Source organism: Canis aureus, chromosome 19, assembly GCF_053574225.1.
Source record: "Canis aureus isolate CA01 chromosome 19, VMU_Caureus_v.1.0, whole genome shotgun sequence".
Lineage (NCBI taxonomy): Eukaryota > Metazoa > Chordata > Mammalia > Carnivora > Canidae > Canis > Canis aureus.
In genome coordinates, this window is record NC_135629.1 from 54,585,231 (window position 1) to 54,869,705 (window position 284,475).

General features: G+C 46.9%; 8 protein-coding genes, 1 long non-coding RNA gene, 2 other non-coding genes and 1 pseudogene across 19 annotated transcripts; 7 read left to right on the forward strand and 5 right to left on the reverse strand.

Annotated features, from left to right (window-relative positions):
- Positions 1-10,246: 10,246 nt before the first annotated feature.
- On the reverse strand, positions 10,247-72,001 carry ADGRE1 (adhesion G protein-coupled receptor E1). Of its 2 annotated transcripts, XM_077860213.1 has the most exons (27): positions 71,879-72,001; positions 69,466-69,519; positions 57,903-58,049; positions 55,342-55,497; positions 55,104-55,223; positions 54,316-54,471; positions 54,082-54,201; positions 50,279-50,425; positions 48,541-48,690; positions 45,227-45,364; positions 41,014-41,160; positions 38,434-38,589; positions 38,196-38,315; positions 33,569-33,706; positions 32,308-32,396; positions 31,055-31,138; positions 27,638-27,812; positions 26,872-26,991; positions 25,537-25,736; positions 24,910-25,080; positions 23,177-23,371; positions 21,528-21,763; positions 18,597-18,663; positions 17,412-17,503; positions 13,441-13,609; positions 13,223-13,327; positions 10,247-11,444 (listed from the first exon to the last, which is right to left on the reverse strand). In XM_077860213.1, exons 1-27 carry the CDS (start codon positions 71,907-71,909, stop codon positions 11,439-11,441), a joined length of 3,489 nt encoding a protein of 1,162 aa, XP_077716339.1. In that variant the 5' UTR covers positions 71,910-72,001; the 3' UTR covers positions 10,247-11,438. The 2 variants fall into 2 exon arrangements, with proteins under 2 accessions (XP_077716339.1, XP_077716340.1); XM_077860214.1 differs by lacking the exons at positions 69,466-69,519; positions 71,879-72,001 and adding an exon at positions 63,920-64,041.
- Positions 72,002-88,955: 16,954 nt separating this feature from the next.
- VAV1 (vav guanine nucleotide exchange factor 1) lies at positions 88,956-138,826 on the reverse strand. Of its 2 annotated transcripts, none has more exons than XM_077860219.1 (27): positions 137,481-138,826; positions 112,943-113,059; positions 112,371-112,429; positions 112,183-112,251; positions 111,769-111,877; positions 111,585-111,680; positions 110,527-110,595; positions 110,254-110,357; positions 109,576-109,675; positions 108,808-108,903; positions 108,533-108,601; positions 108,168-108,254; positions 107,980-108,065; positions 107,508-107,640; positions 107,067-107,176; positions 106,302-106,403; positions 105,972-106,069; positions 105,862-105,884; positions 105,643-105,688; positions 103,864-104,000; positions 103,468-103,533; positions 100,050-100,081; positions 96,190-96,306; positions 94,653-94,740; positions 92,669-92,783; positions 91,209-91,357; positions 88,956-89,265 (listed from the first exon to the last, which is right to left on the reverse strand). In XM_077860219.1, the coding sequence occupies exons 1-27, from the start codon at positions 137,682-137,684 to the stop codon at positions 89,212-89,214; spliced, it is 2,535 nt and encodes an 844-aa protein (XP_077716345.1). In that variant the 5' UTR covers positions 137,685-138,826; the 3' UTR covers positions 88,956-89,211. The 2 variants fall into 2 exon arrangements, with proteins under 2 accessions (XP_077716345.1, XP_077716344.1); XM_077860218.1 differs by having other exon boundaries at positions 91,209-91,360; positions 137,481-138,823.
- Positions 101,523-105,511, forward strand: LOC144290725 (uncharacterized). The gene is made up of 2 exons (XR_013358283.1): positions 101,523-102,116; positions 103,614-105,511. It is a non-coding gene; the product is annotated as an uncharacterized LOC144290725 (long non-coding RNA).
- A 1,430-nt stretch (positions 138,827-140,256) lies between the features above and the next one.
- On the forward strand, positions 140,257-153,017 carry SH2D3A (SH2 domain containing 3A). 5 transcript variants are annotated; one of them, XM_077860223.1, is made up of 10 exons: positions 140,257-140,377; positions 143,208-143,344; positions 144,827-145,176; positions 145,536-145,612; positions 147,049-147,533; positions 147,635-147,750; positions 147,922-148,096; positions 148,185-148,296; positions 148,620-148,805; positions 152,319-153,017. In XM_077860223.1, the coding sequence occupies exons 2-10, from the start codon at positions 143,276-143,278 to the stop codon at positions 152,345-152,347; spliced, it is 1,599 nt and encodes a 532-aa protein (XP_077716349.1). In that variant the 5' UTR covers positions 140,257-140,377; positions 143,208-143,275; the 3' UTR covers positions 152,348-153,017. The 5 variants fall into 5 exon arrangements, with proteins under 5 accessions (XP_077716349.1, XP_077716346.1, XP_077716347.1 ...); XM_077860220.1 differs by having other exon boundaries at positions 149,678-152,498; XM_077860221.1 differs by lacking the exon at positions 152,319-153,017 and adding an exon at positions 149,670-149,981.
- TRIP10 (thyroid hormone receptor interactor 10) lies at positions 150,528-159,050 on the reverse strand. 2 transcript variants are annotated; one of them, XM_077860227.1, is made up of 15 exons: positions 158,954-159,050; positions 157,657-157,772; positions 157,516-157,572; positions 156,494-156,641; positions 156,355-156,417; positions 156,034-156,138; positions 155,818-155,946; positions 155,118-155,264; positions 154,814-155,008; positions 153,629-153,796; positions 153,251-153,360; positions 151,608-151,740; positions 151,249-151,391; positions 151,049-151,170; positions 150,528-150,935 (listed from the first exon to the last, which is right to left on the reverse strand). In XM_077860227.1, the coding sequence occupies exons 1-15, from the start codon at positions 158,975-158,977 to the stop codon at positions 150,787-150,789; spliced, it is 1,809 nt and encodes a 602-aa protein (XP_077716353.1). In that variant the 5' UTR covers positions 158,978-159,050; the 3' UTR covers positions 150,528-150,786. The 2 variants fall into 2 exon arrangements, with proteins under 2 accessions (XP_077716353.1, XP_077716354.1); XM_077860228.1 differs by lacking the exon at positions 153,629-153,796.
- A 2,135-nt stretch (positions 159,051-161,185) lies between these two features.
- On the forward strand, positions 161,186-167,281 carry GPR108 (G protein-coupled receptor 108). Of its 2 annotated transcripts, none has more exons than XM_077860225.1 (18): positions 161,186-161,352; positions 161,956-162,075; positions 162,924-162,974; positions 163,177-163,259; positions 163,706-163,830; positions 163,941-164,002; positions 164,134-164,202; positions 164,294-164,398; positions 164,524-164,657; positions 164,752-164,827; positions 165,317-165,390; positions 165,474-165,591; positions 165,691-165,821; positions 165,941-165,984; positions 166,215-166,264; positions 166,420-166,503; positions 166,603-166,727; positions 166,926-167,281. In XM_077860225.1, the coding sequence occupies exons 1-18, from the start codon at positions 161,233-161,235 to the stop codon at positions 166,996-166,998; spliced, it is 1,644 nt and encodes a 547-aa protein (XP_077716351.1). In that variant the 5' UTR covers positions 161,186-161,232; the 3' UTR covers positions 166,999-167,281. The 2 variants fall into 2 exon arrangements, with proteins under 2 accessions (XP_077716351.1, XP_077716352.1); XM_077860226.1 differs by lacking the exon at positions 161,186-161,352 and adding an exon at positions 161,595-161,811.
- A 5,380-nt stretch (positions 167,282-172,661) lies between these two features.
- C3 (complement C3) lies at positions 172,662-205,296 on the forward strand. Its single transcript, XM_077860229.1, has 41 exons — positions 172,662-172,820; positions 173,374-173,566; positions 173,895-174,057; positions 174,161-174,231; positions 176,052-176,146; positions 176,242-176,324; positions 176,410-176,500; positions 176,781-176,883; positions 176,977-177,103; positions 177,283-177,398; positions 177,499-177,645; positions 178,229-178,438; positions 178,558-178,764; positions 179,101-179,259; positions 179,544-179,673; positions 179,910-179,981; positions 180,099-180,302; positions 182,590-182,698; positions 182,949-183,034; positions 187,872-188,014; positions 188,123-188,335; positions 191,189-191,255; positions 191,353-191,439; positions 192,189-192,392; positions 192,663-192,738; positions 193,032-193,191; positions 194,128-194,226; positions 197,040-197,196; positions 198,672-198,835; positions 199,635-199,793; positions 199,943-200,002; positions 200,119-200,209; positions 200,329-200,380; positions 201,646-201,733; positions 201,839-201,928; positions 203,537-203,642; positions 203,838-203,927; positions 204,065-204,148; positions 204,695-204,778; positions 204,869-205,004; positions 205,112-205,296. Exons 1-41 carry the CDS (start codon positions 172,744-172,746, stop codon positions 205,251-205,253), a joined length of 4,995 nt encoding a protein of 1,664 aa, XP_077716355.1. The 5' UTR covers positions 172,662-172,743; the 3' UTR covers positions 205,254-205,296.
- A 4,545-nt stretch (positions 205,297-209,841) lies between these two features.
- TNFSF14 (TNF superfamily member 14) lies at positions 209,842-214,018 on the forward strand. The gene is made up of 4 exons (XM_077857517.1): positions 209,842-210,180; positions 211,839-211,872; positions 212,136-212,177; positions 212,800-214,018. The coding sequence occupies exons 1-4, from the start codon at positions 209,962-209,964 to the stop codon at positions 213,225-213,227; spliced, it is 723 nt and encodes a 240-aa protein (XP_077713643.1). The 5' UTR covers positions 209,842-209,961; the 3' UTR covers positions 213,228-214,018.
- An 11,818-nt stretch (positions 214,019-225,836) lies between these two features.
- On the reverse strand, positions 225,837-225,941 carry LOC144291305 (U6 spliceosomal RNA). The gene has a single exon (XR_013358612.1). It is a non-coding gene; the product is annotated as a U6 spliceosomal RNA (small nuclear RNA).
- Positions 225,942-238,012: 12,071 nt separating this feature from the next.
- LOC144291303 (U6 spliceosomal RNA) lies at positions 238,013-238,120 on the reverse strand. Its single transcript, XR_013358609.1, has one exon. It is a non-coding gene; the product is annotated as a U6 spliceosomal RNA (small nuclear RNA).
- A 6,990-nt stretch (positions 238,121-245,110) lies between these two features.
- CD70 (CD70 molecule) lies at positions 245,111-248,088 on the forward strand. Its single transcript, XM_077857518.1, has 3 exons — positions 245,111-245,409; positions 246,507-246,540; positions 247,584-248,088. Exons 1-3 carry the CDS (start codon positions 245,233-245,235, stop codon positions 247,970-247,972), a joined length of 600 nt encoding a protein of 199 aa, XP_077713644.1. The 5' UTR covers positions 245,111-245,232; the 3' UTR covers positions 247,973-248,088.
- A 25,720-nt stretch (positions 248,089-273,808) lies between these two features.
- On the forward strand, positions 273,809-274,631 carry LOC144289385 (ORM1-like protein 2 pseudogene; annotated as a pseudogene).
- Positions 274,632-284,475: the final 9,844 nt, after the last annotated feature.

The following is a 284,475-nucleotide window of genomic DNA, read 5'->3' on the forward strand; positions in this document are numbered from 1 at the left end:
AGAGAAAGAGAGAGCATGCGAGAGAGAGAGTAAGGAGCAGAAGGAGAGAGAGAATCTCAAGGAGATTCTCAACTAAGGATGGAACCTGAGATCATGACCTGAGCTGAAATCTAGAGCCAGACACTCAACCAACTGAGCTATCCAGGTGCCCCATCATTCTGACTGTTCTGAAAGGCTTTGAACTATATACATTTTTTAAAATGGTTGAAATGGTGAATTTTATGTCGTGACTTTAATCTTTTTAAAAAGATTTTATGTATTCATTCAAGAGAGGAAGAGAGAGAGAGAGAGAGAGCACAAGCAGGAGGAGCACAGAGACAGAAGGAGAAGCAGGCTCCTCACCAAGCAGGGATCCCAACACAGGCTCAATTGTAGGACCCTGGGGTCATGGCCTACGTGGAAGGCAGATGCTTAACTGACTCAGCCACCCAGGTACCCCATGTGACTTTAATCTTAATAAAAATATAAAGAGATAAAGAAATTGCTGGTCCCATTCCAAGTTTAAACAGGGAACCTGGCTGACCTGTTTGGATTTTGGCAAAATTATATTCCTTACCAAATGGATTTTGTTGGACCTTATTTTCCATAAGATCCAGACAATTTTGGCCTTATGTTTTATCTTTATGGTGATTGTGTAGTGACCACAATGTGTGGGAAGAGCAGGATGTGTTGTAATTCATGCAAAAAAATTATGAATATTAATTCCCCAAATTTTGTAACTTAAGCTTTCTAAATTTTATTTTATGTGAAAATAAATTTATAGGATAAGCTGAGGAGGTTTCAGAATTACATGTAATGCTCTTGAGAAAATTTCAGCATGAGTAAGGAGAAAGAAAGTGTAATTGATGAAAATTGGTGTACTAGCTCATGAAGCTATGGTCTTCATTCAACGGACAGACAGCCCATGGTGACCTGCAGGAAAGGAGCTAAGAGAGCAAATACTCTGACTTCACTGTCCTCCCGATTTCTGATAACCTGTTGGTGTTTCCCATTGGCTAAACCCAACAGCAAGCCAGAGGCTAATGAAGTCTATCATTATTCTCCAAAGATGTCAGGATTGCAGGCAGACAACTGGATGCATTTGGAGGACTCAGCAGAAGGCACCCAGCCCACTCAGAAAAACAGAAAGAAAAAAAAAATCTAAAAAGTTTGATGCACTGAAAAGATGTTCATAATGTTACAAGTGCAAAAATAAAGATTTCAAATAGTTCACTTTCTTGTTTATTGAGTCTCTCCCTGCTACTACAATGTAAGTCCCATGAAAGGAAAGACAATGTACATCTTGCTTAGCAACATAGTCCCAGTTTCTAGAGAATAGAGACTTAATAAATATTCATAAGATGAATAAATGACTTTGTGCAAATCCCTTAACATCTCCAAGACTCCCGAGTTTTCTTATCTACATGTTGCTGGGTGTTTCAGCTGGACAAGAGGTAGAATTTAGATGCTTTTGGCAAACAATCAGGATATACCCTTACAGCACTTCCAAATACCTACCCGAACGAGCTGATACTCATGGAGGTTTTGAGAAGAATCCATGGAATGAAAGAGGGAATAGACAAAAAGGTGGAGACTGTCCATGTATCCAGCAGACCTTTGTGGTTACTTGGAGGCCCCTTAAGTGAAGGGATAGAATGAGAGGTGGTACCATGTTTATGAGTCAGAAGTGACTCTGGGGATGCCTGGGTGGCTCAACAGTTGAGTGTCTGCTTTCAGCTCAGGGTGTAATCCATGGGTCCTGGGCTCAAGTCCCACATCGGGCTCCTTAAGGAAAGCCTGCTTCTCCCTCTGCCTGTGTCTCTGCCTCTCTCTGTGTCTCTCATGAATAAATAAATAAAATCTTAAAAAAAAAATAAGTGACTTTGTGCCCAAGTGCAACAGCTCTGGGATCCAGGACACAGTGGCAGACCCATGCTGGGGAGAGAACCTGCTTCCTATAGCACAGGTCAGGATGAGTCTCAGAGTTCTGTGGACTGGACCTGGCCATGGGTGAGGATCACTGTTTTGAGTGGATCAGATACTTGGAGAAAGCCTGTGATGAACTTTGACAAGGAGATCAAAGTAGAGAAAGATGAGAGAAGCACATCCTGAGCAGAGATGAGATGCCCCACAGCACCCACAAACTCCCAAGGAAGGTTTTTCTGAGAAGTAGGGAAGAGGACAAAACACAATCTGAGATCCTGTGGTAAAAAAACAACAACAACAAAACAAAACAAAACAAAACAAAAACCAGATACATAAATTAAGCCAGTCCACATTTGCAGTACAGGTAGAAACAGCTTGAGAGTTTTATTTTTTATTTTTTAAAGATTTTATTTATTCATGAGAGATACACACACAGAGAGGCAGAGACAAAGGCAGAGGGAAAAGCAGGCTCCCTGCGGGGAGTCCAATGGGGGACTTGATCTCAGGACCCCGAGATCACAGCCTGAGCCAAAGGCAGATGCCCAACTGCTGAGCCACCCAAGCATCCCAGCTTGAGAGTTTTAAATCGTGGATTTGGATAATTTCATCAAAGTCAGAAATTATTCATGAAGTAAGGTCACAGAAATGAGACAGCACAAAAATTAATACTGATTATAAAGTGACGGAATATTTAGGGAGAAAAGTGGTGAGTTCTTTCGCACATTGTCCATTACAGGGTTTCAAAGAGAAGTCATCCCTACCCAGGATAAGCATTGGAAATGTCTCCTTCTGAAGCTTTTCATATTTTTTAAAGATGAAAGCACTTGATTAAAGGCATATTTGGAAATATAAACACCATTACATTCTAGGCTCAATAAAGCCAAGTGATAATGGGAAACAACCCTTAAGATCTTTAAGTAAGATGTACGTTTTATCAAAATGTCTAAGGAGCATCATTTGAAACAAACATTTTAAAATGCAGTTCAAGGGGTGCCTGGGTGGATCAGTTGGTTAAGCATCTGCCTTTGGCTCAGGTCAGGATCCCAGCATCCTGGGATCGAGCCCTGCATCAGGCTCCCTGCTCAGTTGGGGGGTTTTGCTCCTCCCTCTGCCCCTCTTCCCTGCTTGTGTTTTCTCTCTCTTTGTCTCAAATAAACAAATAAAGTCTTAAAAAATAATAATAAAATACAGTTCAGAATCTCATTACAATGAGCTGTGAGCAAGTATCTAAGTGATTAATACAACTTTCTTTTTCATATTTTGTGGTCATGGGGATGGAGCAAAGTAGTCAATATTGTTGATGTCTGTCGCTAATCTCCTTTTTGTGCCAGCTGTCTGTTCTCTAGACTGGCCTCAGATGAACAGGAGCTATAATACACCTCCCCACCACCAGGAGGGTGGCACACAGCCAATAACTGACTGACACAGGGATATGAAAGGCTGGTCACCCTGCCTCAAAGGGGGACCGGCACTGAGGTGCAATCCAGGCATCAGAGCTCATGTGGGATCAGCTGAACCCAGATCCCTCTCCTACCACATCCTGCTTCCCTCCCCTTCTCTTTTCTCAGAGCACTCCCTCAATAAATTACAGGCACCAAAATCCCCGTCTCAGGCTCTGCCTTTAGGGAACCTGCCCTAAATCACCCATTGTCATTTTATAGTTTGTAATGGAATTATCATGGAGTTGTTCGTGGAAATGTGAAAGGGGCCTGTTTCAGCTGCTGGCAAGAGCAGGACATGATTTGGAAAACCAGGAAAATCTGTCTTTCAAGGGGTGGAATATCAGAACGCTGTCCTATTACTGTGCACACTCACAATCTACTACTGGTCTCAAAAGCACTTAAATAGTAGACTGTTTTTGAATTTAGCTCAAAGTTATTCCTTACATCATTGTTTATCCTGAAAAGTTGGAGATGACACAATTTAGATCAAATGCGTTATGACACATGTATAATGGACCACCACACAACCATCAAAACAAAACAATGTTTTAAAAGGTTTGATGTTGGGGTGACTGGGTGACGGGCACTGAGGGGGGCATTTGACAGGGTGAGCACTGGGTGTTATACTATATAACAAATTGAACTCCAATAAAAATATACAAAAAATATAAATAAATAAATAAATAAATAAATAAATAAATAAATAAATAAATAAAAGTTTTGATGAGTTGAAAAGATGTTCACAACCGGACAAGTGCAAAAAAAAAAAAATGCAGATTTGAGAAGACCATAGGCATACTTGTTCTAGCCTATCCTCAGGTGGGCATGAGACCTCTGGCACTGTCACATTCTGGCTTTCCCTTTACATGTAGGCAGGTGTAACTAACAGAGTATTATTAATATGTAAGTGTTTTTAGTCAAGGGGTGCCAAGGATGTTGGCCCATTTCCTGAAAAACTAGCTGTAAATCTGCCCCCAGACAGTCATGATCAGGGCCAGCACAAGGGAGGAGAGAAAGAAGAACTCATCTCAAGCACAATATAATAGAAGACAATCCCTTCAATAATCAAGATAAATACTACGTCAACACAACATTTCAAAACATCAAAAATCAATGCAAGAAAACCCACAATAAACCAAACATCCAAAATATCCAGTGTTATGCCAGGTCATAATGGACCCTGTGGCAAAAACAAAGGAAAAATGTGCACCCTTACACACTCTTTCTTAATGTACTTTAAAAAAAGATTTTATTTATTTATTCATGAGAGACACAGAGAGAGAGGCAGAGACACAGGCAGAGGGAGAAGCAGGCTCCCTGTGGGGAGCCGGATGTGGGACTCGATCCCAGGACCCTGGGATCACCACCTGAGCCAAAGGCAGATGCTCAACCACTGAGCCACCCAGGTGCCCCTTCACTGTACTTTTTAATAGCTTTTTTTTTTCCTAGAACTTGATTTTGAAAATATTATTGAGCTTACTTCCATTAAAACCAAGGAAGTAGGGATCCCTGGGTGGTGCAGTGGTTTGGTGCCTGTCTTTGGCCCAGGGCGTGATCCTGGAGACCCGGGATGGAGTCCCACGTTGGGCTCCGGTGCATGGAGCCTGCTTCTCCCTCTGCCTGTGTCTCTGCCTCTCTCTCTCTCTCTCTATGTGTGTATGTGTGTGTGACTATCATGAATTAAAAAAAAAAAAAAAACCAAGGCAGTAAAATTTTAATAAATTCTGGTTTGGGGAAAAATAAGATATTTAAATTTGTTTTCAGTTCTAAGATCCTTAACTTCGATTTTTCAATGTTTTCTCAATTATTTTAATGTTCTAAGGGAAGCACTTGTATGTGGTCAACAAATATTTTTTGAATGAATGGATCCTTATATTTATGGGATTGGAGAATGATGTAGTTTTTATTCTGAATCCCTTTTCTCCATGTAGTAGAGGCAGTAGAGGAAGTGGGGGTAAAAGACTATACCAAAGGCAGCTTGATGTTTATACTAAGAAAAATTATTGTGTGGAGGCCACAGCTTTTACTTACCTTAGAAATATAGAGTCCCTGGGGCACCTGGGTGGCTCAAAGTATCTGACTCTTGGTTTCAGCTCTAGTCATAATCTCAGGGTCCTGAGATTGAGCCTTATGTCAAGCTCTGCGGTGAGGATGGAGCTTCCTTAAGATTCTCTCCTTCTCCTTCTGTCCCACCCCCTCACTTTCTCTCTCTCTAAAAAAAATAAAATAGGAGCATATGTCTTTAAAAAAAATATATATATATATATATTTCCTTAGGGAGACTATATTTTTGACCAATGTGCAACACAGTCATAAAGACATGCCTTTGGAGAAAAGCTCTCAGTTTTTCCTCATTGAGAATGATATTCTCTGTGGGCTTTTCATAAATGGCTTTTATGATATTGAGGTATGTACCCTCTATGCCTACACTGTGGAAAGTTTTCCTTAAGAAAGGATGCTATCTTTTGTTTTTCTACATCTATTGAGAGGATCATATGGTTTTCGTCCTTTATTAATGTGATTTATTCTTTTATTAATGTGATTGCAAATATTGAACCATTTTTGCATCCCAGGAATAAATCCCACTTGGTCCTGGTGGATAATCCTTTTAATGTACTGTTGGATCCTATTGGCTAGTATCTTGATGAGTATTTCAACATCCATGTTCAGCAGGGATATTGATCTGTAATTGTTTTTGGTGGGGTCTTTGTCTGGTTTTGGGATCAAGGTAATGTTGGCCTCATAAAATGAGTTTGGAAGTTTTCCTTCCATTTCTATTTTTTTGAAACAGCTTCAGAAGAATGGGTATTATTTCTTCTTTAAATGTTTGCTAGAATTCCCCTGAGAAGCCATCTGGCCCCGGACTCTTGTATTTTGGGAGGTTTTTGATGCCTGCTTCAATTTCCTTCCTGGTTAATGGGTCTGTTCAGATCAATGGAACAGAATAGAGAATCCAGAAATGGACGCTTAACTCTATGGTCATCTAATATTCGACAAAGTAGGAAAGAATACCAACTGGAAAAATGACAGTCCCTTCAACAAATGGTGCTGGGAAAATTGGACAGCCACATGCAGGAGAAGGAAACTGGACCATTCTCTTACACCATACACAAAGATAAACTCAAAATGGATGAAAGACCTAAATGTGAGTCAGAAATCCATCAAAATCCTAGAGGAGAACACAGGCAGTGACCTCTGTGACCTCAGCCACAGCAACTTCTTGCTAGACACATCTCCAAAGACAAGGGAAACAAAGGCAAAAATGAATTTTTGGGATTTCGTCAAGATAAAAAGCAGGAACACAGCAAAGGAAAGCCAACAAAACCAAAAGCAACTGACAGCATGGGAGAAGATATTTGAAAATGACATTTAAGATAGAGGGCTAGTATCCAAAATCTATAAAGAACTTATTAAACTCAACACCCAAACAAAACACAAATAATTCAGCCAAGAAATGGGAAGAAGACATGAACAGATATTTCTCCAAAGAAGACATGCAAAAGGCCAACAGACACATGAAAAAATGCTCCATATCACATGGCATCAAGAAAATACGAATCAAAACCACAATGAAACACCACCTTACACCTGTCAGAATAGCAAAAATGAACAAGTCAGGAAACAACAAATGTAAGCAAGGATGAGGAGAAAGGGGATTGTTCTTACATTGTTGGTGGGAATGCAAGCTGGTGCAGCCACTCTGGAGAACTGTGTGGAGGTTCCTTAAGAAGTTGAAAATAGAGCTATCCTACAACCCAGCAAATGCACTACTGGGTAGTTACCCCAAAGATACAAATGTAGTGAAATGATGGGACACCTGCACCCCAATGTCCACAACAGCCAAACTGTGGAAAGAGCCCAGATGTCCATCAACAGATGAATGGATAAAGAAGATGTGGTGTATCTATATCTATATCTATATCTATATCTATATCTATCTATCTATATATATATGAAATGGGATATTACTCATCCATCAGAAAGGATGAATACTTACCATTTACATCAATATGGATGGAACAGGAAGGTATTATGCTGAGTGAAATAAATCAATAAGAGAAAGACAACTATCATATAGTTTCCCTCATGTGTGGAATATAAGAAACAGCACAGAGGATCATAGGGGAAGGGAGGGAAAACTGAATAGGAAGTCATCACAGAGGGAGAAAAACCATGAGAGACTCTTTAGGAAACAAACTGAGGGCTCCTGGCAGGAGGTGGGTTGGGGGGTGGGGTAATTGAGTGATGGGCATTAAGGAGGATATGCGACATGAAGAGCACTGGGAGTTACAGGCAACTGATAAATTATTGAACACCACATTTGAAACTAAGGATGTGCTATATGTTGGCTAATTGAATTTAAATTAAAAATAATTAAAATAAAATAAAATAAAAAAGCAAGGCTTTGTGCAAATCTTCTAAGAGGAAGAAGTTTAAGCATTACAAATTTATTATTAAAAAAACAAATTTATAGATCCTGATACCTAAGAGGAAATGCAAACTCAAATCCTTCATTTTGTATATTCCAAATTGTTGCAATTAAATACAAAATGTTGATAATCCACTGGTTATTGTATCAATTAGTAATTGCCACAAATAATACTTCATCGCAAACCACTCTTAAAATTCAGTACCTTGGGACGCTGGGGTGGCTCAGTGGTTGAGACTCTGCCCTGGGCTCAGGTCATGAATCAAGTCCTGCATCAGGCTCCCTGTGGGGAGCCTGCTTCTCCCTCTGCCTATGTCTCTGCCTTTTTCTATGTGTCTCTCATGAATAAATAAATAAAATATTTTTTTAAAAAACCAACTCAGTACCTTAAAACAATGATACTTGATTGCTACTCCTGAGTCTGTGAGTTGGCTGAGCAGGTCTGCTATCTTAGCTGGGCTTGCTCACCTGACTGCCATCAGCTACAAGTCGGCCAGGTGGCTGATTGAAGCCAGCCTCAGCTGGTGTAATGGAATGACGTAGCTCTCCTCTATGTTTCTCACACCCCTCCTGCAGGTCAGCAGGCATGTTCTCAGGGTGGAGACAAGGATGCAAGAGCAAGTTAACACTAACTCTGGGAAACAAGGGGTAGTGGAAGGGGAGGTGGGCAGGGGAATGGGGTGACTGGGTGATGGGCATTGAGGGGGCACTTGACGGGATGAGCACTGGGTGTTATACTGTATGTTGGCAAATCGAACTCCAATGAAAAAATATACATAAAATTTTAAAAAACTAATCATGGAAAGGACAAAAAGGAATGCACACCCAATTTTGAAAGCCTCTGTCTTTGAATCATTCTACTGACCAAAGCAAGTCTCAAGGCCAAGCCTGAGTGAGAACAGTAAGAGGTCACAAAGTGATAGGGAAGGGGTGTAGAGAATAGAGGCCACTTCTTGAGGCCATTGATCCAATCAATCTACCACAACTGGTGATGGGTAAGAGCTGTGCCATCTCTTGTTTCATTATCCCTTAGAACCGTGGCATCTGTGAACTGATGCAGCCACTCTGGAAAACTGTGTGGAGGTTCCTCAAAGAGTTAAAAATAGACCTGCCTTACGACCCAGCAATTGCACTGTTGGGGATTTACTCCAAAGATACAGATGCAATGAAACGCCGGGACACCTGCACCCCGATGTTTCTAGCAGCAATGGCCACAATAGTCAACTGTGGAAGGAGCCTCGGTGTTCATCGAAAGATGAATGGATAAAGAAGATGTGGTTTATGTATACAAGGGAATATTCCTCAGCCATTAGAAATGACAAATACCCACCATTTGCTTCAACGTGGATGGAACTGGAGGGTATTATGCTGAGTGAAATAAGTCAATCAGAGAAGGACAAACATTATATGGTCTCATTCATTTGGGGAATATAAATAATAGTGAAAGGGAATAGAAGGGAAGGGAGAAGAAGTGGGTGGGAAATATCAGAAAGGGAGACAGAACATAAACACTCCTAACTCTGGGAAACGAACTAGGGGTGGTGGAAGGGGAGGAGGGCAGGGGGTGGGGGTGAATGGGTGACGGGCACTGAGGGGGGCACTTGACGGGATGAGCACTGGGTGTTGTTCTGTATGTTGGCAAAGTGAACACCAATAAAAAATAAATTTATTATAGATTAAAAAAAAGAACTGTGGCATCTGTATTGAACACTCTGGACAAGCCAAGCACAGAAGACCAACCTGTCATAAATGAACTCGTGGGTCAGCTTCCCTCTCAAGCTGTGGCTGCCACAAATAATAAAGACTGAGCTTCCATGAACCAAGTTTAATATCGTTATCAAATTGTCTAACCCATGATCATTACTGAGCTAACTGAATCTTAGGTGGTAAGTTGACTCAAAGTAATTATTTAGTCTTTCCTCGGTATCCCCACACTAAGAATGTCTGTGGTCAAAGGAAGAGAAAGAGAAAGTTACAGGGTCTGGAAGAGGAGCTCTGTGGTCAAGAGCTCACAGCCTAGCTCAACCACTTACAGCTGTGTGATGCTGGGAAAGTGACCTAACTTCTCTGAGCCTCTGTTTCTTCATCCTGAAAATGGAGATTAATCATTCATTTACTCATTCATTCAACATATTTGTGGAGAATCTACTAGATATAATTCCCTGTGCTTATAGAGCTCACAGTCTAAGCTGGAGATGCCTAAGAAAAAGAAGTTATAATACAAGGTTAGAAAGCATGAAGCCCTAGGAACACACAGAGGGACATCTAATCTTACTTCAGGAGATTCAAAGAATGCTCCCTGGTGGAAGTGATGACTGAGATTCAAAAAAAAAAAGGTAGAAATTATCAGGATTTTGAGGAAAGGTGTGTCCTAGGAGGAGGGAATGGTGGATGCAAAGTCCAAAAGTCAAGAAGACATTTTTTTCTGTTTTTAAAAATATTTAATTTAATTTAATAATTAATTTATGACTATTTTTAAAATACTTTTAATTTATTTATGAGAGAGAGAGAGGCAGAGACACAGGCAAAGGGAGAAGCAGGCTCCATGCAGGGAGTCTGATGCGGGACTCGATCCCGGGACTCCTGGATCACACCCTGGGCCGAAGGCAGGTGCTTAACTGCTAAGCCACCCAGGCGTCTCTCTTTCTGGTTTTAAAGACAAGCTCTGCTATCTGCATGGCAAACAGAAGAGTATTCCAGAATATTCTAGAACATTCATGAGTGAGTCCCCAGGGGCTCTCCTTAAAACTCAAGTTCTGGTTCAGCCAATAGAGGGTAGGGCCTGGTATCCTGCTTTCTGGTCCACAGACCACACTCTGAGTAGGGAGGTATTAGAGTGGCCATGGAAGGGAGGATATATACATTTTATTGTTCCAATTTTAGTATATGTGCTACCAAAGTGAGCACAGAGTATATCTACATTTTAAAGTTGCATCTCCCTCCTCTCTCCCTGGCAATCAAGATTTTATGCAGGATGGAGGGCAACGTGGGATGGTGATAGCTTTGTGAGCAGTGTGAATCCTAGGCAAGTCCCATGAAAGTTCCTGGAAGGAAGAGAGGTGTTGGTTCCCTGAAAGGTCCCAGGAAACCAAAACACTTTCCAAAGTGTGCTGTCATCAAACGCAGCAACCCTCCATGAAACGCTGGGATTCTCCTCCGTCCAGCACTCCTACTCACCAATGTAACTGCATTAAGTGTTTGTCCAAAAGTAGTTGATAGGTCTATGTGTTTTATTCACCCCCTTGGGGCCCATAATTATTGTTTTACTGACCACTTCTTTCAAAGGAGGAGGAGGCTTTGTCAAAGGGTATGTCAGTCAGTCATATGGTAAATCATTAATTGAGGGGCTGCTCTGTGTTCTGGAGAGACACACTTGCAGTCATGCACCCGTGAACTTGGGAGAAACCAAAATAGTAGCCAGATAATCTTGGTCATGCCATTGCACTGGGACCTGTTTCTTCCAAACTCTGGAAACTCAAAGAGCAGAACATAGAAGATGGACTGATAACCTAGAAGAGAAAGTCTTGTTTCCCAGAGAGTGCCGGGGCTGGCAGGATCTTGCATCTGTGCATCAAGATGTGAAGAGATTTCAGAGTAGGCTCCGGTAGGCATCTGCTTTCCTCAGATGTTGCTCCATAGCACATATGAAAGGAAGAAGAGCTTTAATCCTGTGAGAGAGAAATCAGAATTAGAATCAGCAGGATTAGGATTAGAAATGTGATTCCAGGGGTTGTATAAATACACGGGTCTTCTGTAAATACAGAGAAATATGGCAACAAACACTGGAAGGACAAACACTAAAATGTTAACATTGATGGTCTCTAGTGTGGCAGACACTAATGGCAAACCTGAAAGCTCTTCTCAACCTCTTCGTCATCAATAGCTTCCACTCTAGAGGCAAAGAAGCCAAATACGTGTTTTGTTAAGTTCCTTTGTAACTCTGTGTTGCCTGTGATACAATTCTGACCAACTAGGTGAAAGGGAAATCCCCTGAGGGGTTTCTGGGAAAGCTTTTCTTTCCTGTGAAAGAGAGAAAGAGTTTGCTGCTTCTGTCCCATCCCTCTTCTTGCCTTTAACATGGTTGTGATGTCTGGAGCTATGGCAGCCATCTTGCAACCATGAAAATCATTTGATGAAGTCAACATATTGTTAGTGGAATGGAAAAGTAGGGAAAACCTAGATCCTTTAAAACACCCCTGAGCAACAGAACCAGTATCAGAAACACCTAACTCTGAGCTTCTATTCTTGGGGGCAAAAAAAAAGAAGAATTTCCTATTTAAATAAGCCACCACTGAGGTGGGCACTTGATGGGATGAGCACTGGGTGTTATTCTATATGTTGGCAAATTGAACACCAATAAAAAAAAAATTTATTTTAAAAAATAAGGCAAAAAATAAATAAAATAAAAAATAAAAAACATAAATAAGCCACTGAATCTTAGTTTCTTGTGCTTAGAATAAATCAGTGAAAATATAAAAAATTCTAATGGAGGATGGAAGAGCTGTCGTAAATTTTTTTTATAACCCTGTAAATTTTAAATGGCAATGGTAGCAATGCAAAAATATGTGGGATTATGTGGAAAAATCAGTTTTGCCTCCATTTGCACATTCATTTCAATGTTTCTGAAGTCATATATGTGAAATATAATTCATATGTTAATATATATTGTAATTCATTTTTATAATAGATAATATGAAATTTTATATGTTATGTATTATAGTATAATAATTAGATAATATATAACTTCATAATTATATATATATAATCTTATTTATAATTATCAACAAGAAAAAAAATAATTATCAACAAGAGAACCTGGCAGATGTTATTACTGGCTCAAAAAAGACGGGCACTGAGGAGGGCACTTGACAGGATGAGCACTGGGTGTTACATGTTGGCAAACTGAACTCCAATAAAAAAAATACGAAAAAGAAAAGAATGCAAAGAACAGAGCTATGTATGTATTATATAATATATATAACATACATGTATAATGTAAACAAAAGATATAAAACATATAATTGTATATAATGTAAATAATATATGAGATATATATGATACATGTTAAATAATACATAATATATATTACATAGTGTATATATATATCTCTTCCGTGCATTCTCTTTTGAGCCAGTTCAACATCTGCCTCACTCTCACTGTTTAGTGAATAGAATAAAATCCTTAATGTATTCTCATGTTATGTCTGTAGGAGTCATCATTTCATCTTTTTTAGCTCACGCAGGTACTAAGGGGCAAAGCTGGGATTTGAGCCCAGGCAACTCCGGGTCCTAAACCCCAACTCTTGAACACCACACTTTATTAAATGTGCTAATATACATGGACACTCTTAGCTCGCAGTAGGTACTCGGTGCATAGTGGTGTCTGGTATTGCTAAGAAGCAGTAGTTCCATTTGAACAGAACTGCATAAAACACACAGTCTCTCACCGTCTTAGAAGTGGAGGGGACAGAGGACAGTAATATCCCTGAGGTATGGGACTCGGAACTGGGTTTGATCTTCCTGGTAAGGCATCTCCTATATTCTTCCTGTACCTGGAGGAAGAGACACATCACAAGAAGATGAATTAGTCCTAGATGCAGGGATGTGGGTTGTTATAGGCATATTCCTGGGAAGGATGGGGCTGGGAAGGGCAACAGTTATGTACCTGGCGGTTGAGCAGACAGTGAATGATGAAGATGAAGGCTCCCTGCAGGCTGTTGATGATGGTGAATAGGTAGGCCATGATACGAGCCATGGATCCAATCTGGAAGATGCCCAACACCCAGGAGCATCCCAAGATGAAGAGCTGGGCAAAGGCCTTGCATGTCAGTAACCTAGGGGAGAAGATTTGGAAAGGATAAAGTTCTGGGCAGTGGCTGTTGTCCTCATGGACCGTACTCCCACCACCAGTCTGAGGCTGCCACCATGTCATCTGCTACCTAGGTGAGAATAAATATGGGGTGGTCTCCAAGCTCAGAGGAAGGGAAATGGAGTCCCATCAGCATTAAAAGGCAGATGGCCTACAGATACACGTAGCACAAAGATGTGTAGACACATATATTTAATGCAATATTATTGATAGTGATGAAAATGCTCAAAGGACCTACAGGTCCAAGAACTGAGGACACATTAAGTGAATGGTAATACCATAGTATGAAATACGAGGACTTTTTTTATTTAATTGAAGAAAAACTCGCATAACATAAAATTCACCATTTTAACCATTTAAAGTGTGCAATTCAGTGGCATTTGGCACATTCACAATGCTGTACAATCATCATAACTACCCAGTCCTAAGATATTTTTATCACCCCAAAAAAGAAACCCCACACCTGTCAAGCACTCATTCTTCTCCCCCTCCCCTAACTAAAACAACGCTGGGGTCCACCCATTGATGAACAGATAAACAAAATATGGTCCATCCATACCCTGGAAAATTATTCAGCCATTAGAAGGAATAAAGTACTAAAACCTGCTACAACATGGATGAACCATGAAGACATTGTCAGTGAGGGAAGCCAGTCACAGAAGAACACAGAGTACATGATTTCATTTATAGGAAATGTCTAGAACAGGCAAATCTATAGAAACTAAAAGGAAATTATAAAACCATTTTTCAAAAGATTTTATCTTTAGGTAATCTCTACACCCAACATGGGGCTTGAATTCACAACTCTGAGATCAAGAGTTGCATGCTGCACTGACTGAGCCAGAAAGGTGCCCCATAAAACCATTTTTTAAAATGGTATAAGAGTGACCAAATACAGGCCCTGGGTACCATGGAAACTGTGCCTCAGTTTCCTAAAATTGGTGTAAGGTTAATAATACAATACCTACAGGGTGATATTACTTGTTCTGCAGATTAAATGAGATAACAAAACTCCAAGGGTGCTTGCCAGAGTGTCTGGCCCAAAAACATTTTTGTTAGTTGTTTTGTTTTTTTTTAATTTATTTTTTATTGGTGTTCAATTTACTAACATACAGAATAACCCCCAGTGCCCATCACCCATTCACTCCCACCCCCCGCCCTCCTCCCCTTCTACCACCCCTAGTTCATTTCCCAGAGTTAGCAGTCTTTACGTTCTGTCTCCCTTTCTGATATTTCCCACACATTTCTTCTCCCTTCCCTTATATTCCCTTTCACTATTATTTATATTCCTCAAATGAATGAGAACATATAATGTTTGTCCTTCTCCGACTGACTTACTTCACTCAGCATAATACCCTCCAGTTCCATCCACGTTGAAGCAAATGGTGGGTATTTGTCATTTCTAATAGCTGAGTAATATTCCATTGTATACATAAACCACATCTTCTTGTTAGTTGTTTTTAATCATAAGCATTGATACGAAGTCAGCTATGTATTTATGTGAGGAAAACCCAAAGTTCAGAATGATATGTATAGTATCCTATCATTTATGTAATAGAAGGTGAATGTGTAGGTATAGAATATTCTGGAAGGAAGCTCAATTCAAATGATAATGGTTGCTTAAGGTGGAAGAGAATCTGGAGACCTGGAGATCAGGGGATTACTTTTCATGTGTTCTCTATGGAGCCTGTTTCTCCCTCTGCCTGTGTCTCTGCCTCTCTCTCTCTCTTTCTCTCTCTCTCTCTGTGTCTCTCATGTCTCACGAATAAATAAATAAATCTTAAAAACTTTTTTTCTTATCATTGCATGTATTAACTCTTTTATACTTTTTGTATCAACTTTTTAAAAATAATTTTTAGAAAAAAATTATTTCAGATGGGATGGATGAGGGATTGGATACTGACAGGAAAACAAGCAAAGGACATCATATGGTTCCTGACAATAAAACCTAGACAGCTCCCCACAGGGAACCTGCTTCTCCCTCTGCCTATGTCTCTGCCTCTCTCTGTGTGTGTAAATAAATAAATAAAAATATTTATTTATTTTTTATTATTTTTTAATTGAAGTTTGATTTGCCATCATATAGTATAACACCCAGTGCTTATCCCATCAAGTGCCCTCCTCAGTGCCTGTTACCCAGGTACCCCACCCCCCACCCGCCTCCCCTTCCACCACCCTTTCTTTGTTTCTTGGAGTTAAAGTCTCTCATGGTTTGTCTCCCTCTCTAATTTTTCCTACTCAGTTCCCCTCCTTTCCCTTATAATCCCTTTCACTCTTTCTTATATTCCTCATATGAGTGAGACCATATGATGATTGTCCTTTTCCGACTGACATACTTCACTCAGCATAATACCCTCCAGTTCCATCCATGCCAAAGCAAACGGTACTTTAAAACAAAAAAACCTAGACAATGTCTGACTTTGCTAGATCTAATGAAGATTAGTTGAGGGGTGCCTGGGTGGCTCAGTTGGTTAAGTATCTGCCTTTGGCTCATGTCATGATCTTGGGGTTCTGGGATCAAGCCTGCATCAGGCTCCTTGCTTAGCAGGGAGTCTGCTTCTCCCTCTCCCATGTCCCTCCCCCCACTTGCTTGTACTTTCTATCTCTCTGTCAAATAATAAATAAATAAATAAATAAATAAATAAATAAATAAATAAATAAAATCTTTTAAAAAAATTAGTTGATTGATCAAGAAACACAAATGGTCTATAAGAGTATGAAAATGTCTCACATCTGACTCCTAACTCTGGGAAACGAACTAGGGGTGGTGGAACGGGAGGTGGGCAGGGGGTGGGGGTGACTGGGTGATGGGCACTGAGTGGGGCACTTGATGGGATGAGCACCGGGTGTTATTCTATATGTTGGCAAATTGAACACCAATAAAAAATAAATTTATTAAAAAAAAGAAAATGTCTCACATCTGTAAGATTAAATAATACGTACAAAACTAAAATAATAAAATAGTATATTTAACCCATTAAATTAGCAAAAATGACACAACAAAAATGATAAATCCTGGTGTTGGCATAGCTGTTAAGTAAATAAGCACTCTTGCAAATGGAAACAAATTTTCTGGAAAATAATTTGCGATATATACTAAAAGTGTGACAATCCAGCCTGCCATTTGACTTGGGCAGTTTCATGCCTACCATTATGAACAATCACAGGCATGGAAAAAGATCTATTAGGGTATTCAAGACTGCATTCTTTATAATAACCCTCCTCCCCCCAAGGAATCAGAAACAACTCGAATGTCCATGAATAAGGCATGATTTAAGTAAGTTGTGCTGTATTCTTACACTGAAATGCTTTACAAAAAAAAAAAAGATATTGTCAAAGAATGTCTAGTTAAATTGAAAAATATCCATGCTATTAAGAGAAAATGGTTATAAAAATGAATGATTCTATTTTTGTAAATATCACATATAATTATGCACAGTAGATGAGTTAGAAAATGTACTAATAGTTTCAATATAGGAAACAGTCTTCCTAGTAACTGTGTTGCTACTTCATAAACCAGATAAAGTGGACAATGTTAATATCCCCATGGTAAATAAGGATAAGGAAACAGTTTCAGAGAAGTTATGTAACTTGTCTGAGGTCACACAGCTTGTAAGTGTCAGACCTGGTGTTTGAGACCCCAGATCTAGACTCTGAGCTGTTCTGTCCTGGACACCAGAACCAGGCATACAAAAGGGACTCAGTGGATGTTTGTGGGAAGAATGAAGGAGACTGGGAAAGGAGAGAAAAGGAAGAAGGGTCTGCACCTGTTGTCTTTGAGCTTGGAGACTTCAGCGTTGACGCTGGAAAGCTTCTGCCTCAAGATACACAATGTCCAAGTTAGGAGGATGGAATTGATCTACAAAGTCAAGCAGAAAGGACTGAGAGATTGGAGATACACACGGACAATGGCCAGACCACCTGTAAGAGACCCATAGTCTTCAGTAACCACCCCAGGAAGCAGTTGACCCCAAACAACCAGCTCTTGAGTGGTAACTGATAGCCTCCCTAATTTCTGTCCTCACTTCCAACTTAGGACCGAAAGGAAAAAGCCAATAAGGAAAAAGCCAATATGCTGCCCTAAGCATTCACATTGAATGCGCTGCTTTGAGTTAGGCTGCCTATAGAATCCCGATGCATACAGCCTCTGATCAGGCCACACCAGAAGCCATCCCTGTTTTATCCCTATAAAGCCTTGCCACTCCTCTGACTGCTTTTGAGTCTCTGCAAAGTGCAAGTGATGGTGGTTGGCTCCCTTACTATAGCAATTAATAAGCCTTTCTGGTTCTTATTTGGGTGATTGCCCTGGGACCTCACAATGTGATCTTATTTGGAATTAGGGTCTTTACCAGAGGTGATCAAATTAAAATGAGGTCATTACAGTGGGCTCTAATTCCACATGACCTTATAAAACAGGGATATTTGATTGTGGTGATTATTTCACAATGTATACATATGTCAAAACACCAAGTTACACACCTTAAATATATACAATTTTTATTTGTCAGTTACACCTTAGTAAGGCTGAAAAAAAAACCAACTCTAGGCTTCCCTTTGCTTCCATCCCACTGTTTTCTTTTCCTCCCTGACCATCAAATACTCTTTTTTTCCTCCAAAATAAAAATAAATAAATAAAAATCATTTTTGAGAACCTAAAAAAAATTTTTTTTTGCCTCCCTTTTTTCTCATTTAATTCTGATCCTCAGAAGACAATAATAAACCCATTCTTTCTGGAACACAAAGGACAGATAAGATTGTGGTCCCTTCCAGGGGATTTGCAATGTTGGCAAGAAAAAAAAATCAGAAGTCAAAGAAATTGACTCTAACTTGGAAATCTCAAGAACTGGGGATCAGAAGGGAGAATGTTTGAGAGGAATATGTGACCTTGGCTATCCACCTTCCATCGGATCCCTTGGGTCTCCTTATCACACTGTGCCAAGCAATTTGCTTACCACGATGATGGTACAGACTGGCCCCAGGAAACTCCAGATGAAACCTGTCTCCGTATTCAGCCAGCAGCTATGGAGAGAAACAGAAGTCAGTGCTTGTCTCAGAGTCTTGACCCTATAAGTTACTCACAACCCAACAAATGCACTAATGGAGGAGAGTATAGGGAGATGACCCTGAGACGAAAATTCTCATTATGAGACAGGCTACAGTTCAGTTTTCTCTGGGCCTCAGCAAGTCTTCTTTCAGATCTTCTTCCTGGGTAAATGTTCCTGGAGTATTAATTTGATGTCCTACATAGAGCTCATCCTCACTTCATAACTTTTGTAACCCCTTCCTCTCTATTCAGACCTCCTCACTGGTACACTGGACATTCAGATCCCAGCTTAAATGTCACCTCCTCTGAAAAGCCACTTCTGACCATCCCTACCCGTGGTCCTTCTCTAGCAGAGCTTGCTGCTTTTCTTTTTTATTCCATCTATCAGTGTCATAAGTTATGGTGGTGTGTTTCCTTGCAAACTGTTCTTCTCTCTACCAGACTATAAGCTGTGTGAGAACTCAGACCTTGAACTTTTGTTCATCTCTGAATACCCAGCACTCAGGGCAAAGCCTGGTGTGGATGAAGTATTCTATAATTATTTCTTAAAAGAAATGAAGGGAGGAAAAGATGGAGGGAGGGAAGGAGGAATGGAGGGAGAGGAGGAAGAGACATGCATTGCTTCTTTCCATCATGTCTCTAGTAATTGGTTTTCACCATCTGACAACCATTCCACCATATTCAGTAACAGCATTCCAATATTCCCTGTGAAAGTGTGCCTCCCCCAAAAGAGAAGGAAAATAATCAAGTTTGGCCAACCAGGCGTTCTTTCCCTGGAACAGGAGTCTCCAGGTAGTAGTAGATAAAAAGGTGGAAAATGCATGGAAAACCATTTCAGTAGATACTGGACTATTTCCTTATCAGCTTCTGCATCTCTGCATGGAGGCATCAGACTAAAAGCTCTAGAGAATTAGTTTTCTGAGAGCAGCCCTCAACCAATGGCTGCTGGGAGGGAAATGGTGAACAACTGGTGGGTTATTGGAGGTCCATGCCCTACACAGTTTCCCAGAGGTACCCACTGGGATGGAGCCTGTTACCTACAGCTGTACCTGCTCAGAAATGCACTCCATATTTCCAGTTCTTCCTCACTGCCTGGTGCTTCTTCCTAAGGTCATCTCAAATCCTTGTCAACACTACTCCCCTCTTCCAAAATTTTTTGTGGTTCTCACCACCTGGAAGGTATGCCCCAAATTCCATGCCCCTCCCCTAGATCCCCCTCTTTCAGCCCAATCCACCTGTTCTCCAAACACACCTTGAGCCCTCCCTTGGGAAGCTATTGCCCTCACCTACTGTCGCCACTCCCCTTCCTCTTTGCCTGTGTATATTTCAGTAGGGTTTTCAAGGCTCATTCAAATTCTATCTCCTCCAGGAAGCCTTCCATGAACTTTCCGACTCCCATGTGCTATTATCCTTCTCTGGTCTGTGTCAGTGCTTATATTACCCACACCAACATCAGACACTTCAATCATGGTAGCCTTGCACTGTTACCACCATCTCCTGACAAGACAGTCAGGTCTGAATTCAGTTTGGACACTTTCTAGCTATGTGGCCCAGGGCAAGTTCTGCAACTGTGCTGAGCCTCAGTCTCCTCTGGAGCTACCATTTATTAAGCTGTTACTTTAGGTACCACCATATGCAGCAGCCCAGGTTGTGTACTGCACAAATCCAGGGGACACTATTCATACTCCTAGTCCTTGCACTTAGGATTTCAGTTGAGAAGTACCAGAGATAATGCATGTTTGTAAAACTTGCAGGATTTAGGTTTGATAAGTGCTCACTTATTATGGATTCCTTTCCCTCACCTCTTATCTCATGACCTCACCTGAAATATAAAACATCAGTAGTAGGCAGGGAGGAAACCTGGATATTTAGTTCCCTAACCACAGCTCAGCAATGCCTCTAACACAGGGTGATGAGCACAGGCCCTGGGATTGGAAAGACCTAGATTCATGTCCTCACACAGCCCCTTTCTCATCGTAGTGGCAAGAAAGCCTGTCTTTCCTCATATCTAAATTAGAATAGCACCACTATCTCAGGGGTCATAGGATCATTGACATGACACAGTGAGTTACAGTCTCTGCACTAGCCGCATACTGTTTGTCCTGTCATTTACCTGATTTTCAAAGTTGATTCACTTTTTTTTTAACTTATACAATGGAATCACATCTATGATATCATGAGTTTGGTTGGTATGCTAGCAATTTTTTTCCCTAATGTCCTATAAGATAACTACGAAATTATTTTTAAGTTATACTCACCAACATACTACCCCAAATCCTCTCCCATGGAACCATGTGACAAACAAACGTTGCTTTCAAACAGACAATGGTGATGATGGTGATGATGATGATGATGATGATATGTATATTGTTTTATCCTATGCCAGACACTGGTCTAAATGTTTTGCAGATAATAACTCATTTAACCCTCACAACACTATGATGTAGGCATTGCTACATCAGCCCCTATTGTATGGACGAGGAAATGGAAGCATATAGAGGTTAAGCAACTCTCCCACAGCTAGGAGGTAGTGGAGCAAGGGTTCAAACCCAAGCAGGCTGGCTCCAGGATCCATGATTTTAAAATTTACAACCAAGCTCATTGTTTACACCACCACCATTATCTATACTATGGTACAAATAGTGGCTCCTGGATTCACGCAGTGCACAACCCGTGCTACTACTATACATGGCAGCTCTGAGACCAACAAAACATAAAGAGCTCAATAAACGGTAGACACAATCATCACTACTGTTACTACTCTTCTTGTTGTTCATGTAATCAATTATCCTCATGAACCCTGGCAGCAGGCTCTTCAGGGAGAGAGGATATCACTTACCGATTATGCATTCCATAACCTTGTGGTTGAACACCAACAGAGACAGCCACCACTAGCCCTGGGATCCCATAGCCAAAGACACAGAGGTACCACATCTTGATGTGGCGGGAGCTGAAGTAATTCACCACCTTCAGGTTCCTGACCATGAGGAAGAGCATCACAGCCTCTATCAGCATCCAGAAGAAGCAGGCGAGGTAAAGGTAGTGCAGGAAGCCTGCAATGATGGCGCAGCCCATCTGGAGAGGAGAAGCATGCACACTCAGGATCCCCTACCCAAGAAGCAACAGTGGGGCACTACTTTGACTGGAGTTCCCGAACCACAGCCCATCCATTCATCCCACAAACCTTTACATAGAGGTATTTTCCCTACAGGTGCTACCATCCCTTGGGTAGGGGGATAAGTCATCCTGGTTTACCTGGGACCTGTTCTTCCCAGGACATGTGACTTTCAGTGTTAAAACAGAGAGAGTTTTGAGAAGAATGGTTAGTTGATTGAGTGTGGGGGGTCAGCACAGTGTAGCCATTAGAATGGCTGCCTGTTTTGTAAATGACGTTTCATTGGCACATGGCCACACCCATCTCTATATTTTCTTTGAAAAAAAAATATTTTATTTATTTATTCATGAGAGATGCAGAGAGAGAGAAGTAGGCTCCCTGTGGGGAGTCCAATGCGGGACTCGATCACAGAACATCAGGATCCCGACCTGAGCCAAAGGCAGATGCTCAACCCCTGAGCCACCCAGGCATCCCCATCTTTATATTTTCTATGTCTGTTTTTGCAGTAAAACAGCAAAGCTGAGTGACTACAACAGAAACCCTAGGATCTGCAAAGCTAAAAATATGTATACCTGCCTCTTTAGAGAAAAATTTGGCTCACTCCTGGTTAAATGATGGCAGTGACACATGCTACTAGCATTGAATTCTCAAACATTCCACAGTGAGGGAGGTGATTCTGCACAAAAATGATCACCCCAAGCAAAATGTCGCTAGTGCTCCTTTCGGAAAAATCCTAAGAACCTACTATGTTTCTGGTATAGTTAAAGGGGATAAATTGGCCAAAGTTCTTGCTCTCATGGGGCCCATAGTCTAGTGGGAAGGGTAGATATACTACAAGTAAAACACCAAATAATCAATATGGTTTCAAATACATGCTGGGTATGAAAGCAAAATAAACTGATAAGGGATAGAGTTTCTCAGCTGTAGCATATTGACATTCATAAAAATATTGCCAGATTATTTTCTGTCATGAGGGCTGTCCTGTACATTGTAGGGTGTTTGGCAGCATCCTTAGTGTCCACCGGATGCCAGAAGCACCCCCTCCCAGTGATGACCACCAATAATGTCTCTAGATATTGCCAAGTGTCCCCTAGGGGGCAGGATCCTCCAAAGTTAAGAACCAATGGCTTAAAGTATAATAGGAGAGATCGCCACAATATATAATATGATCAGGGAAATGATTTTAAACTGAGACCTATCACAAGAAGAAGTCAACCAGGTGAAGAACTGGGAATAAATATTATCAAAAGAGGGCATGGCACATGCAAAGGTCCTGAGGTAGGAATTAGAGTAGAGGTTATTGAGTAGGAATGGGGGGGGCTGATGTGGAGGTGGTGGGGTTGGGTGAAGACACAGCCTGAGGGGTGTGAGACCTTGTTATGAATTTTGTCCACTCCAGTGAGGAAGAGAGCCTTGGCCAAGAAGAGGCACACGCAGAGGTGCAGGTGGAGGTAGGTATTGTGATTTTGAATGGAACGACACAGGATGAAGGTGGTGATGGCCAAGACGAGACACACCAGGGAGATGATCATGCCCACGTGGCTAATGATGTACAAGGAGAAGTCCATCTGTCAAGGAAAGAGATACACCACTCAGAGAGGGGCTGACATTCCTTCAGGCAGGAAAAAAAAAAAAGAATTATCCAGTCTCCTGACCAGGGCAGAAAGGGCTCAGGAAACTTTTCTCCCTTTGACACTTGGAGTGAACTAGATATTGTCCATTATCAACCTCTGGAATCCATCAGCACCCATTCCCACCCCTGTCCTGTGCCACTCCTCATGTCGTACTAGAGCAAGATGTCTATAAAGGACATTTCCCAGAATCTTCTGGGGCTAGGGTCCTAGATGTCATTTAGGTTCTCCAATGAGATGTTTGCACAGTTTTGGAAGGTAGGATGCAGGCAGGTACCAGCTTTCTGCAGACAGGAGCAAGCTATGAGTGGGCTCCACATTCCAGCTTGCTCCTTTTTTGATTGCATGGATGTGGGGTGATCTGCCCCATAGATGTGGGTCAATTCCTGACCTCTGCATTACAGCTGCAGAGGGATGATCTTGAAGAGTTGGGGTGACCCAACTCGCAGCCCCTGACTTCAAATCCTCCGTCCCTCTCTGTGACTTTGCAAGCATCCCATTCCCTACCTGAAATACCTAGAATGGTTACCATTTCCTGACCTGGACTAGGGCTGTTACACAAGCATTCAGAGATAGATGCCCCAACTTCTGGGAGTGGAAATGGCAAACTGAGTCCTTCACTTATTCACAATTATTTTTATTCACCATTAACTTCAATGTTTTGAATTCCTCTGTGTGTTAAAGATGTGCCAAGACGCCATCTCACAAGCTACTCCCTATGATCTTGTGACAGACATGGTGACTGAGAGAATGGACTACAGTTCTGCTAGGTCCGAGCTGTGTGAGCTTGGGCAAGACACTTCACTGCTGTGTCCCTCAGTTTCCTCATCTGTTAAAAGATATGAACAGTAATTGCCCAGTAGAGTTGTTGTAAGAGGATTCAGTGAAAATACTTCAAGTGCTCATGGCTGTGCAGGAAATATATTACATGTTCTGTATAGCCTTCCTCTCCACTGAATCTACCCACTCATCAAGGTTCATGTTCCAACCCCTCCCTGATTGATTGCTCTCACCAACACACTTCTGAATTCCTATAGCACAACTTCTTGTACCATTTACATGGTTTTGTGGAAAGACAGCTCTGGAGCCAGACTGTCCTGGGTTTGAGTCTCGTTTCCACCAGTTTAGTTTCCTAAGTAGGTGGATTGTGGAGCCTCAGCCTCCATCCTATAAAATAGCCTGAAAACACTTGACTTAAAATAAAGGGTTTAACACAGTAGGTACTCTGTAAATGGGATCTGTGGTTATTTTTCTCCCAGAGCATCTGCTTAGGGTCATTTCTCATTTTATATATCAATATCATGGCTTCTCAGCTAGATTCTGAATTCACCAAGGGCAAAAGTATCACACACTCCATCTGTCCCCCATGACTCCCTCCCACAACACCCAAGACCATGAGAGACACACAGTGGATGTTTACTTAGTATTTTCCCCCTTGCATTTGGGGAGCCAGAGTGCAGAGAATTGGTACTGACCGTGAGCTCCCCATAAGCCATGATGATGGCCAGATTCACCATTTGATTACAGCTGCAGACAGTATGCGTCTCAGAAGCTTCAAGGACCACACAGCCAGAAGACGTCCACCTACCACCCTCCACATTGGTGTCCCAGGAAACGCAGATAGGTCTCTCAAATTCCTGCTTAGGCTGAAAAAGGAAAGGCTCTGGTCATCCGAGACTCTCTTTCAAATGGATTCAGTATGACTGACTTCAAGAATCATTTGGGGCATGAAGATACAGGTATGTTTGGGAGGGAAATGCAATATTTCCATGCACAAGGATAGAGAGAAAGATCTCAGATACCAGGTCTGCCTCTACCACTGACTTGGTCATAGCCAAGGTAAATAAAGTCCTTGTGAATGTTCCTGCACCAACATCACTTAATCTGAGCCCAGTTTTGCCCGGTGATGGATGGAAGAATGCCACATAGGAATAGGAGAGCCCTTTCTTTTGAGGTAGATTTTGGGGATCGTCTTGAGTTGCAAGAAACTGTGGGAGCTTGCTGCCTTCATGAGTCCCTACCAGAAGTGAAAGTTAAGCCCACTGGAGGATGGAGCATTCTCAGCAGGTAGATGGGGGCTCAGCAGGGACCTCTTCACAAACCTCAATGTTCTCCAGTGTGTAAATGATAGGGTCAGAGAAGCCATCCTTCTTCTCACCAGTCATGATGCCTTGTACAACTCGAGAATTCATCTTCACCTTCCTCTGAGAGATGGCCGAGGGCATCTGTTGGTCTTGGAAGAAGCTCTCATCTAAAAAAGACTCCATACCCAAAAAGGAGACAAAAGCCACCCCAGTGGTCCCTGTGATTTCCCCCAAAGGCAAAAAAAAAAAGAAAGAAAAAAAAGGAGGGGAGAGGAAAGGAATAATTTGCTCAGTAGTGATTATAGATGATCCAACATGTACATATGCATACATGCTTTAATGTCCTATGCATCTCTACCTCCACTGGCCTGCTCTGAGGATTGCCACACCAATGGAACCAGGAGACTCCTAGGTTGGTGACCCTCTCTAGAACCATTTAAAAAAAATCCTGAGGTGCTACCACCTGAGAAATGTTGGCTGCAATTAAAAAAATAAGTTTGAATTTGTGCTTTTAAGGGACAAACTGAGCCATGGGGAGTAAGTTCTCCTCCCATATTTATGGTTGTTCTTGTTGCATCTCTTTGGTGGGCTTCCCCTTTCAACATTGGTGGTCTTCAGGGACATCCCAGGCTTGCTCCCTGAGCACTCCCAATAGCAGATAGATTGGGGAGTGACTAACAACAGCCCCCAGACCAATCTGGCCATCGCCTCTTTGTATAAATAAAAGTTACTGCAACACAGCCACACCCGTTCACGTATAAACACCTTTGCACTGTGAGGAACTGTATTACCCTCAATGCCTAAAATACTTACCAACCTGCCCCCTACAGGACAAGTTTGCCAGTCCCTGATACAGACAGCACTGTCCACTAGCAATATAACTTGATCCACATAAGTCATTTTAAATTTGCTAGTAGCCACATTTCAGAAAAGTCAAAAACAGGTAAAATTAATTTTAATTATATTTTAATTCAATACCTGCAAAATATTATCATTTCAACATACAATCAATATAAAATCTCATGTGAATGAGATTTTTCCACCCTTCATTTTTTGTACTAAGCCTTTGGAATCCGGTGTGTATTTTATACTCACAGCCCGGCCACATTTCAAGTGCTCAATAACAAAAGGTGGCCAAGTGGCTGCTGTGCTGGAAAGTGAAGTTCCTAATACTCCACTATTGTGAGAATATTTATTTAATATCTGACTTCCCCAGCAGATGGAAAACTTCCTGAGGGCCTGGGCCTCACCTGATCCCCTCATAAATCTTGGCACCTTAGCGTTGAGTGATAAACATTTACTGACTGACTATACCATTACCACTCTCCTTGATTCCCAGAAGCAAGTCTATACCTGTGGATTTAGATTCTTCAATGGTGGAACACCCAATCTTCATCTCATCCCCTTTGGCTTTAAAGTGAAAGGTCATATTCTCTTCATTGCATTCTTCCTTGATAATTTTGCTTTCAATTTCTAAAAGGAGATAGGGAGACTTTGCCTGAGGTCACTCAGAAAGTGAGTCCTGAATTCAGTTTCTGTCCAAAAACCTTATATGTACCCAGTTGCAAGCAAAGAATAAAAAGGCCAGTTCATCATGGGGAAGATCTTGAGCCCCTTGTTGAGTGACAAGAGGAAGGTAGCACTAAACTAATTAGAAACCCAGTTGGACCCATAGGAGAGAGCTCTCGCCCCATAGCAGGTGCATCAGGGAAACATGGGGTTGAGATAAACAGTGATGGAAAGCAACGGTCCTAACCCTCTGGCTACACCATGAAAGCTAGCAATGCTCCCCCCAAGCTTGGCCCTCTCTGGCTGACTTAGCCTGCTGTATTTTTGTCAATAGCACTATCTATATCTTGTACACTAGATGTTTGCTTATTGTGGGACTCGGATAGTTGTTGAATCAATGACACACTCCAAACCATACCTGGCAACACTCTTAACTCAATGTGAAGCACTCAGTAAATGGAAGATGTTGTTAATATCCTTGAACTGGCTTTTCTGTGAGTTCAGAGGTTTGAAACAGTTGGGGAAATGGGATATGGGAAAGCCATGGAGAATTGCATCGCCCAAGCCCCCCTCCCTCCATCAGCACCCAGGTGTAACCTTGCCATCTTACCTAATTGTTCTGTCTGAATAGTCTGACTGACATTTGCCGAGGGTTTCAGGAAAGCTGCCAGGGTGGTGCTTTTCACACTCTCCAGGACCACAGTGGCCAAAACGGATGTCTCTTCTTTGGTGAAGTTGGATGTGGATGTTTGTTCGAGCACAGAGGCAAAGCTCTCGACCGTACTCTGCAAGGAAACGTGTTTGCACACTATGTACTCGCACCCTCTTCCCCTACCCCTGAAACAGCAGCTGTTCCCTCTCTTTCTCCCCGCTCCTACTCTCTCCCTCCCTCTCTCTTCCTCCTTCTCATTCTCTCTCTCTCTCTCTCTCTCTTCTTCCTCCCTCTCTCTCTCTCTCAAGAGAGTGGGTTCATAGTCTAGGCCAATGAAGAATTAAAAGGGCATCTATTCAGCTTCCTTTCCCTGATCCCCAAATCCCCCTGGGATGCAAAAACGGTATAGCTTTAAATCAGCACCTGTAATACTATTGCTTGCATATACCTCTGACCCAGTAATTTCCCCTCCTGGAATTAATCCTTCCAGAAATGCTTAAAAATTGTGTAAGGACCTTGTCCAGTGATATTTATTTCAGCATGGCTTATGATAGTAAGAAGTTAGAAAGTCTAAATGTCCAACAGATTGGCTAAATAAATGATGATGGAATCAAATTGTGGGATAGTATGCAGCTCATAATAAAAGAACGGTTATATATATCAGTTTTACTCAGTGAACTCCTTTCTTGACATTCAAATTCTGTTTTTTTAATTTAAATTCAGTTTGCCAACATACAGTATAACACCCAGTGCTCCTCCCATCAAGTGCCCTCCTCAGTGCCCCTCACCCAGCTACCACATTCCCCCACTTAGCTCCCCTTCTGCAACCCTTTGTTTCCCAGAGTTAGGAGTCTCTCATGGTTTGTCTCCCTCTCTAATTTTTCCCACTTAGTTCCCCTCCTTTCCCTTATAATCCCTTTCACTATTTTTTATATTCCATGTAGGAGTGAAACTATATGATAATTGTCCTTCTCTGATTGGCTTATTTCACTCAGCATAATAAATCCTTTTTAAAAAATCATGAAAAGAATTTCAGGGAAAACTGGTGAGGGTACAACTTGAGAGATGTTCATTCTGGAGAAACAGGATGCATTGAATTCTGTAGCCATATCTCAAGTGCAAGTATGAGTTTGGGGTCCCTCCCCACCAACACAGAAAAATCTCAGGTGGAATCATCCTGCAAAAATGTGGTCCTCAATTTTATGGCTAAGGAGACCTCATTAAAACTCCCTTTGAAATGTGAAATCTATTTTCACCTGCAAACATTATTTTATTTCTTTGGGAAAGTAAAGAATCGATAGGCAAATTAAGACTTCATTGTGCTAACTTTCAATTTTGAAGGTTTTATGATCTTTGGCATAATCTGGAAAGTGGTGGTTGAAAGCGTTTAGAATAATTTGACACATTAGAGAAGCTAACTGATTATCCACGTGATTTCACTGCCAAAACAATTAGATGTGTGATAAATGTGTATTTAATATGAACCGTGTAAGAGAACACAGCTGCTGATAAATGGGTTTGAACATTTAAAAAATCTAAATTATTACATTTATACATTTTATTATTTGGACTTATATTCCCTTGAAGGCACAGCAACTTCACCTTTTAGGTTTGTAAATCTTTCTCAGTAGGTATTTGAAATTTGGAGGGAAATAAGAATATTTGTAAACATAGTCTAAAATGAGGGAATCTAACGAAATTTGTAAAAATGACTCATCACTTATGGAAATTTAATCTGAAAACCCTATTAGTGAATGTACACTTGATGAATAAATGTGTTATACCAATAAATTAATTTTAAGTCAAATTACAAATGAAAGTATTATTCTTATTTTAGTACGAAACCAACCAAATTTATTAATAAATTAACAATAGCTAAGTTGTTAAGTCTTAAAAAAAAAACTAGGCTTAAAATCTACCATTGCAGGGGGATCCCTGAGTGGTGCAGCGGTTTAGCACCTACCTTTGGCCCAGGACGCGATCCTGGAGACCAGGGATCAAGTCCCACATCGGGCTCCCTGCATGGAGCCTGCTTCTCCCTCTGCCTGTATCTCTGCCTCTCTCTCTCTCTCTCTCCCTATCATGAATAAATAAAATCTTTAAAAAAAATCTACCATTGCAATCAACAAGTAATCCCAGCTTTAGATATTTATCATGGAGGAATGAAAAATTTGGGACACATACCCCAGATAGACATGCAGACCCACAAACACTATGTGAATGTTTATAGCAGCTCTACTGATAATTGCCCAAAGTTGAGATGGGGCCAGGAGAAAGGGGAGATGGTTAAGTGGAAACAACTCAGATGTTTTTTGTTTTTTTTTTTAACTCAGATGTTTTTCCCAGATGAATGGATAAACTGTGGTACATCCATAAAGTGGGATAGCACCCACATGTACTTTAATGTGGTTGAACCTTAAAAATATTACACCAATAAAAATAAATTTATTATTAAAAATATATATATTACACTCAGAGTAAGAAGCCAGACACAAAAGACTATATTTTGTAGGACTCCTTTTCATAACACATCCAGAACAGGTATGTCTACAAAGTTAGAAAGCAGATGAATGGTTGCCAGGGGCTGGGGGAGGGAGGAATGAGGAACAGCTGCTTCATGGGCATAAGTTTCCTTTTGGGGGGATGCTGGTGGTAGTTACACAACGCTGTGAATGTAGACAGTGTCACTAACAGTTATTTAAAAAATAAGAATTGGAACTCTTGATCACAAAGGCATTATGCTGAGTGAAAGAAGCCACATCCTGTGTGATTTTATTTATATAACATTCTTGAAAAGACAAAATTCTAATGACAGAGAAGAGTTGGGGATTTACAGGGGCTGGTGGTGGAGGGAGCATCTGACAATAAAGGGGAAGCCCAAGGGAGGAAAAGAAACTGTTCTATGTTCTGATTGTGGTGGCAAAATCACCTATCATCTATGTTCTGATTGTGGTGGCTACATAGGAATCTATTTAGGTAATAAAAGTCATCAAACTAGACAGAGAAGGGAAATTTAACTGTATGTTAAATTTTATTTATTTTTTTTTAATTTTTATTTATTTATGATAGTCACAGAGAGAGAGAGAGAGAGAGAGAGAGGCAGAGACACAGGCAGAGGGAGAAGCAGGCTCCGTGCAGGGAGCCCGATGTGGGATTCGATCCCGAGTCTCCAGGATCGCGCCCTGGGCCAAAGGCAGGTGCTAAACCGCTGCGCCACCCAGGGATCCCCCTGTATGTTAAATTTTAAAACCTTACAACTATATAACAAATTAAATGTTAACTCAACCCATTAATTAGAAAAAGGACCTTCTGTGCCCAAAGTGTCCCCCATGTTATTCGAAGCTTGAAACACAATTACAAAGACTTTGCTGTTACCTTCAGAGAAACCACGGTGTTTCTGTTTTCACAGGCATCGTCCAGAACGTTGAAGGTGGCATTCATTAGTGTGCAGAAGGAACCCTGTGCCCCAGAGGAGGAGAATGTGTGAGCACTGATCCATCAATCCCTCAGCATGTCAAGTATACAAATTGGCCGTCCAGCCCACCATATGGGCTCCTAAGGTGTCCAAGAGGCTCTAGAATTCTCGGGAAAATAGAAACTCACCATTTGAGCAGAATTGGAGCCACCTCTCTCTTCAATGAATAAAAGAAACAAATGCAAAGAAACAGCAAAATTACTTAGAGGGGTCAAAGATGGCGGAATGCGTGGGAAAAAAAAACAACCCTAGTGGTCCAAATGGAATATTATTCAGCCACAAAAAGGAGTAAAGCATGGACACTTGGTACAACGTGGTGAACCTTGAAAGTACTGTGCTCAGTGAGAGAAGCCACACACACACACACACACACACACACACACATCATGTACTGCATGATTACATTTATATGAAATATCCAGAAGAGACAAACTGAGGGATACAGAGAGATCTTCCTCACCACAACTTATTCACAAAACAACAGCAGTGGTCCAAAGTGCATGGGAATTCCAAAGCTAATTTATAAACTCATATCAAAAATCATGACATCAATTCCTGAACATAATCATGGAGGCTTTAGTCCCCAAAACAACTTCATTAGAGCATCAAGACATCCAAATTCCTCTTTGCCTGGCTCTGGGACTGTGAATCACCCCTCCCACACCATGCAGACATAGTACCAGCACTCTCACTGGTAAGGAGACTCTAGCATCCTTTCTTCTTTCAGTAAAAGAGCTCCCAAGTTTAAGATAGACAAATGTCTTCCCTTCTCATCTTTCCTTGAAGTCAGATATAAGCAGAAGTGACACTGGGTTATACTTTTAAAGAAAAGAACTATGCCTTTCACTTCCCTCTCCCCCCTGTCCACCAGCCAAAATGCAGATGTGATGGCAGGGTCCGGAGCAGCCATCTTGGACCACAAAGTGGGAGGCTTCTGTTGATGATGGCAGAGCATCTACGGAGCCATCATATCAACTCTCCACAGTTGACACTCAGGTTGTTACAAGGAGAGAAATAAACTGCTATACAATTTAGGTCACCATTATTTTGGTCTTTGTTAAAGCTGCAAAACAACATCCTACCTGAGTGGCTTCTAGGAACTTCTAGAAGTTCTTCTAGGAAACTCAAGCTAGGAACTTTCAACAATACTTACGTGTTCACGCTCTACTGCTGCTCCCACTTGGCATAGCTGGACCCACTCATTGTCTGGTATCACATCTTCTTTACACTTGAAGGGAATCCCTAGGAAAAACCAAAAGCAACCAAATTAAAGCTCAACCACAGCAAGCTATGATTAAAAGACAAGTCTGATTTCATTACCCCCTGCTTCAAATCCATCCATTACCATATTATATGACCGTGGAAATGAGCAAACCACAGCTACACACTGAAACATCAGGGACTCTGAGAAGCAGGATACTGAGTGAAAAGAGCAAGTCAGAAAAGACTATACAGAGCACAATGCCATTTTTATATTGCTCCAAAACAAACAAAACCAAGCAAAGTAATGTTTAAAGAAACATTCATGGGGGGCATTTTTTAAGTAGGGGCATTATAAACAAAAAGTTTCAAGTAGTCCCCTCTGAGGAAGACAAAACGGAGATCTAATAATGGGGAAGGAACATGCAGGAAACACATGGCATTGATAATGTTCTAGTTCTCGTGTTGGTAAGGGCCTCAGATGTACCCATTTTATAATGACACTTCATTGCCTCCATAGAAACTACCCCTATTTTTAATGTATCAAGTCATCCACAAATTTAAAAACTTAAACCTTTCACAGTTCTTCACTGTTCTCAACAAGAAAAAAAAAAAACCTCTAAAATTCTTCACATGGCTCACCAGTTCCTGCAGGAACTGACCTCAGCCCACATTCTCAGATACACCTAATGCCATTTCCCCTAGCCCTCTTTCTGCCTTAGCCTCAGAGCCTTTGCACATGCCACAACCTGGCACACTGAGATCTCCACCGTTTGTCTGGATAATTCCTACTCTTCCTTCAAGCTTCAGCTTAAATATCACTAGCCCAGAGTATATCAAATATCTCATTACTCACATTGAAGCACAGTATAATTTTTGTGGAGTCACACTGATTGTGCTTACTAAATAATTATGTGTGTGCTCTCTGCTCCTTCCCTAGACTATAAACTACATGAAGGTATATTTCATGTCCAATATATCCAGGATTAAATCCTCAGTTTCTAGTGCTGGGGCCTGATGACTAATTAATTAGTAGATGCCCCAAGAATAATTTATTCATTGATATAATTAATGAGGGAACAAATGCATTAGAAAAGAAAGAATTGTAGATGAGGTAAGAGTAAGAGGAAGATCCAGAGTTTGCAAAGATTGAGGATTTCACAACCAAACCAAGACACAGATTCCACTACTAAGGGACACAAGGAGATGCTTACTTTTGCAGGTGAAGTTCAAGGAGCCTCCTGCATTAGGACGAAAGCCCTCAAGGCAGCTACAGCTGTAGGAGCCCAGGGTATTGGTGCAGACAGAATTGGGGCCACATGGTGATGGATCTTGGGAGCATTCATCAATATCTGCAAAGAACTTAGAATATCAAACAACCCAGAAGAACCAAGAGATATGTCTTTCCAAGGATGTTCAGCAAACCCTCATTTCACCTCTACATTTGACTTCTTGGTCTGTGAAGCTCAACTGTCCATTGCTTGGTGTAAAGCCAAGAGAGCAGGTACAAAAGTAGCTCCCAGAGCTGTTGGTGCAAGTTGCATTGGAAAGGGCACATGTGAGGGCACCTGGATGGCTCAGAGGTTGAGCATCTGCTTTTGGCTCAGGTCATGAACCTGGGGTCCTGGGATCAAGTCCCACAACAGGCTTCCCCTAGGGAGCCGGCTTCTCCCTCTGCTTGCCTCTCTGTGTGTGTCTGTGTCTATCATGAACGAATAAATAAAATCTTTTTAAAAAGGAAGGGCACAAGTGAAGGCACTCATCAATATCTGTAGGGTAGAGAATGGGCATGAGGCAGGTGGCTAGCAATCCTACAAAAGTCACATTTCCAAGGCATGGAGTTGTCCCTAAGACATGGTGTCCCAAGCAAGGACATTTCCCAGAAATCTCTGCATCTACATGGGGCCATGTGACTGGTTTTCATTTAGAGAAGGGGAGCGAGTATGACGTTTGTTACTTCTGGACCAAGGTGGTACAAAGTAGATGTCCCTTCTGTCTCTTTTCTCACCACTGGCTGAACCAGTGATTCCAAAGTCAGAAGTGATATAGAAACCAACAGATGTGAGGAAAATGGATCCCTTATCACCATGTGGAGAAAAGCTGCCCACTGGCCAGGTATGTCTATATTGGATGGTAATGAGAGTCAGAAATTCTTTTATGTTAAGCTAATGATTCTCAACTGAGGGAGGCTTGCCCCCTGTACCCCTGCCAGGGGACATGGACAATATCTGTAGACATCTTTGGTTGTTTGACTGGGCCAGGGTTAGAGGGTGTACTACTGTGATCTAGTGGGTAGAAACCACAGATATTGCCAAATATCCTATAGCGCCCAGGACAGCCCTCCACCACACAGAGCTATCTAGCACAGAGGATCACTGGGGAAGGGAGGGAAAACAGTGAGAAGTCATCAGAGAGGGAGAAAAGCCATGGGAGACTCTTAACTCTGGGAAACAACCAGAGCTGTTGTTGTTGGCAGGATGGGGTAATTGGGTGATAGGCATTAAGGAGGGCACCTCATGTGATGAGCACTAGGTGTTATTATACACAAGTGACACATGTAACACTACATCTGAAACTAAGATGTACTATATGTTGGCTAATTGAATTTGAATACAAAAAAGGAATTATCTAGCTCAAAATGTCAATAGTGGCAAAGTTGAGGAAACCTGGCAACTAATACTGGTTGATGCCAGGTCACCTCAACAATAAGGAGTTACCTCTCCCTCTGGGGGTTCTGAGCCATAGAGGATATATGGAATAGAATGTCCTGGGGGAAAAAATAAGGAGGGAGGTAAAGGCCGAGCAGGCAGGAACAATTCTATTCTCCTAGGATGTAGGTAAAGACAGAGTTGAGGCCACAAAGAGTTGAGTTCCTGGCACATTTGTCCACATCTAAGCAGAAAAGTGGTCTAAGTCAAAAGGATGAAGCATGCCAAGGCCTTGGCAGTGCACAGCCCCACCCTGCCTGGAGCCAGTGAGTCTCCTGGGATCTGCTCACATCCTCTTAAACATTGCTGAAAGGAAGTGCAAAAACGCATGTCTGTGACCCACACAAGTCTCCAGATGAGGCTCTCTAGAAGCTTGGGATAAAATCCAAGCTCCTCATTAGAACACGGCAGACATCAAGAGTCTGGTCCCACCTAAGCTCACCTAGCTCATCTTTCTCTTCTAATCCCTTAGTCATTCCTGATCTAGATTCATTGACTACCAGTAGGTTCATGAAGTCTCCTTCTCTGCTCCCTCAGGCCTGAACCCACTTGCCCCACTCTGTCCTTAATACATCTCAATTCCTTTCCAAGGAAATCACTACATCATCAGTAATAATAATTGAGAGGCATCTAACTGGAGGCATAGAGAGCATGGACAGGTTGGGCTCAAAGCCTGGTTCTGTGCCTGTTCATTGTGTGTTCCAGGGGGCCATGGACTCAGTTAGGTCTCCCCAAATTCATATGGTAAAGCCCTAACATTCAGTGGGATGGTGTTTGGACATGGGCCCTTGTAAGATGATTGGATTAAGATGAGATCTGATAATAGGATTAGTGCCCTTAAAAGAAGAAAAGGGAAGTTTTCAGGCTTCTTAGGCCTGGGAAGAGGCTCAAGAATGAGACATCTCCCCAGACTGTCTTGAGTCAGAATCTGGGAATTTGAGGATTAAGTCCATGCTAGCCCTATGCAAGCCCCCATGCTGGGTTGCTGGACATTGCAGCCTCATTTGGAGGCTGAAATTGCATGATGGTTAGAGCACAGGGTGTGAAGTCACACTCAGCACAGTGTAGATCATGACTCCCCTACTTCCTATCTATTTGACCATGGGAGAGTTGCTCCACCACAGAGCCTCCACCACAGAGACTCAATTTCCTCATCTGTAAAATGGGTATAAAATACACTGACAGCATCAGGTTTTTGGGAGGACAATGGGTACAAGAATGGAAAAGCTTAACGCTTTCTGGGATCCAGCCTCCAGGCCTCTGTACCTGCTGTTTCCTCCTCCTGGAACACCAATCACCAGAAATCCAATATTCACTCCACCATGCCCTTCACATCTTTTCTCAAATACCAGTTTCCCAGCATAGCCTTTCCTTACCACTCTATTAAAAAGTAGAAACTCACCTCCAGCTCTCTCTCCATATCCACCTTTCCTGCCTTATTTATCTTTATTTCCTTCAAGTATTCTTGGCACATGATATGTTCATGTATTTATGTTACCATCTATCTACCCAACACTAAGTGATGAGCTCCAGGAGAACAAATAGCTTTTCCTCTGTTATTCACTGCTGTATCCACCATCCCTAGATTAGTGTCTGGCATATACTAGGTGCTCAGGCATGAGACTAAATTCTGGCTCAACAATACAAGCAGAGGGTGGCAAATAGCTCCAAAGCATAATGACCATAGAAATGGTTATCCTCCTTGACTCTTTCCTGTGCCTACACCATGGGATGCAGATGGTGCACTGAGATGTGACTTTGCCACTCCTCTTTTAAGATGTGGAGCTTGCTTCCCCACATCTTGAATCTAGCTGGCCTATACTTGTACTGGTCAATAGAATGCAGCAAAAAAATTATGTGGTGTCAGTTCGAAACTTAGACTTTTAGAGGCATATTTGCTTCTGCTCATACTCTGGGCACCTTGCTTCTTCCATATGAACAAGCACAATACTAGCCTAAGGAAGAATGAGAGAGAAAGTTGACAAGAGGGGGATTATCCCAGAAAACCCTAGTGACGTGGGAGGCAGCCCAGATGAGTTGAACCAAGCTGACCCAAAGCTGCCCACAGACATATGAACAAGCCTATGAGAGACCCAAAGAACTGACCCTCAGAGCCTAACCCAAACTTCCAATGCACAGAATAGAAAGCTAAACAGATGGTATTTTTCTAGCCACAGACCTTCAGTTGTTACTCAGCAGTATCTAGCCGCTATGAATGGATCAGAAAAATTAGAAAGGATTTCCAGTATTTCTCACTCCAAGCCAAGGGTATGTGATAAGGGCTTGGTCACTCCGTGCCTTGCTTGATGGAGTCACCCTCTCTACCAGTGAGCATGGATAACGCTAGACTGCACCAACTCAGGAAGATGGAGCCCTTGTATCTTGTGTGAATATTCTGGCTGCAGTTTGGAGGATGGATTCAAGGAAACAAGACTGGAGGAAAGAAAAGCCCAGTGAGGAGGTTGCTAAAATAATAGTTGACCCCAAACCAGGATGGGGAAGATGGAGGGAGTTAAGACATATTTAGCAGGTAAATTCCCTAAGATATGATGACTGCTAAATATGGAGGGGTGTGGGGGTTTGGGGAGTCGAAAATAACTGTCAGGTCTTGAGTCCAATACTTCTTAGAAAAAATTCTGAAATTTGAGTCTGAACACCTCCTAGGACAGAGATTCTCTACCTCACAACTACTGGCATCTGGGACCAGATTATTTATGGGTGTAGAAAAGCTGTTCCATGCATTGCAGAGTATTTAGCAGCATCTCTGGCCTCTCCTCACTAGATCACAGTAGCACCCACAATGCCCTTGAACAATACCAGTTGTGGCACTCAGAAAATGCCTCCAAGCATTGCCAGAATCACCTGAAAGGGTATCACTGCAGGGATAGATCCCTATATTACTCACAAGTACTGCCAGACCCACTGCTTGTCTCAAGGTAGGCCTCAGCAAGACTTCAAATCCTGGCTCTTCTAGTGAACAGCTGTGTGTCCTTGGAGAAGTCACTTCAATACTCTGAGCCTTAATTTCCTCATCCCCAAATGGAAGATCATAATCCCTACCTCACATGATCATCAACGGAGGTGGTTCCCAATGGATTAAGTAGGTAAATAAAGAAAAGCAGGACCTCCATACCTTCACAGATGGAGTTGTGAGTGATGAATCCAACCTGGCATCTGCACTTGTAGCTTCCCAAGGTGTTGATACACTCAGCATGCTCTTGGCAGACCCCACTGGAGAGGCATTCATTGATGTCTGAGGAGCAGTGGAGGAGAGTGAGCAGACACAAGATGGTGTGTCTAAGGTAAGAGGCACACGTACCCAGCTCAAGAGAGGTCACTGTCCCCCAGAGACCCATGCCTGAGAGCATTACCTGTGCAGATGAAACGACCTGGATTTCCCAGGATCCAGTCATTTCCAGTGGGAGAAGAGAAACCAGGCCAACAGCTGCACTTGTACCTCCCCAAAATGTTTTCACAGACTGAGTTGGGACCACATGGTGGGGGGCTTTGAGAACACTCATCTATATCTGGATCCAGAAAGAGGTGGAGTTACAAAATTGCCTTATCTTGTGTAGCACATTGTTTTTCAAGATAACAGAAGTGATGTCTGCCATGCTGTATGCCCTTCATTCTATGTGTATTTGTAGTCCATCCAGCAAGCAGTGGAGTCTGTATCCACTCCCCCCCTTGTATCTGAGCATGATGGGACTATGAGGGTGGTAACACTAAGTCATAAAGATACCATGCACTTCCTCCTTGTTCTCTCGGAACTTGGCCACCATACTGTGAGGAAGCCCAACCAGCCATGAGAAAACAACTTATGAGAAGAAGAACCAGAGCTCCAGCCCTCAGCCCTGAGGGGCAGACAGCCCAAGGCCAGCACCAGCTGAGCAGCCATGTGAGTGTGTTCTCTTTCAAGTGGATCCTCCAGCCCCCACTTGAGCCAACTCAGCTGACACTGCATGGAACAGAGACAAGTCACGTCACCAAACTCAACCAAAATGACAGATATATCCATGAGCAAAATAAACGATTGCCCTTGTTTGGATGTACTAAGTTGGCGGGTGTTCTGCTACTCAGCAGTAGATTAAAAAGAAGCAGCTTAAAAAGAACTTAAAAAGCCCAGAGAGCAATTTACTCAGTGGAAGGCCCATAAAATTGTGCAGTCGTGGTACGGTGGGGTGGTCCAGCCCCAAGTCTCCTTCAGCCCTGCTCTGCCAAGTCATCCTAAACCCTGGTAACATCCATGGCATGCAAATACAGCTTCAAGGTGAGTCTCTTATAGCCTCTCCCAGAAAACTGGGCCTCTCCTACACAGAAATCTGGAGCTGCCACTGTACATCAGGATCAAACCTCAGGAATGTTCGTTCCACCTTTCTGTGAAGTAGTAAAACATTAGGAACAAGTGATAAAGGCTGATTAAATCTGGGGTTGACATAAAGAATAAGGTATGTGTTCCTTCGTTCCACAAATATCACCTGACTACTCACTAGATATCAGGCACCACACAGGATAAAGTGGATGAAATCCTTGCTGTGGGATACATACTTTGCTAGATGGGGAATGTTGATTTGAATCCAAAGTTTGAAACAAAGGCCCATCAGGACTACTGAAGCTTACTGAATAACCCATAAATTGTAACTCCAAAATAAAGAATATTTGGGGGCTCCAAGGGAACTACAACAATAGAAACCAATTATCTTCTTCAGAGCCCAGCAAACTAGCTTGTGAGGCAAATCCAGTCCACTGCCTGTTTGTATAAATAGTTTTATTGGTACAGCCACATCACTCATTTATTGGGAAAAAGCCATATCATATATGGCTGCTTTCCCACTACAACTGGGGTATTAAAGTTTCTGAGACAGATCCTATGGCTTGCAACCTCCACAATATTTACTATTTGGTCCCTGGCATAAAAAAGTTGGCTTGGACTGCTGGTTATATTCAGAGGTGACAGTCAGATATTGACTGTTGAGGGGAGAATCAAGATCTAAAAGGAAGAAATGCAGATAAAGAACCTCACTCCTTCTAGGAACTATTTCAATTCATACGACTTATGTTAGTGATACTTCTTGCATATGCCCATAGCATACGTGACTGCATTTAATTTTCCCAAAATCCTTTGACGTAGTTATTATTCTATAGTCACTCTACAGATGGGAACATTGAGGCTTAGAGAGGGTAAATACCTTCCCCCAACAGCTTACAACTAGATGACATGATTCAGAGATTGCTGTTAGATTCTGCAAGATGTGGATTTGGAGGCCAGTTCAACCACATGACCATGAATGCATCATTTTGGGGCTCCAAGCAGTTTCCTCATCTGTACACCGGAGATTATCATGATGCCTGCACTCAGTTTCATGTAAAAATACACATGGAAGACACCTGGGTGGCCCTGTGATTGAGCGCCTTGCTTTGGCCCAGGGCGAGAACGTGGATTACCTGGATCTAGTCCCACATCGGGCTCCCTGCATGGAGCCTGCTTTTCCCTCTGTCTATGTCTATGCCTCTCTCTCTCTCTCTCTCTCTCTGTGTGTGTGTGTGTGTGCATGTGTCATGAATAAATAAATGAAATCTTTAAAAAAAATGCACAGAGAGCCCTCCACAGGGGACCAGGTACTCAGTGAATGTTAGAAATTTTTGTTTTCTGCATGGAGAGGCAATAAAAAGGAGTTCTCCCAAAATGAAAGCAGCCGCTATTTCTGCATATAAACAAATAGCATGGTTTTTACTTTTATTTCCATCCTAATGCCAGCTCTGAATCATTGGAAGTTTTAGAGCAGGAATTGTTGTCATTATAGAAAAAGAAAGGAAAAAATGGTCAGGGAAGGAGAGAGGGAGTAAATAATGTTTGGGAGAAAAGAAAGAGTACCTACATCCACTACCCCACCAGCTTCCACCTGTTTTCCTACAAAATGCTGGAGGGTTTCAAGGTTGCATGTACTTACCTATGCATGTCACTCCTGGGCCCTTAAATTGCTTCACTCCATTGCTGGGTAGAAAACCTCGTTTGCAAGTGCAGTAGTAACTATCCAAAGTGTCAGTGCATTTTGCATAAGCTGGGCACGTGGTGGTATCTGCACACTCATTCACATCTGGGCAGCACAGAAGGAAGAGTCAGGTTAGAGCCCCAGGGTGGGTTTCCAGAGGAGCCAGCATGAGAGAGTAAAGGGGACTGTTGTAGGCTGAACTATCTCTGGAAGACCCAAGCCTTGGTCCCTGGGAATGTAACCTTATTTGGAAATAGGGTCTTTGTAGATATAATTAAGACCTCCATGAGGATGTGTAGGAGGCCCTTAGTGTGATAAGAGATGTAGGATGTCCCTTAATCTGATATGATGATGATTCTTAAGAAAGGGAAAAGAGGCACATGGACAGCTCAAGGACAACAGCACCTGGTGACAGAGGCAGAGACTGGAGTCATGTGGCTAAAACCAAGGAACACCAAGGATTTCTGGCCACACCAGGACAAACTCTCCCAAGAGGCTTCAGAGAAAGCATGGCCCTGCAGACACCTTAATTTCAGATTTCTGGGCCCCAGAATGGCGAAGGAATAGAATTCCCCTTGTTTTAAGCCCTCTGTTTGGTGGCAACTGGTTATAGCAGCTCTGAGATACTGCTCAATGCTGTCAGGGACCTTGGAGACTCTACACCCCTGCTGCTCCAAGAGTACTTCATGGGCCAGGAGCACCAGCACTGCCTGGGAGTTGGTGGCAATGCAACCTGTCAGGCCCCTCCCCAGAACTGATCAATCAGAATCTGCATTTTTACAAGGCCCTGGGTGATCTGTGTGCACAGGAAAGTGTGAAATGCAGTGACGTGGACACCTGCTACTCCAAAGTGTTCCTCAGACCAACAGTGTCTGCCTCCCCTGGGTCCCAGGTCTGGTAAAAGCAAATGCTGACTCTGCTGGTCAAGAAAGAGGCCTGAGATTCTGTGTTTCTCACAAGTCCCTGAATGAATCTGAAGCTGCTGGTCCATGGACCACGCCATGGTCATGAGACCTCTAGATAGAAGAGTCTGAGACTCAAAATTTCAGCCTTTGAAGCACAGAAGACCCAGGTTCAAAACAAAAACAAAACAAAAACCTTCAGCAGCAAACCATCAAGCAGAGAACAGCAGTTCTTCCTCAGACCGACATCCCCTACTTCCTTGTAGTAACATGACTTCCAGTTAAAGACTGCATTCTCTGTGTGTCCTGCAGCTAGGTGTGGCCCCATGGCTAAGTTCTGCCCAATGGGCATGCACAGAAGTGATATGCACACTGTTTGGCCATGCTCTTAATGAGAATAAATATCTTCTCTACTTCCCCTATCCTCTTCCCCCTTGGCTGAAACATGAACAGAGGAGGCTGATCTATCCTTCACAATGAGAATAATGGCTTGGAAAACCACATACTGAGGGATAGAGAGGCAACAAGTGGAAGGCACCTGGGAGCTGGGATGATCTGGGCAGCCCTGTCACCCTGTTCCATCTACAGTTAGGAGATTTATGAAAGAATCAATGCCCAGAAATCAGTGGCATTTCTATACACTAACAATGAGACTGAAGAAAGAGAAATTAAGGAGTCAATCCCATTTACAATTGCACCCAAAAGCATAAGATACCTAGGAATAAACCTAACCAAAGAGGTAAAGGATCTATGCCCTAAAAACTATAGAACACTTCTGAAAGAAATTGAGGAAGACACAAAGAGATGGAAAAATATTCCATGCTCATGGATTGGAAGAATTAATATTGTGAAAATGTCAATGTTACCCAGGGAAATTTACACGTTTAATGCAATCCCTATCAAAATACCATGGACTTTCTACAGAGAGTTGGAACAAATCATCTTAAGATTTGTGTGGAATCAAAAAAGACCCTGAATACCCAGAGGAATTTTAAAAAAGAAAACCATAGCTGGGGGCATCACAATGCCAGATTTCAGGTTGTACTACAAAGCTGTGGTCATCAAGACAGTGTGGTACTGGCACAAAAACAGACACATAGATCAATGGAACAGAATAGAGAACCCAGAAATGGACCCTCAACTTTATGGTCAACTAATATTCGACAAAGCGGGAAAGACTATCCACTGGAAAAAAGACAGTCTCTTCAATAAATGGTGCTGGGAAAATTGGACATCCACATGCAGAAGAATGAAACTAGACCACTCTCTTTCACAATACACAAAGATAAACTCAAAATGGATGAAAGATCTAAATGTGAGACAAGATTCCATCAAAATCCTAGAGGAGAACACAGGCAACACCCTTTTTGAACTCAGCCACAGTAACTTCTTGCAAGATACATCCACGAAGGCAAAAGAAACAAAAGCAAAAATGAACTATTGGGACTTCATCAAGATTAAAAGCTTCTGCACAGCAAAGGATACAGTCAACAAAACTGAAAGACAACCTACAGAATGGGAGAAGATATTTGCAAATGACGTATCAGATAAAGGGCTAGTTTCCAAGATTAATAAAGAACTTATTAAACTCAACACCAAAGAAACAAACAATCCAATCATGAAATGGGCAAAAGACCTGAACAGAAATCTCACAGAGGAAGACATAGACATGGCCAACATGCACATGGGAAAATGCTCCGCATCACTTGCCATCAGGGAAATACAAATCAAAACCACAATGAGATCCCACCTCACACCAGTGAGAATGGGGAAGATTAACAAGGCAGGAAACCACAAATGTTGGAGAGGATGTGGAGAAAGGGGACATCTTGCACTGTTGGTGGGAATGTGAGCTGGTGCAGCCACTCTGGAAAACTGTGTGGAGGTTCCTCAAAGAGTTAAAAATAGATCTGCCCTACGACCCAGCAATTGCACTGCTGGGGATTTACCCCAAAGATACAGATGCAATGAAATGCCGGGACACCTGCACCCCAATGTTTATAGCAGCAATGTCCACAATAGCCAAACTGTGGAAGGAGCCTCGGTGTCCATCGAAAGATGAATGGATAAAGAAGATGTGGCTTATGTATACAATGGAATATTCCTCAGCCATTAGAAACGACAAATACCCACCATTTGCTTCGACGTGGATGGAACTGGAGGGTATTATGCTGAGTGAAGTAAGTCAATCGGAGAAGGACAAACATTATATGGTCTCATTCATTTGGGGAATATAAATAATAGTGAATAATAATAATAGTGAAAGGGAATAAAGGGGAAAGGAAAAGAAATGGGTAGGAAATATCAGAAAGGGAGACAGAACATGAAGACCCCTAACTCTGGGAAACGAACTAGGGGTGGTGGAAGGGGAGGAGGGCGGGGGGTGAGGGAGACTGGGTGACGGGCACTTAAGGGGGCACTTGACGGGCTGAGCACTGGGTGTTATTCTATATGTTGGCAAATTGAACAGCAATAAAAAATAAATTTATAAAAAAGCTGCAAATACAGAGAAATGAGCACAGAAAAAAAAAAGAATGTCCTTCTAAGAGCTAAATTTCTAAGTTGTTGTTTGGTTTCTGTGGAAACAGTCAAAACAACATCCTAGCCAGTCCAGCTCTGGGACAAGTGATTGCACCTCCCTGGACCTCGGTTTGCCTGTTTAGTCCTCACCCTCACATCCAGGGGGTCCACAGGCCCTGTTGGTTCTCTGTCCAAGAAGCATTTGGCATCTACCTGCTTTTCTCTATCACCACGGCTATGCTTGGTACAGATCCTCCTCTGGATTCTGCATCCCTAAATCCTCCATTGTCCACTGCAATCTCTTCTCCATATAGTAGCCATCTCTGAACACGTATTTGATCATCTACCCCTACTGCTGCCTACAGTGCTGCCTGTTGCACTCAGAATTCAAATCCAAATCACTTAACAGGACCCACAAAGCCCCAGGGACCAGACCCAACCACATCTTTAAGCCTCGTTTCCTATTACTCTCAATGTCCAGGACTTCCCACTGCAGGGCCTTTGCTCGTGCTCTTCCCTTTGCCTCTGCTCATCTGGCAAGCTCCTATTCACTCCTCAGGTCTTGCCTTAGTATCTTTCCCCCAAAACAAGCATCCCCTGACACCTCGAAATCTACATGCGCTCCTTCTTTATGACAGTTATCTTAAATATAGTTGCTTTTTTGTATCATTAGCTTTTTAATGATCATTTTCCCCACCACACCAAACCCAGATTGATTCCATTGTGAAGGGACACAAGGAGATGCTTACTTTGGCAGGTGAAGTTTGAGGAGCCTCCTGGATTGGGACGAAAGCCCTTATTGCATCTACAGCTGTAGGAGCCCAGGGTATTGATGCAGACAGAATTGGGACCACATGGTGATGGATCTTGGGAGCATTCATCAATATCTGCAAAGAACTTGAAAATATCAAACAACCCAGAAGAACCAAGAGATATGTCTTTCCGAGGATGTTCAGCAAACCCTCATTTCACCTCTACATTTGACTTCTTGGTCTGTGAAGCTTAGCTGTCCATTGCTTGGTATAAAGCCAAGAGAGCAGGTACAAAAGTAGCTCCCAGGGCTGTTGGTGCAAATTGCATTGGAAAGGGCACATGTGAGAACACCTGGATGGCTCAGCAGTTGAGCATCTGCTTTTGGCTCAGGTCATGAACCTGGGGTCCTGGGACCAAGTCCCACTCAGACTTCACCTAGGGAGCCTGCTTCTCCTTTGCCTGCCTCTCTCTCCATGTCTCTGTGTCTATCATGAACGAATAAATAAAATCTTTTTAAAAAGGAAGGGCACAAGTGAAGGCACTCATCAATATCTGTAGGGTAGAGAATGGGCATGAGGCAGGTGGCTAGCAATCCTACAAAAGTCAAAAGTCAATCCTACAAAAGTCACATTTCCAAGGCATGGAGTTGTCCCTAAGACATGGTGTCCCAAGCAAGGACATTTCCCAGAAATCTCTGCAACTACATGGGGCCACATGACTGGTTTTCACTTAGAGAAGGGGAGCAAGTACAACATTTGTCACTTCTGGGCCAAGGTGGTACAAAGTGGGTGTCCCTTCTCTCTCTTTTCTCACCACTGGCTGAACCAGCGATTCCAATGTCAGAAGTGATATAGAAACCAACAGATGTGAGGAAAATGGATCCCTTATCACCATGTGGAGAAAAGCTGCCCACTGGCCAGGTATGTCTATATTGGATGGCAATGAGAGTCAGAAATTCTTTTATGTTAAGCTAATGATTCTCAACTGAGGGAGGCTTGCCCCCTGTACCCCTGCCAGGGGACAAGGACAATATCTGTAGACATCTTTGGTTGTTTGACTGGGCCAGGGTTAGAGGGTGTACTACTGTGATCTAGTGGGTAGAAACCACAGATACTGCCAAATATCCTATAGCGCCCAGGACAGCCCTCCACCACACAGAGCTATCTAGCGCAGAGAATCACTGGGGAAGGGAGGGAAAACTGAGTGAGAAGTCATCAGAGAGGGAGAAAAGCCATGGGAGACTCTTAACTCTGGGAAACAACCTGAGGGCTGCTGGATGGGAGGTGGGTGGCAGGATGGGGTAATTGGGTGATAGGCATTAAGGAGGGCACCTCATGTGATGAGCACTAGGTGTTATTATACACAAGTGACACATGTAACACTACATCTGAAACTAAGATGTACTATATGTTGGCTAATTGAATTTGAATATGAAAAAGGGGATCCCTGGGTGGCTCAGTGTTTGGCGCCTGCCTTGGCCCAGGGCACGATCCTGGAATCCCAGAATCGAGTCCCGCGTCAGGCTTTTGGCTTGAAGCTTGCTTCTCCTTTTGCCTGTGTCTCTGCCTCTCTCTCCCTCTCTCTCTCTGTCTATCATGAATAAATAAATAAAATATTTTTTTAAAAAAGGAATTGTCTAGCTCAAAATGTCAATAGCAGCAAAGTTGAGGAAACCTGGTGTATTAATGCAAGTTGATGCCAGGTCACAGTGACAATAAGGAGTTACCTCTCCCTCTGGGTGGAGGGGGGGGTTCTGAGCCATAGAGGATATATGTAATAGAATGTCCTGGGGAAAAAAATCAGGAGGGAAGTAAGAGCAAAAATTTTCATATTCCTATATCAGCTCACAAAACAGGATAAAACCGGCAAAATCCACTAACCGCCTGCTCAATATGCACTGGGCTTTACCATGGAGGGTTGGAAGAATTCCTTATGATATGAGTATAGACTAATTTGGAGATCTCAAAGGACAGAAGAATGATCCACAGTTAAGGTACAGGGAAGTGGTTTTCCTCCTGGTATCACAGAAAACATCTCTAACCAAAGAGTGCCTGTCCTTTAATAGTGAGCTCTCCACTTACAGACTCATTTAAACATCCAGGAGGTGAACTCTCATCAGAAATAGCACAAATGGGAGGTGCCTGGGTGGCTCAGTCAGTTAAGCACCTGCCTTCAGCCCAGGTCATGATCCCAGGGTTTGGAATAAAGCGCCTGCTTCTTCCTCTCTCCTCTGCCCCTCCCCCAAGCTCATGTCCTCTCTCTCTTTCTCTCTCTCTCAAATAAATAAAATATTCTTTTTAAAAAAGAAATAGCACAAATGGAGTTCATATTTTGCATATGGAGCTGGACTAGGTGCATGGTTTTCCAAACTGTATTGACCGAGAAAACCTCCCTTCATGCAAAGTGAAACTTGTTGAGTAGGTAAAACAAATAAAAGCGGTGATAATTGGACTGGAATGGGGTCCTGAAAAAATGTCTATGAGCCCAGAGTGCTCTATTAATTTATATAAGGTCCCTTTCAAATGTGCCTCTCTATTGTCCTGCCTCTAACAATGTCAGCAGCTGGTGAAAATAATGAGTGAAAAGAAATAGAACATTTTTTAATGAAAAGAAGCATGCATTTCCCCTGGGGGGTCAAAGAACATAAGACATGTTCTGCAGTAGAGTAGATCCTCCAAAGATGGCCACCATCAATTCCTCCACTTCCTGTGTGCCCTTCTTGCTTCCCCAGTGAGATAGTGAGTTAATTCCCCCTTCCTTGGCATCTACGCTAGCCCCATGATTGTGACCAGGAGAATGAGGCAGAGGTAATGTTCTGTGACTTGTAAGCACAAGTCTTATAAGAACCCAGAGTTTCTCTGGGAAACGAACTAGGGGTGGTAGAAGGGGAGAAGGGCGGGGGGTGGGAGTGAATGGGTGACGGGCACTGGGGGTTATTCTGTATGTTAGTAAATTGAACACAAATAAAAAATAAATTAAAAAAAAAAAGAACCCAGAGTTTCTGCTTTCTTCCCCTTGTACATTCCCTTCCTGAAAACCAGCTTCCATGATCTGAGGAAGCCCAAGAAGCTATGAGGACGGGCCCATGAGGGAAACTGAGGGGCCCAGCTGATCTCCCAGCCAGAGACCAGCACCAACTACCAGTCATGTACACAAGGCCATTCTGGACCGGGCAACCATCCCAGGGCCCCCAGAAAACCCAAGTGGTCAGCCAACAGAATCATGAGCAAGCACAAAGCAGTGGGAAGCCACTATATTTCAAGGTAGTTTGATAGCCATTGAAAATTCTCAGGATGGCTGAGAGCATTACCTGTACATATGAAATCTTCTGGTTTCTCAGGAGTCCAAACAGCAGGCGAAAAGTACCCAGGCAGGCAGGAACAATTATATTTTCCCAGGATGTTGGTACAGACAGAGTTGAGGCCACAAATAGTTGAGTTCCTGGCACATTCATCCACATCTAAGCAGAAAAGTGATCTAAGTCAAAAGGATGAAGGATGCCGCGGCCATGGCAGTGCATAGCCCCACCTTGCCTCAAGCCAGTGAGTCTCTTGGGATCTGCTCACATCCTCTTAAACACTATTGAAAGGAAGTGCAAAGAGACAAGTCTGTGACCCACACAAATCTCCAGATGAGGCTCTCTACAGCTCTGGAAAAAAACCAAGCTCTTCATTAGAACACGGCAGACATCAAGAGTCTGGTCCCACCTAAGCTCACCTAGCTCACCTTTCTGTTCTAATCCCATAGTCATTTCTGATCCAGATCACTGACTACTGGTAGGTTCATGAAGTCTCCTTCTCTGCTCCCTCAGGCCTGAACCCACTTGCCCCACTCTGTCCTTAATACATCTCAATTCCTTTCCAAGGAATCACTACATCATCAGTAATAATAATTGAGAGGCGTCTAACTGGAGGCATAGAGAGCATGGACAGGTTGGGCTCAAAGCCTGGCTCTGTGCCTGTTCATTGTGTGTTCCAGGGGGCCGTGGACTCAGTTAGGTCTCCCCAAATTCATATGGCAAAGCCCTAACACTCAGTGGGATGGTGTTTGGACATGGGCCCTTGTAAGATGATTGGATTAAGATGAGATCTGATAATAGGATTAGTGCCCTTAAAAGAAGAAAAGGGAAGTTTTCAGGCTTCTTAGGCCTGGGAAGAGGCTCAAGAACCAGACATCTCCCCAGACTGTCTTGAGTCAGAATCTGGGAATTTGGAGATTAAGTCCATGCTGGCCCTATGCAAGCCCCCATGCTGGGTTGCTGGACATTGCAGCCTCATTTGGAGGCTGAAATTGCATGATGGTTAGAGCACAGGGTGTGAAGTCACACTCAGCACAGTATAGATTATGATTCCCCTATTTCCTGTCTATTTAACTGTGGAAGAGTTTCTCCACCCCAATGGAGACTCAATTTCCTCATCTGTAAAATGGGTATAAAATACACTGACACCATCAGGTTGTTGGGAAGACAATGGGTACAAGAATGGAAAAGCTTAACGCTTTCTGGGATCCAGTCTCCAGGCCTCTGTACCTGCTGTTTTCTCCTCCTGGAACACCGATCACCAGAAATCAAATGTCTCACTCCCCCATGCCCTTTATATCTTTTCTCAAATACCAGCTTCCCAGCATGGCTTTTCCTTACCACTCTATTAAAAATAGACCCTCACCTCAAGCTCTCCCTATGCAGCTCCTGCCTTATTTATCTTTATTTCCTTCAAGTATTCTTGGCACATGATATGTTCATGTATTTATGTTGCCATATATCTACCCAACACTAGGTGATGAGTTCCAGGAGAACAAATAGTTTGTACTCTGTTATTTACTGCTGCATCCACCATCTCTAGAATCGTGCCTGGTGTATACTAGGTACTCAGGAAGTATTTGTTGAATGAGTGAGTGAATGAATGAATGAATGAATGAGGGATTATTGACATTGGCTTGGCAGGTGAGGGCTGTAAGCTTGGCTAAGACTCATCCTAATCCCTCCCATACCACAGCTGTCTTGGCAAACAGACTTGGACCTCGTTTGCCAACAGACTCCTTCCACCTACCTCCACATATCTCTCCTGAACCCAGGAGGCGTTCCTTTCCACCACTAGATTCAAATCCTACATTGCAGACACAAGAGTAGCTTCCAGGACTGTTGTGGCAAGTGGCATGCTCTGGGCAAGTTCTGGGATCAGCACATTCATCCACATCTGATCAATGGAAATGAAAACCCAAGTCAAAAAGGTGTTTCCCCACACCTTGAATCTAGCTGGCCTATGACTTTCACTGAACAATAGAATGCAGCAGAAATGATGTGGTGTCACTGCTATTCAACATAGTACTAGAAGTCCTAGCCTCAGCAATCAGGCAACAAAAAGAAATAAAAGGCATCCAGATTGGCAAAGAAGTCAAGCTCTCCCTCTTCACAGATGACATGATGCTATACATAGAAAACCCAAAAGACTCCACCCCGAGGTTGCTGGAACTCATACAGCAATTCAGCAGTGTGGCAGGATACAAAATCAATGCCCAGAAATCAGTGGCATTTCTATACACTAACAATGAGACTGAAGAAAGAGAAATTAAGGAGTCAATCCCATTTACAATTGCACCCAAAAGCATAAGATACCTAGGAATAAACCTAACCAAAGAGGTAAAGGATCTATACCCTAAAAACTATAGAACACTTCTGAAAGAAATTGAGGAAGACACAAAGAGATGGAAAAATATTCCATGCTCATGGATTGGAAGAATTAATATTGTGAAAATGTCAATGTTACCCGGGGAAATTTACACGTTTAATGCAATCCCTATCAAAATACCATGGACTTTCTACAGAGAGTTGGAACAAATCATCTTAAGATTTGTGTGGAATCAAAAAAGACCCTGAATACCCAGAGGAATTTTAAAAAAGAAAACCATAGCTGGGGGCATCACAATGCCAGATTTCAGGTTGTACTACAAAGCTGTGGTCATCAAGACAGTGTGGTACTGGCACAAAAACAGACACATAGATCAATGGAACAGAATAGAGAATCCAGAAGTGGACCCTCAACTTTATGGTGAACTAATATTCGAAAAAGCGGGAAAGACTATCCACTGGAAAAAAGACAGTCTCTTCAATAAATGGTGCTGGGAAAATTGGACATCCACATGCAGAAGAATGAAACTAGACCATTCTCTTACACCATACACAAAGATAAACTCAAAATGGATGAAAGATCTAAATGTGAGACAAGACCCCATCAAAATCCTAGAGGAGAACACAGGCAACACCTTTTTTGAACTCAGCCACAGTAACTTCTCGCAAGATACATCCATGAAGGCAAGAGAAACAAAAGCAAAAATGAATTATTGGGACTTCATCAAGATTAAAAGCTTCTGCACAGCAAAAGAAAGTCCACAAAAAAAAAAAAGAAAGAAAGTCCACAAAACTGAAAGACAACCTACAGAATGGGAGAAGATATTCGCAAATGACCTATCAGATAAAGGGCAAGTATCTAAGATCTATAAATAACTTATTAAACTCAACACCAAAGAAACAAACAATCCAATCATGAAATGGGCAAAAGACATGAACAGAAATCTCACAGAGGAAGACATAGACATGGCCAACAAGCACATGGGAAAATGCTCCGCATCACTGGCCATCAGGGAAATACAAATCAAAACCACAATGAGATCCCACCTCACACCAGTAAGAATGGGGAAAATTAACAATGCAGGAAACAACAAATGTTGGAGAGGATGTGGAGAAAGGGGAACCCTCTTGCACTGTTGGTGGGAATGTGAGCTGGTGCAGCCACTCTAAAAAACTGTGTAGAGGTTCCTCAAAAAGTTAAAAATAGATCTGCCCTACGATCCAGCAATTGCACTACTGGGGATTTACCCCAAAGATACAGATGCAGTGAAACGCCCGGACACCTGCACCCCGATGTTTATAGCAGCAATGTCCACAATAGCCAAACTGTGGAAGGAGCCTCAGTGTCCCTCGAAAGATGAATGGATAAAGAAGATGTGGTCTATGTACACAATGGAATATTACTCAGCCATTAGAAATGACAAATACCCACCATTTGCTTCAATGTGGATGGACCTGGAAGGTATTATGCTGAGTGAAGTAAGTCAATCAGAAAAGGACAAACATTATATGGTCTCATTCATTTGGGGAATATAAAAAATAGTGAAAAAGAATAAAGGGGAAAGGAGAGAAAATGAATGGGAAATATCAGAAAGGGAGACAGAACATGAAAGACTCCTAACTCTGGGAAATGAACTAGGGGTGGGGGAAGAGGAGGTGGCCAGGGGGTGGGGGTGACTGGGTGACGGGCACTGAGGTGGGCACTTGACGGGCTGAGCACTGGGTGTTATTCTATATGTTGGCAAATTGAACACCAATAAAAAATAAGTTTATAAAAAAAAGAAAATATCAGTGAGGGTGACAAAACATGAGAGACACCTAACTCTGGGAAATGAACAAGGGGTAATGGAAGGGGAGGTGGGTGGGGGGTTAGGGTGACTGGGTGATGGGCACTGAGGGGGGCACTTGGCAGGATGAGCACTGGGTGTTATGCTATATGTTGGCAAATTGAACTCCAATAAAGAAATTTTTTTAAAGAAATGATGTGATGTCAGTTCCAAAATTAGATTTCTAGAGATTTATTTGCTTCAGCTCATTTTTATCATTCATAATGGTATTGATGGATCATCCCTGATAACCCCCTTCATGGGAGGTCGCCGGCTGAGATGAAACACGCTGACCCATAGCTGACCACAGATATATGAACAAGCACATGAGAGACCCAAGGAACTGACCAGCAAAGCCCAACCTAAACTTCCAATGCACAGAATAGAAAGCTAAATAGATGGTATTTGTTTCTAGCCACTGACTTTCAGGGTAACTTGTTACTCAGCAGTACCTAACCGCTATAAATGGATCAGAAAAATTAGAAAGGATTTCCAATATCTCTCACTCCAAGCCAAGCGCATGTGATAAGGACTTGATCACTCCATGACTTGCTTGATGGAGTCACCCTCTGTACCAATGAGCATGGAGAATAGTAGTACTGCACCAAAATCAGGAAGATGGAGCACTTGCATCTTGTGAAAATATTCTGGCTGCAGTTTGAAGGATGAATTCAAAAGGACAAGACTAAAGGAAGAGAAAGCCCAGTGCGGAGGTTGCTAAAGTAGTAGTTGAGCCTGAACCAAGATGGGGAAGAATGGAGAGTTTTAAGACATATTTCGCAGGGAAATTCCCTAAGATATGATGACTGATTTAATATAGAGATGGGAGTGGGGGTAAAGAGTCGAGGGTAACTCTTAAGACTTGAGTCCAATACTTTTAGGAAAAAATTCCTAAGATTGAATCTGAGCAACTCCTAGGACAGAGTTTCTCTACCTCAAAACTACTGGCATCTGGGCCCAGATTATTTTTGGGTGTAGAAAAGCTACTCCATGCATTACAGGGTATTTAGCAGTATCTCTGGCCTCTCCTCACTAGATCACAGTAGCACCCATAATGCCCCTTGAATACCACCATTATGACACTCAAAATGCCTCCAGACATTGCCAGAAACCCTTAAGAGGATATAACTGCCAGGACAAAGCCATTCATTACACTCAAGTACTGCCTGACCCACTGCTTGTCTCATTGTAGCCCTTCAGCAGGACTTCAAATCCTGGTTCTTCTAGTGAACAGCTGTGTGTCCTTGGGGAAGTTACTTCAATACTCTGAGCCTTAATTTCCTCATCCCCAAATGGAAGATCATAATCCCTACCTCACATGATCAAGTGAGGTGGTTCTTAATGGATTAAGTAGGTTCTTAATGGATTAATAACCCAAAGAAAAGCAGGACCTCCATACCTTTACAAATGGAGTTGTGAGAAATGAATCCAACCTGGCATCTGCACTTGTAGCTTCCCAAGGTGTTGATACACTCAGCATGCTCTTGGCAGACCCCACTGGAGAGGCATTCATTGATGTCTGAGGAGCAGTGGAGGAGAGTGAGCAGACCAAAGATAGTGTGTCTAAGGCGGGAAGCACACGTACCCAACGCAAGTGGTCACTGTCCACCAGAGACCCATGTCTGAGCATTACCTGTGCAGACGAAACGACCTGGATTTCCTGAGATCCAGTTATTTCCAGTGGGAGAAGAGAAACCAGGCAAACAGTTGCACTTGTACCTCCCCAGAAGGTTTTCACAGACTGAGTTGGGACCACATGGTGGGGGGCTTTGAGAACACTCATCTATATCTGGACCCAGAAAGAATTGGAATTACAAAATTCTCTTAAACTGTGCAGCACATTGTATTTTCAAAGATGGCAGAAATGATGTCTGCTCTGCTGTATGCCCTTCATTCTATGTGAATTTTTTCTTTTGGGAAAAAATTGTGAAGTTTGAGTCTGAGCATCTCCTACTACAGAGCATCTCTACCTCAGAACTACTGGTATCTGGGACCAGATTAGTTTGGGGTGTAGGGAAGCTATTCCGTGCACTTCAGGGTGTTTAGCAGCATCTCTAGCCTCTCCTCACTAGAACAGAGAGCACCCACAAGCCCCCTTGAATACGACCAGTTATGGCAATTAAAATGCCTCCAGACATTGCCAGCATCCCTTGAGAGAATATGACTGCAAAGACAAGCCCTTCATTACTCTCCAGTACAGCCTGACCCACTACCTGTCTCTTAGTAGGTCCTCGGCAGTACTTCAAATCCTGGCTATTCTACTGAACAGCTGTTTGTCCTTGGGGAAGTTACTTTAATACTCTGAGCCTTAATTTCCTCATCCCCAAACGGAAGATCATAATCCCTACCTCACATGATCATCAACGGAGGTGGTTCTCAATGGATTAGGTAGGTAAATAAAGAAAAGCAGGACCTCCATACCTTTACAAATGGAGTTGTGAGCGATGAATCCAACCTGGCATCTGCACTTGTAGCTTCCCGAGGTGTTGATACACTCAGCATGCTCTTGGCAGACCCCACTGGAGAGGCATTCATTGATGTCTGAGGAGCAGTGGAGGAGAGTGAACAGACCAAAGATGATGTGTCTAAGGTGAGAGGCACACGTACCCAGCTCAAGAGAGGTCACTGTCCCCCAGAGACCCATGCCTGAGAGCATTACCTGTGCAGATGAAACGACCTGGATTTCCCAGGATCCAGTCATTTCCAGTGGGAGAAGAGAAACCAGGCAAACAGCTGCACTTGTACCTCCCCAGAAGGTTTCTGCAGACTGAGTTGGGACCACATGGTGGGGGGCTTTGAGAACACTCATCTATATCTGGATCCAGAAAGAGGTGGAGTTACAAAATTGCCTTATCTTGTGTAGCACATTGTTTTTCAAGATAACAGAAGTGATGTCTGCCATGCTGTATGCCCTTCATTCTATGTGTATTTGTAGTCCATCCAGCAAGCAGTGGAGTCTGTATCCACTCCCCCCCTTGTATCTGAGCATGATGGGACTATGAGGGTGGTAACACTAAGTCATAAAGATACCATGCACTTCCTCCTTGTTCTCTCGGAACTTGGCCACCATACTGTGAGGAAGCCCAACCAGCCATGAGAAAACAACTTATGAGAAGAAGAACCAGAGCTCCAGCCCTCAGCCCTGAGGGCAGACAGCCCAAGGCCAGCACCAGCTGAGCAGCCATGTGAGTGTGTTCTCTTTCAAGTGGATCCTCCAGCCCCCACTTGAGCCAACTCAGCTGACACTGCATGGAACAGAGACAAGCCACGTCACCAAACTCAACCAAAATGACAGATATATCCATGAGCAAAATAAACGATTGCCCTTGTTTGGATGTACTAAGTTGGCGGGTGTTCTGCTACTCAGCAGTAGATTAAAAAGAAGCAGCTTAAAAAAACTTTAAAAGCCCAGAGAGCAATTTACTCAGTGGAAGGCCCATAAAATTGTGCAGTCGTGGTACAGTGGGGTGGTCCAACCCCAAGTCTCCTTCAGCCCTGCTCTGCCAAGTCATCCTAAACCCTTGCAACATCCATGGCATGCAAATACAGCTTCAAGGTGAGTCTCTTATAGCCTCTCCCAGAAAACTGGGCCTCTCCTACACAGAAATCTGGAGCTGCCACTGTACATCAGGATCAAACCTCAGGAATGTTCGTTCCACCTTTCTGTGAAGTAGTAAAACATTAGGAACAAGTGATAAAGGCTGATTAAATCTGGGGTTGACATAAAGAATAAGGTATGTGTTCCTTCATTCCACAAATATCACCTGACTACTCACTAGATATCAGGCACCACACAGGATAAAGTGGATGAAATCCTTGCTGTGGGATACATACTTTGCTAGATGGGGAATGTTGATTTGAATCCAAAGTTTAAAACCAGGGCCCATCAGGACTACTGAAGCTTACTGAATAACCCATAAATTGTAACTCCAAAATAAAGAAGGTTTGGGGGCTCCAAGGGAACTACAACAATAGAAACCAAGTATCTTCTTCAGAGCCCAGCAAACTATAGCTTGTGAGGCAAATTCAGTCCACTGCCTGTTTGTATAAATAAAGTTTTATTGGGACAAAGCCACATCATTCATTTGTATATCATCTATGGCTGCTTTCCCACTACAACTGGAGTATTAAAGTTTCTGAGACAGATCCTATGGCTTGCAACCTCCACAATATTTACTATTTGGTCCCTGGCATAAAAAAGTTGGCTTGGACTGCTGGTTATATTCAGAGGTGACAGTCATATATTGACTGTTGAGGGGAGAATCAAGATCTAAAAGGAAGAAATGCAGATAAAGAACCTTACTCCTTGGGATCCCTGGGTGGCGCAGCGGTTTAGCGCCTGCCTTTGGCCCAGGGCGCGATCCTGGAGACCCGGGATCGAATCCCACGTCGGGCTCCCGGTGCATGGAGCCTGCTTCTCCCTCTGCCTGTGTCTCTACCTCTCTCTCTGTGACTATCATAAATAAATTTAAAAAAAAAACAAAAAAACAAAAAAAAATAACCTCACTCCTTCTAGGAACTATTTCAATTCATACGACTTATGTTAGTGATACTTCTTGCATATGCCCATAGCATACGTGACTGCATTTAATTTTCCCAAAATCCTTTGATGTAGTTATTATTCTATAGTCACTCTACAGATGGGAACATTGAGGCTTAGAGAGGGTAAATACCTTCCCCCAACAGCTTACAACTAGATGACATGATTCAGAGATTGCTGTTAGATTCTGCAAGATGTGGGTTTGGAGGCCAGTTCAACCACATGACCATGAATGCATCATTTTGGGGTTCCAAGCAGTTTCCTCATCTGTACACTAGAGATTATCACAATGCCTGACTCAGTTTCATGTAAAAATGCGCTGATAGCCCACCACAGGGGACCAGGTATTCAGTGAATGTTAGAAATTCTTGTTTTCTGCATGGAGAGGCAATGAAAAGGAGTTCTCCCAAAATGAAAACAGCCGCTGTTTCTGGACATAAACAAATAGCATGGTTTTTACTTTTATTTCCATGCTAACACCAGCTCCGAATCATTGGAAGTTTTAGTGAGCAGGAATTGTGGTCATTATAGAAAAAGAAAGGAAAACAATGGTCAGAGAGGGAGAGAGGGTGCAAATAATATTTGAGGGAAAAGAAAGAATACCTACATGCACTACCCCACCAGCTTCCACCCGATTTTCCTACAAAATGCTGAAGGGTTACGAGGTTGCATGTACTCACCTATGCATGTCACTCCTGGGCCCTTAAATTGTTCCATTCCATTGCTGGATAGAAAACCTCGTTTGCAAGTGCAGTAGTAACTATCTGGAGTGTCAGTGCATTTTGCATAAGCTGGGCACGTGGTGGTATCTGCACACTCGTTCACATCTGGGCAGCACAGAAGCAAGAAGTCAGGTTAGAGCCCGAGTGGGATTCCAGAGGAGCCAGCATGAGAGAGTAAAGGAGACTGTTGTAGGCTCTACTACCTCTGGAAGACCTAAGCCCTGGTCCCTGGGAATGTAAACTTTTTTGGAAATAGAGTCTTTGTAGATGTAATTAAGACCTCCATGAGGATGAGTAGGATCCTTAAACTGATATTATTGGCATCCCTATAAGAAAAGAGGCACATGGACAGCTCAGGGTCAACACCACCTGGTGACAGAAGCAGAGACTGGAGTCATGTGGCTACAAACCAAGGAACACCAAGGATTTCTGGCCACACCAGGATAAACTCTCCCAAGAGGCTTCAGAGAAAGCATGGCCCTGCAGACACCTTAATTTCAGATTTCTGGGCCCCAGAATGGCGAAGGAATAGAATTCCCCTTGTTTTAAGCCCTCTGTTTGGTGGCAACTGGTTATAGCAGCTCTGAGATACTGCTCAATGCTGTCAGGGACCTTGGAGACTCTACACCCCTGCTGCTCCAAGAGTACTTCATGGGCCAGGAGCACCAGCACTGCCTGGGAGTTGGTGGCAATGCAACCTGTCAGGCCCCTCCCCAGAACTGATCAATCAGAATCTGCATTTTTACAAGGCCCTGGGTGATCTGTGTGCACAGGAAAGTGTGAAATGCAGTGACGTGGACACCTGCTACTCCAAAGTGTTCCTCAGATCAACAGCGTCTGCCTCCCCTGGGTCCCAGGTCTGGAAAAAGCAAATGCTGACTCTGCTGGTCAAAAAAGAGGCCTGAGATTCTGTGTTTCTCACAAGTCCCTGAATGAATCTGAAGCTGCTGGTCCATGGACCACGCTGGGCATGAGACCTCTAGATAGAAGAGTCTGAGACTCAAAATTTCAGCCTTTGAAGCACAGAAGACCCAGGTTCAAAACAAAAACAAAACAAAAACCTTCAGCAGCAAACCATCAAGCAGAGAACAGCAGTTCTTCCCCAGACCCACGTCCCCTACTTCCTTGTAGTAACATTACTTCCAGTTAAAGACTGCATTCTCTGTGTGTCCTGCAGCTAGGTGTGGCCCGGTGGCTAAGTTCAGCATGCACAGAAGTGATATGCACACTGTTTGGCCATACCCTTAATGACAAAAGGCATCTTCTCCTCTTCCCCTTTCCTCTTCCCCTTGGCTGAAACATGGACAGAGGAGGCTGATCTATCCTTCACCATGGGGATAATGGCCTGGAAAACCACATGCTGAGGGATGGAGAGGCAACAAGTGGAGGGCACCTGGAATCTGTGATGATCTGGGCAGCCCTGTCACCCTGTTCCATCTACAGTTTGGAGATTTATGAGAAGACTGTCCTTCTAAGAGCTAAATTTCTAAGTTGTTGTTTGGTTTCTGTGGAAACAGCCAAAACAACATTCTAGCCAGTCCAGCTCTGGGACAAGTGATTGCACCTCCCTGGACCTCAGTTTGCCTGTTTAGTCCTCACCCTCACATCCAGGGGGTCCACAGGCCCTGTTGGTTCTCTGTCCAAAGAGCATTTGGCATCTACCTGCTTTTCTCTATCACCACGGCTATGCTTGGTACAGATCCTCCTCTGGATTCTGCATCCCTAAATCCTCCATTGTCCACTGCGATCTCTTCTCCACATAGTAGCCATCTCTGAACACATATTTGATCATCTACCCCTACCGCTGCCTACAGTGCTGCCTGCTGCACTCATAATTCAAATCCAAATCACTTAACAGGACCCACAAAGCCCCAGGGACCAGACCCAACCACATCTTTAAGCCTCGTTTCCTATTACTCTCAATGTCTAGGACTTGCCACTGCAGGGCCTTTGCTCGTGCTCTTCCCTTTGCCTCTGCTCATCTGGCAAGCTCCTATTCACTCCTCAGGTCTTGCTTTAGTATCATATCCTCATAAAAGCCTCCCCTGACTCCTCGAAAGCTACACGTGCTCCTTCTTTCTGACACTTATAGTTGCTCAATTATTTGTATGATTAGCTTTTTAGTTATTATTTCCTCTGCCACACTGTGAGCTCCAGAAAGAGAAAGAGAAAGCCAGAGGTGGAGGCAGGCTTCTAGGTGCCTGGGGAAGAGACTTATTTGATACTACCATTCCTGTGGTTGTCACAATAATGACCCTTCCAAAGATGACCACATCCTAATCCCTGGAACCTACGAATATGCTATGCCTGTGGCAAGAGAGCCTTAAGGTTTCAGATGGAATTAAGATAGCAACCAACTGATCCCGAGCTGAACAGATTAATCTGGAGGTAATTCTGGATTATCCAGTTGGGTCCAAGGTAATCACAAAGGTCCTTATAAATGGAAGATGGAGCCAGGAGAGGCAAAGTGACACCCTTTGAGAAAGACCTGACCAGTTAATGCTGGCTTTGAAGATGGAGGAGGAAGGACACAAGGCAAGGAATTCAGGTGACCTCTAGAGGCTGGAAAAAGTGAAAAGACAGATTATCCTATAGAACCTCCAGAAAGGGACCCCTGGGTGGCTCGGTGGTTGAGCATCTGCCTTTGGCTCAGAGGGTGATCTTGGTCCAGTGATCAAGTCCCATATCAGGCTTCATGTGAGGAGCCTGCTTCTCCCTCTGTCTATGTCTCTGCCTCTCTCATGAATGAATAAATAAAATCTTTTTTAAAATAAAAATAAAAAGAACCTCCAGAAAGGAACACAGCCCTGCTAACACCTTGATTTTAGCCCAGTGGGACCCACTTTGGACTTCTGACCTCCTCCAGACCCATAAGGTAATGTTTTTGTTGTTTGAAGCCACCAAGTTTGTGATAATTTGCTAGAACAACCATAGGAAACTAATACAATTACCATTACACAGATGTGAACAATTGAGGCTCAGTGAGGTTAAGTAACTTGACCAAGGACACACAGCTGGTGAGTGGCAGCTCCAAGCCTGTTGAAACCTGAAGTGAGCAGTCTTCATGAGTGCTACCCAAGAAGAGGTAGATCTGGCCAGAAATGGAATCAATTTTCAGGTAATTTCTAAAACAATTATTTGTAAAAACTTTTGTAATTGATTAAGTCTGTAACTGATTAAGCCCTGATGGACTCTGAGCTCCTGAAGTCAAGGACTTATGTCTGTGTCATTCACTGCTGTGTGCTAAATGCATACACAGTGCCCAGTACACATTTGGTGCTCAGTAATAGCTGAAAAACTAACAATTAGAACAAAGAGCAGAGGGAGGTGAGTGAGCTATGATGGTACTTGGGGCAGAGGAAACAGCAAGTGCATGAAGGGCTCAGGGGCAGGACCACACCTGGAGATGTGGTGGAGTTACAGGGGGGCCAGTGTGGTTGGAGCAGAGTGGGCAGGGGGGAAAGGGAGGCCTGGACATGGCCAGATCGTGTTAGATCTCCTTGACTGCTGGCATACCTCAGCTTTCTATCAGAGAGCAATGGGTGCCATGGGAGAGTCTGAACACAGGCAGGACACAACAGGACTGCGGTTTTAGCAGGATCCTGTGGCCCCTGGCCGGAAGATGAACTGCAGAGGGGCAGGAGCAGAATGACCAGGGAGGAGGCACCTGCACCTGTCCAGGTAGGCAAGGAGGGCAGAGGCAACCCCAGTGGGAAGAATGGAAGACAGAAGATTAGGGGTTTATTCTGAAGGCAATGTTAGCAGGATTTGCCAACAGATTGGATGGAGGGTGTGAAAGAAAGAGGAATGAACAATAATGCCAATACCAATCGGTAGAATGGGAAAGCACCTTATAAAGTGCTGCAAAAACATTAAGGGGTGGATTATGCTTAGGGTCTTGAAGAGTCAGCTCTTTACTTCCTATAACATGCTTTGTTTATTTCACTTCCCTGCAGGACACCTCAATTGCATCTCTTCTCATTAACAACTTCCTCTTTCGCCTGCAGAGGCAACATTGTTCTTTGCAAACTTCCGGAACATTGCCACTTACAGTCTCTCATTCGAGTTTCCCATTATTCTCTTACTCTGGCTCAATTGCTCACAACTCACACCCACCCCAAACCAGAATCGCAAACCAGCCCTGTGTGACTGGGCACCTGCCAACCTCTCCAGCTCATCTCCTACCTTGTCCCATCTGCCATGCTCACCTTTGCTCGGTTCCTCAAATTCCTTCTGGTCTCAGGACCTTTACATGTCACCCCAAAGATCTTAGGACTGGCCAGCCTCCCTAATCATGTGAACCTTATTATTTTTCATAATAAATCTTTTATCTGAGGCACCTGGATGGGCTCAGTAGTTGAGCATCTGCCTTAGGCTCAGGTCATGATCCCAGGGTCCCGGGAGCAAGTCCCGCATCGGGCTCCCCGCAGGGAGCCTGCTTCTCTCTCTGCCTATGTCTTTGCTTCTCTGTGTGTCTTTCATGAATAAATAAATTAATTCTTTAAAAAATCTTTTATCTATAAAAGATATGTATCCATCCTATTGGTTCTGTTTCTGTGCATGACTCTAACAAATACAAATACCTGCTATATGTCAGGCACTATTCTAGGTACTGTGGATTCAGCAGTGGAACAAGATACACAAAATTCCCCCACCTTCACAGAGCTGATAACCTGGAGAAGTGAGGGTGAGGGATCTAATGTCAAAAATAGAGTAGTTGCTGAGAAGATGACACATGAGCTGAAACATAAAGAAGATGAGGGAAGGACCAAGTATATATGTAGGTCAAGAACATCCCAAGCAGAGGGCACAGCTTGTGCAAAGGCCTTGGGGCAGGACAGGGCCTGGGGTATTGGAGGAACAGTGAGGTATGTATGGCTGGAACAGAGAGAGTGAGGGGGAGACAGGGATGAGGGAGGGGCAGGGAGGGGATAGGACAGGTCATGTGGGACCTTAGGGGCCTCAGAGAGGACTTGGGCTTTTACCCAAGGGTGGTGGGAGCCTTGGAGGGCTGTGGGCAGTGGACGCAGGACCTGACTTGGGTGCTGTGCTCTCTGGTGTCCTCTGTGGCCACTTCAAGGGCTAAAAGCCAAGAAACCCCTTCAACAATCCACCTGAGCAGACACATGATCCTCAATCATGAGCAAAACAACTTAATGGATGATCACCTAATTGACCGAAGCATAAAGAGATTCCAAGAGGCAAAAAGGCTTTTAAAAACAGAACTAGAGCTTCCGTTTCATTGGTGCCTCCCAAGCACCAGGCCCCTTCCATGCATTTCCTGCAGGCCCCACAATAATGCTTCCCAGTGTAGTAATCCTGGTTTTCGCCAGGGCTTTCTTGGTATTCACACTTGAAGTTCAGAGTCCCGTGAACCCCCTCCTGGTCAGAGGCAAACCACGACAGTTGGTCACCCTACTTCAAGGTAAACGTTAGGGATCCATTTTACAGATGTGGAAACAGATCCCCAAGAGAGTTTGTATAGCCTCTCCTGGGTCACACCACCAGTCAAAATGCAAGAGAAGAGCAAGTAAAATGGGTGAAGGTTGGCAAGGCAGCCAGGGGTCCTGCTCATTGTCCTGACTGTGCCCACTCGCTGGCTACCAACTTTGGCCCAGATAGCAAGAATCCGATAATTCAGGTTTCTCTGAGGAGAAGGAGGGTTGACATACTTGTGCACCTGCTATGTTCCCAGTACAGTTTGAGGCACCACCTGTATCTTACCTCATATAATGCTCATCAAAACCCAGTTGGATTAACTCCACTGACCTTCCTTTTCATGGGAACTGAAGTCTTAGGGAACTTGCCGAAATACCTGAGCACCAGAACCAGGATTCGAACTCAGGAAACGTGACTCCAGAGCCCACCTCTTAACAACTGCACATATGGAGTCGAATCCTCACAATTATCCCACCGGGTGCGAGTCATCGCAATACCCGTTAATCAGAGGACAAAACAGAGATGAAGATGCTTACCCAAGATCTAGTTGCCTTCATTCCTGGGGGAGTCTCTTACCAGAATGCGTGCTCCGCAGCTGCCAGCAGCCCACGAGCAGAGCAATGAGAAGCCACTAGATCCTTATTCAAAGCCATCCCTTTGAAAGTGGCTGTGACCCTGCCAGGCTGTATTTCCCTGAGTGCCAGTGATTACCATAGCAAGTTACGAAAGCAGGAGTGGGTATGCGAAGGGGAAAACCCCAGCTTCCTGGGGGCTCTCCTACATCAGCTCATGAGCTCTTCACATGTTGCCAGGTAAGAAATTGTGGGACAGGGACAGCCCAGGTGGCTCAGCGGTTTAGCGCCGCCTTCAACCCAGAGTGTGATCCTGGAGTCCTGGGATCGAGTCCCACATCGGGCTCCCTGCATGGAGCCTGCTTCTCCCTCTGACTGTGTCTCTCATGAGTAAATAAATAAAACCTTTAAAAAAAAAAAAAGAAATGGTGGGACAGTGGTCACTCTTGGCAGCCATCCCCCAACTGCTTTACCAGGATGGCATACCCATCCCCCAGGGAATGACGGGCAGACAGGCGTAGGAGTGTTATAGTGCAGCCTCCCCTTGGCCCCCCAAGGTGAACCTCTGGGTTGCGCTTCACATTCCAGGGCTCCCTGTGAGACCAGGCTGTGGCTGAAGCTCTCCTGAAACACCTTCTGGGTGGCTAGTTTCTCTCCCCACCCTGTCCTGCTCTCATTCCCCTGCAAGTGTTTCCTGAGAGTCTTCCCTCAATAAATTATTCACACAAGAGTCCTCTTATCAAGTTCTGCTTCTACAAAAACTGCTGGAGGGGAGGTGGATGGGGTAACTGGGTGGTGAGCATTAAGGAGAGCATGTGATGTGATGAGCACTGGGTGTTATATGCAACTGATGAATTATTGAAAACTTCATCTGAAACTAATGATGTACTATATATATTGGCTAATCGAATTTAAATAAAAAAAAAAGAAAAAGAAACTGACCAAAAGCAGACAGTAATCCTTATTTTGGTGCATTTTTTGTTTTGTTTATACCTTTTTCTAAGAAGATAATAATTGTAAAACTAAATGCAAACAATGCAGAAGCATATAAAATTAAAAATGAAGAGTTCTCAGTCCCCCATCCTTATACCCAGGGGCAAATGCTGCCTAAAGCTTAGATCCCCCTTAGCTTAGAGGGGATCTCCTCCAGGTTAGATACTCTTCACAGGCTCAGTCAAGCAAGTATATTATTAAATTGGAATAAGTTTATAAATTCATACAGTTTTATTAACACAAGTGAGATCATACAATATACAATCTGTTGTGCTCTCCAAAATAGTAGATACTAATCATATATGGCTGCATTTTAATCTATGAGAATTGGGGCACCTGGGTAGCTCAGTTGATTTAGCCTCTGCCTTTGGTTCAGGTCATGGTCTCAAGGTCCTGGGATCAAGCCCCACATCGAGCTCCCTGCTTAGCATGAGAGTCTACTTCTCCCTCTCCCTCTGCCCTTCCCCCGATCGTGCTCACACTCGCTCTCTCTTTCTCTCTCTCTCACCTTCTTTCTCAAATAGATAAATAAAATCTTTAAAAAATAAATCTATGAAAATTAAATAAAATGAAGCATTCCATTCTTTGATCCAATTAGCCTTATTTCAATTGCTCAGTAGCCACTTGTGACTAACTAGCGACTACAGTAGATCCAGAACATGTCCATCATCGTAGAAAGTTCTGTTGGAAAACCCTGTCATACTCTTACTTGCTTTTTCACTTAGGAGTAGGTCTTGCAAACCAAGGGCAGCAAATTGGTCAAGCATGGAAGCTGGGTGATGGGTACATGGGAGTTTGCTGTACTATTTTTCCCTACCTTTGAATGTCTAAATATTTCTATAATAAAAAGAGAAGGATATGTTTGGGGCAACTTTCCAAACCAGTCCATACACACCTAACTCATACTTTAAAAAAATTTTTTATTTATTTATTCATGAGAAACACAGAGAGAGAGAGAGAGGCAGAGAGATAGGCAGAGGGAGAAGCAGGCTCCCTGCAAGGAGCTGGATGTGGGGCTCGATCCTGGGACCACAGGATCACAACTGGAGCTGAAGGCAGATATCCAACCGCTGAGCCACCCAGGCATCCCTAACTCATGCTTTTGAACAGCTATGTCGGTTCCGCTGTGTCCATGGGCATTAACTGTCCCATGGACACAGTGGCTTGGTAGTCAAAGGTCAAGCAGAAACTCCACACTCCCCTTTCCATGGTCTGGAACTGTCACTAGCAGGCAGCTTACCCACCACAGGCTACATTTCTCAGCTCACCTTGTGTCCAGGTATGGTCATGTGACTGTGAGCAAATATGACATGCATCATGCATATTCCCTCCCCTATGATCTACAGAAGATTCTGAGCCCCTAGCATGGCTGAGCCACAAGACAGAAGGAGTCCAGGTCTCTGAATTACCACTTTGAGGAAAGGAACCCACTGGCCAGAAATATCTACATTGGACTCTTAAACAAACAAAAATTAAATTTCTTTTTATTAAGCCATGGACAGCTCTGGGTTTGTTACGGTAGCTAGGGTTATCCTGACAAACACAAGGTTTTATCCAACCAGTCCCCTCAGGTAAGCAATGACTGTTTATTCCAAGTTGTTACGAGAATAGTATAACGTGCATATCCTTCAATGTACGGCGAGGTATCTCTGTATGTTGTACAAATATCTCTTTGGAATAAATTTCTGGATTATGAATTGCTGTCTCAAAGTGTATATGCATTTTTGAAATATTTTATTTATTTATTCATGAGAGGCACAGAGAGAAGCAGAGACATAGAGGGAAAAGCAGGCTCCTCACAAGGAGCCTGATGTGGGAATCGATTACACCCTGAGCCAAAGGCAGAGGCTCAACTGCTGAGCCACCCAGGCACCCCATGTATATGCATTTTTATAGTATTTTATTAGGGATGATATACAGAGAAAAGCACAAATATTGTAAATGTGTGCTTTGATGAACTATCATAACCTTTCCTGTGCTTATGCATTTTTTATTCCAGTAGTGCCCAGTCTTCTCAAATGTTAAGAAACTCACATTTACAAATTCCTTGTATGTGCCTCGACTATATCTCTTGCACTCTCTATGTGGGGTCGTATTCTTTCTTTTATTTATTTATCTACCTAACTTGCCTGTGCTGTGTCAGGCCCAGGCTGGATCCCAGAACTGTGGAGAATGATAAAATGACTTCTTCAACAGCCAAGGACTTTCTGGATTCAATAATAATGATCAATTTTTGTAATCCAGGTGACCTTTTTGGAAATACAGTGATATGATTTTCTCTTTTCCACTTATATGGATGTGAACCTCCCTTCCAACACATTCTGCCAAAGGATTTACTCTCATTCAGGAAAAATTAAGATGTCTTAGCAGCAGGCATACATGAAAGCAAAACAGTAATGTTCAGGTTTTAAATACCAAACTGGGGAGAAGGGCGGGGGGTGGGAGTGAATGGGTGACGGGCACTGGGGGTTATTCTGTATGTTAGTAAATTGAACACCAATAAAAAAATAAAAAATAAAAATAAAAATTAAAAATTAAAAAAAATAATAAATAAATACCAAACTGGATATTTGTGTTCCAAGCAAGACAATAATCTTGAAAGCAAAGCCTTATAAGATGAATGAGTTTTGGATATCTAGTATACAGCATGGTGACTCTGGTTAACTATACTCTATTATATACTTGGAAGTTGTTATGAATAGATCTTAAATATCTTTACCAGGAAAAAAAAAAAGTAATTATGTGAGGCAATGAAGAAATTAGCAAACACTATGATGGTAATCATTTCTCAATATATGTGTACATCAAATCAACATGTGTATACCTTAAACTTGCACAATATTAAATGTCAGTCATATCTCAATAAAATGATTTTTCAGGGACACCTGGGTGGCTCAGTGGTTGAGCATCTGCCTTCGGCTCAGGGCGTGATCCTGGGGTCCTGGGATCGAGTCCCACATTGGGATTCCCAAAGGGAGCCTGCTTCTCCCTGCATCTGTGTCTCTGCCTCTCACTTTGTGTCTCTCATGAATAAATAAATAAAATCTTAATTAATAAAGATTTTATTAATTCATTTATTTATTTTTGTATATTTTTATTGGAGTTCGATATGCCAATGTATAGTATAGAATTCAGTGCTCATCCTGTCAAGTGCCCCCCTCAGTGCCCGACACCCAATCACCCCATCTCCCCCTGCCCACCTCCCCTCTTTAAAAAAATGATTTTGCAGTAGCCAGGCTTGGAGGACTGGAAGGTAAAGCTTTCATTAAGCTGTGGTGTAAAGGAAATACCTATCACAAGGGAAAAGAAAAAATTTTGGGATGCTAATACAGAGAGATGAGAGGGACCCACCAGGACCCCCATTCCTCTGCTACCTCACCTCAGAAACTTCCAGATAGGAATGGGTGCAATTAGGGGTATCAAGGCTAGGGACTGACTTCTCCCAACAATATCCAGGTGGAGTTTCCCAGCCTAGAAGAGAGGCTTGCTTTCTGTTGCTGTCACATCCAACAGGGTATTAAAGCCAAAGATTAGAACCCACAGAGGGAGGTAGCTAGTAGGTTGTCCAAGAAAACTCTTTTGGTTTTCTATAGCCTGAACATAGAAAGCAGAAGCTCTTGCATGGACTCCCAGGGGGTGCAGAGCTGCTGAGAGGACTACCAGAAAGTAAGGTGAGTCCATGCTGTACCAGTAGACAAAACACCCCATCCAGAGTCCCCCCTTGACAGCCACAGGATCTCGTAAGTTGCCCCTATACTAACACCCAGTAGCCATCTTGAGAGGACCAAGATGAAGGTAGGAAAGATTCATTAAGGAGGGCACGGGATATGATGAGCACTGGGTGGTACATGAAACTGATGAATTCCTTAACTCTACATCTGAAACTAATGATGTACTACTATATGTTGGCTAATTTAATTTAAATAAAAATGTTTTTTGAAAGATCAATTCTTTGTACAACACAGAGTTTCCCCAAATAAGGCTGAGCCAGGAAGCTGAGTCATTAAGAACACTAAAAACTGGCAATGTTTTTCCTTTCCATCCAGTAGGAGCTTATGTAAAAGACGGGAACACCCAATACATTTTAAAAATGGATTTTTTCCCACATTGAGTTGTGGTTTGAGTAAATTCCATTCCCATTCCCACTGTACTACCATTTATGAAGCTCTTATCACATGTACCCAGTGGTTAACAAAGTTACCTACTGTAATTTAAGCTTCACAACATCCCTGTGGGATAGGAACCCATGTTGACTATATTTCACAGCTGAGGAAAGTAAGAATCAGAGAGGTTTTGTGTGACTCACTTGAGGTCACACAGTGAATCCAAGGCACAAAGATAAGAGCCTGAAGCAGGAACCCGGAGACCTGGATATTATTTATCCCTTGCTCTGACACTACGTAGCTCCCAGCAAGTGTTCAGCTATGGCTCAGCCTCCTGAGACAGAAGGGTCTCCTTCCCAGAAAACATCCTCCCACACATTGAGCATATGGATTCTCTTTGACCAACTAACTTACCAACTGCCATTGATTCCAATGAAAACATAACCCAGATGAATATACCACAATACCCTGTGAAAAAAGAAAATAAAAATACCATGAACCATCAAGAAGCAAGATGGACTCAACCTGAAAAAGTACTCCTGGAATGGCCTCATATAAACAGGTTTGATGAACCTAGATGGGAGATCCACCTGGAGTGATAAACATACAATATTTCATGTAATACTTACAGCAGCCATTCCTGTTTTTCTGCACTCCATGTTTTTCATTTTGTTTGTATCATCTTCATTTTATTTTCAATTACAAAAAAAAAGTCCCAGCTGATTTTCAAAAATGTACACTAAAACATGTATTCTCAAAAGAAATGACATCTCCCCCAAGAGGGCAAAACTTGGTTCTTAGGGAGAGATGAAAAAAACCTACTGTTTCTTGTATGACACATATATAGAAATAATACATGTAATAATACATAAATAGGGGAGCCTGGGTGGCTCAGTGGTTGAGCATCTGCCTTTGGCTCAGGTCATGATCCTGGGGTCCTGAGATCGAGTCTTACATCAGGCTCCCTGTCGGGAGCCTGTTTCTCTCTCTGCCTGTGTCTCTGCCTCTCTCTGTGTGTCTCTCATGAATAAATAAAATCTTTAAAAAAAAAAGAATACTTTAAAAATACATACATAGATGTACAGTATATCCGTAGCATTAAAATGGCATGGATGGTCAAGTGGTTAGTTTTTAAAATGTCTAAAAGGCAGTGCAGCTGCCCCAACATTTAGCTCTTTTCTGACATTACTCCATGACCCCCACCACCACCACCATCATTCCCATGACCACGGTCCAACCTCCAGCACTCCCACCACTACCCCACCATCCCCATGACCACCACCCCCACCATCACCCCCACCATCTCCACCACCAATGTTGTCATCACTACTCTTTGCTGATTAACTTCAGGGAAGAACAAGGAGCCTAATAGCTAATACCAGTGCCAACACCCCAAAGCGGCAACTTGGCATTCCTGCATTTGGAGTCCATGAGTTATCTGCAACTTCTCTAAAAAATTTTATTTATTTATTTATTTATTTATTTATTTATTTATTTATTTATTCATTCATTCATTCATTCATTCATTCATTCATGAGAGACACAGAGAGGCAGAGACACAGGCAGAGGGAGAATCAGGCTCCCTGCGGGGAGCCCGATGTGGGACTCTATCCTAGGACCCTGGGATCACACCCTGAGCCAAAGGCAGATGCTCAACCACTGAACCACTCAAGTGCCCCTTACCTGCTCCTTCTAATGACGCCTGCCAATCAACAACTCCCACAGACTCAAACTCTTGATATTCCCATTCATTACCACCAACCAAAATTCTTTTGCTCATTAATCATTTTAGAGGGAACAGAGCATTGTTTTTAAGCATACCGACTCTGGTGTCAAATGCTTGGGTTTAAAAATCTGGCTTCACTAATTGCTGACTACATGGATGTGGCAAAGTTATTTAATCTCTTTGGGCCTAAGTTTTCTCTTCCACAAAGAGATGCACTGGGCCACAGCCAAGGAAGCCTGCACTTATTGCTCAAAATGTTGTCCCTTGTTCATAGATTTGAAGCGGTAACTAAAACTTGAAAGATAGGAAGAAAATCACAACATAGACCATAAATAAAACCAGTACAAACTGACATTTGAAGAAAGGGAAATAAGAGAATAGACAGGAAGGCTCCACCTCATGGCTCAGGCCTCAGCACAAATGTCACCCCCTCTGAGAGGTCTTCCCCGACTTCCCTCTTCAACATAACCCCTGGTCACTCTCTTCTTTTGTGGCACTATCACTGCCTGAAATGCTTTTGTGTACTTATTATTTGGGATAGCATAGTGTAGTGATAAGAAATAAAGTTTACACATCCTGGAGCCAAACTCCCGGCTCTACCCCTTTTAGTTAAGTCGTTTTGGGCAAGTCATCTCATATCCTTTGCCTCAGTTCTCTCCTTTGTAAAATGGGACTATTAGTGACCCAGTATTGGAGGAGTTTTGTGAAGATATTTGAAGAACTTACAAGGGTGGTAGATGGGTGGTTGCTGTCATGGCCAGTGGGTTCTTTTCTATCTGCCCTTCCCATGAGGATGTCAGCCTCATGACAACAGGAACTACTTGCTTACCACTGCTCTCCCCTCAGTACCTACAGCAGCACATAGTAGGTGCTCAGGAAATACATGTCAAATGAATGACTATAAATAAAATCTTCCCTGACAGATGGAATTCCCTATCCTGAGTAATTTTTTCCAAAGATCTCCCAATGAAGGTATTGGCAGTGTCTAGCCTAGAATTGGGGTCTCAGGCTGATCACCCCATGGCCCTCCCTTTTTCCTACAGTCTATGTCTAGCGCAGGCTTCCCCCAACCCTCCCACCACCATTCAGCCCCATACTCACCCCAGAAGAGGAGCAAGTTGAAGCTCCACATGATGCCCTGCTTCTGTCATTCAAAGAACAGAACCTTTCCTTCATTCTGAGACTTTTCTGTAAGAAAAGAGGGTGTAGGAACAGGGGAGGGGTGGAGCTGGAATTGCTCAATGCCGCCAGAGCAAGACAGCTTTTTTTGCTGAATTGCTGCTAGATGAGGACAGTGTGGCAAGCCCCTATTTTGTCTTTCCACACAGTGAAGAGAAGTTGGTCTAGCCGGTGTGTCACTGTGTCCTCTCTCTCTCCAATCTCTCCTCTTCCATCCACTCTTGCTTTTCTTTCCCTACCAATACTTACCTTCTCAATCTTCTTTCATTGCCCCCAACTATAAATGAGCTACCACCACTTGTCCCCAATGAAGCAAATCTCAGACTCAAAGGTCTCTTCCCAGCATGCCCCACACAAATAACTGTCACAGACATCATGGACCAGGTGTTGTGCTAGACCCATTGCCAACAAAATTTAATTTCATCACCTCACATCAACATCATCAAGTAAGGATTCTGACCCCCACCTATTTTACAAAATAAATAAATAAATAAATAAAATTAATAAGGAAACTGAGGCATGGAGAGGAGATGGGACTTGTCCAAGTTTATTTGGAGTTGAGATTTAGATCCAGGACCCTTGCTTCAAGGTCTAACACCTGAACCACCCATCTACCCCCAGCTCTCCTACATCTGACCGCTACACAGCAGCATTCTGCCGCATTCCCAGGTCTAACACACCTTCACGTACAAAATCACACACATGGAGGTCTAGTAATCCCTCAGCCAGGGTCCCCAGAAACAGACACTGAGACTGACATTCTAGTGAAAGTAGTACTTCAGGGAGGTGACCCCAGAAGACTCCAGCTGGGGAGGGGGGCAGTGAGGTAGGGATGGGAAAGGGTCTCCGGTGGCCATGCCATCTAGCAAGTTGGACTGGAGCTCGATCTCACTGGAGACCTCTGAAAGGCAGCCCAGAGTAGTCTTCAGTTACCCCAACAGAGGGGCAAGGAAACTGAGGTATCTACCCCACTAGCTACTGCTGGTCATGGATTGAGGCTTAAGTCAACCCACAACACCTCAGGCCTGGCCTTCAAGCAGAGAGAATGTGCATAATCTGAGTGTAACCCTGTTGATAACAGAATACAATGGCTGATAGTTGTTGGTCCAGTGTGTCCCAGGGCTTGAGGGTCACAGGCACCAAAAGCATCTGCCACAAGCTAAAAATGAGGCACAAAGACCAGCCCCAAGTTCTTGGGAAGAAAAGCCCCACATGTATCTGCATTCTCCCTTTTTCTCTGTGCAAAGCAAAAGACCCACCTTGCAACTGAAGATCACTGAAGAAGAGTCATCAATGGTCCCCTGTGGGTGCATCAAGGGACCCTGCCTGGTGAGGCTACAGTTAAGAGCCAGCATAAAAACAAAGCAAATTAAAAAAAAAAAAAAGCAAATTTCACCAAGAAAGAGGATAAACAAAAGCTGTGTTGTGTTAAGGAGAAGCACTGGAGGATACATAGACTCTAGAACCAGATCACCAGGGGTTCAAATCCCATCTCCTCTGCTTGCTTAATCATGTGTGGTCCCAGACAAGTTCTTAATCTCTCTGTGCCTCAACATTTCCATTTGTAAAGCAGGCCCTATAATAACAGGTCTACTTCACTGGGGCTGCTGTGAGCATCTGTGAGGAGTGGGCACACATGAACAGAGCCTGGCATGCAGGAAAAACTCCAAGTGTTGGCTAATACAGCCACAGAAGCTGGAATCAGATGTAGGCTCAAATTCTTACTCTGCAGGTATTCTCAAAGTGATCTTGGGAAGTAACTTGCCTTTCTGGGCCTCAGTTTTTTCATCTGGAGAACGAAGATAACAATAAGCCATGTCCCGAAGGATTGCTATGGTGGGGACTCCATAATGTGGGGTAATATTGCCCACTGGAAGCAACTTCTGGGGCTTGCATTTTCTTCTATAATCCTTGTTCAATGCATCCAGGTGTGGTCACTAAACAAACAAATGCAGTGGTTTTAACTTCATCCACAAATTCTTTGATACTCTGCCCTTCAAGAGGGGGAGCCTAATCCTGCCCTTCTTGAGGGGTGTGCTGGACTTAGTGAACAGCAAAGGAGAACATGACACTGCTATCTGAGACATCTGAGGTTTAGAGGGTCACTGTGGCTTCCTGCTTGCTCACCCCTTCTGAGATCATTCACGGGGGGGAAACTCATCACCATGTTGTGAAGACACTCTGCAATAGTGGGGAGAAGCCCACATGAGGAGGAAATGAGGTCTTTAGCAACAGCTTAACTGTGACCTCACAGGTGGACCCTGATCCAGAACCACCAAGCTGAGTCACCTCCAGATTCCTGACCCTCTGAAACTATAAGAAAATAAAACCTGGTTATCTAAAGCCATCCAGTTTTGTAGCAAGAGACAACTGGTATACCTAGAAGCAATTTTCCCCATCAGCAAATGAGGACACCACCAGTTTCATAGGGTTTGAGGTTTAATGTAATAAAATCACAAAAATCCTGCCTGACACAGATTAAATGCTCAATAATATTCACTGTTATTCTCTAACTTAATCCTCAGGGCACCAGAAGGCATTTCAGTAAGGGAGTGAGCAACAGGCTAGGGCTTTACAGCTGCTGCACTCTGGACTGGGTGGGAGCTGTGGAGAAGGCTGGGCTGCAACTGGGGAAGAGAAAAGCATGATGGTCTTGCCTACGGCAGGAGCTGTGGAGACAGAGAAGAGTTTAGGAAGCAGGAAAGGTGGAAGTGGGGAAATGTCTGGTGAGCAGGGAGTCTGAGACAGAAGGAATAGTTGACATTCAGAATGGGGACAGACATGGGATGAGGACAGGTGACTTCCCTGCCCCCACCGTAACAAAGCACCACAAACGACCACTTGAAATGACACCAATTCATTACATTACAGATCTGGAGGTCAGAGTCCCAAGTGAATCTAAGGGGACTGAGTTCAAGATGTCAACAGAGGTGAATTCCTTCTGAAGGCTCCATGGAAATCCATGCCTTATCCTTTCCAGCTTCTGGAGGTCCCTTTCTCTGTCTTCATAGCCAGCAGTGTAGCATCTTCCAATCTCCCTCTCTCTCTCTTTCAATCTCCCTCTCTCATTCTTTCTCTGACCTTCCTTCTGCCCTCTTAAAAGGGCCCTTGTGATTGCATTGGACCCACTCAAATAATCCAGAATTTCTTCTTAACTTAATCCCATCTGCAAAGCCCCGTTTGCTGGGTAAGGTCACATATTCACAAGTTCCAGGGATTTAGATGTGGACGACTTGGCAGGAAGGAGCCTTATAATTCTACACATATGCGAGTCTGGGGTCCTGGTCAGGAATAGAGGATCACAAGATGCCAGTCACCCTTTATTAAACCCCAAACAGCTGACCAAGGCTGTAAAATCTGCACTTCAGAGATCCTGCCAATCCACAGACAGGCTTAGAGGGAGAAGAGGAAGGATGAAGCAGAGGAAATGCAGTTTCTAGACACGTGGCTTGATAAACCTAACCTAAATTTTTCCCAGAAAGGGGGGAAATAAGGGGAAAATCAGATTTAAGAAATCAGCCTGGAGGAGCCCCAGCGGCACCACTCTTCCCCACACTGACTGTTAGCAGGGCCGCTCTAGAACAGCCCTACCCAACTTAACCATATTCCTCCTATACTCTAGATCCTCCTATGGCTCCCTATTATCCTCAGGATGAACTCCAGCCTCATTAACATGGCACTCAAGACCCTGTCTTGTCTTCCACTGGTCTACCCTGCTGCCCTCATTTCTCCCCGTCCTCCCAAAACCATAGTTATCTTAGACCAACTGAAGCCTCTAGAGCAGATGCTCTTGATGCCCTATAGCCACCTCTTAGCAGGTGGAGCACCCATCCCCCAGCTGCTGTGAGTATTGCCTACTAATAGCTCACAGCTTCCCCTTCCCCAGTGTCTCCACAAACCCTCAGGCCCAGCCCAGCTAGTAACCCAAGGTCACAGGGCCACAAACAGCAAGCCCCACAGTAAGATCAACTCATGGTGGTATTTAGGCTCCAGGTTCCCCATGGGGTCGGGCTGAGGCAAGCTTCCGATGTGAGACCACCTCTTTACTCAGCTCTTTTCCTCCGTCCCACTTGGTCTCCCTCACCCTGCCTCTGCTAAACACTCGCCCCAGCAAACCCCACGCATGAGGTCCCCACAGCAGGGCCCAAGCTCCCAAATCCCCAACCGAGGGCCAACTATGTTAACATTTTTCCAAAGAGGTGCATTAGAAAGTGGAGGATCAGTAACGTATCCTCCAGACCGAGAAGGCACTTTAAGACCAAAAAACAAAGCAAGCCACTCTATAGCGCTTACACAGAGTTGTGTTCAGGGTAACGTACTGATAGGTGGATTTTTTTTTAATTTATTTTTTATTGGTGTTCAATTTACTAACATACAGAATAACCCCCAGTGCCCGTCACCCATTCACTCCCACCCCCCGCCCTCCTCCCCTTCCACCACCCCTAGTTCGTTTCCCAGAGTTAGCAGTCTTTACGTTCTGTCTCCCTTTCTGATATTTCCCACACATTTCTTCCCCCTTCCCTTATATTCCCTTTCACTATTATTTATATTCCCCAAATGAATGAGAACATATAATGTTTGTCCTTCTCCGACTGGCTTACTTCACTCAGCATAATACCCTCCAGTTCCATCCACGTTGAAGCAAATGGTGGGTATTTGTCATTTCTAATAGCTGAGTAATATTCCATTGTATACATAAACCACATCTTCTTTATCCATTCATCTTTCGATGGACACCGAGGCTCCTTCCACAGTTTGGCTATCGTGGCCATTGCTGCTATAAACATCGGGGTGCAGGTGTCCCGGCGTTTCATTGCATTTGTATCTTTGGGGTAAATCCCCAACAGTGCAATTGCTGGGTCTTAGGGCAGGTATATTTTTAACTGATTGAGGAACCTCCACACAGTTTTCCAGAGTGGCTGCACCAGTTCACATTCCCACCAACAGTGTATGAGGGTTCCCTTTTCTCCACATCCTCTCCAACATTTGTTGTTTCCTGCCTCTGATAGGTGGATTGACAGGCGACTATCCATGGGGAAGACGGTCATTCTCCACAACTACTCTCCGCCCAGTCCAGAAGTAATCCCAGCTTTTAGGGAGCGAGGGGCATGGCAGTAAGGTCACCCGACAGTTACCTAAAGTGGGGCCTTCTGTGCATCACATTAGGGAAGATCAGAATAAGCCTTCCCATTTCCCGATCAGAGCATACATTAACATCCATGGGGCCTAGAACACATAGTCCCCAGCGAGGTCAGTGCGTAGGCATGAGCAAGACGGAGGGCCCAAGATGGAGTCAGTGTTGTTAGCATTCCTACAAGGTGATATCCAAAATAAAAGATACCTGGTCGAAGGAGGGCACTGACCAATCAGAATGGATACTGGCTGTGAACCTAAGACAAGATCCAGGGGTCACATCTGGTGCTAGCCACTAACCCTTTGGCAGCTGGATCATGGGATATCTTATGGTAAAGGCTAGATATGTCGTTGGCTTGGAGTCACGACTACTTACCAACTAGAACAGAAATATTTCCATATCTTTTTAAGCTTAAGGTGTACAATGTGTTGATTTGATTTGTTTATATATTGCAATCTGATGGCTGCCATAACATTAACTAATACCTCCATCATGTCACACAATTGCCAATTTTTTTTTCTGGTGAGAACATTTAAGATCTAGTATCAGGGATCCCTGGGTGGCGCAGCGGTTTGGCACCTGCCTTTGGCCCAGGGCGCGATCCCAGAGACCCGGGATCGAATCCCACATCGGGCTCCCGGTGCATGGAGCCTGCTTCTCCCTCTGCCTGTGTCTCTGCCTCTCTCTCTCTCTCTCTCTCTCTCTGTGACTATCATAAATAAATAAATAAAAATTAAAAAAAAAAGATCTAGTATCTTTGCAACTTTCAAGTATATAATACAGTATTGTTAACTATAATCACGCTGCTATGCAGAAAATCCCCAGAACTCACTCCTCTTCTAACTCCGAGTTTGTACCCTTTGACCAACATCTTCCCATTTCCTCCACCACCTCCACTCCTGGTACGTGTTTCACTTTTTTAGATTTCACTTAGAAGTGATAGCACACGGCATTTGTCTTTGTCAGAAGATCCACCCATGTTGTTACAAATGGCAGGATTTTCTTCTATCTCATACTGAAATAACATTCCAGTGGTGTGTGTGTGTGAGTGTGTGTGTGTGTGTGTGTGTGTGTGTGGCATGTTCTTTATCCATTCATCCATTGATAGACACTTAGATTGTTTTCATGTCTTGGCTAATGTGAGCAATCCTGCAATGGACATGGAAGTACATATTCTCTTTTTGATATCCAGTATTAATTTCCTATAATTATATACCTAGAAGTGGGATCACTAGACCATTTAGTGCTTGTCCAAGAGAAATAAAAACATATATCCACAGAAGGAGTCATACACAAATGTTCACAGCTGTTTTGTTCACAATTGCTGAATGCTGAACAGAGTTCAGAAGTCCATGGACAGGTGATGTGTCTACATGATGAAGGCAGGAGCTACTAGGACCCTCAACAGTATGGATGAATCTCAAAGATCACATGCGAGGAAAAGAAGCCAGACGTGGGACGCCTGGGTGGTTCAGTGGCTGAGTGTCTGCCTTTGGCTCAGGGCGTGATCTTGGAGTCCCAAGATGGGAGTCTCGCATCAAGCTCCCTGCATGGAGCCTGCTTCTCCCTCTTCCTATGTCTCTGCCTCTGTGTGTGTGTGTCTCTCATGAATAAATAAATAAAATCTTAAGAAGAAGAAGAAAAGAAGAAGAAAAAGAAAAGAAGAAAGAAGAAGAAGAAGAAGAAGAAGAAGAAGAAGAAGAAGAAGAAGAAGAAGAAGAAGAAGAAGAGGAGGAAGAGGAAGAAGCTGCCACACGTAACGGACACAAAGAATAAATACTTGAAGAATTCTGTATTCGGGCTCTCCAGAGAAGCAAAAACAAGAGGAGAGGGATCCCAAGGAGTCTGAAGGTTGGAAACTCAGGCAGGATTTCCAGATTTCTATGCTCGTCTGGAAGCAGAATTCCTTCTTCCTTGGGAGACCTCAGTTTTTGTTCTTAAGGCTTTCAACTGGTTAAATGAGACCCACGTACATTATGGAGGGCCATCTGTTTTCTCAAAGTCCACCAATCTCAGTGCTAACCACATCTTTAAAATACTTTCACAGCAGCATCTACACTGGTGTTTGACCACACAACTGATCCCCAGACTGCAGCCAAGTGGACACATAAACTTAACCACCACAAAGTCCAACAACAGGAAATTCTAGAATATTCTAGTTGGTGAGTAGGAGGGGAACAAATCAGTGGTTGCCTAGGGCCAGGAGTGGGGGGTGTAGGAGGGAGGAAGAACAAGGGGCTCAAGGAAATTTAGGGAGATGATGGAAATGTTCTGCATCTTGCTTAAAGCAGAGGCTTTCAAAACTCATCAATTTTTACACTGTGAAAGGAAGCAGCTTGTACATAAATCACTGCTTGATAGAGTTAAGATTGACTGCAAAATTTTAAAAAAATTATCCACCATGCCACCAAATGATTTTGTTGTGCATTCATAGAAAGGAATCAAATTATTTTATGCTATATAAAGCGACTGGAAGACATGCATTTTGAGTTTCTCCAGTGAAGTGATGTCTCTTCCATTTGTTTTCATCTAGAGCTGATCTCATTTCACAGTGATGAATACATTTGGCCTCGAGAGCTGCAAAGCAATCTAAATCTATAATTCCTTAAAAATATTAACCATAAAACAACCAAACACAGTACGGTTTCTGTTTCCTAACTGCCCTGTGAACTGATAAGAAATATTTCTTGGGAATCCCTCCTCCTCAACAGTTAGAGCTTGGTCACCATGTTTGGAACCAACATCGTCTGCCATCGTGGGAACTCGCAGAGGATTTGCTTTTGCATCTCCCTGGGAGGGGATACCTGGCCCTTGCAAGCTAGCTTTGCTGCCTCCACATGCTTGATCTGCGAATTTCTGCAGCAACTCTGATCCTCAAGTGGCTTCTGTGATTGTTGCATCTCCCAAGAGGCAGCAGCAAGAGCTGGAAGGGCTGCTATCTACCCTGGACCTCATTCGGATGCTGCCAGAAGTAGAACCAGAAGAGGATATGGAAGTGCAGAAGCTTTGAGAGGTTCAAAATAAGCTATCGTATTTATTCCCCGAACACAGGGCCCCAGAGTTCAGGCAAATGGGGCAGAATTTGAGGGAAGTGAATCTCCAAGAATGTAAGTGGTGGCGTAAGAAAACCGTGGTGAACACGGGTTTTTTTTTTCTGTCCCTCACCGGATGCCAGGGTTTCTGTGCATTGTTCTGTGCAAATGTCCCTGGCTGAGGGGAAGTGGAGACCAAAGCTCATCCTACGCTAGGTTGCACACCCTGGGAGTGGCCCTGCATCTGACAATGGCAGGGGTGGGGAGCGCTTCTGCTAATTTTCACAAAGACTCCTGGCAACCATCAGAGGCTACCAAAGGAAGTTCTTGGAGGGGCTTTTAATTTTTACATTTAAAAAAATTATTAATTTACTTATTCATGAGAGACACAGAGAGAGAGAGAGGCAGAGACACAGGCTGAGGGAGAAGCAGGCTCCATGCAGGGAGCCTGACAGGGGACTCGATCCAGGGTCTCCAGGATCACACCCTGGGCTGAAGGCAGGGGCTAAACCACTGAGCTACCGGGGCTGCCCTAATTTTTACATTTTTTAAAAAAATATTGATCTCACCAAGCTCATTCTTCAGACTTAAATAGAGTGATGTTAAGAGAGAGAGAGAGAGCTGTCCTATGCCTGACTTCCTTGCCTGAAATTCCATATTACTCATTCCTTTGGATAAAAGCATTTCTCTTCCAGAAAATGCAAAGCTCTGACTTAACGGGCTCCTGAGAGCCTTTGCACTTGCTGTTTCCTCTGCCCAAAACTCATGTTTCCTCCCCGTTTTCCATGCTGAGTGCTCTCCAAGAATTTGGGCCTCAGCCATCCATTGAGGAACAAGCCCTGCCCCCATCGAGCCGCTCCAGGCCTGCTACTCAGCATTATTTTTCTCCACAGAGCTGACCCCCAAACTCAAATTGAGGACACTTCATGACTCAGCTTTATCTCCTGCCCCTTTCTGCCTGCGGAGACCATTGTGGCCTGGGCAGGAAGGAAGGCACAGCTCATATGTGGCTCTGTGGACCGTCCTACAGAACCAGCCTGACGCCTGGCCTGTCTGATGTCTATCAGATGGGCTGGGGGGTTAGGGCGGCATTTATATATTTTTCTGCCTTCTTATATTTCTTATGTTGTCCTTTGCTTTCCCTTTCTTTTTTTTTTTTTTTTTCAGGGGCAGGAAGGGGCAGATGGAGAGAGAGAATCTAAAACAGACTCCACGCCTACCACAGAGCCTGACACAGGGCTCGATCTCACCACCTGAGATTGTGACCTGAGCCGAAACCAAGAGTTGGGTGCTCAACTGACTGAGCCATCCAGGTGCTTCTTTATGTCTTTATTTTTATTTTATTTTTATATCTTTCTTTTTTTAAAAAAGATTGTATTTATTCATGAGAATACACAGAGAGGAGACAGAGAGATATCCTGTCTGATGTCTATCTGTGCTTTTCCCCAAATGGATCAGAAATGGGGAAGACTCGGAGCGTCTGGGTGGCTCAGTGAGGCTCAGCCTTTGGCTCAGATCATGATCCCGGGGTCCTAGGATCGAGTCCCTCATCGGGCTCCCTCCGTGGAGCCTGCTTCTCCCTCTGCCTGTGTCTCTGCCTCTCTCTGTGTGTCTCTCATGAATAAATAAGTAAAACAATTTTAAAAAAAAGAAAGTAAACTCAACAGCAAAGAAACAATCAAATCATGAAATGAACAAAAGACATGAACAGAAATCTCACAGAGGAAGACATAGACATGGCCAACAAGCACATGGGAAAATGCTCCGCATCACTGGCCATCAAGGAAATACAAATCAAAACCACAATGAGATACCACCTCACATCAGTGAGAATGGGGACAAGTAACAAGACAGGAAACAACAAATGTTGGAGAGGATGTGGAGAAAGGGGAACCCTCCTGCACTGTTGGTGGGAATGTGAGCTGGTGCAGCCACTCTGGAAAACTGTGTGGAGATTCCTCAAAGAGTTAAAAATAGACCTGCCCTACGACCCAGCAATTGCACTACTGGGGATTTACCCCAAAGATACAGATGCAATGAAACACCAGGACACCCGCACCCCGATGTTTATAGCAGCAATGTCCACAATAGCCAAACTGTGGAAGGAGCCTCGGTGTCCATCGAAAGATGAATGGATAAAGAAGATGTGGTTTATGTATGCAATGGAATATTCCTCAGCCATTAGAAACGACAAATACCCACCATTTGCTTCAACGTGGATGGAACTGAAGGGTATTATGCTGAGTGAAATGAGTCAATCGAAGAAGGACAAACAGTATATGGTCTCATTCATTTGGAGAATATAAAAAATAGTGAAGGGGAATAAAGGGGAAAGGAGAAAAAATGTGTGGGAAATATCAGAAAGGGAGACAGAACATGAGACTCCTAACTCTGGGAAACGATCTAGGGGTGGTGGAAGGGGAGGTGGGCAGGGGGTGGGGGTGACTGGTGATGGGCACTGAGGGGGGCACTTGATAGGATGACCACTGGGTGTTATTCTATATGTTGGCAAATTGAACACCAATAAAAAATAAATTAAAATAAAAATTTTTAAAAATTTAAAAAAGAAAGAAATGGCAAAGACTGGAGATAAAGGAGGTGATGATGCTAATGATTTGGGAATCAGCCATGGCAGGTGTATTTGTACCATGGAAATTGAAACGTGCTGTCCCAGCATCCACTGATTAAATCCGCTTCCTCCATCACCCCCCTCCCCCACCCCATCTCCTGCAGCTTAAAGTTCAAACCCATAAGGCTGACTTCCAGCCTTGCCTTAAAGTCTGGTCTTTTTTTTTTTTTTTTTTTTTTTTTTGAACAGTCGAAGGCAGAAAGGTTTGCATGCGAAGGCCACGTTAGCCACTAGATGGCAGCACACAGCTGCAGACTGATGCCTGAGACACAGGGATCCACCTTCTGTGACCAACGGGAGCAATCTCCAACACCAGGAAACCCAGGGTTCTGGGCCCCTGAGGAAGGGTTGTCCTCAGGTAGATAGTCCTCGGGTATTATGATGGGGCCCTGCATGAACATCTGCCTCAGGAAGAAACTCTGGGGGGTGATAGATATGCTAATGTCCTTGATACTGGTAATGATTTTACAGGTAGATATGGTTAACCCCAAACTCATTGTGACATATATGTTCAACACATACAGCTTTTTAGGTACTGATCATACCTCAACAAACCAGTTTTAAAAAGAAGAAAGGAAATCTGCCCCATGCCTGACTTCCCTGAACTTCCACCATTAGAGAGTTATTCCTTTAGCTTAAACATTTCTCTTCCGGAAGATACATGGTACTGACTCAACAGCCCAAGTGCAAGCCCCTGGAAGGGATTGCAGAAATGGGAAGGGCCTTCAGACCAGAGAATAAAGGCTCTGGCTAGAGCCCCCTCCACCCACAATATGTTTTGCCGCCTTTTTAACAGTATAAACACGAACTTGTTCCCTCAAAGCCCTGGAATCCCAACTCTCTATTTCTCCCTCTTGCCCTGTCCTAGTCTCTGGAAGCTGGGAGTGCTCATACCCAAGAAGACCCTGAGATTAAGACCTCCGTGGGCCCCTCTGGATGGGTCCTTCCGTGGAGTTTTGGATGAATGAGAAGGTGTGCCATCGGTCGGTGTGATGGTGCTGGGAAGCTGCAAAGCCAAAAGCACCAGGAGCCCTTTCTGGTGCCTAACCTGCGCTCATGAACAAGCACACACGTGCAGACACACACAGAGATACACACATACACACTCCTTCCTCTGCTCTCTCCTGCTCTCTTCCCCAAGGAGGGACCCAAATCCGCAGACGAGGTTGGGGCGCTATTTGTGCCTGTCCACCAGGGGGCAAGCTTGGCTTTAATTTGGGGCCATCTGCAGTGGAAATGTCCCCAATTTGTGTCTTGGCCTTTAGGATCCCTGCTGTCTGATCCAGGGGCTGCCTCTCTGCCATTTGGAGTCAGCCTCCACCGACTTCAGGTGTGGAGGTCTTCATCTGAATTTATGAGTTCCCAGGACCGGGCGCATGCGCGAGTCTATTTGAGGGTGTGTGTGACTGTCTACTTCCCGCACCACCTGTTGGGCATGGAGGTAGCCGTGTAAGGATTCCAGGTGTGTCCCTGTGTCTGGCTGAGCCTCCAATATATGTCTCCGTGTCTATGTAACCAGCTTTATATGTGCATGTGTGTGTACACACATGCCTGTGATTGCCTGTAGAAAGAGGGTGTTGGTATTTTTGTATCTGTGCGTGTTTCTATTCATTTGTCTGTTTTTTATGATTTTGCAGGAGTGTTTGGGTCTGCAGTCTGTTGGCCTGTTGCAATGCAGGGCGGGCAGGGGAGGGCAGCGGGGTGTTACCCTGTCTGTGTGTCTCTAGAGCTGTCTGCCTACAGTTGTATGTGGGCAAATGCTTGGTGCCTGCCCGCATCCATCTGTGTGTCCACGTGCCAGGCTCTGTTGGGTGTATTTGGCCATGTGTGTGTATTTGGGGGTTGTGTTTCTTCATGACCATCTCTGTTTGTCCTGTCGTGCAGTGGGGGTTCTTTATGAGGGCTTTCGTGTGCACCTTAGATGTATGTTATGATATGAGGTGATTCCCCTCAAAAATCCACATGTTGACGTCCCAAATCCCCAGTATCTTCAGAATGTGACCTTGTTTATAAATAAGGCCTTTGTGGATAGAATGTACTGAGTTAAATTGAGATCATCCCGGAAGTAGGGTGGGCCCTTCATCCAGCCTGATGGGTGTCCTTAAAAGAAAGAGGGATTTGGACATAGACATGCACACAAGGAGGACAGAATGGGAACGCTGGATTGTGCCATGAGCTAAGGAACTACCAGAAGCTCGGGGAGGCCACCAGAACAGATCCCTGTGTGGCATCTCCGACCAAGCACAGGCTTGCCAACCCCTTGATGCTGGACTTCTGGCCTCCAGAACTGAGATAGTAAGTTTCTGCCATTTGAACCACCCAGTCAGTAGTCCTTTATTACAGCAGCCCAAGGGAGCTGCAGTGTGTGTGTGTGTGTGTGTGTGTGTGTGCGCGCACGCACATCCCCAGGCAGACAGGTGTAACTGATTGCCAGCATCAGAGAACTTCCGAGTTAGGGCATTGGGGGGGCCGCTATGTGCTCCTTTAACTCTCTGCCATTAGTTAGCTCTCTGCCATTAGTTAGCTGTGCCCTGGAACCCAACCCCCCAGCCATCAGCAGGCCTCCCCAGAGCTCACCTGAGGCCCCTCATCATCTCCACCACACCACCAAGAAGCAGCTTCCTCCAGCAACTGTCTTCAGGAAGCCGGTCACAGCCTCTCCCTTCCTGGCCCCCTGGAGGGACACCTAAGAAGGCAGATCTTGCATCAGGCCTGACCTGGGCTCCGTCTGACAACTACTTCAGCCCCCCTCCCTCCCCTTCTAGGAAAAGTCAACCCTTTGCAGTTCTCAGAACCCACAAAGCACACCATCACTTCCACCTCCCCCTAAAAAAAATGTCCCTGCATTTTTATTAAATACTCCAGCTCATTGCTCAGGTACCACCCTAGATGTTTCCTCCTCCAAGAAGTCCTCCCTGACCATCCCCTCAACCCAAGCCTGGGTGAGACATATGTCTCCTTTCCCATAACCCCTTGCTTCCCTCAACCTGAAACTCCTCACTGCTTGCCATGATCACCTGGTTGATTGGTAAGAGTCCTCATTAGGTTGTATGCACTTGGCAGGCAGGTCTGTGCCTGATTCATTCACATGGCACAAAGCTGGTGTACGAGTTTGCTCAGGCTGCCGTGACAAAGTGCCACAGACAGGACAGCTTATACAACAGACATTTACTGTCTCAAACCCAAGATCAGATATTGGTTGGGTTGGTTCTTTCTGAGGCTGCTCTTCTTGGTTCACAGATGATCTGTGGATGGGTCTGTGTCTCCATACCTATCAGGACACCAGTCATGTGGGATGAGGGCCCATCCTCATGACCTTATTTTAATTTACTCACCACTATCAAGACTTCATCTCCAAAAACAGTCACATTCTGAGGTCCTGATTAGGACTTCAACCCATGAATTTGGAGAGGGTTCAGGTTAAGCCAGAACAGCTGGTGTTATTAGCTGCTTATCACCAACAGGAGTGAATAAATCAATGTTTGATACAAAGGCCCCTCCCGTTGATTCTGGCTTTGTTCTGAGTATTCACACCTCTCTCTGAGGATTAAACATTCCTGTTCTGTTGATGCTAGTCTTAGCCATTCAACTTGCTTTAGCCAATGAAATGCAAGAGGAAGTAGTACGCCATTCTCTGGAAGAAACTTTGAGAGCCCCTGAGCGGTCCTGCCATCTCTCCTTTCTTTCTGCCAGGAGTCTGGCATATCCTGAGCCTGGAATGTCTCAAATTGTGGGGCTACTCCTGCAATGCCTTCTCCTTCCAGGAACTTCTTCAGCACAGTTGAAGCTAATACCTGAAGGAGCTATTTGTATGACAGACCGGAAGTCACACGTGGCTGCAGCAACACTTAGCCTAAGGCGAGGGATGATAGTTTGCCCTATAAAGACCCCCAAGTCGGGGTTGAGAGCCCAAAGCATGGCTGGCATCGAAGTTCAGCTTGGGTCTGGCGGATGGTGATGCTCAGGACCTCCAAGAACAAGTCCATGACCTCTACCTCATTAGCACCACTGAATTAGACAGCCCGGGTAGCCTCCTTAGAACTTTGGTAAATTCATGATGTGGCTCAGGGAGGGGAGTCATGGAGGAAGACAGAAGCTCTCTCGTAGTCCTTGACCTCTGTGATTCCAACACCCCCATTTTCCATTACACATTCCTTCAAACATGGAAAGTTCTTCCAGACTTCAGAGTCCAGATCATCACCTGGCCAGGTGCATGCAGGTGCTGTCTGGGCACTGGTTTCCTTGGGTTGAGGACAGAACCAGAAAACTCTAAGGTTCCCACCAGCCACTGGAGTGATGGTTAAGAGGGTGGCTTTGCATCTTGTTACCAGCCAACTCTGCACCCTCAGACAGGTGATTTCCCATCTTTCTCTAGTTCAGAGAGGTGAAGTCACTTTTCCAAAATGTTACAGCTAATTTTACAGAAACAAAGCTGCTCTTGGGATCTTCCCAGAGCTGTGGTCATGATGCTCTATTGCGCATGAGGCTAGTTGTGAGATAGCATTGGATGGTAAGTGTGAAGCACTGGCTTGACATGGGGCTGCCTCTGTTATTAGAGTGTGGGGAGTAATATTTAGAAGTATTAGCTCTTTTCCCCAAAATTAACATATAACCTATGGCCCTTCCCTAGCCCTGGCCACCATCTTTTTTGCCTCCAAAGGGGTATTTCTACAACCTGCAGGAGAGTTACCAAAGAAATAGCGTTTTGGCTTCTGAACTTCAAAAGCCTTTTTAGAGATTTTTGCATCTAGGCTTTTGAACCTCAAAAATCGAAGCCCCAAAGGATGCCCAATAAAAATCTGATCATAGTGGGTGCCAGGGGCTGGAGGGAGGAGGAAATGGGGAGTTGTTGCCTAATGGGGAGACCAGAGTTTTTGTTTTGCAAGATGAAAAATTCTGGACATTGGTTGCACAACCAATATTCGTCACACTACTGAACCATACTCGTAAAACTGGTGAGGATAATGGATTTTATATTGTGTATATTGGGCCACAATTTTTCAAAAATTAAATTGATTAAGCAAAAAGAAAAAAAATCTGGCCATGTTTGTGGAACGGCATTCATCAGACTGAAGCAACTTTTCCTTCAATAAGAAAGGTCATGACTCTCCAAGGCAGAGGGGAAGAGATAGGTCCAGAGAAGCATCCCTGTATCTTATCCACACACCCCAGTTTAGATGGCTTCAGGGCAATAAGAGAAAAAGAAGGTTCCCTGGAGCCCTATGGACCCCAGGATATAGCAAGCTCTGCAGAGGTTCTCCACACCCTGCATATGGCCGGATCCATTGGGTAGGGATGGCTGCAAAGAGGTTGTACACACAGTTTCTCTGTACTTTATGGGACAATGCAGCAGACCCTGTCAGCACTCTGCCCACCCACTGATCATATCCAACAGGTCAACAGCTCCAGAAATGCCTGTGTTTCTCCAGCCACCAGAGCATGCACTGCCTAGATACAAGCAGTTCAGAAGCAATGACTGATGGAAGTTGGTGAACACATATCCCAACTCCCTTGCCCTTCAACTGCAAGGAATGTTCTGTATGGACTTCCAGGGGGGTTCCCCAACAAGAACGAGCCCCTGCTGCCCACAGCTGTCACCTGCTCATCAGTGCTCCCTTTACTGGCTCCTCCCTTCTCCCTCCCTTCTGGTTACTTCTTGGGATCACCTTCCAGATTAACCGGGCACATCCAAATCCTTGTCTCAGGCTCTGCTTCTGGAGAAGCCCACTGGAGACAGTGACCATATAATTTATCACCCAAAGCAGGACACTTTGGAGAATAAAAGGGATCATGATTAATAACTACACCAGGGCAATAGCCAAGAGTGTTGCAGATAAACCAAGAGGCACAGTCATTCCACTCAGTATTTCAGGACAATCAGCCAGATGTCTTGCATGTGCCAGGAGGGATGTGAAAGTTGCAGAGGAACCAAACATGAAGCAGAAGCAATGACATCTCTGCAGGTGGCAGTGTGAGAGATAACCGCCAAGCACCAGCTGTCTCCCCAACACCCCAGTGTCAAGCCCGGTGGAATTTAAGCCTGATCTTGGGGAAAGCTGACTAAGATGCTTCCTTTTAGCAGAATTGGATGGTAGTTAAGTTCTAGCACAGAAAAAAAAACAAAGGAGAGTTACATTTTTGTGATCTGGAATCTGTGAGTGTAAAATTCTTTCCCATTCAAGTCCTCCTGAATGACAGCAGTCATTCCTTTCATGATTTTATTAGAAGCTGTTGCCTTGAGCCCCACCTTCTTGAGGGACCCCAAGAGAAAATCAGTGTGTTATAAATTAACCATGGCGGGCGTCATCCCAGGAGCCCTGCCAGCTGGATGCTGGCCCTCCACAGTCCATCCTGGATTCTCAACCCGCTGGGACCTGTCACAGCCCCTCCTGGCCCTGGTGCCTGTTCATCCTGGGCTCAGAGCCTGGAGTTTCTCATCTCTCGGCCAGTGTGCCAAAGCTCAGCAGTATTCAGAATAATCCTCCTCCACGTAGTTAGAGGGGAACCAGCCAACCTGGAAAGAGAAGAGAAAGTAGTCAGGGCAGCTTCTGCACCTTCCCTACTGTTCCTCAACATACCAGGCAGGTTCCCTTGCAGCCCCAGGGCCTGTGCACCTGACATACCTTCTACCCTAGAAAGTACATCCCTAAAAAAAAAAATACATCCCTGAGATACACATGACTGATACCCCCCCCAAACACCTTCCAGAGTTCTCTATCACATGTCACCTTATTAATGAGGCCTTCCTGACTACCCTATTTAAAATTGCAAACCCTATCCACCCCCCCACACTCCTTATCCCTGTTTTATTTTTCTCCATAGCACTTGTCAGCATCTTATTGATTATATATTACTTATTTATGGGCTTGTCATCTGTCCCCACATTCCCACTACAAAATGAGCTCCTCAAGGGTGGGGATTATTGTCTATTTTATTCATTAGATTCCCAAGAGCCTAGAATAGTTCCTGGCACACCAGAGATGCTTAATAAATATTTCTTAAAAGGATGGATGGATGGTTGGATAGATAGATGGACAGATGAATCCATTATAGCCAAGATTTCCCAAAGGCTCTCTCAAACCCCAGTTGTCCTCCCCTACACATTGAACTAACCATCCACAATTCCTTTTTTTAAGATTTTATCTCATTTATTTGAGAAAGAGGGAGAGAGAGCATAAGCGGGAGGTGGGCAGAGAGAGAGGAAGAAGCAGACTCCCCACTGAGCAGGGAGCCCAATGCAGGGCTCGATCCCAGGACCCTGAGATCATGACCTGAACCAAAAGCAGACACTTAACCTACTGAGCCATCCAGGTGCCTTCTACCCTCTACAATTCTCAACAAAACTGTTCACCTAAGCAATTATCTGAGCTGTTTTTTCACATATGTTTCCCCCAGTAGGATGCAAGTTCCTGACCAAACTTCACTCTTTAACAAAATTTTTTAAAGATTTTATTTATTTATTCATAAGAGACACACAGAGAGAAAGAGAGAGGCAGAGACACAGGCAGAGGGAGAAGCAGGCTCCATGTAGGGCGCCCGATGTGGGACTTGATCCCGGGACTCCAGGATCACGCCCTGAGCCAAAGGCAGATACTTAACCACTGAGCCACCCAGGGATCCCATTTAACAAATATTTTTAAGAAACCATTACAAGTGAAGCAGTATTCTAGAGACTAGGAATTAATTTATGGATAAAACAAATAAGACTCTCTGTCTTCATGGAACAAAAATAAGACCTAGCTGGAAAAAAAATTTTTTTGAGGAACTTTGAGGTCCCTCCTGAAAGTCCGAATGCAGGTAGGCAAAAAAGTACCAAAGGCAAAAGTAGTCAGTTCCAGTTATACCTCTTCATGCATTTAATATTTATTGAGCATCTATTATGCACCAGTCACTGGTGACACTGCCTCAAACAAGAGACAAAAATCCCTCCCTTCATGTCCTCCAAACACACCAATTATTCTCTCACCTCAGGGATTTGTACCTGCTGGTACCTCTGCCTGGAATACTTTCCTCACCTCCTCCATGACCTTCTTGCTGGCTAACTTTACTCATCCCTCAGAGATCACCTTGGCCTCCAGAAGTCCTCCTGACCTGCTCCTACCCTGCCCTGTGATTCCCCATCTCAAACTTGACCACTCAGTGTTGTACCTGCTTGGTTACATGTCTATCATCTTCACTAGACTCTGAGTTTCATGAGGGCAGTGACTGTACCACACTCACTTTGTCATTTTTGTCTCCTCAGCACCCAGCAGAATGCCCAACACATAGTATGTGCTCAGTAAATAAAGGCAAGTTGTGTAAATGAATGAAATCTTTATCTCCTTTCCTCCCCTCTGACCAGGGAAGACCCATAGGAGCCACTCCCCACCTGCTCCATTCCATAATTCTAGGCTCTAGTGCTATAGCCAGGTCACCCCATGCCCTTTCCCCAGCCTGTCAAGCTTTGCACCAACTCACCCGGCCATAGATCTCCCCTCGCCACCAGCCTTGTTGCCCCTTCTTGTTAAGGATCTTGATGATGTCACCCTCCTTGAGAGACAGCTCTGATCGGTCCCGGGCACAGAAGTCATAGCGTGCTTTGGCTGTGCCAAAATATTTGGTGCTTCCTGCTGTGTGGGGGAGAGCAGAGGTGGGTAAATAGCCTGGAGCAGACACCTGCCTGCCATCTAGGGACAGTTGAGGGGAGGTATGCTCTCAGGAGAGTAACACGAGGATGAAGGGTCCCTCAATACTTCTTCATGCAGAGTACTGAGTGCCCTGTGCTCTGAGTGGACACAACTGTACGTCTGGAATCATCCTTCTAGCCCAATCACTATCCAAGTTTAGAAAGTAATGCCATTTACGAACTTTTTAAATGGCATCTATATGTTAAAAGTGAAAGGAATAGAGGGAAGACATGGAGAAATTCATTCTAGGCTGTTCATATTAATTATCCTAAGAATACCAAGGGTCAAAAAAGAAGGGGAATACAAGGAAGACATACAGGGGAGAGAAATACAGAAAATTTTTCATAGTAAAATATTAAGTAACATTATAGAATGGAAAATTAATTTTTAGTATTTCTGAAAATATGCTAAGATCCAAATTGACACCAGAGCAAAAAAGTAACACGCAGACAAACACAAACATCTATCCCATTGGGTGATGAAGATCCTCTGATGATGCCTGGAGTCCTGATGTTATGTTGGTGTTGCTTTTTCAAAAATGTAACATTTTAATAATAATTAATCTTTAAATCTCTCTTTAAAAAAATTTTGGCTATATAAGAATTCAGAAACTATGTGACTTTTCTGAAAAACATACATCAGGATGCACTCTAGCAAAATGAAATTTTGAATAAAATTGAATGAAATCAGAATAAGGAATTTTAAAAATAAAGGGAAATATGGGAAACAAGAAATATAGATGGAATCTGAATAATTCTTGATACTGCATTTGAGAAGCTACATGCAATTGTTAAGAAAGAATTCTAGAACCTATGTCATAATGATTTTAATTCATAGCAAACTGTATCCAACATTTCCAGGTAATGTCAATGAACCTATGGGAGAGGGATGTAAAGGAAAAGAGAAGAAGGCATTAAAGATCTTGCCTTTTTGTGAGAGAATGTTATAGATACTAATTAATTCTTGATATTGACACAAAAATATAGGCTTAAAAGTGCAGGTGAGGACCCTTCTGCTACCTAGTGTCCTCATCTTCCCAAATACAAAAATAACCTCCCTCCCACCTTCCATCCAAGTAAATCAACATGCAAACCACTCAAGAGCAAAGGCACTGACTTGTGTGAGAAGGAGCTCCCATTATTTAACAGATATGACCCCTATATGCCCACTGGAATGTCCATGGCATCCCCAAACTTGCCCTCTACAATAGGAAGGAGCTGGGACCACAGGCCCTCAGCCTGAGACCTCTACCTGGCGGTTTGCTGATGGCTCTCTTCTCAGGCTCCTTGAAGGGGAACTGCAGGGTGGTGTCCAGTGACTTGAAGCAGTCCTTTAGGGAATTCTGCTGGTAAAACTCCACCAGCTCCTGGAAGGACAGCAGGACAGATGCTATCCAATCAGGCCAGCTCACATGGGGCCAGAGCTGGAAGGAGTCACAGCTAACTCCTCAGGTGCAGCAGGTCCCCCCCGTTCCAGCCTCCCTAGTAAGTGACTCCTTGACTGTTCCCCATGATAGGAAGCTCATTCCCTTCTTGACCAACCAGGACCATTTTGTGGGGAAGAGATCACAGTGCCTAAAGCTGGTTCTCTTATTAACAAATTCTCTTCATAATAAATTTACCAAATAATCAACTTGCCTGATAATCAGCTCACCAAAATCAACTCCCCCATGGGTGTTGAGAGTCTTATTTTTGTAATTAATAATTATTATTATTATTATAAATTCTGTTTATTGAACATCTATTATGTGCTGGTCAGTATGCAATCACACATCATAAAAATCTAATAATCATGAAAGATGAATACATTCATGCTTCTCTCATTTTATAAATGGAGAAACTGAGTCACAGAGAAGCCAAGTTCCTGATCTGAGGTCCCACATCTGGAAAAGGGAAGATCCAGAATAGAGTCCCCTGGGGGAAGGGGCAGTAGAGTGTAGTAGGAAAGACAAAACAAAATGTCTCATGGTTTAGAGTTCTAGACTCCAAAAATGCTAGTACCATGAAAGACACACACATGAAGAAAAAGGAAGAAGAAGAAGAAGAAGAAGAAGAAGAAGAAGAAGAAGAAGAAGAAGAAGAAGAAGAAGAAAGATTTTTTAAAAGACTGGCAAACTATCACAAACAAAAAGAGACTAAGGAGATAAAAGAGAAATGCAATGTGTGACCCTTGATTATATCCTGGAGGAAAAAAAAGAGCTATAAAAGGCATATTTGGGGCAGGAGTTTGGAAAATAGACTGTATATTACATAATAATTTTCCATCAATGCTCAATTTCCTGGGTATAATCATGATACTGTAGTGAGATACAAGAATGTCTGGTTCTTCTGATATCCATGCTAAAGTGTTCTTGGGTGAAGGGTCTTGATGCCTGCAACTTATTCTTATATAGGGCAAAATAAATGTGTGTGATGGGGGAAGGGATTGACAGAGAAGGCACAAAAGAGGTAGAATATTAATTAGTAAATGAAAGATTCACAGATGTTCATTTCACTATTCCAGAAACTTTTAGGAAATCTTTCAGAAATAAAACAATGAAGGGAAAAATTTTCAGAATCAAGTTTTGGGGGAGAAAAACATATATGAGCAGTCCTTAACCTTTTAGGGAATCAAAGACCTGTTTGAGAATGGAGTGAAACCTGAGACACACGCCTCCAAATACGTGCAGCTATGTGCAAAATTCTGTATCTTCTTCCAGAGAACTCAGAGCTCCTCAAAGATCCACAGACCACAACTTAAATACACGTGCCTTAGGCCAATGGGCTTAAAATGTCTAAAAGTGTGCCCCAAATTACAGGGCACCAAGCAGAAGCAAAAATGCTTGGAAGGTGTTTGAATTCTCAGTGAAAAGATCATTGAACAGATGAGGCAAAGCTAAGTCTTGAAGTCTTACAGAAACAGGAGCTCTGTTCCTCTGTGATACGAGAAAAAGAATATCAGTTTCACCTGTGTGTGAAATAGAACCTCCTGCAGTGAGGTGAGAAGATTCACTAGAGTCCTATCCATAGCACATCTAGTCACCCAGTAAGTGTTGGCAAATGCTCACTGCTGTTACTCATCACCATCATCATCATGGGCCATTAGGAGAATGAATTTAAGGCCAATAAGTTGCTCCATGGTGCTCTTGGAGGGGCTGCTCTGAGTAGGGGAAAGGGCGGTCCCAAGATGGGGCTTCAGGGAGGGCTAGATTCTCCCAGATTCTGATAGGCCAGGATTGAGGTAGATTGGTGCTTACCGTAAGCCCCCGGAAAGCCTTCTTCTCTGTAATCCGGTACAGTCCTTCTGCTGTCATGATTTTAATATGCTTGACCTCAACATTATACCTGGAAGCAGTGAGAGAGAAGCCCAGATAGTCACTGTGCCCTGACACTGGAGACTCAAGCTCATCGCCTGCCAAGTCTCAGCCCCCAAGCTATATACCCCAACCATGGTCTCACACAATCTTGACAACTTCGGGGAAGAAACAACCATTGAAGCCCAAAGACTCAAGAAACTGCCTCCTGCTGCCCCAGCAGGATTCCCTTCCCTGGGGGATGGGGAGAGGCTTTGCTACTCTAAGCCTTGATATCTTCCCCTGTATATAGGAACCATCTTCCCTGATTCAGAGGTTGTTGAGAAGTCACAAAGATCTTGTAAAGAAAGCCACTTTCTAGAATAGAAAGGATGAGCGCTGTGCTTCTCCCAAGATGGAGAGCCTAGAATCTACAGGAGGGAAAAGAGACCCATTTCCACCAACATGGCGGCCCACAAACTAGTAAGGACACAGAAGAGATATGCACTAATGTCAACACAGAAAACTAGATAACTCACCCCCCCCCCAAAAAAAAATCTGACTACAGAAAACTAGAAATGGTCTACGGCCATACCACCCTGAATGCGCCCGATCTCATCAGAAAACTAGAAATGATGAGGAAAAAAAAAAATGCTGAGCTCTCAAAAAAGTAAAGGGAAATCCCCAGAGGCCAAAAATGAGGTTGAAACCAAAAACAGCTCACTGCATAAACTGCTACCCTACAGGGTTTGCTGATCTTGCTAACCAAGTAGCTTATGGCTTGATGATCCCACAGAAACATGGGATGAGTTACTAGGTCCATTGGAGGTGGAGAGTTAGCACTGAGACTCCCACACTCCATAAGCCTAGACTATCAAATGTGACTTCCTCTAGAAAACCCACCTGTCACTCACAGGGATGATAAGAAAATTTATCTGTCTCAGACCCAAAACAGAAAAGTCACCCTTGAGAACGCAGAACCTCACACCTGCCCTCATGCAAGTTTGGGATTTGAACATAAACCCACATGCACAGTCTAGGAAACTAAGGAATTAACCTAAAATGTTTAACCTGGAAGAAAAAATTAACCTGTTGGTGATCCCAACAGAAGCAAATGCAAAATTTCTGGAGACCCAAGTAGCATGAGATTCCCAACCAGGAAAGCCCCACTCAACATAGACAAAATTACAAAACCGACCAGGAAACAAGTCACCATGAGTGAGAAGCTGCACACAACAAACAGGCATGAGTGAAGGGGTCCGCTAGCATTGTGCCCAGAAGGCATTTCCGCCCCTTGCTAGAATGTGCTAAATGCCTTTTGGAGCCTGCCTGGGGGTCATTGTTCTTTCTTGTGGGCTGTCAGTCAACTGAAAGGAATAAGATGGATAAAAACACCCAGGACACTGCAGGGTTTAATAAGAGATGGTTGTCATAACTACATTCCCTTCCTCCCAGGTTCCTGCAGCGCCCAGGTCATAGGGGTCAGGGAGGGAGGAGTTACTTAATGCTGATGGCAAATTCTGCTGTGTCCTTCACCCTCTGCCGCACGAGGAACGTCCCATCTGAGCGGTTGGTGAGGATACTTTCTGCCCCTGAGCGCTCCATGGGGCCGGCGTACCTGTCAAGATACACCAAGGAGAAAGGTCCACACTGCCCCAGTGCCTGGGCCCCCACATGCCATATGGGGGCCGCTCTTCCCCTTCCATCCCTGTGATTTTTAAGTTGGTGACAGTCCCAGGGCAGGCTGCTCCAAGATGAGCCACCTTGGCATGATGGCCATTTTGAGTTAAAAAGTGATCAAAATTTAGCAGATTTAGGAAAAACGTGACATTCCTGTGAAGTGCATTCCTTCCCTCGGATGTCCCACACCCTCATCCCTTTCTTCCTAGTGCAGGATGACATCTGCCTTGTTTTGCTTGACTGTCTTGGAATTTCAGTGTCTGTGTGGATTCCCCAGGCATGCAAAATTAAGTTTGATTTTTTTTTTAAGTTTGATTTTTCTCCTATTAATCTATCTCATGCCAGTTTGATTCTTAGTCCTGCTAGAAGGACCTTGAAGGAGACAGGAATTCTTGTCCTTTGATGCAGAGCAAGCAACTGGTAATCTCCTAAGTAAATGGTCCTCCTGAGTTCTAGGAGTTTGTGCTGGCACATTTTCTGCCTACAATTTATCAGCAGGTCGGTCACAAGTCCTGGAAGCCTGGACTTGAGGTTGGCACCTGAAGTGGGGCAGTCTGGTGGGAACTCAGCCTTAACCTGTGGGGTCTGGTGCCATGTCCAGGTGAGTAGTGTCCAAAATGACCTAAATTGTAGGACACCTGGCTGAGAGGGAAGAATTGCAGAACTGTTTGGGGGTGGGGAAAACCCCACACATTTGGTTGAGAGAGTGAGTATAGAAAAACAGGGTTTTTTTTTTTTTTCCTTAAATCTGGAATTTGACATTGCTTGGATGGACATTTACTGGGTCCCCACTGTCTGCCCCTCTCTGTGACCGCCAGGACAGAAACTGGGTGAGGAGAATGAGACACAAGCACCAGGTACAAACTGTGAAGAGAGAACCCAAACATTCCACCATCAAGATAAGTGATAGCAAAGAGGTACGGAGTGTTTTAATACAATACTTTTAATAATCAAAATGATTGACAAAACAATCATAGAGGGAGTGAGGCACCCACACACACTGCCCCGTGGACGGGCCCTGAACATACAACACTCGGGGCAGGAACTAGACAGAGAAGGACACACGGTACATGATTCCACGTGTGTAAATCATCCAGAATAGGCTCCTCCATGGACAGGAAGGTGTTAGAAGTGGGTGTGGGTGCTGGGAGCCTGGGGGTGACCACTAATGGGGTCAGGCTTTCCTTTGGGGGATGGAATGTTCTGGAGTTATAATGGTGATGGCCACGCAACCTTGCAGATGCCCTAAATGCCAATGGATATGAATATATTTATGCTGTAGACACAAATATGTAACATAGATAATATATATTAGTCATAAATAATACACAATATGGATGATATTTAAGTGTGAATATCAATGTATTATGCTATAAATATAAATATGTAACATATATAATATATACTAATTAAAGGTCATAAGTAATTATAGATGATATATAAAGGTGAACTGAATGTATCTGTGCTGCAAATATAAACAGAACATAAATAATATACATTAATTAGAGGTAATATATAACTATACAGAATACATACATGTAAATATGTAACAGAAATGTAAATATTAATATAAATGCCACTTCAAATGGTTAATTGTATGTTATATGGATTTCAACTCAGTTTTAAAAATTAATGCAAAAAGGGATCCCTGGGTGGCTCAGTGGTTTAGCACCTGCCTTTGGCCCAGGGCACGATCCTGGAGTCCTGGGATCGAGTCCCAAGTCGGGCTCCCGGCATGGAGCCTGCTTCTCCCTCCTCCTGTGTCTCTGCCTCTCTCTCTCTCTCTCTCTCTCTCTCTCTGTCTATCATAAATAAATAAATAAATCTTTAAAAAAATATTTAAAAAATAAATAAATAAAAATAAAAATTAATGCAAAAAAATCCATAGTGAACAAAATGTCAGGGCTTTGAATAAAGACAAGACCTGACTCCGTACTCGGGGTTCCCTGCATCACCTCTTTCTACACCAAGCCCTGTCAGACCCCATCTTTTTTTTTTTTTTCAGACCCCATCTTTATTTACAATTTTGATATTTTGCTTATCATGGATTTTGTTCACCTTGCTTTTTTTTTTTTAATTAAGCAAGCTCTATGCCCAACAAGGGGTTTAAACTCCCCACCCTAAAATAAATAAATAAATAAATAAATAAATAAATAAGTAAATAAATAAATAAATAAATAAATAAATAAAAAATAAACTCCCCACCCTGAGATCAAGGTTGCGTGCTTCCTGACTGAGCCAGCCAGGCACCCCTGTTTGCCTTGCTTTTATTTTAAGTGTTGCATTGAAATATTATGGATCTTGATCCCTGAGTTTTTGAGGGCCCCTTAAATTCTGTGCCTGAAATGAATCACCCAGTGCCAGGCATGATGATGACTGCATCTCAGCAGGGGAGGGCAGAGATGGGGTTTGAATCCTGGCTCTGCCACTTGGTTGCTCTGTGACCTCAGGAACTGATTTTGCCACTCAGAGACCTAATTTCCTCTTCTGAAAAGAGGAAGCTAAAACTGCCCCCATGGAGTAACATTTCTGACCCCTGGCAGTAACGCAGCTGATGTACCTCGTATGCGGTTGGCGCTGGGGAAATGTGAGCATCATTACGCCCCTTGTGTTACTATGACTTTTGAGGGGCAGTAAAGTCTGGCTCTGGAGTCAAGCAGGTAGGTTCCATCTAATCTCCGTCATTTCCTCACTGTGTGACACTGAACAAATCACTTCCCCTCCCTAAGCCTTGGTTTCCCCCTTCTTTGCCAAAAGGGAGGAAGAAGAGCAAAGAGCTATTATGAGAATTCAAAGTGCTCATCAAAGTGCTGACATGGCAGTCATACAAACAATCCCGTATGACATCATCTAAGATGCCAGCAATCATAAAATGCACTGTTCTTTCACGGGCCATTGTGAAATAAAAACTCCTACCCATAAAATGAAGCAGAAGACTGATCTTCCACTGGTGGTAAAAGCCATTCCAATGTTAGAGATGTTAAAATATTTCTTTAAAAATGTGCATTTTAGAATTGATGGAATGTAGTCATAATAAGATGGTCACAATAATAACAGAGCTAATCTAATTGCAGAAAATAAAGTGCTTACTGTGTGCCAGGCATGGGACTAAGAATTTGACAGGGAACAGCCCATGGAAGCCTTATAACAACCCTATAAAGTAGATGTTGGTATTAATCTATTTTCCAGAAAGGAAAGCTGAAGCCCAGAGAGGTTGAGTTACTGGCCCAAGGTCACATAGCTGGGAAATGTTGGACTCACCATTTGAACCCAGGTCAGAAGCAACACTGACTTCTGGGCTCCAGAAGCAACACTGTAAACCTCCACCCCTCACTGTTCTACCTACAATAAGTGTTCAAAAACAGGAAGGAGGGGCTGCTGTTACCATCTCCACCATCATTTTCCTTCCAGTGAGACCCTAACGTCCCAAAGTCAGGGAGCCTCTTTTGTTTTTCTAGCCCCTTAGCAGCCCTGGGTACAGGGCTCAATCTAGCAGTTAATACCCCAGAGTTCAAAAAATGAATAACCGGTTGGTTTAGAGGCCCCTTCAAACCCAACCTCGGAACACCCTCAGAGGTCTCAAGTTGAAAATAAGTTCTGTATGTTGGCAAATTGAACACCAATAAAAAATAAATTTATTATTAAAAAAAGAAAAAGAAAAAGAAAAGTAGTTCTACTCACCAGAGATGAACAGACAGGTCCTGAGGGGGACCCTAGGGACACAGACAGAGATTGGGACTTAGGATAAAGAGCCCAGGTTGGCAACAGACTGCAGAGCACTCCATTAATTCACTGTCATTTACTATCATTCATTCCACCATCCTTTCCTGAATGCCAGGCACTGTGCTTTTCACTAAAGATGCAGCCTCAGCATCTTGTGGGAGAGACTAGTCCACTTCCAACAGGGACTGTCCAGCCACCTGTTTTAGCATAACCCTCAAGCCAAGAATGGGTTTCATATTTTTAAATGGTTACCAAAATTAAAGGAAGAATAATATTGCCTGGCATGGGAAGATGGGATGAAATTCACATGCCAAGGTCCATAAATTCAGTCGCTATTGGAACATGGTCACACCCTCTCATTTACACACTGTGGCTGCTCTTGAACTACTCTGGCAGAGGTGAGAAGTCACAAAGAGAGCCTGTGACCTGTAAAGATGAGAATCTATATTATCTGTCTATTTACAGAAAGCTCAACCCGTAGTGTGAATAAATGCAAAGGTGCTCACTTCCACCACATTAGGATGGTTACTGTAAAGAAAACAAAACAAACAAAACAAAAAGAGAAGATAGCAAGTGTTGGCAAGGATATAGGGAAATTGGAAATCTTGTATTACTGGCAGAAATGTAAAATGGTACCACCGCTATGGAAAACAGATGGTAGTTCCCCAAAAACTAAAAATAAAATCACCATATGACCCTGCAATTCCTTTTCTGGGTATCCACCCAAGGGAATTAAAAACAGGGGTTCAAAGAGATATTTATACATCCATGTTCATGGCAACATTATCCATGTTAGCCAAAAGGTATGTGTCCATCAAGAGATGAACAGGTTAACAAAATGTGGTGTGTACACACAATGGAATATTGTTCAGCCTTAAAGACAGAAGGACATTCAGACACTTGCTACAACCTGGATGAACCTTGAGACATTATGCTCAGTGCATAAAAAATGAATTTATTAAAAAAATAATTTAAAAAAAAAGGAAAAGCCATTCTCAAAAGGACCAATTCCAGTTATCTGAGGTTCCTAGAGGAGTCAAAGCCATAGAGACAAAAAGTAGATAGTGGGATCCAGGGGCTGAGGGAAGGGGTGGGGAGTTTAATGTTTCACAGGGACAGAGTCTCAGCTTTGCAAGATGAAAAGAGTTCTGGAATTGGATGGTGGGGTTGGTTATATAACAGTGTGAATATACCTAATGCCACCAAACTGTACACTTAAAAATGGTTAAAATGGTAAATTCTCTGTTATGTGTGTTTTACCATAATTTAAAAATAGTAACAATAAAAAGAATGAGGAATAACCTACCTCATTGCAAAACATCACCCCAAAAGAAAATCCATACCTATCACCCATTAAACCTTCCACCGTTATTCCTTCCACCTCCTGGGAGTATCTGGGAACTCTTTTTTTTTTTTCTGGGAACTCTTAATTTGCTTTCTTTCCCTGCAGATTTACCTATTTTAGATATTTCATGTAAATGAAATGATTGCAGAATGTACTAAATGCCACTGAAGTGTGCACTTTAAAATGGTTAATTTTATGTTTTTCAAATTTCACCTCATTTTTTAAAGAGAAAAAAAGAATGAAATGTTCTATGTACAGTAGTATGGAAAGGTCCCAAGATATATTAAGGGAAGGGGGCTGCAAAACAGTGAGTGTGAAATCCTTTGAACAAATCATGGGGGAAATGAGAATCCGTATTTGTATCCACTTGTATGTACATTAAGAAACTCCATGAGGCACACAGAAAACAAATAACAGTTGTAAGGTAGGTGGTGCCAGGAGGATGGAATCCTTGAGTAGAAAGGGGAATTGTCATTTTTTCTATCTTTTTTCTGAGCCTTCATTGTAATGGGAGAGGAGGAGGCTAGGATGCGTGTAGCTTTAAAAAGGCAGTACATTTCGGAGGCAGAAATTGGAGAGATGCCCAGATCTCGGCTTTTGAATGCCATGTCCCACTGAAAGGACCAGAGCTCCTTGGGGGGAAATGGTTGATTCCAAGACTGGGGCATGGAAAGTACAAGGTAAGTCTGGTATTATGCCAGAAAATAAGGAAGAGCTCAGAGAATAATAGGGATATATTAAAAGGACAGATAGGGCTTTCATTGGCCAAAAGTGGGACAATTTTAAAGAATCCATGAGCATTCCTGAGATATGTGCATACAAACCTGATTGATTAGCAGATAGACAGATACCCAGCTACACAGATACATAGATGCTTGATACATAGATCAATGCATAAATGATTAATGGATACACAGAGACACAGGTAGATACCTAGATGATCATTAGATACATAGATAACTGATAGTAGGTAGGTTGATTGATTAGGAGATAGCTCATCCTTACAGTAGAACATCTGCTAAAAAACTTGGACAGAATGATAGAGTTGGATATGCATAATGTAGCTTCACAGCAGAGAAACCCAGAAGACCCAGGCCAAAAAAGAAAAAAAAATCACTAAAAGATAGTTGGAGGGGGGGGGTTGTCAAAACTTAAATATGGACAATAGATTAAATCATAGCATAATCTCAATGTCAAGTGTCAAATTCATGATTGTTAAAATCATGCTATGGTAATGTAAGAAAAAGTTCTTGTTCTTAGGAGGTATTTAGGGATTAAAGGAAAATATGTCTGTAAACCACCTTTTAAATATCTTCATAAAAAATAATATGAATTTCTAAAATAAAATGTGCAGAGAAAGAGCAAATGAAAGAGCAAACGGGACAAAATGCTGACAGCTGGTGGATCTGGGAAAAGGCTATTTGGAGTTTTTTGCATTATTCTAGCAACCATTCTGGAAGTCTGAAATGATATCAAAATTAACAAAAATGATACAAAAGCAACAAAACAGGAGAGAGTTTCCCTCTGCAGGTTCCTGTTTGGGCTGTGAAGCAGCCAGAAGAGCATCTGTGGTGAGGGAGGGAGGTCTGGGGAGAGTGGGAAAGATGTGAGGTCACTGTAAGGTGAGGGGGTCAGGCCAGCAGAGGACTGCTGAAAAATAGGCCAGGCACAGTGTGAGCAGGTGTGTCCACAGGAGCTGGGCCAGGAGGCATGGGTGGCCGGCTCCTGGCGAGACAACATTCACTGCCTCTGAAGGAAGCCAGGGACTGGCCAGGCCTCTGAGCCCCTGCTCCTTCTCCTTTACAAGGGCGAGGACTTTCATACAAGAATCAAGGGAGAAAGGACTGGTCATCATTCTGCACGTGGCCCCTACTCTGGGTTCAGGTTTGGCAGAATGTGGACTTCAGGAATGACCTTACCATGATGGGCAGCCCTTCCCTATCTCAGCAGTGTCACCCCAAGCCTTCTTGCCCTCACACGACCCTTTCTGGAACCCCTTGCCCTCACTCCATCCCGATCTCAGGCACTCACATGCACGTAGGGCTTGACTCTGTTACAGGGAAACCAGCCAACTTCATTGGTAGCCGTGTTTCTGCCCTAAAAGGCCAGGAGGGAAAGACATGGACAGAGAGGTTATAGGCATTCATGCTTGTGTGTGTGCTGAACTTTCTACCCAGTGGCCACGCTGTCTGTCCATCTATCTCGCTGTGACCTGCATGACCCACGGAGTGCCAGCCAGTATCAACTTCCTGGGAAGATGGCCAGCTCGGAAGAGCCGATCCAGTCCTAGATATCCCCATGTATATCACCCTCCCCAGATGCCTCCTCCAGACCAGCCTCTCCTGCCAGCGTCACTTCCCAGGACTGCCTGCACCCATGGCCCCACATTCAGGTCCTTCTCCATCAATCCTACGGCTCAGCCTGTACCTCCCACCAGTTCTGTTCGGCCTCAGCCTTGGTGAGCTCCACGATGTCTCCAGGGTTGAGCCGTAGAAAAGGTCCAAAGGCTCCAGGGGGTGGAGGAAGCCCATAGTACTCCTGACACACCTCCATCTTGGGCAGACCTGGAGGGGAGGGATGGTGGTGGCTTGGTGTGGTTAGTAGTGGTCAGGGATTTTCAAACCTGAGTCTCAAGGCCCACCAGGATGGTGAAAACTAGAGGCTGACAGCACCAGGTGGTGGTGAGGAGGTGGAGCACCTGAAATTCTATGTTGCTGCTGGGAGTCCACTTTGGACAGCAGTCTGGCAATATCTCTCCAAAGCTAAATAGATGTCCACCTTGTGATCTGATAATTTGACTCTGGCATATGTGACCAAGAGAAACAAATGCTCATGTCCACCAAAAGTTCTAGACAAGCTTACTTCACAAGAACCAAAATCTGGCAATGACCCAATGTCCTCAATAAAATAGATACACTGAGTGTGATATAATCATGCAATGGAATCCTAGACAGCAGTGACCAAACTGAGTCTCATTGACATGACACTTGACTCAAGAAGCCAGATGCAGAAAGAGGACATACCACATGAGTCCATTTTTATGAAGTTCAAAGAAAGGCAAAACTCATCTATGGTGACAGAGGTCTAAGAGTGGTCCCCTCTGAGGGCCAGGTGGGTACTGACCAGCAGCACTGGAAACTTTCTGTGTGGTGGAGATATTCAATAGTGCAGTCCGGTAGGACAATCACTGGCCAGAGGTGGCTATCTGTCCCCCAACACTGGTCTGAGAGTTTCCGGAGGACAAGCAGCACAGCTCTTTTAGCTGTTTGCCCCAGACGACTTCTACAGTAGATGCTAAACACAAATAACCCATCCCTGGTGTAATTCCACAAAATTCGTTAACATAAGAATGAGTCTAGCCTCTCCCCTCTGCCATTGAGCTAAAAAGAATCCATGTCCTCCACTTCCCCATCCTCCTGGTGGAGGGCACTTTGCTGAGACCAAATATCATAATCAGATTCTGTGGCGTGGCATCAAGAGGAAAGGAGGTGAGAACTATCAGAGGCGTGCCTAGTTGACTAAGGCTAGAGAAGGCATCTGTCAGAGAGTAAGAGAAAAGAGGCAGTGGATAAGAAAAGTGGATGGTAAGAGAAAGAGCATCTTTAAAAAAAAAAAAAAAGGATTTATTTTTTGAGAGAGAGGGAGAGTAAGAAGGAGCGGCAGAGGGATACAGAGAGAATCCCAAGCAGACTCCCCGCTGAGTGTGGAGCCCGACATGGGGCACAGCCTCATGACCCGGAGACCATGACCTGAGCTGAAACCAAGAGTTGGATGCTTAACCGATTGAGCCAGTCAGGTGCCCCAAGAAAACACATCTTAAGGACTGTTATTATCAATGCATTCTTTTCCAAGCACTTGAGCAAAGCAAGTAAAGAATCTAAGTTAGTTATTTTTAAATTCCTTTCAGGGAGACGCCTGGGAGGCTCAGGGTTGAGCGTCTGTCTTTGGCTCAGGGCATGATCCTGGTCCAGGGATTGAGTCCTGCATTGGGCTCCCTGTGAGGAGCCTGCATCTCCCTCTGCCTACGTCTCTGCCGATCTCTCTGTGTCAAATAAATAAATAAATAAATCTTAAATTCCTTTCGAGTTTCTAGGACTAGAACAAATGGATCACAGCTTTATAAGCAGCACATTATGTGGTTGATAATACAATTGTTGAGATCTGAGGCAAAGACCAGATTTCCTCCCGCCCCACACCTGGACTCACCCAGCTCATTCCTCTTTTTGTCCTGAGCCCGGCGATGTGGCTTATCCTGGAGGGAGAGACCAAGAAAGCAAGTGTGGATACCTAGGCCCAGCCTGGGACTTCCTCAACCCCTATGGGGGCACCCAGCAAAGGGCCATGCCCACTGCTGGGGTCTCCTGGGTCACCCCTCATTATCCCCCATGATTTTCCATGCAGAGAAAGGAGCATGGGGGGTCTCACCTTTTTCATAGTTCCTGAAAAATCTATGGGAGAGAAAAGGAAGTAGCTAAGATGGGAAATCCCCCCACGCAGAACCAAGCCGACTCCCACCCTTTCTCCCACTGGTATACCTTGCCCATGTCGGCCACACGGAGGGACCCTTCCCAGACACTCCTTGTGTGCAGGTGCCCGGCACCGATGACAACGGTAGCCCTGATAGAAGGTGCCTCTGAGACACAAAGGCGAGATAAAGCAAAGTCAATGATGTTGAACAGACACAGCCAATCATTTTGCCAAGGGTCCCCTTGGGTTCTCTTTAGGGCAGCAGAGACATGGGGAAGCCAAAGCTCAAAGGAGAGCCTCCTGCCTTCCAACTCAGGGGGAAGATGGCCAGAGGAGCCCTTCTAAGGAAGAAAAGATACCCAAACCCAGGCCCCAGGCCCATCCTCCCAGACTCCCACCTCAGCAGCATCTGGCAAGCCTTGCACGACGTGGTCTCCTCAAAGGAGAACATCTGGAAGTCATGCCCATTGGCAGTAGCGTTCTCGGGGTAGATGTTGGAGCTGGAGAGGGGAGAGAATTCCATGCAATGGAATAGTATTCAGCACACAAGGGAATGAAGTACAGACACGTGCTGCCACTTGGACGCATCCATGCAGCCGTATTGGATATGCTGCCCAAAGCATATTGTGCCTCTCGGTCTGCCCACCGATGGGCATTAGGGCCGTTGCCATGTTTTAGCTATTGTGAATAGTGCTGCTATGAACATGGGTGGAGACTATAAAGCAAATTGGTTGTCAGGGGCTGGTGTTGGGGGGTGGGGGATGGGGAGTGATGGCTTCATGGCTGCAGGGTTTCCTTTTGGGGGATGAAAATGCTCTGGAACTTGACAGAGGTGACGATTGCACAACACTGTAATGTACTAAATGCCACTGAGTCATATGCTTGAAAAAGCTAAATTTTTGTTACATAAATTTCACCCCAAGAAGAGAAAGAAAAGGAAGGAGGAAGAAGATGAGTCTGTCCAGGCTGGTGGCTGAAGCTCACACAGAACCTTGGCTTTCTGAGCATGCAGACAGCATCAAAAGCCTATCCCTCCCAGTTTCCAGATGAGGAAACTGAGGTTCACGGTGGCCCTACAGAGCGGAGCACAGAATTGCCTCTCAGCCTCTGCCCGCATGTAGAGTCTTCTGAGGACAGGAGGATGGAGGAGGAAGGGATCTCACATGGCCATCTCGAACTGCTCCATCCACTTCTTCTTCAGTTCTCGTGTCTTGAAGAACAGCTCATAGCCCTGGACACCTTGGTCCTCGATCAGGAGAAACATATGAGTCCACTGCAGGGAAGCAGAGCTCAAAATGAAGGCACCCACTCTGCAGAGGGGGGACCACATGCCCCCTTTACCCCTACTCCTGTGGGGAGAAGAGGGTCAGGCCTATAACAGCCTCTCTACCCCCAGGAGAACCAGGCACAGGTACCTGCGTATGGGTCTGCCCAGGAGAACCAAATACACATCCATAAATCTAAAATCACACACACACACACACACACACACACACACACACACACACACACACATACTGGAATTCTAAAGGTCAAGGGGGGAGGCTTGGGCTGCACTAGGGCTTCCCACCACTGGGGATCCCAGTTTCGGCCTCAGAACACACCTTCTTGTTTTCTCGCTCCCCAGAGGAGTCATCTCGAACCTGGAAGCTATGCAGGTTCACAAAGTCCTTGAGGTCGTAAGAGTCCCCTCGGCGCTTACAGATGAGAAGAGCTTTGTCGAGCAGGAAGGCGTACCTGAGAGCGGCTGGGTCAGGTGCCTTGTCTGGCTCCCCCCAGGGGTCCCCACCAGCTCCCCACTCGCTCGATCTCCTCCACCATCCAGGCCCCACCCTGCTGTCCATCTAGGGTTCCTGCTCTTCTCTTCTTAGGCCAACTTGGCAGTGCCCCCCTGTCTATCCATCCTGACTTCACCCATAAGATCCATATTGGTCCCAGCACCTGTTGGTCTTGGCTCTACACACACGTCCACGTTGGTCCTGCCGTTTGTCCATCTAGGCTCCACCCCCTGGTATAACTAGAAATCTGGCCCTGCCTCTGCCCAGGCTCTACCCTATATCTGTTGGCTCTGCCCACCTGTCCATCTTGGAGCGCCGCTCCACTGAGGTGATCTTGAGCTCCCCATCAATCTTCGGCCGGCCATAGTGGGCCAGAGACTGGTCCTATGCAGCAGGAAGGGGGTCTAGCAAGGGGCCACCAAGGAAGATACCACATACCCTCCCCTCATGGCCACACACCTGGCTATCCCTGCCCTACCCCCTCACCAGGTTCTCGATGGACAGCTGGAAGTTGGTGATCTGCCGCAGTGTCTCGTTGTCCCGCTTGACCTCGTTCACACACTGTGCCAGGTCCTGAGGGTAGAATGAGGGTATGCCTAGACACTGCCTCTCCAGCCCACCCAGTCCCCTACCTGGCTGGGGATAGGAGGTCAGCCCCTCCACTCAGGAGGTATAGAGAGGTATAAAGAGGGTATCCCCAGCATGTCCTGTCCCCAAGGGGAAGGCTGGGAATCACTCACTGGGTCACGTAGGCATGTCACTGTTGGTGAGAGGAGGGTTGCCTGTGGGTGTGACTGTGTGCCTGGGCTGCACTGCCTTGAAGGCATATGTACCTGTGCGTGAACACTCACCCTCATGGCATCCAAAGCCAGCCGCAGGTTCTCCTTCTCTACTGCATCCTGCGTGTGTTTGACCAGCTCCTGCATGACCCACAGAGACAGACATCTTCATGACCTGGGCCTGCCCTCTCCTCTTGGGATCCCTCCACACAAGCCTGGCCTCCCAGATTCGTCCTTCCTCCCAGAGGGTCCTAGGGCTCAGCCCCTGGAAGCCAGCTCCACCCCGCTCCTAGGACACAGAGAGGAACAGAGGCCAAGCCCTTGCCTAGGGGCCCCCACTCATGCACCTGGAGAAGGAGGTGGTACTTGAGCACCCGCTGCATGGGTACCATCAGCAGGTCCCGCAACGTGAACCTCCCATTGTTGGCTCGCTGAGAACATTCCTGGGGGGTCAGAGAGGGAGAGAGATGAGCAAGATGAGGTGGAGACAGGTGTTGATTTTTCTAGAACTGGAACCATCATATCTCCCCTGAGGAAATGGTGAAGAATTTCCTGGAAGGCTGGCAAATCCTGCCTGGGGCAGAAGCCCGGGATTCCATCAGCTGAGTGGGGCTGGTGAGGGAGAGAGGGACAGGTCTGCAGGGTCTCCACTCTAGAGACCAATGAGCCTGATGTATGGCACACAAAGGTGGCTCCTTATCATCTCTGCCCTGTCTGTGCTTCCAATGGACACACTGGGCCAGGGTGGGGCTCAGCCCAGGATGAGGGCTCGGTATGAACTTGAAGCTCAGCCTGGACCTGGGGCAGCCCCTGAACTTAGGGCTGGGGATCAGGATGGAGTCAGAGTTCAGTTCAGGGTGAGGACCTCAACCTGGTGTCAGGGCTGAGTGCAGAGTCGGGGTTCAGCTGGGGTCAGGGCTCCGTGCTCCCATCTACCTCCTCCTGCTCCATTTCTCCCACTCACCTGGTCAGTACCTCCCTCCCCAAACCCTCAATGGGCAGGTCTCTGGCTGGGCAGCCACAGAAAGTGGCACCATCAATTCAGTCTCCTCCCCACTGCCCCTGGAGCCTGGGGAGGAGTAAGAGGGTTCCCCAGATGTGGCCCAGGCACCCACCTCCAGCTTCATCTGCACATCTTCCCGGGCTGTGGCCACGCGGTCCAGGTGCTTGCTGGCCGACTCCACCTGGCTGCAGTAGCGGCCGTAGACGAGGAACCTGAGGGAAGGACAGGTGGCCGGGTAATGGTGGCCGGCACCATGGTCAGGCAGATCTGGGTGTCAGTCCAGGCCCCACCTCTTCCCAGATGGGTGATGCTGAGCCTCGGTCTCCCCATCTGTAAAATGGGCATAACAATGGCACCTCCCACAGGGAGCTATTGTAGCGCTGAATGAGACAACGCATAAGAAGCTCTTAGTATTTGGTATATTGTTGCTTCAACGTTCATTCATTTAACCAACACTTACAGGGCACCTACTGTGTGCCAGGCCCTGTGCTAAGCACTTTAGGCATCAATTTATTTAATCCTCACCACGACCTAGGAGGTACGTTCCTGTGCCACACTGATTTGATAGATGTGGCACCAGAGCACAGAGAGGTTAAGTGGTTTCCCAATACTACACAGCCCCAAGAGGCAGAGCTGGGGATTGAACCAGAAATGAGCGGTCCCTTGCCCAGGAGCAAAGAAGGAAAAGCCCTGCCTGTCCAGTAGTCTCTGAGGGCAAGATCTCCCAAATGCCCAGCCTGAGCAGGACAAGGTGACTTCCAGGAGTCAAGGCTGGCCAGCTGGGTCTCACCTCTCCTTGTATTTGATGAAGACCTGGTAGAGAGTGGGCGCAGTCGGGGCGGCCAGAGCTTCCTTCATCTCCTTTAGGAAGTGAGTGTGTACGCGAAGTAGGTCCTACTCGGAAGAAAGGGTAAGACCGGGGCTCAGGAAGCCAAGCAGGAGATGGGTCACCCTCCCACTCTATGTTGCTCAACTCCCAACCCCCACATTCCAGGGACAGGTGAGGCCAGCAGGTTGTCCCCACTGGACAGAAGCCAGGAGGGCTGGGGACTGGCCAGCTCACCTCGATGTTGATGAAGATGATCTCAATGTCTTGAGGTTTGAGGAACCGCTGCAGGGGCTTCATGAAGTGCTGTGGGAGGGGAGAGAAGGGTGAGGGAGGGGCCTCACCCCTCCTGGGAGATGAGGACAAGGAGGCAGAGTCAGAAAGAAACAACAGAAAGAGAGACTAAGAGAGAAAGAGAGATGGAGAATGTTCACACAAACACCTGTACGTGGCTGTTCACAGCAGTTGTTTGTAACAGTCAGAAAGTGAGAACAACCCAAATGTCCATCAGTGGATGAGTGGATAACAAGATGTGGTCCGCCCACACACGGGAATATCAGCCCTGAACAGGAGCGAGCGCCGACATCTGCTGCCCCGTGGAGGGACCCTGAGCTCATGACACTCAGGGAGGGAACCAGAGACAGAAGGCCACACGGTGTGTAGCTCCACGTGTGTGAAATGCCCAGAACAGGCTCGTCCACGGAGATGGTAAGTAGATTAACAGTTGCCAGGGGCCGGGGAAGGATGGGCTTAGGGTGTGATGACTAAAGGGTATGGGTTTTCTTTGGGAGGGATGATGAAAAAGTTCTAAAATTAAATAGTGGTGATGGTTACAAAGCCATGTGAGTAAACCAAAAGCCACTGAGTTGTAGCCATTAAATGAGTGAACTGTACAGTATACTGGGTCCACCTCAATAAAGCTATTGAAAAAGCAATGGCCCAAAGGAAGGGAATAGAAGGTCAGAGAGACGTAACAGAGACACGCAGACAGAGATGAGGGTACAGGAACGGGTACAGACAGGGACAAAGGGGCACACACAGGGAAAGAGAGACAAACAGAGGAAGATGTAAGGAGAGACCTAGAGGGAAAGAGACAGACACAGGAGACAGGATGACAGAGAAAAGCAGAGACAGAGATGAAGAAACACAAAGCGACGGGACAGAGAAGAGCCCCAGGTCCTCTGGGGACACAGTGGCCTCTCAGTGTGGCCCAGAGGCCGCCACACCGGCGGATGTGCACCTGCAGGGCCACCTCCCGCGTATGCGCCTGCCAGGGGCTGGGTTGAGCATCGCACCTGCTGGATGGAGCCCAGCGTGTCCGTGTACTTCTCCTCCGTCTGCTGGATTTCCCGCAAGCAACAGCACCGCTTGTCATACTCCGTCATCTTGGGCTGAGAATGGGGAGCAGAGGTCGGTGTTGGGGTGCATGTATGCACATGCCCAAGTGTCTGCCCAGACGTCATACCCCACCCCACCCACCGGCATGGGCATGGGCTCCGTGCGCATGAGGTCTTCGTAGATCTCGTCACCCTCCGCTTCCTCATTCTCCACGCAGTCATACAGGTCCTCGTCCTCCTCCACCGTGTCACTGCGGGGTATGGAGTCAACCAGGGCCACCGGAGTCCCTAGGCCAGGGACTCCACAGGCCCCTCCCAGATCAGACTCGTGTCCCCTCAGATCCACAGGACAGGGCCATGCCCCCTGGAGGCCCCCCAAAGATAGGGTCACATCCACTCAGAACCCCTAGGGCAGGGCCATATCCTCCCAGACCCCTTAGGGCAGGGCCATATCCTCTCAGACCCCTTAGGGCAGGGGCATGTCCCCTGAAACCCCTTAGAGCAGGACCATGTCCCCTCAGATTCCCAGGGCAGGGTGGTGGTCCCAGACACTCACTCGATCTGGTCAGACAGGCCACTGTAGATGTCTTCATCACCCACACTCTCCTCCTCAGTGGGAAAGGGCCTAGGGGAGCCATAATGGTATGAGCCAGAGGCTTGGGGGCCAGTTGGGAGGGGGACTTCCAGAAGGGGGAGGATTGGGGCCAGATCAACCCAAGGATGCCAGCTCAAATGGTTACTCACATGATCCCCTTATTCTGGGCAATCGGGGTCCAGGACAGAGCAGACAGGGTGTAGATGACCTGTGACAATGGCCATGGCTGCTCAGCAAGCCCCTTGCCCACCCACATGCCAGAACACAGCCTCAGACTCCATCTGAGACTAGATATTATGGTTAGACTCCACATCCCTAGGAGTCTAACTCAGGATTTTCTCCACCTTCCCACTCCTCTGTGTGAGTAGGTCAGGTTCCCCTAAGCACCCACCACTTGATTGCCTTCTTCTATGCAATCCTTATAACCACTCAGAAAGTATAGGATGATATTACTCAGAAAAGAGGGACCTAGGGCTCAGAGAGGCATGGCCACAAACCTGAGGTCACACAGCAAGTAGCGAAGCAGGATTGGAACCCAGTTCCAAAGATTGGAACACACCCCAACCCATGCTCTTTGTATCTGAGGTACCATCTGGTCTGACTTACCTGTTCCTCCCCCAGTAGCCCTTAGCTTTCCCGGTGTAAGTGTTCATGGAAATGGACTAAATCCAATCTTTCAGCTCTATGTGCCCAGTTCATGGGCAGTTCAGCACCAGCTTACCTTCCCAAAATCCTGTACATCGAAGAGGTCAAAGGCCTCAAAGAGTTCACTCCGCTTGAGGCCAAACTTCTCACAGCAGGTAGACAAAAAGGTACGGATGTTCTTAAGGCATAGGAACTGTGAAGAGAGACAGAAATGGGGGTAGAGGAAACATAACAGGACGGGGAGCAGCTGAGCCCTGGGCAGTCTGTCTTGGGGACTGGCAGGGAAGGGGGAAAAGAAGCCATCACCTCCTTCTCAGTAAGCCGCACCCTCTTCTGATAAGGATCAAGCTGTACCTGAAGCTAGATCTACCCTTGAATTCTTCTTTATTAAGGTAAAATTCATATAACATAAAATTAACCATTAACTGATAACAAAACATATTATATACATACAATGGAATATTACTCAGCCAGGAAAAGGGATGAAAGTTTGATTTATGCTACAACATGAATGAACCTTGAAAACATTCTTCCCAGGAAATAAACCAGACACAGAAGGACAATTATTATAGAATTGCACTTATATGAGGTCTCTAGAGTAGGCAAATTCACAGAGAAAGTAGATGGTGGGAGCCAGGCTTTGGAGGAGAGGGTGGGGAGTCAGAATTTCATGGAAACAGAGTTTCCATTGGAGAAGAGGAACAATTTTGGATATAGAATGCCACTGTATTGTACACTTACAAATGGTTAAAGTGATAAATATTCTTTTTTATATATATTGTATTCAAATATTTTATATAAACTTGTATTTATATTTATCAAATATGTATTTATGTCATTTTCTGTATGTATATGTAATGGTAAATACTGTGTATCTTCTACTGAGATAAAGAAAATCTAACCATGGAGCAGCCCCGGTGGCTCAGCAGTTTAGCACCGCCTTTGGCCCAGGGTGGGATCCTGGAGACCCGGGATCGAGTCCCATGTCGGGCTCCCTGCAGGGAGCCTGCTTCTCCCTCCACCTGTGTCTCTGCCTCTCTCTATATATATATATGTCTCTCATGAGTAAATAAATTTAAAAATCTTTTAAAAAATCTAACTACGAACCATTTAAAGTGTACACTTGGGTGACATTTAGCACATTCACCATGTCCTGCAATGAACACCTCATCTAGATCCAAGATGTTTTTCTCAGCCCAGAAGGAAACTCTGTCACGCAGAGTCTCTGTCATTAAGCAGTCACCTGCCATTTCCACTCTCATCCTTCTCCCTGGCAACCACTGTCAGCTTCCTGTCCCTATCATTTACTATATCCATAACTGATAAATGGATAAACAAAATGAAGTATATCCATTAAATTATTAAGCCAAAAGAAGGAGCAAAGTACTGATACATGCTACAAAGTAGATAAACCTCAAAAATGTGATGCTCAGTGAAAGAAGGCAGGTACAAAAGGTCACATACTGTATGTTTCCATTTATAGGAAACACGTCTGAACTTTTCAATTTCATGAGCCAACATATACCTTTCTTGTTTAAATCAGTTTGGGTTGGGTTGTAGTGACTTGCAACCACAAGATGTTACCCAATGCAGCAGTCAGATATACAGGATATCACTCTGGGTTTGGGGTATTTGGCTCTGTTATAAACAAGCCCTCACATCCTTGCATTTGCCTGATAACTCATCCAAGTGTCCATATGGGCTCAGCTCTCTCTAAGGTCTCTAGATCCTACAGAATCCTAACCAGCCTTGCTTGACCACAGTTTTATCTCATAGCTTTGCATGAGCACCAGCCATGTACCCAATTCCTGGCACTCTCTCTAAATATATTACAGATATATATATATATATATATATATATATATATATATATATATATCTGTGTGTGTGATGAGCACACCTAAAATCTACTCTCTTAGTATATTTCCAGTGTTCAATACAGTATTATCATTTTTCTTTTGAGAGAGAGTGTGTGTGAGAACATGTGCGTGGGAGTGGGAGTGGGGTGGGGGGGGCAGAGGGAGAAGGAGAAAAAGAACCTTAAGCAGACTCCACACTCAGCACAGAGCCCTACTTGGGGCTCCATCTCAAGACCCTGAGATCACAACCTGAGCCATAATCAAGAGTCAGACACTTAACCGACTGAGCCACCCAGGTGCCCCTCAATACAGTAGCTACATCATGCCTGCACATTGGATCCCTAAACAGATTCATCCTACCTAACTGCACTATTGTACCCTTTGACCAACATTTCCCCATTTTCCTCATCCACTCAGTCCCTGCTAAGCTTCTACTCTCTGCTTCTACGAATTTGACCTTCTTTCTCTCTCTCTTCCTCCTTCCATATCCCTCCCTCCCCCCTCAAATCTTCCCCCTTCTCTCTCCTTACTCCCTCCCCCCCCATATATAATGGAATCCTTGCAATAATGCTACAAGTACTATTATATCCTCACTTTATAGATAAGAAAACTGAGGCAAGGACAGCCAGCCAGGATGCAACCCCAGGCAGCATGACTGCAATCCTGTACAAAGGACCCAGGCTGCTGTGCCTGAAAGTTTTTTAACGTTTGCCCATGCAGTAGCAACATATATGAATCAAATCAATACACACTATTCATTGTACCCGTGTTTATCTCACACCTCCATCTTCAGACTGTATCGTCTTCTCATTTATTGCTGCATTCACAGTATACCTAACCCACTCTCTACAGAACATGAATGTTAAATAAACGCTAACTTAAATAAATGTCTTTAAGAAGAGAATTTTACATCCTCCGATTGAAAGAAAACTAAGATCATTTGCTATAAAAAGAAGACAGTGTAAAATAAATATGATGTAAACAGTGTTAGTAAATTCCAGCTGGATTCCATTGTCTGTCCAAGGCTCATTCTGTCTCTGTCAAAGAGAGATTAGTAATAATTAGAGGTGCTTAAAAAACAGAGTAGCAATTCAACATTCATTTGTGATAAAGAAAGAGAGAAAAAAAAGACTCTTGGCAAAGTAAGAATGGAAAGGAATTTCTGTAACCTGATAAAGAGAGCATCTTCAAAAAAAAATCTTAAACCTTTGTTTTAATAAAAAGTAGAACATTATATTTAATGGGGAAATGGTGAAACGATTCCCTGCATTTGAAATCAGAACTAAAGTAGGGTGTCCCCATTACCATTTCTAGTCAACACTGCATTGAAGATCTTAGCCTACACTGCAAGACAAAACAGGGAAACAAAAAGAAGGAAAGAAGGAAGGAAGGAAGGAAGGAAGGAAGGAAGGAAGGAAGGAAGGAAGGAAGGAAGGAAGGAAGGAAGGAAAGAAGGAAGGGAGGGAAGGAGGGAGGAAGGGAGGAAGGAGGGGAGGGAAGGAGGGAGGAAGGGAAGAAGGGAGGAAGGGAGGAAGGGAGGAAAGGAAGAAAGGAGGAAAGGAGGGAGGAAGAAATTAGGCATATGCAGAAGATACCATTGTCAACATGAAAAGCTCAGAAGAATATACAGATAAATAACCAGAATCAATACGGTAATTTCACAATGTTAGTCAATACACAATCAATATACAAAGTTTACTGCGTGTTGGTGCATTAGCAACAATCAACCAGAAAATGTAATTTTCTTAAAAAGATAATATTTAAGAAATCCTAGAATAAGCAAAACTAATCTACGGTGACAGAAATCAGATCAGTGGTTGCTTCTGGGGTGGGGAGGGTGGTGGAGATTGACTCAGAAAGGCCACAAGTGATGGAAATGTTCTGTGTCTTGATAAGGGTGTGGGTTGCACAAGTCTACACATATGCTAGAACGGATTGAGCAGTAAACTGAAGAATGGAGCATTTCACCGCATGAAAATTGGACTTCCATTTAAAAGGATACCATTTACCATAGCCTTAAAAATGTAAAACAAACATACAAAAAAGCTAGTGATACATAACAAATCTAACAAAAAGAAGTGAAAAATGTTTTATAGAGAAAATTATGGGGTGCCTGGGTGGCTCAGTGATTGTGTGTCTGCCTTTGGCTCAGGTCATAATCCTGGGGTCCTGGGATCAAGTCCCACACCAGGCTCCTTGTGGGAAGCCTACTTCCCCCTCTGCCTGTGTCTCTGCCTCTCCCTGTGTGTCTCTTGTGAATAAATAAAATCTTTTTTTTTTAATTTTTAAAAAGAAAATTATAAAATTTTATTTGAAAAATATGAAAGATCTAAACAAATAGAGTGTAATACATGTTAATTCCTGTCTAGAAAGACTCAATATTTTAATCTCAACTAAAATCTCGAAATGGACTTTCGTTGAACGTGGCACATGGATCCTACAATTTATATGGAAAAGAACAGAGCCACAAATAGCCAAGACAATTCTATAAGGGAAAAGTAAGCCAGGAGTACTCTCATCAAAACTTATCATAAATCTACAGTAATTAAGACAATGTAATTATAGCAGTTAGCCTCCAAGATGGCCCCCAGTGGTCCACAGATCCCAGTACTTGTGCCCTATTTGTAGTTGTCTCTCTCACTGAACCAAGATTAGCCCTGTGTGACTGACTAATAGAGTATGGTAGAAATAACAACACATGGCTTTTCAAGTCTGGGTAATAAAAGGCATTGTAGCCTCCACTTTGGCCTCTTGGATCACTAACCGGCCACTGTGTTGTGAGACCACTCAGTCAGAGCTATGGGGGTGGGGTCCAAGTGGAGAGGAACTGGGGTTCCATGTGGCTGAACCACCGGATCCTCCAGCCACAGTTGAGCCTTCGGATGACTACAGCCCTGACTACATCTGACTGCAACCTCACAAGAAACCCCAGCTGAGCCATTTCATCATCTCTGATCCAAATAATTCATAAGCACAACAAATGCTCAATAAAGGAATATTTTGGGGATAATTTGTTATTTAGCACTGGTTAAGAAATATAGAGATAGGGATCCCTGGGTGGTGCAGCAGTTTAGCGCCTGCCTTTGGCCCAGGGCGTGATCCTAGAGACCCGGGATCGAATCCCACATCAGGCTCCCAGTGCATGGAGCTTGCTTCTTCCTCTGCCTGTGTCTCTGCTTCTCTCTCTCTCTGTGTGACTATCATAAATTAAAAAAAGAAAGAAATATAGGGATAAAGACAAACCACAATGGAAGAGCCAGAAATAAATCACACGTGTATGAAAAATGTCTTTTACAACTGAGCAGCTGTTACAGACGTAGGGTAAAAAAGAGGTACTATTTTATAATTGTGGGTGGTTCTGGGGATCCCTGGGTGGCTCAGTGGTTTAGCGCCTGCCTTTGGCCCAGGGCACAATCCTGGGGTCCCGGGATCGAGTCCCGCGACGGGCTCCCAGCGTGGGGCCTGCTTCTCCCTCCTCCTGTGTCTCTGTCTCTCTCTCTCTCTCAATATGTCTATCATAAATAAATAAATAAATCTTAAAAAAATTGTGGGTGGTTCTACTGGTTATCCATAAAGGCAAAAAACAAACAAACAAACAAACCCAAACAATAAATCAAATTCCTTCCTCATATCCTACTCATAACAAATCCCAGATGGTGTTAAAGACCTAACTGGTAAAAGCAAGGCTTTGAGAAGACAATTGAAGAGACTCTCTGGATGATCTCAGGATTATGAGTGATTCTGGAACAACAAAAAGCCCAAATGATACACAAAATTTGATCAAACTAAAATAAAGGCCTATTCATCAGAAAGCATTAGGAAGAGAGTGACAAGATAGGCCACAAAGTGAAAATGGATATTTGCTACACATTTGCATTCAAAGTGTATCAAGAATTCTTAATGATTCAATAAGAATCAATAAGACAACAATTCAATCAGAAAAATTGGCAAGACGGGGATCCCTGGGTGGCTCAGCGGTTTGGCGTCTGCCTTCGGCCCAGGGCATGATCCTGGAGTCCCGGGATCGAGTCCCACATCCGGCTCCCTGCATGGAGCCTGCTTCTCCCTCTGCCTGTGTCTCTGCCTCTCTCTCTCTCTGAGTCTGTGTCTCTCATGAATAAATAAATAAATTTAAAAAAAAAAAGAAAAAAGAAAAATTGGCAAGACCTGAACGTGAGCTTCCCTGAAGAGGAATCACAAATGCCCCCAAACCCACAAGGGGACGGTCAACCTTGGTAGTCATCCAAGCGATGCTAATTAAAACCACAAGATACTATTTCCCACCCCCCAGATATGCAAAGTTTTTATTACAGTCAGGCAAAGGGATGCCTGAGTGGCTCAGCGGTTGGGCGTCTGCCTCCGGCTCGGGGTGTTATACTGATACCGGGATCCGGGATCCAGTCCCGTGTCAGGCTCCCTGCGGGGGCCTGCCTCTCCCTCTGCCTGTGTGTCTCATGAATAAATAAATAAACCTTAAAAAAAAATAAAGTCAGGCAAATATCCACTAGAAGCAGCATCTGCTTCCCCACCTTTTGTGTCTGGTGAACCAGTGGAAGTAACACTGTGTGAATTGGAAGTTTAGGCTTCCAGAGGCTTTGCAGCCTCTGCTCTTGCTTTCTTGGAACACTGTTGCCAACCTGAAGAGCTCAGTCTAACCTTTGGAGGGTGAGAGACTGTGCGGAGTGGAGACAAACAGGCTAGAGGGAGGTGAGAAAACACCTGGCCAGCCCCTTTGGGGGTGCGTGGTATCTTCATCCATCCTATCTGGAGGCTGTACTCCTTCCTTCCTTCCTTCCTTCCTTCCTTCCTTCCTTCCTTCCTTCCTTCCTTCCTTCCTTCCTTCCTTCCTTCCTTCCTTCCTTTCTTCCTTCCCTTCTTCCCTCCTTCCCTCCCTCCTCCCCTCCCCTCCTCCACCCTCCCTCCCTTCCTTCTTTCCTTTTATAGTAGATTTTATATTTTTAGATCAGTTTTAGGTCCACAGAAAAACTGAATGCAAGGTAGAGAGACCATACACCTCCCTACCCCCTAAGCATGCACAGCCTCCCCTACTATCAACCTCTCCCATCAGAGAGGATATGTTTGTTATAATCAATGAACCTATGCTGACACGTCATCACCCAAAGTCCACACTTGACATCAGGGTTCACTCCTGATATACATTCTGTGGGTTTGGACAAATACATAATGACACGTACCCACGATTATAGTAAGATACAGAGTAGTTTCACCGCCTGCAACATCCTCTGTGCTCTGTTTATCTGTCCCTCCCACCCCACCCCAACCCCACCTCAACCCTGCCCATCCCCTGGCAACCACTATCTCCATAAATCCCTTGTCTGGATGTCCCACAGTGTCCTTATCCATCACCTAGAAGAATATCTCAGTTACATCTATGTTCTGGCAAAGATGCAGAAAGCTGCCATAAACACAGGTTTCTATCTGGACCTGAGTTCTCAGCCCCTTTGGGTAAATATATTTTCTTTTTTAATTAGACATTATAGTCACATTTCCAAGTCCTGTGCACTGTCTCTGACCTCATTCTCCCTTTTCCCTCCTCACTGGCTGCCCCTCTCTGCAAGTGGATGTGGACCATTCCCGTCCATGTCCTCATTCTCTCTCCACACGTGCACCCCTCAACAGCAGGTAGCATGCTTCTGTACTGTCTGGTGCCCCTGCCTTTCTGTCCCACAGCCCACCCTCCCTCTCTCACTACAGCCCCATTTCCCCAAAGCTGTCTCTGAAGAGTCACTCAGTGAACCAGCGCTGCCTGTGCAAGCCAGCCCCCACCCTCCAGGCACCAGCCCTTCCAAAGAGGCACCATTTATTGAGAGCATAGCCTCTTCCAAGCCTGAGATGAAGAGTTTGATGTGCACAGGTTTGTTCAATCCTCCCGACAACGTTGCTACCGAGATCCAGGAGGCACGCTCTGACAACATCTGCCCTGCTGGTGGTTCAAACCCCAAACCTTGGATCACATTGGCTCCTCTGTTTCTCTCTCATCCACTCCCAACCCATCAACAAATCCTATTGGTTCCACCTTCCCAATACAGCTAGAATCCTGCCCCCTTCTCTGCACCTGCCTGGTCCAAGCCACCATTATCGCTTCCTTGCCTTACTGCAACGGCCTTCTCATCAGACAGCTTGCTTCTGCCCCTGGACCCATATCATTTATTTTCAACATGGCAGCCAGAGAAATATTGTCAAAACCTTCCCAAGACTTCCATCCTATCCAGATGCAAACCACAAGGACCCACATAACCTGCCTCATCCCCTCCCTACCTTCTCCTCCTCCTGTTCTCCTAGCTCTTTCTGCTCCAGCCATACAGGCCTTGTCACTATTCCTCCAACCTGCCAGGCATGCTGTGCCCCAGGGCCTTTGCACGGGCCATTCCCTTCTGCTCAGAATGTCCATCCCCAATTAACCTGGCACCTCCCTTCCTTATCTCTTTCAGGCCTTTGACAAAAACAACACTTCTCAGTGAGACCTTCCCAGTCACTCTACTTAAAACTGCACCACACATGCAACATGCGCACTCCCAGCACTCCCCATCCTTCCCTCTGCTTCGTGTTTTTTCCATAGAGCTTATTGTCTGGAGCACTGTATATTTCTCTTATTTAGTTTATTACTGTCTGTCTGTCTTCCCTTACATGCTGGCACATCAGCTCCACAAGAAGAGGATTCTCAGTGTCGTCTGCTCACTGCTATGGTCTCAACACCTGGTACAATGCCTGACACCCAATAGTTGTTCAGTAAAAGTTGGTGAATAAATGAATCCACATTTGACAAATGAGACAACTGAGCCTCGGTGGGGATATATCACTTGCCCAAGGCCACAAAGGAAGGAGTGAAGAGCCAGATACAAGTTTTCTGGACCCAGAGGCCATGCTTCTAACCACTGCACCACCCTACCTCTTTGAACCACACCAGGCTGCCTCCTGGTGCCACATAGGATGTTTGACACGTGACAGGAACCACATGTAACACTCTCCTGCCCAGCAGCCTTTGCAGCATTGTAGGCTGACTCCAGTCAGGGCTTGCAAGTCACCAGGAGCAATAGAACAGTTGGCCTCATCTGGCCTGAGGGAGGAAGTTCCCTCCTGACCTCAGGGAGATCAGCTGAGCCTTGAGATTTCTTCCCCCCAGTCATGTGACATCTCAAGGGGGGAAAAGAGGTGTGACTCATCAGCCCTCCAGGCTGGGGTAGGGCCCACTGAAAAAAGGGGCTCCCTCAGACAGCCAGAGTGACTGAGGTGAGACCACCAGAAGGACTTCCCGGTAGCCCAAAGCGTAGGAGAGGTGGCAAAGGACAGGAGGCCTTTTAACCAAAAGTGGGAGGGGCGTGTGAGAACATTTCCTTCATGTTGGTGAGGCGAGCCCCTCAGCCTCCCTCCTCCTTCCACCAGAATATCAAAAAGTTGGGCTGGCATCTTGCCCATATGCAAATCGGCACCCAGACACTTCCCCTTTGCCGGCTGGTCCCCCTTCGGCACACCCCTTGGCCCAAGACAAAGAAAGAGCCAGAAAGGTTGGTTAGTTTGCCACCCTCCTTTAGGGAACCAGCGTGCAGGGACAGAGACCCACTGGGCGGCTGGGGGCAGGGAGCAGCAGAGAGGGACCCACAGCAGAGCACCACTGCGGCAACCAGCTCCCCTACCCCCACCCTGGCCCAGGGAGCCACCGGAAACAGGAAATGCCTGTTACCCGGGCTTGCTCAGGGAGACAGAGAAGGGGGGCCTCTGCGTTCAGCCCTGAAGCCCCTTAATCTTGGGACTGCAAGACTTCATCTTGCAGACCAGAGAGGGTGGGCGTGCTGTGCACCCTCTTCGAAGCCTGGAAGCAGGGGTACAGAGTATCAACTCCTCATCCGGGCCTTCAAAACCTTCCCCATGCTAGCCTGTCTCTCTTTCGTCTCCTCCCCTCTCACCCCAACACACACTCAACATCTCCGTCTCAGTCAAGGGGGTCAGACAGACATGGTCTGACTCCCGGCCCAGCTGCCACGAGCTGAGGGACCTTGGATGGGTTACTGCACCATCTGGGGCACTCACTTCCCCGTCTACACTCTGGGAATGAAAATACCGACCGAATCCCCACTCTAGCACCAGGCCCACCAGGCAGCATCGTACATTCATTCAACAAGCACGGATTGAGTGGCACAGTGTGCCAAGCCCCGGGACCCAGGGGTGGCCAAGACAGACAAAACCCGCACAGAGCTTACAGTCTAGTGGGGAGACGGACACTGAGCAGATAGCGGCATGAATAAGCCATTGGTTACAACGGCGGTGGGTGGGTGAGCGTGGGAAACAGCACAGAGAGCCCTGGGAAGGGCGTCTGATGAAGCCAAGGACTAAGGGATGGTAAAGCAAGAGGAGGAGTGCTCCCAGCACCCCTCATGCACCGCTGGCTGGGATGTCAAATGGTGTGACCAAGTAGGAAGAATGGTTTGGCAGTTTCTTCAAAGGGTAGGCATGCACCTACCACACAATGTATTTCACTCGCGGGCATTCACACAGAGAAATGAAAGCAAGCGTCCCCATAAAGCCGAGTGTTCACAGCAGCCACATCTGTGACAGCCAAAACGTGGCAACAGCCCAGGTGTCCCTCAACAGGAGAAGGGATGAGCAAGCTGTGGGACATCCGTATGCTCGAATACTACTCAGGAATGAGGTGTGAAGGGCTGATAGACACGGCACTACGATAAATCGCAAAAGAGTGAAAGAAGCAGACTGAGAGGGTACATAGCCTATGAGCAGACGGAACAGCATGACAGAGAGCTCTCCTCTGGCCTCCACCCCTTCTTTGATTCAACAAATATTTATTGAGCATCGACTATGCCCCCAGGTACCTATCCAAGTGCTGGGGGTACAGCTGTGAACAAAAGCGCTCTCCCTGCTGGCGTGAGGCTGACCCTCTGGTAGAAGGAGACGCACAACCAAAGTGTTACATGAATATGTATGTACGAGGTGGTGAGTGTTGAGGGAGAAAAAGAAGTGGGATAAAGAGATGGGCTGTGCTAGGACGGGAGCTTCACTGAGAATGTGACATTGGAGTAAAGGCTTGAAGGATAGAATGATCCAGGTGGGTGCCTTGGAGGAAAAGCAGTCCAGGCAGAGGCAACAGCCAGGGCAAAGGCCCTGAGGCAGGACACTGCCCGGTGTGTTGGGAAAAGAGGTGGGAGGCCAGTGTGACTGGAGCAAAGTGAGAAAGAAGGAGTGGGAGGGAGCGAACCAAGAGTAGTATCGGATGCTGATTTACCAAAACTGAACAACAAAACTGTGTAATCAGGGGCGCCTGGGTGGCTCAGTCATTTAGGTGCCTGACTCTTGATTTCGGCTTAGGCCATGACCTCAGGGTTCTGAGATCGAGCCCCACCTCAGGCTCCAAGCTGGGTGTGGAGCCTGCTTAAGAGGCTCTCTCTCTCTCTCTCTCTCTCTCAAAAATTTTTTAAAAACTGGGTAATCAGGGATCCCTGCGTGGCTCAGCAGTTTGGCACCTGCCTTCAGCCCAGGACGTGATCCTGGAGTCCCAGGATCGAGTCCCGCGTCGGGCTCCCTGCATGGAGCCTGCTTCTCCCTCTGCCTGTGTCTCTGCCTCTCTCTCTCCTGTCCCATGAATAAATAAATAAAATCTTAAAAAAAAAAAAAAACTGTGTAATCAAAATGGGGTAGGTGGTTGTCACCAGAGCATCCCCACCCTTTGGCCATGTCTCAGAGTCTCTGAGAGGGAAGCACAAACAGTTGATGCCCTTCCCCCAATTCCCCTGGTCCCACACTCCACTGCAGATCACGCTGAAGGGGACAGCCCCACATCTTTTGGGGTGCTGGATGCTGCATCCATGTGGGGATCATTCTAAGTCCCCAGGGCAGACAGACACAAGACAGACACCGCAAGATGGATTTCTGGGAACACATCGTCCATTGAGAAGCCATGAAGTTGCTGCAGGGTTCCAGGACTAGAGGTGACTTGGAGGGAGCCAGGGACACAGTTATTGCGGCAGATCTCTGATGGGTTATCTGGAGGAAGGCTGATGAGCTGTGGGCTGGTGGAGAGTCCTAAGAAAGGAGATCTGGATTTGATCTAAGATTGAACTCCAAAACCACCAGAGCCGTTAGAGCTAAAGAGGACCCTGCCTCGGGAAATGAAACCATTTTATTTCACCCAATCTCGGGCAAACAGCAGGTAACAGCAGCTCCCACTGAGATAACACCGAGCTCAACGAGGCAGTTACTATGAGGACCGTGGTCGGCTTGCTCTCAGATCCATTCCCCGCCTGCCCTCTGCCCTTTGCGCCAAAGATAAGGGAACTACATTTCCCAGGCTCCTTTGCACCCTGGCTTCCAGGTAGGCTCAGCCAATGGGATACCCTGGCAGGAGGCCAGAGGGCGGGAGGAAGAGAAACCAGGGTATTTCTCCTTCTCTTGCTCTGCTTCTTCAGCAGCTAATATATCTTCCTCCTGGTCTCCACTCCCTGATGGCGGTCCTTGCACAAGGTTCTGGCTCCCCTGAATGGCTCCAGCCTCTGGACCCTGGTCACATCATCTCTTCTACTGTTTCTCTGGCCAGGTGGCCACTCTCCAGGTTACTAACCTCAGAATTCCCTGTCCTCTCAGCTCCCCCATCACCCACTAGCCATTCCCTGAATTAAATCTTCTCTGTCTGAAAGATCTAAGATGATTTCTGCTTTCTTGGCTAAACCCTGACTGAGAAAACCAGAAATTTGAATCCAAGTCTACCTCCATAACCACCTAAAAGGTTCATATGCTCCCCCCCACCCCGCCCCCTGAAGAGGCAACATTCATATTGTGCTTATGGTCACAGGCTTGGGGGGCTCAAATCCCAACGTAGCTACTTGTTCACTTAGACAACTCACTTAAACTTTCCATGTTTCCATTTCCTCATCTCTGAGACTAGGATAGTAACGAAGAACAGATTGTGCTTTCCAAAGATGGCCATCAACATAGCACCCAACCAGCATGCTCTTCTGCAGGGGGACTCGTCACACCACCATCAGGAGGTGGAGTCTGATTCCCCTGCCCTTGAATCCAGGCTGGTCTTAGAGAATCAGAGCAAAGTGACACCACGTGGTCTCCAAGTAGGTCAGAAGCAAACTTGCAACCTCCACCTTGAGAAACACTTGGTCTCTCCACACTCCTTCTCAAAACCCAGTCACCATGTTGTAAAGAAGCCCGAGCCACGTGGAGAGGCCACAGGACACTCTTCTAGTCAACAGCCCGAGCTGAGCTCAGCTGTGAGTCACCCCATCCCAGATTTCCAGCGTGCGGGTGAGGGATCCTCCAGCTGACTCCAGCCCTCAGATATTCAAGGCATTTCATCGTGAGGCTGACAAACCATCATCTCCACACTCCATTTGAATTCCTGACTCACAGACTCTGAAAATTCTGAAATAGTTGTCGTCTTACATCTTTAAGTTTGGGGTGGTTTGACTCACAGAAGAAATAACCTGAACATCATGGCACCTACTCCATGGATTTGTTGTGAAAATCAAATGAGTTATAAGTGTTACCTACTTGGAACAACACTTGCACATATAAAAAAAAATAAAAAATAAAATTAAATAAAATTAAATAAATAAATAAATAAATAAAAATAAATTTAAAAAATTAAAAAAAAACCACTTGCACATAGTAAGGGCTGCATAAATGGGACTGGTTTCTATTGTTATTTATTACACTTTCTGATACTATTTCCATCCATTTCAATAAAACTATTCTTTTCAAAGTACTGACACCTCACTGTGGATACACTTTCTTTTTCTGGCCTCTGGCTTTCCTCCTAAGTCACTGTTTGTCTTCTGACCCCTCAGCTTCTTCTTCTTCCTCTCCCCAACCTCTCCATGCTGCTGCACCCTCAGGCGCTGACCCCTTTTCTTCTCTCTCTTCTTCCCCCACCAGGGATCTCATCCACCCCTGTGAGTTTGCTTACCAATCACTACTAGGTACTACTTGCAGCATGTGACAATTTTATAACCATGAGCTCATTTAATTCCTGTAACAGACCTATAAGGCAGGGACTATTCTGATCCACATTTAAAAGGTGAGGAGACTGAGTCACGGAGAGATTCAGTAACTCATCCAAGATTCAACAGTCAAGAGTGGAACCCAGACCCCCATGTAACTAGAGTCATTGTCCCTCAAACAGGGTTTCTCAGCCTCAGCACAACTGATATTTCGGTGGCTGTCCTGGGATTATAGGACATCAGGATATCCACAGCACCCCTGGTCTCTACCACAGGATGCCAGGAGCACACCACTCCCTCCAGTAGTGACAACCAAAAATATCTCCAGGCATCCCCCTCAGATGTGCTCTGGGTGGGGGGGGGGCAGTGCTCCCCGTGCCCCTGGTTGAGAACCACTGCACTAACACTTATGCTGTGCTGCCTTCCATCTCCAAGGTAACTGAGCCCCATCAGAACTCCCCAAATCTTGACTCTCCCCAGCCTTCTCATCTTAGCAAATAAGGCCCCCATTCACACAGGTTCCTAAACTACAAACTTAGACATCATCTCACCTCCTTTCATTCACTCTCACCCTTCCCCCTTCTGGTCTGTCAGGATGTCCAACCAGCACAACCACTGAAATGTGAGCCCATCCATAGTCCAGCCACCATCGCATCCCGGTGGGACACCACCAATCCCCTCCACCCAGGTCCCCCCTCTGCCATTTCAATCACCCTAACAGTCTGGTCCCAACAGAGCAGCTTGAGGAACCTCTTTAACCTGCCAACCTGTTTAAACCCTCCAAGAACTTCTCATCACATTTAATTGTGCACATATAGGCACAGCCACTCTAGTGAAGTGCCTTCCTCCCAACCTCAGTCCCAGCACTCTCTCTTCACCATTCACCTTCATTTAGACCCTCCTCCCCACAGGGCCTTTGCATGACATTTGCCCTCCTCGCCCCATTCTTCCCAGAGCTAGCTCTTCATCCTTCAGCTTTCAGCTTTCCTTGGCCACCCTCCAGACCACGCTTTCCTCTTCTCCATCTTGACCCCTGGCTTATTTTGTCTGCAGCATTTATTGTAATATTTTGTTGATTTGCTTTTTTACTATCTATAGTAGGTTGAACGGTGGGTCCCCAAAAGATATAACTATACCAGATCCCTGGAACCTCCCTGTCAATGTGACCTTATTTGAAAATAATAATAATAATAATAATAAAAGGACTTTGCAAGATGTAATTAAGTTAAGGATCTGCAGATCACAGTATCATCCTGGATTACCAGAGTGGGCCCTAAACTCACCAACAAGCGTCCTTACATGAGACACACAGAGGAGACAACCTGGTGAAGACAGGGTGGCACAGCCAGGAGCCAAGAAATGCCTGGAGCCACCAGAAGCTGGAAGAAGCCAGGAATGGATTCTCCATGAGAGCCTCCAGGAGCTTGACCCTGCCCACACCTTTGATTTCAGACCTCTAACTTCCAGAATCAAGAAATGATATGTTTCTGTTATTTTAAGTCACCCAGTGTGTGGTCCTCTGCTAGGGCAGCCACAGGAAACCAGTACACTGCCCCTCTCCCCCACAAGGCCATGAACTCAGGAGATCAGAGAATGTATCTTCTGTGTTCTTTCCCAAAACTCCAGCAATCAGCACAGCTCCTATTGCTGATAATAGAATAGATGATTATTCTAACTCAAAGAAGCTCTGGATCTCTTCTTCACCGTCCCCAGACAGAAATTGTTCACACACATCTTCTTGGACTTTTCTCAAGATAGGAAGCTTGCTCCCTCCAAAACCAAGTTTCTGAGATGGGGGTGGGGGGTGAGGGTGGGGGGATAAGGGGATTCCACGTCCCAGGGACCATTTGGCAACGTCTGCAGACATTTTGCTGTCCCAGCTCAAGGGAAGAGGGTGCTACTGGTATCAAGTGGGTGGAGGTCAGGGATGCCACCAAACATCCTACAATGCATGGGGCAGCCCCTAGAAGAGAGAAAGACGAGACTCCAGCTGACAGCAGGATGGTGAGAAGCTGTGCACTGAAGTTCATACTGCCAGTATATGCATGGACTGCCTCCTGACATCTATTCCTGCTTCTGCTAGCAGCCCCTCAGTGTCCCCTGGGGAACCACCCCTCCTCCTCCTTCCCCTCTAGCTCTTTTCGGTGGGGTCAGCTCCTCCCCAACTCCAGGAATAGGTATATAACCTCAGCCTGGCCAATCAGAACATCATAATCTACTCACCACAATTGGTTGTGACTCTCCTCCCCATACACATACACAAAGAAATCATATCCAGTGAGGCATAGATTTGGGCTTGAGCAGCCATTTTTCATTATACACAAAAATGTGGGCATCTGAATTTGGAGCAGTCAGGCACCATGCCTGCCACCATGAGGGGAAAGGATGACTGAGAATGAGGGAAAACACTGAAAACACAGCAGAGTTAAGAGACGGGTAGGCGTGATCCTGAGATAGAGCCCCTGGATCCAGCTGGACCTGAACACATTTTCTCCCAAGCTTTTCAGTTATGTGAGCTAATAAATATTATTTTTTACTAAGCCAGTTTCAGTTGGGTTTTCTGTCACAAGGTCTAAAACTCTTGGTTAAAATTTCTGCAGACGGAGCTCAGAATTTCCTCAAACTTCAAACTTCTCCAACTGAACATCCCTTATTTCTTCCCCCCAAGGGACCTGACTCCCAAGTTCCTCCTAAAGCAGAGGACTCAGAACACCATCCCTGCTATCAGAGGGGGACAGTTCATCTCTACAATATGGTGAGATCTCTAGAAGCTCAGCTGTGCCCATCCAACACACCCTCGGGTGCTGCCCACTTCCTGGAACTATAAATGTTAACAAAGGAGACAAACAGAACCTCTTTTGGCTCTTCAATATGTCCCAACCTCCTACACTCAATTGGCATCTCACCTCCTCCAGGAGGCTTACCCTGATTGCTTCCCTCCTCTCCGTTCCCACAATACCCCGGGCTCCACCCACCCATCACAGACTCTCAGGTAACTGCCTATTTCCTCATCTGTTTCCATGAGCTACATGAGGGCCTGTGTGTCGTTCATCATGGAATTCTCCATCATCTTGTGCATGGCCTAATACAAGTAAATATCCATGATGCGGGTGATATCCTCATTATTATTATTATTACCAGAAGCATCATCACCGTTTTCCCTATTTTACAGGTGAGAAAACCAAAGGCAGGAGAGGCCTGGACACTTGCCCAAAGTCACATAACTAGGAACCAGTAGACGCAGGATTGATCTCAAGCAATCCATACTTAACCACTGCTAACCAACCACCACTAACCAATAATAAGCAAGCACTCAACAAACACCCACTAAATCAGGGATCAATTGGTAAACTCCTTCTGTAAAGAGACAGACAACAAACTTTTTTTGTCTTCGCAGGTCATAGCGCCTTTGTCATGATTATTCATGAAATGGAAGCAGCCACAGACAATGTCAACAAATGAGTGTGACAGGGTATATCCATTAAATTGTATGTACGAAAGAAGGCATCAGTTATGGTTTGCTGTTCCAGTATTAAAGGAAGGATGAAAAGTGTTTCCTGGGTGGCTTAGTCAGTTAAACATCTGCCTTGAGCTCAGGTCATGATCTCAGGGTCCTGGGATCAAGCCCCACATTGGGCTCCTTGCTCAGTGGGAAACCTGCTTCTCCCTCTCTCACTCCCCCTGCTTGTGCGCTCTCTCTCTCCCCATCAAATAAACAAATAAAATAAAATAAAATAAAATAAATAAAATATTTTTAAAATAAAAATTAAAAAATAAAGGAAGGACAAATAAATGAATAAAGTGAATATTTGATAAATATTTACTGAGCACCTACTATGTGCCAGGTGCTGTTCTAGGCACAAGGGACACAGCTATGAACCAAACAGGCAAAAGCCTTGCCTGACATTCCAGTGGAAGAAGCTGATAATAAGCAAAGAAGTAAAAAAAAAACTATGTAGGTCAGAGGGTTGTAAGTGCTATGGTGAAAAATAATATAAGAAAAAGATGTGATAGTACAGAGGGGTGGGGAACAGGGGTAGGGGGTAGGTAGGGAGTGCAATCTTAGGTGTGGAAACCAGGGAAGCTCTCTGATAAGAAACCTGAAGGAGATAAGAGAACAATCACAGTGTATATCAGGGGGAAGACAGATCTGTGGAGAAAGAACAGATGTGATAAGGCCCTGAGGCTGCATTGGGCCTGGTGGGTTCTGGGAGCAGCGAGGAGGCTCTGTGTCTGCAGTAGAGTGAAGGAAGGCAACAGAGTGGGGGAGGAGAGGGCCAGGCGGTGGGCAGAGGCCAAATCATAGACTCTCATGGGCCAAGATGAGGACTATCTTTTGCCCCAAAGGCAATGGAAGGGTAACATTTCCCAGTACTAGGACCAAAAGGAGGTCAGTGAACAGAAAAAAAATAATAAAAATGGAATAAAAGAAGGTATAATACCAAATGTTGGCCCTCCCAGACTTCTGTCCTCATCGGCCATAGTAAACATGTTAAGATGAGGTCTTTGAACCAATCCAACCTACTTTGCTGAGATTTGCTCCCACCCCAGGGCCCCAGGGCCCCAGTCCCTAGCTTAACCCCCTCACCCCACCCCCACCCCGCCCATGGCTTTGGTTCAAGATCCTCATTCCCTATCCCATCATGGCTTCCTCCAAGCCAGCCCCTCCAGACTTGCATCTCTGAAGCCAGCTAGGCATCACTTTGCGGTTCTACAACATTCTCTTCTACGTCCACCCAACCCATTTCCTGTCCTCCCCGGCTCCCAACGAAACCAGCCTCAGCCTCTCCTGCAGTTGGATAGGACCATTGTGATGGAGTTATGGCCAATGAAACAAGAATGGAGGTGAAGGCACCACTTCTGGGCCTGGCCCATGAAAGCTTGCCATGGTTTCCCTCCTTACACTCTTCTTCCTCACCTTCTGGGATAGAGAGGAGTCCAAGGGCTTTAAGGAGAGGAGGACCATGGGATGGAAGGAGCCCAGGTCCTGAAGGGACTTTGTAAAGAAGAGCCACCCCCTTAACCCCCCAGTTGACCCAAACTAGATTGTGATGTGAGCAAGAAGTAAACCCTTACTGCTACTGAAATGTGCAGTTTGTTACAGCAGCTAACATTACACACCATGACGTACCACATCTAAGCCAACTTTGACTGAAATCAAATCAACAAAAAAGTTTCTCCCATTATTTTAGCATTTGCTGAATTTATCTATCTATCTATTTATTTATTTATTCTTAAAGATTTTATTTATTTATTAATGAGAGACACAGACTGAGAGAGAGAAGCAGAGACACAGGCAGAGGGAGAAGCAGGCTCCATGCAGGGAGCCCAATGCAGGACTGGAACCACGCCCTGGGCCTAAGGCAGGCACCAAACCGCTGAGCCACCCAGGGATCCCCAGCACTTGCTAAATTTAGCACATCAATCGCATCAGTAAGGAATTTAACTTAACCTATTACTTTTTAACCCACACACAACCCTGAGATAAAGGTGCTGTCCACATCCCCACTTTATAAATAAGACAACCAGGGCTCAAATAGGTTAAGTAATGTTTCTCTTCTTCAAGATCACAAAGGTAGTAAGTACCTGACTTGAAATTCAAGCCAGCCTCATATATAAAGAGTTCCTAAAAATCAATAAGAAAAAAAAATGACAGCAGTCCCAGAAGGAAAAAAAATAATGGGCAAATGATATGAACCAATATTACTTCACCAAGAGGAAACAGAAATAACTCTTAAACAAAAGAAAAGAGGTGGTTCAAACTCAGAATAAGAGAAATGTAAATTGAGCCATAATAAGCTCCATTTATCACCCATGAAGTTGGCAAGACTCCAAAATCTTAACAACAGAACAGTCTGTGGTAAGGTGATGAACAATAAGCACTCTCATGCTTTGTTAGTGGTAATGTAGTTGGAACAGCCCACATGGGAACAGGCCCTCATGGAGAACAATTTGGCCATACCTGCCCCAAACAAGAAGCTCACACCCTTTGAGCCAGCAAATCCTTCAGAGAGCTTATCCCATGGCGATACTTGCTCATGTGTATGGCAGCAATAATAAGATTCCTGGGTAGCCAGGGACTTTTCTAAGCTTTTTATAGTAATTCATTATCCCTCACAACAATGCTTAAAGGTAGGGATTTATTATCCCCATTTTACAGATGCAGATACTGAGGCACAGAGAGTTTAGGTAACACACCCAAGGTCACACAGTGGAGGAGACCAAAGATGACTCATGGACAAGGTGAATGGTTGCATTTAATGTGTCATAACAAAAGCCTGGCACAACTCAAGTGTCCATTGATAGAGGAGATGATAAAATAAGTGATCACGCCACTGAGCAATGAGATAGAGGCAGTTTTGGGTAACAGTGGACAGCAAGAACCCCAGGACCAGGCTGTCCAGGGTTCCAATCTCCAGCTCTGCCACTTTCAAGTTGGGTGGCCTGAGGCAAGTGAAAAATGAGGATCATATACCATCTACCACCAAGGGCATTATGAAGATTAAACAAGTTAATGTATAGAAAATGTTTACAGGAGCACCTGGGTGGCACAGCCAGTTAAGCGACGCATTCCTGTTTCGGCTCAGGTCTCTATCTTAGGGTTGTGAGATTGAGCCCCAAGTCGGGCTCAGCACTCAGCACAGAATCAGCTCGGGACTCTCTCTCCTTCTCCCTCTGCCCTCCCCCCCGCTTCGCTGGTGCTCCCTCTCACTCGCTTTCTCTAAAATAAAGAAATAAATCTAAAAAAAAAGAAAAAGAAAAAGAAAGAAAGAAAGAAAGAAAGAAAGAAAGAGAAAGAAAGAAAGAAAGAAAGAAAGAAAGAAAGAAAGAAAGAAAGAAAGAAAGAAAGAAAGGAAGAAAATATTTACAACAGGAACCCTCAAACATTTTCTACAAATGTCTGGACAGTTAACATCTTCAGCCCCGTAGGCCAGACGGTCTCTGTGGCAACTCCTCAACTCCTTGGTTTAGCTGGAAAGCAGCGTGGACAATTTGTGCATGAAGCAATGTGCATGGCTGTGTGCCAATAAAACTTTATTTATAAAAACATGCTGTGGTCCAGATGCACCTGTTGGACTGTAGTTTGCTGGCACCTGGTTTGGACTAATGCCTGGCACGCAATTAACACAATATAAGTCACTTCTTAAATTAATGGACTATCTGGCATACCGTGCAGTCATGGTTGGTTTTTTTTTTTTAAATGAGGACAATCTCTATGTTGATTTGGAAAGAGTCCCAAGATGATTTTTAAGTAAGGAAAGCAAGATGGAAAGCAGTCGGTGGTATGTGCCATCGTCCGTGTTAAGGGAGAAGGGTAGGAAATAAGAACCTAAATTCCTATTTGCTTATGTTTGCATAAAGAAACTCTGAAGGAGAAAAAAAAGTGGGAAATATCGGAAAAGGAGACAGAACATGAAAGACTCCTAACTCGGGGAAACGAACTAGGGGCGGTGGAAGGGGAGGTGGCGGGGGGTGGGGGGTGACTGGGTGACGGGCACTAAGGGGGGCACTTGATGGGATGAGCACTGGGTGTTATTCTATACGTTGACAAATTGAACACCAATAAAAAATAAATTTATTAAAAAACAAAAAACAAAAAAAAAGAAACTCTGGATGGAAACACAGTCCACTTAAAAAAAAAAAAAGGAGTTACTCGCGGGAGAAGGCAGGAGCTGGGTATCTAAGTTAAATTTTTCCCTGTGCACCTTCTTATGTGTTTTAATATTTGAATCGTATGAATGTATTTATTTAACCAAATAAATATTTTAAAAATTCTTGCAGCTCTCTGCCCCTATCGCAGGGTTTCTCAACCTCAGCGCTATTGATGTTAGGGGCAGAGAATTCTCTGCTGTGTGTGCGATTATAGGATACTGACAGCATCCCTCATACCCACCCACCGGATTTTAGTAGCATCTCCCGGCTGTGATGAAACGAGAAACATGTCCAGACTTGGTCAAATGCCCCGAGGAGGGGGTACAAAGTCACCCCAGCTGAGAAATACTACCCCAACCCAACCTCCTGCTTGCTGTGTTATGCTGCCCCACGTCCTCCCTAAGAAGACTTTTTAGTGCGGGTTTATCAGGTGTCAGACACCGTGCCAAGTGGTATTGAAATAGCACAACAGTGTTCGAAGTAAATGTCCCATTTTTATTCACGTGGTGGCATCAGGATCTGAATCCAGGTCTGGCCCCTCAGAGCCTCTGCCCTCCAGCTGACCCACTTTCTGACTCTCCTGCCCTCTCCCCTGCCTCTGCCAGTGGCACGGGGCATTCACAGGCTGGGGACCTTGACATCATCCAGGCCCTAGCGCCTGCCCCCGCTAGGTCTAATCAGCTCCCACGCTCTGGTGGGTCTTTCCCACAATGACTGTCACATTCGTCCTTTCCTCTCCGCTCCCTTGGCCGTAAAGTTTCATCTCTGCCACCAGAATGTGGACTCCCAGAGAGGGGAGGTGAGTTAGGAGGTCTGGTGGTCAGGGTGACGCCTGGGATAGGATCCTCACTCCGCCTCAGACCTCAGAGGGACCATCCAGCTTGGAGACGCGCTCTGCTCTGACCTCGGCCACGAACCACTCCCACCAGCCTCTGAAGACGCCCCCACAAGCTCTCACCTCAGGGCCTTTGCATGGCGGTACCCCCCGCCAGGGGCAGTGTGTCCCCAGATTCACAAGGCTCATTCCTTCCTTTTCCCCAGGTCTCTGCCCAAGTCAGTGGGGCCTCCCGGCCCACCCGTTCCAGAGCGTGACCCCCGCACTCAGGAGCTCCCTTTCCTGCTTTGATTTCTCCAGAGCACGTACCCCCACCCCATAAGTTACGTGTTTCTTTATCTGCTCACTGTCGGTCTTGCCCACTACGAGGTGGGCTCCTCAGTGCCAGGGCTCTGTGTGTGTGTCCTTCCCACTGTCCCAGCAGCAAAAAGAGGCCTGACGTACATCACAACTGCCGTTGAGCGCAGGCCCTCTTCCCCGCCCTCTTCCCTAGAAACTGGGGCTCAGAGCTGAGCTTTGAGGGGAGACACGATGAGCAGAGGCAGGAAGGCACAGAGCTCCAGACCTGGGGAGATTGGAGAACAGCCTGGAGCCTGACAGAGCTGGCCATAGGAAGCCAGAGCAACAAGAAAACTCTTACTCACGCTTCAAAACACAGCACAGATGTCCCCTCTTGCATAAAGCCTGACATGGCCAGGCAATGTCTAGCCTTTGCTTCAGGGCCCCCAGCCCAGAGCTTTCTCCCTCTGTCTCAGTCCCGACCACACAGGCCAGGGGGTGTCTGTCTCCCCCAGTTTGAGAGCACCTTGAGGGCCAGGCCTGGCGCAGGTCCTCAGCACTGCCTGGCACAAAGAGGCTGCAGCCCTGCGATCCCCACAGCTGCCTTCCCTTGTGCCCTTCATCCGACAGCCGGCTGTAGGCAAGATGTGGGCATGGGGATGGAAGTTCATCCTCACATTTATCCACTTCCCCATCAGCTGCTGTTAAAGCCTCACTGGGGACCTTGACAGCCCGCGGGGCTGGGGCCTGACAGGTCCTATGGCTACTTCCCCATCACCTGGAAGCCAGGAGGGAAGCAAATGTAGGCAAATCTGGGATGGCCTGTAGCCAGAGGAGCTGGGCCTCTGGAGTTCCCTCATCCTTTCAGGAAGCCCTGCCTGTGCCAAGGAGGGTGGGCCACCCACCTCCCCCACCCCACCACCCTGTCCCCAGGGAATGCCTCCAGGGACCCCCACAGGCCCACTCCCTGAGCAGTCACTTCCCCTCTCCGCATCCGCACGTGGCATCTCGGACCCCTACCAAAACACAAGTCGCTGGCCCAAAGTCTTCATTCCAGAGTGAAGCCTGAAGGCCAGAGGTGAGTGTCGGCTCAGACTCCCAAGGCAGGTGAGGCCCCTGGAGCCCCCAGCCCCCAGCCCCCAGCATTCACAGCTTCTACCCAGCACCCAGGAGACCATAGGGACCCAAAGAAGGTGCTTCAGAGAGGGGATCCAGTCACGTTACCGCCTCCACCCCAACCGCATTCAAATAGGGATTTGAATATATTTCCTGAGTCTCACAGGGCCTGCTCTGTACAATCCACCCTCCCCGGACCTGGGCCCTCGCAGTAATCCCTACAGAGAAAGAGCAGCTGTTTCTAGGCCCCAAAACCCCAGGACCCAGTCTTAGGCTGGAGACCAAGGCTTTTCTCAATGTCCCCCTGGGATGGATAGAACTAAGAAGACCAGAACCCAGGGGCTCACAGCCCCCCACCCGTCCCACGCCCCAGGCCCAGGCAGGAAGCGAAGGGGAAGAAGATGTGAGGGGAAGGAAGGGGCCCAGGAGGAGGAGATACATGTGGGGGAAGAAGTTGGTGGAGGCCCCTCCCCCATAGGCAGAAGGAGGGGGGATGTCAAAGGAGGTGAAATCCTCAGGCACCCTGTTGGCCACCTAGGAGTTCCCAGGTAACCCTCAAGACCCCCACATAGTCCCATCTAGGGGCTTGAACCTCAGTGAAGTCAGCCTGGGGCTTGGGAGCGTTAACCTCAAGTTTGTCAGTTCTTAGTCTAAATGTGCACTAACCCAGAGCCTATTAACCCATTCTGGTTAACCTTGGGTGAGACACCCCAGAATCTCAGAGTTTGCCATCCCCTCCATCCCTTCCCCCTATCTCCCCTGTGCCAGCCCGAGTCCGCAGCATATTCCCTTCTACATCCCAGACCCAGAGTTTCAGGGTATTAGTTCCCCTGGTGCTAGCCTGGGGTGCCCCCCACCTCCAACCCTTGGCACTCCAGCCAATGGCAGGCTCACCTGGGACATCTGGGGGCGCAGGTTGACCTCACGCAGGTTGATGGCATGGGGCAGCAGGTTGTTGAGCAGCTGGCACAGAAGGACGCCATCCCGGAGGGCCTGTGCCAGCTCGCACACCTGGGCCCCGTCCCAGGTCACACGGTGGCTGGGCGGCAGCACCCGACACTGGATCAGCCAGTGGGTACACTGGCGCCACAGCTCCATGGCTGCTGCCTTACCGGGTCAGCCCTCGCGCCCTTGCGGCCTCCACCGCCTGCCTGCCTGCCTATGCTAGCTAGCTACCACTTCCTCTTCTTTGCCTGTAACTGTCGCCCTGAGAGGGGGTGGAGGAGGAGGAGCCATGGGGGGCGGGAGCAGCTGCTGCCCAGCCCCTTCTATGCAGGGCCTGGCATCTCTTTCCCCCACCAGCTCAACACAGGCCTGGGCCCCGGAGAGTGGGAGGCTGCTGGTGGAGTTACTGAGGCCTGTCGCCTTCCTCCATATCCAACCCATGAGCAGTACGACCTCGGCAACATACTCAACGTCTGCTCTCTTCTGACCCCTCTCTCCTCTGCCTCCGCCTTGGTTTGGCACCCAACATCTCAGCTTGAGCTAGCATAGCCTCCTCTACCCTGGTGCCCAGGCTACCCTCCCCTTATCCCCACAGTCTGTCCTCCCCACGGAGCCGCACACCTGTGAGCATCTGGGCAAGCCATGATGTCTCTCCTCTTCTTATAGCCCACCACCCTGCAGCCAACAAGGCCCTACATGACACGTTCCTCACCTCTTCCACTCACCACTTTCCCTCACCCACTCTCCTCCAGCCACGCAGGGACTGTTCCTCCAGGACACCAGGCCACCCCAGAATTTTACCTCAAAATCCTGCCACAGGGCCTTTGTACATGCTGCTTCTCCGCCTTAGGCAAGCAACTTCATGGCTAACTCCCTCACCTCCAACAGTTCTTTGTTCAGTGTCACCTTCTCACGAAATCTTCCCAGATATCTCCATTTCAAATCATAGACTTTCCTTCCCATGTCCCTACATTAAGCCCTGATCACTGTCCAACAAACCTGACATTTTATTAGACTTATTTCTGTATTGTCTATTTAGAAATCTGTGTCTCATATGTTCCTAGCACCTGGCATGAATATATGTCCCATAAGTATTTGTTAAATGAATAAATACATGGTTGGAAGCTTTCTTTCGGCCCTGCCTCTAACATTCCCAAATTCATTTCTTTATTGCTATGGCCCTGGCCACCATCATCTCTTTCCATAGACTTCGATGGTGTCGTTAATCCATTCGTTTATCAAACATTTACTGTCTTTCCTAGACCTTATCACTACCTGAAATCATTTTGTCTACAAGGTCTCTCTCCCCACCTCCACCCCACTAGGCCCAGTAGACTCCCCTCCTCCGACCGTCTCACAAGGCACGCCCCTTGGATTTTCTTTTTTAATTCTTTAACCACAAGGGAGCGCTAGGCTCCTTCACTTGGACATTACCCCCTACCTCCTGACTGTACCAAAACTAGGACGGAGGAGGTCAAGAAAAAGTGGCTCCCCTCAGCTCCTCCTGAGCCTCGAATCTCTTCCACATTTGCGGGGGTTGGGGAGGGGGCGGGGGTAGAGTGGGGAGGGGGTGAGGAGCTGAGCTTAGAAATCACCCGCTTTGTGATCCCATGGGCATCGAAACTTTTCATCCCCAACCATCCTGGGCGCTCTAATGAGTCCATTTCCTCATCTGTAAATTGGGTGACAGTCACCTTCACCGTTTAGAATTATGGTAGGGATCAGAGCGATGTGGGGCTGCGCAGATGAAAGCGAGGAAGACAGGATGGCGCTTCAGGGCTCCGGGTATGAATCCGCACCTCCGCCACACTCACAAGCCGAGTCGACCTGGGCAAATGGCTTAGCTGCCCCGTGCCTCAGTTTCTCCATCTGGAAAATGGGGGTGATGAAAATGGTACCTACTTCACTGAGAGGTCGATGTAAAAAATAAATGCGTTGAAGCAGGTCAAGGAAGCAGAACAGTCCTGGCACGTTAAGTGCTCAGTGGGTGTTAGTGAGGCTGCTGCTTTCGCTGTTATCATTGTGCACAAGCCCCTCAATAAACGTGGCCAGAGCGTCCTCCCTCTGGTTCCAGAACACTCCCCCATTCTTTCCAGGCTTGCTCCAAGCATCAGGATGGAAGCCCCCGTCCCACCAGGGAAACCACCTGAATGTCTCCCCCCCCAGAGTCCAGCTCATCTCCCTCGTCCTGTTACACGGGGAGGCTGTTGTGTTTCCACGCATTTGCCTCCACAAAACCCGACACCCAGTGGAGTTCCCTTCCGGGAAACCCAGGGGGGCGGTCTGGAGGAAGCGCACCTCTGCGTCACAGCAGCCGCCACCCCGCGCTGCTAGAGAGCCCGTAAGAGGCAGCCCGGTCCCCGCGCGGGACCCCGTGGGCGAGGACAGAGACGCCCCTTCCCACGTCCCTAGGGCTCGGGGGTACTTAAGCGCCTGCCCGCGGGGAATGCATGAGCCGAGCTCTAAGGGGCGGGGCTAAGGGGGGGCGAGGAGCGTGTGGGCGTGGCCAGCCTAGGGGCGTGGCCAGGCTCCAGGTGGCCCGGCCCCCCACGGGGACCCACGGAGTTCCCGAGGGGGCGTGGTTTATGGGAGCAGAGTTTCTCCAAAGGGGGCGTGGCCAGCGCCCGGCACCGCTGTAAGGGGGTGGGGCGGGGGCGAGGGGGCGGGGCGAGAGCCGGGAGGCCGCCGTCGGAGGCGGGTCCTCGGGGGCGGAGCCAGGTGCAAGGGCTCGGTGACCCACGGGCGCGGCCGGAGAAGGTGGGGCCGGTGGGGGGGAGGGGAGGGCGGGCCTCCACCTTCCCCGGCCCTGCCCCAGCCTCTCGCGAGCTCCGCGGGTCCCGGCCCAGGTGAGTGAGGGGCCCCAGGCACATCCAGGATCAGAGGGATATTGGGGTGGGGAGTCCTCTCTTCTCCAGGTGGGGCCACCGGCCCGCAGGGAGGACCTGGGTGTCGGTCCATGAGCAGCCGCGGACGCAGAAGGGGCGCCGAGTGCCTGATTGGGTCGCTGTGCGTCACGCGTGTCCGTGTACCTGGGCGTACCTGGGAGTGCTCCTCCGAGCGTGTTTCCTGTGCAACGCGAAGAGCCTCCCTGCTCCCACTTTGCCCGAGCAATCTTTTTAAAGTCTCCTTCCCTTGATTGAGGGCTCAGCTCCCATGTCACCCGGTGGGAGAGACCTTCCTGGCTACGTGTTATTTACCGTGGCCGCCGCCTCCAGCCTTCCTTAGCACACCGTCTTCAGTGATTACCCGTGGGCGTTATCGTCTTCGTTGTGCTCTGTTTATTGGGTGTCTTGCCCACCCGACGGCACAGGGCAGAGCCTTCATCTCATTCATCACTGTGTCTCCCGGGTCTAGAACAGGTTCTGGAACACAGCAAGGTCTCAACCAATCAGTGTTTGCTCAATGTCAAGTTTGGGTACCGGAGTCTGTGTCCATGTGTCTATGTATAGGCAGGCGGCTGCCCCCCTGCATGTGTGTGCACATATGTGTGCTCTATAGGGCATGAATAACCCCCTTCTTTTCCCCATGCTTGCCCCTACCCCTCTTCCTGATTCTCCCTTCCCCTCTCCCCTGCCCAAATATCCAGAAATTATTCCAAAGGATGAGGGGCAGGAGGATGATTTAGTTGGCCTATGTCTGACCTGTACCCTCTCTGAGCTCCTCCCTCATGCAAACTCCCCTCCACCAAGCTAAGCGGAGCGTTGTCAGTGACCCCCCTGCAAGGGTGCTAAAGATGGCACAAAACAGAGGAAGCTGACATTGGGGGACTCAAGACAGAGGCTGGCCTGGCCCAGCTGACAAACAGGAAGTACGCAGGCATCCAGGAGACACACCTGGTGTTCAGGTATGCAGCACCTGGAGCCAGGTCCCTGCCCAGCTCCCCGCCCCTAAAGCCACCTGAGGCAAGTCTGGTAACTCCTCGCTGGCTTCTGGCACTCAAGGCCTTGCTGACTCAGGATGAGAGAATCCTGGTGCTATTTCCCTGTACACCCAGGCAGGCCCAGAACACCGTGGGATGGAGGAAGTGAGAAGCAGACCGCCAGCTTCCTTCCCGTCCAGGGCAGGTTTTCTCCACCAGATGCTGGAGATACACCGGGCCTCGGGCCTGCACAATATCAAGGGAGTCCCAAAATGTCAGAGACCTAAATTTGACCGTAATAATAACAAAGCTTTTCAGCTTCGGCTCCAAAATGTAAGAATCTGCAAATGCAAAATTGCTGTTTGCTGACATTTCTACAAAATGTCCTTGAAAATGATATTGCATTGGAAAGATTGGAAGGACACCTGGCTAGCTCAGTTGGTAGAGCGTGTGACTCTTGGTTTGCAGGTCGTGAGTTCGAGCTCCATGTTGGGCATAGAGATTACTTAAAACTATAATAATAACAAATAAAATTTTTTAAAATGGTGTTACATAGGAAAGCCTTGTATGGGTTAGATTTTCTTACGACTTAAGAATTCTTGAGTGTACACGTAGATTGCTAAGAAGCTAGAGATTAGTAAAATAAATTTGCTCTGACCTGGAAGGTTCTTTCACCCACCTGGCTTCGCTCCCTCAAAATTCTCCCAGTTGTTACTGATGAAGACCTCCACGAGCCACCCTATGGAAAATCTTATCTCTACCATTTCATGTCACATCCCTGGCTTTATTTTTCCACTTATCTCTTTCTGATCTATCTACTCCTTCGTCTACTTATTTATTTTCTTTATTGCTGTCTCCCCCACTAGAACAGCAGCTCCCCAAGGGCAGGGATGCCCCTGTTTTGTTCACTGCTGGGCCTCTAGCGCCCAGCAGCACCTGGCACATGGTGGGTCCCCCCCTAAATATTAGTTTGAGTGAATTAGTTCATGAAATTTCTATAAAACGCAGCATCATGTCATCTGCATCAAAATTGCATTACATTTGAAAGCAGTGCCTAAGCCCCGGTGGTGCAGCGGTTTAGCGCTGCCTGCAGCCCGGGGTGTGATCCTGGAGACCTGGGATCGAGTCCCACGTCGGGCTCCCTGCATGGAGCCTGCTTCTCCCTCTGCCTGTGTCTCTGCCTCTCTCTTTCTGAATGAATAAATAAATAAATCTTTTAAAAAAAAATGAAGGGCAGCCCAGGTGGCTCAGCGGTTTAGTGCCGCCTTCAGCCCAGGGCATGATCCTGGAGACCTGGGATCGAGTCCCACGTCGGGCTTCCTGCATGGAGCCTGTTTCTCCCTCTGCCTGTGTCTCTGCCTCTCTCTCTCTCTCTTTCTCTGTACTCTCATGAATAAGTAAAATCTTTAAAAAAAATAAATAAATAAAAAAAATAAAAAAAAATGAAAGCAGTGCCTAGGTCTTCTCCCTTTGCAAGGATCCCAGTGAATGCATGAGTGTTTCCATGAGGTCACAGCCAATTCTAAATTAAAGTTTAAATTTTATAGTATGTATAGTATGAATCTAGAACATATATATATACACATATATATAAACAAAATCTAGTGTGTATTTTTTTTACTATAAGTAACTTGTTTAATTTAGAATATGGTTATATGTTACATGTTAGAATATGTATAGAGAGAGAGAGAGAGAGTTGGCATTTTAAGGTTTGATAGGATGTGGGCTGCAGTCTCCAAAACTAAGAGGAATGTGGAAGGGCTGACCCAGCCACTCAGGAAGCTTAGGAAGCAGCAATAACTATTCCCATTTTACAGATGTGGAAGACTGAGGACTGTTGAAAGTACAGAGTTCAGCCCCTGCACCCTCTGCCCCCAAGAGCTCCATGCAGGTGCCACAGGATGGAGAGGACTTTGCCAGCCAGCCATGGTACCACGGCCCCCTATCCCGTCAGGTATCTCTGCTTCCTACAGGGCCTCAGCACCATCTGATGGGGAGCCTCTTGCCCTTGACCTGCTGGGAACTTCTGGGTCCAGGATGGGGGACTTAAGGTCTATTGGATGGGGTGGCTGAGGGTCTCGAGACTGTCTTGAAGCTTGGTTGGTACAATGGCGTGTTCCCCAACCCGACTCCTTGGCTTTGCTTGTCTCTCCATCTGGGTCCTAGGCACCTGTGGCCACCAGGGCCCCATATCCCTCTTTTATCACCTTCAGTGATTACTCTTAGACATTATCTTCTTCATTCATGTGTGTTTGTTGTGTGTCTTGCCCATCAGAAGGCGCCGGACAGAGCCTTGGTCTCATTCATCACTGTGTCTCCAGGGTCTATTTAGGCCCTGGCACACAATAAGGGCTCAATCAGTGTTGAGAACTCTTGGCATCTCCCTCTCAACCCAAATCTCCCCACCCTCCTCTGCAACTCATTTGTCACCCTCAGGAGTCTTGGGACCCTGGGCATCCAATCAAATTGTGAGAGTCAATATTGCTTAGTGGTTAAAATCCCAAACCCTGGAGCCAGACACCCTGGATTCAAATCCCAGCCCTACAACTTACATTCTGTGTGACCTTGGGCAAGGTATTTGACCTATCTGGGCCTCAGTTTCCCCACTCATAAAATGGGGATAATGGTATCTGCTGCCTAACCTTGGTAAAGGATTAAATGAGTTCGTATGTTTTATACCTACAGCAGGGCCTGGCACGTAGTAAAGGCTATATGTGTGTCCACCATATGTATGGTTCACTCCCCAGCCCCCATCACCAACTCCGCTTTGTCTTCCTCTGGTGTTGTGGCCCCCAGCCCCTGTTTTGACACCAGCCACCATGGCTGGCATAAGACTGCTTGAAAATGTTTATAAAGGAGGATTTCCAGGCCACAGTCAGTTTGGAAGGATCCAGCGAATGGTCCTTTATGAAGCCACAAAGCTCAGCGCATTTACTCAGTGTGGATGTTGCATCAGTCAGTGTCAGCTAGCAGCTCTAACAAACATCCCCAAGGTGTCACCAGCCAAACACAACAAATGTTTATGGTCTCGTTCATGTTATAGTACAAGGTGGTTGAGGAGTGGGGAAGGTGGAGCTCCAGAAATAAATCAGGACCCGAGCTCTATCTTGTGGCTTTGCCTTCCACTAGCACTTTGGGAACATCCCCTGACAGATAGGGGACAGAAGCTGTAGGACTGTGCCGGGTCTGGACATTCTGGGCAGCACTTCTGCCCTCCTCCTTTGGCCAGATCGTGTCAGATGATATCTAACTGCAGGGGAGCCTGGGAAATGTACTCCAGAAGTGTGCCCATGAGAAAATGGGAAATGGTTTGGTGCAAAACCACCCAGTCTCTGGGGTGGCTTTTTTTGGGTGGGGGGATGGAGGTAAGGAATCACTATGAATGGCTCATCTGGGCTCATGGCTAAGTCCTCTACCCCCTGCCCTCCATCCCCAGAAGGCTGAGGCCCTCCTGCAGCAAGATGGGGACTTCCTGGTTCGTGCCTCCAGATCCCGTGGGGGCCACCCAGTGATCTCCTGCCGCTGGCAGGGCTCAGCCTTACACTTCGAGGTGCTCCGTGTGGCCCTCCGTCCCCGTCCAGGCCGGCCCACAGCCCTCTTTCAGCTGGAAGATGAACGTTTCCCAAGCCTGCCCTCCCTAGTTCTCAGCTATGTGACTGGGCAGCGTCCACTGTCCCAAGCCACAGGGGCTGTGGCCTCCAGGCCCGTGATACGACAAGGACCTATTCGACGCAGCTTTAGTGAGGACACCCTCCTAGAGAGCCCAGCTCGGATAGAGCTGCCCAGGTAATCACAGACTCCACCTCTGGTGACACCTGATACCCCTAGAGTTTCTCCACCTGTGCAGTAACTGTTACTGACATTTGGGGCTGGATTGATTGTGGGGGGCTCTCCTGTGCATCATAGGATGTTGAGCAGCACCCCTCGTCTCTAGCTACTAGGTGCCTGTAGAATCCTCTCCCCTCCACCCCCTGGCTGTCACAACCCAAAGATGTCTTCTGATGCTGTCAGTTGTCCCCTGGGGGGGTAGAGCACCCTGGTTGGGGCCACTGCTCCTGAGTGACTAGATAAAGGGTTTTCTGGGCATCGGTGGGGGCTGCCCTGCTCAGGGTGGGACTACACATCTCCCTCATCTCTTTCCCCAGGGCTAGGAAGCGGAGTGACAGTCAGCCCGCAGGTTTGGAGCACATGGGGCTGTCAGGAGAAGACCACTCAGGACCAGGTAAGGGTCTACCAGGACAGCACATGGTCCAGAGGTTGCTCTGCTGCTCACTGCCTGACTGGTATTGCACAGGTGGATTAACCTCTTGGAAAATGGGCTCAATCAGCTTTCAAAACTGTCCTGGTGATTAAGAAATACACAGGAGCTCTGTAGGGGCTTAAAAATGGAGGGTTTAAGATTATTTCCAGAAGTTCTATGTGTTCTGATCACAGCTGACCTCTCAAATAACTCCAGCCACACAGTCTCGTGCCTGCCTCTGGGTCTTTGCACCTGCTCTTCTGGCCATGGGAAAGCCCATTCCCCTAATCTTTTCCTGACTGACTTCTCATTTAACTCGAGTTCTTCAAAGTAGCTGACCCTGGCCATCCTACCTAAAGGAAGGTTCTCCTTGTGCCCTCTCTGCCCCGTCTGCCCTGCCTCCCCTCATTCATCATGAACCCTCACTGCATGCCAGCCGCTGTATGAAGTGCAGAGATACATCACTCAACAAGAAAAATAAAGGTCTCTGGTGGTGCCAACATCCTACTGGAGGAAGATGGACATCGATAATTGAGTTGGCTTGGGAGTAAAATTTAAAAGCAGAACAGAGTCAGGGAGACTGGAATAGGGGGAATGAGAGAATTATAATTTGAAGTAGTAGGACAGGCCACGTGGAGAAAGATTTGAAAGAGGGGAAGGAGGAAATGATGTGAATATCTGGGGGGTGAGAGTGGCCCAGGCAGAAAGAACAGCCTGTGCAAAGGTCCTAGGGCCAAAACAAGAACTTCAGCTGTTCATCAACCAAAAGGATGTGGCTGAACCATCTGGGGCTCAGATTTCAGGGGCTTTTTTTTTTTTTTTTTTTTTTTGACTACTGTGAAGATTTTGGCCTTTACCCAGAGTATCTAGAACCATGGGAAAGTGTTAAGTCTCTATAAGAAGGTCTATTTTATAGGCTTGGTAAATACAGAGTCTTCCAGAAGCCTGGGTGCAGCTTGAAGTTCTAATAACCACAGGAGTAAACAGGCCACAAACTTAACAAAAGACATCATTTGAGAGTTTGATGAATTCAGTTTCTTGGATGCTTTTGTAGTTTTGTATTTTGAATACTTTTTTCGTTTTTCTTTCTTTCTTTCTTTTTTTTTTTTTTTTGAATACTTTTTTTCTGTGTTAGTTTTGTAGTCAGTGCTTACCACCTTCAGGGGGGCAAACACAAGGAATTCAGATTTAAATTGTAGCATTCAGACTACACACAGAAGTGTTAAAGAAAGTTCATTTTAAAACCATTGATAAGTGTGTAGCATTTGTATCAATGAAGCCTTTAGGTTCAAAACCACACCAAAATACCCAGTCATTGACTAGATGTCCGGGAGGACGGTAGCCCATGAAGCCCCCCACCCATCCCATCCAGCTATCTTTTGTGTCTACCCCCTTCACTCCTCTTGTTTGACCCCCAGGAGCCTCACCTGTGCCCACATGTGCCCTCCCTCGGATGGGTAGTGACCCGGTGTTGCTGAAGACGCCAGCTTCTCTGGGGTCTGTTGTTGATGGCCTCAGGGCCTCCGATGGGCAGCTTCATGCCAAGGCACCAAACAAACCACCTCGAACACCCTCACTGGTGCTGCATGATGCATCTGGACGCCCCCCAACATACTGTGAGCTGGTACCCCGAGTGCCCAGTGCCCAAGAAACACCCACTGGCCACAGTGGCCCAGAGACAGAGGCCTCATGGTGGGAAGCCAATGAGGAAGAGGAGGAAGAGGACAGAAGCTTTGCAAGACCAAAGGCCGAGGTCTTTTTCTGCCCCCCTAACAACCTCTTCTGCCTGCTGGGCCCCCAGAATCGGCCCCTGGAACCTAAAGTCCTGAGTACTCTCCGTGACCTCTTCCTGGAGCACCATCCTGGGAGCACAGCCCTCCACCTATTATTGGTGGACTGCCAGGTGGGTCACTCCTCCCCAAACAGGGGCTGAAGCCAGGCCAAGGCACCTCAAGCATATACTTATTCTTTTCAGTTGACCTCCCCACTAACCCTCCTGCCCAGGCTACAGGCCTCCTAGGAGTGACCAAGGCTCAGCGGGGCGCCATGGGGGTCACCTCTGGCCTGGAGCTGCTCACACTTCCCCATGGGCATCGCTTGAGGTTGGAGCTTCTGGAGAGGTGAGCGGGCCACCCGGAATCCCCAGGGTCCTCAAACCTCCCCCCATTCACGGACCCCTAAGGAGGAGGGGAAATGGGCAAAGCTACCCCCCCCACACACACACACACATCTCTCACCTCCAAGTTACAAAGCTCCCACTGCCCCCAGGCCCTTGCTCTCTACCTCCGCAGACACGAGGCGCTGGCGCTGGCCGGGGCGCTGGCCGTGCTGGGCTGCTCGGGGCCGCTGGAGGAGCGCGCGGCCACCCTGCGGGGCCTGGTGGAGCTGGCGCTGGCGCTGCGGCCAGGGGCGGCAGGGGACCTGCCTGGACTGGCTGCGGTCATGGGCGCCCTGCTCATGCCTCAGGTGCGTGGGGAGCAGAAATGAGGAGGAAGCCTGAGTGCGGGGCGTGGGGAAGAGGGAAGAGGAAGCATGTTCAGGGCTCCTCCCCCAGGTGTCCCGGCTGGAACGCACGTGGCGCCAGCTCAGGAGGAGCCACACACAGGCCGCGCTGGCCTTCGAGCAGGAGCTGAAGCCGCTGATGCGGGCGCTGGACCAGGGCGCTGGTGAGTGGCATCGCTTGGAGCTGCGCACCCACGTCTAACCAGAATCCTAACCCAGCCCTAGGCCCGCCCTAGGCTCCACCCACTTCGCTCTACGCCCCGCCCTTCGCGCCTGGCTACCCGGCCCAAGCCTAGGCCCCGCCCCCGCCTGTCCTAGGCTCCGCCCCCGCCCCGGGCCTCGCCCCCGCCCGGTCCCGCCGTGTGCTAGGCTGGAACGTGGGTTTCTGGGCTCCTTTCCCGGGGTCCGCCTCCGCCCAGTCTCCCACCCTCTTCACCCTGGGTCCCATCTTCTGCCCGAGCCTAGCTCAGAGCCCTCGCCCGCACAGGACCCTGCGCCCCGGGCGAGGTGGCGCTGCCGCACGTCGTGCCCGCGGTGCGCCTGCTGGAAGGCCAGGAACTCCCGGGGCCGCTAGACGAGAGCTGCGAGCGGCTGCTGCGCACCCTGCACCGGGCGCGTCTGGTGGCCCGGGACGCGCCCCAGTTCCGTGAGGCAGCGGCCCGGCGCCTGCGAGGTGAGTGCTCCCTCTGCTCCCGGCTGCCAGCGGGTCCCGACTCCCCGAGTACCCCCCACCCGCTGCATGCTCTAACCCGGTACCCGAAAACCCACCGGGCCAGGGACCGGAGCCTCTGGCCACGCCTCCCAGAGTTCCACCCAGACTGGGACGGCCCGGCCCCCGGGGAGATCTCACCCCAAGTCCGAGTCGCAGCCAACAGTCTTGACAGCAATAGCGCTCTCCACCCCAAAAGGCTTGGCCCCCGGCCCCGGAGCCACGTCCACAAATTCCCACTTCCCCGCTCCCACCTGAAGCGGCCCTGCCGCCGGAGGACCTCGATCCCTCTGACAACGTCTAGCTGTCTCCAAAATGAGTCAGTCCTTCATCCTGGGAGGACAGCCCTCTCCTTGCGCTGAGAGCCAAACCTCCTCCGTGCTGGGTCAGCCCAGCTTCCAGAACCCCCGACCTGGCTTATTCCGCTTTCACCAGCGACCCAGGCACTCCTCTCTCTCCAACATGGCTCAGCGTCCCCCAAAATGTGTCGCGCTGGGCGGCCCAGACTCCAAATTTCCCCCCCCCCCAGGTGGTTCCATCCCCAGGCACAACCCCTAAGGGGACCCCTCAGCCATCAGGCACCTGGAACAGACTGCCCCCACGCACCCTGGCGTAGCATGCTTCCACCGAGCTCCTGGCCACCCCGCCCCAGTCCTGCAGAGCCCCAGAGAGCCCCCTCCCCTCCGATCCCGCCCAGTTGTCCAGAGCTTCGGGGCAGAGTCCTCCAGGGCCCTGTTGGGACAAAGTTCTGAGGGGAGGAGGCAGGTAGAGGATGGGGCCCAGGCAGGAGCCTGGCCCCGCCCCCAGCCCACCTGGCCCCGCCCCCAGGATTCCAGCCGAACCCGCAGCTGAGGGAGGCCCTGACCACAGGCTTCGTGCAGAGGCTCCTCTGGGGAAGCCAAGGCGTGGGGGCGCCACATGCCACCCGTCTCGAGAAGTTCCAAAGAGTCCTCAGTGCCCTTTCGCAGCGCCTGGAGCCAGACGTTTGAAAGCACACACCCCCTTCTTCAAGCTGGGACACCCAGACTTTGGGGAACCTCCGGGGCCACCAGACCTTGCCCCAAGCCGTTCATGTAGCCAAAGCAGTGGGAACCCATTCTGCCTCACAGAAGGGAGTGCAGATTTACAAAAACCCATACAGCTCCCCCAAAATGTACATGGATCCTAGGGTGTCTGGAGGCCCCATCCCACCTCCCACCCCCACACACATAACCCACAAATGCAGAACATGAGGCTTTCAAGGGTAAGAGAACCTGCACATCCCTTACTCAGAAGCCAGAGTTCAAATGCTTTTTAAGAGCTCTGTGACTTCCAGCCAATGGCTCAGCCTCTCTGTGCCTTCGACATAAAAACCCACCAGGTTTTATGAGCAAAGCTGTTGTACTTTGTACCGGTTGTCATGGGGGCTTAAAGTTCAGTGTTCAAATGTCAGGTGGAGAATGCCTAGCACACAGGTGCTCAACACTACCTTTTCTCAGTAAAGCTGCAGTAAACACAGAAAGGATGTTCGGGACTTTTCTCCTTATGTCACAATCACATACAAGCACCACACTCCAGGGAGGTTTTGTCTCATGTGGGCCCAAGTTAACCTCAAGGTCTCCTTCTTCATTCCCTCTGTAGCCAGGAAGGAGGGTGGCATTTGCATATCCAGCCCCAGTAGGTAAATCTAATCACGCGTGGACTCTAAAAGCTTTATAGAATTTTTTATATAAAACAAAATGGCCCTAGCCCAGCGGCAGGAAGAAAAGATCTGAAACACGAGTATGTACATCAATGGTGGAAGGCACAGCGGGTCCATTTGGGATGAGGAGTGGGATGGGGGGCAGCAGGTTACACAGGTCTCAGCTGAAGCCACGGGGGCAGAAATAAAGTGCGTAGGTCCTGGGGCCCCCCGTGGCCCAGAAGCAGCAGCCAACAGCCCCCTTCTTCCCGCCTGTGGCAGGGTTCAGTTGAGCGTGACACGGAGATAGGAGGTGGGCACATAGCCCTCACCTCCCTGTTTCCGCCTGACCCGGGTCCAGCCGTCGCCTTTGTCCTCTTCCATGAGACTGAGGTCTTCACCCTCGGCCATGGAGATGGTGCCCTCGCTGGACCCTGTCACGGGAGGGGCAGTGGGCTCAGATCTGCTTCGGGTGAGTTTAAACTCAACCTAGCCCAAAAGACCGCCCTCCCCTGAGCAGCTGATGGGACCTACAAGCTGTCCTCACCTTCAAAGTGGTAGATGGCCACACAGTGACCTATGGGGGATGCCGGTTCCTCCTCAAAATCCTCATCAAATTCTGTGTAGATGGGGGCATCCTGACCCTCCTCTGAGAGGGGCTCTTCAGAGCTGATTGGGGAGAGCAAAGCAGGTAAGGACAGGCCTCCTAGGTCCTGGGGACAGACCCTCTCTGGCATCCACACTCACCTCTCCTTGTTATCCTGTGACCCACTGTTGCTGCTGCTGCTGTCTGGTGGGGCGCTGGCTGGGGGGTCTGGAGGCCGGGTGTGGCGGCCCAGGCTGTTCCCCCGGTTGCTCAGGACCCGGCTCTCAGCTTCCGCCAGCCAAGCCTAAGAGGAGGGAGACACACAGTCAATTCCAGGGCAGGATTCTGGGGTCAGCCCCTTCTGGGCCTGGAGGTTTCCTGAGCTCACCCATGCACACCCAAGGCTGTGATGAGAAACAGCTGGAGCACCACCACACCAACACCTCCCTGCCCCCACCCCCCCAGGAAGTGACTCAGCCAGGCCCGCTGGCCCCCACCCCTCCCCAGGGTCTTCCCTGACCTCATACTTCTGCACTTCCAATTTCAGCCGTTCAATGTTGTTCAGGGTTTCTGTGATCCGGGGCTCCAAGCTGGCAGGGTCCCCCATCTGGGGTGTCTTCTCATAGACATCCTTCATTTTCTTCAGGGCTTCTCTAGGATGACACAGACAGATTAGAAGGAACAGTCCCATATGATCTAACAAGCAAAAAAAATACACGCTTTGCTTCAATGAGCCAATAGCAAGAGAAGACAGTTGGTAAATCTCAAACACTAGTGCTTCACCACCTGGGTTCAAATCCTTGGGCATTTCCTTGTCTGTGAGCCTGGGTTAAGTTACTGAACCTCTGTCTCAGTATGCAAATCTGGAAAATGGGGATAATGCATCATTAATCCCACTCATGTGAGTGGTTGCAAAGATTAGAACAGTGCCTTTTTTTATTCAGATACATATTGACTACCTACTGCATACCAGGCACTGTTCCAGGCATCAGAAATACAGCCCTGAACAAGAAAATCAGGATTCGGCCCCAGCTCACAGTCTCAGAATTTGGGGATGCCAGTGAATCTATGTAAAGGATCTCAAATAGTGTATGGCATACAGTAAGCACTCTATAAATGCTCAGTACTATCATTAGTCCCTGGTCCCTGTTTCCTCCAAGCCTATGTAGGCAATAGCAGTAACAAGCGTAAACCTTGGCATTTGTCCAACCTGGGTTCAACTTCTCTCCAGTCTTAATACCAGATCCGTGCCACAGATGAGGAAACAAACACAGTGAGGTGCAACAACTAGAATTCAAGGCCAGTCCTGACTCCAAAGGATCCCCCTTCACCCCTACGTCATAAAGACTCTGTAACTACAAAGTTCCAAGTGGAACTTTACACCAATAAAAGTTTCGTACAAGAGGTTCAATGCAATGGCAAAATATAACTTGGCTGCCCGTCCACAAGTGGCCAGCGTCATTCCCATTATGTAAGAGGACTGGGAAGACGATCTCGTTGCTTGGAAGGAGTGAGTACAGCTTTTCCTTTTTTAATCTGGCAGGTTTTTTTATTGTTGATGTTTTAAGTGTTTGAGTTAGTAGATAACCATGATTTTTTTTTTTTTTTTTTTAGCCAATTACTGTAGTAAAAGAATAATAGATGTCTTTACATTGAACCATCTTTGCATTACTGGGATAACACCCAATTGATCATGACTTGTCTTCAAAAAATATTCTGTTTTTCTTATGGTAAAATACACATAACACGAGAAAGCCCCCACTCGAACCATTTTTAAGTGTACGATTCCACAGCCATTAAGTATATCCACACTGTTGTGCGACCATCTCCACCACGTGCAATATTATTTTTAAAATATATCATTGGATTTGTCTGGCTAGGATTCTCCATCTAAGATCCTAAGTGAAATAAAATGAGTCCAGAATTTGAATTTCTTGAATTCTTGCTAAATGATAGGGGAATTGATTCCACCAGCCTCCTAAGTGAGCTGACACCTTTTCACTCTTTTTTTTTTTGTTTGCTGGAATGAATGGTTTAAGTGTGGTAGGAATCACCTATAAAACCACTGGGCTTGGGGCTTGTTAGGGAGAGTCTGGAGTACCATTTCAGTACAGTTCATTTATTATTTTATTTTGTTCCTTGCCTGCCTGCCCCAAACCTTACCTCTGGTCGACCTCCTTCTGCAGCTCACGATTCCGTTCTTCCAGGTGCTGCTGAAGTCGCTTTCTCTGCTGCTCTGGGGGCAAGTGGCTGAAATCCTCCGTCACCACTGTCTGCAAGGTGGCAAGAGGACTGAGTTCGGGGGGATTGGGGATTCTCAGCTTCTATGCTCTAAGACACTGCTATGACATACAAAGTCCACCTTCCTCCCCACCCAAGGTTCTTTGGGGGCAAGGCCATGCACAGAGCAAAGCAGGTCCAGGTCTGGCAACCGGAGGAGGGGGGCCCAGCCGGCTGCAGGAAGCAAGCCCAGGGTACCACCACCCAGCCACTGGGTGGGCTGGGGCCGCCCCCTCCTACTCCCCTGGAGGCCTCACTTACCCCACGGCTGCCTCGAAGGCTGCGGAAGGATGCTAGCCGCGGTTTGACCGACTTACTGATCTCACTCAGTATGGCCAAGGGGTCGAGGCCGGAGCGAGGGGATGGGGGTCCGTTAGGCAATGCCGAGGGCAGGGGGCCCCCCAGGGGGGAGAGGGGTGGGGGGCGTGGCTACCGGCGGGGGCAGGGGAGGGGGTGGGTCACAAGGGGTTGGAGGATGTAGAGAACGAGGATGGACGGACGGACGGACATAATAAAGAAAAAAGAAAAAACAAAATGGAGAAAAGAAAAGAAAAAAAACGGTAAGAAAACCACAACTCAAGATGCACAATCACACACAGAAAATGCATGCAAAGAGCAACACAAAAATCTGGGAGGTGGTGGGGAGGGCATTAGACTGTGAGCCGGAAGGCCAGACCCCTCCCTACCCCCTTATGTTATCCCTTCCTTGAATTCTATGTCCAGTACCTAGTATGGGGCTGGAGGGGAGCAGGGGCAGGGAGGCCCCGGGTTCTGTCCACCCAGCTTTCTGAGCTCACAGTCTAGAAAATACAGGGAGATGCATGCGGGAATCAAGGTCTCAGATGGGTATATGGCTACAGAGGTCAAAGGCAAGCTGAGAGAAAGGTAGAAGGCATGAAATATCAGAAGGGTTACAGGTGGGGTTTAAGCTGGGGGAGTCTGTTGTACAAACTGAGGGGAGGTATCAAATTATATGTCAAGAGGGATCAAGAATATATAACAGGGCTCATGAGAAATAAACTAAGGGTGGGGGGTGAGGGTCTAAGGTATAAAACAGGTATGTGCTTGACATTACAAGCCAAAATCCCAAGAAAAAACAGCCTGAGGGTCAGGGGCCCAAGGACCCACTGGCAGGATGGAGACTCAAGGGGAGTCCCTAGGACAAGTCCCTCAAGCCCTCATCCAGCCCTGAATCCCAGAAGCAGGTCTTCTCCCAGCATCCCGAGAAGCAGCAGACAGACGCCACGGGCCCCCTCCCTGCACCCCCCCTCAGCCTTGGGGGACTCCCAGGCCGATCACCCGGCCGCCTCCCTTCCCTCCAGCCTGGGCCAGCAGCCAAGAGGCAAATTCCTGCCCGGGACTCAGCGTCCCAGCGGCTGGGGCTGACTCAGTGGGGGCCCCCCTGTCCCCACTCACACTCCCCTTCCCAAGGGCCCCGGCCCCCACCTTGTTCTTCTTGCCGAAGGGCCAGCGCTTGGCACGGCTGCGGCCCGGGCCTCGGAGCTCAGGCCGTCCATCGGAGGGGGTGCCCAGGCTGCTGTCTGAGGGCACGCGGTTCATGGGCTGGCTGAAGTCTTCAAATTCCACGTCACCAGGGCGGGCAAAGCCTGACTTGTGCAGCTCGATCAGGACCTGGGAGTCCTGCAGGAGGGAGCAGGGGCAAGCAGTCAGGGGCAAGACCAGATGCCTAGCCTCTGGGGTCCTTCAACTTCCCACCTGTCAGCCCACTCGCCCAGGACCAGATACACACGTTCTTGGCATCTACAGCATCTGCGGCCACCTTCATGCCCTCCAGACACTTGGCGATGATGGGCACCACCTGCAGCTCAGCCTCGGACAGGAGCCCATACCCGGCCCCCAGGTGGGTGGCCCGCCGCTCATCCATGTCCTGCAGCTTCTGCAGAGACAGAGGCAGGGGCGCTAATGGGACCAGCAGCAGCGATTCAATCCGCAAACACGATGGGGTGCCACACTGGCCCCAGCCCCAAGCCCAGTCTGGTGGGGAAAACACAAAATCGAAGAGACGTCCAGCCCGGGGTGGCCAGAGGAGATCTAAGAGGGGAGTTTGAGGAGCACCAGCCTCGCCTAGGGAGTCAGGAAAGGATTCTCAAAGGAGGTGACCACGAAGCCAGGGCTTTGAACCCACCGAGAGCACACCCAACATAGATATTGCCAGTCCCAGGTGGAGGAGAGCAAGAGACTAAAGATGAAGACAGGAAATTTGAGGCCTTTCAGAGGGACTGTTAGAGCTGGGGCTTAGAAGAATGAATAGGAGTTTCAGAAAAAAAGAAAGACATCCTGGCAGAAAGAGTTAGAGACAGAGCTCACTGCTGTTTTTAATTCCCTTCCAATTTAGAGATCGGGACATTGCAGCTAAGGTTTTGACAAATGTGTAAGAGTCGGGTAACTGTATTTTTCAGGAGGGTAGGCTGGGGGCTTAGAACACTCACATCAAAAATCTGGGGCATCTGGGAAAAATAGAAGTGGGCCTGGTCTCGGTTGAAGCGCTGGAGCTGGGCTGCATACTCATTTTTGCTCTCCTCTGCCATGTGACTTCGAAGGTGGGCTTGTTGCTTGGCCTGAGGAATATCGAGGCAGGGGTCACGGCCAGGTTCTGCACCCCCCCCCCAACCAGACCTCCAAACCATCCCAGACCCCACAGGTACCTTCTCCACATCAGCCTTGGTGGCATTAATATCCTGATCGAGTCGCTCAGCGGTCTGGGCTGCCTTTTCAGCCTCCCGGCAGTCCCGTTCAAACTTGCGCTTACTCTGCCGGGGACAGAACCAGAAGGAGGAAGTAGGTGAGAAATCAAGGTTTCAGAGACTGGTGGGACATCACCCAGCAAATGCAGGGCAACGGGCATGCTGGGAACCCATGGGACAGAGGGGCCCCAGGCCAGACAATGCAGGCAGTTCCATGGATCAGCAAACCCTCAGCCAGCTCCTTAGGGCCAGAGGTACCCATCTCCACGCCCCCAGACTCACATTCTCCAGCTGTTTGAAGCCACTTTCCAGCTGCTGCTGAGCCCGACGGCCTTCCTGAAAGTGCTGTGCAAAACGGAGATGGTTAGGCTCACCTGGGTCGAGGTAGCAGTCCTCAAGACCCAGAGAGGGGATCCCTCACCATCTTTCTCTCCTGTTTCATCTCCTGTGAGTACTTGGCCAGCTCGAGACACACACGGACGCTGAGGTTCTCAGCCACCAGCTCGCGCTGGCCCGCAAAGTCATTCACCTCCTGGAGAATCTGCACAAAGGACTGCTGCTGGCTGAACCTAGGGTAAGATGGGCAGAGGCAGCAAGCCAGGGTCAGGAGGCCACCCCCGCCACCCAGGGAAGCCAGATGCCCTAGGACCCACCTCCATATGGGAACGGGAAAGCCCCAACACATTCCTCCTGGAAGCAATCATAAATTCTGGTTCATATCCCTTACCCCAAACCCTTCAGTGGGATGCATTTTGGAACTCAGAACTTTTCAGGTTCAGAAAGGGGATATAATGCTTATACCATCTTTTATGCAGCACCCCAGTGGGGTCAGGGGCAGCATCCTGAATCAAACACCATAAATATTTTTGCAGCAAGAGATATTACTATTCACAGTAAGAAGAATAAAAACCAAGGACGTGATGAACGTGAAGTCAGGTCAGAGGCTGCTGCCACACAAGCTACCAAAACAATTTTTTCACTTCTAGAGCTCTTTGGATTCGGGAACTGGGGATGTGGCAAAAAGCGAAATGCTCCTATGGTGGACTAACTATGGGCTAGGCACTGCTTCAGTGCAAGATCTGTTATTCTCTGCATGAGCCGTACAAGATCATCATCATCATCCCGTTTCACAGGTGAGGAAAACAGGCACAAAACATAAATCAATGACCCAGAGTCACTTGTTGAGTGAGTGCTGGAGCCCCGCTCAATAGAAGAGGCAAATGGAAAACTCAAGTCAATTGCCCAGAGTCGTAGGGCTGGAAAATAACGGGATTTCGATTCCAGCACAGGTGATCCAGGTTCTCCATCCATGCTCATTCCTCTGGGTGGGAAATGAAGCAAAAGGTGAGGGCCTTACCGCCTAGCTGGGGGAGAGGAAGTAAGACCAACACACGCTCCCCAGGCGCCCCCAAATCTAGCCTGGCAATTCCTCTCCATCCTTACTTGGATTCTGGGTCATCCTTGGCAGGTCTCTTGGGCAGGTATTTTTTCACCAGGCTCCTAATGGAGAGAGGCAGAAAGGCTGAGCCCCCAGCCCTCCAACAGCTTCCCCAAGCCCCAGGCCGGTCCCCCCTAGGGTCTCACCTCAGTTGCTTTGCATAAGCCTGCTCCACCTCGGTCCGCTCTTTCACGAATTTCACATATCTGTCCAACAGGTCCAGGCCCCACTGCGTGTGACGCTCGAGCACCTCAAACTGATCCTGGAAGCGGGCGGAGGATTCGGGATCGTGACGTCGGGACCCCACCGCCCGCACACCAGGCGCCTGAGAAGCCTCAGGGCTCGGAGCTAGGAGAAGGTGTGGCTTCCCGGCCCCGCCCCGGCGCGGCGCGGGGGGAGGCAGGAAACCGGCGGGAACCCCCTCCCCTTCCCGGGAAGGGCCAGGGAACAGGGGCGGGGCCCCGGCCGGACTACGGGGTCCCGGCCTCCAGACCGCCAAGAGGGGTGTGGAATGGGGCAGGGCCACTCCCCCCTGCCCCGGCTCCCCTAATCCCCCCTCCCAAGATTCCGGAAAATCCGGCCGGCCCGGCGTGAGTCAGGACCAGAGGGGCAGGATTCGCCGCAGCTCGGGGGGCCCCAGAATGTCCAGGGGCCAGGCACCATGTTCCCCGGGTCGCCATGCTTCCCGGGGTCCCCCGCACACACGTGACTCCGTTTCCCCCACTGACCCCACTGCACCTCCGAAAGAAATTCCAGAGTTGTGGGGGAAGGAATCTGGTTACCCCCTCTGCATCCAGGAACCCAGGGATGCCACCGCCCCCATAAAAAGGAGGGGTCAGAGGTCCTGGCTAGAATAAGGGGAAATTTCTGGGGCTTCCAGAGCAGAGGTCAGAAGCAGCCTGGGGGCGGCCCCTCCCAGTGCCTGGGGCGGGATGGGGGAGGGGGCTGCGAGGCCAAGCCTCGCAGCCCCCTCCCCCCTAGCGCGACCCAAGCCCCAAGGTGTTGATTGGAGCCTCCGAAAGGCGGTCAGAACTTCCAGGTCCCACGTGGGCTTGGAAGTGGCCACAGGGTCCCCTCCCCCGCCCAAGCCGGACAGGCGGGCTGCGGGCAGGGACCCAGGGGCCGTAAGATAAGCCGCCGGCCCAGCCAGGGTGCTCAAAATAGGTGACCTCGCCCGGCCGCCCCGGCCTGGTCCCAGGACTCCTGCCCTCCTCACTCGGAACCCCGCGCTCAGTTTCCCGACTCGGCGGCTGCAAGGTCGCCCTTCGCCCCGGGCGTCCTGAAACGCCCTGGGCAACTCCGAGGGAGGGCGGAAAGCGGGGACTCCGGGGGTCTCCGAAGGGGAAAGCGCCGAGCCCCCGCTAAGGTCGTGCAGGAGCAAAGGAGGGGGGGGTCTGAACTCCAGAAAAGGAGAAACTTGGAAGCCGGGCCGATCGGACTCACCCACAGCTCGGTGCCCCAATCCATGCTGCTCCCGCCGAAGCCGCCGCCGCCGCCGCGCCCGGTCCCCGCCGCCCGCCGCCCGCCGCCGGGAGACTCAGCCTGGAGCGGCGCGCCCGGCCCAGCCCGCCAGGCCCCGCCCCCCCAGGCTCGGCCCCGCCCCCGCAGGCCCTGCCACGCCCCCATCTGCGCGGAGGCCCGAACAGCGCCCTAAAGGCGGGACCCCGAGGAGGCGGGGCCCAACGGACGCCCCGCCCCCTCTTAAAGGAAAGTTGCCACTAGACGCCACTGGACCGACCCCTTAAAGGACCCCCATCCATTTCCCAAATCCCCCGGACCCCTCTTATCCTCCCCACCCCTAAGTCGCCTGGGACTGTTGTTTTCTCTTTCCTTCAACCATTCCTTAGAGGGCCAAGACATTAAAACCCCAACCCGAGAGGTCCTTCCCCCACCACCAGCCACCCCTTCCCGCACCGCCTCCCCCCGCACCCCCCCCGCCCCCGCCGTCGCTGGGAGAACCTGAGGTCACCCCGCTCTTGCGGGCCGGCCCGGCTCCAGACATCTATGCTCGGCCCACTAATGGTCTGGTTCCCTCCGGCCACAGGGCGGATGGGAGGACTTCGATCCTGCCCAGAACGCGTGCTTCCGCCAAGGCCCGGTCCATTAGCACCCCCACCGCATCCTGCCTTCTCCCTCCTCCCGAAGTCTGCGCCGGGAAACTGAGGACGGACTGTCCTTGGGGCACCGGGCCCAGGTCTTTCCTCGGTCCTCATCCAGTTCGCGCTTCCACCTGCCCATTTTCCAGGCGCATCCGTTTAGACCCAATCAGTTTTCACTGTCCAGACCCCGGTTCCGACTCCACCTCTCCCTCCAGACACTCGGGCCCTGGGGGCACAGAAGTCTGTCACTTCCCTCATAAATGCCTGTTCACACCTCATTAATCTCCTTAAGGCACTGAGATGAAAGAGTAGAGAACCCTGCAGCTCCCACCCTCATCCTCTCCTGCCTTTAGTCCTTAGTGCCAACGGAGGTGACAGACGCCCCGGAGCCCCTGGGGCACAAGTTAGGCCCCAAGCCTCTGGGCTTCCAGGAGGGGAGCCCCAGGAGCCCAGGGGACGTCAGCCTGAAATCCTGGGACAGATGGCTCTGTGGGGACCTGGCCCCACCTGCTGGTGGCTTCTGAGCTAGAAAACATCCTGTTGCAAAGTGGGCTGTGCTCCAGGGTTTGGGGGACCAGCTGAGTCAGGGGCTCAGCGTGAGTTCTGCTCTCAGCCGCTTAGCCTGGTATTAGAGTCTCCACACTGGCATCAAACTCAAATTGGAATTGGGATTCGTTCCAAGTCGGCACCACAGTTGGGATAGGATCTCAACCTGGGGTCAGCTTAGCGGAGGGGTCAGCAACCCACTAGGGGGTCGTGGCCTCAAACTACGGTCCAGCGGTCAGGCCTCGTCTGGGGTCAGGGCTCCGTCCAGGTTGGGAGGGCTCAACCAGAGATTAACGCTCAGGCTCAGCGTAGGTCGAGGGTCGGAAGGGAGTGGGGAAGTCTGGATTTCAGGTTGATGTCCGGGCTCAGTTGCAGCTAAGGACTCAGCCCGGTTCAGCCCCCGTCCCCGAGGACACCTCCAGCTTGGGATCTGTGGGTGGGCTTCTAGTTGCCTCACTCTAGGGTTAGAAGAGTTTCCGCCTAAGGCTGGAATTCAGCCCAGGGTCATAGGTCATCCTAGGGTCAAGATTGAGCCTGGGGCTAGGTTTCGGCCTTTCCTGGATCAGCAAGATTAGAACAGGACAGGCCTCGGCAGACGTGCGTGTTTACCAAAAGCCTGTGCTCTGGCTGGGAGCCACCTCCCCAGGGTAAAGAGGGGAAGTCCGTCCTGAGGGACATTGGGAAATGTAGTTTTTGCGTGCCCTGTTGCGCTGTCTGGTCTTCCTGCATTCTGGGTAATGTAGTCCTGGACCGATCTTCAGTTGGGCGTGGGTGGAGGAATTCCGCTTCAGGGACGGGATATCGGGTCCAGCAGCACTGGTTAGGTGGACTGTTGAGCCAATTGCATCAGCACAGTCTCCCTAGTGATTGGTGACGGCGGAGGCGGCCCATTCGGAGCTGGCGATGTCCATCTGGCGTCGTGCGAGGGGGACGGTGCGGATTTCCGAGGAAGCGGTGGCTGATTGGCTAGACGCGCGGGACCCGCCGGAGGGACGGCCCCCGCCGTGCGGCGATTGGCTCACCCGTCGGCGGGTGGGGGCGTCAGAGGCGGTGTCGGGGGAGGTGGCGGCTCCAGAGATGGCAGTGAGCAAGAGGAGGGGGCTCGCCCGCCGGAGCCCCGCGGAGTGGGGGCAGCGGCTACTGCTGCTGCTGCTCCTGGACAGCTGCTCTGGGCGCATCCACCGGCTGGCGCTGACGGTGAGTCCCTCCGCGCGGCGGGCGGCGGCGGGGGGCGCAGTTCTGTCCCCAAGAAGCCCCTGGTTTGGAGTGGTCTCGTCCTACCTCCCCCTCTGCTTACGCGGGATGGAGCGGTCCGCCGCCCCCCCGCTTCCAGGCCCCGAGTGGTCTCGTCCGAGGAGTCCCCCTCGGTCCCCGCTTGGGGCTGCGGGGCCGCCCCCGCTAGGGTCGTGCCCCACCCACTAGGGGGTAGGACTTCACCCCCCCGGGAGCCCCAACTTTTAGTCCTGTGTGTGCATCCTCGGGGTCGCTCTGGGGCGCTGGGGCCCTGGGGGAGTCCCCGGGGCTCGTAGAACCGGGTCCCCTGGGCACTCGCTGGGATCTTGGAAGCTCACACTTGTCTGGGAGGTCGGGGCTCCGCACACCAAGATGAAGAACTCCGCTTTTGGGGTGGTGCTCACCCGCTGCCCAGACTTCCAGGTGCCCCTGGGCTTTCCCTTCCTGGACTCGCAGAGCAGCGGCTGGAGGAGCTGGGGCCACCCTGTTGCCACCTCGCGCCAGAGCCGTGGGGCTGGGCTGGTGGGGAGAGGTCTGAGCTGCCTCTGCCTCCTTGGTCTCCGGCAGGGGGAGAAGCGAGCCGAGATCCCGCTGAACAGCTTCGGCTTCTACGCCAATGGCTCCCTGGAGGTGGACCTGAGCCTCCTGCGGCTGGGCCTCCGGGAGACAGAAGAGGAGACCCCGCTGGTGAGGGGCTTTGAGGACTTTGCTGGAGGAGGGCGAGGCGCACAAGTTTCCTGCCACCACCCCACCCCCCCCCACCACCACCACCACCACCACCACGCCGATGAGAGGTGGCTCAGCCTCTCATCCATGGGATCTTGGGCAAATCCATTGGCCTCTCTGAGCCTCCGTGTCCTCATCTGTAACATGGGAATAATAAGACCTCGTGCAATATGTGCAACCCTGAGCGGGGGTTGGTGGAGGGAGGGCACACCAATGCACAAGATATCCCCAGTTCCCGCAGTCGGAACGAGTAGCCAGCATTTTTTTTTTTTTTTTTGAATGCCCACTGAGTACCAGGTAACCAGGCAAAGCACTTTCCATGGGTCCGTTCTCTCACAGCCACCTCTCAGGGATGCTGTGCAAATGTTACACCTGTAAACCCAACCTTACAGATGTTCACACAAGCTCAGAGGTATGTGCCTTGCTCAGAGTCTCAGCGCCTGGATGCAAACCCACGTGTGCAGGATTCCACAGGTCAAGGCTGGAGGCCATCAACATTTTATCTATTTTTACTTCTTTATTACATCAACATTTTAATTGAGTGAAAACAAGGTGGGCTAGGTCCAGAGGACCTGCCCCTGCAGGAAGTGACATCCAAGTTGAGAGGCACAGGATAGTTAGGAGCTAAGAGTATGGGGGGCCCCAGGGCAGGACAGGTTGTTGGAAGATTCCACGAGTGACTGTGGGACCTAGCACACAGTAGGTGTTCAGTAAATTTGAGATGATGTTTCGCTTGCTGCTAAAAGAGGTGGCTTGGGGAGGTCCCTGCGGAATCCCTCATTTCCTCCCCTTTTCTTTCCACCTGCCAGGTGGGGTTCAGTCTGACTCGGGTTCAATCTGGCAGCATTCGATCCTACTCAGTGAGTGGAGGAGGAGATGGTGGAGGGGGTGAGGAGGGCCTGGGATGTCTGTCCTTTACATCAGGAGCCAAGGGCCCCTGTTCTTTCTCGCAGGGAGGGGGAGCAAGAAGTGACCCTCCCTTGCAAGGTAGATGGGGAGGGGACAGGGGTGGGGCTGGGCTAGGGAGGCGGTAACCAAGACACCCTCCTACGCACTCCCCAGACCCCGAACCCCCCCAACTGTCCTCTCCGGAAAAACAGTAGCAACCTCCTGGTTCTCTTCCTCATCAACACCAAGGATCTGCGGTAAGTTGATGGGTCGGGGGCTCCATCATTCATACTTGTTGAATGTGTCATATGTCCCAGGGAGCATCCTGTGAGCTTTTACAGGTGTTAACTCGTCGACTCTTGATGCTGACATTATCCCCCATTCTGAAAGAAAAAACTGAGGCCCAAGAACCAGAGTCCAACAATACCGTGTAGCCTGTCTATAGATGCATTTTCATTTTAAATAACGCACTTACGTGGAATAAGTCAGCGTTGCAGAAAGTGACGGTCACTGGTGGGGCAGCCGTCTTGAGGGCTGGTGGCCAGTGCTGGAACTGTGTGCCCACTGATTCAGCCTGATGCCAAGCCTCACAAAGGAGATCTGAGGGCCCAAGGGACCATCGAGTCCCTCTGCACACGTTGTACAGATGACCTAAGCCATCAGCCTCCTGGCCTCACCCCCAGGGCCCCCATCCTCACCCCAGGGTCCAGGTGCGGAGGTATGGGGACCAGAAGAAGCTGTTCATCTCTCCTGGGCTCCTCCCCGAAGTGCCCTCTGAACCAGGGCCCCCGAAACCAGAGCTCACAGTCACCCCTAAAGTGGGCAGCGGTGAGTCAGGCTGGGCTGTGGGAGCAGGGAGGGTGGATGGCCAGGGCTGCTTGGCCTACCTCCCATTTTTTCTGTTGTCCATCCTAAAGTCATTTACTTGCCCCCTCTAGGGACCATCGCTGTGCTCAGCAAGGCCCAGTCAAAACCCACAGTGTCCCAGGGAGACCAGCAGGTTTGAGGAAGCCAGGGCAGGAGGGAGGACTGTCTCTTGGGGGCAGGGGGAGAGGGTAGCGGGGCGGGGGGGGGGGGACATACGGAGAGCCAGGCCCAGGGCCAGCTGATGTGGGCCTTCTGTCCCCTCAGGGCCTCAGTGGGAAGGACAGTGAACTGGTCCTGGGGCTTGGGCATCTCAACAATTCCTACAACTTCAGTGTGAGTGTCGGGGCGCACCCGTGGCCCCCCTCCCCCCCAGAGCGGGGACCACCGGGCTGACTCCCCTTCTCCCCCTGTCCCGGCCGCCCAGTTCCACGTGGTGATCGGCTCTCGGGCCGAGGAAGGCCAGTACAGCCTCAACTTCCACAACTGCTACAACTCGGAGCCGGGCCGGGAGCAGCCGTTCGACCTCACGGTGAGCAGAGGCGGCCGCGCCCAGGCCTGAGCTGGCGTGCCCATCTGGTGAGGTGCCCATCTGGGGGGAGCTCGGGAGTGGGCGGGTGTGAAACCCCCACTCCCCGCTGCGGCCTCCCTCCCCAGGTCATGATTCGGGAGAAGAACCCCGAGGGCTTCCTGTCGGCGGCGGAAATCCCCCTGTTCAAGCTGTACCTGGTCATGTCTGCCTGCTTCCTGGCAGCCGGCATCTTCTGGGTGTCCGTCCTCTGCAGGAACACGTAATGCCCTGGCCCCTGGGGGTCCCCCACCTCCCCTGGTCACAGCCCTCCCCTCCCCGCCCCTGACTGATGCCCCCGCCCCCTCCCCCGCCAGGTACAAGGTCTTCAAGATCCACTGGCTCATGGCGGCCCTCGCTTTCACCAAGAGCATCTCCCTCCTTTTCCACAGTGTGAGAGCCTTGGGCGGGGAGCAGAAGGGGGCGGGCTGGGGTCTCTGGGTCCAGGAAGAAGCCCGTGCAGCCCACTCCCCAAGTCTCTGCAGACCCCGGGCTTGGGAGTTCATCTGTCCACCACCCGCCCCCCGTCCACATATCCAGCCATTGCATCACAGTGGCCACCAGCTGGCCCCCCAACTCAGCTGTCTGCCCGTCCGTCCTGTTTGTGACTGTCTGCCCTTCAGTCTGACGGTCAACTGGCGCAGCTCTGATCCTCCCCCTGTCTGTCCATCCAGCTGTGAGTCGCCCTCCTCTGTCAGGGCCACGACTGCCCATTTCTGCGTCCACTTGCCATCCTGATCATAACTGTCAGTTCTGTCAGCCTTGTGCCCACCATGCCACCCTGACCGTCCATGTCCCTAAACCACCGCCATCCTCCCAATTGTACCACCGGCCACCCACACGTCCGTCTGTCTGACCATCCATCCATCCACCCACCTCCAGATCAACTACTACTTCATCAACAGCCAGGGCCACCCCATCGAAGGCCTCGCTATCATGCACTACATCACACACCTGTGAGTGCCCTTCTCTGGCAAGTGGGGGGAGTGGGCTGGGGAGAGCTGGGCACCGTCCCCCTCACCACACACACCCTCCCCAGGCTGAAGGGTGCTCTCCTCTTCATCACCATCGCCTTGATCGGCTCCGGCTGGGCCTTCGTCAAGTACGTCCTGTCAGACAAGGAGAAGAAGATCTTTGGGATCGTGATTCCACTGCAGGTGCAACTGGGTGGCAGGCGGGGCGGGGGGGGGGGGGGGGGGGGAAGGGGCGGCCATGCATGCACTCTCGGGGCACACCTACCCACTCACCCCCCACAGGTCCTGGCCAACGTGGCCTACATTGTCATCGAGTCCCGCGAGGAGGGCGCCAGTGATTATAGGCTCTGGAAGGAGATCCTTTTCCTGGTGGATCTCATCTGCTGTGGCACCATCCTCTTCCCTGTGGTCTGGTGAGGATCCTACATCTGACCCCTGCTAGCTGACCCCTGCCGGAGGCTGAGACCCTGCCCCTTGTAAATGTGACAGGAGGTAGTGCTGAGAGCTGTCTGGGTCCCCCGTCTGGTTCCAGGTCCATCCGGCATCTCCAGGACGCATCTGGCACCGATGGAAAGGGTGAGGCCCTGGTCCCAGGACCTGCTGTTCCCCAGCCCCTGTCCTGCTCCAGATCCCTCTTTCTGACCCCTGGATGTCCCTTCCCTTCCCTCCCCACCAGCTGCCCCTTCCTGCCTGTCCCCTGAACATCCTCCTCCAGCCTTCCTGTCCCTTGGACTCTCCCCAAAATGATCCTCCTCCATACCTCTCCCCCTCCCCTTACGCCCTCAATCTCTGTGCACACCTGTCAGTGGCGGTGAACCTGGCCAAGCTGAAGCTGTTTCGGCATTACTACATCATGGTAGGAGCCCTGTTCTCACTCGGGGAAGTGTCTGGGGGTGTTTTTGTTTTTGTTTTTTGCCGGGGGGTGCGTACAACCAGCCCATTGGTGTACCCACTCTAAGCCCTCCCTCTGCCGTCGCTTTGAGCCCCAACACTCTGCCCCTGTCCCGGCAGGTCATCTGTTACGTCTACTTCACGCGGATCATCGCCATCCTCCTGCAGGTGGCTGTGCCCTTCCAGTGGCAGTGGCTATACCAGGTGAGGATCGAGACCACAAATGGCGGGGAGGGGCGCAGGCCAGACTACAACTGGGGGGTAGGGGATATGCCTGACACTCCCACTCCCTTTGCCCCCCAGCTCTTGGTAGAGGGCTCCACTCTGGCCTTCTTCGTGCTTACTGGCTACAAGTTCCAGCCTGCAGGCAACAACCCTTACCTACAGCTGCCCCAGGAGGATGAGGAGGACATGCAGATGGAGCAGATGTGAGTCCTGAGTCACAGGGGTGGGCAGGGCAGTGAGAAGTGTGGCGGCTTCCCAGGCAGAGTGGGCAGGGCCAGGGCTTTGGGGATGGAGGGGGCCCAGCCTGGTAGGCCGCTCTAGGGCTGGATTTGATGGGTGCTGGGTGGGCGGGGCCGAGCGCTCCTCAACTCCTGGACCACCTCCTTGCTATTTGCCTCCAGAATGACCGATTCTGGGTTCCGGGAAGGCCTGTCCAAGGTCAACAAAACAGCCAGCGGGCGGGAACTTTTGTGATCCTCCCCTGTGTCTGGGACCGTCCTGCTTCCCCCACCTCCCGCCTCCGCCCTCTGCGTACACGTTCCTCACTCTAGCTCTGCTCCCAAAGCACACATATGTGTTGGGGTGGAGAGTGGGTGGGGGGGTGGCGGGGGAGGAAGGTGCCTGGGTGAGAGACTTGAGTTCCAGGAGCCCATTTGGAAGAGAGCCCCTTCTTCCCCCAAGATTTGGGCAGCCCTGTCCCTGCCCCTGAGCCACCCGCCACTTGCAGCTGTACAATAATGACCAATCTGTTTTGCTACCCTGGTTTATTTGCCTTTCTGGGTGTTGAGGCCTAACACAGAGGTTGTGTTTACAATTTAGAAACCTATATTCATTGTGGAGGGAGGGTTGTAGGATCCGTTGCTTTACATATTCAGTAAATATCAGTTGAACAACTGCTCTGTACCTGGCCCTGGGCTGGATGCTGAGGACAGGGCAATGACCCGAGCCCATGGTTGGGGGTGGGGGACAGGCAGGGAGAGGGCTGAGTCCTCAGGCAGTTCCATCACAGGGCTTTGACCCAGCCTGGGAATTCAGGGAAAGTTGAACAGAAGCAGTGGGAAGGACAGCAGGCCCAGGGGAGGGGACAGCCCTTGCAGAGGCTGGAGGGGAGGAAAACAGGGCGGTTGGCAGGCCCCCAAGTCGCCCACACTGAAGACTATCCGTAATCATGGCTAACACGTAGTGATTGCTACATGCCACACCCTCTTCTAAGGCTTCTTTCTGTTGATCCTAATTCCTATTAAAAAGCCTGGGAGACACAGAGAGGCCAAGTAACTTGCCCAGGGCCACACAGCTCACCAGTTGGGAGACTCGGGACTCAAAACCCCAGCAGGCCGGTTTCAGAGCTGCACTTAACCACTGTGTGTGCTGCCCCTCTGCTCCTGGGCTCACTGCAACCAAACCTTTTGACCTGTGCCCACCCCCCTGCTCCTTTTTTTAAAAGATTTTATTTATTTTTTCGTGAGAGAGGCAGAGACACAGGCAGAGGGAGAAGCAGGCTCCCTGTGGGGAGTCCAATGTGGGACTTGATTCCAGGACCCCAGGATCACGACCTGAGCCAAAAGCATTCAACCACTGAGCCACCCAGGTGCCCCGACCTTGCCCCCTTTGTTGAGTGACCCTGGATAAGTGGTTTCACCTCTGTTTCCCAACATGGAAAATGGGGGTCCCACCAGGTCGCTGAGGATCACACATGATAATGCTGTGAGCCTGACCTTGCGTGAACTGCCCTGAACTTTGAGGAATGACCTCAGATTAGGGATGCACCTGTGCACACACATAGGCAGCTCCAGAGATATAGTTCGTCTCCTGTCCCCCATCCCGTCCCCTTCAGCTGGAGTGCCTTGAGCCCCATTCGGAGCTCTGAGAAATACTTTTTTGGGCGGGAGGGTTGCACAGGCATGGGACAATGAATGGGTAGAGAATTGGGCTGGGGTCAAGTATTCCTGCAAACGGAAACAAGTATAACGGGCCCAGATGAATAAATAGTCCAGCCAGACAAGGAAGTGGAGAGGCATTGCAGACTGAGGAAGTTATGCAGCAAGGCAGAGAAGCCCAGAATAGCCTACGAGTCCCACTGCAGGGCTGGCAGGGACGGGGGCAGGGGGGAGGGGGAGCAGCTGGCAGGAGCATAAAGACACATACACAGTTGGACTTCGTGCCAGTGCCTGCAGGAGCCACGGAAAAGTTGAAAGCAGGGAAAGACATGGCCATACAGGGCCGAGTTTTTTCACTCCCTGTGCGTGCAGGGGTGGGCAGGATCAGGCTCCCCAAAGACATCCACATCCAGTCCCCAGAACCTGCCAACATTAAGTTAAACGACAAAAGGCACCCTGCGGCTGTGATTTAGTTAAAGACCCTGAGACAGAAGGTGATCCTTGGACTCTACTGGGTGATCCTCTACCCAGTGTCATCACCAGGATCCTTGTAAGAGGCGGGCGGTGACGTCTGTCAGAGAAGGGGTGACTGGCTGGGAGGGTGGTGTGCTGTGGGGCTGGAGGGAGGGGCCGCCAGGCACGGAGAGAAGCGGCCTCTAGAAGCAGAAGAAGCAGGAAGAGGATTCCTCCCCTGGAGCCTCCCAAAGGAACGCAGCCCTGCCCACACCTCGATTGCAGATCTCTGCCCTCCAGACCTGTAAGATAATAAATAGGTGTTCTTTTAAGCCACCAAATTCGTGGTCATTTGTTATAGCAGCCGTCAGAAACTCATACGGTTTAGGAGCGGGGGCTCAGGAGCCCAGCTCCTGCCAGCTAGAGGATCTTGGGCAGGTGGCCAAAGCCTTCGGTTTCTTGGTCTGTAACGTAGGGGTGCAGAACACACGAGGTTTGTGAGATAGATGAGGTGCTGTGTCTGGGCCTCACGGAGCCCTTCGCCTCGTTAGTGTGCACGCCTGTACTCGACATCATAATTCTGTAGGATCACAAAGCTGTGTTTTTAGAAAAAAAAGTCCCCAGTTGCTGTAGAGTAGGTGGGTTAGAAGAAGTCTGCAGCAGAGAGGCTGCACACAGAGAATGCAGGGGACAGGGAGAAAGGGGGTTGGGGGGACCCTCGGCCCGGAGGCCTGGCAGGCCTATCCCCGAAATAAGGAGGAGCAGGTGTTGGGAAAAATAAAAATACAGTCCAAGCGCCTCGAGCACTCGCTATGTGCCGGGCACCGGGCTGACCATCCTGCCTGCCAATGTCTGTCACCCCGACTCAGAGGGACGTTCTGTGGCTGCGACGGTCCCGTTTACAGGTTAGGAACAGAGGCTGGGAGCAGGTGCAGCTGGAGTCAAAACCTTTCTGGCCCTGTATCCTCCAGGGTAGGGGACCCTGGTGCCCAGGTCTCTGCTGAGCATGAGGGGCGGGGGCTGGGGGCAGGAACCAAGGGGCAGATCAGACTCAACCAGGGCAAGTTTACCTTCCAGTTAATGGGTAATAAATAGAGGGAGAAGCGAAAGCTCTCGGGTTGCGTGGGAGGGGGAGGGAAATTCTCAGAAGGCAGTGTAGCAAGGACCCCACTCTGGACGTAAGGGGTCAGGAGGGAGGGGAGACCTGCCCCTCCGGCCTGGCACCAGCACCGCCTCTGATGGGTGAGGGTAAGGGGTGCAGCAGGGAAGAAACTGCACTCTGGCAGGCCTGGGGTGGCAGAGGGGGCACGTCCCCACCCCCACAACCCATCCCCACTTCCTTCCCTTTCTTTCCTTGCCCTTCCAGTGAGAGTGGCAGGATGAAATACAAGACACCCAGTTCAATTTGAATTGCAGATAAACAGCAAATACTTTGTTTTTGTTAAGTATGTCCCAGATACCCTACCCAGCTCTAGCAGCCCAGCTCCCCCTCCCTCCTGCCTGGAATGCAGGGCAGGGTGCACCAGCTAACTGGAAGTGCCATCCCCCCCTGAGCCTCCTCTTTCTCCCCCAGCTGCCTTATCTTGCCTGCCAGCCACCTCCCACACTTGTGAGTGCACATGCACAGGGCCAGGAAGAAGCCTCAAAGAATTCCTTCCCTCCTAGCAGGCCCTGCGGGTCGGGGCCAGGACACTTCCCAGACTTGCACCACCATGGGCATGAAGCTTCCCTCCAAGCCCAGGGTCGAAGCATCTGAGCACCTTTCATTGTCAAAAACCGCAGGAACTATCATGGATCCCCAGCCCACCATCCGCGGCATTAACTAAGGCTCTGAGAAAGAAGGAAGCAAGCCTGGCAGGGAGGCAGAAGCCAGCAGCAACACCTGCCCGGGACCAGACACCGTCAAACCACAGAGCCCGAAGTGTTTAAGGCTATGATGAATTCAGGAAACGGGGTGGGTTTGGGTGGGGAGGAGGATAGATGGGGTCATGGGGGGGGGCAGTGTTGGGAGATCCTAGCAGGTTCCACTTTCCCCCCTCCCGCGTTTCAGAAGTCTAATCTCAATTCTGGATGGTAAGCAGGGGTTTGCACTGTCCCTCCTTCCAAAGAAGGGGTGTTGCAATCAAAGCAGACAGGGGCCAAGTTTGTTCTGTTTCTCCATGCCTCCCTCCCCACTCCAGGCATGCAGACAGCCAGGAAAGGAGCGTGGTTTACAGGAAATCCTCGCTGAGTTCCCCATTAACCCCTTCCTTGGAACTTTAGAGACCAGCCCTTCAGAGGATCGGGATCCTCCACCAACATACCAGTTGCCTCCTGTGCTGGGGACTTCACACCCCCTTTACCCCCACCCCCACCCCCAGACACACAACCTTGCTGGAGATCCCACAGAGGCACATCAAAATGACAGAGGGGCAAAAAAAAAAGCAAACAGAGCTTTGCCAACAGGCTGTCAGGGGTGAGGCGGCGGGGAGAGATCACTAATTTCCTGCGGGGTCAGTGGGTTTGTAAATCAGTAGTTACAGAGGGACGTACAGCAGCGTCTAGCCAGGTCGCTGGTTGCCTTATCATGGCAATAACAACCCTGTGAAGTGGGTGCTATCATCACCTCCTTTTACACGGGGAAACTGAGGCTCGCAGTGGTTATTAATCAGGTACCCAAGGTTTAGCACTAATAAGTGTCAGAGCTGGAAGGTGATTGCAGGCTCAAGATCACTCGCTGGAGAGAACATGATTTGCAATCACGGAAGTCCGTCCACGGGGAAGAGGCTGGTCACCTTTACACAACACAACGTGGGGCAGCTGCCGGTGAGAACGAGGAAGCTCTCTTGGCACTGATGTTAAATAATCTCTAAGGGATATGGTTTATGAAAAAGCGAGGCGTCACCAGGGTGGAGAGACCAGTAAGAAGGGCAGGTAGAGAATGCCGATCATTTGGGGTTTTTTAAAGATTTTATTTATTCATGAGAGACACAGAAAGAGGGGCAGAGACACAGGCAGAGGAAGAAGCAGGCTCCATGCAGGGAGCCCGATGTGGGACTCGATCCCCAGGACCCGGGATCACACCCTGAGCTAAAGGCAGATGCTCAACCACTGAGCCACCCAGGTGTCCCCCAATCATTTGTTTTTGAAACCTGAGAACATTTATAAATGCATAAGATATCTCTGGAAGGAAACAAGGCATTTGGTTGCGATGTGACACCCGAGATTTGAATGTTTGCCACCAGGAATAGGAAAATCGCCTTTTCCCTGAGTGTCTACTTGCACCTTCTTGCTGTGGAACCATATGAAGATGTTAGATATTCATACCAAAACCCTAAATACAATTTACAACGATAGTAATAACAATATCTTAAGGGAATGTTGATGAAAGAGGAAAAAGCTAGCAATATGGACTTTGCTCAATGATGACTTTTATTTTTTTTTTCTATTAACCATCATAGTCATTCAGGCCATGTCTGTCACCTGCCAAAGGTTTGGTTCATAAATGCACGCCAGAAGTGGACTGGGGGTCAGGCTCAGCTATCTGGGATGCAGGCTCTCTGGCCTGCAGTGTTCCTTCACCACGAAGAAGCTGCCACGGGGAAAGGTTCACCAGCTGGCCTTGACCCTGAGGGAGGCCATGGCAAGGGGAAGGTGTGTTCATGTTGCAGGAGGACATGCCCTTGAGTTAGTTACCCCCGACACACTGGCCCCGGGGATTGAAAAACTTAGGAAATGGTATTGAGTAATCTGGGGCAGCTGCAGGGAGGGGGAGGCTACAGGAGCTGTGGGCTGGGCTGAAGGTGGGGGGAGGCTGGGGCCAGATAAAAGGCAATCCCCAACAGCCTCTGCTCATTCCCCCCCCCAGTCCTCTCCCTCTGTCCTTCTGTCCCTCCTCTGTCCCTGCACCATGGGGCCTGCCTCGGGCCCCCGCCTGCTGCTGCTGCTGCTGCTGACCAGCCTCCCCCTGGCACTGGGGGACCCCATGTGAGTGGTCATGACCCCTCCCCAAACACAGCTACTTCTGAGGTTGGAGTGGTGGGGTCAGGTCCCAGGAGGATTCAGGGTGCATGCGGGTGCCTGTGCGGGCAGTGGGCCGTGGGTTGGAGTGATGGGGTCTGGTCCCAGGAGGATTCAGGGTGCATGCGGGTGCCTGTGCGGGCAGTGGGCCGTGGGTTGGAGTGATGGGGTCAGGTCTCAGGAGGATTCAGGGTGCATGCGGTGCCTGTGCGGGCAGTGGGCCGTGGGTTGGGCTGTTAAGGAATGCAGGCTGCCTGTGAGTTCAAGAGTTCATGAGTCGGGTGTTTGTGGAGTTCAGGGTGGTAACGCGGAGCGGGGTGCGGGTATTTCCAGAACCAAGCGTCTGCCGGTTTAGGGCACATGGGGTGTGGTGTTTGGTGATCCTGTGGCAGTACTGCTTTGGAAGCCCCGACATCTGACTACTGCATATGGGATTTGGGAGTTTCACTGTGCGGGTGAGGGTTGGAATGCCAGGTCCCTAGAACGGCAGCGCCCTCCCATGCCCCACCCGCGCCGGCAGGTTCTCCATGATCACCCCCAACATCCTGCGGCTGGAGAACAAGGAGACCGTGGTGCTGGAGGCCCATGACCTGAAAGAAAACACTGAAGTCACCGTCACCGTCCACGACTTCCCGGCCAAGAAGCAAGTGCTGTTCAGAGAGAAAACCGATCTGACCAGCGCCAATCAGTACATGAGCACCGTCACCATCCAGGTGGGCACCTGCTGAAGCCCTGCAGCTCTCTGAGCACCCGGGAGCCTCCTCTTTCAATTAACCCCTCCCATCCCGAGCTCCTCTCCCCTGGGAGGTCCTCAGAGCCACCCCTGCCACCTGCCGCTGAGCCCCCCTTCTCATCCCCTTCTCTGACCCCTACCTCCGAGTCCCCCTGCTCTCCCAACCTGGGCACACCAGGGAGACCAGAAGTGATGGGCAGGTGCTACTGGCAGGAGGGGCATGTGTGGGCCCCACTGAATTCCTGGGGGCTGGATGTGGCCCAGGGGCCCGGAAAGACCCTCCTAATGATCCTCTGGTCGGTGCCTAGATGCCGGCCAACAAGGATGCAAAATCAGAGAAGGGGAGCAAGTTCGTGATTGTCCAGGCGGCCTTCGGGGCCACTGTGCTGGAGAAGGTGGTGCTGGTCAGCTTCCAGAGTGGGTACCTGTTCATCCAGACGGACAAGACCATCTACACCCCCAGCTCCACAGGTAAGGGGGTGGACGGCGGCTGGGGAGGGCCAGGGCTGGAGCCCCGCTGCCGGGAGAGCCAAGGGCTCACCTGCCGCCGCCTTTGTCTCCCACCGCCTTCCAGTCCTCTATCGGGTCTTCACCGTGGACCACAACCTGCTGCCCATAGGCCGGAGCGTTATCATCAGCATCCAGGTACCAGCCAGCCAGGGCCCCAGATCTGCCCCGGCAGAGATCCAGGGAGAGACAAAGAGACAGGAGAGACAGAGAAAGAGACTCCGGAAAAGGCACACCTGCAGAAACCTAAAGGCAGAAGAAATACCTAGAGCCCCAGACACAGAAAGAGCCCTAGAGACAGGGCAGGGATCCAGGGATACCACGTGGATCCTGGCTCCAGAGAAACCTCTGGCCACTGCGTGACTCCCAACGGGTCACTTCACCTTCCAGGACCTCAGTTTTCTCATCTGAAGATAGGGGTGACAGATAAAAAAACACTATGTAGTCCATTCCGCCTCCTGCAGCCAGAGGGCGACCACAAGCACCTAACTCAGGTCCCACCCTCCTCTGCCCAGAGCCCTCCAGGAGTTCCCACCTCCCTGGGGTAAAAGCCTAAGCTCTCCAGCGGTCCCCAGGGCCCCCTGCATGACCTACCCTGTCCCCTCCCTGTCCTCCCCTCCTCTCTCTCTCTCTCTCTCTCTCTCTCTCTTTTCCCTCTACTCACTCTGCTCCAGCCACATTGGCCTCCAACTGCCATGTGGGACCTGCCCCAGGACCTTTGCACAGACTGTTCCCCTGTACCCAGAAAACCCCCTTCTTCCAAATACCCACACTGCCTGCCCCCTCACGTCCTGCAAGTCTTTGCTCCGATGTCAACCACGTGCCAACTGTACAGAGAAGCCTCCCGGAGCATCCCGTAAGATTGCAAACCTTCTCCCCCTCAACATACACACACACACCCCACTCTTCTCCGTTCCTGTCATCTCCTCTTAGCATCCTCATCAACTGGATTTATTCGTTTGCTAGTTGCCCCCTCCCCCAACCTCCCCAGAACCTAAATTCCACACCGAAAGGGATTTTCACCCGTGTTTTCAGGGCCTTACCTCCTGACCCCAACACGGTGTTTGGTGTGTAGTAGCTTAATAAAAATTTACTAGAAGAAGGAACGGGCGGGGGGAGGGTGGAGGGTGGGAGGGAGAATAGAAGGAGGAGGTGAAGGAGGGAGGGAAGAGGGGGGCATCTTTCTCAGAGGATCGTCATGAGTATTTCTCAAGATCATGCAATGGTAACAGGGAGCAGGTTCCGGCAGCCCTGAGCTGACTTTGGGGGCTCAGTGGAATTGTGGGGACCAGAGAACACATGCCTCTAACGACATAGCCTCGGCCCAGTTTCTGTCAGATGTCGCCTTGTAGCAACAGGAATCCATCATCCACAATTATCCCAATCCCCAAGAGGAGCCAGGAAAAAACCAGATGTTTACAGGACGTCTCCTGACGTTTAATAATTGGCAACAAAAATCATGCGTAAAAAAAAAAAAAAAATCATGTGTATTTGGTCGAACCACATGAAATTGGTATCCTTGTGGGTCAAAGAGTTGGATGTAGGCAATCCGTGGTGGCTCAGCACCCATGAGATGCTTCCCACAGAGTCCCGCCCAGAGTAGGTGATAAATGCTAGTGATCATTAGTACTCGGACCGACACTGAGGATGGTGAGCACCTGCTTACATCACCCGTGTCCCAAGCCAATGAGGTAGGGGCTCCATTTTTCTCCTTTTTCTACATGGGTCTATTGAGCACAGAGAGGTTAAGTACCTTGCCCAAGGTCACACAGCTCATCAATGGCAGAGTGGGGACTTGAATCGGGGCCGACTGACCCAAGTGCATGTTTAAAAACCACCGCCCCAATAGTCATGACACCATGACACGCAGAGAGTGGCCAGACACAGAGAGGGAGGGGACAGCCTAGGGGCTAAGCCCGATCTCCGAAGAGTCACACCGTCCCTGTCTCCCTCCACAGTCCCCTGATGGTGTGACCGTCAAGCGGGGCTCCCTGTCCTCTCAAAACCAGGATGGCATCTTGTCCCAGTCGTGGTACATCCCAGAGCTGGTCAAGTATGTCAGGCCTTCCTGGAGGGGGTTCCCTACCCCGGGGTGGGGGTGTGGGGGCTGCCAGGTGTGGCTGGCTCACTTGCCTGCCTGCCCCACAGCATGGGGCAGTGGAAGATACAAGCCCACTACGAAGATGCCCCGGAGCAGGTCTTCTCCGCCGAGTTCGAGGTGAAGGAATACGGTGAGAGGAGGAGGGAGTCGGGGTGGGGGCCCCACGGTGCCGGGTCCCAGTGCTGGCGCCCTAACCTGTGTGTTTCTTCCCCCAGTGCTGCCCAGTTTTGAGGTCCAGGTGGAACCTGCACAGAAATTCTACTATATCGATAGCACAGAGGGCTTGGATGTCACCATCATGGCCAGGTGAGGGGCCAGGTGGGAGGATAGGCGAGGAGGGCAGGTGAGGGGGCAGATGAGGGCCAGATGAGGATCAGGTGAGCAGCCCGGGGTGGAGCCAGGTGAGGGACCCTGTGGGGGGGCGGGGAGCCAGGTGAGGGGCTAGATGAGGGACCAGATGTGGACCAGGTAAGAACCAGGTGAGAACCAGGTGAAGGACCAGGGGCTCTGTGAGATGCATCAGTGGAGGTTTGGAGGGAGGCCTGCCGTTCAGGAGACAAGCACCTGAGACTCTCTTGCCTCTCAGGTTCTTATACGGGAAGGAAGTGGACGGAACAGCCTTCGTCATCTTTGGAGTCCAGGATGGCGACCGGAGGATTTCTCTGTCTCAGTCCCTCACCCGTATTCTGGTGCCCTGCCCCTCCCAGCTGCCTCCACTTTGAACTCCCGCCCTCCCCCAGCCTAGCGCCTCCCCCTTCCTGAGCCTCCTTTCCTCTCCCCAGATTGAAGATGGCAATGGGGTGGCTACGCTGAAACGAAATGTCCTGCTGGAAGGGGTGCGACCCTCCCGACCAGAAGCCCTGGTGGGGAAGTCATTGTACGTGTCAGCCACTGTTATCTTGCACTCAGGTGAGGCCTGGTCTGAGGGCAGAGGCCCGGCTGCGTGGGGAGGCCCGGTATGAGGGGGGAGGCCCAGTAGGAAGGTGGGATCCAGTCTGACAGAGGAGGCCCACTCTGAGGGGGGAGGCCCAAAATGAAGGTGGAGCCCAATCTGGAGGGGAGCCCGCCCTCATTGCTGGCCCCCTCAGGCAGCGACATGGTGGAGGCCGAGAGCAACGCGATCCCCATCGTGACCTCCCCCTACCAGATCCACTTCACCAAGACGCCCAAGTTCTTCAAACCAGCCATGCCCTTTGACCTCATGGTGAGACCCTGGGTGGACCTGTACCCCACGCCCTGCTCCTGAGCACTGGCTGTGCCTCTGGGTCCACCTGAGCCCCCTCCACCTGCCCCTGTACCCACAGGTGTTCGTGACAAACCCTGACGGCTCCCCGGCCCCCCACGTCCCCGTGGGGATCCAGAACTACAGAGTGCAGGCTTTAACCCAGAAAGACGGTGTGGCCAAGCTGACCATCAACACACCCGACAGCAAGAAGCCCCTGCACATCACTGTGAGTCCTCGCCCGCCTGGGGCCCCATTCCAGAGAGCTGGGGGACTGAGTTTGCACAGAGGGACCCCATCTGTCCTCTGCCGGACATCCTGCCACCTGCAGAGTGGGGTTCTTTTATTTACATGAGGGGGTTTTGCTGTTCACATAGAGGTGTTTTCATTCACATGGAGGGGTTCTTGTCTGCACAGCTATCTTTCTTTTTTTTAAGACTTTATTTTATTTATTTGTCAAAGAGAGAGAGAGAAAGAGAGAGCAGGAGCAGGGGGAGTGGCAGGCAGAGGGAGAAGCAGACTCCCCACTGAGCAAGAAGCCCAATGTGGGGCTCGATCCCAGGACCCCAGGATCACCACCGGAGCCAAAGACAGACGCCTCACCAACTGAGCCACCCAGGCGTCCCTGCATAGCTATCTTATAAGGATCGTTGTGATTACATTCGACCTACCTGGACAATCCAAAACAATCTGCCCCCATCCTCAGATCCTTAACTTAATCCCATTTGCAAAGTCCCTCTTGCCACAGAAGGTACCATGGACATCTGGAGGAGGGCGGGGGGGACAGCATTCATCCCTGTTTCCTTGCCCAGGTAAGCACGAAGAAGGAGGGTATCCTAGAGTCTCGACAGGCCACCAGGACCATGGAAGTCCAACCCTACAACACCATCGGCAACTCCAGAAACTACCTGCATCTGTCTGTGCCTCGAATGGAACTGAAGCCAGGGGAAACTCTCAATGTCAACTTCCACCTGCGAACGGACCCCAGCAAGGAGGCTCAGATCCGCTACTACACCTACCTGGTCTGTGGCTCCCTAGGATCCCAGGCCCCTCCTCTCCGCTTCCCCAGCACCCCCAATCCCAGGTCGCCCCATCCTCCCTCCCACCCTGCTGATCCTTAATGCCCACCTGTTCCCCCCAGATCATGAACAAAGGGAAGATCTTGAAGGTGGGCCGCCAGGAGCGGGAGAGTGGCCAGGACCTGGTCGTACTGCCCTTGACCATCACTTCGGACTTCATTCCTTCCTTCCGCCTGGTGGCTTATTACACAGTCATTGGAAGCAGCGGCCAGAGGGAAGTGGTCGCCGATTCCGTGTGGGTGGACGTCAAGGACTCCTGCATGGGCACCGTAAGCTTCCAGAACCTTCCTCTGCACTCACCTTGGGACTCCCCACCTGGCCAGTGCTTTCTCAGTCTCTGCCTCTCTCCGGCCTTCCGAGCAGGCTCTCCACCTGGTCATGGCATTTCTGCCTCTGTCTTCTCCTTGCCCGGCTCCTTCTTGCGCCCACTCCCTGCCCTGTGACCTGTTTGGGCCTCAGGGCTTCTCGTGCTCCCGTATTCTCTCTCTCCTGGCCTTCCTGCCTTTGCTCTGCCTGGCTCCAGCTTTCCCCCGCTCACCCACGAGGGCAGCCCCAAGACCCGGCCTGGCAGCGCTGACCCCTCACTCTGCCCCCCCGCCCCCCAGCTGGTGGTGAAAGGCAGCGGGAAGGAACAGAGGTCACACCTGCCCGGACAGCAGACGACCCTCATCATCCAGGGAGACCCGGGGGCCCGCGTGGGCCTCGTGGCTGTGGACAAGGGTGTGTTCGTTCTGAACAAGAAGAACAAACTGACTCAGAGCAAGGTGTGCCTCCCGGTGCTATAGGGTGGAGGGAGGCGAGGCAAAGGGGTGGCGTTGGGCAGAGCGGGCGGTGGGCCTGGGGAAAGCTCTGGAAGTGGAGTGAGGCGTGGGCTGGAGGGAGGTCAGAAGGGACACGGACGTGGGCTAGAAGTCAAGGCTGCAGAGGGGAGAGCAGATGGATGCAGACGGGCCGTGGCGGCCGACACAGCACACACAGCGCTGAGGGGGACCCGGGATGAGAATGCAGGGGTGGGTGGGCCCCGCCGATGACTCCTCCCGCCCTGCAGATCTGGAACGTGGTGGAGGCGGCGGACATCGGCTGCACAGCGGGCAGCGGAAAGGACTATGCCGGGGTGTTCATGGACGCAGGCCTGGCCCTCAAGACCAACAAAGAACTGCAGACTCCCCAGAGGAGAGGTGAGGGCCGCTGAGGGGCGGGGCCTCCACCCCCAGATGCTGAGTGCAGGTGGAGGGCAGGGTTCTGGAGTCAGGGGGCCCTGGGTTCTAGTCCTGCCTCTGCCACCATCTAGCAAGTCACTGCTTTCTGAGCCTCAGTCTCCTCCTCTGTCAAATGGGAGCACCAGAGAGGAGTACGGTGAGGACTCACCAGGTCGGTGCTTAATCCACCCTGTTAATATCTGCCTGCCCCCCAGATCTTGAGTGCCCCAAACCAGCCGCCCGGCGCCGCCGCTCCGTGGTGCTCACAGAGAAGAGGATGGACAAAGGTGGGAGCCCCGGGGTCCCAGCCAAAGAGGGAAGGGGGGCAGGGCCTGGCCATGGGGACGTCCTCCCCGCTGCGAGGCCCCGGCAGAGGGCGTGACACGCCGTCTGTGCCCCCACAGTGGGCCAGTACCCGAAAGAGCTGCGCAAGTGCTGTGAGGGCGGCATGCGGGACAACCCCATGAAGTTCTCCTGCGAGCGCAGGGCCCAGTTCGTCTCCCGCGAGGAGTCGGAGAGCTGCGTGAAGGCTTTCCTCGAGTGCTGCAAATACATCACGCAGCTGCGGCTCAACTACAGCCGCATGGACAACCTGGGACTGGCCAGGAGTGAGTACACCTGCAGGGGGGTGGGCCGGGGCGGGGGGAGGAGGGGCTCCCTGAGAGAGAGGAAGGGGCCTAAGGGGAGAGGAGGTGCACCTGTCTGGGGAGGAGGCCCTGTCCCAGAGGGGAGGATGCCTCTGTCCGAGATGGGTTTTCAACTGGCCTTGACCAAAGAAAACTCATTTATGTTGCCTTCCAAAGTGGTGCCTAACTCCATGCCTAACATCTGTTGATTTATATTCATTCATTCATTCATTCATTCATTCATTCCAGTCTGGATAAGACAAAACGTGTACATGCTTGAAGCTTTACATCTCAGTCCAAATATATCTTAAAGCTAAGAGAAATTTCTTTTTTTTTTTTAAGATTTTATTTATTTATTCATGATAGACACACACACACACACAGAGAGGGAGAAGCAGGCTCCATGCAGGGAGCCCGACGTGGAACTCGATCCCTGGTCTCCAGGATTGTGCCCTGGGCCAAAGGCGGGCGCTAAACCGCTGCACCATCCAGGGATCCCCAGAAATTTCTCTTATAATAACCCCATTTACAGCAAAAACCAGAGCTGTCTCCACCACAAAGTGGCACTGATAGAAATGAGCGGAGTCCTAAGTGCCATTTGCTGAGACGCTTTGAGCCCAGTGAGGCCTGATCCCTCCTTTTTAAAAATGCTTTTTGCTTTGTCTTGATTAGAGATCTTTCTGCTAAGGATGGGCACCGTCAAAACTGAACCTAGGGACAGCGCACCACTGTCAGCACAGGGCATTTTGTGAGGGTCACCTTGGCAAACTTCCCAGCTCATCCCACCCTGTCCACATGGCTCTTTTTAATCATTTTAGGCAGAGCGTTCACTGCTCTGGTGATCGCTCTGATTGGCCGTTTGAACATTTCTTTTGCACATCCCACTGTTTTCATGGGGAACAGGAAATCACGTCCTTCAAATTGGGCTCCAAGAATAAAAGCCCACGTGAACGGCTCTTGAAATCAAGGGAAATTACCTTATCAACTATTGGATGAAAAGTCATGAAAGAGAATGCCTTTGCTTAAAAACTGAGGAAGAACAGGGCCAAAAAAAAAAAAAGAACAGGGCCATTTCATAGCTGCCCAAGCAAAGCAAAAATCATCCTTTTTTTTTTTTTCTTTAAACAATCTCCAACAGAAAAAGTGGAAGTGGGTATAAAAATCTTTTTTTTCCCCTCTGAACTCATTGAGGCCCCACCACCGCCAACTAGCTCAGTGTGGATTTTCTAGAAGCAGAGATGTTCCCCGACAAAACTCAGCACAGCCACCAGAATTGGGATATTAATGTTGACTCGTTGCCACCGCCAAACCCTCCAGCCCCATTCAAGTTGCACCAGCGATTTCGCTTTGGTTTGGTCTGGTTTGGTTTGGGTCCTTTTTTTTTTTTTTTTTTTTTTTTACTTAGAAGTAAGCAGTCACCTCTTAAAGGCAGAATTTGCCAAAGTGGACAAATATTTCTAAATTCTTTTAGCTGGAAGACTACCATTCCAACAACCTACAGACTTCCTTTCTCAAAGAGGAGTATTAGACAAAAATATCTGATCTACTGGCATCTGGCTTACATATGCTCGGCTGCTTTCATCCTGTAGCATTGTGTACTTTTTTCAGCCAAATTGGGGTGAGGCAGAGAGTTGCTCACATGTTCATCCTCCAAAGGCACTTTGATGGGTTATTCCAGAATGTGGGTGGATTTAGGTATTAGCAGGTTTCACCAATTTGTTATTAGGCAGACCCAGAGCTGAGTTACGAGCTGCCCATTGTGTCTTGAAGAAAGCCCAGACAGGGTTGACCCTATTCCGGCCTTACTTTACCTACGTGTTGATGGTGTCAGCCACGCTTTAAAAGGTCACTCCCTCTCCAGGGGTCTCCATCAGGTCTGGGGAGTCTCTCGAGCCACCTGCTTGCTTCAGGACCATAACCATCAGATGCAGCAGGGACAGAGCCCCAGAGCCACTGTGCTTAGAGGCTCAAGCGAATGCTTTCATTTCTATGAAAATCGGGGGAAGGGTAAATAGTATAACCCAGCCTGGATTATTTTTGCTCTTATATCAACACAGTTGTAAAATACAATTTTTAATAGTATTTTTATGGAGGAAGGAGTGACAAAGGCAAACATACCCGCCCCCTGCCAAGGTCATCACGTGGCCATGGGTGTGTTTTGCTGCTAGAAATCCCTCCAGAGATACAGAGATAAATATCTCCAGGGACAGTGGGAAAATGGGTCTGTTCTAAACCCAAATTGCTCCCTTCCCCACCCCTTGCCTCCCAGGTGACATGGATGAAGAACTATTCCTGGAAGAGGACATCGTTTCCAGAAGCCAGTTCCCTGAGAGCTGGCTGTGGACCATAGAGATTCTCAATGAACCTGAGAAAAATGGGTAAGGCCTCCACTTCAACCCATGGCCCAGGCCAGCTCCTACAGCACCCCAGACTGGACCACTTAATTTGCATGCACCCCAACCCCCCTCTTTTCTGGAATCACCGTGCAGCCTCAAATCCAGCCTAGAAAAATCAAGAGTCAGGCTGCCTAAATGTGCCTAGCTGTCCCCTGCCACTCTTCCCTTGGGGCCCCTCCATAACCCTGACACACGTCTTCTCCTAACACCCCAACTTCTCCCCCCCATCCAGAATCTCCACGAAGACCATGAATGTGTTTTTGAAAGACTCCATCACAACTTGGGAAATTCTGGCTGTGAGCTTGTCGAAGAAGAAAGGTGAGAGAAGGTGGTGGCCCCATCCTCAGGAGGCAGGGACCCCAGAGCCACTGGGCATTCTCTCCCATGCAAAGAAATCCTCGTTTCTTGGTGACTGAAGGGGTGTCAGGTCCTCTCTGTGAGTGACATAGTCAGTGCTTCTTGTAGATAGATATGTTTTTGAGAACAGTTTTAGGTTCACAGCAAAATTGACGGTAGGGTAAGAGATTTCCCCCCATACTTCCATGCTACCTCCCCACAAGCACAGTCTCCCCAAATCCCAGCATTCCGAACCAGCACGGTGTATTACATCATCATCACCCCAAGTTCATAGTTGACAGTAGGGTTCACTCTTGGTGCTGTTCAATCTATATCCACCCTTGTGGTATCTTATAGAATAATTCGCAATGACAAACACCCTTAAGGAGTGATGTGGATAGGATGATGGGTAAAGCGATTAAAAAAGAGTATAAGAGGAAGCAGAATGAAATGCATGATTGGAACATGGGTGGTCAGATTATGAAACCAAGGCCACCACCTCAGAGAACCCGGGAGCCCTGGCCTGACGTGAGTGGTCTCGAGGAGGGTGAGGAGCAGGATGAGGAGAAGGAGGCGCTAACTTTAAGTGTCAATTTTATCTATTTTTTAAAAGATTTTATTTATTTGTTCATGAAAGACACAGGGAAAGAGGCAGATACATAGGGAGAGGGAATAGCAGGCTCCCTGTGGGGAATCTGATGCGGGACTTGATCCCAGGACCCCGGGATCATGACCTGAGCCAAAGGCAGATGCTCAACCACTGAGCCACCCAGACACCCCTACATGCCAATTTTAAGTGGGCGCCAAAAAGCTCAGGTGCCCTGATAAGTAATATTTTCACTCAATCATTTTTTAAAAATCAATGTGAATGCAAAAAAAAAAAAAATCTGTGGTGAACAAAATACCTACATTTTAAATAGAAGCCAGCGCCATGCCAAGCCATACTGGGGTTTGAGGCAAGAGAGAAAATGTATGTCCCCTGTGCCTGATTTATGGATATTTTAATTTTTTCCCTGAGCATTAAAATAGCTGGAAAAAAGATTGAAATATTAAAAAGTGGGTGTATGAAAACCAATGATATCTGACTTATGCCAAACCAACGTTTTAAGTGATTTTTAATAATTTTATTGTGTCACAGTTTATAATAAATTACACCTCATTACCATTTTCCTTCAAGGTTTCCAAAATCTGCTTCTTTGCTTGTCTTGTTTTAAATGAAGGAATTGAAACTGTTTGGCAGTTTCTCTTGAACAAGCGATGATGGCACAGCATGATCGTGTAGGCCGGGGCACCTACTTTTCCTTTCGCCTGAAACCCCAGTACAATTCAGCACAATTCTGGTTTGTGGCCCCCACCTGTGTTTCAGATCAGAGCATCTTCCTATCTGCCCATCCTCTGTGTTCGTATATTGAGGTTCTGTGTGAGGTGTCCTTTAAATAAGAAGAGTTCTTGCTGCTTGGGAAAAAAAAAAAATTGAAAGCCACAGTTTAGATTCTTGGACCGAAACCATGTTCCCTGAACCACTAGCAATCTGGCAAAGCTGCTTTACCTGGGAGTTGGTCAGAAATTCAGAATCTTGGGCCTGACTTCTGACCTGCTGACTCAGAGCCTGTGTTTTCACGAGGTCCCCAAGGGGTTAGCATGCGTGTGGTGGTTGGGGAAGGCCCGCCCTGCCCCAGCACCTCTCTCCCTCACCACCGACATGGCCCTGAGCTGGATGGTTCTCTGTGATGGGGCCCTGCCCTGTGCAGGAGAGGATGTCGAGCAGCATTCATGGCCTCTACCTGCTGGATTCCACATTATCTCATTCAATGCTCACAACCACCCCATGAGAGCTTGGTACTATTATTCTCCTACAAATGAGGATACTAAAGCCAACGAAAGAAGGTGACTTGCCCAAGATCAGCAGGGGATGAAGCTCCCGGGAATCCCATCTTAGAGCTTCAGAATAAAATATTGTAGCACTATAACCAACAGAACTTGGAAATTTCAAACTCCTGAGACACTATGAATTAAAGAGTCAGTAGGGTTACAAGTAGGGGGCCTCCCAGGCTGAAACGCCTGGCTTCAAATCCCAGATCTTCCCCTGGGGAGCTGTGTGGCCTGAGTCAAGTTACTCAACCTCTCTGTGCACATCCATAAAGCAGGCACAATAGAAATAGCACTTACTCAGAGTGTTGTTGGGAGGATTTTATGAGTTGATACACAGAAAGCCCTTATGATGGGGCCTGGCATATTATAGATGTCCGATGAGTGTGAGTTCTCATTGGAGCCAGACATATATTAGAGACCAAAGAGTAAATGCCTTTCAGAGATGCATGGCTATTTCCTTAAATACCGCAAATCATGCACCAGAAGTCACTCTTTTTTTTTTTTAATTGGTAGATTTGTTAAAACAGTTTTCAGTTTGAGCAAAAAGCACAGTCGCCACACATCCCTCCATGCCCCCCTCCATCCCCATTTGTGTTAGGGTGGTACATTTGCTATAATCGATAGGCCAATATGGATATCTGATTTTTTTTCTAAGATTTATTTATTTATTTATTTGAGGGGCAGGGGAGGAGCAAAGGGAAAGAGAGACTCCTGAGCAGACTCCCCGCTGAACGGGGAGCCCGACTTGGGACTCAATCTTATGACCTTGAGATCATGACTTGAGCCGAAATGAAGAGTCGGATGCTCAACAGACTGAGCCACCCAGGTGCCCCTGGATATGTTATTATTAATTGCAGCCAATAGCCTTGAGCTCCCCCCCTTTAGGGGTTGTACCTTCTGGGGGTTTGAACAAACCTGTAATGACATGCAGCCACAGTTCCAATATCACACAGAGGAGTTGTTTCATTGCCTTAAAAATAACATGGATGGTGCGTCAGAAGTCCTTCTTTTGGTTCTCCTTCAGTCCTTTTATCTTGTTCAAAGGGAAGAGCTCAGTCTGGGGCAAGCACCCCTTCATCTCCCCGGTTCTTGTTAACAACTTCAATCAGTGAGGAGAGGGGAGCAGGTGCCACTTTCTGCAGGCACCACACAAGCTAACCAGTATTGAACAAAACCGTTTTGTTTTCCTTGAGAGAACCCTCCTATTTATGGTGCAAAAGCTCGTTTTTCACACACCATCGTAAATTCGATTTGAGTTTCAAAATGTGAAAACAGGGGCATCTGACTGGCTCAGTCAGTGGAAGGTGCCACTCCCAATCTCAGGGTTGTGAGTTCGAGCCCCACACTGGGTGTAGAGACTACTAAAAAAATAATTTTTTTTGAAAAATGTAAAAACAAATAGTAGATAAGAAATGGGTAAAGAGCTCCCATGACTAGAGCAAACACCCCAAGGGTGGTGAATAAATGACTGTAGGTTAGGAAATAAGGATTTTGTTTAAGTCTCTGATAATTTTTTTCACCACTGAAGAATAAGCACCACCAACAACAAAAAAATCTTAATAGATTTCTTAATGTAACATTATTTTTGTTTTATTTTTTTAGTATAACATTATTTTAAATATCTTTTTGCAAATTTTGCTTGCATCAATCAACCCTTTGTTTGAATTTAATGCAATAACTGTTGTATTTCAAATAACCATTGTTTCTGGCATCATTTTCACTGCTTGTAGATCAGCCCTGTCCATTGGAAATACAGAGTGGCAGATGCAAGCTTTATGTCATTTTAAATTTCCTGGTAGCCCCAAAAGAAAGGAGTAGGTGAGGGATGCCTGGCTGGCTCAGTTCATAGAATATGCAACTCTTGATCTCAGTTGTGAGTTCAAGCCCCATGTTGGGCATGGAGCCTACCTGAAAAAAAAGAAAAGAAAAAAAGTAGGTGAAATCAATTTTATTATATATTTTCTTTACAAAATATGCCCCAAATATTATTCTTTCAACATTGTTTTATTCTTTCAACATTTTATAAACATGCACAAAACCACTTCACACTAGTGATGATGTTACAATAAATCTTTTTTTAAATAAATCTTTTAATATTTAAGAATAACCTATTAACATCTCAAAATTAGGAATGATATATTTTACTTCTGTTTGCACTAAACCTTTGAAATCCAGCACGTATTTTATACCTGCAGAGCAAATTCAATTAGGGTGCTAACTTTTTTTTTTTTAAGATTTTATTTTTACTTTTAAGTCATCTCTACACCCAACGTGGGGCTCAAACTCACAACCCTGAAATCAAGAGTCACACTCTTCCCCAACTAAGCTGGCCAGATGCCCCTAGGCCTTCACTGGAAACACTTTGATCTGTATTTTAGGATCTGTAAAATGTACAATCGTAAAGGTATATTGGCATATCTAAATTGTTCCAAGCATACATTTAAAGTTTTTTCCAATTATTGAATCAAACATCATTTTCTAAAGTGAGATATTATTTACATACTATGAAAGTCACCCTTTGAAAGTGTATAGTTCAGGGGGTTGTAGCATATTCATGACAAACATCAGTTTTTAAGTTTAAATCTGAGTGAAGTGAAATGAAATAGAAGTAGGAATCCAGTTCCCACCAGAGCGAGCCATATTCCAAGTGCCTGGTAACCACAAGGAGCTCGGGCTACCATTTTGGAGAGCGCAGATAGGAGCCATTGATTATGCTTGAGTTCTTCCCACCTGCACACCTACCTATGAACCAAATCACAAAAGAGGATGGAAATCGTCCCATCACGGCAACTCCCAGCTGCCACCACCGTCGGTAAGGTATCACCATTGAAGTTGTTCAGTCCGTGGGCTGCTACAAACACAGCCTGAGCTTGGCCCAGCTCCAGCAGTCAGGGTAAGCACTGAGCCTCTGTCCACCTCCTTCCCTTGACACTCCACTTCCGGGCAGGGATCTGTGTGGCTGACCCCTATGAAGTCACAGTGCTACAAGACTTCTTCATTGACCTGCGGCTACCCTACTCTGTTGTACGTAATGAGCAGGTGGAGATCCGAGCCATACTCTACAATTACCAGGAGAGAGAGGATATCAAGGTGGGTCCCTGGGATGACAGAGGCATGATGGCAAGCTTGGAAGGGGTGGTGGTGGTCATGCTGGTGGCCCGTGGCACACACCCCTAACCGATCCTCTGTCCCCAACAGGTCAGGGTGGAACTACTCTACAATCCAGCCTTCTGTAGTCTGGCCACATCTAAGAAGAGCTACCAGCAGATTGTAAACATCCCAGCCAAGTCCTCCGTGGCCGTGTCTTATGTCATTGTGCCTCTGAAGATTGGCCTCCATGAGGTGGAGGTCAAGGCCGCTGTCTACAGGCATTTCGCCAACGATGGTGTCAAGAAGATCTTGAAGGTCGTGGTGAGTCCTTGGGGGTGCTTGCGGCTCCTTGCCCTTCAGGAGAGGCTCCTGTCTCCCATGCTGTCAACCCAAGTTGGAGATCCAGGCCCTGAGACACTAAGTGTCTCAGCTTAGGAAATTTAAGAGTCCTTACGTGCTTGGAAGCAGGAACCAGGATTAGGGTGAGTGAGTGAGAACTTTGAGGGGGAACCAAAAAACTCAATAATAAAAATCAGTGATATATTTTTTAAAGCTTTTATTTATTTATTTGACAAACAGAGAGAGAGAGAAAGAGAGCACAAACAGGGGGAGTGGCAGGCAGAGGGAGAGAGAGAAGCAGGCTCCCCGCAGAGCAGGGAGCCCATGTGTAGCTGGATCCCAGGATCCCAGAATCATGACCTGAGCCAAAGGCAGATACTTAACTGGCTGACCCAGGCACTCCCAGTGATAGATTTTTAAATGAAAATATGTTTTATAAAAAAATATATATATATGTTTTATTATCACATAGGATATTTTTAACACAGTTCAGTATAGAGGAGTTTTCTTTTGACCTTAAAAGTCTTGGGAAAACATGTTTCACAAAATCAATTTTACTTATTTCCTTTTTTATTTATTTTTAAGATTTTATTTATTTATTCATGAGAGACACACAGAGAGAGGCAGAGACATAGGCAGAGGGAGAAGCAGACTCCCTGCGGGGAGCCCGATGCAGGACTCAATCCCAGGACCCTGGGATCATGCCCTGAGCCAAAGGCAGATATTCAACCATTGAGCCACCCAGGCACCCCTCAAAAAACAAATTTTAGAAAGCAATAACATATAATAGATAAAAATAGAAGTTCTTATATTCTCACATTATATGTTTGCTTTCTAAAATTTGTAGGAAAGAGTAGATATATAACTGTTAAGGTATATCCGATAATATCTACTCTTTCCTACAGTGAGGAACATTCACAAATATAATAGGAGATCAAGTCATTAATAAAAACAAAAGCCTCTTATCATCTTTTATTAATATTTTCGAGCAAAATGTGAGATCATAAATAAGAGCAACAATATTTTAATGCAGTGTTTTAAGAAATCAAAATTAATGCCAGAAAAATCCATGATGGACAAAAGATCAAAATTTTAAACACGGAGAGGACCTGACAATGTCAAGTCAAGCTATATTAGAGCCTGAAGCTAAAAGGGAAAATAGGGCATATACATGTCTTTTTTTAAGTGTTAAAATTGATTAATGGTTGATTTTCCCAAAAAATGTTAAAGTAGTTGAAAAAATATTGAAACATTGAAAAGCAAATGCTTTAAAACTGACAGTGCTATTTTACAGTCAAATGTCTTATTTATACCCAAACCAGAATTGATTATAATTTTTCTTTCCTGACTTTAATGGAACCAAACTCACATATTTTTTTAAGACTTTATTTTTAAGTCATCTCTATACCTAACGTGGGACTTTGAGTTTACAACCCTGAGATCAAGAGTCACACTTGATCCGACCCTACCAACCGAGCCAGCCAGGTGCACCCAAACTCATGTTTTTTTCAACTACTTTAATGTTCTGGAATATAATGAACCATGAAAACATACATACAAATATATATCTAGGAGTTCTTTTTTTAAGCTTTTTTTGTTTTGGGTTTTTTTTTTAGTAATCTCTACACTCAACGTGGGGCTCAAACTCACAACCCCTAGATCAAGAGTCACATGCTCTTCTGATGAGTCAGCTGAGTGCCCGTAGGGATACATTTTTTATTATCCCTTTTGTCTGGGACCCTTATGTCATTGTGCCTCTGAGCGTTGGCTCAGTATGGGAACCAATGGGATGCAAACCCAGTAGGGTTGCTGGAGCCTGAATGGTCCAGCGCCCAAGAGCCAGAGTGCCCACAACTTCCCAATTTTGCAATCCCAGATGCTGGCAACTTGAAATCCAGTGTGGAGGAGATATTCACAGCACAGAAACTGGCAGCGCTACAAGTCAGCATCTTTTCTTCCTGGAGAGCTGGGTGGCAAATATTTACCAGCATGCCATGGGAGAAGAGTCGGTCTCTAAAGGAAAATTTGGGCATTAATATCAGCCTAAAAGGAGAATGTGTTCTGAAAAGGCATAAACAGCTGCAGTCCACCATGGAGGTCTTTCTGCACTTACAGGAGAGCTTCCATTGGGAATCCGATAACTAACTAAAATAGCTCCTATTTTAACTGAGCACTTACTATGTGCCAGGCCTTGTGCTGAGTACTTTATGCACATTCTTTTGTGTTAGAGACGCCTGAAAGGCACTGAGTTACAAACACAGACACTCTGGGGTCGTTCAGCGTGACTGCCTCCCCTCAAAAAACAGACTTTGTGCCAGAATGCCCTGTTCAAACCCCAGTTCTAAAAAAAAAAAAAAAAAAAAAAAAGCAGTTCTCTCCTACCAGCTGTGTGATGTTGGGGGGGCGGTTACTTCGCCTTTCATACCCCATCTTTGAGACAGGAGGTATCACAGCAGCCCTCACCCCACTGGGTTTGCTGTGAACCATTAACGCAAGACAGTAGGGTTAGCACGCAGGAAGCTTTCCAAAGGGTTTGTGCTTTTGTTATGAACGTATAATTTGAAATTAACTCCCCCCCCCCCAGAAAAAAAGAAAAAGAAATTAACTCCCAGGACAACCATATGAAGTAGATGTTGGTATTGCTTCCTCTTTAGAAGGGAGGAAGCTGAGCCACGGAGGAAGGTATTTGACTCCCATCACACAGCTAGGAAAGGTGGTACCTCGTGCCTGTGCGACAGTAATGGCCAGAAGGACAGTGTCTTTGCTGACCAGTTGTGTCTGTCTGTTCTTTTATTCGCCTGCCCTCCCTTCACCCCCTATCCCGACATGGGTCAGCCGGAAGGAATCCTAGTCAACCAAACCTTGGCCATTCGCACGCTGGATCCAGAAGCCAAGGGCCAGGGTGAGTCAGCCACAGCAGAGGAGTGGCAGCCTGGGTGGTGATGCAGGGCCTTGTGGGAGAGGGCTGGTGCCATCCGTTTGTCCCGCTCGGCCGGCAGAGGGAGTGCAGCGAGAGGAGGTCCATGCCGCAGACCTGGGTGACCAAGTCCCGGACACGGAGTCAGAGACCAGGATCCTCCTGCAAGGTGAGTGGCCACTGGCCCCGACCCAGGAAGGCACGACCCTGGAGCAGGGGACCCAGTGCCACCTAATTCTGGGGGCATTTGTCGCTGTGTCTCCCCCCTCCACTTCTGCTAGAACCACCTCCTGGATTAGAGAAGCCCCCAGGCAGTATTTAATTCAGAAAATAGCTTTTGCTGATAGAGAAGTTTGAATGAGAAACAGTAGAGTTTCCTCTTGAGAGCAGGAAATTCTGGAACCTAATGCGCGGGATGGAGGACTGGAGCAAGAGGGAAAAGAGGTCGCTGGAAAGGCACCTTGCAAGCTTAAGGTTTTGGGGAGAGACCTTTGGTTTCCTCATCTGTGATGGGGGCAAATAACAAAATAACAAATATATCAAAGGGTTGCTGAGAGGATTAAATGAGATATTATATGATGATCTCTGGAACAGCGCCTGGCAAAACAGCATTAAGCACATCTAAGTGTTCGTGACGATTGTTACTGGGATTCATTTGCCACTGGTGTAACAAGAGGACTCGGGAACCAGGGCTCTATGAAGCACAAGCCCCCCCTTCCCTACAAATGTAGGCCACGCACCCCCCTCTGGGGCCACTCAGCCTGCTGCTCCCCTTTGATCACATCCCCCTCAGCCTCCAACTGCCCCCCGCATCCCTGGCACTGGCTGGTGGGAGCCTGGGGTCCCTGGGTCAGTCCCGACCCTCCTCACCCCGCCCCACTGTGCTTGAGCACGGTCCTCCCTCCCGCCTGGCTCCAGGGACCCCGGTGGCTCAGATGGTAGAGGACGCCATCGACGGGGACCGTCTGAAGCACCTCATCGTGACCCCGTCGGGCTGCGGGGAGCAGAACATGATCGGCATGACGCCCACCGTCATCGCCCTGCATTACCTGGACCAAACCGAGCAGTGGGACAAGTTCGGGCTGGAGAAGCGCCAGGAGGCCTTGGAGCTCATCAAGAAGGGTGCGTCTTCGTGGGAGACCCGCTGCCACCGCCTCCTGGAGCTGGGTCCTCCCGGGGACCCCACCCCCTTTACTCTGATCGCCCCATCCTCTGAGCCCCTTCTCTTTTTAGAAGCTCCTCCCCCTTTGCAGTTCCCTCCTCTGTGCTGAGCCCCCTCTCCCCTCCCTGAACCCCAGGACTCCAGGCCCTCCCCCTCGCTGGCATTCCCATGCTGGCCACCCTCTCCACTGCGCCCCTGCTCTTCTGACAACACTTCTTGCTTCCCCGCAGGATACACCCAACAGCTGGCCTTCAGACAACCCAACTCGGCCTTCGCTGCCTTCCAGAACCGGCCATCCAGCACCTGGTGAGCCACCCCTGCACCCCACAGAGCAGGGCAGCCTGCCGTGGTCCTGGTGGGCCCCATCCACACAGCCCTCTGCCCAGCTATGCAGCCTCCACCCACAGAGGCGAGGCGCCCACTGTGGGCTCCTGAGTGGCCCTCGGTCATCAAGCACCTCCTGCAGCTAGGCTGGGTCTCAACCTGGGTGGGCAAGCTGAGCCAGCTGGGCCAGGGCCTGCCCCCTCTGCTCACTGGTTTGCTGGAACCTGCTCTCTGGATGCCGAGGCGATTGGCTCATGCTCTGTGACCACCTCCAGGCTGACAGCCTACGTGGTCAAGGTCTTCTCTCTGGCCACCAACCTCATCGCCATTGAAGCCCAGGTTCTCTGCGGGGCTGTCAAATGGCTGATCCTGGAGAAGCAGAAGCCCGATGGGATCTTCCAGGAGGATGGGCCTGTGATCCACCAAGAGATGACCGTAAGAAGCAGGGGTTCAGGACAGAGTGAGGGAGGGGCGCCTGGAAGTCATGGGACAGATAGGAGAAAGACGACCCATTCCTTTGGGAGTGTCACTCGTCTAGTACAAAAACCAGAGACCTTCAGAGTCCAGTACAAAACCAAAGTCCCTCCCCTTCACTCTGAAAATACACCTAGAACCCCTCAGAACTACAGTTCTCCAAACGGGATTCCCCAGGCCAGCAGCATCAGCATCACCTGGAAACTTGTTAGTAATGTACGTCCTCAGGCTGGATGCTAGATGCATGGAATCAGAAACTTTAGGGGCAGAGCCTAGGAACCAGTTTCTATAAGTCCCTCTCCACACCCCACCTCCCCCCCACCACCACCACCGTGATGCTGACACATGCCCATGTTAGAGAATCACTGCCTTAGCCTGACTTTTCAAGCTTCCATTCTCACGGTGTTGCCCCTATCCCCATCCACATGCCATCTGTACTGCTAGGAGCCTTGCTCTGTCCTGCCACAGGGCCTTTGCACATGCTGTTCCCACTGCCTGGCCTGCTAACCCCTGTCATCCCCCAGGGACATCTTTCTTGACCTCCCCAACTGAGTCACACTCCCACTGTCCATTCTCACTGCCACATCCACTTCTCCTGCATAGCACTCATCAGTTTGTAATGATAAATCTATAGTGAATTGATCGGTTCTTGTCTGTCTCCCCTACTATACGGCGAGCTCCATGAGGATTGGGGCTGGTGTCCAGGTCTTTCCCACCACCTTATCCCCAGCAGCACCACCATTTGCTGAATGAATGAATACTGAAGACAGTGACCCTCCTAGGGAGACACTGGGGAGAGACTCAGCCCTGCTTGGACCTACTGAACCTACAGGGGGATTGGCCAGCAAATGGGAACACACTGGTGACTCTATCCTTGTTTCTTGCTTCCCACTCTAGGGTGGCTTCCGGGAAGCTGAGGAGAAGTCTGTGTCCCTCACGGCCTTTGTTCTCATAGCACTAAAAGAGGCTGAAGATATTTGTATAGGACAGGTTAACGTAAGTATCTGCCATCCTCTTCCTCTCCCCTCCTCTACCCAAGGCACATGCACCTTGGAGGGTGAGGTGTTGCATTTGGGTGATTCTCAGTCCTCCCCCAGTGCACTAACAGCCAGCAAAGCGGCCATAATAATACCCAACATTTGGGGGGCAATTAACTAAAGATGTTCATCTAAGAGCTTCACATGGTGAAGTCCTGTAATCCTTGTTGGAGCCCAAGAGGTAGGCTACTCTTATTATCCCCAGTTAACAGAAGAGAAAACTGAGACACAAAGAGATCAAAGAGCGGGTCCTCTCTGCCTGCCTTACCCTTTTCAGAGAATTTTAGCCAATTTCAACAAAAGCCCCCTCAGCCTGCCTCCCACATCACTCCTACATGATCAGTGCATTGTATCCTTGCTGCTTGCCTAAAGGAAACTCACAACACAGTGCTAAGAAAACATCAAGACTATTTTCTTAGTCCAGGGGATCCTCTAGGAAATTTTTTTTAAGATTTATTTATTTATTTGAGAGAGAGAGAGAGCATGGGGGCAGGGCAGAGGGAGAAGAGAGAATCTCAAGCAGACACTGCTGAGCACAGAGCCCCATGCAGGGCCCCATCTCACCACCCTGATCATGACCCGAGCTGAAATCAAGAGTCAGATGCTTAACCGACTGTGCCACCCAAGCATCTCTCTTCTAGGAAATTTTCAAAGGAGCCCATGACCCTAAAAGGTTACCTCCTTTTCCTCTGGTTTTCATTTCGAAGCACAAAACTTAGAGAGATGGGCTCCTGAGAGTCTCTGTGATTGCTTCATCTGCTTTGTCCTGGGATGGTCAGAGTGGATTGTCTGAACTTTGGCTTACCAAGTCTGGAACCCCAGGATCTCACCCTCAGCCAGCTGCTTCTTCCTTCGTTGGACCCCAGAAAGTGATGGAAGGGAGGGGCCTGTTAACTTTAGTGCCCAGGAGGGACCCAGACCTTTCTGGGCCCAATAATTCCTCTTTGCCTGCAGGGCAGCACGGGGCTGACCTTCCTTGAGGAACACAGCCAGAGTAAGGCTAGCTGATTCCCAGGGGACAGCACTGATTGGCTGGACCGTGGTAGGGTGATCACCCCTGGGCCAATCAGCTCAGGCCAAGGAGTTGGTCTCGCTGGGCAAATATGGCCTGCCTCCAGTGTGGCGTGGAAATGGAGGAGAAAAGCTCCTACAGACGTCAAACAAAAGTAGATGGAGGAGAAGTAGCTGGGCAGGCCAAAGGATTAGGCTCTACTACCATGCAGCAACATTTTCCTCTACAACATGGCAACAGTATAACTGAGGATAGCATAGGCTGTAGAACCAGATTGCTGGGGTTCAAATCAAGAGTGTGCTGGAACCAACCACTGAACTTGGGAAAACCAACTGTTACATCTCCAGGACTTTTCGCAAGCTAGTTCTTAAATACAATCATCACTTAAAATCAAGTTATGGGACGCCTGGGTGGCTCAGTGGTTAAGCGTCTGCCTTTGGCTCAGGGAGTGATCCTAGGGTTCCAGGATCCAGTCCGGCATCAGGCTCCTTGCATGGAGCCTGCTTCTCCCTCTGCCTGAGTCTCTGCCTCTCTCTCTGTGTCTCATGAATAAATAAGTAAAATCTTTTTTAAAAAATTAAATTTAGGGATCCCTGGGTGGCGCAGCGGTTTGGCGCCTGCCTTTGGCCCAGGGCGCGATCCTGGAGATCTGGGATCGAGTCCCGCATCGGGCTCCCGGTACATGGAGCCTGCTTCTCCCTCTGCCTGTGTCTCTGCCTCTCTATCACTGTGTGTCTATCATGAATAAATAAAAATTTAAAAAAAATAAAAAATTAAAAAATTAAATTTAATTGAAAAAATAAAATTAAAAAATAAAAATAAAATTAAGTTACATAAACTTAAGTAAATTAGACTAAACATCAACCATTAAAACCTAAGGTAATAAACACCCAAAACCTATCACTTTCTAATTGTTTTACTACCCTTCGTCATTATCTATATGATAAATCTACCCATCTCGAGGTTATTTCTGTACCTTGTATGGTGGAAATACTACCTAACACTGTGCTGCTTACTGCCCACCTCTTCCCAACTCTGCATTCACTGCTTCCACATCAGTAGTTTGAAATTGGCCACGGTTGTACTTACACCATGAAAATTCGCAAACACTATAAATTATGTCTTTCTCCATCTCTCATCTCTCTGGGTCTCAATATTCTCGTCTGTGCAGTGGGGATGATGATAAAAATACTGCCTACCTCATAGGATTCTGAAGTTCAATGACAGGCTGTATGACTGGCATCTAGTAAGTGTTAGCTATGAAGCCGATGATTAGACAAGAGGCATTCCCAGGAGGGTGCTGAGTCTGGTTCACACTAGCTCACAAGTGCCTATCTGGGACATCTCTTCGTCACTCTGGGATCAGGGATATTATGTTGGTAACTTGTAATTGGCCACAGTGGGAGTATTGGCATCACAATAACTGACAGTCCATAAACTGACCCCCCACCTTGCCCCCAATCACATGCCTTGGAGAGCTGGTTCTTAAATAGCTACCAGTACACTACCAGATATATAAACTGTCCCAGACACAGCTTAGGTACTCAGCAACAAGGCGGCTCACAGTGGCTAAAACCACTGGAAAACCTGAAAACAAACAAACAAACAAAAAAAACAAACAAAAAAAAGATCTAAGACAGATCTGTGTTGCAAGGACAGAAACCATCCTGGCACCCAGGAAGCGGTGCTTGTGTGACACTTACCAGCTCTCTGTGGCAGCAATGTCCACCTTACCAGAGTACCCGTCCTCTTTCTTGCAGATCTTGCCAAGCAGCATCGAAAAGGCAGGAAATTATCTTGCAGCCCACTACCAGAACCTGAGGAGACCATATTCTGTGGCCATTGCTGGCTACGCCCTGGCCCATCTAGACAAACTGGAGGGAGATAACCTCAGAAAATTTCTGAACACAGCCAGAGGTGAGGGGCAGCCTGGTGAGGTGAGAGGCGAATGCCTGACTGGGGTTTGCAGGTGGTCGTCCTGAGCTGGCATGCGTGGCCGTAAGCCACGCCGGGATGGGCAGCCTCAAGTTGAGCTGGGGTGGGTGGTGCCAAGCCATGCTGAGTGAATGGCTCTGAGGTGTGAGAAGGCCTCACTGTAAGCTACACAAGAAGGTCCATTGCATCCATCGTTCAACAAATGCGTGCTGAGCACTTGCCAGGACACAGGAGCAAGGACCTGGGCTCTGACATCAGACTCAAATCCAGATCCCACTCTGCCCCTTTCTCCCTGTGTGACTTTGTACAAGTCACTGAACCTCTCTAGACTTCGCCTTAAGGTGACACATCATAGGGTGGTTGTGAAGATTGGACGAGTAATACAGGTAGAAGGTCCAGCACCCAGGAAGAGCTCTATCGCTGCTGTTGTCATAACATTACCATGATCTCAAGGGCAATTAGGATTAGACAAGATAGTGCCATAGGGAATTTAGCACAGTGGTAGCACATAGCGAGCACTTAATTGATGGTTCCAGTGATGCTCTGTGCCAGGTTCCCACTGACTGCTGTAACATATGTCAAAAAACATGATGTAGGATATACTGAGGTGGTTTACCACAATAGGAGTTTGTTGTTTGTGGGCAGCTCTCCTCCATATGTTGATGCTTGGCTCCTGGCCTCTGACTTTTCATGGCTCTGCCACTCTGGGTCCTTGGAATCTACTCCATTCAAGCAGAAGGGGGACAAGTCAGGAGGATTGTGCAAGGGAGGTAGAGCAGGCGTGGAAGGGGCCCCCATCGTTGCCAGTGTCCATTCCATTGTCCAGAGCTCAGTCCTGTGGCCATATCTCCCTGCAAGGATCTGCGGGAGACATAGTCCAACTGTATGCCCGGGAAGAGGAGGGGATGGTTCTTAATGACGATCTCTGCCATAAATACTTTCTCAGGCACTTGGGACATCACAGTGGATACAGCACAGCCCCTGCCATCATGGCTTCACACCCCAACTGAGGAGAGAAATGAGTTACCTGATTGCTATGGAGCATCATAGTGCTGGGACGGGAGAGCACGGAATGTTTTGAGAGACAGAAGGAATGGCAAGGGTCTGTCACCCAGTCTTGGGGTGCCAGTGAAGTCAAATCAGGGGATTAACAGGGGTAGATGGAGAAAAGGTGCTCCAAGGAGAGGGAACAGAATATCAAAAGGCTCAGAAGTAAAAACGAGCATGGAAAGTTTAGGGAATCTCCTGTAGGTGGGTGGGGCTGTGGCTGAGAATTTAAATGGAGGAGTGAAGGTTAATTAGAGAAGAGAGTGAGGCAGGAGCCAGCAGATTGTGGGCCTTGGATGTGAGCCAGGATATCTGAACACCAAGAAGTCCACTTCAGAGCTGTCTCGGAGCCATCTCCAGGCTGGACAGAGCAGTGAGCATGGGGGATGGGGTGGGGGTTCTCTCCGCAGACAGGAACCGCTGGGTGGAGCCTGGCAAGAAGCTCTACAATGTGGAAGCCACATCCTACGCCCTCTTGGCCCTGCTGCTGCTCAAAGACTTTGACAATGTACCTCCTGTCGTCCGCTGGCTCAATGAGCAGAGATACTACGGAGGTGGCTATGGCTCCACCCAGGCAAGTGACCCCATATCCCCCCGGCACCTGCATGCCCACCTCCTCTACCCTCCCACTGGCCTCCCAGAGAAGACACTGAGACCAAGAGGGGCAATCCTTCTGTCCCACCAGCAGAGTGGCTGGAGTGGATTTGAGAGATCACAACTAAAAAATAGTTGTGAACCCATCCATGGGTCCTAGACTACATTCTGAATGCCCCAAGCTGTCTTCTGAAGCTCCTGGTATCTAGACCATGTTCTCTGTTCCACCAGGCTCCTTGTTAGCTCATCTTCCTATGGGTTCTAGGCCAAGTTCTCAGCTGTTTGAGGACATCATCCAAGCCTCTCTCCCTGGTGGGTTCTAGGGCATGGTGTCAGTAACCTCAGGCTCTGGTTTGACCTCCTTTCTTTCTGGCGAGCTGTGAGTCACATTCTCAGTGTGTTCCTTTTGGATTCTAGATCATATGTTCAATGTCCCCAGACTCTAACTTCATTCTTTTTTCACAAGTGGGTTCTAAATACATTCTCACGGACTCCAGACTCTTGTCTTAGACTCTCCTCTGGATGAGTCTGGGCCACATTCTCAATGTTGCTATAGCTTCGGTCTTATGTCTGTAGTTTCTGGTGGATTCTAGACCTGTCCTCAGTGTCTCCAAGCTCTGGTCTAAGCCTCTGTCCCTTGGAGAATCTAGAACATGTCCTGAGTGTTGAACAACCCTCAATCCCATCCTCACCCTCTGTGTGTGTGTGGGGGGGGGGGGGGGCGGGTTCTAGGCTATCCTCTCTCTGATCTGAGTCTTTTCCTCTCTCCTGGGCTCTAGGCCACCTTCATGGTGTTCCAAGCCTTGGCCCAATACCAGAAGGATGTCCCCAACCACAAGGACCTGAACCTGCAAGTGTCCATCAACCTGCCCAGCCGCAGCACAGAGATCAAGCACCACATTGTCTGGGATTCTCCTAGCCTCCAACGGTCAGAAGAGGTACAGCTGCCTAGCCAAACCCTCCTTGGTGTCACCCTCCACACCAGCCAGGGTTTGCCAGAGCCAGGAGGGAGGACAGGTCATTGTTGCAGCCAGGGGAAAGTTTGGTTCCCCCAACATCCTCTCTTCTCTCTCCCGGCTCCCTGCAGACCAAGAAAAATGAGAATTTCGAAGTAATAGCAAAAGGAAAAGGACAAGGCACCTTGTCGGTAAGGAATAGGAACACACACCTGCTTGGCCCACCACTTTCTCTCAGCACCCAGAGGGACCCTCTCCTTCTCAACTCAAATGGGCTGACACTTCATCTCCCCCACTGTCTCACCAGGTGGTGACCATGTACTATGCCAAGCTCAAAAACAAAGCCACCTGCAAGAAGTTTGACCTCAGGGTTGACATACAACCAGCCCCTGAAAATGGTAAAGGGAGTGAAGACCCTACATGTTACGCTTCCCCCAACCCCATTCTAATGTCTGCCCCCCTCCTGAATCGGGACCCAGGGACCCCCATCCCATTTTTCTGTCTTCTGTGTTTCTAGTCAAGAGGCCTCAGGACGCCTTGAACAGCATGACCCTTAACATCTGTACCAGGTAAGTGATGATGGGTCACTACGGGTCATCTTGGCCATTCTTCCGTCTATAAGAAGACTTCTCAAAATAATATCTGTGGTACCAAACCCTTTCCAACAGTGCATTGTGCATCTGGTATTGCCTTAAGTACCCACCAGGAGGCGGATGCCATCCTCACTATGCATGGCAGTCCGAGACTGGCAGTGACCCTATAGGCTGAGACTGTGCCAGCAATCTCAGCAATCGATGTGGGGCACATTCCAATTGTCCCATGACCTTTAAAGTGTTTTATCGTAACTTGGCCTTGCTATCAGTGCATGAACTGAATAATGGCTGCTCAGTGACCATCACTGACAGACTTGGAAGGAAGTGACGTGATTGGTCATTGATTGTGCACCTCTTATCTGCTCAGTAATTGGTGGGCTAAATCACTAGAAACAAGACTTGTACTTTATGCAGTTGTGACTACTGTACCCTGGTGCTGGGGACCTGATATTATTGAGCTAGACCACGGTAACATTTTTCTGCCTTTCTTTCCTAGAATAACTAAGGCATGAAGAGGTCAAGTGACTCATCAAATGTCTTACAGAGCTGGGACTTGAGCCCATGTGGTTGGGCCCTAGAGCCTGAGCTATTAGTCTCCTTTTTTTTTTATTTTTAAGATTTATTTATTTATTTATTTATTTATTCATGAGAGACACAGGGAGAGATTGAGGCTGAGACATAGGTAGAGGGAGAAGCAGGCTCCATGCAGGGATCCTGATGCGGGACTCGATCCCAGGGCCCCAGGATCACACCCTGAGCTAAAGGCAGATGTCCAACTGCTGAGCCACCCAGGCATCCTTTTTTTAATGATTTTTAAAAATTTATTTATAAGCTAGTAGTCTCGGGCAGCCTGGGTGGCTCAGCGGTTTAGAACCTGCCTTCGGCCCAGGTGATGATCCTGGAGACCTGGGATCGAGTCCCACATCCGGCTCCCTGCATGGAGCCTCCTTCCCCTTCTGCCTGTGTCTCTGCCTCTCTCTCTGTTTCTCGTGAGTAAATAAATAAAATCTTTAAAAAAAAAAGAGATTAAAAAAAAAATAAGCTAGTAGTCTCCTTGACCATTACACCATCTTCCCTTTAGTCCCTTTGGGGAATGTTTCCTAAAATCTAATATCCCCTTGTGCTGCCATGTGGGAACCAAGAACCTCAGTCTCTGATCAGACTCCCTTGTCCAGGCGTTGACCCCCAGGGCTCAGGACAACTGCCTGAGCAACCAACTGCCCTCCCTCCACTCCATTCAGGTACCTGGGAGACGAGGACGCTACCATGTCGATACTGGATATATCCATGATGACTGGCTTTTCTCCTGACACTTGTGACCTCAACCAGGTATGAAAGGCTTATGGGCTTGGGGACTGAGATCAGTGGGAAGAACCCTGGGGTCTGAAAGAAGACTAAGGAAGATTTTCACAAATCCCATCCTTCCTTCCCCAGTTGAGCAGTGGTATCGAGAGATACATATCTAAGTATGAGCTGAACAAGGCCTTCTCCAACAAGAACAACGTCATCCTCTACCTGGAAAAGGTAAGGCTTCCAGTGGGGACCTAGCCTCTACCTGGCTGGCCTTCCTCTGGGTCAGGCCAGGCCCAGGCTAGGGGGGATGGGGTCCATATTTTTGAGTGGTGGAGGAAGGGCTATATAAAACAAGATGGTCAACCCAAGTCATCCTGTCTTTTGTAAGCATCCTACCTTATGCCCACTCATGTTCCAACCTCAGAGTTTACTTGCTTCCTCCAACTTCTTCCCATTAGTCTTTTTTAATATTTTATTTATTTATTCATGAGAGACACACACACAGAGAGGCAGAGACACAGGCAGAGGGAGAAGCAGCCTCCTTGTGGGGAGCCCAATGTGGGACTCAATCCCAGGACCCCAGGATCACACCCTGAGCCAAAGGCAGATGCTCAACCGCTGAGCCATCCAGGCATCCCTTCTCATCAGAGTCTAAACAACCAATGAAAAGAGCCATATTGGTTTAAAAAAATAAAGTGCTCAGTGGTGAACAAGAATTTCCCTTGCTCCCCCATCCCCTGGCATCTCTCTCTTATTAATTCTCCATCTGACCTCTCACTCTTCATCTCTAACATGACTTGAGCTTCCTCCTCACCCCTACTTCTATCTTCCATCTTTCTTATCCTCATACTCTCCCTGCTGAAGTCCCAATACCTTTGATTGCCCCTCACCCCATATTAGTCAGTATGAGTAACACTAGCTACTATAATAAAACTCCCAAGAATATGGGGGTTCCAACCCAAGAAATTTGTGTTTCTCATTCACGCCAAGTCCAGTTGGTGTGGGAGGTTAAGGAAAGGGTCTTCTGTTCCACACAGTCATTCAGGGATCCACATGCCTTCTGTCTTGGGGCTCCACAATCCCTAGGACTCTAGAGTTATCTACTGGACCCATTCTTTCTAGAAGAAAGGAGGATTCTGCATGAGACAGACATTGACATTTTCTTGCATCTTAATTTTTGTGCATTTCAATTTTTATTTAATTCTAACCCTATGGGGAAGTTGCAGAGTGGGAGAACATGGTTCCACGGTTCTACCCAAATTCACTGTTAGCCTTTTCCTCCAAATACACCTGTCTATCACATACACGTGTGTATATCTATTTCTCTCTCTCTCTCTCTCTCTCTATTTTTTTTCAGCTTTAATGAGATATAACTAACAAATAACACTGTTAGGTTTAAGGTGTGTAAAATAATGATTTGATGTCTCCATATATTGGGAAACGATCCCAACAATAAAGTTACTTAACACATCCATTACCTCACATAGTTTTAGTGTGTGTGTGTGTGTGTGTGTGGTGAGAACTTTTAAGATCTACCCTCTCAGCAACTTTAAAATCTACAATTCAGTATCATTAGCTGCGGGATGATGTTTTTATGGGCATAGATAGCAGTCCGTTGGCCAGAACTCAATCACATGGCCACACACTAAACTAAGGAAGGAAGCTGACGAGTGTAATCTAGCTCTGAGCCTTGGAGTAACAGAACATGGGTTTGTCCTGCCCTCCACCCTCCCCACCCACTTCCCACCTTGATCCTTCAGTTTCTCCAACCCCCAGTACCTCATGCTGGTATGCCCTCCACGTCTTCATCCCACTAACCAGCCTCTTCATTCTCCATAGATCTCACATAACCAGGAGGACTGTATATCCTTCAGAGTGCACCAGTACTTTAAGGTGGGGCTTATCCAGCCTGGATCAGTCAAAGTGTACTCCTATTACAACCTAGGTGAGCAACCTTGACCTAGGGCCTGGGGTCTGAGGGTTCCAGGGATCTGAGAAGTGGGAGTCTGAGGCTCCCGGGGTTGAGGACCTGGCATCTCCAGGTCTGAGGGACTGGAGTTGGGAATCCAAGCCCTACCCCCTGGGTTCTCTGGACTGGAGGTCCTCGCCCTCTAACCCTTTCCCACCACTCTGCCCACAGATGAGAGTTGCACCCAGTTCTACCACCCAGAGAAAGAAGATGGGCAACTAAGCAAGCTCTGTCACAAGGACATGTGCCGCTGTGCTGAGGGTGGGTGCCAAGGAGCGGGGAAGGGTTGGCCACACCCACCAGATCCCTCCACACACCCAGAGGGACGGACCCAGGAGCGGGGGGGCCCTGGAGGAGATGTGAGATGTAACCATGTCCCCCACCCATCCGCCCCACAGAGAACTGCTTCATGCAGCAGGTGTACGACAAGGTCACCAAGGATGAACGGCTGGACAAGGCCTGTGAGCCAGGCGTAGACTACGGTCAGTGGGTGCATACATGTGGGAGCGTGTGGGAGCAACAGTGTGTGGGGACGTGGTTGTACATGTGAGACTGTGTTATGGTTGTGATTGTGCGAGTGACCATGGCTGCATGTGGTTGTACTTCAGGCTATAGTTGCAGGCGACGTGTGTGTGTGTGAGGGGCCATGATTACATGGGAACCATGGTTGTGAGCGGGCTGGGTGTATGCAAGTGTATGAGTGGATGTGGTTGTGTGCCTGGTTGTGTGTGCGACTGTGAGGTTGTAGTTGTGCCAAATCACGGAGATATGAGACAGTGGTTGCAGGTGACAGTGGACAGGAGTAGGCATGGTCATGCATGTGGGTGGCTGTAATCATGCACATGGTCGTGTGTGTGACTGTGTGAGACCGTGGTTGTAAGATCACGTGTGACATGTGTGTTACTGGGGGGCAGGGACTGTAGCACGACTGGCGGCCATCCTGCATGTATCTGCATGGGGGGTGCCGTGTGCCCAGGTGCGCTTGCAGGTGATCCTGACCCCCACCGCCCCCTCCCCTCCCCCCACAGTGTACAAGACCAGGCTTCTCAGGAAGGAGCCAGCAGAAGACTTTGACGAGTACGTAATGGCTGTGGAGCAGATCATCAAATCAGGTCAGCCCTGCACTCTGGCTTCTGTCTTCCCACCCCCTTCCCCCCAGTTCCCTCCCTCCCTCCAGTTCAGCTTCTCTCCCTCCCCTCCAGGCTCCGATGAGGTGGCCAGAGGACAGGAGCGCAGGTTCATCAGCCACATCAGGTGCAGAGAAGCCCTGAAGCTGCAGGATGGGAAACGCTACCTCGTGTGGGGCGTCTCCACCGACCTGTGGGGAGAGAAACCCAAGTGAGTGCCAGCCCTGTGCATGCCCAGGGCCGCCCCTGCCCACCCTTCCCCTGCCCTGCCCCTGACCGGTCTGCCTCCTCTCCGCACATCCCCCCACCCCCCTGCAGGATCAACTACATCATCGGGAAGGACACATGGGTGGAGATGTGGCCTGAGGCCGATGAATGCCAGGATGAGGAAAATGAGAAACGGTGCCAAGACCTGGCCAGCTTCACTGATGACATGATCACCTTTGGCTGTCCCAACTGACCCCTCCCCATGGTCCCCACAATAAAGCTTCAGTTGTATGTCATGTGTCTCCCGGTGTGGGAAGGTCTCTGAGAGGGAAAGAGGCCACTGTGATCCATCCTGAAGCCTCGCCTGACCCCCACTTCCGTCCCTCTGTGGCCCTCCTGCAGGCCTGCTTCCTCCCCACTCTCCCGGGAGCACCCTCCACCTCGCTGGCACGCGGCCCCACCCAAGTGTACTTCCACTTTCCCCTGCATCTACCCTGCTCCTCAGCCCCAACCTTCTGGAAATTCTCACCAGCTGCCCCTTCACACCTGCCTGCTTACCTGCCTCCTCATCGAACCCTCACGTGCGTTTTCACCAACATTATCATCTGAATCTTTACCTGCTGTCTCACCTACGCCCTGGCTTGTATCCACCTGCATTTTTGGCATTGTCACTCGGCCCATGCCGACATCTCCAACCGCAAGCTGGCCGTATCTTACCAACTCGCCTACCTATGTGCTGCATCCTCACCTGCATCTTCACCTGTTCTCACCTTCATCCCATTTGCCCCTCACCTGCAGCTCCTCCGGGGCAATTCCATTTGTTACCTCGCCTGCATTCCTCTTGGGCCGGCTGTGCCCAGGAGGGGGCGGTAGGGGGCAGGCCCAGCGGTGTTTCCGGTGAGCTCTGAGCGAGTGAGCAAGCCAGTGAGCTAGTGAAAGGGAAGATCTGAGTCAGCGGTCTAGGTGGGGAGTTGGCATTGTGGTCACAGCATCATCAGAGCTGCCTGGGGGGCAGGAGCCAGAGGGAAGTGAGCTGACAGTCGAGGGGAACTGGGGCCCTAGGTGCCTCTTCTGATTAATTCAAGGGCTTGAGGGTGGGATCCATTCCCCCACTCTAGATGTGCTCATCACCTGAAAATCCCTGAGCCTTGCAGTCACCCCTTCTCAGCCCCTTCCGCTAAGACTCCCCCCGCCAGGTCCTGTAAAGGCTGCCTCCTGATTCCAGAAATAGGGGGAAATAGATTCACAACCAGTCCCTGTTTAGTGGGGGCAGCAGTCAAGGGGAGACTCCAAGGAGAGCCTGCTTCTCCCTCTGCTTATGTCTCTGCCTCTTTCTGTGTGTCTCTCGTGAATAAATAAAGTCTTTAAAGTTTTTTTTAATTTTAAAAATTAAAAATAGCTACAAAGCAACATTTACACTGGTTTTTTACTAAACCACAGCCTAGCTAGGTTGACATAGAAAATGACTATTATATTTTCTAAAAAAAAAAAAAAAAAAGACTATTATTTGATCTAAATGACTATACCGGTGGCCCCATGGTAGGCAGGCTCTCTCACATTGCCCTGTTCTCCTTTCCTCTTTGGACAACCTCACTGTCTGAAGTCAACTCCATGCTGTCCTTGGAATATAAGTTTCAAAGATCCTATCTGAGCTGTTCACAGTCTGGAACCACAGGTGCTCCAACAGAACAACATGCCACGTGTTAAAGAAAGGAAGAAAAGGAATCCCAGGGCAGAAGAACGGGAAAATAAGCAAGAAAAAGAAAGAGGAAGGCAGACATCAAGGTGGAAAGGCATCCTGGTAGAGGTTGGCTGGGACCCTTGTGAGTGATGAGGATTTTTGAGCCTCCCCCACACCTTTTTTTAAGAAGATTATTTATTCATGAGAGAGGCAGAGACAGAGGCAGAGGGAGAAGCAGGCTCCCTGCGGGAAGATGAATGCGGGACTCGATCCCAGGACCCCGGGATCACGACCTGAGGCCAAGGCAGATGCTCAACCATTGAACCAGGCTTCCCTATGTAGGTATTTTTTAGATGTGATCCCCACCTACAGTCGATTGACTTTCAGGCTACACTCAATAATGCGGATGGGCCTCATCCAATCAGTTGAAGGGCCAAAGGGAAAGATTCGTTTTCCTGAGGAAGAAGGAATTCAAGATAGCAGCATAGAAATTCTGCCTTGGTTTCTTGCCTTTCTACTCAAGACTGTAACATCAACTCTTAACCGAATCTCCAGCCTACTGGCTTGTCCGATGGATTTGGGGCTTGCCACACCCCACAGTCACATGGGTCAACTCCTGGGGTGCTTGCTTGGCTGACTCAGTCGGGAGAGCATGAGACTGTTGATCTCAGGGTCACGAGTTCAAGCCCTACATTGGGTGTGGGGCATACTTATAAACAAAAAACAAAATATGAGCCAAGTCCTTAAAATAAGTTGTGTGTGTAGATAGATGATGATACATAAATAGATGATAGATAGATGCACCTGGGTGGCTCAGTTGGTTAGGGGTCTGACTCTTGGTTTTGGCTCAGGTCATGATCTCAAGGTCATGAGATCGAGTCCTGCGTCGGGCTCTGTGTTCAGCGCAGAGGCTGCTTGGGATTCTCTCTACAGCAGCGCAAGGCATGGAAGGTGATGAGATGTGGACTGTCGGTCAGGGAGGTGGACACGGAGCAGAGTAGGGACCGCTGGTGGGCATCTGCAGCTCACCCAAATACTTTCCCCGGAAAGTTGCTCTCCTGTGCAGTCAGGGGGGATGACTGGATGCGGCCCATGGGGCATAATATGCTAACGCCCTATATGCTCAATGGGAAGCCATTACAGGATTGTAAGCAGGGGAGAGGTGAAGGCTGATGTACATGTTTAAAACGCCGATGGCAACAGTTCCAATCCCAGCTATATGCCCAAAAGACTGGGAACCCGGTGCCCAGACAAATACATGTGCACACATGCATGCTCACAGTAGCCCAAGGGTGGAAACAATTTAAACATCCATCCAAGGGTAGAAACACTGGAACATCCGTCAGCCCTAAAACGGAAGGAAGTTCAAGCACCCACTACAATGTGGATGAAACCCAAAAACGTTATATTCAGTGAAAGAAGCCAGACACAGAAGGCCACAGATGGCATGTGTCCACTTTTATGAAATATCTAGAATATCTAGAATGGGTGACTCCCCAGAGCAGGAAAGCTGACTTGCCGTTGCCAGGGGCTGGGAAGGGGCTTGTCTTTCAAGGCACCAGAAATGCCTGGGAACTAGATAGAGTTGTCTGAGATTGTAAATATCCTAAATGCCACCGAGTTGCTCACCTTAAAAAAGGTTAGTTTTATGTTATGTGAATTTTGCCTCCATAAAATAAAATAAAATGAAATAAGCAATCTCACACTAGGTAGAGGGCAGAGAATGAATTACGAGGTGGCTAGAGGGAAAGAGAAGATAAGAGTGTAAGAGCCCAAGCCAGAAGAGGTGGGTTGCCCTGGGGTCTCGGCGCAGTCTGGCCACTGTAACAACCCTACACTGGGGGCCTTAAACAACAGACATTTATTTCTCACAGTTCTGGAGGCTGGAAGTCTGAGAGGAGGGTGCCAGCTCGGTCGGGCTCTGGTGAGGGCTCTCTTCCTGGCCTGCAGACAGCAGCCCTCTGGCTGGATCTTCACCAGGCAGAGAGAGAGTGCCCAGTAGGGGCACTCATCCCATTCTGGAGGACTTCACCCTTGTGACCTCATCCCCTCTCCCAAGGCTCCACCTCCAAATACCAGCACTTTGATAACCAGGACCTCACCATAAGAATGGAGGGAGGGACAGAAGCGGTCCACAGCCCTGGGGAAGGTGGTAGCAGTGGGTATGTTCACAGGTGGCTGGATTGAGACGGGCCTTGGAGACTGAATCACCAGGGCTCGCTGAAAGGTGGGATTTCAGCAAAAAGAGAGAGCTACTCAGGCCAATTCCGGGTGCCCTCAGGACGCCTTCCAAGCCTGGGTCTTAGCCTGGTGACCAGTGGTTCCAGCACTGACTCTGAGTTCCCATTAAAACTTGCATGCATGCATGCACACATGCACACACACACATGTGCATGCTTATGCACACACACAGGCACACATATGCCTGCACTGGGACACACTTGTGTGCATTTCACCCACATGTGTGCATAAGTATGCATACAAGCATGCTCACACCTACACACATACACATGCACACACCTACATACACCTGCATGAGTGCCTATGTACGCATACAGGCACGCTTGCACCTGCACACATATACACAGCATACACATGCCCATATGCACACACCTGCATACATCCCGGGTGGATGCACACACCTGCATACACCCACACGTGTGCATATGTATGCATACAGGCATGCTCACACATGCACACATGCATTGAACACAATATACACACGTGCACACACACACACACACACAAAAACCACTCTCGTATTTCCCACTGCTCTTACCACCATCTAACTAACATGCTGTATAGTATTTTCTTATTTACCAGGCTCATTGTTAAGGGGAGTAGGCGCTCCATAAGACCAGGGACTTTTGTCTCTCTTGTCCACGGCCGTGCCCTCAAGCCTAGAACAGTGCCTGGCACGCGGGAAATGCTCTATAAATATTTCGTAACAAAGAAGCGGCCTCAGGGAAAAGCTGGGGCCTCCCCTCTCCATCCCTACCTGAGTCACATCTTCAGATGCCCCTGGAAAGTGTGAGAGGCTGCATGAGTGAAAGTAAGATGGGGCCAGCCTGGGGGTGGGGGGACAGGAAGAAGAGGAGGGCCAGTGGGGAAAGGGGAGGGGCTGAACCCCGCTCTAAAGGCAGCCCCGGGACCCACGGGCGCCTGTCTGCAGCGTGGGAAGCCCAGGAGCATTGGGCAATTGTGGTTTCCTCCTTGCCCTCAGGGACCCAGCCGCGCTAGCCCAGCTCCCGGGGCGTCTCGGGACCTCATCTGCTCAGGCATGGAGGAGCCCGTCGTGCGACCCTCCGTGTTCGTGGTGGACGGACAGACAGACATCCCATTCACAAGGCTGGGGCGCAGGCGCCGGAGCCGGCCCTGCAGCGTGGCCCAGCTGGGCCTGGGCCTGCTGCTGCTGCTGCTGGTGGCCGGGCTGGCCGTCCAGGGCTGGTTCCTACTCCGGCTACACTGGCGCCTCGGGGAGATGGTCACACCCCTGCTGGTGAGTGGGGCTCGGGGCTCGGGGCGGGGGGGGGCTTCTGTGTCACTGGGTGCACGTGTGTGTGCAAGACAGGAGACAGACCAAGAGCAGCCCAGGGCGAGTCAGCTCACCCCTCCGAAACTCAATTTCCTCGTCTGTTAAATGGCTGTGGAAATAAGAGTGCCCACCCGACAGGGATGACATGGTGTCGCGGGTGTGGCGCCCGGCGGCGGGGGCCCGAGGCAGGTGTTCAATCAATCAAAACCGGCTTTTTTTTTTAATGGAGATTTAAATACTCTGTCATCTAAGGCGTGCAACGTATTTGTACCGCAACACGATCGCCAACACCTCTGCGCTGTCACGTAATTACCATTTCTCCTCGTGGTGGCCACAAAGAAAAATCTGGTCTCTCAGCAGGTTTTATGCTCATAACATAGTCTTGTTGCCGGCAACCCCCGGAACGGGCATTTGGACATTGCTAGGTATTGTCAGCCGTGCCCTGACCCCCACTGTGGGGACCGCCACTAATCCTCTTGGTCCGAGTCTGTGAGAACCTCTCCCTGCAGCAGTGTGCCGTTGGCGGTGGCTGTCTCTGTCTGTTTGCCATGCGGCCTTGGCCTTCCGTGTCCTGTGTCTCCCCAGGTCATTTCACCTTGTGGCTGCACCCGATGGCCATATGTGCATGTCCCGCACGGGAACCCGTGCTGCTATCCCGCGCCTGTGTGCCCAAGTGTCCACGGACTGGCCTGTCCGTGGCCCATGTGTTGGCCTTGCACACAGACCCACAGGGATCCATAAACCATGTGCCCGTGTATCCGAGTCCACGTGTGCCTTGTCGTGTGTCACACGAGTGTCCAAGTCTGTGCTCTATGCCACATGTCCATCCATATCCGCTTGTTGGCATTAATGTCCACGTGTCCTGCCACCTGAATGTCCGTGTATCTGTAATATTATTTCTTTAAAAAAAAAAAAAGATTTTATTTAGGAACGCCTGGGTGGCGCAGCAGTTTAGTGCCTGCCTGCCTTCCGCCCAGGGCGTGATCCTGGGGTCCCAGGATCGAGTCCCACATCGGGTTCCCTGCATGGAGCCTGCTTCTCCCTCCGCCTGTGTCTCTGTCTCTCTCTCTCTCTCAATGTGTCTCTCATGAATAAATAAAAAATCCTTTATTTTGTGTCTCTCATGAATAAATAAAAATCTTTTATTTATTTTTTAAAAAGATTTTATTTATTTATTTATCCATGAGAGAGAGAGAGAGGCAGAGACACAGGCGGCGAGAGAAGCAGGCTCCATGCAGGGAACCCGATGTGGGACTCGATCCTGGGACCCCAGGATCACGCCCTGGGCGGAAGGCAGGCAGGCGCTGAACTGCTGAGCCACCCGGTTGTCCCTGACTCTTTAATTAACCCTTACCTAGTACCTCCTATGTGCAGGGCACCGGAATGGCTTTACCCTACCCCTACCCCAGCCCCGGTGAATTCACTGGACCCTAAATAGCACCATTCATTCACATGTCTATTTCGAGAGGGCAAAGCTGAAGCTGCTTGGTGGGGCGGGGGTGTGCACGTGGCCCTGGGTGGCGTCTGTACCTGTAGTCTGTGTGCAGCTCACAGCCACGAGCCTGAGGACGCCAGTGCGTGGGCCACGCAGGTCCTCACCACCGGCTCCTCTGCATTTTCAGGATGGAGATGCAGCCTGGAAACAGCTGACTCAAGGTGAGTCAGGGTCCTGGGCCCCCGGGAGGGAGGGTGGGATGGTTCCCACGCTGCCCCCGCCCCCTCAGCCCATTGCCCAATGTGATTTGCACAACTGATCTGAGCCCTGCAGGTGCCCCTCCCCCAGGCCCGAGAAGCAGAAGTCTGGGCCACTCCGGAAAGGGTGGGGTTGACGCCAGGAGGTAGACCTGATGACCCCTCCGGAGGCTGGCCCTCGCCCCCCACTGCTTCCATCGCTAACCTCTCACCCTTTCCCTCTCCAGAGCGGAGGTCCCACCAGGCCAGCCCAGCTGCACACCTCACAGGTGAGGGGGACCCCGGGGCCTGGCACGGGGGAAGGAGGGGAGGGGCAGGGTGTCCTTGGGGAGACCAGATGGCAACATGAGGATCCACGCATCCATCACAATTTATTCACAGCCTCGCCCAGAACACAGACACTGCCTGCACCCGGGCAGTGTCTCATTTCATTTATTGAATACACCCTTACGTGGTGCTCACCGTGTCACACGTACTGTGACACACTCTGGGCATGTTCATTCCTTACACCCGAAGGAGGCACGATTCATATCTCCATTTTACAGAGAGAGAGAGAGACACTGACGAAAATGGAGATTATTAGGCTTCTGGACCAGGGTGGTTCTGTCTCTGGTCCTTGGTTTTGCCACTCACCGTTTTTGATGCTTTTGGCCGGTTGCTTAATTGCTCCATGCCTCAGTTTTCCCACCTGCGGGAGGGGAGGGGGCATGAGCTAAGATGTATAAGAAGCAAGTGACTTTGCCCCTGGGTGCCTCAGTTTCTCTACCTGCAAAGTGAGGATAAAGTGAACTAACGTGTATAAGGTTCTCAGAAGGACTAACACGGGAGGGTCGCCATCACCCTGTCTCACCCAGGGAGGGACACGTGCTGACCCTCTGTCTCCATCCCCAGGGGCCAACTCCAGCCTGACGGGCAGTGGGGGCCCGCTGCTCTGGGAGACAAAGCTGGGCTTGGCCTTCTTGCGAGGCCTCAACTACCGCGAGGGCTCCCTGGTGATCGCCCGGGCCGGCTACTACTACATCTACTCCAAGGTGCAGCTGGGAGGCGTGGGCTGCCCGCAGGGGCTGAGCAGCGGCCTGCCCATCACTCACGGCCTCTACAAGCGCACACCCCGCTACCCCAAGGAGCTGGAGCTACTGGTCAGCCGGCGGTCGCCCTGTGGGAGAGCCACCAGCCCCCGCGTGTGGTGGGACAGCAGCTTCCTGGGGGGAGTGGTGCACCTGGACGCGGGCGAGGAGGTGCTGGTCCGTGTGCCCGACGAGCGCCTGGTCCGACTCCGCGATGGCACCCACTCCTACTTTGGGGCTTTCATGGTGTGAAGAAAGGGCTGCCAACGGACTGAATGGGGGTCCGACAGGCAGTGACTCAGAGGGTGCCCTGGGGACCCAAAACTCAGGAAGCAAAGAGCCCGGCGGGCACCTCCAGGGGCCGAGGACCTAGCCACCCCTGAAGGCTGCAGACCCAGCTGGCACCTCTGGGGCACCAAAGAAATCTACAGACCCTGCCATGGACAATACTGAGGACAAAGACCCAGAGACTTGGGAGTCAGGAGGCCCCCAACAGGGGGAGAAAGCTCATATGCCTGATATTCAGGAAGAAGGGGTGAGGGGTGGGTATTTATGTTTTTGATTCAGAGAAGAATGGGACTTGTAGGTCCAGGGGCTTGGCTGAGGACAGGAAGCCTCACTGTCCCCCACTCTCATGAGTGTGGGCGGTTGTAGGGAGAGTCATCGTTAGGACTCACCCATGTGGACAGCCCAGCCCAGGCCCACCCATGGCCACAGTCACGCACTCAAGATCCACACGCAGTTGTGTGGCCACACCCCCTGCGGGTCCTGTAGGGGTTCCTCGCAGAGACTTGGCGCACGGATGTGCCCGTAACTGTTTGGCGACCAGCTCTCCCAGGAGGGAAGAGGCTTTGTAGCGTCTGCCAGTTCCCTGGTGTCGTTACTCCCAACACAACTGGTTTCTGGCTACCAACGTATCACCGACTGGCTGGTTGGATCCCAACACCGCCGAGCACTCACACCCCACTAGGACATCACGGCTGTGTTTCAGCACCCAGGTCAGGGCCTGGCACATGGCAGGTGCTTGGAAAATGTTTACAGAGAGAAAGAAAGGAGGGAGGGAGGGAGGGAAGGAGGAAGGAAAGAAGGAAGGAAGGAAGGAAGGAAGGAAGGAAGGAAGGAAGGAAGGAAGGAAGGAAGGGAAGGAGGGGAAAGGGGAAAGAGGGAAAGAGAGAGAGAGAGAGAGAATGCAGACACACCTGTAGCATCACAGAATCACACAGCTCCATGATCGCTTTCACATCTGCATTGAGGCACACAAGGCATCAGATTCCTGCACAACTACACACAAGTCATAGCATCACACTCAGTCACAGTGTGTGACAACCACGTATGACACAGTCACGCACAAGTCATCATCATAACCACAGTCACACCACGGGGGCCATACAGCCACACCAAGTGTGACACATGGGATAGGTGCTCGTCACATTGGACTGCATCACAGTCACACCCATCACACACACACACGCAGTCTAAGGTTCCTCCTAGCCAAGACGAATACATCCTGGGATGAGGACCAGACTTTGTCTGAAGCCCTGGGCTCCCTGACCACAGGTCTTGGAAATAAATGGTAAATGTTGCCACCTGGGTCCATCTATTCTCAGGGGAAGGGTGGCTCATAGAGGCAGAGGGATAGATGGAATCACCCACGGAGGTCACTTTACAGATAAGAAAACTGAACCCAGCTGGCCCAGCTCCCTGCAGGAAGCTCGGGGCAGTGTGGGGGGTGGGGGTACCAGAGATCTCATGCCTGGGTCGGCTCCTCCCCTCCCCCTCGAGTCTTCCAGCGCTGGAGAAGTAGAGGCTACACCCTGCCAGGCACTCTTACTGCAGACGTCTGTCCGTCTGTCCGGAACAGAGTGGTAGTCTAACCAGCCAGCTGGAAGCTTGGAGCAAGTAGGAGCTCGGGGAAAGTGTGGGGTGGGGGGGGACAGATAAGGATACACACACAAATCAGACGGTCTGTATAAATGAGCAGATACCCTGGTGTGGCCAGAGGGAGATGTTGGTGCCTAGGACCTGAAAATGAGGGCTCAGCCCCCAGGAGTGGATGGATCATTGTCGCTACTGTGGCTACTGTCGTCCTGCGGCCCGCCACAGCAGAGAAGGAAGCAGGCTTTGCAAACCAGATGGTCCTGGGTTCCAATTCCACTCTGCCACTTGCTGCTGCGTGACCCTGAGCAAGTCTCATCCCTTTTTGGTTTCCTCATCTGTAAAATGGGAGGTGACACCAGTCCTCACCCCTAGGTCTGTTGTAAAGACTCCATCAGATCAGTCACGGAAACAGCCATTGGCTATGGTGCCTGGTACGTGGTAAGAGCTCCCTAAGTGCGCGAGTGACATAAGTGATTTAGAAATATCAAGAACAGCCTTTGTCAGGCACTTTCCCTATGCCAGGCATCTTGCGTGAGTCACACCTTTACATACGTACCTGGGCAGGGGCTATTGTTGCCCTCACGTTCCAGATGTAGAGGAGGGATGTTGGACTCCACTTCCACCGAGAGCACACAGCTTTGCGCCTCTCTGCCCTTGAGGACTGGTGGGAGGTGGGGCAGCCCCAGATGCCCGGCCTCAGCCCCTGCTGGAGTTTCCTTTACTCTTGTCACCATTTTTCTATTTCCGTGGCTTTGATGAGACCAAGGTGTGGGGACGGCGTAGTTACAAAGCCACCAGCAGCCACCAACTTCCGCCTGGGGATGGAACCTCTCACTAAGTTTAGCCTCCAAAGATCATTCCTGGGAGGGGCCTCCCAGCCCTGAGGTGGAGGAGCAAGCGGAAGAAGAGAGGGTGGGTAAGAGGATGGGTAGGGTAGGGTAGGAGGGAGATGGAAAGAGAAGGAGGGGAGAGGAAGATGGAGGGGAGAAGGAGGGAGGAGGCACAGAGAGCCCTGCAGGTGTAGAGGCTGGTGCAGTAGGACACCTAGACCCCAGCTTGATATCAGATAGGGCATGGGGCAGGATGCCCCCAGCCCAGGCCACTGACCTACTTTACAACTTCTGAGAAGTTTATCTGCTTGATTTCCGCTTTCACATCCCGCGTTCAGGCATCTGTTCAGAGATCACCTTCCCCCACAATTGGCTCTTCCTCGAGACCAGAGGTCTACATCCTGGCCCTTCCCCGGCCCCTGGAAAGCTCTCCCTTCATCTCTTGCCAAGACCCAGAGGTGGTAGAAGTAAAAGTAAAGATGATAAATCATTTATTAATTTTGTATTATAATGCTATGTCCTTCCTGCTAAATATCACTTGGGTTCAAGTACTGGGATGCATTGTCTCAGAGAGACAGAATAGGTTTTTCAGGGAAGCCAGGCCACCAGGGTTCGAATCCTTGCTCTCCTACTTCCCAGCTGGGGGCTCTTGGGATCCATCCTTGGCCTTTCTGGGCCTCAGTTTCCTCATCTGTAAAAGAATATGAATAGTGGCCTCTACCCTACCTTGGTTATTGTGAGATGAAATGACTTGAGTGTCTAAGCAGTTTTCCAGAGTTTGGCCCACAGTGAGTTCTTTAATCCTTAGTAGATATTCCTTTTGTAAGCATAGTTGTAATCATATGCACATTTAAAGCTCAGATTCTTTTCAGTGATTACATCGAAGGTGACCTTACATCTACAGCCCACATCTAGTCACTAGGTTGTTTTTTTGCTGTTGTTTGTTTTTAAGTAGCCTCTCTGCCCAATGTAGGGCTTGAACTCATGACCCTGAGATCAAGAGTTGGATGCTCTATGGACTGAGCCACCCAGATGCCCCAAATTGTGTGGGGGTTTTTTTCTTTTATTTAATTTAAACTCAATTAATTAACATATACTGTATTATTAGTTTCAGAGACCGAGGTCAGTGACAAGAGTGTTTTCAATATGGAAATTGACAGCCAATATTTAAACATTACAAAATGTTGTGTGTGGAGAAATCCGAATTTATGGATTTTCTTGGAAATTTGGAAGCTGTGAACAACAACTGAGGCTGGGCAGTGGCTGTCCCTTTTGGATAAGGCATGGGCTCACCAGCTCACCGTGGTCTCCACCACTCCTCATTGTCTCCCACACGGAGGCTAAATGTCAATTGCCTTTCAGCATCATGCTTTTGTAGTTGTTTCTCTTAAAGTAATAAGGATCATTAATTATAGGTCATACTTCTCTTTTTTTTAAGATTTTATTTATTTATTCACGAGAATACACAGAGAGGAGAGAGAGAGGGGCAGAGACACAGGCAGAGGGAGAAGCAGGCTCCATGCAGGGAGCCCGACGTGGGACTCGATCTCGGGTCTCCAGGATCATGCTAAACCGCTGAGCCACCCAGGCTGCCCATAGGTCATACTTCTAATGTACTCACCGCATGCCAGACACTGCGCTAAGTTCATTAACTCACAATAACTCACTTAATTGTCATAATGATCGTTGGGTAGGAAGTGGTGTAACACTCATCTTATGAGTGGAGAAATCTAGGCACAGAGAGGTGAAGTCAGTTCTCTGTCAGGTGAGAAAATAAATGAAAGCCTGAGATGACCACGAGTTTCAGGAAGAATGGGTATTCATGGTTGTACTCATTTCTTGCTGCTGCTCAAAATACTAGCAATTTATCATAGCTCTAGAAATCAGAAGTCAGAAATGAGCCTTCTGGGCCTAAAATCAATGTGTCAGCAGGGCTTCATTCCTTCCGCAGGAAAGGTTTGCCCAGAATCTTTTTTTATCAGAGTTGCATCTGTCAGAGCCCAAAACCCTGACACACGTGTAGCATATAGAAATCACAATGCGCAAGGAGTGCAAATAATTTAAGTTCTTGTTTGTTCTCAATGCAACTTACTTTGTGCAAAGATCCCTGTGGGCCAGGATGCTGAGAACTATCTGTCCCTGCCAACATGCCCCTTTCCCAAGACTGCCACAATTCCAGCGAGCTTAGGCAGGGCCCCGACATTAAGGGTAAGGGAGGGAGCCATCTGATTCTCAAGCCATGGGTCCACCTGCCCACCGTCAGTCTGCTGCTCACCTGTCGGCCTTCCATTTTCATACTTGTGACCTATCAAGATTGCTGCATTCTCTGCTACTCCTGAGCTTTGCTCACAGGGCTGATTTTCAGCCAGCTTGAGGCACCGGAAGCTCTTTGAGGCTGTCTGTGGCTTCAACTGCCCAGAGACACCATCAAGTCATTTCCTTTTCGGGGACCTGCAAACTCTCTGGGCTCTGTAATGAAGAGCAGGACTCAAGCCTCTTCTGGTTTTGAGGGCCCCTAGAATAGCTCTGGGGAACTTTCCCTAACCCAGGCCTCTCTCTTTTTTTTTTTTTTTTTTTTGGTTCCATAAAGAAGGGCATAGGAACTTCCCACCCTGTTACAGGTACTGAACTGTGTTCCCCCAAATTCATACCCAGTACTTCAGAATCTCATTGCATTTGGAAATAGGACCTTTAAAGAGAAGACTAAGGTAAAAAAAAAAAAAAATAAGGGCTACTGTATTGTTTTTGTTTCTGTTTTTTTTTTTTTTTTTTTTAAGTAAATTCTATGCCCAACATGGAGCTCATGGAGCTTGAACTCATGACCCTGAGATCAAGAGTTGCAGCCCTACGGGTGAGCCAACCAGGAACCCCCCCCCATAAAATAAGGTTATCAAAGTAGACACTAATCCAATACGACCTATGTCTTATAAGAAGAGGAGATTAGCACACAGACACACACAGAGGGATGACCACGGGAGGACACAGGGAGAAGTCATCCATCTACAACCCAAGGAGAGAAGCTTCAAAAGGAACCGGTCCCACTGACACCTTGATCTCAGACTTTCAGCCTCCAGAACTGTGAGAAAATGCATTTCTGATGTTTAAGCTACTTGGTCTGTTGCGGCAGCCCTAGCATACCTAGACACCACCTCTCCTACTCCCACCAGTCCTGAGGAAGTCAGGTGGCCTCCAGAAGCTGGAAAAGACAAAGGAACGGATTCGCCCCTAGACCCTCCAGAAGGAATGCAGCCCTGCTGACATTTTGACGTTAGCCCTGAACTGTACACTCAGAGATTCATGTTGTTTTAAGCCTCTAAGTCTGCAGCAATGTGTCCCAGTAACGACAGCAAGCTGACGCAGAGGGAGCTGGGAGGTACTTCGGGGCATCCGGGATGGTCCACCCCTACGCCACTTGGATCCATGTGCTTTGCAGGGAGGTTGGCCACATGCTGGGATAGCTACTGCGGGAGATTTGCTGATCTCTCTCCCAGACAGAAAGTGGAATCATCCACTGCTGCCACTGAATCGAGCAACTCCAACTATTCATCATCTCCCTCCCCAACCATTCCCTCTGGATTCCCTTCCACTTCAGCTGGCACTTCTGTTCCTCTAGGTGGCTTGTCCAATGAGGTGACCCAGTTCCTCACCCCTGAGGGGTCAGAGACCCTGGTCACCATACCTTTAGACCTTCAAGAGTGGCACTGATTTCTGCCCTTGTATTGCGATGCAAGACTGCATTTAGTTTACTACCTTGATTGGCAAGGGATGTGGAGGAGAAGGATTTGGGAGGCTTCCACTTGACCTTATCCACAGCAAAAGCTTACTAACAATACTTGACCTGCTCAGTGACTTCCAAGGGCCAAGTGCCAGACATACATTATCTCTCTAAACCCTCACCACCATGCTGTGGTGTCAATATTATTATTGTCCCCTGACTACTAGAAGAGGAAACTGAGGCATTGGGAAGTGAAGCAACTGGCCCAGAGTCCTTCATCTAGGAAATTATGGAGGCTTCTAATCCCAGAGCCTTTGCCTAAATCTCTTTCCTAAATCTACCACATGATACTCCAGTGTATGCATAGACCCCATTTTATTATCCACTCCCCTATCGATGGAGACATAGGTTGTTTCATAATATTATACAAAATACTGTCATGAATGCCCCCATCATGACTTTTTGTGCAGGTGGCCCCCCTCTTATAGGTCCTGGGTGCCCCTCACGCGAGAGCTCGAGAAGGGTTCTGAGCTTGTATGCGTTGACCTCCATCCTGGGACCTCAAATCCAAGACTTCCACCCAGCCTCCCTGCCTCCCCCACCGTTTCTCCTCCATGACCCACCCTGCCTCCTACTTCAGGACACTCTCACCAACACTTGTCCCTGAGGACTGACTTGCTCTACACCTAAGGGACTCCCTCCCCCATGTCACCCTGGTCGGGTCCCTTTACCTGACTGAGCCTGTTTCCCCAGCTATAGAACATGGGACCAGTCACTTCAAAGATCCCATGCAGGGAGGAATAATGATTTTGAAATCATAATGTAAGATCTTTTTCCCTTCCTTCTTCTGATCTAAATATTTACTTCAGTTACTGGTTGAGTGACCTTAAGTAACTGGCTTAAACCTCTCTCTCTGTTTCTTTGTTTGAAAATTAGGGATTAGGGACACCTGGGTGGCTCCACAGTTGAGCACCTGCCTTTGGCCCAGGGCGTGATCCTGGAGTCCTGGGATCGAGTCCCACATCGGGCTCTCTGCATGGAGCCTCCTTTTCTCTCTGCCTGTGTCTCTGACTCTCTGTATGTGTGTGTCTCTCATGAATAAATAAATAAAATATTTTTAAAAAGAAAATTAGGGATTATAATATCTCCACTACCTCACACCTCATAATACAACCCCACACACACACTACTTGAGCACAGTGAAAACATGTTAAGGTTTAGTTGAGTGGTTTCTGGTACATACTAAGTGTTCAGTAAATACTGGCCACTGTTGGTGATATTATTATGGTTGACCCTTGAACAACCTGGAGTTTAGGAGTACTGACCCTCCGCAACACAGTCAAAGATCCACGTATAACTTTTGACTCCCCAAAAACTTTACTATAAGCCTACTGTTGACTAGAAGCCTTACTGATAACATAAACAATCGATTGACACATATTTTCTGTGTTCTACGTATTATACACTGTGTTCTTACAGTAAAGTAAGCTAGAGAAAAAGAAATGTTATTAAGAAAATCATAAGGAATAGAAAATACATGTACAGTCTTGCACTGTATTTATCGATACCGTAAGTTTACATCAGATCTTTACAAGACCAATCATCTATTAGTACCTACATCAATGTTACTTTATATGACCAAAAAAAAAAAAAAAACCACACACACTTCAGATCGATACATATTACTAATACTAGACACCCAAAGTGAAAAGATAATATGAAAAAGAAATTCATATTTCTTAACAGGAATCATGATTCATGCATTTGTAACAAAGAGGTGGCAATAAGATTGCTTTGGGGTGGCCTAGTGTAACAGATACAGTTGCTTCACTGTAGCCCAGCCTATACACTAATAAATGAATTATTATAAATTTTTTTAATTTTTTATTTATTTATGATAGTCACAGAGAGAGAGAGAGAGAGAGGCAGAGACATAGGCAGAGGGAGAAGCAGGCTCCATGCACCGGGAGCCCGATGTGGGATTCGATTCCAGGTCTCCAGGATCGCACCCTGGGCCAAAGGCAGGCGCTAAACCGCTGCGCCACCCAGGGATCCCCTATTATAAAATTTTAATACGATTATGTTCATAATACAGCATCAGAGACCTTATTGCACTTTTTAAAAAACGTGTGATGATAGGCTGATTCGCAGTTCCTCCAATTCTTTGAAAGCGAAGTTATAAAAGTCAGAAAACTAATACATTAATAATTTTACATTAAATATCACTTATCTTAGGCCTACATAAGGATACGCTGTGAATGGCCCCCACGTACGTTCTGTGTTCATGCGCCTAAGTTTTTTTCTGTTTCTTTTTTCATGCGCCTAAGTTTTGATAAATTTTAACTTTTTACAACAGATTTCTGTACATTTTATGATAGCAAATGATAAAATAGATCACTTATCTACATATATTTTATGCATTCATGGCATACCTAACTTTTTCTTAATTTGTCCATATTTCGAGGCTACCCAGTTCATCTGCATATTTTTTTCAAATTGTCACAAATCTCCAAAAATGTTTCCAATATATGTTTTGGAAAAAGAATGCATGTAAGTGGACTCACGCAGTTCAAACCTATGTTGTTCAAGGGTTGACTATCTCCCTTGCCTCTTTTCCTAGTTAAGGAGTCGTTGGTTTTGTATATTCTTTCCTTCCCAAGAGAGATGGTGGGAACCTATGAGTCTCTTGCATCGATCTCCAAAAGCCTAAAGTGATGAAGTTTGGGATTTGACCAAATAGATGATGTTTGTAGCCATCACAATGACATTGGAAAACTCAACATCCTTGTCTTGTTTCTGATCTTTAAATGAATGTTTTCCCGGTTTCCCCACCAAAGATGGATCTGCTGCTGGGTTTTTTAGGTAGCCCTTACCAGATGACGGAAATCCCCTCCTATTCCTAATTTGCTAAGAGGTTTTGCAAAAATCATGAATAAAGGTTGAATTTTATTATATGTTTTCTCTGTATCACATAATCTGAAGAGTATTACAGAATTCTTCCCCTTGAGATTGACAATGTGGTGAATTATGGACATCAGTATTCTAATGTTAATTATCCAACCTTTAATTCCTGGAAAAAATCCAACTTGATCAGGGTGTATTTTTTAATACATTGCTAGATTCAATTTACTGATATTGTAGGTAGGATTTTTGCATCTGTGCGAAGGAGGAAGATGGTCTATGATTTTTCTGACTCATACTATTCTTGGTCAGGTTTTGGTATTAAGGCAAGGCTAGCCTCATTAAAAAAGAAAAAAGAAAACTGGGTGTTGGAGCACGTGGGTGGCCCAGTTGGTTAAAGCATCCAACTCTTGGTTGTGGCTCAGGTCATGATCCCAGGGTCATGAGATTGAGCCCTGTGTTGGGATCTGTGCTGGGCATGGAGCCTTCTGAAAATTCACTCTCGCCCTCTCCATCTGCCCCTCCTCGTCGACTCTCTCTAAAAACAAAAACAAAAACAAAAGAACACCTGGGTATCCTTTTTTTTCTGTATTCTGAAATAGTTTGCATACTGTTAACATTATTAGTCACACAGATATTTGTAAAACTCGCTTGTAAAAACATCTAGATCTGGCATCTTATTCGTGGGAAGGGTTTTTTTTTTTATGGGAGAGGAAGGTTTTTATTATTCAGTTTCTTTAATGACTTTTTTAGACTTGGTATTTCTTCTTGGCTTGTTTTTTATATTTTATCTACGTTGTCCCAATCATGGTTGAATAGATATATTGGTGAATAAAATCATTCCTTGTGCCGTCTTATGGCCTCTACAGCCCCATGCTTACGTTCCCTTTCTCGTCGTAAATAATTCTGATTTGCACCTTTTTTTTTTCTTTATTTTCCTTGATCAGTGTCACCAGAAGTTTATCTTCTCTTCTTTTCAAAAAAAAAAAAAAAGAAAAAAAAGAAATATTGCCCTTTTTATTATGTTTGTTTTCTAAATTTTCTGCCCTTATTTTGGCTCTTTCTTTACTTTCTATGTGTTTATTCTATTGTTCTTTTCTGACCCTCAGTTCAATACGTAACTCACTGATTTTCACTTTAAGGCTGCAGATTTTCCTCTAAAAGTTTCCTTTGGTTTCATGTCATAAATTTGATATGTAACTATTTTCATCTGGATATGGAAACATTGCATTCCGTGTGTTCTGCTCTGTTAATAAACATTTTCTGACTTTTGGCTTTTCCATAAGGTTAGGGCTTCTCATGCCTCTTTATTACCCCTTGTGGCAATGAACAAAATGCCCACACTCATCCTTGAAACCTACAAGGTTTCTTTTTTTTTTTTTTTTTTGGTTTCTTTTTTTTTTTAAGATTTTATTTATTTATTTATTTATTCATATGAAACAGAGACAGAGGCAGAGACACATGCAGAAAGAGAAGCAGGCTCCCTGTGGGGAGCCTACTGGGGGGCTCAATCCCAGGACCTCAGGGTCATGACCTGAGCCAAAGGGAGATGCTTAACCACTGAGCCACGCAGGTGTCCAAGAGGGGTGTTTTTAAAATCTCTGACTTCAGTGGTATAATTATCTAATACAAGATATTTTACATTAGTCCTTTTTTTTTTTTTCCGTTCTGGGTCTTCGATTTTTGCAGAGCATTTTACATAATAGCACATCTCAATTCATACTACCCACATGTTTGAATAGTTCTGTCAATTTTTGCTTCATTTATTTTGAGACTTTTTAAGTGCATACACTTAAAACTTATGGTTTTTCTAGTGGTTTTATCTAGTAACGCCTTTTACATTAAACTCTGTGCTGTTATTCGTAGGGCTAAACCAACTTTCTTTCTGGCTATTTATATCCTTTTTTTTTTTAAGATTTATTTATTTATTCATGAGAGACACAGAGAGGGGGGAGGGCAGAGACACAGGCAGAGGGAGAAGCAGGCTCCTTGCAGGGAGCCCGTCGTGGGACTCGATCCCCGGTCGCCAGGATCATGACCAGAGCAGAAGGCAGGCGCCCCACCGCTGAGCCACCCAGGCGTCCCTGGCTGTTTATATCCTTTAACTAGTAACTGGTTACATCTTACATGTCTAAATGTAAACAACACCTTGCTGGATCTTAAGTTTTCTTATCCAGCCTGATAATATTTGTATTTTAATTTGAGTATTTAAAACAATGCTGTCCAAAATAAACATAAGGTGAGCCATCTCTGTAATTTAAATCTTTTCTAGCAGCCACAATTAAGAGTCTAAAAACTGGTGAATGGAAAAAATAAATAAATAAATAAATAAATAAATAAATAAATAAATAAATAAAAAATAATAAATAAATAAACTGGTGAATGTTCATAATGTAGTTTATTTAGCAATGTACCCAGAATGTTATTCATTTCGAGGTGTAATCGGTATAAAATTATTAGTAAGATGCGCTTCACTTTTTTTCATTCCAGGTCTCCAAATTCTGGAGTGCATTTGTCACTGACGCAGGAGGGATCTCAGCACAGACTGCCTACCTTTCAAGGTGCTCCACGGTCCCCGGCCACTCTATCAGGTGGCAGAGATTTAGAGCATCCGCGTTCATTCCAATTACTGATGGGTTTGGATTTATTTTGTGATTTCTGTTTGTCCCTCTTTTTCTTTTTCTTTTCTTTTTTTCATTTAAGATTTCATTTCTTTATTAGAGAGAGAGCATGAGCAGTGGGGAGGAGCAGAGGGAGAGGGAGAAGCAGACTCCCTGCTGAGCAGGGAGCCTGACAGTCCCAGGACCCTGGGATCCTGGATCATGACACTCAACCCATTGAGGCATCCAATCGCCCCATCTCTCCTTTTCTGTTTCTTTTACTCGCCCTCCTTGCTTTATTGTGGATTTTTTTCTCATTCCAGTTTTTTTCTTCTACTTACCCAGAAAATGACGGTTTCTGTTCTTATTCTTTTAACCATTTCCTCAGGCACCTTCATGTGGAGGTTTAACCTGTCTAAAGCTCCTGAAGCCTCCTGACGGTTCTACCTGTATCCACTCTCGCCCCCTCCAGGCTGTTCTCCGCACAGCAGCCAAAGTGAGATTTTTGGTGACCTTTTTTTTAACATGTAATATTTATTCAAAATCACAGATAATCTCATTTAAAGACATCTCTTTGACCAAAACATTCTTAGGATAAAAAATATGTTTTTTCTATTCTTCCAAAAATGGAAATTACTCACCAAAAGGAACAAAAACCAATTCAAGTATCACAAGCTAACAACAACAAAAATAACCAAAGAATTGTAAGTTCACTTTCTGTTTTAGTGATGTAAAAAGAAAAAAAACCTGCATTTATTTTATTTCACTGAGGTATGACTTATGTACAAAAATGCTGTATATGTTTAATACTACATATTGATGATTTTAAAGAAAAGTAAACACCTATGAAACCATCACCACAATGTCACAAGCTTAACCATCACTTCTAAAAGTTTCCTCTTTCCTTCTTTATTTATGTGTGATGAAACCTTTTTTTTTTAATATGGAACGCTTCACGAATTTTTGTGTCATCCTTGTGCTGTGGCGATGCGAATCTTCTCTTGGTATCATTCCAGTTTTAGTATATGTGCTGCTCAAGCAAGCATGACAAGAACATTTAGTATAAGAGCCATCCTCTATAAAAAAAAAAATTTTAGGGGCACCTGGGTGGCTCAGTTGGTTAAGCGACACACTCATGGTTTCCACTCAGGTCATGATCTCAGGGTGGTGCGATCAACCCCCGCAGGGAGCTCTGCGCTCAACATCGTGGGGTCTGCTTAAGATTCTCTCTCTGTCCTTCCCCCTGCTCATGTGCTCTCTCTCTCTCTCTGTCTCATAAATAAATAAATATTAATTTTTTTTAAGTTTAAGTAGGGATGCCTGGGTGGCTCTGTGGTTGAACATCTGCCTTTGGCTCAGGTCATGATCCCAGGGTCCTGGGATCAAGTCCCTCATTGGGCTCCCCACAGGGAGCCTGCTTCTCCCTCTGCCTATGTCTCTGCCTCTCTTTCTGTGTCTCTCATGAATAAATAATTAAATATTTTTTTAATTTAAAAAGTTTAAGTAGACAATACAGTATTGTTAGCAATATGCATTGTGCTTTATCATAGATCTCTAGGACTTACCCAGCCTCCATAACTGAAACTGTATACCCATTAAACACCAATTCCCAACCCTCCCTCCCCCAGCCCCTGAAAGTCATCATTCCACTTTCTGTCTCTATCCACTTGACTTACCAGTTCCCTTGTATAAGTGGAATCATCTTTGTTCTTTTGTCCTCTGCTTTATTTCATGTGCTTGAGAGAGTGGCAGATTTAAATTCTTCCTTTTCTTTTTTTTTTAAGATTTTATTTATTTACTCATGAGAGACACAGAGAGAGAGAGAGGCAGAGACACAGGCAGAGGGAGAAGCAGGCTCCATGCAGGGAGCCTGACATGGGACTCGATCCCGGGTCTCCAGGATCACGCCCTGGACTGAAGGCGGCGCTGAACCGCTGAGCCACCCGGGCTGCCCTAACTTCTTCCTTAAGGCTGAACAATATTCCATGATACGTATACACCATGGATCCTTTATCCATTCATCCGCTATGCCTTTGCTTCTGTAAATAACACTTCAACGAACATAGAAGTGGAGGTATCTCTTGGAGATCCTGATTTCAATTATTTGGGATTTATACCCAGAAGTAGGATTACTGGATGGTAAAGTAGTTCTATTTTAACGTTTGAGGAACCTCCACACTGCTTTCCATAACATGGCACCATTTTGCATTTCCATCATCAGTAGTGCACAAGGGGCGCCAGTTTCTCCACATCCTCAACAGCGCCTGGTGTCTTTTGTCTGGGATTTTGTGTTGGGTGGATTTAAACCATCGTAACACAGTGGGATGGTATCTCACTGGTTTTGATTTGCATTTCCCTGATGATTCATGAGCACCTTTTCCTTATGCCCATTCGTCTTTATATCTTTACTGAGTGCTCACTAATATTTTTATTAGAACTTTTGCATATGAGTTCATAAATGAAATCAGTGCCTTCTTGTGTCTTTTAGTGACCATATGTGTACATTTGTGGTGAGTATATATCTAGGAGTGGACTTTACACCCAACATGGGGCTCAAATTCACAATCTCAAGATCAAGCCATTAACTCCACTGACTGATCTAACCAGGCACTCCATGCCCTTGTAGTTTTATTTTATTTTATTTTATTTTATTTTATTTAGATTTTATTTATTTATTCATGAGAGGCAGAGACATAGGCAGAGGGAGAAGCAGGCTCCATGCAGGGAGCTCGATGTGGGACTCGATCCCAGGTCTCCAGGAACATGCCCTGGGCTGAAGGCAGAAGCTCAACCTCTGAGCCACCCAGGTGTCCCGCCCTTGTAGTTTTAAACTGCATTTTCCTGATAGTTAATATGGTTGAGCATCCCTTCATGTTTATTATCCATTTATATATTGTTTTATGTGAAATATTGGGTCACATCTTTTGGCCCTTTTAAAGATGAGTTGTCCTTTTTTTTTTTTAAGATTTTACTTATTTGAAAAAGAGAGAAAAAAAAAAAAAAGCATGAGCAGGGGGGCAGGAGAGGAAGAAGCAGACTCTCTCCCCTGAGCAAGGAGGGGAGAGCCTTGATCCCAGGATGTGAGGCTTGATTCCAGAACCCTGGGATCATGACATGAGCCGAAGGCAGATGCTTAACCAACTGAGCCACCAAGGTGCCCTTTTCCTTTTTGATTTATAGGAACTCTTCATATAATCTGGAAGTGAGACCTTTTGTCAATTATATTTTTGCAAATCTTCTTTCTCGCTCTGTGGATTACCTTTTCATTCTCTGAACTGGTGTCTTTTGAAAAACAGAAGATCTTACTTTTAAAATACTATAAGAATAATATTTAATGGGGATCCCTGGATGGCTGAGCGGTTTAGCGCCTGCCCTTGGCCCCCCGGACGTGATCCTGGAGTCCCAGGATCAAGTTCTGCATCGGGTTCCCTGCATGGAGCCTGCTTCTCCTTCTGCCTGTGTCTCTGCCTCTCTCTGTCTCTCTCTCTGTCCCATGAATAAATAAATAAAATCTTAAAAAAAATAATATTTAACTTAATGATCATTTTAATAACTTCCTTTATATTTATAGTATTTTTAGTGTTCTGCTTTTAAAAATCTTTGCTTACTCTAACATAAATAAATATTCTCCTGTAAGAATATAAACCTCTTTCTTTAAACTTTATCTTTTACTTTTATATTTAAAATCCACCTGGATTGCAGTCCATCCTTGCACTAACAGCACATTGTCTAAATTCCTGTGGCTTTATGATAGATCTTAATGTCTGAAAGGGTAACACTCCATTTTGTTTTTCTTCTTGAAAATCTTCCTGGCTATTTTTGGTTATTTGCATTTCCGTGTGTTTCTTAAATCAGCATCACACACACACACACACACACACACACACACCCTGCTGAAATATTGCTAAGATGGCATTGAATCTATAGATCAATCGATGTTGGTGTAGAACTAATGTCTTCACAATTTTAAGTCTTTCAATCCATGACCATAGTATATCTTTCTTTTTATTTAGATTTTACTTAATATCCTCAATAACATGTTAAGTTTTGTGTGTAAATTTCTTGTACTACTTTCCTTAGATTTAGTCACAGGTCTTTGATGTTTTTTGATGCTCTTGTAAATGGCATGATTTTCAAATGTCTTTTTCTAGAGATGTTGATACATAAAAACACCATTGATTTTTGTATTTTTATTTTTAATCCAGTAACCTTGCTAAATTCCTTTATTAAATCTACCTATAGGGCAGCCTGGGTGGCTCAGCGGTTTAGCGCCACCTTTAGCCCAGGGCCTGATCCTGGAGACTGCGGATCGAGTCCCATGTCAGGCTCCCTAGAGGGAGCCTGCTTCTCCCTCTGCCTGTGTCTCTGCCTCTCTCTCTGTCTGTGTCTCTCATGAATAAATAAATAAAATCTTTAAAAATATAAATCTAGGGATCCCTGGGTGGCGCAGCGGTTTGGCGCCTGCCTTTGGCCCAGGGCGCGATCCTGGAGACCCGGGATCGAATCCCACATCGGGCTCCCGGTGCATGGAGCCTGCTTCTCCCTCTCCCTGTGTCTCTGCCTCTCTCTCTCTCTCTGTGACTATCATGAATAAATAAATAAAATCTTTAAAAAAAAAATCTACCTATAGTTTCTTTTAGTTATCTGCCTACACAATAATATAATCTTTTATTTCTTCTTTTTCAAGCCTTTTGCTTCTTTTTGTTTGTTTGTATGTTTTATTGTACTGGCTAGGACCTCAGTGCAATATTAATAAAAAGTGGTGATAACAATTCCAATTTCAATTGTCCACCCTTAATTATGTTGTTGTTTTAGATATTTTGGTGATATTCTTTAGCAGATTGCTAGATTGCTGCAAGTTTTTATCATTAAAAGATGCTGAATTGATCAATTGCTTTCTGCATTATCTTTTGAGATGATGTCATTTTTCCTTTATTATGTTCATGTAACAAATTATAATAATTGATTTTTAATGTTAAACCAATCTTGCACTTAAAAGGCAAATGCACAATCCAATAATCATATGTTAAGGGGAACACAATGAATAAAAATGCAATCTGTGACACTAATGACATAAAGGAGGAGGGACAGAGATGCAGAGGAGCAAAATGTATACTATTGAAAATAACTTGGTATTATTAAAACTAGATTACTATGAGGTTAAAATGTTAATTGTAATCCCTAAGGTAACCACTAAGAGAATAAAATTTTTAGGAAAGGAAAGAAAAGGAAAGGAAGGGAGAGGAGAGGAGAGGAGAGGAGAGGAGAGGAGAGGAGAGGAGAGGAAGGAAAGGAAAGGAAAGGAAAGGAAAGGAAAGGAAAGGAAAGGAAAGGAAAGGAAAGGAAAGGAAAGGAAAGAAGGAGAGGAGAGGAGAGGAAAGGAAAGGAAAAAGGAAGGAAGGAAGGAAGGAAGGAAGGAAGGAAGGAAGGAAGGAAGGAAGGACGAATGAACATCTGAGTAACTCAGTCAGTTAAGCATTGGACTTTTGATTTCAGCTCAAGTTATGGTCCCAGTTTCCTAGGATTAAGCCTGCAGCACTGAGCCCACATTGGGCTCTGCATTCAGTGAAGCAGAGTCTGTTTGTCTCTCTCTCTCCATTACTGATCCTGCTCCTGCTCTCCCATGCTGATGCTCTCTCTCACTTTCTCTCTGAAATAAATACATACATACATACACACATACATACATAACTCTTTTTTAAAAAAATAAAGAAAAAGGAAAAATAAGAGAAATCAAATGGGTACACTACAAAAAATCAACTAAAATTTTTTTTAGAGCCAATAATGGAAGAAATGAGGAACAAAACATGTAAGACATACAGAAAACAAATAGCCAAATTACAGAAGGAAATCCTTCCTTATCAGTAAATGCTTTAAATGTAAATGGATTAAGCTTTCCTATTAAAAGGCAGAGATTGGCACATTGGCAAAACAACACAACAACAACAAACATGTTCCATCTGTCCACAAAAGACTCACTTTAGATGCAAAGACACACAAAAGTTAAAAGTAAAAGGATGGGAAAAGATATTCCATCCAAATTATTCCAAAGGAAAGCTGGGGAAGCTATATTATTGTCAAACAAAATAGATCTTAAATCAAAAAGATCTCAAGACACAAAGAAGGATATTGTATATCTATTAAGATTCAAAATAGAAAAAGATATAATAATAATAAACGCATATGCACCTAACAAAAGAACCCCAAAATGTAGAAAGCAAATATTGAAAGAACTGAAGCAAGACTAGAGAATTCGACAATAGTAGTTGTAGACTTTAACACACTACTCTCAGTAATGACTATAACAATCAGTAGAAGATCAATAAGGAAACAGAAGATTTGAACAACATGATAAACCAATTAGACTTCACACATATACAGAATACTTGGCCTAACACTAACAGAATACACATCCTTCTAAAGTGCACATGCAGTATTATTCAGGATAGACCATATGTTGTGACACAAAACAAGTCTTAATAAATTTTTAAAGATTGGAACCATATAGAGTATTTCCTCCAATCACAATGTAATAAATCAGAAATGAATAATAGAAGGAAAACTGGAAATTTCACAAATACATAGAAATTAAGCAACATAATTTTAAACAACTAATGTGTCAAACAAGAAATCATAATAGAAGTTAGAACATGGGATCCCTGGGTGGCGCAGCGGTTTGGCGCCTGCCTTTGGCCCAGGGCGCGATCCCGGAGATCCAGGATCGAATCCCACGTCAGGCTCCCGGTGCATGGAGCCTGCTTCTCCCTCTGCCTGTGTCTCTGCCTCTCTCTCTCTCACTGTGTGCCTATCATGAATTAAAAAAAAAAAAAAAAATTAAAAAAAAAGAAGTTAGAACATATCTTTAAATGAATGAAAATTAAAACACAACACACCAAAATGAATAGGATGCAGAAAAAGCAGTACTAAGAGAGATATTTATAAATGTAAATGTACATATTTTTAAAAAGATCTAAAATCAGTAACTTCAATGCATACCTTTAAGAACTAGAAACGGAATGTCAAGTTACATTGAGACCTATCAGAAGAAAGGACAAGGAGGCCTGGGTGGCTCAGCGGTTGAGCACCTGCCTTCACCCCAGGGCATGATCCTAGAGTCCCAAGATCGAGTCCCATATTGGGCTCCCTGCATGGAGCCTGCTTCTCTCTCTGCCTATGTCTCTGTCTGCCTCTCTCTCTGCCTTTCATGAATAAATAAATAAAATCTTTAAAAAAAAAAAAAAGAAAGGACAAAATAAAGGTTAGAGCAGACACAAATAAAATAGAGAATAGAAAAACAACAGAGAGAATCCATAAAACCAAAAATCTATTATTTGAAAAGATCAGAAAAACTGCAAACATTTAGCTAGATTCATGGGAAAGAGAGCAGAGACAGAGAAGAGACTCAAATTACCAAAATCAGAAATGAATGTGGGGACATTACTACTGATTCTACATAAATAAAAAGTATAATAAGAGAAGACTATGAAAAATTTTACACTAACAAATTAGATAACCTAGATTAAATGCATAGATTTTTAGAAATATATAACCCACTAAAGTTGACTCAAGATGGAAAAAGAACATCTGAGTTGACCTATAACAAGTAAGGAGGTTAACCACTAATCAGAAACCTCCCAACAAAGAAAAGCTCAGAATAGGGATCCCTGGGTGGCTCAGTGGTTTAGCGCCTGCCTTCAGCCCAGGGCGTGATCCTCGAGTCCCAGGATCAAGTCCCACATCGGGCATCCTGCATGGCGCCTGCTTCTCCCTCTGCCTGTGTCTCTGCCTCTCTCTCTCTCTGTGTCTCTCATGAATAAATAAATAAAATCTAAAAAAAAAGAAAGAAAGAAAGAAAGAAAGAAAGAAAAAAAGAAAGAAAGAAAGAAAGAAAAGAAAAGCCCAGGACCAGATGATTTTAAAGGTAAATTCTACCAAACATTTAATAAAGAGTAAACACCAATCTCTCTCAAATTCTTCCAAAAAAAAAAAAAAAATGAAAAGGAGAAAATACTTCCTAACTCATGCTGAGAACAGCACTACTTTGCTACCAAAACCAAATAATGGCATCACAAGAAAAGAGAACTACAGACCAATATCTCTTATGAATATGTATGTAAAAATCCACAACAAAATACTAGAAAACAAAGCTAGCAGCATAAGTGGGATTTATTTCCAGAATGCAAGAATGGTTCAACATACAAAAATCAGTCTGTGTAGTATACCAAATTGATAAAATGACAGGGAAAAAACACATGATCATTCCAAGCGATACAGAAAAGCTTTTGAAAAAATCCGGTTCCCTTTCATGACAAAAACACTCAGTAAACAAGGACTGCAAAGGAACTTCCTTAGCTTAATGAAGGCCAACTGTGAAGAACTCACAGCTAATATTATACTTGATAATGAAAGCCCAAGAATAAGACAAGGATGCCTACTTTTGCCAGTTCTATTAAACATAGTACTAGAAGTTCTAGCCAGAGCAATTAGGCAAGAAAAAACAAGACTGCAGACGCAAAACTTTTTAACCAAAACTAGAAGCTGTTCATTCCTGAAGACTCACTATTCCCCTACAACATTCTTTTTCAGATTTGCTTTGTGACCCATAGGGAGAGGTGAGCCTTATGCTGGCAAGTCAGCTTCAAAGCCTATTACATTTGAAAAAGATTGAAATGTGCATTTTGCAGGGAGAGGGAGAGGCTCAGTATTCTTTAGGGAAGAAAAAGGTGGTGTGACACTGAAGATCCAAAAACAGATCCTGAAGTTATACCAAATGAGTAAAATATTAATGAGCCTTTCATTAGCTGAAACCTTTAAGTTTGAGACACGTAACACGAAATTCTGTTAATCATGGAGAAACTAATGGTTTCGTTGAATCCTGCTCTGTGTCTATGGGAATTCACACGTTTATAGCTACTACCCATGTGCCTTTTCCACCTTTCTTCACTGTATTTTTTCCTAGGGACACCATAACAAAGCACTACAAACTTGGTGGCTTAAAACAATGAAGATTTAGTCTCTCATAGTTGTATACACCAGAAGCCCAATACCTAAGTGTTAGCAAGGCCAGGCTCTCACTGAAGACTTAGGGAAGGGGATCCCTGGGTGGCGCAGCGGTTTGGCGCCTGCCTTTGGCCCAGGGTGCGATCCTGGAGACCCGGGATCGAGTCCCACGTCGGGCTCCCGGGGCATGGAGCCTGCTTCTCCCTCTGCCTGTGTCTCTGCCTCTCTCTCTCTCTGTGACTATCATAAATAAATAAAAATTTAAAAAAAAAAAAAAAGACTTAGGGAAGGAGCTTTCCTGGTTTCCTCCAGCTTCTGGTGGCAATCCTTGGTGTTCTTTGACTTGTAAATGCCTCACTCCAATCTCTGGCTTTTTCACATATACATTTCATGTGTATGTCTGTATTTTGGGGAAACTCAGTTTTATCCTCCTGTGTTTCTCCTTTACACACCCTGCTACCACACTCACAGCACTTCTGAAGCAATTCTCAGAGATCAGCTGGGTGTCCTACAATTCAACTAAATTTTCGCCCCCTCTACCTGGAGATGACACCTACGAGACTCTCCCCAATGTCAGATGCCAATCTGACCTACTGGCTATATCAGAGGTTCCAGTGACTCTCCCTCCTTGTGTTCCATTAATTTGCTAGAGTGGCTCACAGAATGCAGAGAAATATTTTACTTACTAGATTACTGGTTTATTATAAAAGAATAGAACTCAGGAATAGCCAGATGGAAGAGATGCACAGGACAAGGAGTGGGGAAGGGGCATAGGGCTTTGATGCTCCATCTGAGCACACCACTCTCCCTAGTCCTTAGGGAGACAATCCATGGGAAAATGAGCAAAAAACTTAGAACAGACATTCCGCTGAAAAGAATGTCCAAATGACCTATACACATTTGAAAAGGTGTACATCTTCACTGAGCATCATTAAAATGCGATTTATTTATTTATTTTTTTGAAAATGCAATTTAAAACCATAAGATAGCACTATACAACCATCAGAATGGCTACTTATGTGTGTATGTGGTGGTGTCAACATGTAGGTATATAACGCAGTGTTGTCAACTATAGTCACCATGCTGTACATTAGATCCCCAGAATTCATTCATCTTAGAACTGGAAGTTTTTATCCTTTAACAAATGTCTTCCAGTATCCCCATTTGTATCTGTGTGTGTTCTTTACACATTCATCTGAAGATGAACACTTAGGTTGTTCCCACGTCTTGGCTATTGTGAATAACACTGAAATAAATTTTTTTTTAAGATTTTACTTACTTATTCATGAGAGACACTCAGAGAGAGAGAGAGAGGCAGAGAAATAGGCAGAGGGAGAAGCGGCCTCCATGCAGGGAGCCCAATGTGGGACTCGATCCCAGGGCTCCAGGATCACACCCTGAGCCAAAGGCAGATGCTTAACCACTGAGCCACCCAGGTGTCCCAATAAAAGTTTTTTAATGGCAAAAGATTCTGTCTGTGTTCTTAGCAGGACCACACTCTCACATTCAAGCTATGAGAAGATCTGACCCTAGTATTGACCCCATGGCCAGGAGAGAAGGGGGGTAGGTTCCTGTAGAGGGCTTATTAAAGAGGGTGCCCTGCAAGACACCAGCCTCATTTAAAGCCTTTGAATAATCTTCCAACAACAGAGATGGGACCATTCTTGTGGGTCCAGAGGCTCAAGGGATGTGGAGACTCAAAGTTTTCAACTGTACCTATCCAGGGACTTGGCTTACTACTCATCCCTCATCAGGACCCTGACTTTGATATTGGAAACTTGCTTCAATAGCCAAAACAACCTTAGGTAAAATTCTGTAACCCTTACTATTATGTTGTGAGTCTGATGCTCAGCTCTGCATGACCTTCACTATAGGTGAGGACCCTTCCAGATGCTGCCAAAGAGCCCCCAGACTCTTGCACTACACCCTGAATTGATCATTAATATATCTTTTTTAAAAAGATTTTATTTATTTATTCATGAGACACAGGGAGGGGCAGAGACACGGGCAGAGGGAGAAGCAGGCTCCATGCAGGAAGCCCGATGTGGGACTCAATCCCGGGACTCCAGGATCATGCCCTGGGCTGAAGGCAGGTGCTAAACCGCTGAGCCACCCAGGCTGCCAGATCATTAATATATCTGAGCCTGTTCTCTCTCTTCAAAGCATCAGTGTTGCTCAGCAATAGCCACTCAATTCCACAGTATTTTTTTTTCACAGTCTTTTTAGTTATTTTTTCCTCTAACTCCAACACCAGAGGTACGGCACAAGCTAGTGCATACCCCTCCTCCTGTATCCCATTTCAGTTGATCACTAGTGAAAGTATTAACACACTGCACTAGGCTTGGGGAAAGGATGTTCAAAAATCCCCATATCACCAAGGATGGGGTTCTCACTGACATCTGATCAGTGAGGTACCCTCTTCCAAAATCTCTTTTAGAGTCCTTTCCCAGGACCACTTTTGGCACCCAATGTTTAGATTGGGTCTCCTAAAACCATATGTGCATATGGCTTACTGAAGAAGGTCTCTCAGAATAAACCTGTAGAAGAATGAAGGAAGCAGAATAGGGGCAGAAGAAGCTAGCCTTGTAGATGTGATTGCAAAGGAAGAGAATCTGCCTCAGCCTGATCTCATAGGGAGCTCTGGAGCATGACCTGCATCACAAAGACTTTCTTACCCAGAGACACAGAAGTGTGATCTGTTATTTATGTAAACCATTCACTCATTGGCCAAGGGCTACCCTTAGGGAGGGGAAAATAACTTTCATACCATCTTCAAGCAAAGAAACATCTGTCAGGCAAGGACACTCTCTTGAAAAAATAAAGTACAAGAATGAGTCATTAGTAGCCAACACCCACAGCAGCTGGAGGTTGGGTGCCATGGCCCAGCAAAGAGGATCTGGGAGAGGCAGTCACAGCACCATGTGTTCTTTGTCTATCACCACCTGGAACATAAACTTCAAAGAGCAGAAACTTTGTTTTCTTTACCATTGCATCCCCAGTGCCTGTAACTATGCCTGGCACAGGGTAAATGCTTATTAAATAGTTATTGATTGAATGAATGTTCTCTAAGACAAGATCTATCAGGCATGCCCTGACTCAGAGGGACTCCTTGCTCTCTATTCTCAGTCCTGAGAAGAGGCAAACAAAAGAGGGATTAAATAGAGAACACTTACTGATATTAAAAGCATTCAACCATGAAAGAAGAATCCAGTGGACCATACAAAAATTAAAAACATCTGGGATACCTAGCTGGCTCAGTCGGCTAGATGTCTGCCTTTGGCTCAGGTTATGATCCTGGGGTCCTGGGATCAAGCCCTGGGTTGGGCTCCACATTGGGCATAGAGTCTAGTTACAATTCTTGATTCTCTCTCTCACTCTCCCTGTGCCCTTCTCCTCACTCCCGCTAACAACATGCCCTCTCTCTCTCAAAATTAAGTAAGGGGGTGCCTGGGTGGCTCAGTGGGTTAAGCATCTGCTTTCAGCTCAGTTCATTATCCCAGAATCCTAGGATCTACCCGCATGCTGAGCAGGGAGGCTGCTTCTCCCTCTCCCTCTGCCTACTGCTCCTCTGCTGTGCTCTCTCTTTCTCTGTCAAATAAATAAAATATTTTTAAAATAAATTAAAAATTGAGTAATTGCAAATATTTGCTCTTCTAAATATCCGATTAAGAAAGTTTAATAAAATTCACAAAACAGGAATAAATATTTACATATTTTATGCCATGCATCTAAAAAGGAATTTGTACCCAGAATATATCAAAGACACCTGGGTGGCTCAGTGGTCGAGTGTCTACCTTCAGCTCAGGGCTCAGGTAATGGTCCTGGAGTCCTGGGATTGAGTCTTGCATCTGGCTCCCCGCAGGGAGCCTGCTTCTCCCTCTGCCTGTGTCTCTGCCTCTCTTGCTGTGTCTCTCGTGAATAAATAAATAAAATTTACTTATTTAAAAAAATAATTCTTACAACTCAATGATTAAAAGACAAAAACCTCAGCAAAAAAAAAGAAAAGAAAAAAGAAAATTGTCAAAAAGCTGGATAGCTATGTCCTAGAGAAGCTATACAGCAGACAAATGAACATATGAAAAGATGCTCAATATTTATTTGTTTATTTATTTATAAATATGGTAACGCTTCACAAATTTGGGTGTCATCCCTGCACAGAGGGTCATGCTAATCTTCTTAGTATCATTCTAATTTTAGTATATGTGCTGGTAAAGCAAGCACAAAGTGCAAATTTAAATGACAACAAATTGGGGCACCAGCATGGCTCAGTTGGTGAGGCGGTAAAGTATTTGCCTTCAGCTCAGATCATGATCCCAGGCTCCTGGGATGGAGCCCCACATCTTCTCCCTCTGTCCCTCCCCCTGCTTGTGCTCTCTCTCAAATAAATAAATAAAATCTTTTTTATAATGACAGCAAATTACCACAAGAATGTCTAAAACTAACATGACTAACCAAACCAAGTATTGTTAAGGATATGGAGCAACTAGAACTCAACATGGGATGGCCACTTGGGAAAACAACCAGAAATTCCCTACAAAGTTGAACATACTCTTGGCTTATGACCTGCAGTCCCACTCCTATGAATTTATCCAAGAGAAGTGAAAACATGCCCACATAAAAACCCACACAGAATGCTCATAGCATCGTTATCCGCAATAGCCCCAAACTGAAAACAACACAAATGCCCATCAGTTGATGAATGCACAACAAAATGGAATATTACTCAGCAATATTGATACACATAACATTATGTCAAGCACAAAAGATACTGTGGGATTCCATTTACATGAAATTGTAGAAAAAGCAAAACCAGAGTGACAGAAAGTAGATCGATGGTTGCCTACGGATGGATTGGGAAGAGCAACTATAAAAGGGTCATGGGGTGGGGATCCCCAGGTGGCTCATCAGTTTGGCGCCTGCCTTCCGCCCAGGGCGTGATCCTGGGGTCCCGGGATCGAGTCCCACATCGGGCTCCCTGCGTAGAGCCTGCTTCTCCCTCTGCATGTGTCTCTGCCTCTCTCTCTATCACTCTTTCTCTCATGAATAAATAAATAAAATATTTTTTTAAATGTTAGCATTTAAAAAAAAAGGATTGAGGCTAAAGAGTTATGGAAAGCCAGTTGAAAAAAAAAGGTCACAGGGTAACTTTCCGGGGCAACAGAAATATTCTAGATCTCAACTGTGGTATTATTATATGACCTTGTGCATTTGGTAAAAATCATCACTCTATCCACTTAAATGGGTGAATTTTATTAGATAGAAATTATACTTCTGTTAAAAATAAACCTTTATGTTGATAGTGGCAAAAATAAAAAGGCAGAGCCTGGGTCTGGTACTGATGGCTCCACTGATCAGCTAAACCATGTCAGCAAATATTCATTTCCAAACATCTTATTCTCTGAGGAAAGTACTTTTCTCAACAAAAGTAATCACTGTTGGTCAACTTCCCATTTCCTTGCCACTGAAAATGATCTTCAACACAAGAGGTGACCTTCTCAGGCCACAGGTCTCCTGCTGATCACATCTTCTCCCTGTGTAGTCACCTGTGCAGATTTTTCAAGAAACCTGGGAGTAGGTGGTCTAGGTTTTCACAGACCCAGAATACTGAATGGGAGTCTTGGTCAAGTTGTTAGTTAAAACCACATTCAATTCTCATGGCAAGGCGGACGAACCTGGAGGACGTTATGCCAAGTGAAATAAGCCAGATGCAGAAAGACAATCACTGTATGGTCTCACTTATACGTGGAATCTAAAAAGTCTCATTCATAGAACTAAAGAGTGGACCGGTGGCTGCCAGGCGCTGCGGGGTAAGAGGGGCGAAGTTGGTCAACCGGTACAACTTTGAATAATAAATAAGTTCTGGGGAATCTAGTGTGACAGAATGATGAAATAATGAGTAGCACTGTGTTATAGACTTAAAATTTGCTAAAGGGGTGACACCTGGGTGGCTCAGTTGGATGAACCATCTGCCTTCAGCTCAGATCCGGATATTGGGGTCCTGGAATCGAGCCCCCACGTCCGGCTCTCTGCTCAGTGGGGAGTCTGCTTCTCTCTCTCCTTCTGTGCTCTCTCTCTCTCTCTCTCTCATTATCTCTCAAATAAATAAATAAAATATTTTTTTTAAAAATTTGCTAAGGGGGCAGCCCTGGTGGCTCAGTGGGTTTAGCGCGGCCTCCAGCCCAGGGCGTGATCCCGGGGACCCAGGATCAAGTCCCACATCAGGCTCCCTGCATGGAGCCTGCTTCTCCCTCTGCCTGTGTCTCTGCCTCTCTCTCTCTCTCTGTGTCTCTATGAATAAGTAAATAAAATGTTTAAAAAAGAAAGATTAAAAAAATTTGCTAAGGGAATAGATCTTAAGTGTTTTCACCACAAAAAAACAGCAAGATGGCAACTGTGAGGGGATGGACCTCTTCATTAACTTGATAATGGTGATCATTTCACAGTGTAAACATATTAAATCATCCTGTTGTATACCTTTAAAAAAAAAAAAAAACACTGCATTGGGCACCTGGGTGACTCAGTGGTTGAGCTTCTGCCTTCAGCTCAGGGCATGATCCTGGGGTCCAGGGATCCAGTCCCACATGGGGATCCCTGCAGGGAGCTTGCTTCTCCCTCTGCCTGTGTCTCTGCCTCTCTCTGTGTGTCCCTCATGAATAAATAAATAAAATCTTTAAAAAAAACACACATAATACAACCTAAGCTGCATATAATTTTTATTTGTTGATCATACCTCAATAAATCTGGGAAAAATTAGAAATGTTTAAAAACCACATTAGTTCCTTTTTCAGGCTTGAGCTTTGTCCTTTTAGTAGACTGTCAGCAGAAATGATCCCCAAGCATTCCCCATCTCTATGTGCATGTGTTCCTTCTCCCATCAAGTCATGGATTCAGTCTACTTCCCATTTCCTTGAATCTGGGTTGATCTTTGGATTTGCTTTCACCAAAAGAATACAGTGGAAGTGACACAGTTGCCACTTCCAAGCTGAGATCCTGTGACCATCAGCTTCTAGTTTTGCCTTCTTAGGATCCAGCCACCACGTATAGAAGCTTGGCTTAATTTTGGAGGATGGCTTGGCAGTTTCTCATAAAACTAAACATACCCTCACCATAGGAATCTGTAATCACAGTCCTTGGTATTTACCCAAAGGAGTTGGAAAACGTATGCCCGCACAGTTTTATGCATAATTGCCAAAACTTGGAAGCAAGTGTGCAGTAGGTGAATTGACAAATAAACTGTGGGGCATGCAGACATCGGCATATTATTCAGTGCTAAAAAGAAGTGAGGACTCCACCGCGAAAAGACACAGAGGAAATGTAAATGAATATTACTGAATGAAAGAAGTCAATCTGGGAAGCCTACGTAAGGAATGCTTGCAAATATCTGCAATTCTCGGAAACACAAGCTCAGGAGAAAAGGGATCTTACTTCCTTGCAACCAGATTGCCCCAGGGCAGGGGAGGGGGTGGAGAGGCTCTATCCTCTTCCTTCCCTACGGGTCAGAAGAGGAATAGTAAGGGAGGTGGAAAGTTAGCTGGTAAGGGGAGGGAGCCAGCCTCTTGCTTGAAGGTAGGGGAAGCTCTGGTTTCAGAACTTCCTCAAACATCCCACACCGCCCCAGCACAACTGCACAATTGGGAGAACAATCGATTGATGGAGCCCCCCTAATGTCCCAGGCCAGTAATTTCAGAGCAGCAGGGAAAACCCAGACATGGGGTGCACATGTGCAATCAAACTCCGGCACACCCCCTCCACCCACCTCTCTGCGAGGTGGTTTCGGCTCATCTTTCTAGCCCTGCTGCCCTGAAAGATGGAAGTCGTAGCATGACACGCTTCACCGACCATGCAAAGTCTCAAAAATGTGATTCTTTATTTATCACAGGTATAAGCCCCCAATAACAAATGGGTGTTTGCGTTGGTTTTGTTTTCCCTTTTGTTACTACAAATCACACCACGTCGAATTTAGGTGTGAGCATCCGTGTTTGTGATGTGTGAGGGTGTGCTTATCACATAAAAACCTTCAAGGACAGCTGCTGGGACACAGGGAAGCTGTATTCTGGTCCCTTGACTGGTTCTGCTCTACCTCATCCTTTGCAAAATTGCGGATCCATTTCAAATCCCATCATCTGGGCCGGAGGATGCCTCCCAGCCAGATGCCGAGAAAACACAGCAAATCATCCAGCGCTTTGATCTTTCACCAAACCGCAGGTGAAAATGAAAATGTGTATTCCACCGGCTTTGAACTTCCAAATTCTCTTATTATGAAAAGAGAGTGTATCGCTTGATGCTATTTCTTGTGCGTATGCGTTTCTTTTTATAAACGGACTTTTTCTGTTTCACGTTTCTAGAGAGTGTCAGTCATTTCTTAAAGACTTCACAGGTATATTTTATACCTTAAAGAAAATCGTCAGTGTGTGATCCACTTTTCCTTTTTCACTCCCGCTTCCCATCTTGCGTGTGTATGTGCCCTTAAACTTGCTATTTTTACTGGAGCAATTATTCATTTATCTGCGAATCATTTCAGCATTCTCTTTTATGCCTTCTTAGTTTGTTTGCTTTTTTTGTTTTAACATACTTAACACATCACTGCACCAGGATGAATTTTTATGAAATCACCATGCTTTCGGTGTTTTCCTGGTTTCTTTTTTCCTTTTTACACTTAAACCTTTGCTCCAGCTGGAATTTTTTTTTCTTTTTTTTTAATTTTTATTTATTTATGATAGTCACACACAGAGAGGGGGGGGGGCAGAGACACAGGCAGAGGGAGAAGCAGGCTCCATGCACCAGGAGCCCGATATGGGATTCGATCCCGGGTCTCCAGGACCGTGCCCTGGGCCAAAGGCAGGTGCCAAACCGCTGCGCCACCCAGGGATCCCTCCAGCTGGAATTGACTTCGGGTTTGGCCATCTCTTAGCTTTTCTGTCAACTGGTGATTGATGTAATTACCAATTGACTGCCCAGAGAGGTTGATACCCTTTTTCTGCGTTTATAAACCACTTGAATTCCTTTCTTTGTGAATTGTTTGTACCCTTGTACGTTCTTTTTTTATTAATTTTTATTTATTTATGATAGTCACACACACAGAGAGAGAGAGAGGCAGAGACATAGGCAGAGGGAGAAGCAGGCTCCATGCACCGGGAGCCCGATGTGGGATTCGATCCTGGGTCTCCAGAACGCGTCCTGGGCCAAAGGCAGGCGCCAAACCGCTGCGCCACCCAGGGATCCCCCTTGTACGTTCTTCTAATGAGTATTTTGTGGGTGAAAATAACAAAATCAAGAGCGGGCCTTTATTGAGCACTTGCTGTGTGCTTGGCGCCAGGCTATGGCCTGACACATACCTTTTCCTCTGAACCCCTTCACGGCCCACGTTAGGGATTCCAGGAACATTGACCCTAAAAGTTGATGAGGATATGAGTTTCTCAAAACGTCAAAGCTAAAATGTGACATTCCAGAGACTGGAATACAGGTGCGCTGAGGGACTGCAGATTCCACGTACTTGACTATCCTCTGTAGCAATTAGTCTTACCGCGTTGAGATGGAGGTCGGGAGGGACACCAGGTGGACTGCAGGAAATCGTCAAAAGTCCATTGTGAGGAACAGGACATGATGAGGACTAGAGGCTCTGGAGATGGGGTTAGCGGCTGGAGCTAGACTTTAGAACCCAGATGCGGGGGCGGGGGGATGTTATATAGTAAGAAAGAAGGTTGGGAAAATTTTCTAGGATCATGCCACCACGCTCAGGAGAGCTGGAAGGGGAAAGCCCTTGGGGGTCCTGCCCGCTAAAACCCCAAACTTAATCCTAGGGCTTTAGGAAAGGTAATTCCTTTAGCAGTTGGGGGTCTCAGCGTACAAATGCCAATCACCTACATCCCAAGGATTATGGGTGCGTTTGACTCCTTTCTTTTCTTTTCTTTTCTTTTTTTTTCTCTTTTCTTTTCTTTTTCTTTCTTTCTTTTCCTTCCTTCCTTCCTTCCTTCCTTCCTTCCTTCCTTCCTTCCTTCCTTCCCTCCTTCCTTCTCTTGCCACCCCACCAGCCAAGGTGGTTGGCTCCGGCTCTGAAATCTCTGAAATCTATCCCGTGTCCGCCCTCCAGACCAGGTCTCTACCCACTCCTCACTTTGGAAGGAAATTTTTAAGTTCCGGTGTCTATCGGCAAAGCTTCTTAGAACACAGCTCTGGGCACTTGTTGCGGCGACAGCAGCTTTCATGCAGTGAAAGTGCAGGGTTAGATTCACTGATACGGACCGCGATGGGCATGATCCTGCAAGCCCAGGCCATCTCTCTAACGTCTTGTTGTAGGATTTTTGCGGCTGCCACAGCACAGTACCACAAATGGGGTGGCTTACAACGACAGAAATTCATTCTGTCACAGGTCCAGAGGCCAGATGTCTGAAATCAAGGTGTCCGCAGAGCCTCGCTCCCTCTGGAGGCTTTAAGAAAGAATCCTTCCTAGCATCTTCCCGGTTTCTGGTGTCCTGAGCAATTCTTGGCAATGTCTCTGCCTATGTCTCTGCCTCTCTCTCTCTCTCTCTCTCTCTCTCTCTCTCTCGGCTTGTAGATGAATCCCTCTGATGTCCACCTCCATCCTCACATCTTCCCTCCGTGCCTCTGTGTGGCCTTTCCTCTCCTGACAAAATGCCATTCTTTGAATTTAGGACCCACCCTATTCCAGGATGATCTCATCTAACGACACCCATCTAATGGTGTTCCCAAGTGAGGTCACATACCAACTGCGGTTCTAGGCACCACAGGAATTTGGGACCGGATACTATTCAACCCACTGCAGCCATTAGGGACAGGTGGTCTCCGAAAAGAAGAGAACCCTGAAGGGTGATGTGAAGTGTTTATAAGAGCCGGCCACCAAAGTGACCTTTACAGGCTTCTACTCTCCTCCTATTGGGCAGGTCAGTCACGTGGCCCCGCAGCAGGCTGGGGAGACCCGGGAAAGTGAAGAGAAGCACGTGGGTGTTTGGAGAGCCTCCCTGCCATCCCTGGCTGCTTGCCCAGCGCAGCATCTGGTCCGTAGGGGATGCTCGGTGAAGATTTGTTGAATGAGTGAATGAGTGAATGAGTGAGTGAGTGAGTGAGTGAATACCAGGAAGGTGAGGGGAAGGAGCCAACTAGGAAGCTCAAGGGGCCCCGTGCAGCTGGCCCACCGCTCTGGGAGCTGGGGGTGTGCAGGAGCTGGGGTGGGGGGATTTCCCTGCTGAGTGAGTGAACCACTCAAATCCCTCCCCTTTGCCGGACATCCCCAGAGTGGGGCGGGGCGGGTCCCAGGCAGGTTTGGGCAAGCAGAAGCCTCAGAGCTGAGGGAGGGCTGACGTTTCATCCGGCTGATGCAGCGCCGACTGAAGACCACGATGGCAGAGGAGGGCTCCGGCTGCCCGGTGCCCCGCTTGCCCTGGGCGTCCGTCCTGCGGGTGGCTCTGCCGCTCTTTCTGGCGGGCGCGGTCATCTACTGCTTCCTCTGCACCCAGCGCCTCGCGCAGCAGCGGCAGCTCGAGTCACCTGGGGTGAGTTGAAAAGCAAGGCGGAAAAGAGATGCAAACCTGCCACCTGCCCCGTGGAGCCTGGGGACCTCCGGGCGCGACCCGGTCTTGCGCGGGTGGGGGGAGGGGCGCGGAGGGAGCCGGGGCGAGCGACCGGAATCGCGGTGGGATCCAAGCCCAGGGACCGAGCGGCCGGGGCTCTCGGAGCCAGATGGAGAAAAGTCGCCCGGGGAGACCTGGTTGGGAAAGAGTAGGGCGAGAGTTAGAGACCCGAGCAAGCGGATAGGGCCCGGCTGCCCTGGAGGGTAGGGGATGTCGCTTGTGTTCCGGAGGTGAATCCCGGGTGGGGATCCCGGGGTGGGGAGGTTGCCGCTGAGCAAGGGGCATCCGATGTGGGCATAGAAAATGACTCGTCTTTGGTGTTCCCCCGGCGGGCTGACTCAGAGGCTGCTGGGGGCTTCACAAAGCCGGGAGGGCGTGGGTCCGGCGCCTGCGAGACCAGGGCGGCCCGGCCCGCTCTCCTGGAAGCCCTGGACACCCATCACGGGGGCCCCACCTCGCGGGGGACCAGGGGTGCGCAGCGCAGGGGGGTGCGCAGCGCAGGGGGCTGCGCGGCGGAGAGAGCAGGTGTAAGCAGTTCATTCAAAACTACTTCCTCTTTAAGAGATCTTTAAAAAGTCGACTCAGGCGGACGGGTCGAGAAGCGGGTAGGAGGATGAGCAGAAGAGAGAGGTCTTCATTGGGGCGCCGAGGCGGGGGGAGGGGGGCAAGGGGGGGACTTAAAACCTTCATGCTATGTGCCCACCGGGAGGGGGGGGACTTAAAATCCTCATGCTCACGTGCCCACCGGGAACGGGGAGGACTTAAAACCTTCATGCTTATGTGCCCATCAGGAGGGGGGTGACTTAAAACCTTCATGCTTATGTGCCCACCGGGAGGGGGGGGGACTTAAAACCTCATGTTTATGTGCCCACCGGGAGGGGGGGACTTAAAACCTTCATGCTTATGTGCCCACCGGGAGGGGGGGGACTTAAAACCCTCATGCTCATGTGCCCACCGGGAGGGGGGACTTAAAACCTTCATGCTCTTGTGCCCACCGGTTTCCCCTTCTTTTCTTCCAGTGGGACATGGCTGAGCTCCAGCTGAATCACACAGGTAACCTCGCGCGCGCGTGGGAGGCAGAAAGAGAGAGGGACAGAGAATGAGAAATCGCGATAAAGAGACAGAAAGAGAAAGAGCCAGAGAAAGGGAGAGAGAGTGAGCCCGGGAGGGAGAGGAAGGTGAGGGGGGCGTAGTGTGTTTCTGGCTCTCTACGACCTTGCTCCTTCTGCATCCCTCGCCCTTTACCGTCCGCCTTTTGGGGAAAGAAAGCGCACTCAGCACAGTCGCCAGGTTCCTCCCTTCGCCCCGCAGGCCTTAGCCCGGCGCTGTTCAGGTGCCACCGCAGACAAGGGAGCGGGGCTCCCTTCTACCCAGAGGCTCAGCCAGTAAATACAAGAACATGCAAACTACCTACACGCCGAGGGGAGGGGGGGTACACCCCGCCGCCTCGGACGTGTCCTACCGAAAGATTAAGCAGGGGAGGGGATTGGGGCGCACCAGGGCTGGCTTTGCCGGGGACAGTGGAGTCCTCGGGAGCGGCAGCGTCCCTGAGAAGGTGGCCTTAGAGAAAGAGGTGAAGGTGGTGAGGGAGCCAGCCACTGGGTGGCCCGTGGGGAGGCCCTCCCCCTCCCTCTAGCCCTCCCCACCGTGGGGCCTTTCCCGCTCATCCCCAGAGGTTTGGATGCTGTGTTCATTCCATTTTGTAGTGGAGGGAAACCCTGTTCCTCTTTTTCTTCTCTGGCACTTTCTATTCTGGCTGCTGAGACACCATGCCGTAAATTAGGTGGTTTATAACAGCAGACATTTCTTTCTCATGGTTCTGGAAACTGAAGTCCAATATCAAGGCATCAGCAGATTCTCCGTGGCTGGTGAGAACCTGCTTCTTGGTTTCTAGCTGACCATCTTTTCTCCGTGCCCTTACGTGGCAGGAACGGGGAGAGTGGTCTCCACACCCATGATCTCATCCCCTCCCAAAGGCATTATCCAATACCATTATCTTGGGGGTTAGGGTTCGACAGAGGAATTGTGGACATTGGGGCTGTAGCGCTGTTTCCCTAAACCTCCATCCTCCCACCTCCCTGACGCTCTGCCCCCAGGACAGCGGCAGGACTGCAGGCTGCGCTGGCAAGGAGGCCCAGCACTGGGCCGCTCCTTCGTGCATGGACCGGAGCTGGACAACGGGCAGCTGCATGTCCAGCGCAGTGGCATCTATAGGCTGCACATCCAAGTGACACTGGCCAACTGTTCCTCCTCCCTATGGGCCACCACGCCCCACAGGGCCACCCTGACGGTGGGCATCTGCTCCCCAGCAGCTCGCAGCATCAGCCTGCTGCGCCTCAACTTTCACGGAGGTTGTGTGGTCACCTCCCAGCGCCTGACACCGTTGGGTCGAGGAGACACTCTCTGCACCAACCTCACCCTGCCTCTGCTGCCATCCCCAAATGCCGATGAGACCTTTTTTGGGGTTCAGTGGGTCCACCCCTAACTATTGCACTTCCTGGCCCAGATTTATTGGGAGAATGTGTTTTTCTCTTTTTTATTTTCTCTTATAAAAATGTTTTTCTTTGTGTATCTCTGTAATATAGTGATTTATAATAAATATCTATTTGGTTTTTGTCCTCTTTTCTGGCACTGGAGCCTAGTGGCAGAAAACCCTTGGCATTTCCTCTGTGTGGAGAGCGTTAAAGGTTCTGTTATAAACAGAATACTTTTGGATTATAATTCAAAATATAAAATAAATATCCATGAGTCCATATTGATATAAATAGGTGGTTGAATATATTTGTAAGTGGAGAAGAAGAGACAAAGCCCTTGTGCAGAATTTCAAATACTTTATATTGTCAACCCTAGAAGTGAAACTGCCAGTTATGGGCACTTGGTTTTGACTCAGGTCCGGATTGCAAGGTCCAGAGATCAAACCCCACATGAGACCCCATGCTCAGCCAGAGTCTGCTCATCCCTCTCCCTCTGCTCCTCCTTCTGCTGTCTCACTGTCTCTGGTGCGCGCTCTCTCTCTCGAAAAGATAAATAAAATGTTTTTTTAAACTGCCAGTTATTTTATCAGCAAAAATAGATTTATTCAGGAATAGTACCAAACTGCAATCCATAGCGAGCAAAACCTATGCCAAGTCTGCCAAACAGAGGAGGGGACTGCTCTTTTCTAGAGGAAAGCAGAAAATTGGGAAGGCATCATAGATGAAGTCCATTGGAGTAACCTGGGAGATTGAAGTAAAGTGGCTTCTCATTAGGTGAGTTGTGACTGTCTGCCATTGGCTATACTGCTGCCCGGGGAGGAGGAAAACTTTCTTCCTCCTGCTGATATGGTTAAGTAGTATCCACATGCAAGATGTGGCTCTTCCTATTGGGTTTGCAGTCAATGATGAGTGGTAGGGCATGAGAGTTCCTCCTGCCACACATCGCAACTTCATTTAAATGAAGTTTCGCTTTATAATTTTCACAATGGGGGATCCCTGGGTGGCGCAGTGGTTTGGCGCCTGCCTTTGGCCCAGGGCGCGATCCTGGAGACCTGGGATCGAGTCCCACCTCGGGCTCCCGGTGCATGGAGCCTGCTTCTCCCTCTGCCTATGTCTCTGCCTCTCTTTCTGTCTGTGTGTGACTATCATAAATAAATAAAAATTAAAAAAAATAATAATTTTCACAATGTAGCTACTCCATCCTAAAGGAGGAGTAGCTCCCCACTCCTTAGGTGTGGACTTCACCATAGTGACTTCCTTCCATGGAGGACAATATGGAAAGTGAGAGGATGAGGAGTAATTTTATGGTGGAAAAACCTGACCAGGTGCGCCTCAGTGGTTGACCATTTGCCTTCTGTTCAGCTCGTGATCCCAGGGTCCTGGAATCAAGTACTGCATTGGGTTCCCCCCAGGGAGCCTGCTTCTCCCTCTGCCTGTGTCTCTGCCTCTCTCTGTGTGTCTCTCATGAATAAACAAATAAAATCTTAAAAAAAGAAAAAGAAAAACTTGACCAACACACCTCAGTCATGTGACCAAGGCCAACATCAGTAGTGTTAAGCCACTGCCACAGCACACACCCCTAACATGAGAGGATGAGAAAAACATTTCACTTTTGCAGTCTTCCTCCCAAAATCCATCACCCCAGTCTAACTAGGAGAAAAAAATCAGACAAATTACAAGAAGGAGGCATCTTACAAAATACCTAACCAGTCTTCTTCAGAATGCTCAGTCATCAAAAACAAAGAAAGTTTGGGAAACTGTCGTAACCAAGAGGAACCTAAGGAGACATGATGATCAAATGTACTTAGGAATCATGGATGGGATTCTGGGCAGATAAAGATATTGGAGGAAAAGTGAAGGAAATCTGAATCAACTATGAGATTTAGTTAATAATAATGTATTAGGACTGGTTCATGAATTGTAGCAAAGGTTCTATACTAATGTAAAATGTTAAAAATAGAGAAACTGTGTGCATGGAAGTATATGAGAAGTCTATACTCTCTGCTCAGTTTTCCTGTAAATCTAAAACTCATCTAAAAAATAAAGTTTATTAGTAAAAAATAATGAGAATTGCTTCAATGGAAGGATGGTGTAGCCAAGTATGAAAGTCTGAGTTTCAAGATGAATGGATAAAGAAGATGTGGTTTATGTATACAATGGAATATTACTCAGCCATTAGAAACGACAAATACCCACCATTTGCTTTGGATGGAACTGGAGGGTATTATGCTGAGTGAAATAAGTCAATCAGAGAAGGACAAACATTATATGGTCTCATTCATTTGGGGAATATAAAAAATAGTGACAGGGAATAAAGGGGAAAGGAGAAAAAAATGAGTGAGAAATATCAGAAAGGGAGACAGAACATGAGAGACTCCTAACTCTGGGAAATGAACTAGGGGTGGTGGAAGGGGAGGAAGGTGGGGGGATGGGGTGACTGGGTGACAGGCACTGAGAGGGGCACTTGATGGGATGAGCACTGGGTGTTATTCTATATGTTGGCAAATTGAACACCAATAAAAAATAAATTTACAAAAAAAAAAAGAGAGAGAGAGAGAGAAAGTCTGAGTTTCAGGGATGCCTGGGTGGCTCAGCGGTTGAGCATCTGCCTTTGGCTCAGGGTGTGATCCCATGGCCCCAGGATCGAGTCCCACATCGGGCTCCCTGAGGGGAGCCTGCTTCTCCCTCTGCCTATGTCTCTGCCTTTTTCTGTGTGTATCTCATAAATAAATAAATAAATAAGCCTTTTGGAAAAAAAATAAATTCTGAGTTTCAAAAGTTTAAGCAGTAAACTTGTAAAATCTCATCTTCCAAGATGATCTCCACAAGGCATGCAAGATGATGTCAATCAGATGTAAATTTCTAAATTTAGTACACCTATGCTCATAGCAGCACCATTCAATGTAGCCACAGGTAGAAGGGTTAATAATGACTCCTAAAACAATAGAAAATTGAAGTTAAGAGCTAGCTCTTTAAAAATAAACAAAATACACAAACCTCTAGCTAGACTCAATAGGGGAAAAAGAGAGAAGACTAAAATAAATAACATCAGAAAAGTGAGAGGAGACATTACAACTAGCTCCATAGAAGTATAAAGGATCCTAAGAGGACTCGAATAATTGGAAAGTTATTCCATGCTCATGTATTGGAAGAATTAATATTGTTAAAATGTCTGCATTACCCAAAGCTAGCTACAGATATAATACAATTCCTATCAAAATTCCAATGGCGGGATCCCTGGGTGGCGCAGCAGTTTAGCGCCTGCCTTTGGCCCAGGGCGTGATCCTGAAGACTCGGGATTGAATCCCACGTCGGGCTCCCGGTGCATGGAGCCTGCTTCTCCCTCTGCCTGTGTCTCTGCCTCTCTCTCTCTCTCTCTCTCACTCTGTGTGTGTGACTACCATAAATAAATAAAAATTTAAAAAAAATTTTAAAAAATTCCAATGGCATTTTTCACAGAAATAGAAAAAAAAATCTAGGATTTGTATGGAACCACAAAAGGTCCCAAATAGCCAAAGCAATCTAAAAAAAAAGAAAAAGAAAAAGAAATAATGCTGCAGGTGTCACACTTCCTGATTTCAAATTTATTTATATTACAAAACTATCGTAATCAAAACAGTATGGTATTGGCATAAAACCAACACATCAATCAATAGAACGGAATAGAGTACAGAGGTTCAGATGGCTATGTGTCGGCCTTTGGCTCAGGTCATGATCTCAGGGTCCTGGAGGCTCCTTGCTCAGTGGGGAGTCTGCTTCTCCCTTTGCCCCTCCCCTCTACCCTGCTCATGCTCGCTCTCCCTCTCAAATTAATGAATAAAATCTGTTTTTTTTTTTTTAAGAATAGAGTCCAGAAATAAATTCATGCATATATGGTCAATTAATCTATAAAAATATGTGATGGAGAAAGGACGGTTGGTTTTAAGAAAACTAGACAGCCACATGCAAAAGAATGAAACCAGACCCCTACCTTACACCATATACAAAATCAACTCCAAATGGATTAAAAACTTGAATGGAAGACCTGAAACCATATAACTCCTAGAAGAAAACACAGGATATAAATTCCTTGATGCTGGCCTTCGCAATGATTTTTGGATTTGCAGCTTTTAAATTTTTTCCAAAAGTAAAACATGCCCAGTGGGAAAAATCCCAACAGTGCAAAAGAATATTAAATAAAACAAACAACAAAAAAGCCAGATTTTGTATAGTCCTTCCCTTAATTTACCTTTTAAAAGGACCATAGTAGAGATATCTGGATGGCTCAGCCGTTCAACACCTGCCTTTGGCCCAGGGTGTGGTCCTGGAGTCCTGGGATGGAGTCCCGCATTGGGCTCCCTGCATGGGGCCTGCTTCTCCCTCTGCCTGTGTCTCTGCCTCAGTATCTCTCCCTCTCTCTGTGTGTGTGTGTGTGTGTCTCATGAATAAATAAATAAAATCTTTTTAAAAATAAATAAATAATAAATAAATAAATAAATAAATAAATAAATAAATGGACCATAACTGACCATTTGGCAACACACCCTTCCGATCACTTGCCTAGTAGATCTGAGTTTCAAGAGGATAGCAAAGATAAGTGAGTATGGGAAGGATAACCATTCTGATGAGTGTAAAGGGATATCTCGTGATTTTGATTTATTTCCCTGTTAATCAGTGATGGTGAGCATCTTTCATGTATATATTGACCACCTATATGTCTTCTTTGGCAAAATGTCCAGTCAGGTCCTCTGCTCATTTTTTTAATTGGATTACTTCTTTTTTTCACTACTGAGTTATATGAGTTCTTTATGTAGTTTGGATACTAATCCTTTAAGATAGATGGTTACAAATATTTTCTCCCATTCCTTAGGTTGCCTTTTGATTTTGTTGATGGCTTCCCTTTCTATGCAGAAGCTTCTTCTCTTGAGATAGCCCCATTTGCTTCTTTTTGCTTTTTGTTTCCTTTACCTTTGGTGTCAAATGTTCAAGACATTAATCCATTTTGGAGTTTTTGTTTGTTTGTTTAATATTTTATTTATTTATTCATGAGAAAGAGAGACAAAGACACAGGCAGAGGGAGAAGCGAGCTCCATGCAGGGAGCCTGACATGGGACTCAATCCTGGGTCTCCAGGATCACGCCCTGGGCTGAAGGTGGTGCTAAACCGCTAAGCCAACCAGGCTGCCCATTAATCCATTTTGAGTTGATTTTTGTGGATGGTGGTAAGACAGAGATCCAGTTTCGTTCTTTTAGCCCAATGAGACCTATTTCAAACTCTGACCTTCAGAACCATAGGAATGTAAACTTGTGTTGTTTTAAGCCACAAGGCTGATGATCATTCATATAGTAGCCACGGGAAACCATATATGCCCTCAGCCTTTGGCCTTTGCCGTAGCTGTTGGGGTTACATTTTCTCACCAGCTGCTCCTCACCTCTCCCCCCTTATCTCTCTCTTCATAGATCTCACTCCCTTGTCTCAAAATTCTGCTGATTCTATCATGCAGAGCTCCTGAATTCTGTCCTTACTGATATCCAGGGTTATATTACTCAACAATCACCAAAGATCAAGACCCATCAAGAGGTTTTCATTAACAAAAAGTTCTCATCCACTTTCAGGAATGAATTGTAACATTCCACTAGAAGGCTAGGAGCCATAGTCGGGATCATGAACCTCTGATGGTAGAAATGCAAGGGGCTCTTGGGTGTATTGTGAAGTAGAAAATGAGTCTAGAACCAGGTTAGGCAGACCTCTAAATTCCAGACTAAGGATTAAGGATTTATTGCCCAGGCAAGAGGGAGCCATTAAAGATGTCAGAATGAGGAGGGACCTGACTGAATTTGCAGTTTTAAAAGGTCATTCGAGGGATCTCTGGGTGGTGCAGCGGTTTGGTGCCTGCCTTTGGCCCAGGGCGTGATCCTGGAGACCCAGGATCGAATCCCACGTCGGGCTCCTGGTGCATGGAGCCTGCTTCTCCCTCTGCCTGTGTCTCTGTCTCTGTCTCTCTCTCTCTCTCTCTCTCTGTGACTATCGTAAATAAATAAAAAAATTAAAAAAAAAAAAAAAAGGTCATTCGAGGAGTCTTTTACACAATCCTCCCCACCCCAGGACTGGATCACATTCTCTCCTTCTGCATCCCTAGTGCTTTCCTTCACCATGCTGTCTACAAATAATAGCTATACATGGGGATATTTTGCTGACTCTCCATCAGGACCAGGGTAGCCTTGTTTATTTCAGACATTAGGGTATCTGTGGTTTGGCAAGGGAATGAGTATAATAATGATGGGGGAAAGGATAAATACTGGTGAAAGAAAAGAAGAAAGAGGGACGCCCGGGTGGCTCAGTGGTTGAGCATCTGCCTTTGGCTCAGGGCATGACCCTGGAATCCCAGGATCAAGTCCCGCATCGGGCTCTCTGCATGGAGCCTGGTTCTCCTCCCTCTGCCTATGTCTCTCCCTCTCTGTGTATCTCTCATGAATAAATAAATAAAAATTTTTTAAAAAGAAAATGAAAAGAAAAAAGAAAGTCTCAACATCATTAGCTATGAGGTAAATATGAGTCAAGACCACAATGAGATATCACTACATACTTTCTAGGATGACTATAATAAAAAATATAGACAATAGGGGCAGCCCGGGTGGCTCAGCAGTTTAGTGCTCCCTTCAGCCCAGGGCCTGATCCTGTAGACCAGGGATCAAGTCCCACATCGGGCTCCCTGTATGGAGCCTGCTTCTCTCTCTCTCTGTGTGTGTGTCTTTCATGAATAAATAAAAATCTTTAAAAATAAAAGATAGACAATTAAAAAATGCTGGCAAGGAGGGATAGAGATTAGAACTAGGATGGTTAACTTTAGGTATCCACTTGACCAGATCATGGGACACCCACACACCTGGTTAGGTATGATGTCTGGATGTGTCTGTGAGAGTGTTTCTGGAAGAGCTTAGGTTAGCATCTGAATCTGTAGACTGAGAAGGGAGTGCTGCCTTCCCTGATGAGGATGGGCCTCATCCAACCTGTGGAGGGCCTAAACAGAACAAAAGCAGAGGAAGGGAGGACACATGTCTTTTTTAACTGCCTAACTGAGCTGGGACAGTGGTTCTCTCCTGCCCTTGAACTGTGATGTCCATCAGCTCCTGACCCCTTCAACTTGGACTCAAATTATACCAACAGCTCTCTCCAATCTCAGGCATGCAGATGGAAGATCATGGGGCATACTGTCACGAGCCAATTCCTCATTCTAAATCTCTTTACAGATGCACATCTCCTGTTGACTGTGTTTCTCAGGAAACCCTGACTAATGCAGAAATCCTCATATATTGTTGGTGCGATTCTAAAATGGTTCAGCCTCTGTGGAAAACTGCTCAGACATTTCTCAAAACGTAAACACAGGACTGTCACATGATGAAGCAATTTCACTTCTAGGTATGTACGCAAGAGAAATAAAAAAATCATATGTCCATGGGATCCCTGGGTGGCTCAGCGGTTTAGCGCTGCCTTCAGCTAAGGTCATGGTCCTGGAGTCCCAGGATTGAGTCCCACGTCGGGCTCCCTGCGTGGAGCCTGCTTCTCCCTCTGCCTGTGTCTCTGCCCCCCCGCTCTGTCTGTGTCTCTCATGAATAAATAAATAAAATCTTAAAAAAAACATGTCTACACAAAAGCTTGTACACAAATGTTCACTACAACATTATTCATAATAGCTCAAAGTTGAAACAACCCAAATGTCCATCAACAAATGAATGGATAAACAAAATGCGGGACTCCATATGATGCAATATTGTTTGGCAGCTAAAGGATGAAGTAATGACACATTTTACAACATGAATGAATCTTGGAAAGGGGATGCTAAGCGAGAGAAGCGAGACACAAGAGACAACATATTATATGATTCCGTTAATTTGAAATGTCCATCACAGAGAAACCTACAGAGACAGACAGTAGACTAGTGGTTGTATTAGTAAGGATGCTTCAGAGAAACAGAATCAATACGATGCACAAAAATATGGAAAGAGATTTATCATAAAGAATCAGCTTACAGAGTCATAGAAATAGACCAGTTTCAAGAGCTGACGTTGGCAAGCTGGATACATGGAGAAGCAATGGGATAGGCAATCCGGAGGCCCACGGGCTCAAGACCAACTGAAAGAGCCAGTGTTCCAGTTTGAACATGAAGGCATGAAAAAAAATCCCAGTTCAAAGGCAGGCAGGAGTTCCCTCTTCCTCCACTTTTTTGTTCTACTTGGGGGTTTCAGCTGATTGGATGAGGTCCACCCATATTAGGAAGTCATGACTTTAACAGTATTGTTGTTTTTTAAGATTTTATTTCTAAATTATGTCTACACCCAGTGTGGGGCTCCAACTCACAATATTGAGATCAAGAGTCACATGCTCCACCAACTGAACCAGCCAGGACACCCCATTTTTAACACTCTCTGTGTGCCCCTTTGGGTTTTGTGTTTTTTAAAGATTTTATTTATTTATTCATGAGAGACACAGAGAGAGGCAGAGACACAGGCAGAGGGAGAAGCAGGCTCCTTGCAGAAAGCCCAATCCGGGACTCGGGACTCGATCCCAGGACCCAGGGGTATCACACCCTGAGCCATAGGCAGGCACTCAACCACTGAGCCACCCAGGTGTCCCTCTGCATGCCCCCTCCCTTTTTTTAATTTTTTATTTATTTTTATTTTTTTAAGATTTTATTTATTTATTCATGAGAGACAGGGGATGGGGGAGAGGGAGAGGCAGAGACACAGGCAGAGGGAGAAGCAGGCTCCGTGCAGGGAGCCAGTCGTGGGACTCGATCCAGGGTCTCCAACATCACGCCCTGGGTCAAAGGCAGGCGCTAAACCGCTGAGCCCCGCCAGGGATCCCCTGGATGCCCCTTTTGATGAATGATGATAAACGCCAGAGAAAGAAAGCTGAAAAAAGGAAAATATGTCTTTTTCAAAGTCACCAAATAGTGACTCAAAGACCATGCAAGGATGTGATTCTAACCTGAATTTCCCCCAGACCTCATCACCCCTAGGACCTAAATGAAACTATTTGAACAAAGATAGCTCAGATTTCCCCAGTTGAGGCAACCACATCCTTCGGTATGATGCAAGACACCAGAGCCCTCATATTCTGTATTTCTTTACCCGTAGGGGCTTGGCATGTGTATACGGGCCAAGATGCACCTGTCGTACTTACTATCAGTTCCTTGGTGATCACATCAATGTCCAGAAACACAGCCCTTGAGGATATAAATCTGTGAGGCTTATCAGACAGTGAGACCTCCTCCAACACTGGGTTCTAGGAAAAGGTGGCAGGATCTTTCAGCCTAAGTGAAAACTGATCCATTAATTTTTCCTCGAATTCCATCTGTTGGGATCACACAAGACCCAGGGAAGGTAAAAAATCCATGCTGGCAGATCTGGAGCAGACTCTTCTTTTTCCCCCCACCCCCAAGATCACATTATAGTCCTGTGATTCTTTCCTCCCTTACAATTACTCTATACTGTAAGGACTCTTCATTATCATAATGCAAATAAGCCGGATAGATTGGTGCCCCAACGCTCAGGAGACAAGCCCAGACATGCCTGGACTTTCTTTAGCTTGACTGCATTTGGACTCCCAGTCTCAAAATCAAACCGAAAACACTCACACCCAATGTGCCTACCCCTCTCCCCACATGCAGACAGCCTTTTATAAGGCCCTGGGTGTTCCATGCTTGCCTAATAAGGATATATAATGAAATTTGTCAGCAAGAAAAGCGATTTAAAATGATGGCTAACGTTGCTTAGTATTTGTTTGTTTGTTTTAAGTTTCTATTTATTTAAGTAATCTCCACACCCAGAATGGAGCTCTAACTTACAATGCTGAGATCAAGAGTCACGTGCTCTACCTGCTGAGCCAGGCATCCCAGTAAGTAATCTAAACATAATTGTGGCGGGGGGTGGGGGTGAGTGTGTGACGGGCACTGAGGGGGACACTTGACGGGATGAGCACTGGGTGTTATTCTGTATGTTGGTAAATTGAACACCAATAAAAATTATTTCATTAAAAAAATAAAAAATAAAAAAATAAAGTCAGAAAAAATTTTTTAAAAATAAACATAATTGTGAACAAATGAATTAAATAAACATAAGCTAAACATCTATAGATGAACTTTTCAACAATGATTATGTTTTATAAAGTATGTCTACTTTAAAATAGTTTCTAAGGGGCACCTTGGTGGCTCACCCTGGTGGCTCAGTGGTTAAGCATCCACCTTTGGCTCAGGTTGTGATCCTGGGGCCCTAGGGTACTGGGATCGAGTCTGGCATCAGGCTCCCCACATGGAGCCTGCTTCTCCCTCTGCCTGTGTCTCTGCCTCTCTCTCTCTCTCTCTCTCTCTCTCTGTGTGTGTCTTTCATGAATAAATAAATAAAATATTTAAAAATAAATAAATAAAATAACAAAATAGTTTCCAAAATGTTTTGGTACCTTGAAATCTTAAAGTTCTACCAGGTTAAAAAAGTTAAGCGATTGATATTCATTGAATATCTAGATTATTTCCAAATTAGATAATATAATGAGACACTAATTGCCAAACAAAAGTCTGAGTTTACCTGCTTTTGGCTTTCTATTTGAATGAAAGAATTTTGAGGTCTGTTAGTAAACATGTCTTGTGCCACACTGAAAATTGTGGGAAATGTATGCTTCTAGAAATAATAAAACAGTATATTCATAATTTGCCAACATTCTATGGAATGTTGGTATGTAACAGTTCATAATTTCTTGCTCTTTAGTTTTCACTAGAAATTAAGATTTCTAAGAGATGAGAATTCCAACTAATGTATATAATTAAAACTACTAGAAATAATTCCCCAAACAGGGTAGAGAAATTTTCCCCCCTGCACCATATATGTCTGGCTGGGTACACAGACTATCATTCTGTCCAATAAAAAAAAAAACCCAGAATTAGGAGAGACTTTATCCAAAAGGAATCTTAAAAGGGGGCAGGGGAAGATACTGAAATTGGTCCGCGGAGTATTGTGATAGAACACTGAGCATAAAGTCTTCAAGCATCACAAGAGTTAAGCCAGATTTTTCTTTTATGGAAAGGAATAAACAGGGACGCTTGGGTGGCTCAGTGGTTGAGTGTCTGCCTTTGGCTCAGGTTGTGATCCCGGGTCCTGGGATCGAGAACTGCATCTGGCTCCCTGCAGGGAGCCCGCTTCTCCCTCTGCCTAGGTCTTTGCCTCTCTGTGAGTGTCTCTCATGGAAAATAAATAAAATCTTAAGAAAGAAAAAAAGAAGGAAAGAAAGCTAGAAAGAATTGAGCTTTCTGGCACTGGGGAAATAGAATGAAAGGATAGTGAGGTCGGATACTGGATCAGAGAAAGTTTTATTCTGAGGCCAACTTGTTCTCAGGAGGGACTGTCTACTGGCTTAGGTGAGGAAGAGCCAAAGTCCAGGGCCTATGAGAAAGAGAGGAGCTTAACCAAAGTTTGGTTAGCAAGCACTGTGTTCTGATGGATCCGTGGGAGCAAGCAGTTTGGCTGATTTCTTTTCAGGCTAAGAATGAGGGTTTGGAGGATCTGGGTCTAGCCTTGCTACAGGTAAATAAGGGGGGACCATCTGTGAGTCTTATCTGTGTCATATGGTGAAGGGTGGTTCCTTCACGAAAGCAATTTTCCCAAACACTGACCATAAAGGGATTTCTTAACCTTCAGTCAATCAGCATTGCCAATTCGCAGCAGCAGATGCAGAAGAAAGAAGACTTTAAAAACCTGGACATAGAGTGCCTGAATGTGCCCTTTGATTTATTCATTCTACAAAGGTCTAATGAGGACCTGCTATGCACTACTATGTCTCTACCCAGAGATACAATGAACTACATCCCATAATGTTCCCTGCCTCTACAGTATCAGTCAGGTCCAGTCTGGAAACAAATGGCACAATCACTATGCTTGGTAAAGGGACCGTGTTCAACAGTGTGGACAGCATTTAGGGGAACCCACCAGGAATGATGTGGGTCCTTAGGGCTAGCCACAGCCCACAGGAGCCAGAGGAGGAACCAATTCCAGGAACCCAGAGAGGATAGCTGTAACGGTAACAAAAGGCTGCAAGAGAAGATCTGTGGCCTTCAATGAAGTTCAAGAAATGAAAGCCACAATGAAAGTAAACACGAGTCAAAAGATTTTATTCAAGTCATTTGTTAATGAAGGAATTGGTAAGATGGTAGGGCAGATTTCAAATTCAGGGAACATAACCTACAGAGTCAAAGAACATGCAACATGAATTTGCTGATACATACAAAACTGACTCATGCTTTTACACCAAATTCTATAGCAGCAGTAATTGTAATAACCAAAAAGTAGAGACAACACAAATGTTCATTAAATGATGAATGGAGAGACAAAATGTGCTATACAATGTAATATTATTCAGGCACAAAGAGGAAGAAAGTTCTGGCACATGTTACATTGTGGGCAAAACTTGAAGACAGTATATTAAATGAAAGAAGCAAGACACAGAAGGTCACATAGTGCATGATCTCATTCACATAAAAATATTCAGAATCGGCATATTATAGGAACAGAAAGTATATTAGTGGCTACCAAAGGCTGGAAGGAAAATGGAATGGAGAGGTAGCAACAAAAGAGAATGTGTTTGGGTGTGTGTGTGTGTGTGTGTGTGTGTGTGTGTGTTTCACTCTAGTATCCACACTGGCTTGACTGGAACTTGGGCAATCTGGATTGTAGTCCGAGGTTCTTTCTGTCCCATCTTGTTTCCTTCCCGTTTAAAATTTGAGTCATTCGCTTTTGGTCATTGTCTTACATTTCTGACTCAGTCTCAGCCTCTGCTTCCTGGAGAACCTAACTGACAAACCCAGCGGACAGTGATCCTGAAAGGAAATGAGGCCATCTACTCAGTTGACGTTTTATCAAGTTTTAGATATTTTTCTCTCTTAATGTAAGGGGACCCAGCAGAGATGGAGCTAAGGGGAATAAATACCCAGTTCTCGACAACCCCCTATCCCTCATTCTCTTCCAGCACCTCTTACCAGTTAAGCCCAATTGGGAATAATGGTTGTGGTGGTGGTGGAAGGGTACTTATTGACACCATCAATATAGGTCTTCCTTCCAGAAGATGGAGAAGTATGGACAGTGCATCTAAAGAGACAAACAGAAAAGAAGTGGGCATTGAGTGAGCCAAAACACCAGCCTGAGAATCAGGGCATATTAAGATAACTCTAGCTGTTGTAATAGATAAACACCAAAGCCCCAGTGCCTTAGCACAATAGAAGTTAACTTCTTGTTCATACAAAGTCTAAAACAGGTATTTCCAGCTTATTGGGAAGCTCTGCTCCAAGCAGAGACTCAGAGATCCAGTCTTCTCCCATGTTTTGGTTCTACCATCCACAGATGTGCTCATCTGCAAAAGAGGAAAGGTGATGAAGGATCATTTGTGGGAAGCTTTTAATGGGCCAGGCATGGAAGTGGAGCATACAGCTTTCTCTTAGAGTCCACTGACTAGAACTCAGCCAACCTACAGAAAAGGAAGCTGAGACACACGGTCTAAGAGTTGTATGTGTCCAAGAAGAAAAGGGAATGCTTTTGGGGAATGACCAGCCAGCCTCTGGAGTGGGGGTAGCAAACAAATCATTACCAAAAAAACAATGTTGTAAAAGACATTTGTAATAAGATTTGTAAAAGCATCAGTTCAGAGAGCTACAAGTTTTTATCTATCAGGGAGATCTTGCTTAATTTGGGGACAGGGGTTAAGGAAGGGTCCCTGAAGTAGTGACCTTCAAGGCAAACACCAAAAAGGGATCAGTTGGAACTGGCTAGGAGGAGAGGGGACAGTTTCAGGGGAGGAAGGAAGGGAGTTCCTGACTGTAGCGGCAGCAGTGGACAGTAGCTGGGAAGCGGGAAGAAGCTAAAAGAAGGCTGATGCAATGAGGAAGATGTTGGTGCAAGATCCTTCTGAAGAAGTGGGCAAAGACTAGTTCACTCAGGACCTTACAGGACCCCCAAGACACATCGTTATGTCTAACAAAGAGAAGTCAAATCTATAGGCCCTAACAAGGCTTAATTGGACCAATAATCAAGGCTCAAGTCCAAGACTGCCCAATAGACTCGCATCGTGATGGAAGGTGATTAATGTAGCCGATTAGCTCTTCCCTGGCACACACTCCATTGTCCATGGTTCTGAAGTATCTTTGCACACAGGACAAGTGACCCAATCAACAAGCTGGCCACATAGAAATGACAAACGTAGTGGTTTAAAACAACACTCATTTGTTATCTCACGGTGTCCACAGATCAGGAGTCCAGACAAGGCTCAGCAGGATTCCGTGCTCAGGGTTTGGTAATTGAGATGTTAACCATGCTGTATTCTCATCTGGAGACCAGTCTGAAGAATAATCATGTCCCAGTTCATTCATGTTGTTGGCACAATTTAGTTCCTTGCAGTTATAAGACTGAGGTCCCCACTTTATCGCTCATTGTTGGCCAGGGGTTGCTTTCAGCTTGAAGATGTGCTTGGGTTCTTGCCATGGGATTCCCCTTATCTTCAAAGCCAGCAAGGACAGGGTGATTCTTTCTCAAGTTTGTGAATCTCTCTGGCCTCTGACTTTCTCTGTAGCTAACTTATAGATCCAGATTTAAAGAGCCTGTGTAATTAGCTCAGGCCCCCCTGAATTATCTCTTTGGATTAACTCAAAGTCAACTAAATAAAACCTGCAAAATCCCTTTTGCCATGTAACATAATCATGGGAGTGACAGTCTATCATTTTTACATGGAAGGTAATTATATAAGAGCCGGGGTCATTGGGGTTGATCTTCAATTCTGCCTACCACATCCAGCAACCTGTTAAAAATGCATATTCTCAGACCTCATATCGAGGTCTCAGATGGTCCCAAGGCTCAGTGCTGGTTAAAGCTTTCCAGATGTTTCCAATAGACAGTTCTCTACCAGGTGTGTGTCTTGTAAGCCTGAAATAGTTATAACACATGTTCAATTTTCTCCTGAAGATCTGAATCAGAGGATGAGACAGGAAAAGAGAGAAAGCAGCAAATGGATAAAGTATGTTAAGAGAGAGAGAGAAAAAAAAATTTTTTAAAGAGAGAGAGAGAAAAAAGAGAGAGAGAGAGTTACAGAGAAATACTCAAGAGGAAAATAAAGTTATAGGAAAATGCTCAAAAAAAAAGAAAGAAAAAGACAACGGTTCAAAACCAGTTTTAGGCTTTCCCAGTTTCCGGGTCATTCCCAGAAAGTTCAAGCCACCAGGGGGAAGGAAGAAACGTAAAAGCAAAAAAGAGCAGGATAGAAACAGTCATGGGAATGAGTGATGGGGATGGTTGCACAATATGAATGTACCACTGGCCTTGAATTGTATACTTTAAAATGGTTAAGATAGTAAATATTAGGCATATTTTACTGGAATAAAAGAAAATATCTTTTTTTCATGGGAGGTTTTGAATGATCATGTGGTTGCGGGAAAATCGTTAACATATGGGGGCCACATTTTTTAACTGATGTGCAAACGTATACATGTGTTTCAAGTTTCTGTTTCTATTTTATTTTTAAATTGCTATTTTACAAAGAAATTATGGTACAGGCCTTGTAAAATTAAAATTGTGCCAACCCTGTAACTGATTGTTTCACTTTTAGGTATCTCCTGGAGAATAACGAACATGTGTTCACAAACACATATGCAGTGCTGTTTGTAGCAGCATTATTCATAATAAGCAAAAACTGGAAACAACCCAAATGTCCATCACCTGGGGAACGGATTTTTAAAGAAAGAAAATTCAACAGAGTAAATTTAATAATTCACCAGTTGGGCAGCACCCCTTCCAGTAAATAGGTACTCCGTGGAGCAGACAAAACAGAAAGTATTTCTGAGTAGGAGAGTAGGGCAAAGAAATTATCAGCAAAACAAAAGAAAGTATAGTTTCAGGCTGTCTTGTACGGTCTGGGGAAGAGGGAGAGGAAATAGCAGGGGTATTAATTCAAGCATTAGCTCTTTAGCACTGATCAGGACATTTCAGGTTGACTGTTCAAAGGTCACATTTCTGGGAGGTTGAGGCTGCAATCATGTCTTGATTTGCGTTGTGAGAGCAAATGACCCCATTCACGGTCGTTGTCTCTTTTCCAACAGGATAAGAAACTATGCTCTATTCATACAGTGAAATGTTATGCAACAATGAAGAAGGGATGGAACTGCTGGGGCTGAGCCTCAGAAATATTCTTTTGAGTGAAAGAAGCCAGACACCAAAGAGCACACTCTATATAATTCCATATCTCAGAAGTTCAGGAACAGGCAATGCGTATGAATTGTAATAGGTATCAGAACAATGTTGTTCTGGGAAGGACACATAGGACATGTCTGCAATGATGGAGATGGTCTAAATATTTTTTTTTAAGATTTTATTTATTTACTCATGAGAGGTACACAGAGAGAGGCAGAGACATAGGCAGAGGGAGAAGCAAGCTCCCCATGGGGACCCTGTTACGGGACTCAATCTCAGGACCCTGGGATCAGGACCTGAGCCAAAGCCAGACACTCAACCACTGAGCCACCCAGGTGTCCCAGAAATGTTCTAAATCTTGTAGGGCATGTGAGTTACCCTGGTATAAGCATTGCTTCAATGTCATTGTAATGCTATGCTTGTCATTATGTAAATTCTATCTCCATTTTAAAAACAGTGTGATTTGGATTTCCTAAGTAACATAATTTATTACAGACACTCACCAACTTTCTGAAATTGTTAGCTGTTAAAATCTCTTCCTTCTGATGAATTGGAAGCCAAGTGGGTCCCCAAACTAAGCTCCTGCATGAGAAACAAAATGGGGAGTTCACTGAGAAGGAAGTAATAAACACCAGAAGCATAAGCAGCTGGGGTTGTAGACCAGAAGAACAGCTTGGTAAGAACTCAGCCAAAGCACAAACGGGGGAGGAAAAAAAATGTTATAGATGGAATGTGTCCCACAGATTATGCAAGTTGAAGGCTTATACCCCAATGTGATAGTAGTTGGAGATGGGGCCTTTGGGAGATGTGAGATTGTGTGTAAAGTATATATATTTATGTTATAAATATATAATATTATTATGTTATAATACAATAATACAACAAATTACATATAAAATATGTTTATATATTTTTTAATGTCTAATTTAAATATATATATTTGCTCTTGTCCCCAGTCCCTAGTACGGAGCTCCTAAAATCCTGTAATTTCCTGTTACTATTCATAATAAGCCCCGTTTGAAACTGAACCACCTGAATTTGTTTTAACCAAGTCACTTTTGGAAAGCCCCTAAGGATGGGGGAGCCGGTTGCCAGAGGATTTGCACCTTGGGCCCCGCCCCCTGGTGACCTAGGGGGGCCGAGGGACTAGAGGTTGAGCTCATCACTACAGGCCATCAGCCAATCAATTTAATCAGTCATGCCTACATAACAAAGCCTCCATAAAAGGCTCTGACCAAAGGGGTTCAGAGAAATTCCAGGTTGTTGAGCACGTGTTGGTGCTGGGAGGGTGGGGCACCTGGACAGGGCGGGAAGCTCCCCAGCCCTCCATACTTAGTCCCTTAAATTAGTAGACCGTTTTCCTGAGCTCTGTGAGTTTGTGTTAGCAAATTATCAACCCAAGAAGGAGTTGAGGGAACCCTCCACGTAGAGCTCCCTGGTCAGAGGCCCAGACGTGATTGGCATCTGAAGTTGGGGGCACCCAGCAGATGTCAGAGAAACCGTCAGTGTCAGGGAGGGCGCATGGTGGGAACCCACACGTTTGGTGTCCAAGGTGTTCTATGAGTAGAGTGGAAGGAAAGAGGGGGATGGAATAGGGGGAATTTGGTGAAGGTGATTAAAAAGGACCAACTTCCAGGTATCAAAATGTTCTAGGGATGTAATGCACAGCATGGTGACCATAGCTAATAATAGTATTTTGTATATTTCAAGATTGCTGAGAGGAAATCTTTAAAATCCTCACCACAAGGGGAAAAAACCTTTTTATGACCATGTGAGGTGACCCTTGCTGTTGGTAATCGTTTCATAATACCTACGTGTGCCACATCATTATGTTGTACACTTGCAACCTACACAGTGTTATATGTCAATTGTGCCTTGTCAACTGAAGTGTAACTGGAGTGTGGGTGGGGGGAGAAGGAAACAGTTCTCCTTAGTGGGCCTAAGTGGAGAAAGCTTTCTTTTAGTCGAGTAAAAGAACCAGTGTTTTTCCTTTGAGAGGAGATTGGTTTACAAGAAGTCACGAGCGTGGTACCCTCATGATGGGATTGGTGCCCTGATGAGAAAAAAGAAAAAAAAAAAAAAAAAACTACCAAAGAGCTTGGTCCCTCTTTTTCTTTCCAGGATGTGAGGACACAGAAAGCAGGTGGCTAGAGAGTCCTTACCAGAAACCCTGCTGACACCGTGATCTTGAACTTTCCAGGTTCCGGAACAAGAAAATGAATATCTTGTCTACACCCCCTATTTTGTGGGGGTTTTTTTTGTTTGTTTGTTTGTTTGTTTTTTTAATGGCAGCTCAGGCTAACCAGGACAGCCCTCCTGGAACTGGATGCTACACTTCAGAAAGGGAGCTTTACTCTGAATCCACCTGATACAGAGTATTTCATAAGCAGAATAACCAGATTCTGGGATCTAGAGCTGGGTTCCCAAACTCAGCACTACTGACATCCGGAACCGAATCATTATCCATGGTGGGGGCGTCCTGGGCACTGAGAGGTGTCAAGAAGCATCCCTAGCCCCCACCCACCCAAGGCCAGGAGTTCCCCCCACCATGTGACAACCATAAATGACTGCACCACTGCCCAGTGGGGAGGACAGAGTCACCTCCAGTTGTGAACCACTAGTCTAGGTCTGGAATTAAAATGTGTAGGTGTTAAGTCCTGAGCCCCCACCTTAGGAAAATTATTTCAACTGCTAGCCTCAGCTTCTTGGTTGCTTATTTACTGCCACACAACAAGCCACCCTAAAAGGTACTGGCTTTATTTTTCTTAAAATTGTAAGAGTCAGGAATTGAGAAGAGTTTGAGTGGTTTATCTCTCATCCAGGTGGTACCTGCTGGGGCAGGTGAGGCTGGAGAATCCAATTGCAAAATGACCTCTTCATTCACTGGTCTGTGTCTTGCTCCCTTCTGTCCTCTACCCCCTTGGTCCTCTCTGATCTCCCTCCCCGCATCACAGAGCCAGGATTCAGTACGTTTATTTACCATGTGTATTACTATATGTGTATATTACTGTATATATATATATTTTTGAGTACCACAATCCATTTTTTAGATGTGGTGGAAATAAGGCAAAAATAGAAGTGGCACCAATCACCCTTTAGTGGTCCCAAGGGAGAAGAGTCTTGAGGTTGAGATGGATGAGGCTGTCATTAGGTGGTTATCTTTTTCTGGACCAAGATTTAACGGCTGAGCCCCCATTTTTATAGTTTTGCCTGGCTTTTTAAAAAATATTTTATTTATTTATTCCTGAGAGACACACAGAGAGAGGCAGAGACACAGGCAGAGGGAGAGGCAGGCACCCTGCAGGAGGCCTGATGTGGGGCTCAATCCCAGGACCCTGAGATCATGACCTGAACCAAAGGCAGTTGCTCAATCACTGAGCCACCCAGGTGCCCTAGTTACTACTTTGTGATGTGTGGTGAGAAGGTTTAAGATTTATTTTCAGCAAATTTCAATTATACAACACAGTGTTGTTACTATAGTCCACAGAACTTATTCATCTCCTTTGGCCAATATCTCCCTATTTTCTCCACCCTCCAGGCTCTGGTAACCACAGTTCTCCTCTGTTGCTATAAATTTAACCTTTCAACCTTTCTTTTCCTGATTCTACATATAAGTAATATCACCCAGTATTTGTCTTTCTCCAATCCGGCTTACTTTATTTCAGGTTCATCTACATTGTCACAAATGGCAGGACTTCAGTTGTTTTATGGCTGAATAATATGGACATGTAAATATATATAATATTACTATATTATTAGCACAACATTAATATTAGTTCATCTATAATGACATAATATGCATCACTGATAACATATTTCATTAAAATAATATTCCATTTATATATTTATAAATATACCTCTTTATATAATATATAAATATATAATATATAACTGTATATATTAGCATTCCAGGAATCCCTGGGTGGTGCAGCGGTTTAGCGCCTGCCTTTGGCCCAGGGCGCGATCCTAGAGACCCGGGATCAAATCCCATGTTGGGCTCCTGGTGCATGGAGCCTGCTTCTCCCTCTGCCTATGTCTCTGCCTCTCTCTCTCTCTCTCTCTCTGTGTGTGTGTGTGTGTGACTATCATAAATAAATAAAAAATTTTTAAAAATGTGCTTTAAAAAATATATATTAGCATTCCATTGATAATAAAGGTGATATATAGAGATAACATTTTCATTATTCATCTGTCAATGAACATTGAGCTTATTTCCACATCGTTGCTATTGTGAGTAATGCAACAATGAATGTGGGAATGCAGGTATCTCTTCAAGGTATTGATTTTGGTTTCTTCGGATTTATACCCAGAACCAAGATTGCTGGATCATAAGGTAGCTGTGTTTTGTTTTGTCTTGTTTTGTTTTTTTGAGAAACCTCCATATTTTCTGCCACAGTGGCTGCACCAATTTACATTCCCACCAACAGTGCACATGTTTTCTGCACTTCCTTGCCCACAATTGTTATCTTTTGGGTTTTTCTGATAAAAGCCTTCCTACCAGATATAACATCTCTTGAGGTTTCAATTTCCATTTCCCTGATGATGAGTGATGCTGAGCATCTTTTCATGTACCTGCTGGCCATTCGTATCTCTTCTTTGAAAAAAGTCTATTTAGGTCCTTTGCCCATTTTTATTTGGATTATTTGGGGTTTTGCTATGGATTTGTAGGAGTTCCTTATATATTTTGAAGATTAACTCTTTTTATCAGATATATGGCCTGCAAATATTTTCTTCCACTCAGCGGTTGCCTTTTCATTATGTGGATGGTTTCCTTTGCTGTGCAGAAGCTTTTCAGTTTGATGTGGTCCCATTTGCTTATTTTTGTTTTTGCTGCCTTTGCTTTTGGAGTTGGTTCCAAAAAATCATCACCAAGACCTATGTCAAGGAGCTTACTGCCTGTTTTCTTCTAGAAGTTTTATGATTTCAGGTCTTATATTCAAGTCTTTAATCCATTTTGAGCTAATTTTTGTGTAAGGTGTGAGAGAGCAGTCCGGTTTCATTCTTCTATGTGTAACTGTCCAGTTTTTCCAAAATCATTTATTTAAAAAGACTGTTCTTTAAAAATAAACAAACAAACAAATAAATAAATGCTGTTCTTTCCCCATTGGTATACTCTTGGCTCATTTGTCATAAATTAATTGCCCAGATGGGTACGGATTTTTTTACGGGCTCTCTATTCTGTTCCATTGATTCGTGTCTGCTTTTATGCCAATACCATTCTGTTTCAATTATTTGTAACATCCCTGTCTGGCTTTGGTATCAAGGCAATACTGACCTTATAAAATGAATTTCAGGGATCCCTGGGTGGCGCAGCAGTTTGGCGCCTGCCTTTGGCCCAGGGCGCGATCCTGGAGACCCAGGATCGAATCCCACATCGGGCTCCCGGTGCATGGAGCCTGCTTCTTCCTCTGCCTGTGTCTCTACCTCTCTCTCTCTCTGTGTGACTATCATAAATTAAAAAAATAAATAAATAAAAATTAAAAAAAATAAAATGAATTTCAGAGAGTTGACTTCTCTTCTATCATTTGGAAGAATTTGACAAGGATTGATTATTTTTCTTTAAATGTATGGAAGAATTAACCAGTGAAGCCACCTGGTCCTGGACTTTTGTTCATTGGGAGATTTTTTATCACTGGTTAAATTTCCTTACTAGCCACCGGTCTGTTCAGATTTTCTATTTCTTAATGATTTAATCTCAGCAGACTGTCTATTTCTAGAAATTTATCCATTTCTTCTAACTTATCTAATTATACAACCGCTTTGCAGCATCCCCATAAGTTTTGGCATATGACATTTCCATCTTCGTTTGTTTCGTGATATGTTTTAATTTCCCTTTAGATTTCTTCCTTGCCCCATCGATTGTTCAGGAGTGTATTGATTAATTTCCATACATTCGTGAACATTTTCCATTTTCCTTCTGTTATTGATTTCTGGTTTTCATATTACTATGGTTAGAGAAGATACTTGATAGGATTCCAGTCTTCTTAAATTTGGTTAAGACTTGTTTTGTAACCTAACACATGATCTATCCTGAAGAACATCCCATGTGTACTTAAGGATGTGTACTCTGCTGGTGTTAGATGAACTGTCTTGTAGAGCCTGTTTAGTCTATTCAACGTAAAGTACAGGTCAAGTCCGGTGTTTCCTTATTGATTTTCTGCCTGGCTAATCTACCCACCGTTGAAGTTGTTGTGTTACTGTTTCTTTCTCCCTTCAGATTTTCTGATATTTGCATAACATATTTTGGTGTTCCAGTGTTGAATGTTATATGTGCATTGTTATAGGACCTCCTTTGTCTCTTTTTTTTAAAGATTTATTTATTTATGATAGACAGAGAGAGAGAGAGAGAGAGAGAGAGAGAGGCAGAGACACAGGAGGAGGGAGAAGCAGGCTCCATGCAGGAGCCTGATGTGGGACTCAATCCCGGGTCTCCAGGATCACGCCCTGGGCTGCAGGCAGCACTAAACCACTGCGCCACTGGGGCTGCCCCCTCCTTTGTCTCTTGTTATAGTTTTTTTTCTTGTTATAGTTTTTATTTAAAGTATATTTTGTCAAAAAAAATAAAGTATATTTTGTCTGATAAAAGTATAGTTGCCCCTACTATCTTTTGGTTTCCATCGGCATGAAATATATTCTTCTGTCCCTTAATTTGGAGCCTTTGTGTGTTCTTGAAGCTGGTATGTGTCTCTTGTAGGCAACATATAGGTGTGTCTTGTTGGTTTGTTTATTTATCCATTCACCCACTCTATGACCTTTTTTTTACTTTAAAAAAAAAAAAAAACCTAGGCTCCATACCCAACATGGGGCTTGAACTCACCACCCTGAGATCAAGAGTCACATGCTCTACCAATTGAACCAGCCAGGTGCCCCTACTCTATGTCTTTTGCTTGGAGAATTTAATCCATTCACAGTTAAACTATTGATAGATAAAGACATACTATTGCCATCTTATTAACTGTTTTCTGGCTATTTGTAGCTCCTTTCTTCCTTTCTTGCTGCCTTCCTTTTGGTTCGTTGATTTTCCATAGTGATATGCTTTGATTCTTTTCTCTTTATCTTTTTGTATCTATCAGTTTTTGCTCTGTGGTTATAATGAGTTTTACATAAAACATCTAACAGTCTGGGATTTTGGGGGGGGTGTTTGTGTGTGTGTGTGTGTGTTTATATAACAGTCTGTTTTAATCTGATGACAGCTTAACAACTTCAATCACATAAAAAACTCTACCCTCTTATTCTCCTGCACCATATGTATTTGGATTTGATTACTGAAACATTATGGTATTTCTTTGGCGGTGTCTCAGCCCCTTGATTTTTTTCATATTCCTTAAAGTTTTGCATTTGCTGTCTTCACATTTGAAGAACAAGTCATGTCTTCCAGTCCTTCCAGACTGGCTGCAAGAGAGAGATGCCATCACCAGTCAGCCCTGCTAGGGATTTTGAGGCTCTCAGACGTTCCCTATGAATGCACCCACTGCACACTTCCTGTTCCATCTTAGGGAGAATTCCTAAGATTGTAGGACCTCTCTGGATCCTACAAAGCCAAGCCAGGTGCTGAGAGCCTCTTGTTTGCTTTGGTAGTGCCCTGAAATGCTCAATGTTTTATGTTTCCTCCTTTCCCACTCACATTTGTTGAGCACCTAATATATCAGGCACTGTTCTCAATGCCTGGGATTCATCAGTGAATTTCAGCGAACAGAAACTCTTGCTATCATGGAGCTTACACTTTGGCAAGTCAAAGATGGGTCTCTTGTCTGCATCTCATCCTACATATCAGATTCTACCACTTGGTGGAACAAGAATGCTTTCTCTGGTTACTAAAGATACATTATCGGGGCACCTGGGTGGCTCAGTCGGTTGGGTGTCTGCCTTAGGCTCGGGTCGTGATCCTGGGGTGGTGGGATCAAGCCCCACATCAGACTCTCTGCTTAGCGGGGAGTCTGGTTCTCCCTCTGTCTCTCCTGCTTGTGCACACGTGTGCACATTCTCTTGCTCACTCAAATAAATAAAATCTTAAAAAAAAAAAAAATAACAAAGATGCATCACCAAAGCGGTATGGCAGACAGTATGTTCCCAAGATGACTGTCCTAACATCTCCCATCCCAGGGGACCTTTCTGCAATTGGAACTTGCCCCTCCAAAGTCACTTTCTCTGCCTCCTTAAACTTGGGTGGCCCTGAGGAAAGAATGGCAGATGACAAAAGTGACTCTCAGATACAATGTTGAACTATCCTGGCAGCCTCCACTCCCTGCCTCTTGGAATCCAGCTCTCGTGTGAGGCTGCTGTGCTGTGAGAAGCCCAAGCCACATAGAAAACACAAGGGTACATGCATAACTTGATAGTCCTGAATGAGCTGAGTGAACAAGCTTCCAGATGATTCCAGGCCCTGGTTATTCAAATCGTCAACCATTTAAATCTTCCCAGTTGAGCCCTAGGCATTGCAGAGAAGAAAATAAGTCATTTCTACTACACTCTGCCCTGATTCCTGACCCACTGAAGCTGTGAGTATAATAAAATGGTCATTGCTTTGTGCCACTAAGTTTGGGGCATTTATTATGCATCACTGGGTAACTGGTACACACTGAAAACAAAATAAGACAGGGTCAGTAATAAATAGTGAATTGGCGGGGGTGCTCTTTTTAGTGGAGTGTCAGGTAAGGAGATGGCTTTGGAGCTGAGCACTAAATGACAAAAAAGAATCTACATGGGAAGATCTGGGAGAGGAGCTTTCCAGGCAGAAGGAACTGCCAGAGCCAAGGTCCTGAGCCAGGACTGTGTCTGGCATGCATAGGAACAGCTAGGAGGCCCCTTGGGGCTGGAACAGAGAGAGGGGGCAGATGGGAGAAGGTGAGATGGGGGAAGTGACAGGAGCACATTGGGCAAGATCCGATGAGCTGATGTGAGCAGCTGGGGGTTTTTGGTTGTGGTTAATAGAAAGCCACTTGAGGTCATTGAAATAGCACCAAATCCCAGTCAGTGCAGCCCATGTTTCTCTGCTCTATCTAGCCCCACAATTGCCTCCTCCCCCACCTGAGCCAATCAGATCTTTCTTCTAGAAGCCTCCACAGCTTCCCAGTTACATTTCTGCTTCCAATTTCCACACCACAGTGTCAGCTTAAATTTTTCCACTGACTTAACACTGAAGGCAGAAAAATGTCCAAACCTCTATCTCTGCACATGAGGCCTTCATGATTCCTCTAACCTTATTCCCTACCGCTGTCCACCTCATGACTCCCCTCTAACCACACTGGTCTCCCAGGGCCCAAACATACCTGGAATGTTCTCACCTCAGGGCCTGCTGTGTCTTCTGTGTGGAATGCCTTTCCCCTGGATAGTCCCACAGCTGGGTTTTTGTCGTCACTCAAATCTCAGCACACATATTGCCTTCTAAGAGAAAATAGCTGTGACCACCACTTAAAAAATAGACCTCCTTCACTCTTTAGAACATCTCCCACATATTTCTTTCAAAACATTTGTAATGGTTAATTTTAAATGTCAACTTAGCTAGATCACAGTACACAGATATTTGGTCACACATAAGTCTAAATGCTGATATAAAAGTATTTTTTTAAGATGAATAATACTTAAATTAGTAGCAGAGAGGTGGGAGCGAATGCCGTGCCTCAAGTCTGACCAGCTTGTGAAGTCAGCAGGATGAATGTGGGGGTGACACACAGCGAAGTAAACCCCAACACTCGAGTGATGAATAGCCGGGGCATCTGGCTGGCCTACATCATCTTGGTAGGACGTGAAGCATCCCCTTCTTCAGCAGACCTGTTGTCTGGACCCTGAACAACGTCTTCCATAACTTGGTTATGTATGTCTTCTTACATACAGTGAAAGGGACACCCTTTGAGACCCCTGACCAAGGAAAGGCTCGGCTATTGGCCCACCGAGAACAGATGGACTACAGGCTCCAATTTATCTCTTCCTGCAAATTCCTCAGCATCTCTCCTATTGTACTCTACCTCCTGGCCAGCTTCTACACCAAGTATGATGCTACTCACTTCCCCATCAACACAACCTCATTGCTTAGTGTGCTGCTGTCTAAGTTACCCCAATTCCATGGGGTTCATCTCTTTGGCATCAACAAATACTGAGGGATAGGGCTGGAGATAACACTGGACCAAAGGGCTAGAACATCCTTTCCTTCTCCATATTGTTTTCTGTATCTTGAAAGCCTGAGAACTAGATAACCTTTCCCAAACTCCAGGAAGAGAACAGGTTGGAAAATGGAGCTCCCTGGGCCCAGCTCTAAGAGCAGATTTTTTTGAATCAGGAAAGGTGGGAAAGATAAGGGCTAAATCACTCTCCCTCACAGCAGGAAGCCATGTTTGAACAGCTTGTTTGGTAACTGAGCAGCTTGTTTCGTGATTAAGTTTTTCTAGATCTTCTACCCACACCACTCTCCAGCTCTGTTTTGCTGTGTATTTTCCTTATAATAAAGATACTTTTTTTTTTTTTCAAAAAAAAAAAATTAGTAGCAGACTTTGATTAAAGCGTATTAATAATGTGGGCGGGTCTTATCCAATCAGTTGAAGGTCTTAAGAGATAAAGACTGAGGTCCCCTGGAGGAAGAGGGAATTGTGCCTCAGGAATGCCTTCAGATTCAAGACTGCAACTTCAACTCTTCCCTGGGCCTCCCCTGTAGATCAGACTTGCAAGATCCCACAATTGTGTTAGCCAATTCCTCAAAATAAATCTCTCTGCACATATATGTACATCTTATTGGTTCTGTTTCCCTGGAGAACCCTGACTAATATAGCATTTATACCATCTTTAGTTATTATGTTTAGGGATTATCTAGGAGGGAGACTTTATTTTCCATAAAGATCCAGAGAGTAAATATTCTAGGCTTCATGGGCCAAATGGTCTCTGTCACAGCTACTCATCTCCACTACCTGCAACACAAAATCAACTATAGACAGTACATAAACAAATCATCATGGCCATGTTGCAATAAGACGTCACTTGCAAAAACGTGATGGGCTATACAGCTTGCTGATCCCCAATCTAGAATATAAGCAGAACCCAAGACCCTCTTCCTTACCTTGTATCCCCAGCCCTTAGAAACATGCTGCCACATTAAATACCTCCAGTAAATATTTGTTGAATAAACAAATGAGCAAATGAAAAAGTGTTGTCTAACCTTATTCTGCTAAATCAATTCTTTGCACTCTAATGACTTTGAACTTTATTCAGCAACGATATTTAAGCTTTAATATCTCTCTGAAAGTTTGATAATGGAGGGTTTTACTCAAGTTTGAGGAAGTGTTCATGTTCATATAGATTTTATTATCCATGTATTTAAATAGAATTAATCTAAAATTTGTTAAGGCCTTTCTAGGGAAATGATTCAGACTTACTCCGGAGTCTTTTGTTTGTTCTATTCTTCTTTTTTTTTTTTTTTTTTTTTTTTTAGATTTTATTTATTTATTCATAAGAGACACATAGAGAAGTCAGAGACACAGGTAGAGGGAGAAGCAGGTTCCTCGCAGGGAGCCCGATGTGGGACTCAATCCTGGAACCCCGGATCACACCCTGAGCCAAAGACAGATGCTCAACCACTGAGCCACCCAGGCATCCCAGATCTGCTTCTGCATTTTTTAAAAAGATTTTATTTATTTATTCATGAAAGACACACAGAGAGACAGAGACATAGGTAGAGGGAGACGCAGGCTCCATGCAGGGAGCCCGACGTGGGACTCGATCCCAGTACTCCGGGATCACGCCTTGAACCAAAGGCAGACACTCAATCGCTGAGCCACCCAGGAGTCCCCCAGTTCTGCTTCTTTAGATGTTGATTATTTCCTGCTGATGTGGAGTTCGGGATGTCTCTCTCATGGTTTGGATTTCGGTCCTGTGCCTGGTGAGCCTTCGCTGCAAGTCTGAAAATTCCAATTCTCCCTGCGGCATCCAGCTGGCTCAGTCAGTGGAACATGTGACTCTTGATCTCAGAGTCATGAATTTGAGGCCCATGGCCGGGGGCGGGGGGTAGGGGGGAGTAATGATTACTTAAAAAAATAAACTTTTTTTTTAAATAAACTTTTTTTTAAAAAAATAGAAAGTTTCAATTCTCCTGCCTATTCTGTTTACTATAACTTGACTCAGGAGAGGAAGGCTGGTAACTCAATATATTACATTCCCTGATTTAGCCCAAGGGCAAACTATACCACTGGGTGGGTTTGTTCAGTATGTGGATCAGAAGAGAGGGTAACGCTAACTCAGCTAGCTCCCATGTCCATCTGTCTGTCTATCTGTCTGCATGCTTTCTTTCTTTCCTTCTTTCTTTCCCTCTTTTTTCTCCTTCTCTCTTTCTTGAGTATAGTTGACAGCATTATGTGGGTTTCAGATGTACAGCACAGTGATTCAACAAGCCTATACATTATGCTCCGCTCAGCACAAGTGTAGCCATCATCTGTCACCATACAGCTTCGTTACAATACCATTGACTATATTCCTTATGCTGTGCCTTCCATTCCGACAATTTGTTCATTCCATAACTGGAAGCCTGTATCTCCCACTCCTCTTCCCCCCATTTTGCCCACCCTCCCACCCTTTTATGTTTCTTTCTAAGTAATCACCTTGATAAATACCCCCAAAACTTCCTATTTCTTGAATCTACTCACACCACATTTGGAATTTCCTAGAACTGCCCAGTCTTTGAGGTTTTGGTTTCCTCCGGTTTTGTTTCTTAATAATCCTGATCTTGTCTGACTCATCTTAAATAAATAACTTGTAATTTGTACTCCCAAACAAGGGCATGGGGAGAGCAAATGGTAAATGGTAAAGCAAATGAGACAAAATGTTACCTTCGAATAAAGGATACATGAGTGTTCTTTGTACCCTTTTTATTCATGTCACTTTTCTTGAGATTCAAAATTATTTCCAAATAATTTTATAAAGAAGCTACCTGCAGAGGCAATCTCAGAGTCTCCACTTGTCACTAATTTCTCAGGCCACTCTGATACAACTTGACTCATTCATGCCCTTGAAAATAGTTAACCACTCATGATTCTGATGATCCAAAATCTTGTGAATATTTTTGATTCCCATCTTAACTGACTCTCAGCAGTATCATATATCATTGACCACTACTTCCTCTTTGAAACGGATTCCTTGGGATCTTGATTTTTCCTCCTTCCTGTTTGGCTGTTCCTTCTTAGGCTTTTGGGTGCACCTGACTTCCTACTGAACCATTATATATTGAATTTCCTCAGCACTTGATCTTAGACCCTCTTTTCTGCTGCCTCTTCACATGTTATTCTAAGAAATCCCATCCTCTCCCCAAACATCCTTTTATAAATATACCAACAACTCTTACAATTCCATCCCAGCCATAGAGCTTGCATGGCCGCAGAATCAACTCAATACTCCCACATGGCCACTTCGGAGGCACCTGGAAATTTCGCACATCCCAAAGTGACCCATGAGCTTCCAGGGTCTCCAAATTCCTAAGTGCTTCTATCTATCCAGTTGCATGAGTCAAAAGTCTTGGTTTCTCTATCTCCTCTGTCTCACCCATATTCAATGCTTAGCCAACTCCTGTTCTTTTTATTGTCTATCTCTTGTATATATAAATTGCCTCTCCATCTTCAAATCTATTACTCCATCCCAAACATCCTCTCAGCTGAGTAATTCCATGAGCCTCCTGTCCCTGCTTGCACATGCTCTCTCTCTCTCTCTCTTTCTCTCTCTCTCAAATAAATAAATCTTTTTAAAAAATACTGTGTTGTGCACTTAAAATGTCATCTACCCATGAGAGGGTAGATCTTACATTAAGTATTCTTAATGCCATTTTAAAAATGCCCTGCAGACCCATCTCTCCACTCATTCCTCACCATACTGCTCCCAGCGCCCACACATAGGCACATGAGAAAGTGGTGCAAGGCTTAGGGCTATTCCACTCTGCTTCCACCACTGGAGACTCATCGGACAGCACTTCTGGAGTGGGGTGGGGTGTGAGATCTCTATTCAGTGGCCTGACTCATTCTCATCCTGGGTAGTAGGAGTTTCCTAGACACACTGAGCCAGAGCCTGTGGAATGAAAGAGAGGGACAAGAAACAGCTTTGGGTCTTCATAGAGATTGGTAATCTGGCTTGAAAAGTCTGATAAAAAAGAAAGAAAGAAAGAAAGAAAAGTCTGAGAAAGCTCAGGTAAGAAATTTCCCTCTCCAAGCAGTACTCACACTGCGGTGGTGCGAGTGAGCCATCACACTTTGTAACATCCCACTTCTTGAAAAACGGTCTCGATTCACATCCCAGTCCCTCATACAATCCCACAGTCCCTGATCCCAAACCCTAGACACCAAATATGTTTTGGAATCCAGAACTGACACTGCTAATATGATATATATGTCTTTGACCTCATCCCCAACACAGGCTCCTAAACCCTAGCAAATTCCTAAATGATAAGAACACTAGGAGCATCTTTTGTTCTAAAGAGGCGACTCTGGGTGGGCTCCTGGATGATTCCTGGGTGAGGGCTGGTCACCAAAAAGACCAAGCCATGATTAGAAACTTGTAATTTTTGGCCCCACACCCATCTTCCGGACAGGGAAGAGAGGCTTAGAAACAGAGTTTATGATTGATCATGCCTACGTGAGGAAGCGTCCATAACATCCCAACAGTAGAGGTTTCGGGGAGTTTCCAGGTTGGTGAACACAACCACACAAGGAGGGTGACACATCCCAGCTCCACAGGGACAGAAGCTCCTGCAGTCAGGGTCTTTCCAGACCTCTTTATCTGGTGCTACTCTGCATCCTTACCATAAATTGGTTTCTCTGAATTCTGGAAGTGGCTCTAGCAAATTAATCAAACCCAAGGAAGAAATCATTCCAACCCACAACCTAGAGCTGGTTTGTCAGAAGTGCAGGTAACAACTGAGATTTGTGACTGGTATTTGAAGTGGGGAATGGAGGAGACAGTCTTGTGGGAACTGAGCATTTAACTATGGGATCTGGGCAGACCCGGTGGCCCTGCGGTTCAGTGCCGTCTTTGGCCTAGGGTGTGATCCTGGAGACCCGGGATCGAGTCTCACATCGGGCTCCCTGCATGGAGCCTGCTTCTCCCTCTGCCTGTGTCTCTGCCCGCCCCCCCGTGTGTGTGTGTGTGTCTGTCATGAATAAATAAATAAAATCTTTAAAAAAAAAATAACTATGGGATCTGATGCTATCTCTGGGTAGATAGTGTCAGAGTTGAGCTGGATTCTTGGACACCTTGCTGGTGGCCGAGAATTGCTTATTGGTGTCAGGAAATGGCTCCACAGATTTGGTGATCAGAAGAGACAGAAGTTAAGTGTTTTGGGGTGCCTGGGTGGCTCAGTCGGTTAAGCGTCTGCCTTCACCTCATGTCATGATCTCAGGGTCCTAGGATGGAGCCCTGCATCCGGCTCCCTGCCCATCTGGGAGTCTGCTTCTCCCTCTCTTTCTGCCTGCCGCTCACCCTGCTTGTGCTCTTTCTCTCTCTGTCAAATAAATATATAAAAGGTAAAAAAATGTTAATTATTTTGTGTGGATAATAAAGCAGACTCATGTACCATATCTATCACTTCTATATATCCCATCATATATATGTATTAAATGGTACTCAGGGATCCCTGGGTGGCGCAGCGGTTTGGCGCCTGCCTTTGGCCCAGGGCGCGATCCTGGAGACCCGGGGTCGAGTCCCACGTCGGGCTCCTGGTGCATGGAGCCTGCTTCTCCCTCTGCCTGTGTCTCTGCCTCTCTCTCTCTCTCTCTCTCTCTCTGTGTGTGTGACTATCATAAATAAATAAAAAAATTTTAAAAAAATGGTACTCATACTAGATTACACATTTATTACTCCCCACCGGGGGCTTCTGGGACAGCATCCAATAATCAAGCATATCAACACCCCTATTATGTGCATATCTGAGCTAAGGAATGAATACAAACCATAAACACCTTCACATGGGTTCAGCCCATTTGGGCTGCTAAAGGAGCCGGGGACATTTTTCTTTTGGAGGATTTTATGGTTGTAGATTCAGGATTATGAATTATGATTGTCTTTATAACACTACATCTTTCCAAAATTGCCTTTGTAATTCCCATCATGGCAAGAGTGTCTTTATGACATCACAGATGTGTCATTGTAACCCTTCTCTTGTGAATTGTTGTGTCTTTGTCACATGTCCATGGGACTCTATAGAAGTCTAAGTGTGTGTTGGTATGAACTGTTCTGAGTGCTTGCTGAGAGCCTGGCACTGTGGCACATTTATACACGAGCGTGTATTAAATGCATCAATTCCTATAACCATCTGTACTGGTCTAGGACTGTCATAACAAAGTACCACAGACTGGGTTCCTTAAACAAGATGATTATTCTCTCACAGTTTTGGAGACCAGGAGTCCAAAATCAGTGTTGTCAAGATTGGTTCTTTCTGAGGCTGCAAGGGAGAGGTCTGTTCCAGGTCTGATATTCCTTGGTTCTTAGATAGCCATCTTTATGATCACATGGCATTTTCTGTGTGTGCGTGCACACACATCTATCTCCAAATTTCCCTTCTTACAAGGACGCCAATTGTATAGGATTAGGGCCCAGCCTAATGACCTCACTTTAACACAATTACTTCTGTAAAGATTCTGTCTTCAAATACAGTCACATTCTGAGGTCCTGGGGGTTAGAGCTTCCTCATATGAATCTGGAGGGCACACAATGCAGCCAAAACTTTTCACCCTGGCCCAATCAGCTCCATTCTATGAGGTCGCTTGGAAGTGACCAGGGTTGCAGGAAGACTGGCCCTACAAACACAGTGTCGACCACTCTGTTATTGGCTGTGTGACCTTGGGCTAAAGTCCCTGGGCCTTAGTTTCTTTGCCTGTAAAATGGGAATGAAAATAAAATCATACCTTCCTGTTGAAGTCTTTGCAAGGCAATTAGTTAGTACTTGGGACCAGTAAGCATTAATAAATGTCATCTATAGTTCTTGTCACTGTTGTAGAATTCTATCCGTATACCTTGGCTCTTGGTAATATCCTACAACATTATGGGGCCCAAGTATCTTTGCTGTGGGCCACTCCCAAACTCAAATAATTCAGGAAGCAGGACAGACTCTCAGATCCCAAAACTACCAAGAAAGTCACTGACAGCCTTGAGGGCCTGCATCCTCAAGCAGCATGGAACAGAACCCATCCCAGAAGGAAATTCATGGAAGGACACTCATGGCCCTCAAGAGTAGATACTAAATGTACTGGGTTGAATAGTGTCCCCGCCCCCCCAAGCCAGGCCAAAAAAAAAAAAATCTTCATGCCCTTCCTGGAACCTCGGAATATAGATTTATTTGGAAATAGGGTCTTTGCAGATGTAAGTAGCTAAGATGACTATACAGGACTAGTGTGAGCCCTACATCCAATATGAGCAATGCCCTTAGAGAAAGAGGAGAAAAGAAACAAATGAGACACATGGAAGGAAAAACAGCCATGCCATAAGGGAGGCAGAGATGAGGGTAATGCAGAAGCTAGGAAAGGAACACCATCCACCAGAAGCTGGAAGAGGGAGGGAAGGATTCTTCCCTAGAGCGTTTGGAGAGTGTGGCCCTGCCAACACCTTGATTTTGAACTTCCGGCCTCCAGGCCTGGCAGACAGTTATCTGAGGTTCTAAGCCACCCAGGATACGGTACTTTGTTTTTTATTTAGATAGGCTCCACGCCCAAGGTGGGGCCCAAGGCGGAGCTTGAACTCACGACCCTGAGATCAACACCTGAGCTGAGACCAAGAGTAGGTGGCCCAACATACTGAGCTACCCAGGTGCCCCTATGGTACTTTGTTAGAGCAACTCTAGGAAACTAATGCACTAGGGCATCCCCCTTCACCAGGAGGAGGCAAGTAGGAAACCTAAGGAGCTCTTCTGTCTCTTTAGGGCTCTGTGGTCTCATCTGTGAATCCCTACACGTCTTCTCCCCTCCTCTCTCTCTCTCTCTCTCTGCACACGGTTCTCTCCATGCTTCTCTCACAGCTTCTCCTGCCTAGTAGGGTTGGTAGAGCCAGGCCTGCCCCTGTTCCTGTGGAGGAGATCTGATTGGACCAGCTTGAGTCATGTGTCCAATCAGACCAGCTTGACCTGGCCCAATCAGCTGCACCAGAGGATTGGCATCACCCAGTGGTATTCAAAATAAGCAACAACCAGGGGAGCCTATCGTGGACCAATCAGATCTGATGCTGGTCCCTGGACCAAGAGTTCTAAGAAGCATCTTTTCCCCTCCAACCCTGAAGGAGAACCAAGTGCAAGGTTTCGGATGGCAAGGGCCATCCTACACATCCCGAGGAAGCATCTAGCACTGGGGGCGGGGAGTAACAGTCATTTGCCAATTTGTGAACCAGACTAAAACCATCTTGGGCAAATGGCCATGATGACCACTCTGACCTGACGCCTTCTTGAGCACAGTGCCCCCACACACATCCTTTCCCTTTTATTTAACCACATCCTTGAGTAACTTGGGTTCTTTTTTTTTTTTTTTTTTTTTAAGATTTTATTTATCCATTCATAGACACCGAGAGAGAGAGAGGCAGAGACACAGGCAAAGGGAGAAGCAGGTTCCACGCAGGGAGCCCGACGTGGGACTCGATCCCGGGTCTCCAGGATCACACCCCAGGCTGCAGGCCGCGCCAAACCGCTGCGCCACCGGGGCTGCCCTAACTTGGGTTCTTGATCTACTCGGGAGATATGACTGTGACACACTCATTCTCAAACATTCTCCCCCTGAGTGCTCCTCCCCACGGACTCCTAGCCTCTAGCAGGTCTGACAGGAGGTAGGGGTTTCAGGGACCTGCTCCTCTTGGAGCCACTCAAAACAGGCTTATGTCTGTAAGTCCCCTTAATAAGCCATTCTCATCAAGCTGGACTTGTAGGCCTTTTTCTTCCATCTTACAGCTCTGTAGGATTTGTCACTTTGCACATACTTCCTTTTCATGGAACAATCAGCTTGTATGGAATTAGTTTATTTATCGTCAGTTAAATTAGTTATTTATCTTACTTATTTTTTAAGTTCACTTTTTTTTTTTAAATAATCTCACCTACACCCAACGTGGGGTTTGAACATACAACCCCGAGATCAAGGCTTTCATGCTCTTCTAACTGAACCAGCCAGGTGTCCCTAGCTCAATAATTTAATTCCCAATAAGGGTGACACTCATAGTGTCAGCTCAATGCCAATTCGGCCCATTTAAGAGGGACTCTTTGAGAATGGGTAGAGATCCACTGAGTGTTATACTATATGTTGGCAAATCGAATTCCAATAAAAATTGTTTTTAATTTGCATAAATATATATGTAAATTAAATAAAAAAGAGAATGGGTAGAGATGGATCAGGCAAATGGCGTTCACTTCCACATCTGCATCTTCACTGCGCATCCCACATCCTCCTGTCTGGCCAGTGTAGGCCACTCTCCTACCTCTGCCTCCCTCGTTCCCATCCATCCTCCTAAGGCCCATCTAGGTCACCTGCTCTGTGGAGACTTCTCTGCCCACTCCACCCCCTTTTGTCCTATGCAAGAAGCCAAGATCCAGCTGTTTTATATGGACTAGCCAGCAGATCTGCATGGTAGGAATATTATGGTGCTGGGGGATCTGGCTGGGTCTGGAGACAGTGGTATACTAGCAAATGCCTAACAACCAGCTCTCCAGAGGAGGAAAAAATGAGTATGTGCATTTATTATAAATTTTGTTGGCAAAAATATGCAGCACATATCTACAAAAAATATATAAAATACTCTCCTTGGGCAGCCCGGGTGGCTCAGCGGTTTAACACCACCTTCACCCCAGGGTGTGATCCTGGAGACCCGGGATCGAGTCCCACGTCAGGCTCCCGGCATGGAGCCTGCTTCCTCCTCTGCCTGTGTCTGTGCCTCTCTCTCTCTCTCTCTCTCTGTCTCTCATGAATAAATAAATAAAATTTTTAAAAAATACTCTTCTTTTTTAAAAAAAAGAATTATTTAGGGGCACCTGGGTGGCTCAGTGGTTGAACATCTGCCTTTGGCCTAGGTCATGATCCCAGGGTCCTGGGATCAAGTCCCACAACGGGCTCCCTGCAAGGACCCTGCTTCTCCCTCTGCCTGTGTCTCTGCCTCTCTCTGTGTCTCTCATGAATAAGTAAATAAAATATTTTTTAAATAAAAATTAAAATTAATTTAAAGGCAGCCCCGATGGCTCAGCGGTTTAGCGCCGCCTTCAGCCCAGGGCGGGATCCTAGAGACCCAGGATCGAGTCCCATGTCGGGTTCCCTGCATGGAGCCTGCTTCTCCCTCTGCTTGTGTCTCTGCCTCTCTCTCTATGTCTCTCATGAATAAATAAGTTAAAATCTTTA

What these genes read in the sequence shown, in the direction of transcription:
- ADGRE1 (XM_077860213.1), bottom strand. Translation starts at nt 71,909, where the DNA reads ATGTGGAGCTTCAACTTGCTCCTCTTCTGGG. An exon ending in CAGCAGTAGAGCGTGAACAC is followed by an intron (nt 31,139 to 32,307) that starts GTAAGTATTGTT and finishes TCTGGGGCACAG; the next exon opens with GGTTCCTTCTGCACACTAAT. An exon ending in ACTGTCTGCTCAACCGCCAG is followed by an intron (nt 13,328 to 13,440) that starts GTACATAACTGT and finishes CTCTTCCTCCAG; the next exon opens with GTACAGGAAGAATATAGGAG.
- VAV1 (XM_077860218.1), bottom strand. Translation starts at nt 137,684, where the DNA reads ATGGAGCTGTGGCGCCAGTGTACCCACTGGCTGATCCAGTGTCGGGTG. An exon ending in TGCGCCCCCAGATGTCCCAG is followed by an intron (nt 113,060 to 137,480) that starts GTGAGCCTGCCA and finishes CTCTCTTCACAG; the next exon opens with TTCCTATGCCTTAAGAACAT. An exon ending in TTCATCAAATACAAGGAGAG is followed by an intron (nt 109,676 to 110,253) that starts GTGAGACCCAGC and finishes TCCTTCCCTCAG; the next exon opens with GTTCCTCGTCTACGGCCGCT.
- SH2D3A (XM_077860220.1), top strand. Translation starts at nt 143,276, where the DNA reads ATGCAGGTGCCACAGGATGGAGAGGACTTTGCCAGCCAGCCATGGTAC. An exon ending in GCTCGGATAGAGCTGCCCAG is followed by an intron (nt 145,177 to 145,535) that starts GTAATCACAGAC and finishes CTCTTTCCCCAG; the next exon opens with GGCTAGGAAGCGGAGTGACA. An exon ending in GCGCCCTGCTCATGCCTCAG is followed by an intron (nt 148,097 to 148,184) that starts GTGCGTGGGGAG and finishes CTCCTCCCCCAG; the next exon opens with GTGTCCCGGCTGGAACGCAC.
- TRIP10 (XM_077860227.1), bottom strand. Translation starts at nt 158,977, where the DNA reads ATGGATTGGGGCACCGAGCTGTGG. An exon ending in CCTTCGGCAAGAAGAACAAG is followed by an intron (nt 153,797 to 154,813) that starts GTGGGGGCCGGG and finishes CCCCGCCGGTAG; the next exon opens with CCACGCCCCCCACCCCTCTC. An exon ending in TGGAAGTGCAGAAGTATGAG is followed by an intron (nt 151,392 to 151,607) that starts GTCAGGGAAGAC and finishes CCCTCCTCTTAG; the next exon opens with GCTTGGCTGGCGGAAGCTGA.
- GPR108 (XM_077860225.1), top strand. Translation starts at nt 161,233, where the DNA reads ATGGCAGTGAGCAAGAGGAGGGGGCTCGCCCGCCGGAGCCCCGCGGAG. An exon ending in TGTCCCAGGGAGACCAGCAG is followed by an intron (nt 164,003 to 164,133) that starts GTTTGAGGAAGC and finishes CTGTCCCCTCAG; the next exon opens with GGCCTCAGTGGGAAGGACAG. An exon ending in TCCGTCCTCTGCAGGAACAC is followed by an intron (nt 164,658 to 164,751) that starts GTAATGCCCTGG and finishes CTCCCCCGCCAG; the next exon opens with GTACAAGGTCTTCAAGATCC.
- C3 (XM_077860229.1), top strand. Translation starts at nt 172,744, where the DNA reads ATGGGGCCTGCCTCGGGCCCCCGCCTGCTGCTGCTGCTGCTGCTGACC. An exon ending in GCGTTATCATCAGCATCCAG is followed by an intron (nt 174,232 to 176,051) that starts GTACCAGCCAGC and finishes CTCCCTCCACAG; the next exon opens with TCCCCTGATGGTGTGACCGT. An exon ending in AATGAACCTGAGAAAAATGG is followed by an intron (nt 182,699 to 182,948) that starts GTAAGGCCTCCA and finishes CCCCCCATCCAG; the next exon opens with AATCTCCACGAAGACCATGA.
- TNFSF14 (XM_077857517.1), top strand. Translation starts at nt 209,962, where the DNA reads ATGGAGGAGCCCGTCGTGCGACCCTCCGTGTTCGTGGTGGACGGACAG. An exon ending in AGATGGTCACACCCCTGCTG is followed by an intron (nt 210,181 to 211,838) that starts GTGAGTGGGGCT and finishes CTGCATTTTCAG; the next exon opens with GATGGAGATGCAGCCTGGAA. An exon ending in CTGGAAACAGCTGACTCAAG is followed by an intron (nt 211,873 to 212,135) that starts GTGAGTCAGGGT and finishes TTCCCTCTCCAG; the next exon opens with AGCGGAGGTCCCACCAGGCC.
- CD70 (XM_077857518.1), top strand. Translation starts at nt 245,233, where the DNA reads ATGCAGCGCCGACTGAAGACCACGATGGCAGAGGAGGGCTCCGGCTGC. An exon ending in GGCAGCTCGAGTCACCTGGG is followed by an intron (nt 245,410 to 246,506) that starts GTGAGTTGAAAA and finishes CTTTTCTTCCAG; the next exon opens with TGGGACATGGCTGAGCTCCA. An exon ending in GCTCCAGCTGAATCACACAG is followed by an intron (nt 246,541 to 247,583) that starts GTAACCTCGCGC and finishes CTCTGCCCCCAG; the next exon opens with GACAGCGGCAGGACTGCAGG.